The following is a 233507-nucleotide window of genomic DNA, read 5'->3' as shown; positions in this document are numbered from 1 at the left end:
TGTGTATGTCTACTACTGCGCTGCGCTAACGCTGTATGGGTCTGCCACCGCGAAGGAAGCCAGAATCGACACAAGTAGAAAAAGAGAATTTGCTGTTAAACAGACGACCGTTTGTAACAAGACAAGAAAAGCAAGGAGAGAAGACGGTGAGAATGAAATTGAAACGATCTAAGGATATCAAAGGGGTTTAGAATGTAAGAATTTAATGAAGAAATGAGGTTATTTTGATCGTGATATAGACGGTCAGACATACGTGTTTTACTGTTATTACTGGCGGCGTGTGGCGGTATCCACAGATATGTGTTCTGGATATAACCACACGCGTGTGGCTGTATACACTGCCAATAATAATAGGCCTATATATATCGTTCGTACTTCGTAGGCTAACTCTCCACGGAGCCAGGGATTGCGTCCCATATCATATTTCATGTGCATGTACCGACTACCGATACCGGCGGTACCGTAGATCTAGGGCCTAGGCTAGGCCTACCACAAAAAACTGAAAGGTTCGCCCCGAAATTTCTCCTGTCTTTCTATTTCTAAAAGATCTAGCCGTTTAAGTAAATGGGATAAAAATTGATTTTCAATTCCACCATTTCTATGATATTGATTTCATTTTAAACAAGAATTTAATGTAAAAATGAGAAAATATTATGAAAAGGCAGGGGAAATTTGCGCGATGTTTACGCCGCTATCTTGTTTCTTATCCATTGTTCTTCGCTAACATTACAGACGCATATCAAGGATATCGCGTCTGTAACATTCACCACATTCTCTTGGGAAACCGGGAATTAATCTAGTATTTCCACCCTTCTACTCTTTAATGTGTGTAAAGGATTCAGAAAATATTCCATAACAAGGGATGAAATTGAACGGTTTCTCAGACCTATCACATGACATTTGACCCTCTTAACAATGACGTAGGGATGATGAACTAGGTTATGAGGCACTGTTTGTAACAAAGTTCTTGTACACACAAATTATCATTTTAAAGAATTATTATTATTTGCATACAATTCACAGTTTGAATCTAAGTATCTATGTACTATTATTTAGATGATTTATACATAATTACATTATTTAACTCTCCATGCGTTACGTTCGCATTATTGCACATCCGTAGGCGTGTTTCGTTCGCATTTTTGCACAACCACACATTTCCCATAGACGTCCCCTGTCCCATTGTTTTTCGAACAATTGCATGCCCCGGAGCGTGACTAGCTACAATGTATAGCCTGGCGTTAGTGGTATACGGTACATATGTACCGATCGATCGATCGATCGCGCGTGCGACATTAGTTTAGCGTTCGACGGATTATCGCAGTTTACAAATTACAGAGTCGTTGAGTTTTCCCCAAAAATCAATACATCCTGATTACAGCCAGGAAGTTCATTGAAAAAGGAGAGGAGAAATTCAATAAAACCCTCCTCACAAACAATACCATGGCCAGGTTTATTGTTAGGAGTCTGTGACTCATGGCACGAATGTGAATGAGACCCTTTCAATGGAGTACAGTACCTTGACCAGGCAAAAATTTACTCTCTTATTTTCCACTATATATGGGCTACTTTTATCAGATTATCATGATTTTGGTATCAATTCAAAGCTTATGTAATGAACAGTCCAAGTGGATAAATAAAAATCATGCCACTAACACAAGAACCAAAGTAAAAGGGGGGCTAAATTTTGTTGGAAGTATTAGGAGAAAGCATTTAGAAAATGTAATTTACTATACATTTTTCCATAATTTATCCAATAAATTTATATACAATAAGAAAGCCCAGGAAACACTCTACAAGTTTGCTACACAACATTTTCTTTCAAAATGATCAGATAAAAAGTTATGGCACTCTAAATAACAGAGTGTATTATACTGCGTACAGGGGATCACTGCTAAAATAATGCAACACACAGGGGGTTTACAGGTGAGCGCATGAAGAGTTAAGGCCCTGCTTCACACGTATTCATATTCTGAATTTCCCCTTTTTTTCCATCAGGTGGAATTCTTATGAAAAAAAATCACTGGCTGGTGACCATGATGCTTCAAGTTGCTTGGTCTAGACAAGCAGTTCTGGGTCTCTACAAAAGATTGTTACGAGAAGGCACCAATCTGCGCTACACAGATCAGGAGTTCTACAAGAGGAGCATTCAGAAAGAGTTCAGAGTTCACCAAGCTGAGAAGAATCAGGCTGAACAACAGAGGCAGTTGGATGTAAGTCCAGGTTATTGAAAATTGAGAATACCACTAGCACAGGGAATAATCCTGCTTTACAAATTTCAATAGCATTTTTGGTCATAAGAGAAAAGCTCTCAACTATTCAAGTTATGTACAGTCCTATGTAAAAATATGCTATTCAAAAGACTGCATAGCAGTCTTTCAAAAATGTGGAGCAAATTGCAATGCGATACCAGGAAAATTATTCCCTGCAGCAAGGCTTGCCTTTCCCATTTTGGATAAAAAACTGTTTTTGCTAGGGTCTGTGCAGTTTGTCAAAGCACAGGTCATTCTGTGTGTATTATTTTCATCATTCTCAGTACTTTAATACCAAATAAAAAGGTTTTGTTTTTACAGAGGGTAATTTTGATCATTTAGATCAGTAGTTAAAATAAAGGAAAACCAAGTCACTGTCGTGAAGATTAATATCATTTGAAATATTTTTGAAGCAAAATATGATTAGCAAGGAAAAGAAAAGTAGTGGACATGTAGTAACATATAGATTTTATGAACAAAAAATTGTTTGATGGTAACTTTAATAATTATTCTTTCTCCCTTACCGTTATTTATTTTATGTTTTTCTCTTCAGCGAGGGTTCTACTTTCTTCACAGCAAGCTGGGAGGACTTGTGTGACAGCATAATCATCATTCTGATTTTAGTGCAGGTACAAATTTGTTTTGTGTTTATAATGCAGCACTTCTGTCCATAACTCAAGGAGTATCATTTAAAAGATATAGATGATTTCAACCAGCGGAATGATAATAAGTTTTACCACAGGTGCAACAGTTGAATTTGCAAACATTCTTCAAACACTGAAAATAAGAATGGATGAGTCCATGTTAATGAGAAATTTTGACAAATTTAGATAAGGAAGACCTATGTGACTGCAGTTATTGTATTTCTCCAATATTATAGATATTTAATTCTCCTTAAAATTTACATAATATGATGTGGGATTCAAATATTGGTTGTTTTAGTGCAAGGCAGCTGCATAAAATGGTCTATTTCTATCATTCATACAGAATAAAAGACAAATAATAAATAGGGCTTAAAAGTATCCAATGACAATAAGTGGAGCATCAAAGGCTAGGAATATGACAGCTTTGGGTAAATTTAAGTCTTGTGTACTGCATGTTTAATTCAGTTTAGTTTCAGAATGATAAAAGAAAACTATTTCCCATATGTATTACATGTTTAAAACATTGTGGGCAAGTTTTCTGCAACACTCATTTTCCGTAGAGGCATAGACCCTAGCCCACATACATGAATGAGGACTCAGTTTATTGTCTCACCTGCGAAGCAAAGTGAGACTATAGGCGCCGCTTTTTCCGGCGGCGACGGCGGCGTCAACATCAAATCTTAACCTGAGGTTAAGTTTTTGAAATGACGTCATAACTTAGAAAGTATATGGACCTAGTTAATAAAACTTGGCCATAAGGTTAATCAAGTATTATTGAACATCCTTTAAGAGTTTCATGTCACATGACCAAGGTCAAAGGTCATTTAGGGTCAATGAACTTAGACCATGTTGGAGGATTCAACATCGAAATCTTAACTTGAGGTTAAGTTTTTGAAATGTCATCATAACTTAGAAAATATATTGACCTAGTTCATGAAACTTGGACATAAGGTAAATCAAGTATCACTGAACATCCTGCATGAGTTTCACGTCACATGACCAAGGTCAAAGGTCATTTAGGGTCAATGAACTTTGGCCGAATTGGGGATATCTGTTGAATTCCCATCATAACTTTGAACGTTTATGGATCTGATTCATGAAACTTGGACATAATAGTAATCAAGCATCACTGAAAATTTTGTGCAGGTTTCAGGTCTCATGATTAAGGTCAAAGGTCATTTAGGGTCAATGACCTTTGGCCGAATCGGGGGTATCTGTTGAATTACCATCATAACTTTGAAAGTTTATTGGTCTAGTTCATTAAACTTGGACATTAGAGTAATCAAGTATCACTGAACATCCTGTGCGCGTTTCAGGTCACATGACCAAGGTCAAAGGTCAATGAACTTTGGCCGAATTGGGTGTATCTGTTGAATTACCATCATAACTTTAAAAGTTTATGGATCTGATTCATGAAACTTGTACATAAGAGTAATCAAGTATCACTGAACATCCTGTTTGAGTTTCAGGTCACATGATCAAGGTCAAAGGTCATGTAAGGTCAATGAACTTTGGCCATGTTGGGGTTTTTTGTTGAATAACCATCATATCTCTGTAAATTTATTGGTCTAGTTCATAAAAAGTGCACATAAGAGTAACCATGTATCACTGAACATCTTGTGCGAGTTAGAGTAGTATTCAAAGTCAGCACTGCTGCTATATTGAACCGCGTGATGCAGGTGAGACAGCCAGAGGCATTCCACTTGTCATGGGTATGGGTTTATGTAATGTGATATTTTATTTATATTATATTTCTGATGTGTTTGTGCATTTCAGATACTTGACTATCAGAAGAAGTGTGACCAACGGTTATCATGGATGGACAGACGGGAGATTCATTGATGAAACGTATGTACGCTGATAACACACTGAGGGAACCTAGTGACATCTTGAAGATTCTGAAAGAATTCACACTATGTTCCAGAGACAACTCCTTCAGGATGGCTTTGACCGAACCCAACATTCGCTCATTGACTGATTACTTCCAGCTGAGTGCTGAAGGTGTATCTAGTGAGCAAGCCCTTGCTGTCGAATGCTGCACGGAATGCTTGAGGTGTCTTCGGAATGCTTGTGCCGGATGTGTGAAGAACCAGGAGTTGGTGTTGACTCCATCGGTAATTCCATCTGTGCGGCAGCTTTTGACGTTTCTCCTTGAGAAAAGTCAGCTGGAAGATCCATATGTTGTACTGCTGAGGTGCTGTGTCCAGTTCCTGAATAATCTTGTCAGTGGTTTTGAGAACGGGCAGAGAGCAGTCTGGAAGGACATCATCCTTGATTTGATGCATCGCCTTCTGCAGATTCCTGATAGTAAGGTGACCCAGTACTCCTGCATGCTTCTTCAGGCTCTCCTGGAGTCCTCAGAAAACATTTTAAGTTTTGCAGAGGCTGCAAATGCATCTAAAAGTCTGGAAGCTGTTTTGGTTGCTTGTTCAGAGGAAAATGAGCACGACTTTAGTCTCCAGCTCGTCCAGTGCATGCTGCGGTCCTCCGCCATCACCTCTTCGTTATTTGACCAGCTTAGCATCTCCTCGCAGATAATCTTACTCCACATTGCCAGTGCTTGCATTTCCTCCGAGTCCCGCCAGCAGCATCCAGAAATACCCAAAACCATATCCGACTCTTTACTGTTGTGCTTTGCCCAGAAGTTCAAAAGCACTTCTCACTGCATTCTTAGCCTAGCCATGAAAGATGGCCATGAAGAGGACCAAAATCCTCAACTTGTGATGTCTCTCTTGGATGTTCTATGTGCTGTCTCTGCTGAAACTGACCTTCAGTCATGCCTACAGGAGATGGACTTTGTCCTGGAAGCCAGCCTAGAGCTGCTGGAAATGGTAGAGCAGGTTGGCCGAAGCAGCAATAATGCCTTCAGCGTCAAACAAGACCTCACTGGAACTGCTACTGCGGATGCTGCAGAGCCTGGGTATGGCTTCAAGACAAACTTGGTTCAACTCATTGGAAACCTGTGCTTCCGCCACAGAAGAAACCAGGACAGGGTCAGGGAGCTGAAGGGAATTCCAACCATACTCCAACAGTGCAACATTGACAGCAAGAATGCGTTCATCAACCAGTGGGCCATACTGGCCATCCGTAATCTTTGTGAGAACAATCTTGAGAACCAGGCTGTCCTGCTGTCGCTTGAGAACCAAGGTGTAGCCGACAATGAAGCTTTAGCTAGGTTAGGATATGAAGCAGCAATGGGCGAGGATGGTCATATATATTTGAAAAATTTGAAGAGGTGAAACACTCTCCATTAAAGAGATGGTCCGGGCTGAAAATATTTATATCTTAATACATGGAGTAGAATTCACTGAGCAAAATGCTGAAAATTATTGGATTTTAAAGTTTAGCAATATTTTGTGAAAACAGTCATCATGAATATTCATTAGGTGTGCTGATGATGTCACATCTCCACTTGTTCTTTTGTATTTTATTATATGAAAGTAGATTTATTCAAATTTTTTCCTCCAAGAACTAGAAAAATTGGATTTACAACTGATTTAGTGCATTAGATATTTATTGCTGCAGATTATTTCATTATAAGGGAGACATATTATTCACACAAGTATGAAATAATGAAAAAAAAAGGATTTTATTTAATAACATAAGAAAACGGAAAGTGGAGATGTGACATCATTAGCCCACCTAATGAACATTCATGACAACTATTTTCACAAAATATTGCGAAACTTTAAACTTTAATAATGACTTTATTATTTGTTATCCGATTTTGATGAAATTTTTTGGCATTTTGCTCAGTGAATACTAGTCTATATATCAAGATATAAATATTTTCAGCCCGGACCGTCCCTTTAAGGAAGCTAACACCACAAATTCAGCAGTGTCATATTCTAAACATTTGGATTTGTCCTACATGTATCACCAAAGGCAATAGAGCTAGAAGTATCAAGAAGTAACAAATCATGTTGATGTCTGTATTCATCCTCATTGAATTAAAACAAGTTTCGCATTAATAGTACACAGCTCCTCGTCATAATATTAAAGGTTACCAAAAATTTTCTGTAGAATCTGATTTTTTGTGCTATTTCCCCTATTTTGAGGGTGCTGAACATAAATCTGCTTGTTGCCAAATTTATAAATGCCGTCTTTGACCGTTGCCATGGCAACGGATTAATTTATCAAAAATAGCATGTATACCCCTGTAAATGGTAGATAAACATGATAAAAATTAGCAAATAGATTGAAATCAAGGTTCCAATTAAATACAAATGAAATTCAGAAATATTTAAGATCATCAAAATAGTTCCAACTGGCCCGTTGCCATGGTAACGGCTCATTTTTCCTCCAGAAAAGTAAAAAATTTGATTTAAAGTTGTAGAATCTGTTTTTTTTTTGGTTTCATTTTCCATGCGTTTACGGTGTATAAACATAGAAGTGATTTTTCCTAAATGTATAAATACACTCTCATTACATTGCCATGGCAACCAAATAATACCTTATTCGGTAAAAAAAAGTAATAACATGGTAAAAAAGATAATGGCGAGAAATACAATAAAAGCGACCTAATCTGCATGCGTTGGGTTTTTCCCACTCATTTAGAACAAAAACTACAGTAATTATTCTGCAGGAGTTTATTGGAATGATAGGAATTGATGTTGCCTTGACAATGTTTGAATTAAAAGATAAATAGGAATATTGCAAATTGGCCGTTGCCATGGTAACAGCATATTTTTCTCAGAAAAGTATATATTTTTTTAAAAATAAGACAGAATATGAATTTTCTTTCATTTCCTCTAATTACAAGATGCTATATCTATATATGTTTGTTGCTAAATGTATAAATACCATCTTAAGCCATTGCCATGGCAACCGAATAACATGGGGGAGATAATAATGGAAAATACCATAAAAATCACAATCTACTTGCGTAAATTTTGAACCATTCATTTAATATTGAACAAAACATACGGTAAGTGGTCTGCATGAGTTCATTTGAAAGAAATTAATTACTGTTGCCTTGGTAAAACTTGCATTTAATATAAATATAAATATGAATGTTGCAAATCCCCCCCCCATTGCCATGGTAACAGCTGATTTTTCTAAAAAATCACAAAGTTGATAAAAACTTCTGATTTTCCTTTCATTTCCCCTAATGTTAGGGTGCTCAACATCCATATGCTTGTTAATGTAAAAATACTCCCTCGGGCCATTTTCAATTCATAATCCAATCGACATAATCCTTATCATTAATCATAAAGTTCAAATTTCAGGTCATATGATCAAGGTCGTAGGTCTTTTACGATCGCCAAGATTTGGCCATGTTGTATTATCATCATTGAATCTCATCAAGTTTCTGATAAGGCAAAACTTTGAGAGTGCATATTGGTATTCAACTATCACTGATCATTGTGCAGGAGTTTCAGGTTAAAGTTCTGGTCAATGAACTTTGACTGTACTGTGGTATCAACATCAAAAACTTTACTTAGGTTTATTAATTTTCAAGTTAATCATATATCATGTCACAAGGTGAAGGTTAAGGGTCTTTTGAGGTAAAAAATAATACCCCTCAGGATTCTATTATTAAATGAATGGGTTTTCATGAAAGTCCCACATTGAGTCTACATTAACACATGGAAGAATTTTACCTTGTATCCTCAAAAGGTCAGTTGTATCTAATAGAAGGCCAGGATTATGTCAATTTGCCAAATAAACTTTAGAGTTATATTTATTATCTTTAACAGATTTATATTAAAGGTCAAGTCCAACCCCGATAAATGTTGATTTGAATAAATAAAGAAAAATCATACTAGCATAACGCTGAAAATTTCATGTAAAAGAAGAAAGTTGTGGCATTTTAAATTTTGCTTATTTTTCACATAACAGTGATATGCACAACTCAGTAATACGCAAATGAGACAGTCGATGATGTCCCTCACTATTTCTTTTGGTTTTTATTGTTTTAATATACAATATTTCATTTTATACAGATTTGACAATAAGGGCCAACTTGACTGAACCATATAGTATTAAACAATGCTAATTATATGTGTTCATGGAGGAATAAAACTTTGTATTAGACATGAGAATGAGGAGAAAATAGGAACAAAAATCATATTTCACATAATAAAATGCAAAAGACATAGTGAGTAGATTACATCATCAGACTTCTCATTTACATACCGACCAGAAAATGCCAGTATCTTTTTTTGTGAAATTAAGCGAAAATATAAAATATAACTTTCATGTTTTACAACCGATTTTGATGATATTTTCAGTGTTGTGTTTGTTGGATTTTTCTCTTTTTATCAAACTTAATTTTGTGTTGGGGTGGACTTGTCCTTTAACATAAATACATACATTTTAACATTTTTAGCAAGTTCTTTATGTAAACATGCTCAAAGCACTTTCCAATATAGCTTAACATTGTGGGGGCGTCGTGGTCTAGTGGTTAAGCCACTTTCTTTCTGAGGGACATGGGTTTGATTCCCAGCCGGGGTGTGTTTTCCTTTTAAAAGCAAGAAAATTATCCATATTGTACTGCAACCCAGGTGAGGTAAATGGATACTTGAAGGAAGTTGTGAGCACCAGATGCGGTAGACTAGCTTAGCCAGGGTAATACAGGAGCACTATACAAATCCTAGGCTATATTATTTCATTTATTATTATAAAAATGAATAATTCTACTCTTCAAGTGCTTACAATATATAAAGTGGGTGTTATATATAAAATTCAAAAAATAATTGTACAGAAGGACATGAACTGATTTTGAATACTGGGACCAGTGAAACTTGTGCACTGTTTACCCAAGTTGGGGATAGAAAAGAGTATGGAAAAAACCCAGCATGAAATGTATTGTGGTGTCAAGTTACTAATCGACAAGTAAACAAAGCAATTTTTTTATGATTCTGTTTTGGACCAGTAGCAAGTGAAGCTCTTTGAACAAAGGAAACATGATGATACTTTCCGGCTGTTGTAATGGTACCGACTGCTCGATTCTGAATGTGATGTTTTGACTATATCTAGGCGCCTGAACACCAGTGATTGAACAGCGTGATGGCAAGCATCATCCCTCAATATCTTTCCGACCATTATTGTATCATGGTAGCTACCTGTTTGTATAAATGGGAGTTTTGGGTTTTACAAAGCGAATTTACTTGCTTACTCGTTAATGATGAATTAAGTTCAACACCTAGAATAATTCTAACAGATTCAGGAGGTTCAGAATTACCAATTAACAAATGAACAAGGGCAGGAATATGTCTAGGACTTTTTGTTCATTCAAGAGCAGGCTTAACTTTATTTCTTATCATTGATACATTAATTTCCTGAATACAATAGCATTGTGAAAACTAGTTGGAGATTTGGGAACTAAAGAAATCAAATTCAACATTATTCTGCCTCAAAGTGTCCCCAAGTGGTAATAAATACCGAGAAAAAAGTATAGGTCCCAGTACAAAACCCTGAGGAACACCATATTCAAACCTATCACCCATTTTTAATTACTACCGACCGCCATTTGTTTTAAAGGCGAGGTCAGTGTGTCAAATGTAAATGGGCCCTGTTGTACAAAGAGTTACGATTGATCCAATCAATAGTAACTCTATGGAAATTCATCAGTGTCATAATTTTTTCTATGGAAAATTTGCACAATGTCCTTTGTAAACAAAGGGAATCACACAAAATTGTTAAGAAATTAATGACTTTACAGATATACATTCATATCTAGAAATCTTTTTGAACAAACATACTTTTCATATGCTGATTTTGCTGGCTTTCCATAGTTGCAATTGATCAGATCAATCGCAACTCTTTGTACAACAGGGCCCCAATTTTGATTTCTTGACTCTAAAACCCCCCAAATAAATATCTACTATCAACTCTCTATCAAAATGGAATCATTTGTGACCCTAAAATTGGCAGCCACCTTGGAGTTAGAAGTTGGGGGTAATTCAATTCAGCAAACAGATATTGCATGTCAAGTTCTTGAAAACTTTACCCCTAAATCATTATTTCTGTCAGATTTCTAGGTCAAATTGCCCAAAATATTCTCAAAATTGTTTCTAGCTGAATTCTCCCAAATTTCACAAACCCTTAGAAAAATTGGCATACTGACTTTTTTTTCGTTATAAAATTTATTAGAGCACAAATGGTCAAAAAAAATCTATACACTACACATTCCTCACTTGAACCTGGGAAGCGATTCGCTAGGTCCACTGGAGAGATTGAGCGTTGACCACAGACTGTAGGTGGTTGGACAATAGGGTGACCCTTTGATTATGAGCAGAGCCATCAAGGGATTCAGTCAAGTGAAGGAAGCTACATCTTGATTTGAGTCTGTTTTTGGCAGGTTCATACTTAAGAGTGGATGAAGATGGTTATCTTCTTGTTTTTTCCACCTGTGCTGATACCTCTCTTCTGATGTGTGGATGGGCAATACCACACTGTAGCTAGAGATCATCTGCTCTTGTTTTTGTCGCAGCCATTAATTGCTCTGCAAGCAGCATTCAGGGCTGTATCAATCGTGGCAGCATGAGATGACCTAAACGGATGAGGACTGCATACTCAGCAGTCAAGTAGCAAAGAGCAGGAGCTGTCGCACGGATGGTTTTGCACCTGTTCCCATTATGTGTTGGAAAGCTTCTTCAGGATGCTGTTCCTTGCTCCAACTTTAGCCTTTGTCTTGGCAACATGTTCTTTGTAGGTAAGGGAACTGTCTAGGGTGACGTCAAGGTAGATTGGCTTACTGATGTGTTCCAACCATTTTCTATACCATCTGACCCTTAGCTGCTGATCTGCATCTCTGTTTTTTAGGTGGAAAGCACTGAGTTGGGTTTTCTCTGGATTTGCCAAGAGATGATTTGCAGCGTAGTAAGGAGTCAGGCCTACCAGAGCATCGCTGAGTGCTTTTTCATCTATTCAAAGGACTGTTTGTGTGAAGCAATGCAAATATCATCAGCGGACAGGTAGCTCTCATTATTTGGTGGATTGGTTGGTCATTTGTGTAGATGATAAAGAGTAGGACGATGATGCTTCCTTGTTGGAGACCTTTTGTGTGTCAGCCATCTGCTACTGGAACCACTGAGATTCACAAAACCGTTGATTTGACAGCATGTTCTGAATCGTCTGTGTCAGGCTAAGGTCCTTTGTCATCTCAAAGACTTTCCTTTGAGTATTCAATGATTGTGTCATAAGCTTCAATGAGGTCAACAAAGGCTGCTCTTTTTATCAACCCTTCCTCGAAGCAATCTTCAATGTACTGTGTCAGATTCAGCAGTTAACTAGTACAAGACTTTCCAGGCCTAAATTCTGCTTGTTCTGGAATGAGGAGCTCATCCACCAAGGGAGCAATGTGATGGAGTAGGAGCCTTTTAAAGATCTTGTATGACAAAGCAGAGATATTGGCCTGTAGCTCTTTGGGCTGGCTGGTGTTTTGCCTGGCTTGAGTCAAGCCCCTTTCACAATTGACGTACGACCTGTTTACGACCGCCTGCAGCAGTTTTTTCTTGTTGTTGCACGATCGATCTCTTGGTGTCTTGCGAGCTCTCGCAGTCGTTGTAGACGAATGCACGAATTTAAGGTGGTCGTGACTGGTCGCATCTAAATTTGAACATGTTCAAAATCCAAACGCGATCAAATACGATTGATTTACTCACGTCAGGTCGTACCATCGGTCGGGCGATCATCGTGTGAGTGTTGTTCAACGTTGTACGACTTAGTGCGAGAGGTGGCACAACTACGTATAGTCGCATTTAGTCGACTGGAGGTCGTACAACACTTGCACATGTGCTAGAGACCTACAGAGACCAGTCTTGCGACTGGGTGCGATTATATAAGACTGTTGCAAGACCGATCAAAATAACGGCTTACAACATTCCACTACCGTTGCATTCGCATGTATGCGACCGTTCAGCCCCTTTCACAATTGACGTACGACCTGTTTACGACCGCCTGCAGCAGTTTTATCTTGCTGTTGCACGATTGATTTCTAGGTGTCTTGTGAGCACTCGCAGTCTTTGTAGACGATCGCACGAACTCGAGGTGGTCGTGACTGGTCACTTCTGAACTTTGAACATGTTCAAAATCCGAACGCGATCAAATACGATCGATTCACTCGCATCAGGTCGTATCCGGGTTCGTACCATCGATCAGGCGATCATCGTGCGAGTGTTGTGCAACGTTGCACGACTTTTGGGCGAGAGGTGGCACAACTAAATTTACTCGACTGGGGGTCGTACAGCACTTGCACATGTGCTAGCGACCTACATGTACAGAGACCTGTCTTGCGACTGGGTGCGATAATATATGGGCCATAAGACTGTTGCAAAACCGATCGCAACGGCTTACAACATTGCACTACCGTTTCATTCGCACGTATGCGACCGTTCCCCTCGCAATCCCTCGTGCAACACTCGCATGTGATCGCACGAGCACAATAGGATCATAAGCGACTTACTTGTGCAACGGGTTTTACTGGTTGTTTTGTTGTACGACAGCTGTTGCAACTGTGAAAGCCTCTGTGCGATCTTATCTATCAAAGCAACAGCAACAAGCATATCAATGTCTAGCAACCTACATGTATACTTTGGCGGAAATGAAAGAATAATCGGACATATTTTTATTAAAATTTGTTATTTTCTGGTGTAAATGGAGCCGTTACCATGACAATAGGCAATTTGCATCATTGATATTTATTTATAAAATCAAGCGTTGCCAAGGAAATATCCATTTTATCATTCTAATTCATTAATGCAGAATACTTACCGGAATTTTGCTTTAAAAATTAATGGGTCAAGCCTTTCGCATGTAGATTAGTTCGTTTTTACTGTACATCCCACCATTACCTTTTTCAACAGGTTATTTTTTACCAAATAAGTTGGTATTTGGTTGCCATGGCAATGGTCTGAGATGGTGCTTACACAATTACCAACAAACATATTAATTTTCAGAAGCCTAAACTTAGTGGAAATGAAAGGATAAAAACGTGACTCTACATGATTTTTTCAAAATTTGTACTTTTCTGAGAAAAATAAGATGTTACCATGGCAACGGGCCATTTGCAACATTGATATATACTTTTAAATTCAAGCATTGTCAAGGCAACATCAATTCCTATCATTACAATAATCTCATGCATAACACTTATGTAGTTTTTGTTCTAAATGAGTGGGAAAAACCCAACACATGTAGATTAAGTTGCTTTTATTGTCTTTCCTGCCATTATCTTTTATTCCATGTTATTATCTTTTTTTACCAAATTAGGTGTTATTTGGTTGCCATGGCAACGGAATGAGAGTGTATTTATACATTTAGCAAAATCACTCCCAATGTGTAACACCCTAATCGCAGGGAAAATGAAACAAAAAAACAGATTATACAACTTTAAGTAATTTTTTTTACTTTTCTGGAGGAAAAATGAGCCGTTACCATGGCAACGGGCTAAATGGAACTATTTTGATGATCTTAAATATTTCTAAATTTAATTTGTATTTAAACGGAACCTTGAATTCAATCTCTTGGCTAATTTATATCATGTTTATCTACCACTTACATGGGAATACATGCTATTTTTGAGAAATTAATTGGTTGCCATGGCAACGGTCGAAGACGGCATTTATAAATTTGGCAACAAGCAGATTCGTATTCAGCACCCTAAAAATAGGAGAAATAGCACGAAAAATCAGATTCTACAGAAAATTTTTGGAATTCTTACTACTTGCCGCCTACTATAAGAGCTTTATCTGAGAGATGCAAAATGTGTTCATTTATTTTTAAGACAGATTCTGGATGGGAGCTATAAATATATATTCTGAGAAAGAGAAAGAAAGGAAGAGAAAGGGTGAGGGGGAGAGAGAGAGGAGAGTGTGAGAGGGATTCATATGCAATCATAAAGAAAGAAAAACATTCATTTCAATATTTTCCCCTTTTACACTGGTCTCCTCTCTGTTTCCTTCTGTGTCACCCCTCTGTTCCTCTCATCTGTCTCTATCCTCCTCATTTTACACCTCTCTCCCCACTCTGTTCCATATCTGCCATGCTTCGCTCCCCCCTCGCTTTCATCTTCCCTCCCTCTCCAGGACAGCGTGTATGCTTTTGGTGAGAGTGCTTCTTCAAGGTTCCCCTATTCCCACTTTCCTCACTTATCTCGTCTATATCCTGTCTCTTGCCTTTTCATCCTTAAAACTTGGAATCTGTACAGTCAAAATTTTGAAAATTTTCATTCTATCAAAAATATATATTTATTAGTATAAAATCATTTCTAGGGTTGTTTCATGAGCAGATACATATGTGGACAATTCAGACAACTTTTATTCCATGGCATTTTTAAAGACTACTCTGACATTTTATGACCCTAAAAAAAAATGAGGGTTCATCTAGCACCAATTTCCTTTGGTATTTTGCCCAAAGGTGTTTCTTTAACAGCTTAAATCACTTTTAATTGCAATAAAATCAATACAATATTAAACATTTCATAGGTCTACAGCTGTTGAATTGATCTTAGCTCTTGGTGAAACACTCCAAGACATCAACAGTTGTATTATATTGAAAGGCTCTAAATTGGATTACAGAAGTATTCAATGAGTTGGGAAAATAGTATATGAATCGCAGAAGAGAGCCCAATAGTGACCCATTCTGTTATCCAATGAAGAAAAGCCATACAATAAAATTATCTTTCATAATCATTCATTATTCAGAGCCATAATATACTGCACAATACAGAACTTAAGAACATCAAATTTTGTAAAAAAAGTATATAGAGATAGAGAATTTGTTAGATTTCAATGCTTCATATGTGCTCTCATATTTCACAGGCATATCATTAAAGGAGAATGAAACCTTTAGAACAAGAGAGCTTGTGTGAAAACAGAAAAATCAAAGAAACAGATCAACAAAAGCTTGAGAACAATTGGACAAATAATGAGAAAGTTCTGAGCATTTGAATATTGTGATGATAGATCACTTATGCTATGGAGATCCTAACATTGGCAATGTGACAAAGATGTGTGATGTCACCTGTGAACAACTCCCCTATTACTATTTCACTGAAATTGCCTCTTTTATCACATTAATCAGTAGATCATGTGTTCTTTCTATAGGAGGGCATGTAATACAGATTTTGAAAGAATACATCATGGATAAAGAGTTTGTATCACCATAAGAAAAAGCAAGAGACCTTTTGGGGGTATTTTATAGTCCATCAAAGGGAGCTCCATCACACATCCTTGTCGCATAAATAGGAGGATCTCCATAGCATTAGTGATTGCAGTATTCAAATGCTCATAATTTTCTCATTGTTTGTCTGATTTTTCTCAAACTTTCGTTGATCTGTTTCGTTGATTTTTCTGTTTCAACAAAAGCCTACTTATTCCAAAGGTTTAATTCCCCTTTAATGGACTATCAAAACATTGTTATCAGTAATATCAGTCCCTCCATGTACAACCATTTGACAAAGTGCTGCCAATGCATTTTCTGAGCAATAGAAAGATCTTGCTGGTGTCTAAACTGAAACTGAAAGCCTGTTGTTCCACTGGATTAAACCTGGGCCCCGTCTTACAATGAGTTACGACTAATCCGAGCAATCACAACTATGGACGGCCAGCAACGTCTATTACATGTAATATGCACGTTCATTCAAAATATGTTCTATGATGTATATTCATTGTTTTCTTGAAAGTTTACTGTGCTTCTCTTTGTTTACAATCATGGTATGGATGGATTTCCATAGAGTTACGATTGATTGGATCAATCGTAACTCTTTGTAAGACGGGGCCCAGGTCTTACTATACCCCCTCCATAGACTAAAGTTCTTCTTGCACAGGGAATCTACACCCAAAATTTTCTAGATTTCAACCATTAAAAGTAACATTTTTCATCACACTATAGGTCTATGAATGAATCAAGATTGAAAAATATCAGGATTTAGTAATCAGCACCATCTTGGTGCAAATTTATAACACTATACCGTTTGAGTAAAAAAATGAAAAAATAAGACACCTCTAAAAACCCATTTGAAAGGAAAAATATTTTATGAATACATGATTATTATATATGGCCTGAAAAAGTATTTCCTCACAAATAATTTGATACCATATTTTTGTGGTATGTGTTAACGCTTGGATAATCAGGAGGTATTTTGTACTGTGAGGTAAAGTTCAATTTGTGCCGAAGCAAGGAATTGCTGCAATGACTGAATCCAGATACCAATGATGTCACGATCCTACATGAGTTATCAATTAGCATATTTGCAAATCTCTTTTCAATTAAATTAACTCTGCGAATTAATACTAAAAAGTCTTTTTTATAATACAATTATATTGTAAATTAATGAAAATGTATTAAAATGGACTCCAATGCAAGCCTTGTAGGATTATGACATCATAGGCATATGAATTCATTCATTGCAGTCATGACTTACTCTGGCACAAGTCAAAATTTACATCACTACAAAGAATTCCTTTTATCCAAGCGTGAACACATACCACTTGAATATACATGTAGTATTAAATTGTTTGGGAGAAGATACTCTTTCTAGCCAAATGTAATAATTTATGTGCTCATGTCATATTTTCCCCTTAAATTGGGGATTTGTGAGGTGTCAAGTTTTCTTTTTTGTTTTTTAATTGCACTGTTTGAGAATCACTACAAATCAAACTGTTTGGGAGAAGATACTCTTTCTTGTCATATATAATAATTAATGTGCTCATGTGATATTTTCCCTTAAATTGGGGATTTGTGAGGTGTCAAGTTTTCTTTTTTGTTTTTTAATTGCACTGTTTAAGAATCACTACAAATCAAAACACTAGTTTTTAGGAAAATTCTACATTAAGCCGAAGGGGGCATACATGTAGTTCCTTCACACTGTGTAAGAGATGGCTAGTCGTCTGTGGAGGAGGAGAAACCCCCAAAAGAGAAAAAAATCTTTAAATCTCCTCCAAACAGATCAATTTCAGTTGCTTACCTGGTGCCCAGCTTGGTATGTTGAGCCAGACTGATGGAGGTTGGACTATGCATTTCAATTCATTTATTTAACATCCTTTCAAAAAATACAATCACATAAACAAGGATGAAATGAATAAAAGTATACTACCGGTATCTTAAATAACAATATAAACAATACGAAAATGAAAGAAATGTAAAAGAAATGAAAAGAAAATGTAGCGGATGTAGGGAGACAGAAAGGCCATTGACCTGTCGAAGCCATTTTTTAGTGTCAGACACGGCAGTAACATGGCATTCATAATGAAGAGGTTAAATATTAGCATCTACATTATCGAACATCAACTGCAGACTCTCTAGGTTCCTCAGTTTCCTCCTGATTTTATACTGATTAACGCTGGTCCTATGGTCTCTCAGCACCATTTTCTTCAGGTTGTCAAACGTTCCGGGTTTTAGGACGTACACGTGTGGGTGCGAAATACCACCCCTGTCACGCAAGTCTTTGTAAAGACTGTTACGATCACATAGTTCCTTGTCAACCTGGTAATGAGATATAAAGATATCATAAATTTTAATTTAGAGTTTCTTAATCCCTTACTTATCAGGGGAGGGGTCAATTTGACACCCCCCCCCCAGAGAAAATTCATCACTACACCACTGCATGAATTTTCTTTTGACCACACCACTTGATGACTTCTTGCTTTCAAGTCTTGGTCTTTGGGACCAAATTTGCGGTGCCCAGGTACATAATTCAAAATGACCCTCCCCCACTCAGTATATCCTGGGCTGAAATAGCCCAGTTAAATTATAGGGTTAAACACATTTGATTATATGAAATTTCTCTTTGTAAAGAAATTACTGTAATATGTAGTGTTTTCAGTTATCAAAGTACAACAGTCTTGTTCGTATTGAATCAACTTTTGGCCCAGAATAAATTTTTAAAAACCCGGCATATATTTATCACATAAGCCAGTTAGAAAGAAATTTATAAAGAAAATGCAAACAGATAAAAGGAAGAAATTGCTTACCAACTGCAGATGCTCATTGGTGGTGTCTTGACGAGTGAACTGGGAAGAGGTAAAGTCCAGCTCTAAAAACACCAGATAATATGGTATAAGCTTGTCCACATATGCTGGGTATAAAGAAAGACAAGAGACATAAAAATAATACAATCATGTTAACCCGTCGCCTACTGGAAGCGGGTGCTACCTGTACAAAGTCCATGGGAATTAGAGAATTCAGGATTCAACCTGTTAATATATCATCCTTCACTACTATGCTTTTCTCATTGTATTTCCTTAACCCAATACTATCTTTTTTTTTATTCACACTGTCTTTCTTAACCCCATACTATCTGCTTAGCCGGGGGTTAATGCCTTAACCCCGGACTATCCCACAGCTCATTAATATTGATGATTTTACTATACAGAGCCTGATTAACATGCAATTTCGACTTCTGTGATTGGCTACTGCTTACATATTTTCCTTAGCCCAGTTTCATTTCACACTGCATCTTTAAGCACCGAAATTGTGGTGCTAGCACCACAATAAACTGGCTAACCCTGCTTTTTTGCAGGGCCAGGTAGTACCCAAATATTCACCGTGCTAGCCCACTTTGCTAAAACATAGTGTGAAAACAAAGTGGGCTAAGCTTGACCCCGGGAAACTGGTAGGGCTAAGCCCCCCCCCCTCTTAGCCCCACCATTTTCCCAGGGTTAAGGAAAAAAGTACAGTGTGAAAAGCATATATGACAACTCTCCCACTTAAAGGTCAAGTCCACCTCAGAAAAATGTTGATTTGAATCAATAGAGAAAAATCAGACAAGCACAATGCTGAAGATTTCATCAAAATCGGATGTAAAATAAGAAAGTTATGACATTTCAAAGTTTCGCTTATTTTTAACAAAAAAGTTATATGAACGAGCCAGTTACATCCAAATGAGAGAGTTGATGATGTCACTCACTATTTCTTTTGTTTTTTATTGTTTGAATTATACAATATTTCAGTTTTTATGAATTTGAGGATTAGGACCTCCTTGCCTGAAGCACAAAATGTTAAAATAATAGAATTCCACGTGTTCAGGGAGGAATGAAACTTCATTTCACATGACAATGACGAGAAAATCAAAATATTTCATATTTCAAACAATAAAAAACAAAAGAAATAGTGAGTGAATGACATCATCGACTCTCTCATTTGGATGTAGCTGGCTCGTTCATATAACTGTTTTTGTGAGATGAAGCGAAACTTTGAAAAGTCATAACTTTCTTATTTTACATCCTATTTTGATGAAATTTTCAGTGTTATGCTTGTTGAATTTTTCTCTTTTTATTCAAATCAAGTTTTTGTTGGGGTGGACTTGTCCTTTAATTCCAAAAAATTATGGGGATAATACAGTGTAAGTTATTGGGCCCAGTTACACAGGAGCTTGTGATTAAATGCAAATTTGAAGAGAAAACAAGAGGAGCGCCTCTGGCAGTCTCGCCTGCATCACGCGATTCAATATAGCAGCAGTGCTGACTTTGAAATAGTTACCCAGTATTCGCAAATAACACCATGTAATAATAATAATACTACGTTCATTGACCTTAAATGACATTAGACCTTGATCAAGTAGACTTGTGCAAGATGAGCATGATACTTGATTACACCTACGTCCACATTTCATTAACTATATATCCCTTAACTTTCAAAGTTATGATGGCAATTCAACAATTACCCCCAACATGGCCAAAGTTAATTGACCTTCAATGACATTTAATATCCAAGTTTCATGAACCAGGTCCATATACTGTCTAAGGTATGATGACATTTCAAAAACTCAACCTTAGGTTAAGATTTCGATGTTGATTCCTCCAACATTGATCAATTGCTATTAAAGCAGAGGTCATGTATCACAAAACTCTGCAATTAATCAAAGCGCTGATTTTTATTTTGAAAGCAGTGATCACTTGTATAAATCCATGATTTAATCAATTACTAAGCAGAGGTCATGTAACACAAAACTCGGCAATTAATTACTGTGCTGATTTTTATTTTGAAAGCAGTAATCACTTGTATAGTTCCATTATTTAATCAATTACTAAGCAGAGGTCATGTAAAGACAAAACTCTGCAATTAATCAAAGTTCTGACTTTTATTTTGAAAACAGTAATCACTTGTATAAATCCATTATTTAATCAATTACTAAGCAGAGGTCATGTAACACAAAACTTTGCAATTAATTACAGTGCTGATTTTTTTTTTACTGAAAGCAGTATTTTTTTACTGAAAGCAGTATAAAGCACTTGTATGAATCAACTGAATGATCAATTTTCAATATTTGTGTTAATGGGCCATGTTCATCTCACCTGGATGCGATATTGGAATGAGTGTGCTTTCTGCCACAGCATATTCGATTAGTCTTGTTCCAGACCAAAAAGAAACAGCGGCATGGAGAGCATCCTTCAAAACCTTCTGATTCATCTTCTCGTTTCGAACATTCAAAGTCAGACCAAGCCTGCAATCCTCAAAATTATGATCGATAGACAAATTAGAGAGTGCGGCAGTGAGTAGTCAGAGGAATGAATTAAATTGAATAAATGAATGAATAAACGAAGTAACGTGTGCACAACATGAATGAGCCAAGGAATATAATCTTTTAAAATATAAAGCAATCAATATTAATAAAATCAATTACTAAAAGACATACAAATTCACTTATGAAGGACTGCAGGAATGGATGATGGAAAGTTGGCTGAACCAAATAGGGGCCGGACCCACTCTTCGTGTTAGGCAAAAAAAAGGAATGTTATCACTCTAATTGCACCCACTATGTGACTATGGAGGGGGGGGACATGTTTTCTGAAGAAAAAAGCATTTCAGCCCCCACCCCCACTAAAAAGCAACAAAAAAGGCCAAAATTAATTATGATGCATTATCCCATCAATATCTCTTTTTTCTGCAAACACCTTCTGTTTCTCTTTTTCTTTCTTTCTTTACTTTTTTGTTTCTCTCTTTCTCTCTCTTTCTTTCTTTCTTCCTTTCTCTCTTCATTCTTTCTTCCACTCTCTCTTTCTTTCTCTATTTCTTTCTTTCTTTCATTCTTTCTTTTTTTTTGGGGGGGGGGTATCCCCTCTTCCTTGGATCCACCACTGCTGTTGTAGGGCCTCCAAACTTACCTGTAAAGAAACTCAAAGCAAGGAGATCTATGATGATAGCCGACGAATCGAATGATGTCACCCAGCCTTGATCGATACAGTCCGCTTGCCTGTGTGACCACAACTTCATATTCCACGCCAACCTCCACTTCATCAATTAAGTATGTTCTGGGCTGACTTTCATCACTAAAGGATATCAAAAAAATATATAAATTCAAAACTAGTCAAATTTTGGAATTTTGTAACATACAAATTGCATTTACATGGATCTAATGAATTCTGTAATTTCCATCCATTCCCAGTATGCCATATGTTTTTATATCAAAGTTAAACAACAAACAATTTAATCGCTAGAGGGTATTCATTTGTCTCGCAATCTACTATGGTCAACAAGGAAATTCGTGATCACTCTCGCAAAAAGTGTTCACTAGCTTACAAGTTCACGAGCTTTCGAGTGCCGCTGCAGCTCTTTATCAAGTGACAAGGATTGTCCGATATCGTACTCTATTTATACTAATCTCCAAGACCGTACGCACAAGCGCGAGAACAATAGGTGGGCACTGATCCGTTGTGTGATTGGTCAGGAGTTATGCAAATTATATGCAAATACGCCGTGGGTCGGCAATATGCAAATGAGACCAAAATTGGCGGGCTCGCTAGTTTCCCGTGGGCGGGGGTTGACTGGCTGAGCGGTCCCTCGATCGGGGCCGGGAACGATCGGGTCGGCGTGCACTGCCAGGTAAGGGGGTATTGTGCTGTGAACACTTTTTGCGAGAATGATCACGAATTTCCTAGAAAGCCAGTGAACACTTTTTGCGAGAGTGATCACGAATTTCCTTGTTGACCATAGTAGATTGCGAGACAAATGAATACCCTCTAGCGATTATTTCAATCCGCAATAATGAACCTATTTAGTATTAACAAACAATTTGTATCAACCTTAAGCAACATGCAGTTTGTATCTCTAATAAACAACATGCAATTTGTAACAAAATCAGGCAGCGTACAAGTTGTATTACTATTGAACAAAATACCAATTCACAAGAAAGAAGTAGTAATGAATTAGGAAATGGGAATAAAGATGGATTAAATTTTTTATATTACAACTTACATCGACTTGTACTAGTTGTATCAAGTACTGCATATTAAGAGGGATCAAAGAGGATTATGGCTTCATGGGTGATGTGTAGGGTGTTCAATTTGAAATGGAGAAATGATTTACGTCTCAAGACCTATGTTTATAACACATAATTAAGAAATTACTTACACATCTTCAAGTTTGATGAATTCAAGAAACACAGCATAATTTAAGAAAACCATCTGTGGCCTTTCATCCCATATCCAAGGAGATATAGCAATCGTCAGGGTTTCAGAGCTACCGTACCCTCCACATACTAGGGATATTCCTGTGTAAAAAAAGAAAGAAGAGAAATGTAATAATGTAATCATATGCAAAGTATGTTTTCTTTCTTTATTTTTATAGGGGAGGGGTAGTATTCAACTAATACCTGACCAGAACAAACTTATAAAACTGTTCTCAACCATTAAAGCATAGAATGAGAAGTCTTAACATTCATTGAAAATAAAACATTGATTTACCCATGACATACGTTTAATTTTGTATACTTTATGATATACCAGTTCTCTTGCTGTACATGTAATTGTAGACCTTTTTAGGTCGGCCGTCTGCTGAGATTTTTTAATAAAGAATTTTTATAAACTACAACTACTACTATATTACATTACTTTATTTCACCTTTTGCATACTTTCTCTTGAGAGAGGCCCAAACTCCTCCATCTATCCCTAAGATCACTTCCAGATGCGGCCATATTCGTCTCATGATTCCATCATCAAAACCCTGCTGGAAGAGCCTCCTAAGCTCCTCCGCCCGCTCTTTGTTCCCACCTTGAAGTTGTCTAATCAAGGAATCCAAGATGCTGTCTTCCAGGATGATCGTATCGTTGATGGTTCCGTGCTCGATGTCGCAGACCAAGGATTCCCAGGACTGTTCCAACTGATTCATCATGTGTTCAATGTTTAGGATGAATGGAGAGAAAACAATGCCTACGCTAGGATCTCTTAGGGCAAATAGAAGATGAATATAATTTGAAGCCTCAACAGAGGAGATTGAGAACCCAACTTTTGGAGTTGCATAATTGTAAAGTCCCCAAGATGGCGGTAACGTCAGAGCTGTTTCGATCCTCCCACCGTTTTTGGCAGTGGTCGTGACTGGGGTAGCATACAGATACAGCCACTTCTGACTGAGGCGAAGCTTTGGACAGAGGTTACATAGATTTGCATACAAGACATCCCATCTTTCTCGCAGAATTCCCGCCCTGTCCGCGTGACCGAAGAACTTTGAGGGTCCCGTGGTTCCCGAGGTCCTCACAAAACTACCCATGGTTTTCGGACTCAAGACGTTAGCAGCACCCTCCATGGTGCGTTCAATGTAAGGTTTGTAATCCTCATAGGTGATCAGAGGATGCCGCTTCCGAAAGTCCTCACAAGAATTCACTTTCTCAAACATGAATCTCTTGCCGTACTCCGTGTTGGCATTGTCTTTCAGATGCTTGAGGAGGAACTTCTCTTGACTTGCCCGAGGATTCTTCCATGAATGAATGGCAAGGCGAAGGAAGGACAATCCATGAAGATAAGAAACAGTGGCAGAGAGGATGTGACAAAAGAAGGTGATGATGTCGTCATGTTCAGGCAAGGGGAGGGTTGCAAGATAAAGGCATAAACAGAACAGGCAAAGGAAAAGAGCTCCAAGACCTGAGAATAAAAACAAAATAATTATCATTCACATATCAAGCTTGTTTCTACTTGATCTACATAGTTACATGTACGTAATTTTAAATGAACAACCTATAATATTAAGCTCCCCCCAAAATATAAAGTCTGTACATTAATATAGGTCAACTATGTAAAGCTCGTTTTCTTTTCTTTTCTTTGTAATAGATATTTCTTAAAGATAAAGTGACCTTTTTTCAATAATTATATATCTGAACTCGGGGGGGGGGGGGGGGCACTTACATTGACGAGTGGATACCATGCGGGACAAAAAAAACACGTTTTTTTTCAAGATAGGGCATGTTACGTACGTAACGTAATAAGGGTGTCAAAACGCTAAAATAATGAAAAAATCGTCTCTTTTCTATCTAATCTATTTTCGCTAGGAAAGCTACGTGTTTAGGGTCAAATTTGCGAGGGTTTAAAAAAATTAAGACTAAAATGTTTTATAAAAGATCATACTTTTTTCCCCAAGAGTCAACACTATACGTGTTTAGAGTACGATTTGCGCGAGTGGGGCTGTACTTAACCCAATGATGTACATAGGTAAAGCTAAGATAAAGACAACCGACGTCCATAACATAACAATTCAAATATCGCTGTACTTGTTTAAGGATTCAATTCAGGGAATACTTGCCAATAGGCATCTAAAATCATATTGCGTAACTAGTGTCATTAGACCTATAGTATACATCCAGTCCAGTCATGTATAAAATCATGGAGCATTTATGAAGAGTATTGTCAGTGATTTTTGCTAATTTGCTCTCAGCCAATCAAATGCAAGGATTTCAATAGCTTATTTTTTATTTTGGAAGGGGGGGGTTCAAGATGAACGAAATGTTGACCCCCCCCAAAAAAAAGAGCTCTTCACCACAAATTTTAGGTCGATCGTTTTGTACCCCCCAAAAAATTGACAAGCCCCCCAAAAATGTCTTCACCACAAATTTTAGGTTGTTTTGTACTGACACAAATTTGACAAGCAAAAAAAAAGGTCTTCAACAATTTTTTAGAGGGGGGGGGTTGAACAACTGTAACCCCCCCCCCCCCACACCACTGATCTATCTAACGTACCAATAAACAAAACTTGAAATTGCCATGTATCATCTCTCCAGCCACATCCAACTAGCCAAGCTGACACCATAAGTAAAACAATGGCCAGTGCAGATAATTTTGTTGACAGGTTAACTCCCATCATGACTCCTGGCAAGCTTCAATCTCTGCAAGAGAATATGGCAGAATGATTCAAATATTCAAATATCATTTCGATACAATTATTGATTTCTCAAAATACTTTATAGGAAAGTAGTCTTTGAACTTTCAATGAAGTTCATTGAATGAACCTATCTCAAGTAGGTATTACTACAAAGAAGAATATGTTTTGGATAAAATTGGTAGCACTGTAAAAGGTACATGTAAAATAAAGTTTATTGAAAAAAATCTAGGGTGGTCTAATGAAGCTCTCAAAAAGGTTGGGCTCACTAGAGCAATTAGCATAGACCAGAAACAGACCAAAAGCTTCACTCTCTGTACCATGTGTTCTACTAAATTTTAGTTAGATGACTTAGATGTACACATTATAACATTGCGGTTGGTAGTAAAATGTCAGCATTTTAAAATGAAACCTCAGAAAACATGGTTAATCAAATCATTGAGAGCTGAAATCCCTGTTTTGATGAGTTTTAAAAAACATTTTTTTTTCCACTTTTTATTTTCTTTAATGAAGCAAGGCAAAGTCCCCCCCAAAAACTGACAAAATTACAGAGCTACCAATTCTCACGCATTATGCGTGAGACTCAACCATTTTGGACTCTTGTTCATCCCCTCAAATCTCTGTCTCACGCAACTATCACAGCCTATCCCCATATACATTGTATGGTCAGTTCCCCCATGTCTGCGCGGTCTCCCAAGTCTGCGCACCCGCGTATCTGCGCGATTTTAGTTACAGAAGATACGCAACGAGCACGAACTTTACACATGCACTACATACACAGGTATTCATGAAAAAATCCGACTCAAAATGGTGGAAAAATAATGAATTCAGGGCATTTTATGTGACAGCCTCAAAATACAGCTTTTGTCATCAAAATCCTCGATTCGTGTGCTAAGTGAATGAGTGCGCAGACATGGGGTACCATTTTTTTTCAATCTGAAAATGACTGCCCGAGATTTTTTCCAAGAAAATTATATATTTCTTTCAAATTTTTATGAGATATTTGGCACACTAACTTATTATGATGTAAGGAACATTATCAACTGAAAGATTTTGTGAAATAAGAAGAAATTCATGTTAAATCTTAACTCAAATTGTTAGGTGCGCAGACTTGGGGCCCACCATCATACACAATGTCTGTGATCTCACTCCGATTCGCCGAAAATCTCACGCATATCTGGTCTTTGAACTTGGCATCTCTGAAATTAAGAGAGAGACTGGAGCTTTTGGTCTAGCATAAGCAAGGCTCACTACTGTGTGTGTGTATTTTAGTTTTGTCAGACGTGTATCAATCAGATATGATTATTTACGTCTGGGACCGACGGCGACCTTTAACGTCACCATCCGAAAGACGTGACCAGGGCTCGAACCTCTGCATCAATTTGTAACTTCCCCACAGCTTGGATTACAGGCGCACGCCACAACGCCCAGTTACTGCTGCTTGAGCTCTTTCAATGTTCAGGGCTTAATTTTTTTCTCTCAAATGTTCTGATTTCATCAACAGAAATTTAGGAACGTCAATTGTTTTTATGATTATGCTAGCTACCTTTAAATACAACGTAATACTATACAAACATGCATCAATGAAATAATATATGCCCTCGATACTGGGTATACCATCATTGAAAAAAATAAGGATATCAATAATTATATATTCAACAAACATTGTTTGTTTTCATGCAATAAATAGGCTAAACAATTAACATGGAAATTTATTGGCCTTTTCCAGACTTTGAATTCCAGACTTTGCTGCTTTGCATAACTTTACAAAACGGGCATTGGTTCCACTCACCGATTACAGAGACAGGAAAAAAATTGGGGTTTTTTTAGGTTTAAAAACTCCTCCAAACATACGTCTACCAGCTGTCTAGCTACCTGATCAGGTTTTCTTCGTAACCCTGACCTTGTTATTTTATCCAGAAGATGGATGCTTCACTCCGCGATCCGACTCCGAGTATACGCGAGAACGAACGCATGCGCAAAATTTTAGGGAAAGTCCCTCTTGCAGAAATAGTCTTTAAATTCAAGACTTCTTTATTTTGTAGCTTTAAAAAAACACATAATAAAATAACAATCAACACAACTTGCGAGGCGGATATCTTCATCTCTTTTCGTTCAAATCACTTTGTGTAGTTTTTTCAACCAATTCGCGGTATTTTCATAGGGATTGGCACATAGAAATATTCTGAATGCACAGACCCGCACAGACCCACGTCTATACTTTTTTCATCAATACATATCCTAGGCGACGACTGTGGGTAGATTTCATTGTATGTTGGGTCTTTTGCACGCCAGCAAGAGACTATACCAGGGCTTGCTCATTTGGTACAAGAGTGAGCCCGGAGTCTGAGAGATCAGGAGATAGAGGTCTCGAAATCTAGTACAACCGTATCCCGGGGGGCCACTTACATTGACGAGTGGATACCATGCGCGACCAAAAAAACACGTAAAAAGGATGTCCTTTTCACGATAGGGCACGTTACGTACGTAACGTGATAAGGGTGTCAAAAACACAAAAATAATGAAAAAAGGGTATCTATTTCGCTAGGAAAATTACGTGTTTAGGGTCGAATTTGCGGGGATGATAAAACAAAATTAAAATGTTTTATAAAGGATGTCCTTTTTGCCCCAACACTACGTGTTTAGAGTCCTATTTGCGCGAGGTGTAGAAGGTGGGGTCGCACTAAACCAAAGTAATACCCCCATCTCACTAGATGGCGATTCCGCTGCGATCGTCAAAAATCGACAAAGCGTGGTATATCGTAGCTTGAACGTGGCTTGATCTTTTCAATCTTCTCCGTCGTACCTTGATCTTTTCTGAAGCGGCAAGGATCGCCACCATCTTCCTGGTCGCCACAAAATTTTGAACATGTTCAAAACTTACGTAGCGAGATCGCGGAGGTGCTAAAGCGCATCATAATCGAGTCAAGAGCGTATTACAAACGACATATTCGTAGCTGTAACGAAGCTCCAACGCACAAAGCGTAGTAGAAGCGCATTAAAAGCGGCACCGATCGCCCGTGTTTTTCAGGCCCGTTCCCAAGACAATTTTGCTACGCTGCTTCCGTTTACGAGGCGACTGCCTTGCGCTCGACACGCTTCACACCGTTTCCACCACGACGCTTTCCCTTTGGGTGGCATGTGGCACACGTTCTCAGCCCGCTGCAGGCATTCGCGTTGCGCTTTTGCTGCGCCGCTGATAACTGGGCAGCGACTGAGCAGCGACCGTCTGCGCTGCTATGAAACAACGTGCCGATGGTAGCGGATTATCACATTTTCAACAGATTACGAGGCGACACCACGACGTTTTCAAATATACTTCCCAGAAAAAGGACCAAAAAGGGAAGCTGCCCAATCTGTTATGCCGGCGGTCCAAGAGGAAGCGAACAAGAGGTTATGGTGGTGGTAGAGGAGGAGGAGGAAGAGGAGGAGGAGGAGGAGGAGGTATAGTAGGAGGATGAAATCTAACTGCTGAGCCAGCTTGAAAGAGAGAAAAATAGACGCTCGCATGTCTTGATGATGAAATGGGTTACCTCCGCAAAAATATATAGATTGAATATGTTATAAAAATAGAATGAATTCTAACTACAGTGACAGTAAACAATATTAAAATTTTAATGATTCGATCACTGATGTATTGATTGGGAAAGCACACTTTATGGGGATTCTGGCATTGTGCCCCCCCCCCTTATGAGTGCTCTCACATCAGTAGACTACTTCTTGAAAGCAAATTTGAAAGGAATTTACCTAACAATTTTGAATGACAAACTTTTGTGGAAAAAAATAAACAAAATATAAAACATTTTTTTGCTCGTTTATGAAATTCTGGATGCATCCCTCATATTAACTATTAGGCTCATCGACATCTTTTGAGTGAAATTTTAATATATTATTATATTGTATATTATGACTTAAGTGACAGCCAGGATCGGACCCAGTATCTTTTTGGCCTCCTCATTCCACTGTCCTCGTATCAGGTCCTCGTATTCAACTTCTAGCTGAAGTTGTTGTATAATGCTAAGATGTATAAGTCCAACCAAATTCTGGACATCCATCTTGATCGGAGGTTGGCAATCGACTGAAAAATGTCTCATGTGCCGCGATCAATATGCCGATTGCTTGAAATCGTTTCAAGAGCCCATCATGAACGTAACACAATCGTTCCATTCGTAGCACCACCGTACCGAGGTCCTAATTAGCGTATGGGCCTCGTTGTACGGTCGCTTTGATCGCAAAAGCAGCGCATCACATCTGCCTCAATTCGTGGCAAGAGAGTGGCAGCGTCGTACTACCAGCGTATTACCATCGCCTTCAGCGCAGGTCCGTCGCAGTGAAGTTGTAGTGCAATCGCCTCGCAGGCTAAAAATAGAATTTGAGGACGATTCTGCTACGCTTTGCGGAATTTAGAAAGATCGCCATGGTCGCCATGGTCGCCATGATCGCCATCCTAGTGAGATGGGGGCCTAAAGGGTAAAGCCGATCGACGACCGAAGGACCCGTAACAATAAAACATTCCTGTACTTGTTTAGGGGTTCATTTCAGGGAATATTTGCCAAGAGTATCGTTTTGTTTCCAATACTTGTTAAGGGTAGGGTTTCACACGCCAATACTTGTTAAGGGGTGCATTTTCAGAATATGGAAATTACGTGTTTAGGGTGCTTTTCGAGACCCCATGGTCGCGCATGGTATCCACTCGTGAATGGAAGTGGCCCCCCCGGGAACCGTATTGATATAATTTTACACTAATATCAGGGTGACCAGATTTCACAAAATGAAATACGGGACAATCGACAAAAAGATCAAATAAGGCTACACGTGTTACACCTGTGAAAAATTATAAAGAACTGGAAGGGAGGGTGAACGAAAGAATGAAGGAGAGAACGAGAAAGACGAAAGGAGCGTTGTGGCCCAGTGGATTAGTCTTCGGACTTTGAAACAGAGGGTCGTGGGTTCGAATCCCAGCCATGGCGTAATTTCCTTCAGCAAGAAATTTATCCACATTGTGCTGCACTCGACCCAGGTGAGGTAAATGGGTACCGGCAGGAAGTAATTCCTCAAAAAGCTGTGTGCACCGAGAAGGTAGCCTAGCTTAGCCGGGCAATAATAGCAGGGCCCGCTGGGAGAACAGTTTTCGGAACTGAAGTGGCTATACCCTGGGTAAATATACCTTTATTATTATTATTATTATTATTAAAGAAAAGAGATGAATTGAGAAGAAAGAAAGACAAAAGTAAGGGAAAATGAAGGGGGGAAAATGAAAGTTAGAATAAAAGGATGAAAGAAAGAATAAAAGAGAGAAAAATGTTTCCGTCATTCTTTGAATTGAATACAGAAGGAAAGAAAAACAAAGGAATGGAAGAAGAATACAATTTGTGAAAGATAACATAAAGGAGAGAAAGAAAAAGAGTAAGAAAAAGGAGGAGGAATAAAAGAATGAAGGAAAGAAAAATGTTTCCTTCATTCTTTGAAAGAAAGAAGCAAACAAAGAAAGAAGGAAAGCAGTAAGGGAAGAGGAAAGGAAGGAAGGAATTAAGGGAGGGAGGGAGAGAAAAAATAAGGGAAAAAATTAGAATAGTAAAATGAAGAATGAAAGAAAGGAGGAAAGAGAGGGAGGAAGAATTGAGGTGAGGAGGGAATGAAAACATAATGGAAGAAGAGAAAGAATTAAAAGAAAAAGGAGAGGAAGGGATGGGGAGAAAAAAAAGGGATATTTGTTAAAGAAGACGGGTAAGAAAAAGGAGGATAGAAAGAAAAATGAACAGAGAGAGAGAGAGAGAGAGAGAGAGAAAGGATCAGGAAAGACAAATATGAAATAAAGATAGATGGAACAAAAATGGGCAAGCAGGAAGGACGAAGAAAGAAGGATAGAAAAGAAAGGATAGAAAAGAAAGAAAGGTGAGGAAAAAAGTTCAAACATCAAGCAAAAAAATCCAATCATCTAACAAAAATCATAATATTTGGTGTTTTTCAAATATATTGTTAGAATAAAAAAAAATGTTTTAGAAATGAATAAAATTTCAAAGTGATATTTTTATTTAAAATTGGATGAAACATAGCGGCATCATTTTAACAAGACTCAAAAAGAAAGCTGAAACAACTAGATCTAGTTATGAAAACTCAATAACTTGTTCCTCCGAGATTACATCTCCAAATCAGTAATCTGAGAACCCATAATATAGTCATACAAATTTCCCGCCTATTTTGTGATTATTTTGGCATGTTTGGTGGAGAGAATCTGCTCAGATCCTACATGCCTAGCTAGTAGCCTGCCACACAATGGTAGGAGGCCAGTTTGTTTGCGATGTATTGGGTTAGCAAGAAAATAACAGCAGAACTTGCAAAAGTTTATTTAGATCTATAGATTTTATTGTCTCTGCTTCGTCATCTGTTGCAGTGTTGGTTATTTTGATGAAAATTCGTCCGTTTAAATACATTTTGTTCAATATTCTGAAATACGGGACAAATAGACGTCCCGGGAAGGGTTTGTCGGGACGCCGGGACAAATAAGCAAAATACGGGACAATCCCGGGAAATACGGGACGTCTGGTCACCCTGACTAATATATTAATTTTCTAGCAGCAGGGGTTGCGGAACTAATATGAAATGGGAGTGGGGGCTCAACTGAACGTTAGGAAGTGGGGATAACATGCTGCATTAAATCATAATTTGATGATAATTTTCATGTTAGGCCTACTGAAAAAATCGACCCCTCCCCTTCCCCACGATTCCGGAGATTTGTTCACATCTTCTTTCCATTGTCTCCTAATTTCATGAGATTGATCTCATTGATTTTCTACTTAATTTGGCTCGAAGAGTTTTATTCTTAATTAATGATTACATTAAGATCTTCATATTGTATAAACAACAAATATAGAGCTTGGCTTTAAACAATATGCTAAAGATATTAGCTGTATCCTTATATATTATCACAAACTTGAAAGTGGAGATAACAAGGGTGGCGGAGCGAAGTTGAAAGGGAGGGGGTGGGGGGCAGGGAAAAAAGGCCCCTTTTCTTTCGAAAAATGAGAGCACTATATCTTAAACACGGCCGTATGCAGAAATTTTTCGCTGGAAGGGGGAGCATGCGTAAACTTTTGCTGGGAAAAAACTCGAAAGTGGGGGAGCGAAGCGACTGCATGCATCATAGAGGTGCTTTTGCATTTTGTTAAGTGATATTGATAGATTTTGTGCCTACTTTCGAGTGGCGGACCGTGGCCGGAGGAGACAAAGCATTGGAGAGGCACAGCATTGTTCACAAACAATACAATTCCCCTCCAATTAATTGTCTTCTCCGGGATCACGGTTCCGCCACTGCCTCTTTTTGTACATTTTTTTTTAAATCTGCAGTAAAACAATGTGAATTTTCAAAATTTCCGGGGGAGGGGCAACTGCCTTTCTGCCTCCCCCCTGCTGCGTACGGCCATGACCTTAAAAAAATGACAAAAATACCCCCACAATACATGTACGTTAATTTTCACAATTTTTTTCTCATTTATTATGCACCTGCAGAAGGAAGTATAAAACGGTGCTCAATAAAGAATCCGGCCGGGCGCTCCTTGGGCACAAAAAGAGTGGTTTTGGTTTTTCAGGACAACTCATATAACAGACACGGCCATGACAAGGCAAAGAGGCACTCGTTAACACATAAAACAGGTCCTTCTCAGGTGATTAAAGGGGCAGAACACGTTCATTGGGGGACTTTTCTTAGGTAAAAGGGGGCACTGAATACGCACGACAAAGGTCACTTATACTAGGGATCAACATTATTGCTCAGACATAAAACGAGTCCTTCTCAGGTGAAAGGGGCACAGAACCATTGGCGGCGGAAGCCCAAAATTTTAGGGGAAAAAAAAAACAAAGGTTCTCAACCTAAAAATTTTAGGGGGGACGTAGGAAAATAATTTGACAAGCAAAAAAAAAAAAAAAAAAAAAAAGGTCATCAACAACAAATTTAGGGGGGGGGAGACGTCCCCCCCCCCCGCTTCCGCCGCCTATGCACAAAACACGTTCGTGAGGGGCACTTTTCTCCGAACTTTTCTTGGGCAAAAAGGGACACTGATTCGAGAAAGGGCACTTGAAAGACAAGGGAGCACTTGCTCAAACATTAAACTAGTCGATCCTTCTCAAGTGAAAGGGGCACAGGACATGTTCGTGAGGGGGGGTGTTGAAATTTGGCACTGGTACGAGATATGGCACTTAATTGCTAACGCATACAGCGGATCCTTGTCAGGCGAAAAATGGAACATAATTACGTCCGTCCGGGGAATTTTTGTTTAATAAAAATTATACGAAGAAAGGGCACTTGGTAACACCTAAAACCCGTCCTCTTCCGATGAAAGAGGCACAGTACACGTTCGTGAGGGGGCATTTCTTGCGTAAAAAATCATACTTTTTCAGTGCTTTAAAAAGTGTGGGGGGCACTGTGCTCGACCCCCAGGATCGCCGCCCCTGAAACGAAAATTGAGAATAAAGATTGTCAATGAGAATTATGCCTCTCATGGTTATGACAAGCGATGGGGCTCCTCCCGGCCCGGCCGTACTGAGGAGAAAAACAAATTTTGATAGCATCGCTTCCACAAATAAAATTTGGTTTGGGTGAAATTGGGTCTTTTGTACTCTCCTTCGTGCCATCTTTATACCGGACAATTTTTTCATCATCATCCATCAACCATATCAAAAATCTCTCCAATAAAATAAAGTATTTTTACTCCGCCACCAATGACCATTAAAAGGCAATTACCTTCACTAGTCTAGGCCTACATAATTAAGAGAGATGAAAGTATCAGATTAGTACGCGTGATGTTTGCTGGTCTTATTCATGTGACTTTAACTTTTCTTCCATACACGTAGCGTCGTCGTGACAAACCATGGAATGGAGATAATAATTAAGCTCTGCAGAAATTAATGTTTGTAGACGTGATTCGTCGTTAGAATGCCCAATAGAAGTTTATGCGGCGACGTGGTGCTGTGAGATCTTGCGAGAGGTGCGTTTTGGTGTTAATGAGTTGGGAAAAAGGTACATTTCTTCAGCCTGTCGCCTATAAGATGTAAATAATATTTTGTTGACAATGATTAGCACCCCGGATGCGACACAACGTTCGAATCGTCCCCAGGGAGATTTAGGCCAAATACTTTCTTTTCTGCGTAGGGCCTATGACTTCACTGACTGCTTATAATCCACCCTATAGGATGGATCCATGCATGTCCTTCTGTAATTGAGTTTAAACTTTTACTTTCTGATTATAAATCGGGTAAAATCAAAAGAATCCATTATGGCAAGAGGAACCGTGCTTTACCCAACTGCAGCAGTTGTCATAATTGCATTAATAGAAACAATTATCATTACCGTGACTGTCTTTGGAAACGTCTTTGTGATTGTGGCTTATGTTCGAGACTCGCGTATTCGATCTAAAGTTGGAAATCTCTTTATTCTGAATCTCGCTGTAACGGACTTTTTTATCGGTGCATGCAGTTTAACTTTCAACCTATCAAGGTTCATCGTGGGGCATTGGCCACTTGGTGAAATTGCCTGTAGGTTATGGCTAGTCCTGGACTATACGGTGAGCTGGGTGTCTATTCTAACCATGGCTTACATCAGCTGGGACCGTTACTGCATGGTCACCATGGGTCTCAAGTACAAATTATGCCAGACAAAGAAGAGGGTAGGACTGATTCTTGCGTCAACATGGGCGATCGTAATAGGTTTCTTCTCGTTCCTAGAGTTCACCTGGAGTTCCATGACCGGTCAAACTAATGCGGATCACTCTGAAACATGTAGAATGGCGTTCGTCTACAACCGTTTTGCGACATTGTTCATCAACTTTATTGTCTTTATCACCGTACTTGCCGTCGCAGTCGTGTTGAACTGTTTCGTCTACCTGAACATTCGGAGAAGAACAAAGGAAAGTGATGACCGTCAAATTCCCCTGTATTGCAATGAACAGATTCCAAAGCAAACATCTGATGCTGCCACCAAGAAACCCGTATGTACAAGCTTGCATGTCAAAGTTTCATGTCATCAAAAGCCGACGAGCATGGGAAAAACGATTTCACCCACTGTCGGTGACACTCGGAGCATGGAGGCTGCGAGATCGAAGCGAGAGGCAAGCATCAACAGCTTTGAGATGGCGTCCCCTGATGCAATTAGAATAGACCTACGAGACAAGAATAGCAGAAACAGACTAGTCAAGCATCGAAAAGCATCCATCGTTTTGAGTATCCTCACGGGATGCTTCATACTCTTCTGGACACCTTACAAAATAATGACAGTAGTCTTCGCCTTCTGTGGATCAAACTGTGCTTCTGCTGTTTTGTGGGAGGTTCTAGAAGTTATGGTATGGTGCAACTCGACCATAAACCCATTCATTTATGCGGCCACGAATGTCCATTTTCGCAGAAACTTTAGCCACTTTCTGTTTCTTGACCATTGGCCATGCGGAACAGTTCATCGTAAAGATCACCATACGGCTGAAGCCCGGAACAGGCAACCAGTGAAAGGGTTTTAGGCAGTGCTGGTGGAGACAATTCCCTACTCCAAATGGACTTTGAATTTTCTGTATCTGGAAACTTTGCATACATACTTATTTCCGTAGCTTCGTTATTCCGTAGGTTCGTTATTCCGAAAGTTCGTATTTCCGAAGGTTCGTAATTCCGAAGGTTCGTTAGTCCGAAAACAAAGTGAGGTTCGTAATTTCGACGGTTCGTTTATACGAAAACGAAATGAGGTTCGTAATTCCGAAGGTTCGTCAGTCCGAAAACGTAATTATCAACGAATCTTATTTCGTTGTCGGACTATTGAACCTTTGGAACAACGAACCTTATTTCGTTTTCGGATTATCGAACCTTTGGAGTAACTCCATAAATGTACAGATTAACGAACCCTTTTACTTTTTCGGATTGACGAACGTCGAGGTATAGGCAATTTACATGTTTCGGAATTACGAACTTTGGATTAAAGAACCTTCTTTATTACGAAGTGTAACCGGAAACTTTGTATGTGTAAGTCTTGACTGTGACCATTTTACGATTTCTTTAATGCAATATTAAGCCGAATATATAGAAATGAAAAAATGAATGCTACCCTTTTAACAATTGCCACTCGATTAAGTGTAACGTGAACACCAGTTTAATTACCTTAACAGTAACTTAAGTATACAGAGAAGAAATGTCTTTCAATTGGAATTGGTATGGCTTTTTGGATTAAAACACAATCTCATAATCTGATGATATTACCACTTTACAGCAAATTGAAAGTATTGTATAATATTATTGTTATAGAGTGTATATAGGCAGTTCATTGTCATAAATAGATTGAAGTTGTATATTTTGAAAATCCGAAATACGCCTATAGAGAGAAATGAAGAGGGAAGGGGGCAAATTGTAATTATTGTACAGTCGAATAAAGCTGCCACTTCTTTTTTCCGAACGTCTTGTAAATGCATAGGGAAAGCCTATTGTTTGTAAAAAAAATTGGTTTTGCATGTTCCTTTTTTCTGTTTCATTCTACACGCTATCTTTATAAGATATGAATGTATAATGCAGGTCCAATAACATTAAATGTGTTAGAAATTGAATGTTAATAATAATAATAATAATAACGTTTTATTAACCCAGGGTAGCCACTTCAGTTAAGAAACTGCTCTACCAATGGGCCCTGCATATACGTTATTATTACCCTACTCCAATCTAAATGCTGAGCGCCTAGCAAGAAGGCAGTAGGTTCCATTTTTATAAGTCTTTGGTATGACTTGGCCAGGGATCGAACCCACAACCTCCCGATCATGAGGCGGGCACTCTTCCACTGAGCTCTACCACTGATGACACTTCATAGTTGACAAACTTTTGTAATATTTTTACTCGTTCCATTTTCGCTAATTTCATCAGTCGACTTTGTATTATTATGCACAGTTGTTTAAAATATGTTGTAACTTCAATCACCACATCAATAATAAATTCATAATTAATCATCCAAGAATTTTTAACATGTTGCAACTATTCATACTTATACTTGCCTAATTTGTTTTTAATTTTCACCTACGTATGCTCAGCTTTACACATCTACGTAAGATATGAATGTATACCTATATGTGGGTCACATTCGGGGCCGCGGAACCAGAGGCAGCACCCACACTTTTTTTTAAACCTTGTACAAAAATCCTGAAAATTAGCACCCGATTGTGATATTTGGAATGGTCAGCGCCCCAGCCCGGCACTTTGGGCCTAGTCGAAATTGCATGAATTGGCAGTGAGAGTAGAACAAGAATAGATGGATGTGCAGGAATATTCGGCCACCGTACATATACTTTTGTTTGTTGCCGAAAAGCGGAATAAACTAGCATATTGTGAGTGGCAGTATAACTGTGGTGTTAACCCTTTTCGAACAGGAGCTAGGAAATTTTGTGTCAACAATTTGAAAGAAATAAGATTTCGTTTCATAAATGACATACACTAGCGTACCTACGGGGGGCAGTCTGCCCCCCTGACGAGCCACAACCCATGCAAAGGACGTATCCCTGTCCCCCCTGACGAGCTTGAAAGATCTTTTTTGTCCCCCCCCACCCGACGGACCTTTATTGCCCCCTGACGAGCTTAAATACCTTTTTTTTTGCTTGTCAAATTTTTGGGCGGACGGTTTTGCCCCCACCCCCTGTGGAAAATCCTAGGTACGCCACTGCATACCTACTTCTACTTAAATTTAATACGCGAATAGATCTACACTTTCATATTTTCTGCCAAGTCAAACAGACGAGTCCTAGATTGGGGGACTGGGCTCACTTCAAACGTATTAAGGGTATGTTTATTTTCCAAAGTTTTTTTCAAGACTAACCAATCGTGATTAGGTTATGTTTTTTTCCCAAGCTTTTCCCCTTTGTCATATTCTGGCGACAACTAGTTTAGGGGCCAAAATGTGTAAATAAAGCCCGCAGAAAAAAAAAACGTGTTTAGGGGGTTATTTTGCACACAGAGAAAACTCGTTTAGGGGGTGTTGGGAAATAGATTGGTCGCGCATGTTTATAGCAATACACTTGACTGCCCCCCCCCCGGGGGGGGGGCATAAAATTGTACATTTCATGAAAACTGGATGTACATATAAAATGAGAAAGTCATTAGATTTTAAAAAAGGTACTCCGGGCTGAAAATAATTATATCTGCATCAATAGAGCGAAATTGACAGAGCCAACGCTGAAAATTTCATGAATGAAGTTATTGAATTTAAAAATTCAGCAATATTTTGTGAATTCGGTTAAATACATGCCATCATAAATATGCAATATGTTGGCGGATGATATTAGGTCATTATTTTCCATTTCTCTTACATGTATGCTATTATTTCATATTTTCATACATGCATGATAATATGTATCCCTATAGTAACAAAGCTGTAGCAATTATTATTTTACACATTAAAATCAGTAGTTAATCCATTTTTTTATTCATAGAATTTGAATAAACATGATATTCACTTAAGGTAATACAAAATATACGGAGATATGACACTTAATCAGGTTACTCATTGAATATTCATGAAGACATTATGCATAGAACTCACCAAAAGGAGGCAAAATCTTCAAACTTTAAACTGTCGCAACTTTGTTATTCCTTGTCCCTTGGTGAAATTTTCAGTGTATTATTTATCTGATTTGTCTTCATCTGCTTAAACCATGTTATTTCAGCCTACATAAGACATTCCTTGCTGCAGATATTTTGTTACGAGGGAAGCATTTCAAACACAAATGTATATGACAAGGATAAAATGATTTTGATTTCATGTAACAGCATAATAAAGACGAAAGTGGAGACACTATAACGTCAGCCCACCTAATGAATATTCATGACGGCGTGCAATATAATTGTTTTTTTATGAAATATTAATAAAATTCATAATTCGATAATTTCGTTATTTGTTATCAGATTTTGATGAAATATTCAGCGCTTTCCTCTATTTATTCAGATATAATATTTTCAGCCCGGAGTACCCCTTTAAATACCATTCTTTTCAAAATACATGAATGGATAACAAATAAACCCTAAATTTGTGTGTTGTTTCATACATATACTTTTTATCCTGTTACTGTGCATTTGACCTAGAATTGCGGCCTTTTTATAATTTGATGAAAAGAAAAACCAGTTCCTATGAGCATTACGAAAAAATAACATTTTGCCTTCATGCGACAGTTCCTCTACTATAAAAAATTGCAACCGGAACGAATAATTATCATCTTTTAAAGTTACATAAACACTGGGATTCGTGTTGACAGAAGTAATTTCTGCAGACAGGAGATCTTTTTTTTATAACATAGTTCTCCTATTCTACACTGTTAGAAAATTTATCCTTAAAATAAAAGAAGTTCCTGCAGCAGAGTCTCGAGATCATCTGTAATCTTATTGAATTGCGTAATCTTACAGGAATTTGGTATTTGGTTTATGGAATCTTACAAATTTCCTTGAATAAAACACTCTTTTCCCCTTTTTTTAACAGACCTGTTATGTTAAATTGCAGAAAAATTCCTGTTTTATGAATTTACAGAATGATTCTGTTATTGCTTTCTGCAAAATCTTCTGTTTATTTTCTGTAAAATCACGGGTTTTTTAACAGTGTATACAATGCTATGTTTTCTGAATTAATCGGAAGTATTAGTACAAGGCTATTATACACACCATGTTTGCATAGATTAGTCATCCGTTGGTTTTGCCCGCTCTGAATAGGACTGTTCAAAATTTTAGGGATATTCCCTTTTCAGTATTGTATGCTCTTAACATAAATATTGATTTACCGGTGTTTTTCGAGAGTTTTGTCCATTAATAATGAATATCTATTTCTAAGCATTGAATTTTCGAATCTACATATTTCAGATCCGGTTTTCGGATACTTGTATTTACTCCAGTTTGTTTGCTCTACAGGGTGTTTCTAAAAAATGTAACTGAAGTTCAATGGTCAGCTAAATCAAGAATACATGATTTATTCTTGTGATTTTTGTCTCGCCTGCATAGCTGAGGGAGACTATATAGGCGCCGCTTTTCCGACGGAGGCGGCGTCGTCAATATTGAAATCTTAACCAAGGTTAAGTTTTTGAAATGTCATAACTTAAAAAAGTATACAGACCTATGTCATGAAACTTGGGCATTAGGATAATCAAGTATTACTAAACACCCTTTTCAAGTTTCAGGTTACCTGACCAAGGTCAAAGGTCACTTAGAGTCAATGAACTTATATAGACCATGTTGGGGTAATCAATGTCGAAATCTTAACCAAGGTTAAGTTTTTGATAATGTTATAATGTAGACATTGGATATAACTTGGACATAAGGGTAATCAAGCATTACTGATCCTTCTGTCTGAGTCTCAGGTCACATGATAGAGGTCATAGATCTCTTAGGGTTAACGAACTTTGGCCATGTTGCGAGTATGTGTGGATTTGTAGAAAGTTTATATGTCGTTCATGAAGCATAGACATAAGGGTAATAAGCACTGTATGAACGATTGCTTTGCACACATTAGGTAACATGATCATGATCAAAGATCAATTGGGTCGATGGATATAGTATTTTATCTTCATATGAATACTTTCTTTTGTGAATAATTATTCAATAGCTGTTTTCAAAGTGGGCACTGCTGTTATTTCGGATCGCGTAATGCAGGCGAGACTGCCAGAGGCGTTCCACTTGTTATTCTACATAGTTGAGTATATCTCATGCATGAACTTTAATTTGATACCTTGCCTGCATGCGTCAACATTGTCACGGATCACAGGGTTATGGTCCTTTGAAGGCGAAGAGTAACAAACCTACTTAAAAAACGAAACCTAAGTTTCGATTTTCTTTTTATGTACATGCAGGAAATCCACTTTGTAGTAAGGTTTTGGTTACATATAGTTTTTTCCCTGCAAATTTCAGTGAAATGTTATACCTTCTGCTAAATATTTTATTAATAAAAGTTACATAAATGGTGTCTAGCTGCAATTTTGGTTGAGCATATCATTAGTTACTTGCAGGCAAATGTTTGGCATGAGATATGGGCGTTTGTCCTAATCGCGCTCTATGTTTCCAAGACAAATGCAAGAAATGCAGCATCGACATTGGAGGTATACTGAGAAAACATTGACGGTGTTGTGACAAAAAGGTATTCAACAGAAATAAAAGTATGGCAGTTGGTATGTAATTGCCATGCCATGCGGTCACTCACAAAAAAAATAACAGAAAAGGATAGCACTTCTCTGAAGTTTGAAGGGAAAAACTCTGATGAAATCAAAACCTTACAACAAAGTTGGTTTCGTACATGTACATTAAGGTAAAAAAAAACTTGGGAAAAATAGGTTCAATTACTTCGAAGAGCCGTGACCCATATTGTAACGCAAGCATGCTAGGTGTCAGTTAAAGTTGATGAGATACTCATTATTTTTTTATGTAGAATAGAAGTAACAAGAATATATCATATATTCATGACATAGCCGACCTTTAAACTTCGGTTACGTTTTTTTTTTAATACCCTGTGTTAGGGCTTTTGTTTTTTACGTCATGGTGTAGATTTGACGTATGTATGCTTTATTTTTCAATTCATTCATGGTTTGATGGGCGGAAAGATAAATACACCGTCATAACATAGTCATGGCTAGAATTCTACGAGGCGTCAAGTGTAAAACCACGTATGCTGTTACAAAATCAATGATTTTTGTGACAAAATCATAACTGTCGGTGTATACTCTGAAAACAAATAAAAAATCAGTCGAAAATGACTAGTTCGTAGGGTCAGCTGAATGCAACTGATATTCTTTTTTGAGTATTTTCTAATCGTATTTCACTACAACAGAGTTATTTCTAACTAGAATACGTCAGAAATGTGACTAGGCATTTCAGTTGCACCCTGGCATCTGACTACTAGTCGATTGGACTGATTTATTTTAAGAGTGTATTTTGTAACAAAATCATTGATGTCATTTGATTTTGTAACAAATAAGAATTGCAGGGTGTTTTTATTATAGAGAATACGACTTGGCGTCCCATAGAATTCCAACCCAATAGTTGATTTGAATACAAAGTGAAAACTCAACCCAAGTACCGAAATCACTCATTCAATGAACAAGGTTATGATATAACCTTGTTATTAGTTACATCTCCATGTGTGGCAAAATAAGGTTGACAATGTTTGTTTTATTTTCTCTTTGGGGGGGGAACAAATGCTTGATTTTCTTACACTGTCAGTTTCCAATACAGCTATTCATCATATACGTTGGCTCTTTTGTAAATTTGATTCTTTAAATTATTTTTTTCTTAATTAAAAATATAGATTGAAAAATGGAAATTTTCTTGCCATATTACTTTCCACCAATACAAAAATATGCCCAAAACTGAAGTTTTTGAGCGCTCTGGTGAATACAAAAATTATTCTTAAGTTATTAATGAAAAATAAATTGCAACTGTATCTTTTGTATGGAAATTAGTAATTTTGATCACAAAAGTGATATTTTAATGACTTTTTAAAGTGTATGCTATGTACAGCATTAGCATAACATAGTACTACCTGTAGATTCCCCACAGGCAGGATGGTTGCAGGTGCCATGAGCCTAATTACATCAGGAGGGCTAAAGATATTCGTTCGACCCGACCCATTCGATTTTTTTTCAATTTGATGTTGCTGATTGACAAAAATGTATGAATATGATTCAAAATCTAACACTGATTCTAGAAATGGTAACTACTGAACTTCCTTCGCCCAAATTGGGAAGATAAATAAGTGACTTTTGTTTTTTACTGGCGGACTAATTAGGGCTATTATATTGTTATATTGTTTGTTTTGGCCAAACTCTTAAGTAGCAAACAATTTCTCACTGATATCAATATGTTTAGTCATCAAGTGGTGCAAAAAATTGATTTAATGGCTAGCAAGGCTATATTAGGTAAAGTTAGTAGGTCTGTGTATATGGAAGCCTGGGAATGTATGTAGACTTGTCAATGCATGTGTAGAGTCTCTGCCTCTTTATGTTCTGATTCATCATTGTTTTGTGTACATCACCTACTTAATGTTAGAAAGGCCTTTACAAATTGCTCATATTGAAGGAAGGGGGTAGAGAGGAGATAGAACTTTGAGAACTTTACTAATGAGGACTAGAGTGGTACCTTCAAGAATTTAGAAAAAGGCACAGAGTAAGGTAAATTAGGTAATAGTGCTCAACTAATGAGTGAGGGGGGGGGGGGTTGCTGTGTGCTCCAATCTTAGTCTATACCCCCTCCTTTATAAGCCATGCCATCTATGAAATTATCTTTCTTTCTCTTTCTCTCTTTCCATCTGTTTATGTATCTCTTCCTTCTTACATCTGAAAGGCAATAGCCCTGTAGCAGATTTTGAATTAAATAGTCAAATGCAAATGTGCTAAAGTAGTATGATCTCATTCTGTTATTGTTTCCTCATTCAATCTCATGTATATCTGGTAATTATGTTTGGGGCAGTTCTGGTATCCTGATATCTACACAAAATGTACATACACCTTTATATTACAATTAATGGGGAGCTATTGTCATTGCATTCACTGATGGGCTGTATGCAGCCTGTATTCATCCATATAGTGAATATAACATGTATGAGTAACACATTAAAATGGGTCATTGCATAGAAAATAGGAATTTTCAATGCATTTTTTTATGCTAGTATGAGCGTACAGATGTAAAAGAATAGCAAAGTAGCTATTCAAAAAAATAAAATTCATAGGTCATATAATAAAGGTGTCATGAGCCTAATTACATCAGGAGGGCTAAAGATATTCGTTCGACCCAACCCATTCGATTTTTTTCAATTTAATGTTGCTGATTGACAAAAATGTATGAATATGATTCAAAATCTAACACTGATTCTAGAAATGGTAACTACTGAACTTCCTTCGCCCAAATTGGGAAGATAAATGAGTGACTTGGAACTATTTTTTTGACTGGCGGACTAATTAGGGCTATTATTTTGTTTCAGTTGATGAATTTGATCAATTCATAGTTATCTTCATAAAAGGCGATTTATTTTTAAAATGAGCTGGCTACGGTACCCTTTCCTGGTCAAATATGGAATGTCAGATATATATCCTATCCAATGGTAGTAAACATTCCACCCTCTAATTTGACATTTATTTTTTATGAATTTTTCAAAAGTGCCATTTTAACACACATGCAAGTCTATGGGGAATGTTTTACGCGCTTGACACCAGCAGTCAACAAGTGACCGAAAAGTGAATAAGAAACCGGATGTAAAACAAAATGGGATAGCCTATGGTGACACTCTTTTATCACTATTCCTCTAGTCCTTTTTGTGTATTGAGGCAAAATGTTTTTTTTTATAGATTTTATGGGGCTCCAAAGAACCAGAGTTCTTGAGAAGTCTATTTCATTAAAGGGTTGTAAATTTTGATGAAGGAAATAATATTTTGAGGGAGAAATTCATTCATAAAATTACTCCGAACAATTCACTCGTCTCACAAATCTGGGAGATACGAAACCATTCATTCATCGAGCATGTCAGGTGTTTTTTTTTGCCTCCGTAAAAGTTAGCGATCATACAAAGGAAAATAACAAAAGGAGTAACCTAAAAATATTAGAAATTATATCTGAGAACAGGGGTGGATCCAAAATTTTCCAAAGGTAGTTGGCATATTTTTCCGAGGAAAAACTTGACAAGCAAAAAAAAAGGTTTTTAACCGAAAATTAAGGCTATTGCGTCCCCGAAAAAAATTATCAAGCAAAAATTAACAAGCAAAAAAAATAATAATTTTGCTTCTCAAAAGGGGGGCATGGGCCGGCTGTGCCCCCCCCCCCCTGGATCCGCCAGTGTCTGAGACCAACCATTTCTTTAAAAATAAAACCAGCAACAGCTGAAACTTCAATTCATACTTCTCTAAAAATTGGAAAAAAGGACTGCATGTAAGAGCTGAAAACTTTCCAACAACCAAAATTAAATTTGATAATTTTCTTATAGGAATCACAACCTTTCTTTCTTCCTTTCTCTCTCTCTCTTTCTTTCTTTCTTCCTCTCTCTCTTTCTTTCTTTCTTTCTTCCCCTCTCTCTTTCTTTCTTTCTTTCTTTCTTCCTCTCTCTCTCTCTTTCTTTCTTTCTTTCTTTCTTCCTCTCTCTCTTTCTTTCCTTCCTTCCTCTTCTTCTTCTTCATTTCTTTCTTTCCTTCCTTCCTCCTCTTCTTCTTCATTTCTTTCCTTCCTTCCTTTCTTTCCTTCCTTCCTTCTTCCCCTTCTTCCTTCCTTCCTTTCTTTCTTTCTTTCTTTCTGCGAGGAAGGTATTGGTATTATAATAGTAATAAGTTATAAGGAAAAAAAAACTTCTCGGGTTGTTCACAAAGATTTAAGTATGACTTAGAGTCGCATTTTTAAAATGCTTAGAAAATAAGTAAAATATTGACAAAAAAATTGGTCCCTTGGTCTTCTATTTTACGAATAAATATGGTAAATAATGTACACACATTAAAAACGAAAATAAAAGTAACAAACATATTCCGAAAAACAATTTTAAACACAGAGAGATAACCATAATGTATATTATATCATTGAGAAATATTTGCTCTACTTCAAACATGTCAAACATTTTGAATGCGTCAGACATAGAGAGATACTTGACATAAAGAAAATAGAAGATGATTAAAACTAATCATCAGTAAAATGTTTCCTCTCTCTGCATAATGTCGCAGTTTTAAGTTACATGATTGAAATAGTTTGACACCTTTCTCGTATTTCCAATTAAAAAATAGGCCTACCTGACCACTATATCTACAAAAAGTACATCAAGTAGTAACGTGTTTACCAACTTTACTTTTCCTCATTCAGTATGAAATATTGATATAGATTAATGAAAATTGCTAATTTGTTAAAAATAATCAATATTATCAGAAATTTTGAAATATATGTGAAATAAATCTAGAAACCATGAAATGGAAAGATATTTTTGAACATATAGATGCGGCCTAGACAATTCAGGTAGGGGGGGGGGCAATATAATTATTACGTCAGATTTCTCAACTTAATTGCAGGGGTAGCTATAGAGTACTATTGCAGGATAGTTAGAATTGAATGCAAGTCAATTTGGGTCAAGAAATCAATCAATTTGTTCTTGATTACAATCGATATATGAATTGAAAAAAAATAATAGTTACCTGTCAAATAAAATTTTGAGAGCGCACAGCCCGAGCAGAAAATGTTAATATTCAGACTATAAAACTCAAAAAATTTACAGAGCACTTTTTTAAAAATTCAAACAAGACAAAGATAGTTCGATTTCCAAACTGAAGTTTTGAATACATTGACTTAAAAAGTTTATATTTTAAACTCCATGTATTTAAATCACCTAACAGGCAATGCGAGCGCGAAGCGCGAGCGAATATTTTATATAGTGAAGTGAAATATTTTTTTTCCAACTCTCCCCTAATCTCATTCTATTCACTCTTCTTCCTGCTCTTCTTTTTCTTCTCTCTTTTCCCTTTCTTTTTTTTTCTTCCCCGCTGTATTCTTTTTTGTTTGCTCCGCCATAGGGGGCGGCCCCCTGCCCCCCCCTTGGATCGGCCTATGTATCATTGCAAACGCTTATTGGATATACTTAATAATAATTATTTTAACAGTCATGAGGCTGCACTACAAGTTCGTATTTTTTAGTAGCCTCCTACAGCCCACCACCAGCCTATTGCATTAATATCATTCTTTTTGTTAACGTAATCAATGTTTCCACTAAATTGCTTACCGTCAGAGAGCGCCTTAGCCGAGAGGCAGCGCTAGTTGGCTGATATAGTTTGAAGTCTGGAAAGTCCAGGTTTCGATCTCCGTCCACGGGTACCTCTACACTAGCATGCATTTAATCGACAGTTTTTTCCCCCTAAACTCAAATAAATGGAAATGCTATATACATCCTTGGTAACTATGTAGGCCTATGTATTTTTTATTTGAATTTCCGTTTGTACCTGATTGCATTATGAATAATAAAACAAAGTATCTAGAATATCTAAATATCTTTTAAAAGTTTACTCATAATTTCGAAATGGAATGGAATTAAACGAAAAGAAATGAAAAATCCTGCTATAAAAACAAAGTAAAATCAGAGCGCCAGGGCAAAGAGGATTTGAGCCAAGGAAATGGCAAGCGCGATCACGCCACCAGACGGACCAACGAAGTGACCGCTGTTACAGCGTGAGCCTAGGCAGCACTTCATGTCATAATCAAGATTATCGAAACGGATACTCTTGTCTTCCCGGTAAGGGTGGTTAACATAGTCACAATTGTCTCCCTCGATGCTGCATCCCCGCCGGACATCTTCAACACCCTCAATGAAAGTGATAGCACTCTACGGAGTAAAAAAAAATGCATATAATACGCTACATGTTTTCTATGCATGAGATGTTTTGCAAGTTGTATTCTTTTTTGTGCCACAATTTTACATTTGAAGAATTTAAATGACCTTTAAATGAACTGCACGTGATCCATGTATTTACATTTGATTTTTATATTATATAGCTTTGATTTCATAATAAACATATGTTTTCTGTAAAATATGAAATTCATAAATGAGATCGTGTAAACATGGGCGTGGCTTATGACGTCAATAGAAAAAAAAATGTTAAAGGGTGCCCCTCGAATTTTCGAAGTAGTTATCCTATACTACTACTTTGAGCAAAAAATATATTAATGCATGTATACCCAAACTGACGGTCATGTCAAGATTTCGGTCATATCTACCTGACAATTAGCTATTTTATAAATGAGGGCGCAAAGTGCACTTTCAGCCCACGTGTGAGCTGAAATGTGTTTATATACTGACTCGAAGACCAATGTTTTAAGCACAATTCAAATTGGGGGAAATCATGAGGGGGGGACGTGAAAAGGGTAATATGTCAGTAAATGAATAATGCCAGCGCGAAACTCGAGCGGAAGTTTTGTAGATTATATAAAAAAGAAATTGAAACAGTTTAGACCAATTTTGTAATCATGGGCATTATCTCACTAAACAAAATAATGATATATCATAGGGCAATTTAATATATCCTCAGCAAAGATTGAATGTGAGCGCAAAGCGCCAAAGGAAATATTAAAAAAAGGAAGAAGAAGAAGACTGGGAAAATGGATGAGGAATACATTCAAGGAGGAATACGAGGAGGAGGCGAATAAAAGGCGAATAAGAAGGAATGGGGAAATAAACATTGAAGAGTATCATATATCCCAGATAACTAATGATACTCACATAACATAGACCCTGGCAAAATGAGTACCTCACTCCTTCCCCCGCTGAATTGAAACTCAATCCGCAACTGGGGTTGAAATTACCGGTGTATGGTATTTCGCTGTGACGGCATTCGTAACATGTTTGGCCCATTCGTTGCTCAGAGATGATATCATCCACAGAATCACTGTTGCACAAGTCGGTGTCACAACATTGTCGACAATCAGAAGGCCTTGTGCAGCCTCGATCGCATTCTGACGCAATTTGTGAAGGGGTAGCCTCAAAGCAATCCCGAAAAATGTCGTAATTTTGAGACGACAGCGATATGAATGTCTGTGGAATATGAGTAAGAAAGAATCAACTATGCGCATTAACAGAGCTTCACAAATAACGTATTTTTTCGTCGAAAATAACTTGACTGCAATAAAGCATTGTAAATAGTGGATTTTAATGTCGATGGTATTTTCAGCATTATGCTTTCTTAATTTAAAGCAAGTATTTGTTGAGGTGGATTTGACCTGGCTTTTAAAGAGTTAATAGAGCTTCACAAATGACGTATTTTTTCGTCGAAAATAATTTGACTGCAATAAAGCATTGTAATAGTGGATTATAATGTCGATGGTATTTTCAGCATTATGCTTTATTAATTTAAATCAAGTATTTGTTGAGGTGGATTTGGCCTGGCTCTTAAAGAGTTAATAGAGTTTCACAAATTTTTTCGTCAAAAATAATTTGACTGCATAAAGCATTGTAATAGTGGATTATAATGTCGATGGTATTTTCAGCATTATGCTTTATTGATTTAAATCAAGTATTTGTTGTGGTGGATTTGACCTTTAATCGACTTACATAAGGACACGTTTGCACCCATGTTTTGATATCCATAAAAAGATAATAACTTTTTTATAATCATTAGAAAAAATGAAGTGAGAAAATTACATTGCCCGGTAGTGGCGTAATAAACCTAAGATTTTCAAGTGTCAGATATGGAGCAGCGGGGAAAAAAAAATCGACATTTTATTACAAAATCCAATTTTATGATAGATTTTGACATAATATATTCAGAAAAATGATCTCATAATTTACCGTTCTCTCTTTTCCTTTTCTGTTTTTGAGGATGTCGTGCTTTGGGCGGACAAGCCCCTCTCATGCCCCCATCCCCTCTCTGAACGCAACTTCGGACCGGGATTTGAACCTCACACCCTTTCTTTCATGCTTGACCAGTGCTCTGCCAATAGAATACTGGCGTTTTTGCAGTGCATCCCAAGTGAGGTATTGAGCCTCATAATCAAGACGAGTCGATTTATTAAATAATTCCTTGTCTTTTGATATACTCACGACACAAGTTCCAGTGCAGTTTCTGTCAATGTCGACGAAATCGTCGGTTGGGCTGGGTGCTGAGCAGTTGGTCGACTCAAAGACACCTTCTAGCTCATCAAAAGGCACATTATTCTCGCTGCAGGTATAGCACGACACGGCACTTGACAATGTCAGGCATCCTTATGAATAATGATAATGATAATCATAATGATAATAATAATAACAATAGGATAATAATAATGATAATAATGATAACAATAGTAATAATAATAATGATACTAATGACATTAATAATAATGATAAAAATAAAAACATAATATGTTTTATTTATTTATTACCCTTCTCCAATCTAAATGCTGAGCGCTGAGCAAGAAGACATTTTTTATAAGTCTTTGGTGTAACTCGGCCAAGGATTAAACCCACAACTTCCCGTTCATGAGGCGAACACTCTACCATTGAGCCGACATTCGTTGCGGGTTGAAAAAAAAATCGAGAGAGCGAAGCAAGCGAGCAAAAAAATGTGATAGATTTTGACAAACTATTAAACAAAAACGGTATCATATTTCACCCTTTCCCCATTTTTGATACTGTACATTGTTAAGAAAAGAAGTAATGCTTGGATAATCTCACAAAATAATGTAGTCTAAACCCACGACCCCCCGTTCATGAGGCGAACGCTCTTTCATTGAGCCAACATTCGTTGAGGGTAAAACAAAAAATAAAATCGAGCAAGCGAAGCAAGCGAGCAAAAAATGTGATAGATTTTAACAAACTATTAAAAAAGCAAAACAAAAAAGGTTTCACATTTCACCCTTTCCCCGTTTTTGATAATGTGCATATTTAAAAAAAAGTAATGCTTAAATATTCTCACAAATGTAATCGAAATCGTGAAATACGAGGCAAAATGGCGTCCTGGGAAGGGTCGTACAGGACGCGTGACAAATTGCTGAAACACGGGACTGTCCCTTGAAACCCGGGACGTACGTCTGGTAACCCTGACACTCAGAAAAGACTGAGGGGGGGGGGGTATGAAGGAGAAATAAGAACGTCGAGAATTCAGATATAAGTGACGTTACTTTATGTCCAATTGAGAAAATATTTGGATTCAAAATGCCCCCTCCCGTCCACTCATCCCCCATCAAAATACTACAAGAATCCGATATACATATGCATGAAATGAGATGGATTGAATTGATTTATTTTCCAATATATAAATTCGATGCTTACTGGTTATTAAGTATACAGATTAAACAAAATCATGATGACGATGATAATAACAGCAATTGAATTGGCGTTGTAACTAAATAAACATTTAACTATCTCATTTTGTGATGTTTACACATTGGGATAATACGATAAAAATAATGAGCAATAATGATGTATCGGTCACAGCTGCTGGGTACGATGATATGGCGGTGGGGGGGGGGGCTTCCTACCCATTCAAGTCAAACTACAAGATTGCCCACGTCACCCTACTGTTAAATGTGTGAATCGAGTCTAGCACAATCTGCATTTCATTTATAATCTTTTTCATTGTCATTGCGATTATTAAAGGTCAAGTCCACCCCAGCAAAAATATTGATTTGAATAAATAGAGGAATGCTGAAAATTTCATCAAAATCGGATGTAAAATAAGAAAGTTATGGCATTTTGAAGTTTCACTTATTTTTCACAAATATGCACAACTCAGTGACATACAAATGAGCCAGTCGATGATGTCCATCACTCACTATTTCTCTTGTTTTTTGTTCTTTGAATTATAGAATATTTCATTTCTTACAGATTCGACAATAGGGACCAGCTTGATTGAACCATATAGGATTACACAGTGCCAATTCAACATGTTCAGGGAGGAATTAATCGTTGTTTAACTTGACAATGAGAAGAAAATAAGAATATTTCATATTTTACAATTATAACAAATACAAGAGAAATATTGAATGGATGACGTCATCAGTCTCCTCTTTTGCATACAGACATGGTTGTGCGTATAACTGTTTTGTGAAATTAAGCAACATTTTGAATTGAAATAACTTTCTTATTTTACTTCCGATTTTGATGAAATCTTCAGTGTTATGCTTGTTTGAATTTTCTCTTTTTATTTATATCAACTTTTTGTTGGGGTGGACTTAACTTGAATTCCTATCTACTGTTGATTGGCTGTTGGACCATAAAACTATAAGATATTCAAAGAATGCAAAGAAATCATGTTAACATCAATCAGCCGCCATCTGTTAAAGTATATTATTACTGTTGTTAAACTTGATATTCCTGGTTGATTGACATTTTTATTTAGCATTCACTAATTACTATGGTGGATTGTTTACCCTTTTACTCGAAGTTTATACCCCCCACTGTTAGAAAATAATAAAAGAAGTTCCTGCAGCAGAGTCTCGAGAACACCTGTAATCTTAGCGAATTGCGTAATCTTACAGGAAATTGGTATTTGGTGTATGGAAACTTACATATTTCCTTGAATAAAACACCCTTTTTCCCCTTTTTAAACAGACCTGTTCTGATGAATTGCAGAAAAGTTCCTGTTTAATGAATTTACAGAATGATTCTGTTATTGCTTTCTGCATAATCTTCTGTTTATTTTCTGTAAAATCACGTTTTTTTTAACAGTGCCCCCTTCCCATGATCGCCCAAACATACACTTTTCTCAAACCTACAACGGATAAATTTTACTCCGCAATCAAGTTCAAAATCATATCTATTTATTCCCAGCAGAAGAAAACATATAACACAAAATCCTAACGTATAAGTATATTCTATAGCACTAACGTACAGAGGGAGGGAGGTTTGTGAGGCAAGGATCCAAAGTATATTCATGGTCAAGAAAAAAAGGAGAAAATTGAGAAAAAGGAAGAGAGGGGGGATTTTGAATTTAGATTATTGTGTCAAAATCTATCACAAAATTATATTTTTGGTATAAAAAGGCCCTAATTTTTGCTCGCACGCTTCGGTCACTCAATCTAAGACATTCATAGTGCCCCTGTCCCATCGAAATACCCTGGCGCTGCCCCTACGGCCGGCCTTGCCATTATTTGATTAAATCTAAATATTCAAATTTCTGTAATTTTACATCACGAGCTCTACTGTTATTTTGCCATTTGGTTGCCATGGACCTACACGGTGACCGTGCAACCGAAAGATTCATGGCATTCTTTTTTATAATCTGGTTTTTATTGATGGATATTTAGATTTATGAGTGATCCAAGGCAATCGGGATTTATCTCCTGATTACATCATAATCTAAATATTAGTATAATTATAGACCTCTTTACAATTTACAGTTCTTCAAGGAAAGAGCGCATCGAGAATCATTGATTTCTATACTTTTTTATTAACTTCATCACTACTATAATAATCATAAATAACTCACAACAATACATTTCACGCATGGTTGTGCCTAAACATTAATTAGATAAGATATATAGGACAGGATCGTACACGTATGTTTTAAGGCCACGGCACATCTTACGATTGATCTGATATCCGACTTTGGAATAAAACGTAGTAGAATTTGATGTTCTTATTGAGACATGGAATATCTTACTGTGTAATATTTCAAAATAATCATCGTCCAAATACCTGTTCAAATCTGTGATTATGCTATCATCCTTACTATAATAAAAGTCAATTTAATATCTCGTATATGACGTCATAGCAATCGTACGATTGGCTACGATTTGAAACCAATTTGGCCTTTACTCCATAATTGTTATATTAACATTCCTTCAGTTTATTTGAACCTCAAATAATAATCATAGTTTTCATTCATATTTTCAGAAAGGTAGCTATAAATGAGACTTGTTCCAAAATCGGATTGTGGACCAGTCTTAACATTTAGTTATTTTATTTATTTATTAGAACATATTTAATCAGGTGCAAAAGATCAGCAAAAACTGTTTTTCATCAATGACCTGATGAAAACATAAAAAACAACATAATCATCGTATCATACATGAAAATAAAGTCAAAATCTAAGTAAAAGATAACAATAAATAAACAAATATTGTTACTTATATGATAATATGAATCAAATAATGTTTTAAGTTATCAAAAGGAAACAGTTACTGATTTTAAAACGACTAATTGTATTATTTATTCGCTGATAAAAACACCGAACAATGAAATAACTATGGCATTATGTTAATGGCCATCGTGCAGTTATAAATGTATATCTAACTATAAAATATCAAAGGGTTAAGATCGATACAAATAAAGCAACGTTAGAACAATATTCAAGAGGAATAATGGAATTGTATGTTACAACAAGGTATGCGCGCGATTGCCTGTAGGAAGTGCATTTATTAATCAAAACTGTGATTAAGTTGTGATAAAGAAGTAGTTGACAGATCTTGATTTCATTTTTATTGATCACTCTGTATAAAGAAATTTCATCACCGATGGAAATAGCAATGTATTGGTACAAATAAAATCGTCTCATGTGATTTCGGTTTCAACAAGTACTTCACCATTTGTTTGAGCGTGATTGAAGAATGATCCCATGTAATAAAAAATGAAGACCATACAATAATCAGTTGGCATGTTTTTTTTTTAACAAAAACAGTTGCCATGTTCTTTTTATACAAAAATAAAGAAGATAAATTATTTGTTAAGTTTTTTTTTTCAAAGATTTTTTTTATTAGAAATTAAGGCAAGATTGTGAAAAAAAAGTACAAGATTACTTGTAATCTGATTCAAAGCTTCCAAAAAGCAGCCTAATATTTCATCATTTCGACTGCCCTCTCCAGGGGCGGATCCAGGATTTTCCAAAGGAGGGGGGGGGGGGGGGGGGGGGCAAATTTTTCGGAGGAAGATTTTGGCAAGCCCCCCCCCAAAAAAAAAAAAGTTTTCAACCACAAATTAAGGATATTTCGTGTCGAGAAAAATGGACAAGCAAAAAAAAAGGCTTTCAACCACAAATTAAATGTATTTCTTACCCAAAAAAAATTGACAAGCAAGGAAAAAAAGGTCTTCAATTATCAATTAATGACATTTTTACATTACAATTTTATGATTTTGCTTCTCAACAGAGGGAGGGGCACGTGCCCCATGTGCCCCCCCCCCCCTGGATCCACCAGCCATCAAACCTAATTCCTCTTGTTCGTACTTACCTGCGAATACGAATAACACAATGAGACCCATGGCTATATAGTTTATCACTGAAGACAATCGAGCAGTCCTTTATTTTTTTGTGTTCTTTCTATACAGGCAATTAAAAAAACATTGTTATTTAATTATTAATGAAGGTCAAAAAGTTTCATGAAAAGAAATGCCAAACATGAAGGCAAACCATCGATATAAAAATCCTTCACTTCAATGTACAATTCTGTAACCTGGAACGTGCATATCATAAATTATGTTAAAAATACAACGCATTGCTTCAATCAACATTATCAAACCCTATATTGCCACAAACTTAATAAATGAGATGAAAAAGTAAGAAAAAATGTCAAAAGTTCGGACTTTGACTTGAAATTACTGTTTGCCTAACAGATAGTTTACATTAATCTACATGTTTCCTCTTAACATCCGGTTTAATGATAGTCATAAATTATTCATAATTTGCTAAATAATCTCTAAGTATCTGTTTGAGATAAGAAGTAATGTGCAAATGATGGCAAGTGTAAACATTTTGTTGACTGTTCTTTTTGAGCGCTTAGAAACATGTATTAAGCACAATCTATAACTGTTATAATCATTACAGATAGACAGGTTTACGCTTTAAATGGATCAATATTAATTAAGAATGTTTTAAAAATAGACGAGTTAATGAAGATCATACACTGTAAAAACTCTGGTGTTGATTTAACACCATTCCGGAATCTATATATGTCCACACCAGAGAAGTATTGAAACAACACCAGATTCGTTTTGGTCTATACACCAAATATGTGTTTATACAACACCAATTTTGTATTAAAACAGCATCGGTTTGATTCCAAACTGGTGTTGTTTCAATACTCCTCTGGCGTGGACATAATTATATAGATTCCGGGCTGGTGTTAAATCATCAGCGGAGTTTTTCCAGTATATGATCTTTATTAATTTGTCTATACATTGTATTTAAAACAGTCTCACTTAATATTGATCCAATTGTACAATTCTCATACTATCAGCATGATCAGAGAAGTATATTGAATTGTATCAAATCGTCCCAAGCAAGCACCATGCCAATTCTTCTTTGTTCCCATTTCCTCCCCCCCCCCCTTTCGTGCCCCTCCCGAGCCCCCTCCATAAAGTAGCGCCTGGGGCACATGCCCCCCATCCCCTATTACACCGCTACATTTTAGTGGATAAAGATTCTCAGTATAACAATGCACTGGATTTAGAATGTGACGATAATTTTAGCGCAAGAACGTCGAAAATGTGCCCTGCATGCGGATTGAACCCACAACCTTATAGGCGGGCGTTCTACCACTGAGCCATCTGGTGTCAGGAGGAAGGCATTGAAAGAAGAGGAAGGTGCAAGCAGACTGGACTGATGTATTCAAATTCAAATTCTGTATTATATCCAAAATGAAATATAATACCAATTCCTTTTACATCTGCCTAACTACTTCCAATGATATTATAAATGATAATTAACATATAAAGAAATCTACATAATTATAAATATACATGTAGAAGATTTCTTTGCAAACAATTTGTAATACATAACTTATTTAGAAATTGTTGAAATGAGAGGGCGGGATTTGCGCTAAAAGTCTTCAGGGGTTATGAAAAAAATTTGAGGAATTGACAAGTTGTAAGCTTTAAAAAAGAAAAAAAGGAGGGTAATTAAGCCAAGCATTTTGAAGGGGTCAAAATATCATAGGATCAGTAATTCTGAAAACTTCAAGTGAGATATTATCTTGTCATCAAAATCATATGAGGTATATTGACCTTAAAAAAATTATTAAGTGCCCTTCTGATAACAAAGACATATATTGACATTTGCAATATTTTCAAGTGTTTAAATCTTGAAATTTTGTCAAAAAAATTACCATCATATCGTAAAATTGAAGGAAAGTTGAAAATAAATGAAGGAACAATGAATAAGAATACTCTTATTAAAGAAAGTTTGCCAAAGATATACAGTACGTATCAAAAAAAGTTTACACTTAGAACAAATCCTGTAAAATTATATATTTGTAATATCCTGACGATTTTTCCACATTTTAGCATTGGTACAGATCCATTTAAGCAAATGACGGTATAACTGTCGAAAAATATTTCCGCTTGAGTGAGCACCACTTACTTTTGAAAAGTTGGTGAAAAATGATTTGCGCAGAACTTTGAAATAGTTATGCGAATAAAAGTAGACCTTAATCATGAGGAACACGTGGGAATTAGTTAGTAAAATTGATTTGAAGATATCTTTTACCTTTTTAAACTTGTTTCCTTGCCCAAACACTTCGAAGAGTGCATTGCGCCCCACCCCACTCCCCCACTCACCGAGTCCATCCTGACGATGTTTGCTTTACACTGAGCTGTGATTTACATGAAATGGCTTAGGCTTGATTTTCATTTTGTTAATCATTGCCAAGCTTGGGAAAAGTGCGGAGAAACAAGTATTAAATGAAAAATCAAATGTAAACCAACTTTAAATGATAAAAACTTAGTGAAAAATGCTGGAGATGTCTGATATAAACTTTTGTTCAGATTCAGTTATGTCCTCAGATCCAGCTGGCACAAAAAGGGTAAAGGTTGTGCTTACTAAGTGTTGAAATTTCAAATTTGGGTGGCAAAATTGTTACAAATGCTTGAATGTATCCGTTTTATGTCAATTGGCTAAAAGTGCTAGGGAAATTTATGAGAAGTGCTTCGCAGGGTAAGTTTGATTCCGCCCTTTCCCCTTGACACAGCGTGAAAACAAGCATTTCTGCGCAGATTTCTGCCAGCTTTACAAAAATGGACAGTGCTCACTCAAGTGTAACATTCTGTCAAAATTTTTACTGTCATTGGATAGATGAGACCCAAACCCATAATTATATGTGAAAAAATTACCCACATGTTGTATATTTGTTAATTCCCATGGCTTTTTCAAAGTGTAAACTTTTTTTTGATACGCACTGTATAATAAACATGATAAAGTACAACCAAAAAGCTATGCTAAAAGTTAAATATATACCAGTGTAAAGTACAACCAAAAAGCTATGCTAATAGTTAAATATACCTGTAACATGTGAATTACACTTTAAATTCATATACACACTAAAAAAAGATTGGGTAAAAATGTTCCATTACGGTAATTATGTGTCCAACCAACAATGGGCATTTCTTTTTGGCACTTTTATTTATCCAGTGTGATGAAAATTTGGCCCATTCTACAGTAATTGCTGCTCTTTTTTTTAAACCTTATTGGACAATATGCTTCCAGCATTTTCTAAAATACTGCCCCAAATTGGATTACCCTTACGATTGTTAAAATTTTACCCAATATCTTTTGCAGTGTACACACGAACCAATTTAGGTTCTTATATTATACTAAATTGGGAAAAACATAAAATAAATGACAAAGAATAAAAAATCAGATATGTGCCTACTTACAGTCCCTCTAAATCGAATTGTCGAATGTTCTTTTCCCAATAAGATCGAGATGCGTGACTGTATATTGTGTGGTCGATCGAGGCACTGTCTTATCGAATCTAAGGGATGTTCCTATCTGATATCGAATCTTTGGCGGCAATAATATTATAGTTGCAAACGTTCAAATGAGGAAGTTAAATTGCATAAAATAGCGCTGCCTCAGTGCCTTTGGTATGCCCATCATAATGATACGGTCGCCTTATTTCATACAAAATATTTCTTCAATAAACTATTGTTCGATCTTGATCTTTGTTCCTTGATCATTCAATGTGATGCAATTCAATTTGAAATGAAAGAATTTAAGTTGGGGGAATGAGAACATTAATTGCGAAAGTTCATCAAATGTGTTTATTATCAAGCAGAGATTTTAATAACGTGCACTCAAACGATCACATTTTTATCCATGAAACACTTAATCATCCTTACGTATGTACAGACATAATTATGTGATGATCCAGGATTTTCCTGGGGAGGCGCCGACATTTTGTGAAATATTTTTGAGGGGGGCTCCATATGGCTTAAATGGACGTCCTTAAATGTTATCCTCGTCATCTCACTTCAAAAATAGGATCACAAAAAAGGTCATTTCTGATCATATCACATGAAAAAAAATATGCCAAATGCCCCAATCGCATAAAATTCGGGACCAATCTGAGAGAGCCACATGCACAGGTGTACTGAATTCGTTTTCTATGTTACTCAAATAATAACAACATACAAAATTATCAGTAAAACCTGCCTTAATTTAGCAACCGGCCATGCCCCTCTCCACTAGAACATGGGCGGAAATCTCTCCCCATAGTTGAGGGAGACACAATTTAGGTTTCCATTTCCATTTCAATTTCAATTCAATTCTTTTATTTCATTTCCATTCAAAACATAATACAAAGTAATATAAAACAATACAAATCAAATACAATTTTACAGAAGGGCATTCTTACTTCGTAAAAAAACCCAGTATAATATAGAGCATAAATGGATATGGAAATGAGGGGTATCCACTAAAAAGCAAAGCTTGTAAAATTGTGGATCCCCCTTGGAAAAAAAGAAATTATAGTCGACTTACTATATGCGTACATGCATGTATTACAGGAAAGAAAAAGAGAAAAAGAAATCATATTGACGGAAACATAATAACTGAACAAATGCAAAGCTTTTCACACAAAGAGGTCTTCGTTTCATAGTACGCAGACCCACCCACACACATAGGATTATAGCATAATATTTGTTAACATTTTTTGTTTTGTTTTGGTTTTGCTTCAATTTGTCCATTATGTTCGTTCTGTTGCTTATTCTATAATTTACTTTGTTTTATTTAGAAAATAATTACTGAAGGAGGCCCGGTGCCAAAAGCTTTGCAACTCAGTGTATGCTTTGCATCATTCTTGACCATCATAAATTCTCCTCTTCTACTACATACATCATAACAAAAATCTCGGAAGCATTTGATACAATTAACCATGAAATACTTTTCTATAAATTATCAAACTACTGTATGAGAGGGAAAGCTTTACGGAGGTTTTCTACTTCCTTTCTTTCTTTCCGCGAGGAAGGTATTGGTATTATAATAGTAATAAGTTATAAGGAAAAGAAAAAACTTATCGGGTTGTTCACAAAGATTTAAGTATGACTTAGAGTCGCACTTTTAAAATGCTTAGAAAATAAGTAAAATATTGACAAAAAAATTGGTCCCTTGGTCTTCTATTTTGTTTACGAATAAATATGGTAAATAATGTACACACATTAAAAACGAAAATAAAAGTAACAAACATATTCCGAAAAACCATTTTAAACACAGAGAGATAACCATAATGTATATTACATCATTAAGAAATATTTGCTCTACTTCAAACATGTCAAACGTTTTGAATGCGTCAGACATAGAGAGATACTTGACATAAAGAAAAATAGAAGATGATTAAAACTAATCATCAGTAAAATTTTTCCTCTCTCTGCATTATGTCGCAGTGTTAAGTTATATGATTGAAATAGTTTGACACCTTTCTCGTATTTTCAATTAAAAAAATAGGCCCACCTGACCATTATATCTACAAAAAGTACATTAAGTGTAACGTGTTTACCAACTTTACTTTTCCTCATTCAGTATGAAATATTGACAGAGATTAATGAAAATTGCTAATTTGTTAAAAATAATCAATATAATGCATAAATTTTGAAATATAAGTGAAATAAATCTACAAACCATGAAATGGAAAAGTATTTTTGAACATATAGATGCGGCCTAGACAATTCAGGGAGGGGGGGGGGGGGGCAAGATAATTATTACCTCATATTTCTCAACTGAATTGCAGGGGTAGCTATAGAGTTACATTATATGGGTCATTGCAGGATAGTTATAGAATTGAATGCAAGTCAATTTGGGTCAAGAAATCAATCAATTTGTTCTTGATTACAATCGATATATGAATTGAAAAAAATAATAGGTACCTGTCAAATAAAATTTTGAGAGCGCGCAGCGCGAGCAGAAAATGTTAATATTCAGACTATAAAACTAAAAATTTTTACAGAGCACTTTTAAAAAAAATCAAACAAGACAAAGACAGTTCGATTTCCAAACGGAAGTTTTTGAATACATTGACTTAAAAAGTTGATATTTTAAACTCCATATATTTAAATCACCTAACAGGCAATGCGAGCGCGAGCGAATATTTAATATAGTGAAGTGAAATATATTTTACCAACTCTCTCATAATCTCATTCTATTCACTCTTCTTCTTTTTCTTCTCTCTTTTCCTTTCTTTTCTTTTTTTCTTCCCCGCTTTATTCTTTTTTGTTTGCTCCGCCAATAGGGGGCGGCCCCCTGCCCCCCCTGGATCCGCCTATGTATCATTGCAAACGCCTATTGGATATACTTAATAATAATGCTTTTAACAGTCATGAGGCTGCACTACATGTTCGGATTTTTTAGTAGCCTCCTACAACTCACCACCAGCCTATTGCATTAATATCATTCTTTTTGTTAACGTAATCAATGTTTCCACTAAATTGCTTACTGTCAGAGAGCGCCTTAGCCGAGAGGCAGCGCTAGTTGGCTGATATACTTTAAAGTCTGGAAAGTCCAGGTTTCGATCTCCGTCCACGGGTACCTCTACACTAGCATGCATTTAATCGACAGTTTTTCCCCTAAACTCAAATAAATGGAAATGCTATATACATCGTTGGTAACTATGTAGGCCTATGTATTTTTTATTTGAATTTCCGTTTGTACCTGATTGCATTATGAATAATAAAACAAAATATCTAAAATATCTAAATATCTTTTAAAAGTTTACTCATAATTTCGAAATGCAAGACAGAAAGTAAATTTTGTAATTGTTAGAAATGGAATAAAACGAAACGAAATGAAACACCTATAAAAGCAAAGTAAAATCAGAGCGCCAGGGCAAAGAGGATTTGTGCCAAGGAAATGACAAGCACGATCACGCCACCAGACGGACCAACGAAGTGACCGCTGTTACAGAGTGAGCCTAGGCAGCACTTCATGTTATAATCCAGACTATTGATACGGACGCTCTTGTCTTCCAGGTAAGGGTGGTTGGCATAGTCACAACTGGCTCCCCGGCTTCTGCACCCCCGCTGGACATCTTCAACACCCTCAATGAAAGTGATAGCACTCTACGGAGTAAAAAAAAACAAAAAAAAACATCACTTTTCCGATCGGCTGCTCGAAGAGTTAATCTTTTTTTTTTGTAGGGGGAGGGTGGTCCAAAAACTGAAGTTTAAGTAAATGTTATAGATTTATTTCTAAAACAAGATTATGTGCTTCATAAAGATTGATGTATGTATTGCATGTATTCAGACCTTGAAACAGCACATTTTATGGACTGTTGTATAGCTTGCTAACGCAAGCGCCAAGCGCGTTCTAAATGTGTTGTATACACTGACCTGAATAGCTTTATGTAGGAAATGAAGATGATAAGTATTTCACTAATCAAATAATATGAGCGCGAAGTCACCCGGACACCCTTGAGCATTTTTGTTTAATTATTAACGTACATAAACCACGCCAATCTTTACACATTGCTCCTATTTATGATTTTTCTATTTTACAGAAGAAATAAATGTTTGGTATGGAATTAAAGCTAATGAAAAATGAAACGTAAGTATATGGACTACATGGCATTCGGACTACATGGCATTCGAATCACCTGCAGATCAAAATTGGGGCACATGAAAGTAATATCTCATGTTTAGAAAACTAACATCTAGCGTATAATAATGTATTATTGGCTGAAAATGATAGTTGAGGGTGTGTATCTTAAGAATCTAGCAGTTGCCACTTTGGCACTTAAAAGCAATTGTTTTAATTGACACCAGTTAAAGGCCACGCCACATTTGTCTCATCCTCTTCCTTGTGACTTTTCTGTTCCTTGAAATAAACATAGGTTTGATATACCCTCTTGAGATAAACACCCTTAACTACCATTTTCAGCAAAAAAAATGCATATAATACGCTACGTGTTTTCTATGCATGAGATGTTTTGCATGTTGTATTCTTTTTTTGTGCCCCAATTTTACATTTAATAATAATAATAATAATAATAACTAGCATTTAGTACGCTCTCCATAGTTAACTATATCACAGCGTTTACAAACAAGTTTAAACAAGAGTACATAATAATTACAATAAAAATACATTCAAAAGAAATTAATCGGAAAAGAGGTATGTTTTTAGAAGTTTCTTGAATTGATCTGAAGAGTTTGATGATTTAATGAAAGTGGGTATGTTGTTCCATTCTTTAGAAGCAGTAACACTGAATGTGCGATCACCTGATTTTGTACGAGTTTTGGGTATGGCAAGCAAATATGGGTCTTTAGATGAACGGAGATTAGGGCGAGTTGGTCTATGGGAAGAAAGGCTATCTTTGATATATTTTGGCATCTGGTTATTAAAGGCTTTGAAGACAAAAAGAAGTAATTTAAAGACAATTCTCTTCTTTACTGGGAGCCAATGAAGAGATTTAAGTAAAGGGCCAGGATCATGACGTCGGTCCACCCTAAAGATAATACGGGCTGCCCAGTTTTGTAAACTTTGTAGGCGCTTCAAATACACTTGGGGAACAGATGTTAATAGGCTGTTACAGTAATCTAATCTGGACAAAATGTGACAACGAACAGCACTGTGGCAGGTTTCTTCAGTTATGTACTTTCTTATCTGCGATATGTTTCTCAGATGGAATCTGACAGATTTACATAATTGATTAACTTGTTCTAACATATTCATATTACAATCAAAGTAAGCACCAAGGTTTCTAACAGATTTGGATGATACAATAGTAGCAGAACCAATACCAAGGCTAACATCACTAAGGGAACGAAGGTTATGACTTGAACCTATGACAAGAAATTCAGTCTTTCCTTCATTGAGTTTAAGTCTGTTATGAGTCATCCAACTACAGATGTCTGTGACACAAGCACAAAGAGTCTTCTTTGCCACATCTACACTGCAAACCTTAGGATCAAATGTTACGTAAAGCTGTATGTCATCAGCATAAGTATGGTAGAAGACATTATGATGACGAGCGATGTCTCCTACAGGTAAGGTGTAGATACAGTAGCCGATCGGCCCGAATACAGACCCCTGCGGTAAGCCTATAGAACTCGCACTACACTGAGATGACTTCCCACCTATTTCTACTTTGGTAGTCCAGTCTGCAAGGTAGGATTTGAACCACTTGAGTGCAATACCGTTGACTCCTAACATGTTTGACATACGAGATATCAAAATTTGCCTGTCGATGGTATCGAATGCTGCTGATAGATCAAGTGACAACAAAAGTGCCATATGACCTTTATCTAAGGAAAACATTATATCATTTTTCACCTTCACTAGAGCTGTTTCCGTACTATGGTGTGGTCTGTATGCCGATTGGTGTTGCTCAAACAGGTCATTATCAGCCATGTGATCCATAAGTCTTCGACATACAACTTTTTCAATGATCTTTCCAACAAAACTCAAATTTGACACAGGTCTATAATTGGAAAGACAGTTCCTGTCGAGTGATGGCTTTTTGAGAAGTGGTCGTATAACTGCAGTTCTCGCTGCCGCTGGAAAGTTTCCTGATGAGAGCGAGGAGTTGACTATCTTGGTTATGATGGGAAGAAGATCTTGGATGTTTTCCTTCAGGAACCATGTAGGAATGGGGTCCAGACTGCATGACTTACTTGCAGAACCCTTGATGATTTTCAATATCTCATCTTCAGTTGTCAGATCGAAACAGACCATAGATGAAGCAAACGGTCTAGATTCAATCGAGGTCCCGGAACAGGAAGTGATATCCCCAAGACTTTCATGAATCTTTTCAATCTTGTTGGTAAAGAATGTAGAAAACTGATTACACAAGGTCTCCGCACAGTCATGGAAAGGAAGACACATATTCTTTCTGTTCAGTAAATAGTCCAATGTCCTGTAGACTTCCTTGGTATCCGAAGAAGAAAGTGCATGTTGAAAGTAGGACATCTTTGTCCTGCAGATCAGATTTGATGTTTCACGCTTTGCAACTAGATAGCTATCGTGATCTATTGCAGACTTGCTTTTCTGCCATTTCCTTTCAGCTCTGCGTCTTTTCCGTCGAGCAAGATGGATCTCCCCGGTGTACCAAGGCATTCTTCTACGTACAGCACAGGTCCTTTCTGTCGATGGAGCCAAGGAATCAATAAGACCACGCAGTGTATCATTGTACCAATCAAAACTATGATCAGTATCCTCATGTTGTGAAAACTTCTGTGTCATCGTTTGAAGGGAATCTCTGAATCTGTCCCTATCAATTGCTTTATAATTACGAGATGTTCTTGTGATCATCTCTTGCTGACTGACAGGGATTGTCAGCTCCAACCTCACTACAGAATGGTCAGACATCAGCATATCCTGCACGCTGCATCTCTTGATTATTGATTCAGATTCTCTGGTGAAAACAAGATCCAGTGTGTGTCCCCGTGAGTGGGTTGGACCTGTAACATGCTGATGTAAGCCGGCCGCTGATATAGCCTGGAGAAAACCATTCACATCTGTCTTAGTAGGATTGTCTATGTGGAAGTTGAAATCTCCAAGCAAAATTAGTTTGCCTGGGATTACATACATATCAGTCAAAAAGGTATCAAATTCACTCATGAAATCCACCAAGGACAGTCCATTTGTGGGTGATGGTGGCGGTCGGTAAACAGCAACCAGATTCAATAGTGAAGAAGATGACGATAACTTGTTCACAACATGGACACACTCAAATGTCCTAAACTCATTCACCAAAGTGCGGGTTTGTAATTTGAGCTCAGATTTGAAGATAACTGTTATGCCTCCCCCACTTCCAATTTTACGTGGAGTGTTGATGAGCGTATATCCAGGTGGGGTACATTCACCCTTGATAACTTGATCGTCATCTTTCAGCCATGATTCTGTGATGACAAATATAGCTAAATCATGTTCAAGAATGTAGTCATACGTGATTAAAGCCTTATTTCTCAGAGAACGTGCATTCCATAAATGTACTTTTGTACCAGACTGAATGTTAGGATCGTGTCTGGGTATCCTCCTCAGATTGTTGTGATTGATGCCACATCTAGAGGTTTTGTTGACAGGCAAACGAGGAGTTATCAATACTGGGATATGCCTCTGCTTCCTTCTCCCTGCTCTCTTACCTCTGTGAAACCTTTGCCTTTTGGCAATCCCGAGAGAACATATATTCTTCCAAACGCCATCCTGAAGTCTGCACCCTCTTAGAAACTGTCTATTCTGGTTGATCTCCAGTAACTTATTTCTATCATATACATGTCGATTTACCTTACATTCTGTTCTCGCCGTGTCACTAGGATTGTAACACTCATCAGTGGTCGTGGTGGTATCAAAGTTCCTTGGTCCAGGGTTCAAGCTAATATCTCCTGATAACAAGAGTTGAAGCTGGAAGGTTGATGTGGCATTAGAATAGTATACTATCCGCATTCCAAGGAACTTCAGCTGTGTATGTGAATTACCTTCTTTAAAACAGCACTTGAATGCATGTACATGGTGGCCAATACAGGGCTCCACTTCATTTCTTCCCATTGTAGACACAATGAGGACAATTGCTATCAAGTTGACCAACTCCATTGTTGTGTTCAGAAGCTATTGATGAAGACAATGGACGGTGTGGATGAGTGAACTTGAAAGCCAAAGTCAAGATACATGGAGGACATGCATATAATGGTGGTTCAGCAATGAAGTCAAACTGCAAAAACTAGATCCATACAGATTTTCCAATGTAGGCCATCAAACAGATCCAAACTAGTCTAGGGTGATCCTGACGATATATATTACAAACTGATATAGTAAAAATAGCATTCAAACAATAATAATGTGACAAAATCAGAAATATTCTGGAGCTCAGAAAGGGACTGCCTGTTAGGCGCCTCTATACATTGTCCTTGAAGACCTTAAATGACCTTTGAATGAACTGCACATGATCCATGTATTTAAATTTGATTTTTATATTATATAGCTTATATGTTTTCTGTAAAATATGAAATTCATAAATGAGATCTCTCTCTCTCTCCTGTATTCTTCCTCCGCTAAGGTCGGAGATCAACGGCGCCGTTGGAAGGGCCGCTATTCATTTAAGGCTCTAGTAGATGCAATCATGAAGTACTGAGTAGGTTTTGACGAGTTGTGTGGAGGTTGCGTAAGTAGTATAGAATAAGCGTATGTAATTAGGCTTTTATGTTGCTGCTAATACGCCCCGACTCTACAAAAAGAGCAGGGGTAGATTCAAAGCATGGTCCAAACTGCTTGGTGTTGGGATTAGCCTTAACCCGCTGGATAAGGTCCTGTCGGACAGGTGCTAGGGCTGGACAGGTAGCAACCAGATGTTCCACATCCTCGCAGGCTGACATGCACAGACGACAGCAATCATCAGGTGCTTTGCCAATCTTGGCGAGCCGGACTTGGGTCAGATAGACTTGGCAAGAGATATCTGAGCACCATTGGCGGCGGAAGCAAAAAATTTTAGGAGGGGACAACCAAAATTTTTTTGACAAGCAAAAAAAAAAAAAAAAGATTCTCAACCCAAAAATTTTCAGGGAGGGCGTAGGAAAATAAATTGACAAGCAAAAAAAAAAAAAAAAAAAAAAAAAAAAGGTCATCAACTAAAAATTTAGGGGGGGGACCGTCCCCCCTCCCCAAATTTAGGGGGGGACACGTCCCCCCTGTCCCCCCCACTTCCGCCGCCTATGCTGAGCACGGATGGTGATGGCTGACCGCAGACTTGGATTGGAAATGTGCCCGGGGTACAGATCCTTCGCCTTTGGTTTGGGTGTTCTAGTCCACAAGGACAAGGATGTCTTCTTGGTGAGGGCGTTATGCTGTCTAGCCTCGGACACCTGGATCACTGCCGACTGAACCGTTCGTTTCCATAGATGGTAGTTAGGGGGATTCCTTACAAGTTCATCAAGTGGGGGAAGGCTAAGTTGTTGAAGTGCATTACGCCATTCTTGTATGGATTTGGTGTTGGCACAGATACCATGAAGAAGCATCCTTCGTTCTATCCTGTCCATGTCGGTGCTCAAGATCTGTCCCAGAAGTAGGAGCTTTTCTTGGGTAACCAACAGGCTAATTGGGATTATGTCAGTGAGAAGATATACTGCTTCGTCAGCTGATGTTGTTGGTAGACCCAGAATCCGCTTAAATAGGTGAATCTGTGCCTTGTCTAGGCGATTCAACATTGCCCTTGAGAAGGGAATGCTGGAGCAGCCGAAGATCATCCTGGGAACACAAAACGTTTTCCATAGTTTTGCAGCAACATGGGGAACTACCCTTGCTCCTAGTGGTGAGGTTCCCACAAGGGCATAAAATGCTCTGTATCCCTTTGCGATAGCATCAGCAGCGTAATCATACTGAAGATTGTCCGTCCTGATGATGCCAAGGTGCTTGTGTGAGGAGACCTGTGCAATCGGTTCACCATTGATCTGCCAAGAGTTGTCACTGCTCTGAAGGTCTTGGTTGAGCACGATGATTGCACTCTTGGAGGGGTTGATTTTATACTTCCACTCCTGAGTGTAATGAAGAGTGACATTCAACATCTGCTGCAGTTCCATGGGCTCATTGCTAAGAAGTGCAATGTCATCCGCTAAGGCTATGACCCCAACATATAGGTTGCCAACTGAGCATCCAAGATGACCCTCCCTCAGACGCTTAATGAGGTCGTCGATGTAGAGAGTGTACAGCATGGGGGAGAGCACTCCCCCCTGCCTTACTCCTTGGAGGACAGGAAAGGAGGGACCAACTTCATGTTTCCAGAAAACCTTGCTTGAGCAGTTGTAAAATTCAGAAATGGTATCAAGCAGCACTGTAGGTGGATGAGTCGCTGCTATCTTCGAAAGGAGACCATCTTGCCAGACCCTGTCGAATGCTTTCTGGGCATCCAACATAGCTATGTACAAAGGTTGGTTGAGGGACTTGTACATTTCGATGACAAGGTCAAGTGCTTTACCTGTAAGAGTACAGGACCTCTCTCGTTGGAAGCCAAATTGCAACGGGTCTGGTATTTGGTGTTCTTGTAAGTGTTGGGAAAGTTTGGGCTTTACCAACAACTCCAACAGCTTCCCTAAGACTGGAGTCAGAGTGATACCCCTGTAGTTTCCTGGGTCTGTTGGATTCTTGTTCCCACCTTTGAAGAGAGGGATGACAAGGCCATCTTTAAGACTGAGAGGAATGTGCTTCAGGTGTATCATCCAGTTCATCATGATGAGGATAAGGATCCTAGTGGTGCAACCAGTGTACATTAGGTGCTCAGGAGAGATGTTGTCCGGACCACTAGCTTTGCCAGGCCTCAAGGAAGAGATGGCCAGGGACAGCTCCTTCGAGGTGAAGAGATGGTCAAGCCCTTGTGGATGATGTATAATGAGGGAGTCTATATTCTCAGGATGTGTTGGATTCAGAACCTGTGTAGGACTGGAGACAGATGGGGTGGCAAGGTCCTGGAAATGCCGAGTCCATCCCTGAATGATATCGGGCCCAGAGTAGGTGAGGCCTCCAAGGTTGAGTTGGTGCACATCAGAGCCAGGGCCTTGTTCTTTCACTAGAGTATAGAACAGCCTGTCGTTGTGTTCGTCGGCTTCCTCAATTCTTGACAGAAGACCATTCCTGCAGGCAGCTCTTGCCTGCCTAAGCTTAGCACGAAAGGCTTTTTTCAAATTGGCAGATAACACACCAACTGGACTGTTCTTGTCCTCTCCTGATCTTTTCCAGTCTTTCCACATGTTGATGTGCCTTTGATAACTCTCCTCCACTTCGGGACTCCACTCAGTCTTCCCTTTCCCTCTACCGTTCCCTTGTGTGTGAGGAAGATTCATCGTGTAAACATGGGCGTGGCTTATGACGTCAATAGAAAAAAAATGTTAAAGGGTGCCCCTCGAATTTTCGAAGTAGTTATCCTATACTACTACTTTGAGCAAAAAAATATAAATGCATATATTATACCCAAACTAACGGTCATGTCAAGATTTCGGTTGACTATTACTTGACTATTAGCTATTTCATAAATGAGGGCGCAAAGTGCACTTTCAGCTCACGTGTGAGCTGAAATGTGTTTATATACTGACTCGAAGACCAATGTTTTAAGTACTATTCAAACTGGGGAAAATCATGAGGGGAGGGGGGGCATGAAGAGGGTAATATGTCAGTAAATGAATAATGCCAGTGCGAATCGTGAGCGTAAGTTTTGTAGATTATATAAAAAGAAATTGAGACAGTTTAGACCAATTTTGTAATCATGGGCATTATATCACTAAACAAAACAAGGAAATATCATAGCGAAATTTAATATGTCCTCAGTAAATATTAAAAGGAAGAAGAAGACTGAAAATATGGAAGAGGAATACATTCAAGGAGGAGTACGAGGAGGAGGCGAATAAAAGGTGAATAAGAAGGAATGGGGAAATAAACATTGAAGAGTATCATAATATCCCAGATGTAATCACAACTAATGATACTCACATAACAAAGACCCTGGCAAAATGAGTACCTCACTCCTTCCCCCGCTGAATTGAAACTCAATCCGCAACTGGGGTTGAAATTACCGGTGTATGGTATTTCGCTGTGACGGCATTCGTAACATGTTTGGCCCATTCGTTGCTCAGAGATGATATCATCCACAGAATCACTGTTGCACAAGTCGGTGTCACAACATTGTCGACAATCAGAAGGCCTTGTGCAGCCTCGATCGCATTCTGACGCAATTTGTGAAGGGGTAGCCTCAAAGCAATCCCGAACAATGTCGTAAGTTTGAGACGACAGCGATATGAATGTCTGTGGAATATGAGTAAGAAAGAATCAACTATGCGCATTAACACAGCTTCACAAATAACGTATTTTTTCGTCGAAAATAACTTGACTGCAATAAAGCATTGTAATAGTGGATTATAATGTCGATGGTATTTTCAGCATTATGCTTTATTAATTTAAATCAAGTATTTGTTGAGGTGGATTTGGCCTGGCTCTTAAAGAGTTAATAGAGCTTCACAAATGACGTATTTTTTCGTCGAAAATAATTTGACTGCAATAAAGCATTGTAATAGTGGATTATAATGTCGATGGTATTTTCAGCATTATGCTTTATTAATTTAAATCAAGTATTTGTTGAGGTGGATTTGGCCTGGCTCTTAAAGAGTTAATAGAGTTTCATAATTTTTTTCGTCAAAAATAATTTGACTGCATAAAGCAATTTAATAGTGGATTATAATGTCGATGGTATTTTCAGCATTATGCTTTATTGATTTAAATCAATTATTTGTTGTGATGGATTTGACCTTTAATCGACCTACATAAGGACACGTTTGCACCCATGTTTTGATATCCATAAAAAGATAATAACTTTTTTATAATCATTAGAAAAAATGAAGTGAGAAAATTACATTGCCCGGTAGTGGCGTAATAAACCAAAGATTTCCAAGTGTCAGATATGGAGCAGCGGGAAAAATTAAAATAAAAAGAAAATTTGACATTTTATTACAAAATCCAAGTTTCGGATAGATTTTGACATAATATATTCAGAAAAAATGATCTCACAATTTACCGTTCTCTCGAGTCCTTTTCTGTTTTTGAGGATGTCGTGCTTTGGGCGGACAAGCCCCTCTCATGCCCCCATCCCCTCTCTGAACGCAACTTCGGACCGGGATTTGAACCTCACACCCTTTCTTTCATGCTTGACCAGTGCTCTGCCAATAGAATACTGGCGTTTTTGCAGTGCATCCCAAGTGAGGTATTGAGCCTCATAATCAAGACGAGTCGATGTAGCAAACAAAAAATAAAAAAATTCTATGATTTTTTTAAATAGTATTTTCTATCCAACCAATTATTAAATAATTCCTTGTCTTTTGATATACTCACGACACAAGTTCCAGTGCAGTTTCTGTCAATGTCGACGAAATCGTCGGTTGGGCTGGGTGCTGAGCAGTTGGTCGACTCAAAGACACCTTCTAGCTCATCAAAAGGCACATTATTCTCGCTGCAGGTATAGCACGACACGGCACTTGACAATGTCAGGCATCCTTATGAATAATGATAATCATGATAATAATAATAATAGTAATAATTAATAATAATAACAATGATGATTATAATAATAATAACAATAACAATAGTAATAATAAAAGTAATGAATAATAATAATGATAATGATGATGATAATAATAATGATAATAATGATGATAACAATAATAATAATGATAACATAATGTGTTTTTATTACCCTTCTCCAATCTAAATGCTGAGCGCTGAGCAAGAAAAAGACATTTTTTTAATAAGTCTTTGGTATAACTCGGCCAAGGATCGAACCCACAACTTCCCGTTCATGAGGCGAACACTCTACCATTGAGCCGACATTCGTTGCGGGTTAAAAAAAATCGAGAGAGCGAAGCAAGCGAGCAAAAAATGTGATAGATTTTGACAAACTATTACACAAAAACGGTATCATATTTCACCCTTTCCCCATTTTTGATAATATGCATATTAAAAAAGGAATGCTTAAATATTCTCACAAATGTAATCGAAATCGTGAAATACGAGGCAAAATGGCGTCCTGGGAAGGGTCGTACAGGACGCGTGACAAATTGCTGAAACACGGGACTGTCCCTTGAAATCCGGGACGTACGTCTGGTAACCCTGACACTCAGAAAAGACTGAAGGGGGGGGGGGTATGAAGGAGAAATAAGAACGTCGAGAATTCAGATATAAGTGACGTTACTTTATGTCCAATTGAGAAAATATTTGGATTCAAAATGCCCCCTCCCGTCCACTCATCCCCCCATATACATGAAACAAAATGGGTTGAATTGATCTATTTTCCAATAAATATAAATTCGATGCTCATTAGTTATTAAGTGTACAGATTAAACAAAATCATGATGACGATGATAATAACAGCAATTAAAATGCAATAAGCAATAACTATCTCATTTTGTGATGTATACACATTGGGATAATACGATAAAAATATCGAGCAATAATGATGTCGGTCACAGCTGCTGGGTACGATGATATGGCGGTGGGGGGGGGGGCTTCCTACCCATTCAAGTCAACCTACAAGATTGCCCACGTCTTACCCTACTGTGAAATGTTTGAATCGAGTCCGGCACATATCTGCATTTCATTTATATATTTTTGTCATTGTCATTATGATTATTAAAGGTCAAGTCCAAACAAAATATGTTGATCTGAATAAATAGAGGAAAAAATCAAACTAGCATAATGCTGAAAATGTCATCAAAATCGGATGTAAAATAAGAAAGTTATGGCATTCTGAAGTTTCGCCTATTTTTCACAAATATTCACAACTCAGTGACATACAAATGAGTCAGTCGATGATGTCCATCACTCACTATTTCCTTTTTTTTATTCTTTGAATCATACAATATTTCATTTTTTTTTTACATATTTGGCAATTAGGGACAGCTTGACTGAACCATATAGTATTAAACAATGCTCATTCCACATGTTCAGGGAGGAATTAATCGTTGTTTATTAATGAGAAGAACATTAGAATATTTCATATAATAAAATACAAAAGAAATAGTGAGTGGGTGACGTCATCAGTCTGCCAATTTGCATACCGACCAGGATGTGCATATAACTGTTTTGTGAAATTAAGGGAAACTTTAAAATGTCATAACTTTCTTATTTTACATCCGATTTTGATGAAATTTTCAGTGTTTTGCTTGTTGGATATTTCTCTGTTTTTAATCAACTTTTTGTTGGGGTGGACTTGCCCTCTAAGTATATTAGTATTGTTTTTAAACTTGATATACTTGGTTTATTGATTCACTAATTAAAATGGTTGATTGTTTACCCTTTTATTAGAAATTTATACCCCCATGATGGCCCATGCAAGCATACACATTTCTAAAACCTGTAACGGATAACTTTTACTCCGCAATCAAGTTCAAAATCATATCTAGTTATTCCCAGCAGAAAAAAAAATATAACATCAAATCATATAGCACTACCGTACAGAGGGAGGGAGGTTTGTGATGCAAGGATCCAAAACATATTCACGGTCAAGAGAAAAGGGAGAAAATGGAGAAAAAGAGGGGGTACTTTGAATTCGGATTATTGTGTCAAAATCTATCACAAAATTATATTTTTGGTATAAAAAAGGCCCTAATTTTTGCTCGCACGCTTCGGTCACTCAATCTAAGACATTCATAGTGCCCCTATATAAGCTTCCCATCAAAATACGCTGGCACCGCCCGTACGGCCGGCCTTGCCATTTTTTTTAATTTAATTTAAATATTCAAATTTATGTCATTTTAATTCTCGAGGTTTTTAAGTTTCGCTCTATTGTTATTTTGCCATTTAAGGTTGCCATGGACCTATACGGTGACCGTGAAACCGAAAGATTTCCATATAATCTGAAAGATTTATGGCATTTTTTTAATAATCTGGTTTTTATTGATTGATATTTAGAGAGTTATGAGTGATCCAAGGCAATCAGGATTTATCTCCTAATCATAGACCTCCTTGCAATATACAGTTCTTCAAGGAAATACATTTCACGCATGGTTGTGCCTAAACATTAATTAGATAAAGGCATGGTCAACCGCCCGAGCGTTGTTGGAGCGGTCATGGAGCGGTAAGGAAAGAGGGCCGAATTCCCGAATTTCGCTCACAAAATTGGGGAAAAAATCGAAAAAAAAACAAAAAAACAATCGAAATCGAAAATGGTGAACGGTAGCGAGCGGTGATGATTTTTTTTCCCCTCCGCTCCACGACCGCACCAACAACGCTCGGGCGGTGTGACCATGCCTCCCCCCCCCCCCCAATTTTGTGAGCGAAATTCGACCCCCTTTCCCTACCGCTCCACGACCGCTCCAACATCGCTCGGGCAGTGTGACCAGGCCTTTAGATAGGACAGGATCGTAAACGTATGTTTTAAGGCCACAGCACATCTTACGATTGATCCGATATCCGATTTTGGAATAAAACGTATAGTAGAATTTGATGTTCTTATTGAGACATGGAATATCTTACTGTGTAATATTTCAAATCATCGTACAAATACCTGTTTAAATCTGTGACTATGCTATCATCCTTACTATAATAAAAGTCAATTTAATATCTCGTATATGACGTCATAGCAACGATTTGAAACCAATTTGGCCTTTACTCCATAATTGTTATATTAACATTCCTTCAGTTTATTTGAACCTCAAATAATAATCATAGTTTTCATTCATATTTTCAGAAAGGTGGCTATAAATGAGACTTGTTCCAAAATCGGATTGTGGACCAGTCTTAACATTTAGTTATTTTATTTATTTATTAGAACATATTTAATCAGGTGGAAAAGATCAGCAAAAACTGTTTTTCATCAATGACCTGATGAAAACATAAAAAACAACATAATCATCGTATCATACATGAAAATAAAGTCAAAATCTAAGTAAAAGATAACAATAAATAAACAAATATTGTTACTTATATGATAATATGAATCAAATAATGTTTTAAGTTATCAAAAGGAAACAGTTACTGATTTTAAAACGACTAATTGTATTATTTATTCGCTGATAAAAACACCGAACAATGAAATAACTATGGCATTATGTTAATGGCAATCGTGCAGTTATAAATGTATATCTAACTATAAAATATCAAAGGGTTAAGATCAATACAATGTTAAGGCCCGGTCCCACTGGGGGAAGTTGAATTACGCATGAATTGCGAATACAAATTTCAGTCATTCGTTGTCATCCGCATTAAATTTGGCAAAAAAAAAAATATTCGCTTTAAAATTGCGGATACATAAAAGATGAACAGCGAACAAATTACGATTAAAAGCGGAAATATCACGAATAAAAACGAATTACCTTGCGAATGCTATTTTACGAGGGATGTTGCTTGTAAAATTGTGGAATGTATTGCAGACATTGCGAAAATGTAACGAAAGTAATGCGGAAGTATAACACATGTATTGCGGACAAAAATAGGATGCTAAACGATTATTGCGGAAGTATTACGTATGCATAGAGAATGCAATGCGCACGTGGTGCGGAAACAACGGTCGCATTGCGAATGTGATACATTTGAATCGAGACCATGTAAAAGAAGAGCACTCCACTCTTCAGCGTCATTATCTTTATCAACATTGTAGAAAGTAGCAACATGTCAACAAGAGCCAAATCAAGAGAAAAGAAGAAACAAAAGAAAAGCAAAGTTGGAGAGAGGGCTCCGTCACCAGTACCACCTCCTCCACAATCCCCAAGGTCACCGAGTCCACCTCCAGAAGACCTCCCTGGAGCAGAATGCAAGTCTTCAGTATCAGCCTGACTGTGTCGGCATGGTGCTGCATGGTGGTGAGAAGGACTTGGAATCTATTCGCCATGATACCAAATGTGTTCTCGACGACTCTCCTGGCCCTCGACAGCCTGTAGTTAGTAGTCAGGGCCTTTGCACTGTATGGCTTCATTAGGTATGTTCTCAGAGAGAAAGCATCGTCGCCCACAATGAAGTATGGGACATCTTGGGTGTCATTGGGTAAGGGATCTGGATTTGGCCAACCCATAATGTCGCCGTTCTCGAGACCTTGCTTCAGCTCACTTTGGTTGTATATTTGAGCATCTGATGCGGAACCGTTTCCTGATACGTCAGCCCAAAGAACCTTGTCGTCAGAACTGACCAGGGCAACTAAAATGATACTGAAAAAGCCCTTGTAGTTGTAATATTCCGAGCCTGAGTTTGGGGAGCTTTGCATGCCACATGCTTGCCATCAATCGCGCCGATTGTGTGAGGAAAGTTCCACCTCTGCAACCAGTCATTGGCAATTTCACGCCATTCTTCATCGTTGGTAGGGCAAGTCATCTGTTCATCAATGTACTCTTCTGATATGGCTGTACATACTTCTCTGACAACTTTGCTGATTGTGTTGTGAGAGACCCTCCAACCGTACTGCATGTCCCTGTATTTTGAACCAGAGGCAAGATGGCGTAGGGTTATGGCCACTTTTAGTCCAGGCTCTAAGTTCGCTCTGAAGTTGGTCTGTGTCTTGAGCAGTCGAGGAGTGAGCCGGCTCACCAGTTCGTCAAACATGTCTGGGGGCATTCTCATAAAGTTCTGGAAGGCACGTGGATCTTCGTTACGCAGCTCCACCATCAATCTATCGTACATGCCCAGATATTGTCTTCTGCCAATCCAAGGTCTCACCCAGACAGCTCTTTGATTTCTCCTTCGCTTTCTTTTCCGTATTTGGATCAAACGTTGAACTTGGAAGAGAAGATTGTTATGTTGTTGGATGGCTGCAACTATCAAATGTCCGTGATGATCCATGGCAACATCCTATATTCTACACAACTGTTCTTAAAATGACGGTCAAATTTCATTTTCTGTTACATTTATATAGTAATCTGGGTTTACGATGAATGTTTGCTGTGTACTCGCAAATTGTTTGCGAAACAGTCGTAATACAAACGCACTATTCGTGACCAGTCTGTAAGCATTCTTTATAAATTATTATAGCTTGGTATAAAGTCGTATTAGGCACGCTATGCATTCGTTTCGCATTCTATCCCAGTCCGCTACTTATCCGCAATCCCATGTCCGTTGCGGATATCACAGGATAACTGCGAAAGTTCAGCGCATACATTGAGTATGCATTGCGTATGCATTGCGCATATAAACCGGATGATTTCCGCTCCCAGGAGTTTTGGGCAGCCCAAAACTCCTGGGAACGGAAAAATGTGCCTTTGCGGATGATTACGGACATGTGCGGAAAATAACCGTCTTAAAACAGCATACTTTACGAATATTGCGGATGTTTAGCGTCTGTAATCAAATTTTATCCGCAATTTATGCGCAATCCATCCTAAATGTCACTGGGACCGGGCCTTTAAAGAGGATTAAGGGAATATAAAACAAGGTATGCGCGCGATTGCCTTTAGAAAGTGCATTTATTAATCAAAACTGTGATTAAGTTGTGATAAAGAAGTAGTTGACAGATCTTGATTTCATTTTATTGATCACTCTGTATAAAGAAATTTCATCACCGATGGAAATAGCAAAGATTTTTTTTGAATTAGAAATTAAGGCAAGATTCTGAAAAAACAAGTACAAGATTACTTGTAATCTGATTCAAAGCTTCCAAAGCAGCCTAATATTTCGTCATCCGTCATTTCGACTGCCTTCTCCAGGGGCGGATCCAGGATTTTCCAAAGAGGGAGGGGGGGGGCAAATTTTTCGGAGGAAAATTTTGACAAGCCCCCCCCCCAAAAAAAAAAGTTTTCAACCACAAATTAAGGTTTCGTGCCGGAAAAATTTGACAAGCAAAAAAAAAGAAAGAAAAAGGTTTTTAACCACAAATTAAGTGTTCTTCTTACCCCAAAAAAATTGACAAGCAAAAAAAAAAGGTCTTCAATTATCAATTAATGGCATGTTTACATAACATTTTTTTTTATTTTGCTCCTCAAAAGGGGGATGGGCACGTGCCCCCTGTGCCCCCCTGGATCCCCGCCTGGCCCTCTCTCGTCTTGTGCACAAGTACTGACAAAGAAAAATAGCCGCTGGCCCACCAGCCATCCAATCCAATTATTCTAGTTCGTACTTACCTGCAAATACGAATAAAACAAGGAGACCCATGGCTAGTTTATCACTTGAAGACAATCGAGCAGTCCTTTATTTTGTGTGTTCTTTCTATACAGGCAATTAAAACAAACATTGTGATTTAATTATTAATGCAGTTCAAAAAGTTTTATTAAAATAAATGCCAAACATGAAAGTAAACCATTGATGTAAAACTTCTTCACTTCAATGTACAATTCTATAACCAAGAATGTGTATATCATGTTCAAAATACAACGCATTGCTTCAATCAACATTATCAAACTTAGGTTCGTTAGGTTCATTTATGTTCGTCACTATTTTCTTTTATCTTCTGTACATCTCTTATTTTAATCTTGTTATACTGTGTCTACAACTTATATGTTAATGTTAAATGTTTTGGACCCCACGGAAGACCAGCGTCTCTGTGCCAGTCACGCTGAATGTGGGCTATCCACCGTATTTTATTGTATATAATTGTGCTTTTAATACGGAAATAAATACTACTACTACTACTACTAGGTTGCCACAAACTTGATAAATGAAATGAAAAAGAAAGTACAATGTCAAAAGTTCGGACTTTGACTTGAAATTATTGTTTGTTCAACCCATAGTTTACACATTAATCTATCCTCTTAACCCAAACATCCTGCTTTAAATGTCTTTTAATGATAGTCATAAAATATTCATGATTTTGCTAAAAGAATCTCTAAGTATCATTTAAAGGACAAGTCCACCCCAACAAAAACTTGATTTGAATAAAAAGAGAAAAAATCAACAAGCATAACACTGAAAATTTCATCAAAATCGGATGTAAAATAAGAAAGTTATGGCATTTTAAAGTTTCGCTTATTTTCAACAAAATATTTATATGAACGAGCCAGTTACATCCAAATGAGAGAGTTGATGACATCACTCACTATTTCTTTTGTATTTTATTATATGAAATATGAGATATTTTTATTTTCTCGTCATTGTCATGTGAAATGAAGTTTCATTCCTCCCTGAACACATGGAATTCCATTATTTTAACATTTTGTGCTTCAGGCAATGAGGTCCTAATCATCAAATTCGTAAAAATTGAAATATTGTATAATTCAAACAATAAAAAACAAAAGAAATAGTGAGTGAGTGACGTCATCGACTCTCTCATTTGGATGTAACTGGCTCGTTCATATAACTATTTTGTTGAAAATAAGCGAAACTTTGAAATGTCATAACTTTCTTATTTTACATCCGATTTTGATGAAATTTTCAGCATTGTGCTTGTCTGATTTTTCTCTATTGATTTAAATCAACATTTTTCTGAGGTGGACTTGACCTTTAAGATAAAAAGGAATGCTAAATGGATGCGTGTCAATACAAGATCATAAGTGTAAATGATAACAAGGTGCAAATTTTTGTTGACAGTCTCTTTTTTGAGCGCTTAGAAACATGCATTAAGCGCAATCTATAAATTGTCATAAAGGTAGACAGGCCTACGCTCTAACTGGATCAATATTAACTGAGAATGTTTTAATATAGAAAACTTAATAAAGATCATACGCTATAAAAATTCTGGTGTTGATTTAAAACCAGCCCGGAATCTACATGTATATATGTCCACACCAGAGAAGTGTTAAACAACACCAGTTTCGTTTTGGTCTAACACCAGAAAAGTGTTTATACAACACCAATTTATATTAAAACGGAATCGGTTTGATTCCAAACTGGTGTTGTTTTAATACTTCTCTGGCGTGGACATGATTAGATTCCGGGCTGGTGTTAAATCAACAGCGGAGTTTTTCCAGTATATGATCTTTATCAATTTGTCTATACATTGTATTTAAAACATTCTCACTTAATACTGATCCAATTGTACAATTCTCATACTATCAGCATGATCAGAGAAGTATATTGAATTGTATCAAATCGTCCCAAGCAAGCACCACGCCAATTCTTCTTTTGTTCCCATTTCCTCCTCCCCCTTTCGTGCCCCTCCCGAGCCCCCCGGCCTCTATAAAGTAGCGCCTGGGGCACATGCCCCACCCCCTCCCATCCCCTACTACACCGCTGCATTTTAGTGGATAAAGATTCTCAGTTTAATTTCAAATGTTATATGATTACAATGCACTGGATTTAGAATATGACATTAATTTTAGCGGAAGAACGTCGAAAATGTGCCCTGCATGGGGATGGAACCCACAACCTTAATGGCGGGCGTTCTACCACTGAGCCATCTGGTGTCAGTCAGGAAGAAGGCAATGAGAGAAGAGGACAGTTAAGAAGACTGGACAGACGTATTCAAATTCTGTATCATGTCCCAAATAAAATATATTACCAATTCCTTACATACATCTGCCTAACTACTTCCAATGATAATATAAATGATAATTAACATATAAAGAAATCTACATAATAAAGAAAATTTCTTTGCAAACAATTTGTAATACATAACTTATTTAGAACTTGTTGAAATGAGAGGGCGGGATATGCGCTAAGAGTCTTCAGGGATTATATAAAGGGGAATCGAAAAGTTGTAAGCTGTAAAAAAAAAACCAGGAAGGTAATAAGCCAACTATTTTGAAGGGGTCAAAATGTCAAATGGAGCAATAATTCTGAAAAATATAATGTATTTATTTTTGAGAAAATTTCTATTCAGTGCGCTTCTGATATCAAAGACATCTATTGACATTTGCAATGTTTTAAAGTGTATACATCTTGATATTTTGTCAAAAAACTACCATCATCTTAAAATTGAAGGAAAGTTGAAAATAAGTGAAGGAACAATGAATAAGAATACTTTTATTAAAGAAAGTATGCCAATGATATAGAAAGAGGTACAACCAAAAATCTATGCTACTAGTTAAATATACCTGTAACATGTAAATTTAAATTGATATTACACACTCAAGAAATTGGGTAAAATGCTCCATGAGGGTAATTATGTATCCAACTAACATTGGGCATTTCTTTTGGGCCCTTTTTTTTATCCAGTATGATAAAAAAATTGCCCATTCTTAAGTAATTGCTGCTTAATTTTTTTTTGCCTCATTTGACAATATGCCTCCCCATTGATTAAAATAAAATTAAAATTGGTTGAATAAATCAAAATTGGTTGAACCCATAATAACCCTCATGCTGGTTTCAATTTTACTCAGTATCTTTTACAGTGTATAAGGTAGGTCCATGCATGAACCAATTTAAAGGACAAGTCCACCCCAACAAAAACTTGATTTGAATAAAAAGAGAAAAATTCAACAAGCATAACACTGAAAATTTCATCAAAATCGGATGTAAAATAAGAAAGTTATGGCATTTTAAAGTTTCGCTTATTTTCAACAAAATAGTTATATGAACGAGCCAGTTACATCCAAATGAGAGAGTTGATGACATCACTCACTCACTATTTCTTTTGTATTTTATTATATGAAATATGAAATATTTTCATTTTCTCGTCATTGTCATTTGAAATGAAGTTTCATTCCTCCCTGAACACGTGGAATTCCATTATTTTAACATTTTGTGCTTCAGGCAATGAGGTCCTAATCATCAAATTCGTAAAAATTGAAATATTGTATAATTCAAACAATAAAAAACAAAAGAAATAGTGAGTGAGTGACGTCATCGTCTCTCTCATTTGGATGTAACTGGCTCGTTCATATAACTATTTTGTTGAAAATAAGCGAAACTTTGAAATGTCATAACTTTCTTATTTTACAGGCGCGGATCCAGGAGGGGGCCGAGCCGGCCCCGCCCCCCCCCCCTATTGTTTGACAACCTGCAGAACAAAGTTTACTCTTTACCTTGATAGAAACTACGAAAAACAGAAAGAAAAGTAAGAAAGAGGTATTTTACCCATGATGTGTAATTTACAGCCTCGTAACGACCGGCCCGACCCCGAAAGGAAACAAAAAAAAAGTGAGGGGAAGAATTGGAAAATAGACTTTATATAAAAAAATTTCGCTCGCGCTTCGCGCTCGCATTGCCTGTGTAATGAATCCCATTCAAGAGGGTTAAAGGACACTAATATATAACCAGTATATATACCATATGTCCAGTTCTGATATCAATTTGCACACAATTCTCTAGCACATCAAGCATTTATTATATTGTTTGATTTACACAAATTGTTAATGTGTATCAAAATGTTTGGCTCGCGCTGCGCGCTCGCATTGTTTAATTTGTGAGATACCTATGCTCTTTGGAAATTCTTACCAAAATTTGTCAAAATGCTCCTTTATCATGTCAGTATATCAAAAAATTAAGCTCATGCTTCGCGCTCGCATTTAATTGTTTGAGACGCACAGCTTGTTTATTTAAATAAAAACGCGCTTAGACTGTTCATTTTTTTCAGGTCGGAATATCAGAAATTTTGAGCTCGCGCTTCGCACTCTCATTATTTATTTGGTGATACTTGTATCCTCTTCAATAATCACTAAAAACAGTCCTAATTGAGTCACTTTTCACGTTACTATATGATAAAATTTCGGCTCGCGCTTTGCGCTCGCATTGTTTAGTTGGATACTTATCTTTGTTCATGATTATAAAGACTGCTCTGAATCTTCAGTTCTAAGGACATAAAATATCAAAGATTTTTAGCACGCGCTTCGCGCTCGCATTATATATCAAGACCACATGAGATACATAGCAATAAAAACTAACATATACTTAAAACTTCAGTCTTTAGTTAGGACTACCCCGTGAAAAACCAACAAAAAAGCCAGATTGTAGCGGCCAATCGAGAAAAATGTTGATCAAAATATTTTTCGGCCCCCCCCCCCTATTGGCGAAAGCTGGATCCGCCCCTGTTTTACATCCGATTTTGATGAAATTTTCAGCATTGTGCTTGTCTGATTTTTCTCTATTGATTTAAATCAACATTTTTCTGAGGTGGACTTGACCTTTAAGTTTTTATATTATACTAAATTGGGAAAATCATAAAATAAATGAAGAAGAAAAAACTTGATATGTGCCTCAGGCTACTTACAGTCCCTCTTAATCGAATGTTCGAATGTTCTCTTCCCAATAAGATCGAGATGCGTATGTTGTGAGGTCGAGACACTTTCGAATCCAAGCGATGTTCCTCTCTGATATCGAATCTTTGGCGGCAATAATATTATAGTTGCAATCGTTCAAATGAGGAAGTTAAATTGCAGAAAATAGTGACCTTAACACGCTGCCCTCAGTGCGTTTGGTATGCCCATCAAAATGATACGATCGCCTTATTTCATACAAAATATTTCTTCAAACTATTTGTTCAATCTTGATCTTTGGTCCTTGATCATTCAATGTGATGCAATTCACTTTGAAATGAGAGAATATTACTTTGGGGAAAAATGAGAACATCAGCTGTGAAGGTTCATTAATGGCCGTTTATCATCAAGCAGAGATTTTAATAACGTGCACTCAAGCGATCACATTTTTATCCACGGAAATAATTAATCATCCTGACGTTTGTACAGCATTGGCGGCGGAAGCCAATAAATTTAGGGGGTGTCCACCTGAAATTTTGGGATGGACACATGTAAAAAATAGGACAAGCGACCCAAAAATTTTTGAGAAGCAAAAAAAAAAAAAAAAAAAAAAGGTTATCAAAACAAAATTTAGGGGGGGGGGACCGTCCCCCCCACCTAAAATTTAGGGGGGGGACACGTCCCCCCCGCTTCCGCCGCCTATGTTGTACAGACATAATATGTGAGGATGCAGGATTTTCCTGGGGAGGCGCCGACATTTTGCGAAATATTTTTGAGGGGGGGGGGGGGTCCATATGGCTTAAAGGGACGTCATTTAATGTTTTCCTCGTCATCTCACTTTATCACAAAAAAAGGTCATTTCTGATCATAATCACAGCTAGAAGAAAAAAATATGCCAAATGCCCCAATCGCATAAAATTCGGGACCAATCTGAGAGAGCCACAAATACAGGTGTACTGAAATCGTTTTCTATGTTTCTCAATTGCAACCTATAAAATTATCAGTAAAATCTGCCTAATTCCGGGGGGGGGGGGCACTCGACCAAAAAAGTGGCAGGGGTGTGCCGCGGGCGAGACAAAAAACGGGGGCCTTGGAGCGGGCTTATTGTAAAAAGGAGGGTCCTCGGAACGGGCTCCGGAACTACAATTTTGTGAAAACGGGGGTCCTTGGAACGGATCGCCAGAGTGTGAGTACGTGCGTATGCACCCCTATGGAACGGGCATGCGTGCATGATGCAGTTATATAGCGCGGCCTCCGCCGGGTGCGCTCGCGCAGAGAAGATGGTCGGACAGCGCTCGGCGGCCGCTTTTCACCAAAATTGCAGCAGATCAATGCGACCGGAACGGCGTGCTACCGGAAAATATGCGAAGCCTTGGAGCGGATACCTTCAGAGATGCCAAGTTTAAAGACCAGCTATGCGTGAGATCACTGACATTGTGCACATGATAGGCTGTGATAGTTGCATGAGACAGAGATTTTAGGGGATGAACAAGAGTCCAAAATGCTTGAGTCTCACGCATAATGCGTGTGACTTGGTAGCTCTGTACCTTCTTCTTTTTTCTCAATAAGACAAAAATGCTATGCCTTGGAACGGAAATTTTGGTGTAAAAATGGGTGTCCCGTCCGCGGCACATACCCACTATGCATTATATACTGAGTGCCCCCCCCCCCCTGGCCGCGTATATAGGCCACCTCTCCACTAGAGCATGGGCGGAAATCTCTCCTCAAAATTGAGGGAGACACAATTTACTCGGTTTTCATTGTTTTACACACACAGACCCACCCACACACATAATAGCATAATATTTGTTAACATTCTTTTGTTTTGTTTTTGTTTTGCTTCAATTTGTCCATTACGTTCGTTCTGTTGCTTATTTTATAATTCACTTTGTTTGTTTTATTTAGCAAATGATTACTGAAGAAGGCCAGGTGCCAAAGCTTTATAACCCAGTGTATATACTTTGCTTTATTCTTGACCATCATAAATTCTCCTCTCCTACGTCATATATCATAACAAAAATCTCGGAAGCGTTTGATACAATTAACCATGAAATGCTTTTCTATAAATTATCAAACAACTGTATGAGAGGGAAAGCTTTACAGAGGTTTACACTGTAAAAAAATGAAGTGCTAATTTAGCACTCACAGTGCTTGTATAGTGACTGCACTATACGAGTGCTGATTTTCTAGTTCAAATCTAAACTAGAAAATCAGCACTCGTAGTGCAGTCACTATACAAGCACTGTAGGTGCTAAATTAGCACTGCAATTTTTGCAGTGTAGGAGCTAAATTATTGATAGAATTCAATTTGTTACTATGAATGAATCAGAATCTAAGGCCAGCTAGTTGCCTGTGGATTTCCACAAGGTAGTATCCTTGGCCCTCTTTTATTTGCACTTTATGTAAATGATATGAAAATGATAATCTCATGTTCTGTCATTTATTCTGTTTACTGATGATTCATATATTTTCTGCACACATCAAGATCCACATTCACTTAAAGGGGTGGTCCAGGCTGAAAATATTTATATCTTAATAAACCGAGTAGAATTCACTGAGCATAACGCTGAAAATTTCATCAAAATTGGATAACAAATAATAAAGTTATTGAAGTTTAAAGTTTAGCAATATTTTATGAAAACTGTCGTCATGAATATTCATTAGGCGAGCTGATGATGTCACATCTCCACTTTCCGTTTTCTTATGTTATTACATGAAATCATATTTTTTTCATTATTTCATACTTGTGGGAATAATATGTATCCCTTATAATGAAATAAGTTGCAGCAATAAATATCTAATGCACTAAATCAGTTGTCAATCCAATTTTTCTAGTTCTTGGAGGAAAAAAATTGAATAAACCTAATTTCATATAATAAAATACAAAAGAACAAGTGGAGATGTGACATCATCAGCCCACCTAATGAATATTCATGACGACTGTTTTTACAAAATATTACTAAAATTTAAAATTCAATAACTATTTGTTGTCCGATTTTGACGAAATTTTATTAAACTCTATTTATTAAGATATAAATACGTTCAGCCTGGACCACCCCTTTAATATGAGCACTATGAATACAGAATTTTAAAAAGTAACAAACTGGATTCAAGCCAATAAACTGCCATTGAATACCCCCCCACCAAAAAACATGTTTTTTGGTAAGTCATTGAAACATCTGCCGCATCCAAGACTTGACGATATACTGAAAATAAAGAAGTGCAAACAACAAAGTTCTTAGGTCTTAATGTTGATAACAAACTTACATGTAATGATCATAATCATATAATATTTGCAAAACTGTGGCAAAAAATATTGCAGCCATCAACAAGCTCAAACACTTTCTTCCAGCAGAGGCGCTATCTACCTTATCTTAATCATTTGATTCTGGCCCGGAGAAATACCTCTCAAACGAGACTCAATAAAGTCCAAAAGAAAAGCACTGGGAATAATTTGCAAAATGTTCTTAATTAGAGCTCATTAGTTTCGTCAGTGACCTGTACCGCTTACAACTATTTCAATTCATGTATAAACTTGATGAAAAAAATAATATACCTAGGGCCCTACAAAATAAATTTATATGAAATAATTCTTTGCATTCTAATACTAGATAGTCTGATGACTATAACAAAAAGCAGAACGGTATTTTTTTTCTAGCAAAACTGTATTTTTCACAGGATCCAAAATCTTGAGTTTTTAGACAGAACAATAAAAGAGGCACCTAATCTGAAACTTTTAAAGTACTCATCTAAAACTTCTTATTCATTCTGACTGATTTTCGTTTGAACTTTGTTTCTCACATCCATGGTGGTGATTATTTGAAGTCAAAATATGGAAGCCTACATGGATATTATAATTATATTTTTATTATTGTAAATATACTCGTATAGATAATAATTTATAGAATTTTGCTGATTATTTTGCTCGGTTTTAATCACATTCACCCTTGTATAAAATGTCGACAGGGTAGGCGTGTAGCCAGGAGGCGGTGCCCCCCCCAAAACAAAAAAAAAAACGTCGTCAAATGGAAGAAAAAGAAGAAGAAAAGGGATACAGGGAAATATAGCGAAGTGAAAAATAAGCGAAAATTTAAAACATCATAACTTTTTTTATTTTACATCCGATTTTGATAAAATTTTCAACTGTATGCTTGTTTGATTTTTCTATATTTATTCAAATCAACGTTTTTCTTGGGTTGACTTGACCTATAAAGGGGTACTCGATCCAGGCTAAAATAAATATGGTTTGAACCGATTAAGAAAAATCAGAAAAACGAAACACTTAAAATTAGATCAAAATCGTACAACGAATAACAAAATTATGGCACTTTAAAGATTTGCATTATTCCGGTGAAACAGTTATAGGCAGGTCTTCATGAATATTCAAAAGAGCAAACTGATGATATCCCCGCTTGTTCTTATGTATTTAGTATATGCAATGAGGTTCATTAATTTTTTTTTCTATCAAGAACCAAAAATATTGGATCACAAGTGATTAACTGCATTCATTGCTGCAACTAATTTCATTATAACGGAGACATATCGTACATACGTATGAAAAATGAAATAATTATGATTTCATAAATAATATATTAGAAAAGGGATCGAATGTGGTGATCGGGAATGCTCCCCAGAAATATTTGAACTTATTTTTCTTTTACTGCAAATGTTCACAAAATTCATCAAAATTTGTGCACAAAGTCCTTCAATTTAATTTAGTTTAGAAAAAAAGCGAGTTTCCTCATTTTTTTACGCGTCATGCCCCCAAATCTTTCGCCATGAATAGATTGAAAGAAAATCTTCCTTCGAGAGCTCGCTTGCTTTATTTGTAAACCGCGCATTTCCGTTTTTCAGTCTGTACCATTTTAAATTTATCAATTTAAGAATATCATGAACTGACAATTTCGCATAAGAAGTTTTTTTTTCTTGGAAAGCCTCTGCGCTCGTGAGCATTTTGACCTCTCAAGGATACCATGCATTCACCCCGCAGCTCGAGCTTTCTAAAATTCGTCTGCCAATTTCATCAATGAACTACGTGTAACAAATGATAACGCTAAAAATTGTTATCATCATTTGTCGTGGAAATTGGTAAAGTCCAACCACCATCATGTTTAAAAAGATGAAAAAGCAGATAGAGGAGAAGGAGGCCAAGTCTCCTCTTCGTCCTCCGGATCAAAAGAAGGGAATAAACCAGGTAAGCATTACCAGCAGCTTGTGTACTACGATATTTCACTGTTCAGTCCCACGCACAGCAATGAATGTGGTTGAAACTTGCAATGCGTGGGGGTTAGTGGTGTCATGTCGCAGACGCAGGCACGCCCACCGCGGTTCCGACACGCATCGGCTCTGTCCGCATTACCTTTGATAGAACTAGACTCTAGTCTAGTGGCACTCACACATTGTACGAGGTTAGTATGTACTAACCTCGTACAATAGACCGTGTTTGACCCTGGATTTCGAAGTAGTCGGCAAACATCGCTTCATTGCTGAAGTAATATTTGCCGAAGCTCCTTCTCGCTACGCACCAGGGCTCTTGCCGGTAAGTAGCAAGAGTTTGTTGAATGTAAAAATAATAATAAAATAATAATCCGATAAAAAAAGCACATTTTGCTTACCTCGGCCTCGAAAGTGACTTCGCTTGTCTCTTCCACGGAAATACAAGGAAGCCCGTTGGTGGCGCTAATAATTTCACAACCTTGATTCAGCTCCTCGGTAATTTTATAACTGTATCTAAATTCTTTGAATGCGCAATCCTCATGATTAATTTACTAATTATGGGCACCAATTAATGAAATGCCTTCAAAAAACATAATTAATGATTATTATTGGTGATGATAACACTCATTTGCATTAATTTAAAAAGATGACTGATAAAAAAAAAATGAAAATAATATACGTGCCTGGAAAGAAACCAGCAGTACAAGCTTTGACGAACGTCAATAATACGTATACGGTATACCAAAGTCTATACAATGAAAAGATTGGACACTTCACGGACTTTGCGTAATGCCTTGCGTCGATATGCGTGTAAAATAGTGTAGGTGCCTATTCTTTCCCTTGTCGTGTCTTTGATATGAATATAAATCGCGCGCCCTCTTCAGGAGAAAATTGATATCAACGCTGACTGATTTCTATCTCCGTAAAATCTTCACTAAAGATCAAGAAAATATACATATTTTTAGAAAGAAACTTCAAGGAGAAGTCACGGAAGGATCTAAATGATTCGGTAAGTGTCATAGCAGGATGTGGAATATGTATTTAAACATAATATTTTATGTGGGCAAAAGCCCACTGTATTTTCGAAGTGTAGTGGTGTGTCGCGTGCGTATGACTGATAATCCTTCACTCGCGAGACGATATGAACCCATGGGTGGTCTAGTGGTATTTGGACAGGGGCGAGTCGGACGATCCTTTTGTCTTGAATACAGCCTACAGGATAAAATTCATTGAGGCACAATATGCCTATGTTAGTTGTTACAATAGAATTAGAGTAAAAAATTTTACTAAATTTGAGTTGAAAAAATTGCATTTTTAAAGAATTGCTTCTCAAGATAAAGTTCTCTCAATAACTGCAATTAGACAACACAACGCAATTTTTTTGGTTTTACTATTAGCTACCTAACATCAACATGAGTAGCCTGGGCTGGAGCCTTAATTCTGCCTTTTCTGGGGAGTAAAATTATTTCTACTATACGAAGGCTTACTCCCTATGAAGCCTGGTACGGCAAAGCATAGGCCCACACACAGACGAGTATGTGGAGACAACAATGTTGTGCCAAAATACTTGATTTGTTTAACTTGCTTATCACACAATTTTGTAAATGGAAAAGAAGTTCATTTCACCCCATTAGGCACTTATAACATTATTTTTACACGAAAAATAATACATATATTAAGAAAAATCATGTAAGAAGATGAGCAGATGCTCACCGATGATCTTGTCGCCATATTTCTGTGTTTGTTCGTAGCCTAGTTACAAGAAGCGTATATGAGAGGGCGAAAATATCATGAGCAGTGATAATTTAAAAAACAACCAAAACTTCAATTGGCCGATGAATATCGTGAATTGTAAATTACTTACATTAGCCAATAAATATTTATGGGGCCTATGCTTTGCCGTACCAGGCTTCATGGGGAGTAAGCCTACGTATAGTAGAAATGATTTTATTCTCCAGAAGCCTCCAGGCTAAACATGAGTAATGAGTCATATTATAATCATGCTTTGTGTTTGATAGAAATAGGTGGCCTAGATCTGTATCATTCAAAATATTAAATGGATAGAGTTACTGCCCCCAGTTAGCCTTGAGGACTCCATCCATGATGATATTTTTAATTTCAAAATTTTTTATATTTCGACATATACTTCTTCATCATGGATCCTTGAAACTTTCCATACATGCATAAGCGAGACCTACTACCAGTTCTCGCTACTACAGGGTGAAATAGGTTTATAAGTGTGATTTTTATTGATCTTTGAACTTAAATGTGTATGAAGGGATAAAAATTATTTACTATGAGTGGCAAAAGTGAGAGGTTTCTAAATAATTTTTTCGTTGGTGCAGAGCAAAATCTCTTCATTACCCATTAGTTCAGCAAAAAATACACGGGGGCGGCGGGCGAATTCACCCCGGAAATGCCTAAAGTCGCCCTCGAAATCACCCAAAATCATGCTCTCGGGGGCGACATAAAATCTTAATGTCGCCCCCGAAATTATTGGCAAGCAATAACAACTCAGCAGCCCACGAGTGCCATATGCTCGAGCTCCGCTTACCATTTAAAAATAATCAAATATCCACACTTGAAATCATGTACAAGCCTTGGAAATAGCGAGGAGCACAGTTTCAGATTCCGAAGTTGCATCTTTTTTTCTGTACCACGTGTTTCCATGCACATGGTATAAAAAAAAAATCAATGAAACGGTCGGGAAACGGTTGCATGTATAGGGGTCCATTTTGACTACCACTATGTGCAATTTCTAATGCACATTTTCCCTAGTACAGATATCACAGTTCTGTGATAACATAATTCAAAACACAGGAAATAAATCCCAGAATCTAGTAACCTCGCATTGGTGAGTTGTCATTCGGCTTTGCTTTTCAAAACGGCCTAGTAATATCCAAAATAAATTACATGTATCTTCTTTGCTAATCATAACTTAAAAATCATGTTTTATTTTTCTAGGGGATGAGGCAAATATCAGATAATATATCATCAAACAAAGCTCCATGTATTTTACAAGGCCGGCGGGAGGCTCACGCACGTACGCATTGGTGCTTGTACTAGAGCTCTAGCCAGTCTGAGCTCTCTCTCTGCCAGAGCTCTTGGGGACAATTTGCTCAGTAAAGGCCTCATTGATGGTTATTTTCTGTTTCAGACAGAGGTAACATTTCTGGTATATTATTCAAACTGCCAATAAAGTTTGATAATTTCTTCATTGTCATGTATATTTAAGTTATTAATGAGTTCATTCTCACCAAATTTAGACCCCCCATAGAGAAATGCAATTTTCATGGAGATTTGCATTTTCAAAGAACCTCAGAAAAGTTAGAGAATGTGGGCCTTTATTACATAGCCGAGTACATGTTATTGTACTACTGGAATAGATGGAGTAGAAATTAGATATTAAATTTATTTATATCCAAGTTCAACTCACAGTCACACCCACACAAACACACCCACATCCAAGATTCTAAGCATGAAAAAAAAAACTTTAAAGATCATACAATATTAATATTCATTAATAAGTGAACAGGTATTCCTCAAAATACAAAAACATAGCATATGAAAAGAGCCCCCGAAATGCAAAAAGTAGCCCCCGAAAAGTAGAAATGGAGCCCCCAAAATTAAAAAAAAAATTGAAAATGGAGCCCCCCAAAAAATGATTAAATTTTTCCTGCATGAGTTGATTGATTTAAGCATATTTTTTTTTTCAATTTTACAAGCTTTCCATTGACCAGTACTAAATTTGTTTGGATTCAAAGATGTTGGCCTCCTTAGTAAAACAAGCCTTCAATAATTTTTACAGAACAAACTCTCCATTTTCCCCCTGTAATTTATCTCCATCAATATTTCAAACAATGAGTTGATTTAAGCATCCTTATTTTCCTTATTTCACAAGCTCTTCAATCGTTCAAATTTGTTGGGATTCCTGTAAGATTTCTAGAAGCTTCTGATCTCCCTAGCAAATGGACATGAATTGAAAATTGCATTTGTATTTATAATACAAAAGTCAATGCATACATTTACAAGAGTCATTAACTTGACAGTCTTGCATCACACTGCACGTGCTCATAGCGGAAGGTACAATGGCCGTTGACCCCTGCATCATGGAAAAATCTTGTTCAAAGTTCACAAAGGTCATGGGCAATTTAAATGCATCCTTAGTTATTTGTGGATTTGTTTTCCAATTTTCCATTTTGAAGATCATTTAAAGATTTAATTGAAATTATTTAGGTACAATTATTTTCAGCCTGAAATATTCCTTATCAACGTCCCAAGAGTTCAAGACTGACTGGATAAAGATAAACTAGTGCTGCAGCCGAACCGCCGAACCGAACGGAAGTTCGCCGAACTTGGCACTTCCGAACCGGACCGAACGCCAAGGCCTGGTTCGGAAGTTCGGTAAAAAAAAAAAAAATGTTAATATGCAATGCGTAAGTGCGATGACTACATAGATTTAATTATAAAACTAAACAAAAAAATATTGGTTAGTGATTGTGCACAAAGAGAATTCCACTCAATATATTTTTAAAATCCACTATGACAGCTCCCATCACGTCTTTGATTGAACTGTTATCAACTTAAGAATATTTTATTAACATAAATATATTTTTTCTTGATAAAATGAGGGGACATTTGAAGCTAAACTCGGTATAAAAGTGTGGTGTAATTACGTATTGCCATAATCGATCGTGATCGTAATCGGACCTAATCATTTTGTATTTAATAAAGAAAAAGAACCAGACATAAATTCATTCCTCGTAAATGACAAAGTATGACAGTTTCGGTCTCGTGTTTGATTAAATTTTTATCATTTTCATTTTTTTTATAAACATGAATATATTTTTTCCTTATAAAATGTGGGGACATTTTAAGCTTAGCTCAGTTAAAAAGTGTAGTTGAATTACGTATTGCTGTAATCGGACGTACATTTAATTGTTTTGTATTTAAAGAAAGAAAAAGACAAGACAAATTAATTCCTTGTGACTGACAAAGTAATGGTAAAGTATATATATTCCACCTTCTGAAATTTCCATATTAATATAAAAGATAAATAAATAAGAGATGAAGGAATGAGGGTGAAAAAACAGAAAATATAAAAATTCAAACCAAATCAACGCATGTTCCCTGATCGATGTTCCGGAAATGGTTGGTAAGGAAAGTTGAAACAGGAAGTCCAAACAACCTGCTCTCGGTTGCTATTATACAGGTAAAATTCGTATTCCGAACTTGAAACGTTTTTCCATTGTCAATATTTTCTTAAAAGTGGTTTAATCTGGTCAATTACTGAAAATGAAATGATGAATTATCAGTTCCGTCTTAGTTCTGACGATCAACGCCGGGTGATTTCACAACACTAAAATACAATGTACAGTCCCATGTACTCATTTTCGTGTTGGAAATATGTTTGAAGTCACGTAGCGTCGATCTTTCTGGACCAAGAATGGACTGATATTTTATCTTTTTAAAGTAATTCATTGACCAGATTTCACCACTTTTCAGAAAATAGGGACTTTCTAAAACACTCATATTCTTTGGAATGTGAATTTTACCGGTATAATAACAGTTGAGTGGAGGTTGTTTGTCTACTGTTTCGACATTCCCGATCAACACTTTCCAATTTGAGAAGCTGCGTTGGCAATGACATCGTAATTAGGCCTGGGACGATTGTCATTTTCACCATTCGATTATTTCCTGAAAAAATAATCGAATGATTCGATTGTTCGTTGGGGAATCACGTCTTTTAAGTCACAATAGGTGACCTAATTTATGGTGACCCCCCCATGAAGAAATCTCCATCAAAGTCACATGTTTAGCATAAATGAAAGTAGGCCCTTTTCCCCCTTTTCCATGATTTTTATATCAAAAGAAACTACATGAAATGAGATTAAATCTTTCAGTATATTGTTCCAATGAAAATCTTTCCTAAATCAATGCTGTTACTCTGGCATCATGCATGCATCCCTCCAAGTGCCACACCCCTGCATATGAATGAATCAGCCCAGATCAGCAAAGCCCAAAGACGTAAACAACTCATTCATGAAGTATTCTTCAAGTGGAGCATTTCACTTGAAAAATTTCATCCCTTGCCCACACCATGTCTCCGCCCCCACTTGTGGCACTGCCCACGATGCTACACATGTATTTCAAAAAAAATATTTTGCAAAATATTTCATTTGAAATACCTTCAAAATTACGATTTTTTTATCATTTGAACCTACATGTATAACTGGGTCTATTTTTGGAGACTAGTCGAGAAAGTACTGGTGAAGACGGGCGCATGTTGGAATGTCATTTTCAGGAACCACTGCCTTCTTCTTTGTTTCCCAAAGTTTCATTGGCTATCCGAAGGTCCAATCAGCTCAAGTGAGCTGGTTGTGTGTTTACTTATTGTTTTGTGCACGCAGACAATGACTTATTTTGTGTATCGACGGCAAGGTCGGGTGGGATTAAAATTTTCGGAGCGCTTTCATGTTGGTGTGTAACTGTGAATGTGATACAATCATTGATAAGTTTTGAAAAATTACCTCGGTAACATAATTTTTAAACCTGTATGAAGTATTCAAAAACCGTTGTCATCGTTGTTTTCTTGTTTTTGTTATTATTACTTGGGTATTCGAGTTATCCCAATGTCATCATCAGGATCTACCGAACATTTGATTAGTGTAAATTTTTCTAATCGATTGGCGGCATGCCAATCGAACCATTCGATCAATCGATGTTTACTCCCAGGCCTAATCGTAATCGATCATGATCATAGCTACATGAAATAATCATGAAAAAAATATTCTGATCTTTGTAATTCTGTTTCTGTCCTGATTCTCTCATTATCAATATTTTTTTTTTTTAATTTTCAATTAAAAAAGGAAAGTAGAAATGACTTTTTTTTGTTTAAAGATTAAAACAAAAGAAAGTTCAACACTTTTCATAACTATTCTTTTTAGAAACAAAATTTATTATAAATATATGACAGATCATCCTGGAGATCACTTGTTTGTGGGTCGGCGATCTTTATTTTTTATATGTTAAATTTAATTTGGCATTTATTGCCGAACCCCGAACCGAACCAAAGTTCGGAAAAGAATCGCCGAACCCTGCCGAACTGAACCCGAACATGCCGCCTGACTTGCAGCACTAGGATAAACTCACACTAACTGCGAAGTATAAAGTATCTTATCTCTACTAACCTTGCGCAATAGAGTCCTACCATTAATACAAAGAGTTGCGATTGATCTGATCTACATACCACAGTTACATGTATGGAAAGCCAGCAACACTAACATTTAAAATGATGCATGTTCAGAATGATTTCTAGATATTATTTACAATTCAGTGTGTTTCTCTTTTGTTCAACATAGTGCAAATTTCCTGTCAAAAAAATTATGATCATTATAAATGATTATATTTGATTTTTAATCAGATTAATCACTATGGCCTATATTCTGAAGTCAGGTTTAACTTAGACCACGGTCTAACTATGTGCTAAAATTATGGGAAGCCAAAAACTCCAAAATTTTGCTTGTATTGTATATTTATCATATTTGCTATTTTGTTGCCCTCTACTTTTGTAATGAAGAAAAATACTTAAGAATTCTTCAATATCATTCCCAGACATTTATGAACAATTGTAGTATCAAATAATAATAATTAATTAGTTAATAAATTGGATGTGAACTAAGAATTTGTGCCCAATTGGCCCTCCATACTTAAACCACAACTTTTAACCAGGGTTTAATTTAAACCCAAGTTCAGAATACAGGCCTAATTATTTACACTTCTTTGTTAGATTGGACACAGGGATACTGTTCCTTGATATCTTCTTCAACCTCTTTGCTCACTATATTCTGTGTATTTACTAACAGCCCATCAAGTCCCCAGGTGTCGGAAATACCAGTACTAGTTCCACTCCATCCTCGACACCAGATTCGAAACCTGATCGGGATTCCCTAAATTCAAGGAGGCCCCAGGTATCATACACAAATTAATGTCAGTTGTGTGTGTATCATCATTCCACTCAATTTCATCCCATAAAAATCATGATTTATTATTATTTAGACCATATATTTTAGGTCAAATTGTGGATAAAAGTGTAGTTATTTTTTGACTATCTGGATTTATTTGTTACCCATTTGATATTGGATTTGTTTTATTTTCCTTTATTTTGTGTAAAACATGGGCACATTTCATTCTTTAGCTCTCTGGATGTTAAAGGTAAATGCTAGTTTTGGTAAAGATATCAAAATGAGTTCGTACAGAATCCAATGAAATGACCACCAAAGTGTCTGTATAAAACGCATGTGCCAAAGGATTCTGGAAGAAATTGTGTAATTGCTGAGAAATCAGCAAATAAGCACAAGATTCGGGTCATGCGTCGGGCCGACTTTCAAAGCAATAATAATACACTGTCCCACGTGCGCTTATCTGTGTTGGTGATCTTCGGTGTGAACATTTTTCAGCGTACATATAGATTTCAAGATTTCACAAAGTTCAGTTAATGTGACTGTACCAGATCTAGATCCTCGATGATATACTGACAATTAAGCCTTGTTTTACAGACTTTCTCATGAAATCAGTGTTTACTGCAACTACTGGAATTTCTCTTTAAACATGTGTTCATTACCACACCCAGTGTGCCATCATGTGAACATGTCATTTATCTTTCAGTTTCATAATCCACAATAGGTGCAGGAAAAAAAAAACAGCACTGTATTGAATGAATATATTTCATTTTTATTAGGACTTGGGTGACAGGTTAAGCATAAGTTATGGCTGGCAATTGATATTGATCATTAAAATTAATCCTCTTTAAAATTGAACATTTGTTGAATTGAACTTTGCCATAAATAATTTTAGTCTAGCACCTGAGTCTCTACAAACTCAAAGTATGCTTTAGGTATATAGATCTAGCAACTTTACAACTAATACTAGAAAAACAGAAAAAAACAATTATATGTAAAGTGAAGTATTTTTTTTGCATTACTATTAGTTTAATCATCATTTAGTATAATTAAGATACTAATGATGATGAGGATGATGAATCATGTTGCTGTGTTGTTGTCAAATATACATTTTGCAGTATTTTAATTAAATTTATTGTGACTGATTTAATGATAATGATTGATATTCTTGAATGGTTGATGGTTATGAAATGATGATAATGATGTTTAAACATTGAATAATTATAATTAGAATGATAATTATTCAATGTGACAGTATATTTATTTATTTATTTATTTATTTATTAATCAATCAATCTATTTATTTATCTATTCATTCTACACTTATTATTATTATTATCATTATTATGTTGTTTTACATCACTTATCACTTCATTTATTGTGTGAAAAGCAATAAAGGAACAATGAAAGAATGCCAATACATATAGATGTATACATTTACAGAACAAAAGAGAGCCCAGGACATGATCACATTACATTATGATGGTGATTATTATTATTGTTGATGTTGTTGCTGTTATTGTTATCATTATTATATCATGATCATTGTCATTGTCACATTTGTATTATCATTTTTATTCTTACTTTTATTTCTAAAAATGTTATCATCTTTTCTTATTGTTATCACAATTATTGTAATTGTCATAATAGCAGCATCATCCTTTGCATACTTTGACTACATGTATAATCGATTGTTTACCTTAATATTTTGCCCACCAGACCCCCAATGACAAGACACCCAGCGGTGCGGAAGCCAGACCTAGAACCCCTTCCTCCAGCAGTACTACACCAGGAACCCCTAACCAGGGACCTCAGAACAAAGTCAATACATCATCAGCTCCGGAGGCTGAACAAGCCATCATCAAACAATCAACACCCTTGGTAATTAGCTCTTAAAGTAGAAATATATTGAAAATCGTAAAAATGGAGAATCATATATCACAATAAAGGAGAAAATAAGGAGAACACGATGGTGTACATCATTTATCATGGAGACGGATGAAACTCAGTTAATTGATAGTTTGAAGTTCTCTCTCTGAATGCTTCAAACACGCAGAATTACGTCCGCGAAATTGGGGATTTTTTATGACGTCACTGTCTGTACGAGAGGCGTGATTGGCTCTCCCACATGAAGCTCCACTTGCATGCAAAACCTGTTGCAAGGGTAGATTTTCTCCACATTGTCACTGAATATTTCGATCCCGAAATGATCGAAAGAAAACCCAGAATTTTATCTAGATTTGGATTTTCAAATTGATGATTTTGAGATGAAGAGAATGATGATGAAGTGAAACAACACAGTGACGTAGTTGGAGGTAAATTGGGGGAATTACGCCGATGATGATGATGAAAATTCAACTTGCAACACAATCACAAGTAAAGTCATGTACATGCCGATTCGCTACCAATTCATGCTGCTGGAAGTGCTAGCTACACCGCGCGGGCCAAATTGAATTCATGCTGAACATGAATAACCACATCCAAACAGAGTCTATCATAAGAAGGAAAATGATATAACTGTACTTACAAACAAGTGAATAATCCGAACCTGAAGGCAAATCAACTCAACGAATAGTAGCAGACGATATGGCAAATGCACTGACGATAAACTTCGTGTGGCTGGATAGATTGTCACTCGTTCTGTTAGATGTAACTTTTATCTCATTAATTTGACAAAATTACGAAACTCGTGGAATTATTTATCTATGTAAAAATATAGTAACATCTCTTATTATTTTTTGAATTACGATAAAACCTGTTTTGAAGGAAAACGTTGAGGTAAATTAAGATTAGATGTAAAAGATCATCCCATCATGCGTAGCATTATGTGATCGTAAACAAACCATCACAACAACACATGCCGTATTGTTTGCTCGCCTTGGCTGAGACTGAGAGAATAGATCTATGCACGTGTTGCACAGCTCTCAATCAGCAAGGAAGGAATATGTGCATGTTTGCGATGGTTTGTTTGCAATGACATACAAGCTACGCATGTTGGGGGGTGATCTTTTACATGTAATTTTAGTTTACCTCAACGTTTTCCTTCAAAACAGGTTTTATCGTAATACAAAAAATAATAAGAGATGTTACTATATTTTTATATATATAAATAATTCCCCGAGTTTCGTAATTTTGTCAAATTAATGAGTTACAAATTACATCTAACAGAACGAGTGACAATCTATCCCAGCCACATGAAGTTTATCGTCGGTGCATATCGTCTGCTGCTATTCGTTGAGTTGATTTGCTTTCAGGTTCGAATTATTCACTTGTTTGTAAGTACAGTTATATCATTATTTTCCTTCTTATGATAGACTCTGTCTGGATGTGGTTATTCATTTTCATGGATTTAATTTGGCCCGCGCGGTGTACGTAGCTACCACTTGTAGCAGCAGCTGAGTTGGTAGCGAATCGGCATGTACATGACTTGTGATCGTCAGGCAAGTTGAATTTTCATCATAATCACCGGCATTGTTCCCCCATTATTTACTTCCAACTACCTCACTGTGTTGTTCACTTCATCATCATTCTCTTCATCTTTAAAATCATCAATTTGAGATGAAATTCTGGGTTTTCTTTCATTTCATGATAGAAGTATTCAGTGACAGTGTGGAGAAAACGTACCCACGCAACAGGTTTTGCATGCAAGTGGAGCTTCACGTGGGAGAGCTAATCACGCCTCTCGTACAGACAGTGACGTCATCAAATTCCAGTCAATTCAGAGACCGATGCGAGGCATATTTCGGAGGGGCATTTTAGCGTTTTTTAATCGGCGATTTTCACCTTTTTGTATTATTTTCGGATTTTTTGAATGACCCACTGATGATCCCCACATCATTACCTTTCCATTGATATATAATAAGACCACATTCATAATCAATATATTTCTCCTTTAAAGATAAATTCCAGTTTTGGTAACGATCTCAAAATGACTTTTTACAGAATCTAATATAATGACCATCCAAGTGTCTGTTTGTATGAATACAAAATATGTGCCAAAGGATTCTGGGAGAAATTGTGTAATTGCTGAGAAATAAGCAAAATAAGCGCGGATTTGGTCACTTCCGTCGGGTCTTCATTCCAGCAATAATAATACACTGTCCCACGTGTGCCTATCTGTGTTGGTGATCTTCAGTGTGAATGTTTTTCAGCGTAGATTTCAAGATTTCACAAAGTTCAGTTTATGTAACTGTACCAGATCTATATCCTCGATGATATTCTGACAGTTAAGTCTGGTTTTACAGACTCATTCATGAAATCAGTGTTTACTGCAACTACTGGCATTTCTCTTTAAATGTATATACTCTTGTTTATCAGCACTTTTTAGTGCTAAACAATTTGATCATCATCAACTATACATGTTTATAGTATTGACTGGCCTTGAGGGGAACATTAAATATATTTCCTGCAACAGAACCATTTTGGCCTGAGTCTTTTAGCTGAGGGCAATATGATTAGGTATGTTTGTTATCATCCAAATCAGATATCTAGAGAAACCCATGAAAAATTAAGATATTTCTTTTAAGAATAGGGGCTTATTGTATCATTTTTCTACATGTATCAGCGGCTAGACTCTGCACTTTACCATGTTGATGTATGTGGTATATTTCTGAAAATAATTGTAAATCCATTTTATTTTATTATCAAATTTTTCATCTGCAGGAAAATGCTGCAACACCGCCTCGGCCTAAGCAGGGTGCACCCCCATCCCTGGGTGAAAGTCCCCTCTTCCCTCAGTACCAGGCCCCTACCAGCGTCTATGAAGCGCCCTCTGATACAGAGAGCGAGATGGAAGAATCGGGATTGACCATGGATTCCATGAGAAAAGAAGAGCTGTTCCAGCGCTATAAGCTCATGGAGAGGAGCTTGGTCAAATACAGGACAAGATACAAGGAGGTGGGAATCTGGTTTTTGACATCCCCGTTACAGTAATAGGGGCAGCACTATAGGGGATGGGGTGGGGGGGGGGGCTGCCCCCTTGATTATTCAAGTGGTTTTATTTTGAAAAAAAGGAGGAGAAATGGAGGGAAAAAATAGATAAAAAGATGCATGTCATGCAACTCAGGAGTACCTTTGCATTTTTTTGATAAATTTGATAAATTAATAAGTATCTTGTCCTCCCCCTTTTCAAAATGCACTGGTTATGATCAACTACAGTCACCACTTCACATGCATCTCCTTAATATCGATGTATATATGGAAGTGTGCATCCTCTGTGCATGGTCTGCCAAATGTGATGATGTAATAAATCTTACATGCAACTTTGGAATTCAAGTGTGATATATAGTCACATATCAATCTTTGGGAAATATAGCCCTGTGCATGTACAGAGTTGGTGGTCATTTTGTGAAATTCTGTTTGAATTTGCTTTGTGATCTTTACCCAATGGAATTGATCATTTCTAGCAAAAAAAGGCTGATATACTTTCGCAGATTAATTTTACCACTGCATGCCTTATCTTTGACTAAATATTATGGCCTATTTATGTTTTCTAATAATTTCTCACAAACACTTGCAGGCCTCATCAGCATATAGAGACTTACAAAAGGAAAATGAGAAAATCAAGGTATGTTGCAATATTCTGTGGTTGCCTAAAAGTAAACTTGCTTTTGCGGGAACATTTTTGTGATTTGATGTTGATATCCTTTTCTGCAGTTCTGATGATGTTGTAGTCATCTGTTTCAAATAATCAATGTGCAAAGATTCTATTTTTGACATTTTTAGATCAAAGGAATTATTAATATATCAATATTATTATTACTGTTGTACTTACTATTATTATTATTATGATGATGATGTTGATTATTATTATTATTATCATTATTATTAGTAGTAGTAGTATTAGTAGTAGTAGTAATAGTATGGTCGTAGTAGTAGTAGTAGTAGTAATAGTAGTAGTCGTAGTATTAGTAGTAGTTGTAGTAGCAATAGTGTACATATATGTAAGTATTTGGCAGTAGTAGTACTTGTAAATATTGTTTGATGCAAAACTTATGTGGTTACCTAAATAAGGACTGTATTTAAATCAGAAAATTTCCTCTGAATCAATGATAATTTTCTCCATCATCTCTTTTTCCTGTCCTCTTTTCTTTTTTCAGAATATCATGTCACAAACTCAGGATAAAGCACTCAGGAGAATATCAGAACTCAAAGAGGTAAGAACTTATAATATGGCAGACACATTGTTGCAGTGCTAGAGGAGGAGGAGAAGGAGGAGGAGAAGAAGAGGAAGAAGAAGGAAAAGTAGACAACAAAAAAGAAGAAGAAAAAGATAGAGGGAAGGAGGAGGAGAGGAAGAAAAAGGAGGAAAAATGAAGAAGAAAAGGATGATGAAGGAGAAAGAAAAGGAAGGAAAAGGAGGAGGAGGAAGAAGAAGAAGAAGAAAATTTAGACAACAAAAAAGAAGAAGAAAAAGATAGAGAGAAGGAGGAGGAGGAGAGGAAGAAAAAGAAGGAGGAGGAATGAAGAAGAAAAAGAAGATGAAGGAGAAAGAAGAAGAAAAAGGAGTTAAAGGAGGAGAAAAAGAAGAAGAAGAGGAGAAAGAAAAAAAATAATAGAAAAGAAGAGAGGAAGGGCAAGGGGACAAGGGGGAAATGAGATGAAGAAAATAAGAAGGATAATCTAAGGGGAGGAAGAAAAGTAAAGAAAACTAGCCAAACAATCATGTAAATTTTTATCTTTCAGGCAGCTGAACTTGACAGGGGTGCCAAGATGCACATGGAAGAAACATTCCGTTTATCTCTCGAGGAGAAAGATGAGATGGTGAAAGTACTGCAAACACAGGTGAGACTATACATCATCCCGGGTGGGTGTGTCTTAAAGCTGTTTGTAAATTATGAACGTCTGATAACCCTTCTAGTGACCAATACACAGTGGTAAATTGTCCATAAACCACCCCGGCTCAGCAAATCGGAGACCGCAGATCACGTCATGACCACATGGTCGCCAAAATAATTCCTTCGGACTGCGTGCAAAATTATCGACAGCGATAACGATATCCGGTCACATTGTCTACATGGGAAATGGAAATGGTTCGTGATTTGATCTCTCCAGTATCAATTGTAAATTATTGAGACTGCAATTTCATGCATATTCACGCGACGCTCCATAACCGGGAAATCAATTGACTTTGTACACGTTGCGATAGACTCTACAAACTCCTACAAACACGATGCCATATTGACACTAATTCGTAAGATTTTGATGGAAAAGCAAGAAGTAATCAAAATTCGCTTACCTGTGTGGTATCGGTGAGAAAATGGATCCTCTGAGAATACCTTTCCTAATTCATATAGAATATAGGAAAGTGAAATTCTAGGTCAATTTTGGTACGAGGTGATAGAGAATTGCACACTTGTTTTGGTGGAATACTGTGTGGGGCAATGGAAGGCCTGCACTGCGCATGCTTACTATATTTTCATTCATAAATTGGCTCTTGGCAGTGGCTGGATGATGCCATGTAATAAGCAAAATGTACACGCCTGCTAGCGTTGAATGTACCCCTATTCGTTCTATACAATTTGCCATTGTGCAATATTAAGTATTTAAGCTATATCACTTGTCACAAGAAAAGATCACCAGTTTGTAAAGTAATCTGTAACTTACAAACAACTTTAGGTAAGTGCCACCAGGGGCCCGTTTCATAAAGGACAACTACCATTGTAACAGAGCTCAGCAGCCAATCAAAATCAAGGTTACCATGGTAGTTGCCATAATGGTAAAGTTACAACATTTGCAAAACCTTTATGAAACTGGCCACAGATCTTTTATTTATCAGTGCTTATCAGTGATTAGTCACTGTTTTAGGCCACAAAATTCAGCCATGGAAAATTGAATATTACACAAATTAATTCATTATTGTATATGCTTTTCATCTTCACTCTGCCTTGGACAGATTTACAGAGGTCCTTGTACTTGTGTAGTTATAATAATAATAATAATATAGGATATTTATATTGCGCACATATCCACCTTGTTAGGTGCTCATGGCGCTCCTATATTACCCGGCTAAGCTAGGCGTTCATAGCGCACACAGCTTCTTAAGGAATTACTTCCTACCGGTTCCCATTTACCTCACCTGGGTTGAGTGCAGCACATTGTGGATCAGTTTCTTGCTGAAGAAAATTACGCCATGGTTGGGATTCGAACCCACGACCCTCTGTTTCAAAGTCCGAAGACTAAACCACTGGGCCACAACGCTCCACTTGTGTATATGTACAATGTACACGTGCAATACATTTGTTTTCTCATACACCCTTGTTATAAATAATAGTTTATCTACATGTATTCATACATTAGAAAATGAGCACATTTGCCAAACTGTTTGCACTAAATTAGGGACTTGTGAATTGGACATAGGATGTACATGTGCTATTCATCCACCCTTTTATATGTTGATTAATACATACACTACATGTACATGTATGCCACAATTTGATCAAGAAATATCAGGAGTTTTTCAGTGCATTTATTATTTCTACCTAACCCAGCAGTATATAGAGTATACCCTTAATGTGTCCATCCATCTCCATATGACAGGTTAAATTATTGAAGACAGGAAAGAGTGTTGATGAGACTGATAGCTCAGATAAACCTCCTGCAAGCCCCTCTACACCAGCAGCCTCAGGGGAGGGTGATGCTGCTACCATGGAAACAGTCAACAACCTTAAAGAAAAGGTTAGCAAAAATATTAAAATATGATATGAATTATTTGACCTATCAGGATACAAATATTATTACTTTTTAAAATATAATGTTTTGAAGTACTATTGTTGTGTTGGGATCGAATTGGTGATTATTGGAGGGAAGCGTAATAAGGAAACTTTGGAGAGTTATACAGTTCAAATCACTAGGTATTTAATCATCAATATTCAGCTGCAGTTCGAAGTACATGAAGATTCAGATATAACAGGAGACGATGAATATAATAGTTTTGAAGTATACGATTAAGATTCGGAGTGAAGTTAAAATATTATTCGATGGACGTCTAAGTCTTGAAGTCAGTCAGTCTATCTGGATGAGTGTCGTTCTAGTATTCTATCGTATTCTCTCTCTCTAATAATCAAGAAGTCTTCTTTATATCATTTGTTTTGGGGATGTAACTATTTTAAGTGATCTAAACTTGATCTAATTGGTCTACAGGTAACTGTCTATCAAAATTTCTCTGGTATAAGGGGTGTGGTGATGCTCTGTGCAAGTGACTGGGGCTGGAAGAGTGAGTCATACTTCTTCCATGAAGTTAGCTGACGTCACTGAGGATTGGTCTTTTTATGGTCAAGGCTTATCAGTTAAATGGTATTGAGGGTTTGGGAATTCTTAGATGACATTGGGGGAGTTTGTAAACGAGTGAGGGTGAATGACTGAAAGGATAACAGGAAGTTAAATACATACTACATAACACTATGCCAGCATTTAGCAGTGGTGTAATAATGGGTTACAAGACTTGAAAGGTCTTAACAAAATAACACAACTTGGCAGGTTTCTAGTGTTATGTTCTTTATTTACAATTTTGTTCTCATACTTTAGATGGTCAAGTGCAAGGCATTATTTGCTGTTAGTAGTTTAAAGTGAAAAATGCCAATATATGAATTGAAGTATGACATATAAGCATTGCTGTCGGGTGACTACAGATTTCAACAGTATGATGCAGCAGAAGACTCTTTTGAATATAGGGATTTATGTTTTCCTTTGCAGGTCAAACGCTTAGAAAACTTGCTTGGAAAATGTAAAGAAACCATTGGCAAGAACAAAGAGAGGACAGCCCAGCTTGTTAGCGAGAAAGAAGCTACGACAAAAGAATTAGAACAATTAAAGGTAAGATTTTTGTTTCCATGTTCACTATCTTCATTGATTCATTCAATGTCAATCCATTCATTAGTGAAGAAATTGAATGCTGCCCTCTACTGTTTAGTTTAAGTGACTTTTAGCATGATATTGCTTAGATCCCAAATAAAGCATTGTAAAACTATTGTTATGATTGATGGGAGTTTGGGACTGAAATGAGTAATAAATGAAGAAATGTATCAATGATTAAATTGGTAAATAAATATATGAATTGATATTAAAACAAACAAATAGATAATAAGATAAACAAATGAATGAATAAATGAAGGAATGAATGAATAAATAAATAAATAAATGAATAGACAAATAAATAAATGAATAAATAAGTGGATAAATAGAATAAATTAATAAATAATTTAGATTGATGAAAAGAAAAGAGCAAACAAATGCATGAGTGAAAAGAAAGAATGAATACTGAATATAGTTCGATTAATTCATAAATGAGGAGTTAAATAATTGTAGGAACTGATTTTATGATTGTTACCATGATTTGCAATATTATGATATTTTGTTGTTGTTGCAAGGATAAACTTTACTCTTGCTTGATGAAAAACTTATACGTATTTTATGTCTTGACCAAACACAGGAGCAGCATAGTCTGGAGCAAGCCAAGTTTGCCGAGAAACTGAGCAAGGCCAAGGACGAGCTTGACCAGTCCGTCGAGGAGAAGGCCCTGGCCATTGCAGAAACCAAACAGATGATGCACGGTGAGCTTGAAAACAGAGAGCAGCAAATCTCAGAGCTGAGGAACAAAGCCCAGGCTGCTGCCAATGAAGCTGAGGTGCTCAAAGCAGAAGGAGAGAAGAGCAGGAAGCAAAGTAAGTTGAATATATGTATCTATCCCATTATCTTCCTATTTTCTTCCTCCTCCTCTTCTTATTCTTTTTTAATCTGTTTTATTTTCCTTTCCTGTCCTCATTTCCATTCATTATTCTTTTCTCTATTCTTCTTCTCCTACACAATTCCTAGTATTCATCTTAATTTTCCCCAATTCCCCTACCCTCCTTAACTTTCTCCTTTTTCTTTGCCTTTTTCCTTTCTTCATCATATTCCTCTTCTTGTTCTAGTTCTTTTTCTCCTCCTTTTTTCTTCTTCTTTTACTCCATCTTTTTCCTTCTTCCCCTTCTCCTTTTGCTTTGTTTCCTCTTCCTCTCTACCTCCCTTCTTCCCCTTCTAACATTCTCACATATTAGCCACAGAATGTGCTGCTCTTTCAGTTTGATGTGATATGAGGTGTCAAAGTGTGGTTAGGGCATGATGAGACATGTATGACATTTGGTTCGTTTTTTACAAAGATTTTTGTGATGTGTCATTTTTTTTTAAAGTCGGAGGATTTATTTATTTTTCCCCTTGTGTATTTCTTTCATCATGAATTATCCAGTATCCTAGATAGTGGATAATTGTGTTGATACACGGAAGAGGAGATGGTAAAAGTTTGTTAAAGGGATAGAAAAAGAGAAAGATTGAGAGGGAAGTAGAAAGAAGAAGAAAAGCAAAGAGAAGGAAAGAAAAAAATAGATAATGAGGGAGAAAGGCCAATAATATACTCAGTGTTTTAAACTTCAAAATTAGAAAAAGAGAACGAATGACAAAGTAATCAATAGCAATATACATACATGTACATTATACAGGGGATGGTGAATAAAAATAGGAAAGAAAGAGGGGGAGAGGGAGTTAAACAAAATCATTGTGTTGTGAACCTGTGGAGATACAAAAACGAAAGAAGGAAAGTAATAAAAAAAGAGAAAGAAAAGCAGGTACAGATACAGTAAAGAGAAAAGGTGCATACACTGTATAACAAGATAAAATAAAAGATCCTTTTTTGCCATTAAATTACTATAGAAATACATCTATTAAAAGTGGTTGAAGGAACTTTTGATAAAGGATGATTCACAATCTATCTGTCTCTTTGTGGTTGATGTAATGATAGTTAGCCCTCTATCAGATAAACCCTACTGCATGTGTGAGTGACTCAGTTACACTATTTGTGCATGCATTGTGCATTCGTGCAGTTTTGACAGGAAGCAGGCGAATTGTTGGAAATTAGTGTTTAGACCCATTTTGTGGTAAGTGGGTTTGCCTGTTAACATTGCTACAGGAATTAAAGAAAAATATCTATGGAAATGTTCATGTACAATTACATATGGCACTATTAATTAGCAAATTACAAAGCTTTTCTTTTAACATTTAACTTGGATACCATATATGCTGATTAGCGTTTGTTTACTCTGTCTGGATATGGATTAAAATCAATGACTTGGTGTCCTATATTCCATGCATATGGACATGTTGATGCTGTCGGCCAATGGATTGTGATGAGAATCCTTTAAATAATTTCCCCTTTTCCACTTAAAAATTCCACAAAAAATATACAAAATAGAAAATTCATAATAAATATTTGAGTTTATACATCAGGTGAATGAAGAACAATGAAAAATGACAGTGCCATATGCTGTACAGATGCATAGATGTACATAGATATACGTGTATACAGTGTGCATGTAGTTGTTTGAATATGCCGTATGGAAAGCTTAGAAGGAAAGTGGTCTCATAATTTACTACCCCACTGTATTCTTTCTCCAGAAATAGGAATGAGATATCATGAACAAAGAATGTGGCCCCTTCACAGCTGTGTATACCGCATTAATTAAACTGTCTGACCATTGAGCACTTGGTTAATTACCTTAATACCTCATCTTGGACAGTGGTCAAGATATTTCGTATATTAAGAGATCAAGGGAGAAGGTAGAGTGGGGGAGCCGTAATGAGGGGAGGAAAAGAAATAACGAGATGGAGAATAAACCAATGAGAGTAAACACAGTCAGAGCTGTCTATTAGTATGATTTTGTCCTATTTAGTAAGACTTTGATGGGGGAAAGTGATGCTAAATTAGATTTTTCCAGTGGAAATAGGATTTTTTAAACTCATAAGAATGATGATTTTTGGTATGTTTTTAAAAAATTTAAGAAAGATATGATTTTAGGATTGAAAAATAGAATAAAAAGTAATACGATAAAGAATCAGATTTTTTCACAATTAAGGTTGGCCTCTCTGTCAGAGGAGGATAAGAAGAAAGGGCAAGAAAACAATAATATAGATGAAAAAGGGAATGTAGTTTAGAGTACCTTATACCAAAAGTCAGAATCGTGCCTTTACACTTTAATCACCTATTATCACATTTAATTGTAGACAAACCAGAGGGGATTGTGGGAAAGCTATTGGGAAAGATGACTAGTGCCTTTAGAGTGGGTTCCTGGCCAACATACGGTACAGAACAAAGGCTATTGATAACGTACCCAAATGAGTTGGAGGCGGGGGGGGGGGGGGGGGGATGGGAGTAGAAAGAGGGAAGAAGAGGTGGAGAAATACAAGGAGATAATCATGAACCTCCCATAGCATCAATGAAGGAAATACATGTGTTCGATTATGTCTAGCCTATGACTTCATTGGCTGAGAATGCTTTAAATTTACTGCTTTGCATTTATTTTATTTTTGGTCAGAGTTTCAAGTATTTGTGATTTATTGATACTACATGTACACGTAGTACCTCATCTTGGCCAGTATTCACAATATTTGAGATATAGATTGTAAAAAAGGGTCAAGAAGACAAGTGAGTGGAGGTGAATAAAAAAATGATAACTAGATGAAAGAGGTATTAAAGCAGGAAGAGATGGAGGAAGTTGAGGGGAGGGGGAGGTAGAAGAGGGGGCAGGGTGGGGAGATTGAGGAGGGGGAATAGAGAAATATGAGGAAAGGGGAGTGGGAAGAGGGAGGTAGAAAAAGGAGTTGAAAGTTGAGGTGGAGAGTAAGATGGAGAAAGAGGAGAGGGGGGTTTAGGAACAGCAAATGAGAAGAAGAAGAAGAAGAAAAAGGGGGAGGAGGAGAAGGGGAAGAAGGAGGAGAAGAAGGAGGAGAAGAAGGGAGGAGAAGAAGGAGGAGAAGGAGAGGAAGAAGAAAGAGGAGGAGACAAAGAAGAAGGAGAAGGATAAGGAGAAGAAGAAGAAGATGAAAAAGAAGAAAAACGGAGGAGAAGAAGGAGGAGGAGAAGAAGAATGCAGGAGGAAGAGAAGGGGTTGATAGATGGTAGAAGGAGGAGGTATAGATGAAAGAAATATGAGGGGAGGAGTGGTAGAGAGGGAGAAGACAGAAAAGTGATGGGGAAAGGAGTGGGCAGAGGGGGGGGGAGTGTGGGTTAGGGGAAAATGGTGGATTAGGAAATAAAAAAAGGTAGAAAATAAGTCAAGGAAGAAAATGTAGGAAAAGTAAAAAGAGTTGAATAAGAAAAAAAAAGAGGGAACAGGAGGAAAAAACCAACGGAATGCCAGCATAAATCATGTTGATCGAAGTGCATCCTAATCACATCAAGATAGATGGTGACAAAATTGGGTTGACCCATCCGCAAGTTGAATCAATTATAAACCATAACACCAACAAGAAGGATGACAGTATCACAGCCTCGAAAATCGATTATCGCGTAACCACCCAACCCAGTTTTACTAATTGAACTGCTATTTGCAGCGAAGCTAAGCTTGATCTTCATAGCGTAATGATATAATGAAGTGATAAGTGAATGATTAATCCCTTAGATAGTTAATTAGTTGAGTTTGAGAGGGAGTGGTTGATAATCTGAAGTGGAAGTGTTGTAACCAGGGCGTGTTCAATAGATTCTCTTGACCCATACAAATATATGTACAGGTGTACACAGATTTGATGAGATGAGTTTAATCTGACTGCATTTTCTCGTCAAATTGGCAACAATCATTAGATTTACATCAATTTTCATTTCTTGAAACAATAAAATACGGATTTATCAAAGCGTGTAGAGTTGTGAAAAACTTTCAACTTTTATATAAAAAAACTGTTAACCTTATGGTGGTTGAACTATAAAAAAATCTTTGGAAACCTTGTTTCTATTAAAGGTAATAAAGATTTGGTTGAATGCGCCTTTCAGGAAATCATGTTTGAGTTGTGAAAAGCTGTGTTACTATGGTTGAACTAAAACTCTTGGGAAACCGTGTTTCTATTAAGATAATAATGATTCGGTTGAATGCAACCTTTCGAAATGCACCTTTTCAGCAATCTATGTTTGAGATAAGTTGGGAAAATTTTTTGTTGAAAAACAGTGTTACTGTAACTATATAAACCTGCAAAGTCTAGCAGCTTGCAGACGTCGCTTTCCCACTACGTTTGATCCATCGTGAGACAACTGGTAAATTCTACTACTCAATTCTTCGCCACAATGAACCTCTTCCACATCATCGTATAAACTATAGTTGAACTAAAACTCTTTGGATACCTTGTTTCTAATAGAGATTCCGTTGAATGCAACCTTTTGAAATGCACCTTTTCAGCAATTCATGTTTGAGACGAGTTGGGAAAAAAATTTGCTTAAAAAACTGTGTTAACGTAACTATAGCTCAACTAAATGTAAAACTCTGTGGAAACCTTGTTTCTAGGGTAGTAAAGATTCTGTTGAATGCAACCTAATGGACATAATGGTAGTAATATCCTCTGTCCTTTTTACTGTCATGGTCAACTGTTCGGTTCTGTCATCTGTGATTGTCGTGAGGTGACAGCGACAGATGACAATTCCGGATTAAATATTTTGAGTTTCCTCTCCTTAATATTCAATTGTGTCTCATTATTTGTTCATTATAATGACTGGAAGATACATATGCTGTTGAATTATTGAACTATTTCTTCAACTGGACAGAATAATAGTTGATAAAAGAACAGTTTCATGCAAGAGGTGGAAAAAATCAAACAAGGATTTCAGTACCCAGTTGTCTGTGAAAATTACTATTTTTTTCATGATGTAGCCTACTATCCACATTGTAAATTTGTAGTATATTGTATTTCCTTTCCTGACATTTGTTCCACAAATCAATATGATATTAAATGAATATGAAAAAGTGTGTCTGTTGAGAGTGGATATTAATAAAATTTTATTTGTGTCAAACTTTTCTCATATAAAGTTCAACATAAACTCCAGCTCATAATTGAAAGTTGGAAGCATGAAATAATTGATTATAAGTTTTCTATGTAGCCTATTGGCACCCTGTGTCTACACAATACATGATTTATTTCTCATAGACTTCAAATGTATGTGGCCACCTGAGCACTGTCTTGGAATAATTGTTATAAGCTACTGAAATGATTCAATGTGATTGGTTGATGATAATGAATTAGTAATAATATAGGTATATTTACCCGGGGAAGCCACTTCACTTCTGAAAACTGTTCCCCCAGTGGCCCTGCTATTATTATTACCTTGATAATGATATTAAATACATGTGTAAAATAATACCATGTTATTTTCAACAGGGCTCATGTACATCATCAACTACTGCAGATTCCCATCGCAGAAACAAGAGCAAAAACTTAAAATGATAACCAGTAAATCAGAGAATCATGTGAATGACTAATAAGAGCCTTACTGTAATTTATCTGCCAAAGTTAGCTGCTGTTCACATTTGTTTATAGTCATCCATTGAGCTATTGCCAGAATTAGTCTTATTTTGGTATCATTGTGCCTTCACTAATCCCCACATGTCAAACACTCTTTATTTTCATGCTTCAACAAGCTGGAAACTTGGCATACAATACTCACAAACCTTTTTTTGTGGTTGAAATCACTAACAACTCTCTGTGTAAAACGGACTCAGATTTTTAAAAATTAATAATTTGAGAATCTATGTATTAATGCAGGATAGTGAATGTATGAAAGACAAGAATGTTTACAGGGGAGGGGGACAGGAAGGGATCTCCCCTTTTGTAGCAAGTACAGATCTTCCTAGATTTTGAAATGAAAATATGAAAACAGTGTTTATTAGAGGAGTGAAGCTAAGAAAGCTTCTACTTTACCCCCACCTTTTAACAGTGAACTTTCTTCTTTTTCTTGATTCAGTTGGAGAGCTGAAAGCAGAACTAGAGAAGCAGTTATCTGAATCTGAGGCTCGGAGTGATCAAGAGAAGCAGAGTCTAGCCCAAGAGCTCTCCAGGGGAAAACAAGCCGTCATAAGTCTCATGCAGGTAAGAAGAACCATTTGCCCCTTATTTCTTGTCTCCCCACCTTTTAATGTATTATCATTCTATGATACTGGTCCTGTTGAATCCATCTGTCTGTCCGTCCGTCCATCCATCCACTCATCCATCCATCCATCCAACCATCCACCCACCCACCCATCCATCCATTCATCCATCCATCCACCCACCCACCCACCCACCCATCCAACCATCCATCCACCCACCCACCATCCATCCATCCATATTTTATTGTTCATAATAGAAATTGGAAATGAGATCCTCCGAAAACTATTTTTTTCCCAATGATCGTTGGTTCGGCAGCCACTTAGCAGCACCAGATCGATGTTCCTCTATCCCTTTTATTGTTGAATGCCGAACAGGGAAGCAGCAAATCCAATCTTTTAACATTCTTTGGTCTGACACGGTCAGGGCTTGGACTCCTGACCTCCCGGTTGGGAGGTGGACCCTCTTTCAACCAAGCCAACACACCAGTTTGAAAGAAATTGAATTGTAAAAAAGGCATTCATATTACACCTTAGATCTAGAGAAGTAATTTATTCCTACATTAGGTGTACTATGAAATGTTACATTTCACAGACAAATAAAACAAAAATTGAATTGCATTAAATTGAATTGATAATCAGGCTCAAGCCATCCCATGTGGTATTAGCCTATGTAAGAAGAAGACCATCTTCTTGTGAAACAAGTGAATAAAAACCCATACACTTTACTTGTCAAATAAATACACCTGAGTCCTGTCTTTAAAGAGTTACGATTGATCCTATCAATCTCAACTGTATGGAAAACCATCTCATAATTGTCCTACATGAAATTTGTATAATCTTTATAGTTTAAACAAAGAGAATCACACAGACACTGAGTCTTCAAGAGAACGATGAATACATGTACATGTATACAGTACATAATATCTGGAAAATATTTTGAACAAATTTGCATTTTAGCTGTTGATGTTGCTGGCTGTCCATAGTTATGATTGATCGGATCAATCGCAACTCTTTGTAAGACGTGGCCCAGAGTATTAACATTTATGTAGGATAGATTTTAGATTTCTGTATACATATTTATGTACAGTGGCATGTACATGAACCTGCACCGCTGATGGTGGTAGAACTCCCATGTTTTTTTTCGTTCGGCATGCCTGCATCTGCATGTAGCTTCATGTACCTTTAAGAGGAGTGAATGTTCCTGGCATGACATTTCAGAATTTTTCAGGAACTTGTTGCTTCTCATGAGGAACTGGTCATAAGATCAACCTCCATCAACACCGTGATACTGACACCCATCAAGATCATCTGATACTGAAGGCCCCAGTCAGTATGGTGTTTGGGGGTTGAAAGAAGGTCACATGGAACTTTCATGTAACTTGAGGCCAAAAACCCCTCAAACTTTGTTTGCTGCTACATGTACATGACCAGCCTTCATAAAAAGTTCTCATGATAGCAACTCATGTTGGAGTATCATCTTTCACTGGAAGAGCCAATCAAAAAGCAGATTTTTCACTGTTGCTATCATGGTAGTTGACATTCTTGAAAGAATTGCTATCATAGCAACTCTTTATGAAATGGGGCCCAGCTGACTTTAATTTTCAATTCAAATATGTCTTGTCTTCTTGTCTTTCTGTTAATGCCCACAATCATTATATTGATTATTATGGCATATGAACGTCAAGATTGACTTGACCTGAAATTTACCGGGACCGGCAGATGCAATACACCGGGTGAACACCCTACTCTTTGACGAATAGTGTATTGGTTTTAACGTGCATAGGTTATGACTCTCCTATACACGGGACCAACATTTGCGTCCTTTCCAATGGACGGAGTGTTTTCCAACTGCATTCGAACCTGCACTGAATACAGTGGTGAGGCACGATAACACACAACGCTATAGCATCAGATTTTTTGTTAGACGCATTTCGGCATGAGCAGGACTCGAACCCCTGACGTTGAGATCTACGATCTTATCCGAAACATGCGCTCTCACCGAATGAGCTACGCTGCCTCCCTAATATAATATAATATGATATGATATAATATGTAATATAAATATAACTCCCCCCCAAAAAACAGAAAAAAACCAATAAAAAAATCCAAACAAGATCTGCGACATTACCCAATACAACTCTCCTCTTGGACACTAAAAATACACCCCACAACATCCTCTTTTTTCCTATTCTACATGTATATGAAAAACAATTAATTCATGATACACAATTTATTGTGCCACCAATGACAAAAAATAGCAAGGTAGCAAATAATCCAAGCAAGAAATGGGTAGACAATTGGACATTCTGTTGCTCAACAAGTGATATAAATGGTAAGGTTTATAATGCATTTCGTATTCATGATCTGTGGTGATGCATTGTGTGCCACATGCAATCTAAAATTTGAGTGTGAATTTTTTGTCTCCCATCTGAAACCATTTTCGAAGTTGTAAAATGCTTCATGTTGGTCTGGACCATTGCGGACAAAAATGTGCTGTACTAATCCAAAGTATTTGATTTTCATTTGATTTCTATTGTACACTGCCTGTCCAACCCATAATTGGCAAGCTAGGATCTGATGACCAGGTTAACAAATCTAATATGTTCATATACAAAAGACATACTGTCCTGTACTGTATAAATAGAGAAATCTTTCTGATAATCAAACCAAAGAACAAAGTCATACACCCCTGTATCAACAAAAGCAACAAGGAATACATGAACAGCAATGGAAACAACAAGTACAATAACATTAAAAAATACGATGATAATGATTAAATTCACTAACATTGATTTCAGGCAAAGAAAATTATCAAAATATCATTACATTGTGCTGCAGTGAACTGGATTTAAAGGTCAGGTCCACCCCAGAAAATTGTTGATTTGAATAGATAGAGAAAAATCACAAACGCTTCAAATTTCACCGAAATCAGATGTAAAATAAGAAAGTTATGACATTCTAAATTTTTGCTCATTTTTCACAAAGCAGTTAAATGCACAACTCAGCGATATGCAAATGAGAGAGTCGATGATTTCCATCACTCACTATTTTCGTTTTTTATTGTTCAAATAATACAATATTTCCATTTTTACAAATTTGACAATAAGGACCAACTTAACTTAACCATAAACTGTTAAAATATTGGTAATTTCACATGTTCAGGGAGAAATAAAACTTTATTTCACATGACAATGACGAGAAAACAAAAATGTTTCATATTTCATATAATAAAATGCAAAAGAAATAGTGAGTGATGTCATCAGTTCCCTCATTTGCACACCGACCAAGATGTGCATACATGTATAACTGTGTATAAATTAAGCGAAACTTTAAAATGTCATAACTTTCATTATATTTTACATCCGATTTTGATAAAATTTTCAGTGTTTTGCTTGTTGGATTTTTCTCCTTTTTTTCAAATCAACTTTTTGTTTGGATCTTTTGGACTTGTCCTTTAATAATATTTAGTGATAATAATAATAGCTGGACTTATGAAGCACTTTTGGCCTGAGGATACAAAGCGCTGCTATTATTACCCCTGCTTTAGCTCAAGCTACCATCACCGGCGCTCAGTGCATGCAAGAAATTACTCCTGCCAGGTACCCATTCACCTCACCTGGGTCGAGTGTAGCACAGTGTGGATAAATTTCTTGCTGAAGGAAAGCACGCCATGGCTAGTGTGTCCCACTGATATTACAGCATTTTCAGTATTATCGCTGAATATTGATATTAAAGTGATTGGTTAACATTGGTTTGACTTTTAAAAAATCTGAGCTAGAAGGTCACACTTGTCACATATGTCTGTGATATGTTACAAAAATGAAGCCCTGAAAAAATTGCATTCGAAAATCATTATTTAGTGCTTCAAAAATTGAAATATAAAGTGACCGGAAACACCATCTTAGTTTCATCCCATACAGTTATGTGTACTATTTAGGCGTCTATAAGACGCCTATTTACAAAATCGGGGTTTGCCTTGTAGTTTTAGCTTTTCATTCTCAATAATGGTTGTTTTCAGGGTTTATTAGTTCAAATACATGCACTTGTACACATGTTTCATCTTGGTTTGAGAATTTTTTAAATCGGCTGCTCACAAAGTTAAACAATACCTTTAAACTTTATATTGAAAATCAATGTTGGAAATAAAAAGTCACTTTTGTTTTATATGAATATCATATTGTTGCAGTCTACATCTCTGGCAGGAAATATTAATGTCACCCCCGTTAGCCCCTCTCCATTCTAATAAAGCAAGCCCAATAATACCGATGACAGTTCGCTGGGCGATGAGTCAGTCCGTCAAACCTGTTATCTCGTTTGTGAGTGGTTTCCTGACGCTCTATATATTAGATGAAAATGATGCAGTGGTTTTCCTTGTGGGCCCGAAATATAAGTTTATTTAATGAAGAGATAATTGGAAGAGCCCATACCTTGCCTGACCTTGCACCATTGCATGTTGAATGATAGATAGTTGTATGAGAGTCATTGTTTATCATGTGTGGGGGTCTGGGGAGCCGTGGTGTAGTGGTTCTGACTCTCGCCTTGTAAACAGAGGGTCGTGTGTTTGAATCCCATCACGATCTTGCGTTAATCCACACTTTGCCACTCTCGACCCAGGTGATAAATGGGTACGCGGTAGGATGTGAAAGTCATTGTACATGTATGTAGCTTTTCCAGAACTGTGTGCACCTCGCCGGCGACTGACTGGAATACCGGGTACTCCCCAGGGTGTGGAGATTGTGCACACATTGTGTGCGGGAATGAATGATTGAATCCGATGACCGAGGTATTAATGTGCTTGAAATAATTTGTGGCCTCCTTCAGTTTCCCATGTATTTTAAATTGCAAGTTTGTTGTGGACCTACAGATATCAAAGTTTTGTGTGAAAACAGTGGGCGACTTTTCTAGTTTTCGAACCCACAACCCTATAATTACAAGGTAAAAGTCATAACCACTGGACCAAATGCTATGAAAAAATCTTATTTTTTTGTTTTCATATTTTTTATAGAGGAATAACTGTATACAATGTATGCAAGTCTTTATTTAATAACTAATTCCCTGGTGAGGGAGCATGTGTCATCATCAAAAAAAATAAATATAGAAATCTAGATGATTTGAATAAGATAAGCTTTTAGACATTCTCTAGACTGATGAATCATGATGAGACACGGGGGTTCTCCCCAGGTGCTTTTTATGTCTGTGGTAATTTTCAAGTGACAAATTTTTCCCAGGACAATGCTTTTTCTAAAAGACCTCTATTGTGTTCATCCCAAATTCATGTATTAGGAGAATGTCAATCTATTATTCAGAAAAAAGTGTTATTTTAAAATAAGACTCATTGTGACTGAAATTCACATCACAGCACAGTATAACTGTATCTAAATCATATTTAGTATACATACATGTACATATAAATGTTAATTGATATTGACAATGATGATAATTATAGGATCATCTATTTATCATACAATCATTTTCCTGTGATGTTCTTCAGCATACACTGTTTTATTTCCCTAGTATTCCATAAATATTCATACAAACTTTAACAGTGTGTACATGTACATGTAAAGTGTAACATACATGTAGCTTGCGTGCACTTGCAATTTTTTTTCTTCATATTTTAGCCATATACATTTACATGCATTTCTCAAATTGTCTCCTAAAATATAAGGCCTTGTCTGAAAAAAGGAAAATTTTTCAAGTGAGATAACAATTGTGATTGGCACATTTAATAGAGCGCTGTAAAACCAAATGACAACATACATGTACATGTATAATGTACACTGACCCACATAGGCAGTCCCCGTTTCTATTAAAATTGGAAAACATACATCGAAATTAACCTCGGTACTATAGCAGATTTAAATCAAAGCTTTACACCTGTAGAACTCTGCAAAATCCCTTGTTAACTTGTGCTTGCCTTTTTCTGGATAAATCATCCAAGAAATAATACTAGTATGTATTTACAACACATTGTATTGTATGTTGACTGATGTTTGTGAACCGTGGCTCAAACTCTGTGTTAACACACCCTGTGATGTAAACAGTATAAGGAGGGGGGGGGGTAGGTAGTCACACCCCCCCTTCCCTCCCGATCCCGAGCTAAAGTTATCTCCTTCTCGCCTTGTAAATTTCCTGAATCATGATTAGAGATGAAAGAGGGATCGAGGAGAGAGACTTGGACGTGGGAAGGGGTGAGAGCTTGGCAGTGAAAAAGAGACAGAAAAGGGAATTTTAGTAACCAATTTGAAAAAAAAAAATTATGATCTTACATTTAGGATGACAAGAAAATTTCATGAAAGTTTTGACTCGGCACTTACCAGTTGTCATTAACCAGCAGAATGTTTTAAACAGGTCTTTCCTTTTTATCTTTTATAATGTCACTTAGTTAGAATTTTCAATAGGCCAAAGATAAATTATCCTGGTATTACATTCCAATTGTGTCACATTTTTTTAGACACTGCTATACAAAATGGCGTTAGGGTAGCAGATTTATTTTTTTACATAAGACTGTACAGAACATATTTAAAAGCTTTTCTCTTTTAATGTATGTGAATGACGAGAATTTGAATTAGATTTGGTAAGCAAAATTATTCCCTGTTATAAATATGTTATGCATAATAACATTGATTGACAAATGTCATTGTTATGCTGTCATAGCAAGCTTGCTGTCATTTGAATGTGTACCAGAGAAATTAACCTTGTTTGATGAACATGATTTTGTTGGCGGAGGTGGTAATTAAAGTAATTTAGTAGAAGGACAAAGGGGTATATTCCATGGGGATATTGCTTTGACAGTTGCCTTAATTCACTCTTTCCTTCTTCATCCTAATTTTCCTTCTTCCCTGTCTTCCTCTTTGCTCTTCTATTTCTTATCTCTCTGTGATATTCATTTATTCAAAGAATGCCACTGGATGTACCTTATTGCTCTAAATTTGTTTCTCTGTAAAGTAAAGTTGTTAATTTTTCTTTGGAAGGTAATTGTACTGTACACACACTCATATAGAATGTATTATATTGGACCCCAATGTCAAAGCCAAAGATCACAGTGAAAGCCGATGTGTGAAAACCATCCACTTCAGATACTCCACACAGGAAGTCAGTGAAGGTTGGCTATAACGAGAGATGAATCCTTGCAATGATAGCCAGTGTTGGACACCCTCCGCAGGCTCAACGTCATACGAGAGCCTGTCTCATGACCGGAATCGCGTCGGGTTTAATACCGTCCATCTGATGACCTCACCCTACTCCTTGTTAAGATCTCAGTCAGCAAAAGTTTGGCTGGAGAGAAATTAAAGTATTGATTTGACCAAATCGTTTTGCTTTGGACAAAGACGTGAGTCACGTGTTGGGAAGAGTCCAAATGCTTCCTGAGGCAAATCTTCATCAGCTTGAGTTTTTGAATTATCCTTCTACATATAATTTGGGCCCTGTTGCAGTAAGAGTTGTGATCAAACACAATTCATAAAAACCAACACAACTTGATTTTACAACCAATGAAATGAGCATGATAGGGACTTAAGATTTATTTTTTACTTGCATTTTAAACACAACTCATTCTGCAGTGGGTGTTTCATAAAGCTGTAACAAGTTACGAGCGACTTTAAGAATGACCGGTGAGCCTGTCTTTCCCTAGATAATCGCCAATGAACATTTGATGGTGAATAACATTTACCACAAGAAAGAATCACCAGTCGTTCTTAAAGTCACTCTTAACCCATTGACTACTGAATTCTGAGATTCCCATAGGCTTTGTACAGGGATCCAGTAGGCAAACGGTTAACCTACAAACAGCTTTATGAAACTGCCCCTGATCCTGTATTAAAATGATTAGTAATGAAGATGCAATTATCAAGAGATTCACCTCAAGGTTGAAGTCCAGCCGGGCCTCATCTTACAAAGAGTTACGAATGATTCGATCAATCGCAACTATGGAAAGCCAGCAAAGTCAACATGTAAAAATGCTTGTTAAAAAACATTTCTGGATATGAATGTATATCCATAAATTCATTGATTTCCTGACAGTTTGATGTGTTCTCCTTTGTGTACAAAGGACATTTTGCAAATTTCCTGAAGGAAAAAATCATGACATTGTTGGATTTCCATATACTTGAGGTTGATCGGATCAATAGTACATGTAACTCTCTGTATGATGGGGCCCTGGTATTCTCTCAAAATAGTAATTCTTGGTACCATACTACCACACCCTTAATATCAGATGCGGAACCTAAAGTGTGCATGCTCCATAGTTTAACTCTAATGTCATATTGCAGTGGAGTGCTTCATGAAAGGCCTTTTTAGACGTTATATCTGACTTATCTGACAGTAACCATAGACAGTGACAGTCAATAAAAGCCATGTACTTGATATTAATAGCCAATCAAAATAAAAGATAGTTTAATCAGATGTGACAACTTGTTAAACAACAACTATCAATGATATGCTCTACAGGCCTAAGCCAGAATACCCTTCAAAAGCTGATGGAGACTAGTCTGCAGGCACAGACCCTTATGGAACTTTGATCAACAAGTGTGCCTCCACGCAAAGACTAGCACATACAAAACTTGCTGTTCGAGAGAGCTTTCAGTACACAAGGCATGAGTAGGCTGCACATTCAGACCCTTATTTCGAGTGAAGGGTTTGCCCAGCAGACTAGATGGAGACTGGGTTTCTTAAGGCGACCGCACACCTTACAACTGGTCTGCGACCCGATTTTGGAACAAATCACATTTTGCTCATTTTCTGAAGATGTGGATGGAGCATATCATTCTATCTGAGGTTAAAATTTATTGAAATAATATTATAACAATTTTGAAAGATTGCAAGCCCTTATTTTGGAGTAAAGTTCAAACTATTTTCAAATCGTAGCCAATCATATGACTGCTATGATGTCATTATGACTAGATATTAAATTCGCTTTTATTCTAAGATGGATAATAGCATAGTCACAAATTCGATCATAGGTATTGGTACAATGATTTAGAACATTACACAGTAAGATATTCCAAGTCTCAATATTAGCATCAAATCCTATTACAATTTATTCTGAAATCGGGTCACAGACCAGTCGTAAGGTGTATGGTCGCCTTAAGATTCAAGATCATATCCTAAAGAGGGCTGATCAGGACTTGTATCTTAAGACTGAGTTAACTTGGGCTAGTGGAGAACCAGCTTTGGTCTTAGATACTTGACATTTTAAGGGACAAGTGTAATTGGTAGTTGGCATTGCCGCAAAGTGGGGGATGTTGTGGTTGTACACCCCTCCCGTCTCGGTGCGTCTTATTTTAGGTGCTGTTCTTGTTTGGTACTTCCTGTGCATGTCTGCAAGATGCAGGGAGGGAGCCGTGCATACATGTATATGAGCCAGCTTGTTAAAAGTAAGAGCAGTTAGACACTGCTGTGTGGCAGGTTTAAAGGGCCGTTGAGCAGGAAATGTTTGCATCATATTTTATTAAAAAAAGGATCTTTAATCATTGTCTTGTACTATGGTGTTTTCATCTTTCCTTAGTTTCATACTGAACCTGTCATTACTTCTAATTTGCAGACAGCTCTTTGTTTGATGACTAAGTTTGGATTTACTTCTGACTCAACTGAAGATTCTTGATAAACCAGTATGGCACAATTTGTCTGCTTCAGAATCCATGTTTTGTGAGATAATGTGGAAGAATATATGTAAATATTAAAGGTAAATAGCAGAGGGTGGACTTAACATATAATCTCTTGCTGAGTTTTCTTGAAATGCAACTTTAGCTCTATGACATACATGTACGGTCCATATGAAATGATACTGTCTGTCATTGATAGGGGGCTACGTGCTTCTTAGATTTGAGACGAGTCGTCCAAGCATTTCCTGTGATAACTCGCAGTGAAGGGTCTCTTCGTCTGGGTTGGCACTGCTGGCGAGGCCTTGTGTTTGGTAAACACGGCCGCTCATTGCGTCCATCATCTCAACAAGTCATTGGTGTAACACTGCTCGTGCGTTGGTTGGCTTGTGTGGTTTAGATTTGTGCATCGTTACATCAAGGGGAAATGAAGCATTGTGACTATCTTATTGCCCATGACAGGAGCTGCTGACGGGGGGGCAAGGGTTTGTCATTGGTTCAATAAGAGGCACTCGTAGGGCTCACAGAAGGGATTACTTGCGAACTCCACTTTTTCTTGGGGAGTTATTTTGTTGCATGAGCCATGTTAGAAAATGTCAACATGTGATGTCTTTGGTGATGAAAGCCAATCAGGGAAGCGGCGAAACACTGAAGCGCAAAGATTACCCAAACAGGATATCCAGTAGAACTTAGTCGAGAACCAACGTGATAGGCAGCTGAAGGCGAATCATAAAGCAAACATTGGGGATGCACCTCATCTTTGCTCACCTCATCGAAATTCGAGAGTCACATTCCTCATATCAATCTTGTCTTTGAAATTTATTCTGCAACCTGTGTCAACGGGATTTACATGCAAGACTGAAAAAGCAACTTGTTCTGTATCACTTCCACTGATCCTTTGTGGAAGTTGGCGCTTGTTAGCAAGGAAACTCTTTTCACAAGTACCATTCTTATTTTCCAAATAAACCCCAAGGATCACTCTTAGAACCTGCTCAACGCTTTTCGATATCATCAAGACTTTGATCTCCTCGATAATGCTCAATTGGATTTAAGCGGATCACATCATTTGAATCTCTAGATCCTGTCTTCTACAATGGATCTCGAGATGGAATCGTTATGGATTACAAAGGATTCAGGGTCGTCTGTAGACGGTGTCGAACCGTGCAATGGAAACGACTTCTTGGAAGAAGCGTACAAAGAGGTTTGTTGAAGTTATAAATTTAACTATTGCGGACAGGAACCTTTGACCATAATCATTAGGCATTGATTGTAGAACCACCTTGTACAATTCATTGCACAGAATGGTGAATGAAGTCAATCATAAAAATGAGTCCTAGGATCAATCATTAACTTTTATGTAACTAACCCCATGAATAGGATCTGACAAAGAGCCTCCATTTCAAATTTCACAAAACTTTTTGTTCTAAAAAAAATTGAAAAGGTTTTATTAAAATTATGGCACTTTGCAGCCAAAAAGGCTGAATAGTGTACAATTCAAAGGTATATATACATAGAGTATACAGATTAAAAACATCAAACTTGAAATGATGACGAAAATAAAATGTAAGTTGATATGTTATGTATACTAAAAGGAAAAGATGGAATAAGAATATACAAACACTGAAAGGTGGTGGTGGAAAGATGCTTACTGATAAGCATCTTGATTCAAACAATAAAAAATAAAAACAGCAGCTAAAAGCTATTACAACTTTGCTATTGACCAATCAGATGGTTTGATTTCATTAGCATGTAACTAGATTTTCATTGATAATAAGCTTTGTGAAAGTGAGTGAAAATCTTAGGTGAAGTGAAGGCCAGGGCACTATACTTTACTTGGATTTACTTTATTGCGTATGTTCCTCATTTTTTGAGAATTTCTTTCCTTTGCCTGAAGACTTCAGAATTTTTCCATGCAACAAAGAATTTTCATATACAATGTACTACTGGTTGCTTACAAAGAAGTACATTTACAGTGTACATGTAGATTTATTTCCAAAACATTCAATTAAAGTCATGGATTTTGACAGTATACACCATTATTGACCATCATTTGATCTAAAAATTTAAGAAAGGAGAAAATAATTCCCTATAGGCATTGTACAATTTCAACTATATTTAATTTTTGAAATAACAGATAGTGTAAAAGGTTGAGATAGCAGTGTTTGTATTTTGTTGATATCCAACAAAATTATGATTAAACATGGTACTGTCATAATTTTAAAACAGTATAGGGGCAAATATTGGTCTTAGCCATTGGTGTGGGTCACGCACAGTTGTGTGATAAATTGCAAATTTGTCTATTGCCAACCCATCCTCTCATCACATGGTCTACCTTTGTTTAGTCTAATGCCATTTAGTCCATCAACATTTGATCTAACAACCATTTGGTCCAATCATAACTTGTCTAATCACCAGTTCGTCTATGACCACTTTGTTTCATATACCAGTTGGTCTAATACCCATTTTATTTTCATTCATTTTGCCCAATTAACACAAAGTCTAATTAGACCAAATGGTAGATAGCCTAAATGGCTATTGGACCAAATGGTTATTAGACCAAATGGTGAGTGGACGACATGGCAATTAAGGCTATAAATGAGGATAGGGGAGGAACTGATGGTAGACGAAATGATAGTAGACAAGTTCAATAGTAATTGGATGAATCGGCATTAGACCAATTTGAAATAAACCAGTCATGTGATCAAGTTTCAGAATTAAAGATTGCAACGTGATCTGTGATGTGGTAAGACATGTCAATGAGCATCTTTGGATTAGTGATATTTGATATGGACTGATATGGTCAAGGCCTGTAGACTGACTATAGCCTAGGATGACTGGGTCAGCCAAGTCATGTCTGATCTTACCATGGAGCTATTAACAGAGATAGCTCTATGATCTTACTTATTGACCTTCATATGTCTATATCAAGCATGACAGTTGATATTTGTGATATGAATGGTGGAGCTTGGGCAAGCTGTACACCTTATCCCAACCCCCCCCCCCCAAAAAAAAAAAAATAGAAAAAAAAATAGATAAAAACAAATAAAATTCATTAGATATTAAATACATGTAAATAAGAATCAATAAATAAATATAGAAAAAAATGAAATGAAAGAAGAATTAAAACAAAGAAAGTAGATGTAATATCAGAAATGTAAATGAATATGAATGAAAATATCAAAATAAAGACAAATTAATTAATAAAAATAGTTGAATGATAATGATAATTGTGTGAAAACTAATACCATAATAAGATTTTACGAATTTTTAAGTCTTGTCCTCGGAGCTTTTCCTGCTGTTTTAGCTTCCAGAAAATTCAGTCTATGAACCTTTATCCACGCTGTGATGAAATTGAAACGCAGCGTGGATGATTACACACCGGCAGGAAGAATCCCCACCCTTTCCTTAATGTTCTGTTAAGATACAGGATTAATAGTTGTAAGCCCCCAAGATCAAGCTCCTCTGTTGTAAGGTTATTCAATAGGTCAGAGAATAAGTTTTCGGTAACCATGTTAGGTAGCCAGGAGAAACAACCACCAGTGCGTTTGGGAAAAAACAATATTGAAGCCTTATGAACAGGTAGGCCTTTGGTGCACAAAAAAGGAGATTTTTTTTAAAGAAATAATTTCCTCAATTTGAAAATGCATTTAAATACAATAAGAAATGTCAAATCTGGGAATGCAATGTTAGGCAAGTGTAGCAGCTGACTAGAAGGTGACTTTGCCAGATTGTGCATGTAAAGACTGTTAAAATCTGTTTTCAGTTTTGCTTCATCCACCAAAAGTGCCTGTCACTATTCATATTTAATATGTGTATGCCCTTTATCAGATGTGTAGCACATTACATAAATATCTGTGTCATTGGATAAATCTTGTGACTTGAAAACACCTACGTGTAAATCTATTTGGTTGGCCCCAAGCAAATCATGTAAACATATTCATATGTATTTTCTTTTGATAAAAAACCCCTCTTTGCCAAGCATGAAATGGGCTGTAAATATAATGATGTAATCTTACGATCTTTCTGAGATCAATCATTATTGTATTAAAGTTGGGTTTTCTTTTTAAAGAAAACAAAATAAAATGAAAATGAAATATTGATCCAGAGAGGGTGCGAAATGCCCCAAACTTTCATGTAGATTTTCCCAGAGAATAAACATATAAAAAATCAATGTCCACTAAGTTTTGCAAGATTGGAACAAGATTTAGGATTTTTGAAAAGAATATAAATCCACAAAGAGACCCTTACTAATTGGCTTTCGACAGGTTTTAAATTTCGAAACAATTTTCTAATATAAACCCTCAAAGTTGAGCATGCATTTTTTTTTACATCAGCTGAGGTTAGACGAAGACAGTCAATTGCAGTGTTTGAAAGTGTGAATAGATAGCCTATTACATGTTAACAAGGTGTTTCCTGCTGAAGGTGAAATATAGGCCAAATTGACACCTGGGATATGTCAATTTTTAGATGAAGTGCTATTATATTGGTCGGCCCCCTGTGGATAGCGGGGCTATTAATGGTTCAAGGAAAAACTCATGAACATGACTGAGGGTAAAAATAGTCTGAACATCATGGTCCCGTTTCACAAAACTTTAACAAATTTACTTTCAGCCAATCATATTGAAGTATTTCGGTAATTTTTAACTAGTTTTGATAATTTGTCATTGTAACAAGTTTTATGATATGGCCCCCAGGTCTGAGCTTACCTACATGTATGGCTTTGGTGAGTGGATTTGAAAATAAAAATCAGTCAGATTGTCTGTCTAGAAGATGATCAAGTTTTGAGTTGAAGGTCATGTTTTATTTCCAACACATTGCAAGACATACAAGTATTACTTTAATGCTTTTTAACATAAATATCATAAATTAGGAATTTTATCTGTTTAGACATGGTTTTGAAAATGTGTGAAGTATTCCAGTCTGCATTTGAAATTTCTTGTGGTGCATATCTTTCTTTAAGTACACAAATACATACGTATGATATGTACATGTATCAAACTGCATGCACATTCAAAATCGATAACACTATAAAGAAACAGAAGGTTATTGCAGGTCTTAATGATGGAATATGTGCAATCTTTTTGTGGCTTCAGTGACCGTCCAATGGGACAGCTTGGATAGTTCAAGTTGCTTGTTTCGGCCTTCACGGGCTCACTTACAAACAAGTTCAGTTCATATTGTCTTTTCATGACAAAAGAGACATTTTCATTATGACTTCTGCTTTGTCATCTTCCATATTTCCTAGCCAGTGCTGAGTCATTAGGCGGTTTCAAACCGCCTCGATCATAAGAATCCCCGTTAAATTACGAGAACTTTTTAAGGCTAAAAAATACCCGTTAATTATTCCTGCATTCACACCGCCCAGAAACACATCCTTCGGGATAAGTTCCCGAAGTTACGAGCATGCGCAGTGTGGTCTGATAAGCAGGCAAGGCGGGAGATTCAAAATCTCTAGCCCAGCAGCCACCCACCCCAACGACACGCTGGGATAAAAGTTCCCGTAATTTGCTTTCACATCGCCAAAATACCTGCGACCTTGGAAAAATCCCCACGAAAGTTTTCGTAATTTCGCCAAGTACCTACTATTAAGCGGGTATTTTCTTTCGGGGAGATTACGCGTAGTTTGCTTTCACATTACCAAAATACCTGGTATTTTCTGATCGGGGTAAATTTCCCGATCAGAGAATACCTGGAACTGGCGAACTTCGAGGCGGTCTGAAACCACCTATTGAAACAGTGGCAAACTTCATTCTCTCGAGTGTTCTTCACAAACTTTTTTTTTTTCAAAATAAAATTGATGCTTTGAAAGTAAGCGCAATTATGGATGCATGACTGATAATGTTGCTTCCAGACTGACTGCATGACCGTGATCAAGGCATTGATCAAAATAGAAATGGACCGTTAAGCAGAGAAAACGAGATGTCAAACTCTCAAAACTCACTTAATCTCAGGATTATAATGCATTCAAAGTTAATCCATTAATCCCTTCTTAATAGTTGCCATTAGGTTTTTTCATTCAGATTTTTTTAAGTTGGACAATTAGACCCTCTTGGCATGCTTGAACGGTGCCACTTGTTGAAGTATGTTTTCTCTCCTATACATGTATTAACCCATGAAATCAGCATCTAACCTTACCTTTTGAATTTGTATTCTGACTGGTATCTTTCACCTAGACATGGCAAGTGATCTACTGGTATTTTATATGCTTATGATTTTCACATTCTTTTTTTTTCCAATAATTTGAGGAAGACAAAAGAACACACTTGTTTGGGTTTGGGTGGTCCTTTTGGGGACCAACACTTGCCCAAGAATGGTACATTCTGTACCTGAAACCTACATGTACTACACTATTATTCTTCGCCATGGAATCTTTCAGAAGTTACATCGATATTGTGTTTGCTTATTCACTTACATGTACTCATTGGTTGTTTTGTTTTTGTAAATCATTGTATAAATTTCTTCAGTGAAAGACTATGAAATGTATAGAGAATGTACAGCAAGTAAAGTTCTTTCTTTGATTTTCCCCAATCCCATCTCTATCTCCCTCTCCCCCTGTCTATCTCTCTCTCTCTCTCTGACTATCCCATTCTCTTTCTCACCCCTTCTCTCCATCATTTTAGAAGGAGAAGGATGATCTGAAGGAGGAGATGTTGAAGGAGAAAGAAGCAGCGATCCAGGAGAGGAACAAACATTGGGAGGTTGTCATGGAAACAAAACAAAAGGAATACCAAGAATCACTCCATGCCAAGGTATGATAGAAAAGATTTTATTGCTTTCCTAATCTTCTTTGACATCCATTATATTTTCTTTCTTTATATTGTCACCCACTATTATCATTACCTGTCCCAGAGAGTGGGAAAAGTTTAAAAGATTTTTGTTTTGAATGTATGAATCAGAATATTTGAATGTCCAATGTCTCACAATTTCTTTTTAAAGTCCTTAGACAATGCTCTTTTTGGTTTAAAAACTTGAACTCAGTCATGCTCTTTCCAAGCCACAAAGCAGATATAAAACAGATACATGTATATGTTTAATACATGTATCTGATCTGTCTACTGAAACCCTTGTGGAATGGTGATTTAAAATTAGAGACATCATCAAACATCAGAAAAAGATATGTGTATGCTTAAAGTCCCATTCCACTGGCCAAGTGTGGGAGATTGTCCAAGATCTCAAAACATAGCTCCACCTCTAGCATTCCATCAGGAAGCTAGCGAGGCCTATCTGGTAGGACTATTTGAAGGTGCCCAACTGTGCTCCGTCTATGCCAAGAGGGTACATCATGCTGAAAGATGATTTTTCTTTAACATGAAAAAGAGAACACTTGTGAAGCTTTGATGTGTATTCTGTATTTTCCCCCTTTTTTCCTATGAGAAATACAGGGTAAACATATGTTGTACAAAGTGTTGATGTACATGTAGAAAAGGTTTTGGTGTAATGTATAGAAATAGCAAGAAAAAACAGAAATACATTTATGATTCATGTAAAAGATACATGAAGTCTAATTTTTGCAAGGTTTCAAGAACTCATGATAAACCACTACTTCCTGTAAAATCTTTGTGTAATATTACAAAATGGCCTCCTTAGGAAGGCCTCCCATAAAAAGATAGTGAACATTCAAAATGAAAAAAGTTTCATAATTTGATTTCCTTGTTTATAATTCAATTTTTCTATGTATAAGTATGAGAATAGATAGGTACATGCATGTTTCCATTTTCTTCCATCATGTGTTTCCGCCTTCGTCTTCAAAATGGCATTTTCTCTTGCAAAGTTCTTTATGGTGGCTTCGTTTATTTTTTTTCTTATTGAGATCTTGCCAATATTGCATGCCAAAAGACGTCAGAAACTTTCATGTGACTACGCCCCCGAATAATATTAGCTGAAGGGAGCTATTGTTGTAGAGGCACATACATGTAGATTGATAGGCAGTGGGTGTTCATTAAAGATACAACCTTTTTTTCCTGATTTTAGAATTTAGAAAAATTAATGCTTCTTTATACCAACCTGGTTTAAACTTGTTCTATTTTTTTTGTGCTTCTTTAGAAGTGAAAAAAATTGTTTTGTGTCTTATTTCTTTCCCTTTTCTGTGAGGGGGGGAGGGTGGGATTCTACTGATTTTTTAGATGGTGTCCTGCATTTTCTTCTATCATTTATATTTGGGGGCTCCGATTTATTATTGATTGCATATACATCTAGGCCCTCCTTGTATTTTACACAAATTCAGTGTTTCATGTATTTGCCTTTGGAACGTCCAATCTTTGCATCTTGCCTCTCTGAGATTCTGATTTCTTAAAGATAATTTTCCATTATCATATTTGCAGGGGTGGATTTTCTTTCTATTTTGTTGCATTGCTGTCTTTCTTCCCTGCCGTTTGTTGAGCTCTATCTTCAGTCTTCCCCCTTCCCCTTTGTGATTCAGTCTTTGCCCCCTTCCCTCTCTCCTTCTGTCTCTTGTCGTTGTCTATTCGTCCCTCTGTGCCTCTACATGAGAACGTGTGCAATCCTTGTAGCCTTTGTCAGACATGTATTTTTTTGTTTCTTGAAATCTCAACCTCTGTCTTCTTGGTTTTCTTTTCCCTTTTATATTGGCTTATCCCACTCTCCCCCCCCCTCTCTCTCTTTAATGTTCCCTTTCTGTATCTTCAATCATTTCTGTCTCTTTATGTCTTTTTGTCTCTTTTCCGCTTCCCCCATGGCCTTTCCCAATCTTATTCAATTGGCACTGACTCCTTGTCATTCACCACCCAGTGAGAGATCGTGCGTCATTCTTGACATTCTTCTTGACATTTACCCCAAAACGTCTTAATTCCTCTTGAATTAGCAACCTAATGCTTGCCGCGAACAAAGCTGGCTGCTAAATTAGGTTTTAATTAACTCAAATTTCAAACTATAAATAGGAACAAACACATTTTTGTATACCGGACTTGGCAATGTTTGTAAACACACCAGACCTATTTTTGTTTTACAGTAGAAGGACGAGTGTTTGAAAGTCAGAAATTTGGTAAGTCACTGTGTATGTAATTACACAAAGGATACTTCATATTACAAACAATACTTGTATTCTTGTAACTATCAGATGAAAAATAATAGATTTATGTACAGAGGGGGTAAGAGAAGTAGGAGAAAGAGTAACATACATGTAAAAAAAAAGAATATAATATTATGATCCCTCATGAAGAATGTGACTTTGCAACTATTTGATTAATCAGTCTATTTAAAACAAATGAATAAATACAAACACATGAACAAAAAATATGTTTCTGATAAGGCAAATCAATGACTTATTTCACCTGAACCATAATTAGAACTATATGTGGTAATAAGATTGTAAATAACAAGAGAGCACAAAATCGATATTGTTCAGTTTTTGACTGAAAATTTTGAGATTTTCCTTGACTATCTCCAAAGAAGAGAATAGACGAAGGATCTTGGTTGGAACTTTGTTTTAGAGTAGAGCTCATCACTGGAAGGCTTCATTTGTGGTGTACACACGAAGGCCTGTATTCTGAAGTCAGGTTTAACTTAAACCATGGTCCAACCCTGTGCTTAAATTATGGAAAGCCAAACATGTCAAAATTTTGTTTACATTAGATGCTTCATGTGTTAACATGCTTCTATAATGTTGAAAATAAAAATCTTATTTATCCTTCCCAGACAGTTAAGAAAGATTTGAGAATTAAATGAGCTGATACATTGAACCTCTATTGTTAGTGATTTATGTCACTACTGGCTATCCATAGTTACACCACAAGTTTAAACCAGGGTTTAATTTAAAAACCCAAGTTCAGAATACGGGCCTACATGTATAGGTGTGTGAGCTAACTGCATGGAACCCCTTTAGGTTACTCCGCTGCCCCTCTCCAGTGCAGTACATGTACTTCAAAGGTAAATACAGAGTCTCCTGGCTGAAAACAACTATATCTATGAATAAACAGAATAAGATTCACCAAGCAAAATGCTGAAGATTTCATCAAGATCTGATAACAGATAACAAAGTTATTGAATTTTAAACTTTGACAATATTTTGTACAAAAAAGTTATATGCATGTCCTCATGAATATTCATTAGGTGAGCTGATGATGTACATTCCCAATTTCCCTTTTCTTATTTTATTACATAAAGTCATGATTTAATGTTTTCATACATGTGTGTATGACGTATGTCTCCATTATGATGAATTAAGTTTCAGCAATGAATATCTAGTGCATTAAATCAGCCGTCATTCCCTTTTTTTCTTGGAGGAAAAATTTTAATAAACACAATTTCAAGTAATAAAATACAAAAGAATAAGTGGGGATGTGACATCATCAGTTTGCCTATTGAATATTGATGAAGACATGCATAGAACTGTTTCACCTAAATGATGCAAATCTTTAAAAAAGTCTAACTTTGTTATTCCTTGTCTGATCTTGATTAGATTTTCAGTGTTTTGTTTGTCTGTTTTCTCATTATCTGTCCAAATCCCACTTTTATCAACCTGGAGTACTCCTTTAACATCCGTGGCTTTTCTACCTGTTGAACCAAGTGCAAATATCTCAGGAAATTCTCACCTCTAATTGTTACCCCTTGAAGATCAAAGTGATATTGTCACATGATCTGTCTTGCTCCTGGCTGAGGCAAAGGAAGCTGTCCCCAATCAAAAACCAAAGAGAAGGCGTTATCGCATGCCTCGTTAACCGTCGGTTGACTGAATGACGAAAATCCTGTGATCGGTCGGGAAGCTCTTTACAGGAATGTGAATTTTTTTTTACTTCTATGTGATTGGAATGTCTGTTGGTTTGTTGGGCAAGGGAAGAGACAGGATTATTATCAAAATCTTTAGCCAATGGGTAGAAATTGTTTTTGCATTATTGTAAAAGCGTCCTGGGCCTTGTCTTACAACGAGTTGAGATCAGTCTGATTAATCGCAACTATAGAAAGCCAGAAATTCACCATCTTAAATGAGCTAGTCAAACACTGCTTACTATCAAGTATGATGTATACTCATGCATGCATCATTGTCTTGGTAATCAGTTTGCTCCTCTTTGATTCCAAAGGGACATAAAAATTCCCTGCACGAAAAAATTATGACATCTATGGATTTCCATATTTGGGATTGATTAGATCAACACAACTCTTTGAAAGACTAGCCCATGGAGGGTGCTTCATAATGTTGTAAGTTTATAGTAATAACGGTATATTTACCCAGGGTAGCCACTTCAGTTCTGAAAACTTTTCTCCCGTCGGGCCCTGCTATTGTTATTATCCGGCCAAGCTAGGCTAGCTATTCAGGTGCACACAGCTTTTTGAGGAATTACTTCCTGCCGGTACCCATGTAGCTCACCTGGGTCAAGTGCAGCACGCTGTGGATGAATTCCTTGCTGAAGGAAATTATGCCATTTAACACTCTGGTTACTTTTTCTTGTGTTGAATATAAGATTGGGCAGAGAAGTAACAGTTATGATTTCATATTAGAAAGTGTATCTCCATGGATGAAAAAGGGTGAAAATAAAAACAATTTATCATAATTAATAACTCAGTGACTTATTTATTACACCCTAGCTGCCAGACCAAAAGTTTTTAGGGGTTATATCAAGGAATCAACATGCATGTATGCTCTGATAATCCATCCGTTGCAAATCTTTTGGGTCTCACTATTTTCTCAGTTTCCGTTGAATGCTCATGAGGCAATGGACACACACATTGGGCTAGGGTTGCAGATGTGCAAGACACATATTTCTAATGTGTTGTACTGTGTTACTATAGTAATGACATGTGACAGTATGTCAGAATATTTGAAAAATCCTGCAGTGTGAAGTACCACCTTCATAGTTTTTGCCAAATGTTTAATGAGAGTTGATATATTCAAGAATTAATTTGTAAGAAACTTTCTTGTCATTGTAATGACATGTTATGTTGTTGCTATTTTGTCATAATGGCGGTTGTTATCATGGGGGTGGGGGGGTATTATTAACTTTCTATGGTATCCAAATTTGATCAATTCTTGGGTATGGTCATCGTTTGCCATAAATCAATCGAGTAATATTTCACATTTTCTAAAGCTTTACAAATTTTCATTTTTTCATTTTTTTCATACATGAAAGTAATCAACAAAAATTATGCTTACAAGATTCAAGAATTAAGAAAATTCTTTCACTTTACAATACAGTTATTACTGTATGTGATAAAAAAGTGTAATGCAATGGGCCGGAAAGACCCTTACCACTCGCATAGATTTCTAAAAAAAATGTTGCCTAATTCATGATTGAAAGATAACGTATATCACCATTAGTACATGTACATGTATTTGTCCTCGTCCTACATTTTATTTTTGTCATATGCTTAGCCCATATTTCATTGCACACGACTTCACTGAAGCCATTTTGTATTAATACAGTGATAAGCTGTACGTCTTACACTTTCCTTGTATAGAATGCACTCTCAATAGGTGGTTTCAGACCGCCTCAAAGTTCGTCAATTCCAGGTATTCTCTGATCGGGAAATTTACCCCGATCAGAAAATACCAGGTATTTTGGTAATTTGGTAATAATGAAAGCAAACTACGCATAATTTCCCCAAAAGAAAATACCCACTAAATAGTAGATACTTGGCGAAATTACGAGAACTTTCTCAGGGATTTTTCCAAGGTCGCAGGTATTTTGGCAGTGTGAAAGCAATTTACGGGAACTTTTAGCCCAGCGTGTCGTTGGGCGCGGGCGCCGAGGGTGGCTGCTGGGCTAGTGATTTTGAATCTCGCGCCTTGCCTGCTTATCAGACCATACTGCGCATGCTCGTAACTTCAGGAATATATCCTGAAGGGTATGTTTCGGGGCGGTGTGAATGCAGGAATAATGAATGGGTATTTTTTGGCCTAAAAAAGTTCTCGTAATTTAACGGGGATTCTCATGATTGAGGCGGTTTGAAACCATATTTCTTTGGACATGTGGTTTTTTCGTCCCTTCTGGTGATGAAACTGATTTTCAAAATGACCCTGTGATTTCCTCATAATTTCCCTCTTTCTTCTCCCCTCGCCCTAGCTCAAGTAATATCCTTCAACCTCCGTGAGGGAAAAAGAGAGGATGCCGAAAATAGAAATTGAGCGATCTTTATCGGTGAAATATCGCTGATGCTGATGCTGAACTTGTAAACAAGGCAGGTTCCCGTGAATGACAGTGTAAGAAATGCTAGGGGTTGGTGATATGAAAGTTTTGACAAAGAACATTGAACTTTAATCGCTGTCACAAATTTCAACGCAAAGTTCTGCACATATTTTGCATTATGATTTATAGGAATTTCAAATTGAGAACAGCTTGGCTACCTGTTATTTTGGAAACATTCATCAATATGTAGTTAGCAATTTTTTTTTTTGAGGGGTCTTTTCAGTGTTTCTTGGTTGCTGGTGTTTTGAAACCTTAAAAAACAAAATAAATGAACACTCTCAGATCGAAACACTTTGTAATTGCGTGTTCATTCCACCAATTTCATGTGGACACATTAGTTTCTTGTTTGAAGCAGGATCATCTTTTTATACCATATCAACTCATCGTTGTTGTTTGACGCATAGGAGATGACGATTTGAAATTGTCCTTTGTCTCCGTATGAAGTGTTAAAATTGTTAAAACAGAAAAAATAAAGAAAAGTGAAGACTGAAGTGTCTCTTTTTTAATGAACTCATTGGCAAAGTAGACTGGAAGATTTGAACTTGTCTGATCTTATGATGGCTCAAAATATTTCAGTTCTTCGGAGATAAACAAAATGAACTTTGGAAATGTTATGAATCTTACTGGTCATCTCATAAAATGTATGACAAAATGGAAATGAAGTATGATATAGTTTAAATTGTATGATTCATTATGTTTAATAAAATGGATAATCGGACATGACTTGGTACAATCTGATAGCATCCCATGTGTGATAAAAATGAAAACTAAGTTTTTGAAGTCTGTTAAAGATCTGAAATCAACATTTAACAAAATGGATGCTAAAGGTATCAAAGATGATCTATTCTTATTTGTAAATTAGAAGTGTTAAACAAAATTGACATGGAAACTAAAAAATGGTGTGATCTGTTATCAGCTAAAATGTTTCAGAATTGATCAGATGCTCTTTAATTTAAGTTTGCTCTTTATTGGTTTAAAGATCATGTCAGTTCATATCTTGTTATATCTTGAATTATGATGGCATTGAGGTGCAATAGATGTTATGTAGGAAGTGGTTAGTCTACTTGACATATGATCAGATCATCTTGATGAAGTGTTAATGAGCGTCCTGCGTATAGCCCCTTTCACAATTGGAGGTGCGACTTCTTACAACTATTGCGATTGCATGCAACATATATTGTGACCAATGATCGTATAACAATCGCACAAGCAGTTGTGAAAGCCCCGTATCAATCAACAAGCAGGGGAGCGTTTCAAGAAACAAATTGCCAGTGATTTTCACCAACAATTTTGCCCCGAGCCAATCAGATAGGAGAATTTGGGTAGCTTATAACAAGAATCGGTGAAAATTACTCACTAGTCACTGTTGTGTGAAAAGCCTCCCAGATCTTGACTGATCCTCAAGGAGATCGGAGGCCTTGATGATTTTCAGTTTTCTTTTGAAATATTAATCGTATGTTTATTAAAATTGACTGAATCTTGCAGCATTACATCACTCAGGTCACTGTGACCTTCCCTCATATTTTTTAGTGACCTCCGCTTTCTCTCTTCATTAGTTACAGTACAAAAAGCATATGTACAATAGGCCTACTATTTTTTCCTTTGTTGACAAGTAATTCCCTTTTTGCATTAATTATTATTAACTCCCACCACCTCATTTCTTCTGGTACATTTCGTGTTCCTTTGCCTCTCCATCTTTCTGATTCTGTTGCTTACCTTCCGCCAATATGTACATTCCTCCTTGACTCTCACCCGCCTATCTCCCACTATTTCTCCCACACTTTCACTCTTGTTCTCTTGATTTTTTTTGCTTTGTTCCTTCCCTATGATTTCTATCTTTCTTTCATTTTCCATGTTTGTCTATCTTTCTTTTTTTTTCTCTTCTCTTTGATTCTATCTCCAATTCTCTTTTTTTCCCTCTTTCTGTTTTTTCCCATTTGTTGTATTTCTTTTTTTTCTTTCGTTCTTCCGTTTTCTTATTTTCTTTCTGTCTTTCTTTCTTTCTTTGTTTCTTTCTTTCTTTCTTTTTTGCTTTCCTTCCATCTTTATTTCCTTTTCAGAATCTTTCTTTGTTTTTTTTTCTATCGTCCTCTCCATTTTTTTCTCTATCTCAATGAAGAGACAAGTGTTATAACTCTACAAAGTTAATTCAAGTGACACACTGCACTCATTTTGAATGTTCATGTACTTGCATCAAATAGATTTGAACTTACATAGTTTTTACCAGAGTAACACCATGTTTATGAAGACTCTATCTTCTTTTCTACCTGATTTTTATCCATTTGCATATAGGATCGTGAACATGAACTGGCATTACAGAGACACACAGAACAACAGCAAAGGATACTGAAAGAGAAGGAAGCAGAGATGATGATGGCTATCGAGGAAAGAGAACTTCAGAAAATGGCCGCCGTCAGCGCACAGGATAACCAGAAGGACGAACTTCAGAGAATTATTGATTCCATGAAATCTGTGAGTAGAGTAAAGTACCCACTTAAGGGCATTTCCATAATATACATATAGGTACACCCTACCCCATGTTTGTGGGACCTTCATGAAAGTTTCTGTCTCTGATTTCTGTTTCTTATGACAGTCTGCAATGCTCTCAAATAATCATGACTTGGTCAGTGTATGAAGTGAAGTAACACTTGAGAAAAATGGGGTCTGATGTACAAAAAGGTTGATTATTTCATGGAATTTCCCTTAAATAAATGCCAGTTGTGGTAACGATTTCAAAATGAGTTCATACAGAATCCAATGAAATGACCACCAAAGTGTCTGTTTGTATAAATAAAAAAATATGTGCCAAAGGATTCTGGAAGAAATTGTGTAATTGCTGAGAAATAAGCAAATAAGCACAGGATTCAGGTCAAGCATCGGGCTGACATTCAAAGCAATAATAATACACTGTCCCACATGCGCTTATCTGTGTTGGTGATCTTCAGTTTGAATATTTTTCAGCATAGATTTCAAGATTTCTCAAAGTTCAATTTATGTAACTGTACTAGATCTAGATCCACGATGATATAGTATACAAATATGCAATGACACTCGAGGATCTGGCTAAAACTATTCGCATCGAAGGAACATCACATAGTACTATTCTCCCGAGGGCCATCGGCCCGAGGGAGAATAGTACTATGTGATGTTCCTGAGTGCGAATACTTTTAGCCGGTTCCGAGAATATGTCATTGTATATTTGTTTTATATCCCTTCCACTTATACCATTTACAGCGAAACGATTTTTAATAAGTTGATATAGAACAATCGTCGAGAAGTTGAGAAAATAATAATGGATCGTCTGTTCAGCGAGCGCACCTGGTTAGTGCAGCTCGCCGAAAGTTTCCCGTGGCATGCAGTGGAGAGTACCGTTTGGCTGAGTAGCGCTCTGCTCGCATGCATCGCACCGCACACCTCGCGTATCGCGAGGTAGGGGGGGGGGGTCAAAAAAACGTATAGTTCACTTTTTCCCTAGGGAAAAAATGGACTATGCGTGACGTCAGCAAGGAAAATGAACTATATCACGGCAAACGTTTATCGTAGTAAAACTATTGTTTTTCTCCTTGTGTACACTCTCAATACAACAATCTTAAGTAAGGGATATAATAATGCTTAACCTTGGTTTTACTGACTTTCTCGTGAAATCAGTGTTTACTGCAACTACTTTCATTTATCTTTAAGCATAATTGGACCCCCTTAAAAGAATTCAATCATTGAATCAAATGAAAGTCATTTGTATTTTGATTTAGCATAAAAAAAAAGGATCAGCAGTTGTGTGTAAAGTCGCTCGTCACTTACAGATAGCTTTACGAAACACCTACCAGTATTCAGGAATAAACAAGGATGGTGTTTGATAATGCTGTTCTGAACTTAGATGTACATGTAGGCATGAGATGGTGACCCTTTCTTAGTGCTAAATCAAACTCTCAGTCATTTTAATTCTCATCATCATCAGTTGAAATCTGATCTTCGTATATTAAAGAGAAATGCCAATAGTTGCAGTAAACACTGATTTCATGAGAAAGTCTGTAAACCAGGCTTAATTGTCAGAATATCATTGAGGGTCTAGATCTGGTACAGTTACAAAAACTGAAATTTGTGAAATCTTGAAATCTACACTGAAAAATGTTCACAATGAAGATCACCAACACAGATAGGCACACGTGGGACAGTGTATTATTATTGCTTGAATAAAGACCCAACGGAAGTGACCGAATCCGCGCTTATTTTGCTTATTTCTCGGCAATTACACAATTTCTACCAGAATCCTTTGGCACATATTTTTCATTCATACAAACAGACACTTGGGTGGTCATTATATTAGATTCTGTAAAAAATCATTTTGAGATCATTACCAGAAGTGGAATTTATCTTTAAAATTGTCAATGTTGACAAGCTTCTGTATACAAGTCTAATCTTTATTTCAAAATTAGATGAGGATTATATAAAAAAAACGTTCTCTTTATGTTCAGACAGATAACTTTTGGTATCTCTTGAGCACAAGAAGGGTACCAGGCATGGTTACAGTTGTGCATAGCATGAATTTACAAAGAGATTCATGAAAAGGCTCCAAGATTCTCTATCATATGTCCATCGTGCACTTTTTTTCAGTTTATATTCATATGCTTCACATTTTACAATTGGCCTGCAGTAAAATATTCTATTTGAACTTGGATGTCATCAGCATGTCAATTGCACTGTCCATTTATGAGCCTGATGAAAATATTTTACATGCTTTTTTCCAATCAGAACATGATTTATTGTTTACTACCCAAGAGGTACAAAAATTGAGTACTCTGCTATTTTTAATCAGGGCATTAGCACTAAGCCAGACAACTGGGGAATGGGAAATAAATTTTCACGGTATCGAAAGCGTGTTGACCTCAATTTAAAGCACATTAATTAGGTGGAAGTCCTCGTTTATCAAATCCCTGTAGATCAATCACACGACTGTCAATAGCTGATGTCGTTTCATACGGAAACTCAAAATGACCAGCCCTTAACATAAAACTTAACTTGAAATTTGGGAAGGCTAGTGAATGTGAGAGCAGCATGCTAGTTTTTCTGTGGTCTAAGAATAAGGAATTTGTATTTTGAAGAATATAAATTGGAGAGCACTTTTACATGGAATATTGTTTAATGTGCGGACTGCGTATGAGAAGAAGTGAAGTTTGTTAGTTATTAGTGGTTGTTATCTTGGACACTGTAAATCACGTAAGAAATTTACACCTCTGTCCGAAATTCACATATGAGGGAAATACCAGCCAATCTTCAATTCCATTGTATGAATATTCAAGTTAAAAGCATTGAATTGTTTTTGAATTGTGAACTGTATTTCATATTAAATAAAAATTGTATTGATTTTCCAGATCTTATTGCGATAAAAGATTTAGCATGCAAGGTTTATGCAAACAACTAGAGGACCAAGGGTTTAAGGTCCTGTCCAGGGGACCTGGAACTGAGGAAAAAATCCCCTGTGAAAGGGCACTTGCGCACCAAGTGGGAGTCGACCCCGGGTCAGTTTATTTAGATACCAAGACTCTACCGACCGAGCTTCCACGCCTCTTCAGCTCCCATTATAGAAAGCACATCAGGCCTTTCTGTAAAGTGTATGAGGAGGCGGGATAGCTCAGTCGGTAGAGTGGGGGATTCGTATTCTGGTGACCCGGGTTCGATTACCACTTGGTCCACTAGTGCCCTTTGGTAAGGCATTAATCCTCAGTACCAGGTCCTTCGGAGAGGACCTAGAGCCGTTAGTCCTCTGGTTGGTTGCTTGCTTACAAGCATCCATGCTTTCTTAGCAATCAGGTAAAAAAATCACCAGTCACCAATGTTCTTCTACATCTGTACATTACATTTAATCAGCATTAATCATAGATTGCATTTTAACCACCTTGATGGATTTCATTTCATGTGTATTGACCACAAGAGAAGTTGGAACAGGACTCGGCCCTAGAGCAGATACAGCAGAAGTACAAGGAACTCAGAGACAAGATTAAAGACATCCCATCCAGGAATATTATTATAATCAGCCTTATCAATATTATAGTTATTGTTATTATCGATATGAAATCAGCATAAACTACATGTATGGTTTGAATTTTAACCACCTTCCTAATGTCCTTCTTTGTGTCTTGACCACAGGAGAAGTTGGAGCAGGACTCGGCGCTGGAGCGGCTGCAGGAGAAGTACAAGGTAGACACCAAGGAGCTCAGAGACAAGATAGAAGACATCGCATCTAGGAGCAAGGCGGCCATCGCCAAACTCAGGGCGCAACAGAGTGAGGGTACACAAGAACTCAACCATAGACACGAGGAAGAGATGGCCAATAAGATTCAAGAGCTTACACAGGTACATCACAGAGCATACTGTTCCCTGATGTCATTACTATAATGTGTTCAAATTCTTGGTAGATTTCCTTCTAAAAACACAAGGGGGAGATGGACAGTTCGGTCCAGGAGCTTGCCGAGGATCTGGCATATGGTTCATAGCTTATGTCATAAAAGTATAGTGGTACATGTAGAAGCTTGAAATTAGAGACTTTTGTGGCAAAAGATGTTTTATTGCAGTAGTTGCAATAGAGAATTCTGGTTGTGATTTTTCATATGGCTCTTTTTTTTTCATTTTCCTACTAGTACATCCAGTCCTTAATGTTTATAATTTCGTGGAGCTCATTAAATCGCTCTCCTTATTTTTTTGAGGAGCTCAATTGAGCTCCTCAGAATCGTTCTCCTTGAGGAGCTCAAATCAATTCAATACAATACATGTATGATAAATTGTAGATTTTTCTTTACATTGTATATGCAATAGCTGTGTAGCTATTAATTAATCTGTGGTGAAACTAGGCCTGGGTCAATACGTTAAAATATCGCGCTCCTGTTGTAAAAAAAATGCTAAAATTTCACATTTTGCATCTTTAAAATCCATGAAGTGGCCATCTATTTTTCATAATTCCTTGAAATTATTTTGATTTAGTTGAGAACTATCAGAAAAATTAAGAATATTCACCTCTTTCCCGACAGAAAAATGAAGAATGTTCACCTCTTTCCCGATTTGAACTTACATGTACACTCGGTAAATATTGTAGTCCCACATGTAGACTTCCATGGTGTTGCCATGAAAATCTATATGGGACTACAATACTTACCGAGTTTAAATTCAAATCAGAGTCGGGAAAGAGGTGAATATTCTTCACTTCTATTATAATTGTACAGATTAGATACTTTAAAATCAATGTTAGTTTACAATATGTGCATATCAATGGAAGAATGTTCTGCAGCTTTTTTGCACAGGGTGATTTGTAGGTAGTACAATTAGGTAGTTGTGCAATGCATTTACTGACTTCTGAGTTGACTATTAAGGTTGAGATAGAGTTCAGCCCATCTCATTCATTTCCCTTCCCTTGTCCCCTTAGGAACTGCATTGAGGAACTGTAGTTCTCGTAATTGGAATGTGCAACCATGCACCTGTAGATGTAGATTCGGTTCAATTGGCTTTCCTATAGCCCTGTTCCACAGAGCATAGCAATCGATCATGCTAATGATTTTAGTAATTGATCAAACATCATGATGAATTTTATTAGTCGTAAAATAAAAATGCATTTTAGTCATCAGTCACTCAGTTTTGCATTACAGAGTCCTGTGCAAAATGTATTAGAACTTATCATTGGATTGTAGAACTGATTTTTTTATGATCAAATGCAGTTGGCATCATGGACAATTGATTGATCATACAATTATTAATTATTCAAAGGTATGATGAATTATGATTAGCTGTGTGTTTACAGAACAGAGATGAAGTAATGATTCTCTTCTCCATTTACTGCATATTCCCTTGGGAGCACTGATTTTAAATTTGAGTGCATCGGCATTATTTGCAATTAATCATACAAATCAATTGTAAGATTGGTTGGTAAGCCTTGTGTTACCTGGCCTAGGTTTACTAATGACCATCTTCTCCATTTATTGCTTTTTCCCTTGGGATCACTGATACATGTATTTAGATCGAATGCATTGGCATCAATAATTGCAATTAATCATACAAATCAATTGTAAGATTGATTCATAGGATAAGCCTTGTGTTACCAGGCCTAGGTTTACTAATGAGCATCTCCTCCATATACCGGTTACTCCCCTAGGAGCATCGGAACTACGTAGAGGAACTTAGACAGCAGCATCAGGAGGCCTTAGAAGCTGCCAATGTGGAATCAGAGAAACTCTACAAGCAACAGGTATACATATTACCTGAATCCATCCTATTGACATTTCAATTGCATGTGTGATTAAAAAACAAGTTTATGTAGAGCGGCTTATGAAGTATTCATCATTGTATACCAAGTTGATGTTTTTGCAGATGGGTTGTTTGCCTGGACAAAACTGCATTTTTAAGAAATTAGCAATTTCCATTCCTTAACCCTAAATAGACTGGGCTATTTCAATGCCTAAGAAGACTGGGGGGCTGATTCAGCCCCCCCCCCCCTTATGATCTCGGCCTTCGATCGCGACAAAAATTGGCACATGCGTTACCCATGGCATTATCTACAAAACTATAACATCAAATTCTGCAAAAAATCTCATGTCTCATTAATTTAATGCTAATTTATGCGTAAAATCATAAGTTTCCTGTAATTAATGAGATAATGCCCCTGAAATGCTGATTTTTCTTTCACATACTCTAGATATGCATCTGATCAAATTGATTTTAACAAAATTTCAAAATCACATTTATTTTCTTTTGTATTCTATTGTTTTCTAAATTTCTTATGTATTTCTCTGTTTTTCGACTTTTTTGTTTTTTATTGTTTTTTCAATGGATATTTTGACCATAAAAAAGGAAAAATAATGATACATTTATGAAATTTGGCTAAGTACACTATTTGCATTGGATTTCTATACAAATTCACATTTTTGAGTAATTTTGGGTCTGCATGCACTTAAGAAATGTTGCGTAATTTTGTAACCGCATACCCGGGGGTCACAATTTCGGTCTCAAAAGTTGTTCGAGACTTGAAAGTAAAAAGTCAGCGAGCGACGCGGTAAAAAAATGTTGCGCTGTGGATTTATTGCGAAAAAATGTCGAGGGGGGGGGGCTGAATCAGCCCCCCCAGTCTTTTTAGGGTTAAAGTGTTTATGGCAGTCCTAGACAATTTTACCAAGCACAAGTTTTCACAATTGTATGTGATATTTGGTGCACTGGTGTACTATATTGGAATGTATGATGAGAATACCCAAAGCGAAGATGGTGTTTTCATCTGCTTATAAGTGTCTGGACACCAGACTCCCATCCTATTATCAAAGAATTTTGATTGCTGGGTACATTTCATAAAGACTTGTTACAATAACAAATGCATGATTTCTACAACTTCAAAAACAGCCAATCATACTGCATAATTTTGGTAGCTTAAAATTTTTATTGTAAATTTGTTATTGTAACAAGTTTTAGGCCCCTGTTCTAATTATTGTTAAATCACTGCATGAGGACTGCATCAACTGGATTTCTTATTGTTATTGTCATTATAAACAATACTTTTTCTCATAATTTCTGGGCATCATGGTCTAGTGGTTATGACTCTTGTCTTTCAATCTGAGGGATGTGGGTTCATATCCCTGCCATGGCTTGTTTTCCTTCAGCAATAAACTTTACCCCCATTGTGATGCACTCGACCCAGGTGAGGTGAATGGGTACCCGGTATGATTTACTTATGCTTTTTAGCACCTATATGGCGGCTCAGCTACAGCCGGAGTAATGATATGATAACAAATATCAAGTGCAGTAGTGTATATGCAATTATAGTAGCTGCACTATATAAATTGACCATATTATTTTCATTATTATCTGAGTTTGAATGTATTTATTTTCCTAGATGAATGATTTGAAACAGAATCACGAGAAGGTCGTCCAGGAGAAGGTTGATCAACTCCAGAGCCTGGTTGGAAAAGCTCAGGCAATGAAGCAAAAGATCCAGGTAAACATACATCCTATGTGTTATACATTGCAGATAATCAAGCAAGCCCAGTATTTTGGATACCTACGTCTGACCCTTCATATATTTTTTTCCGAAATGATTTGTTTATGTTCTCTACGTCATATAAAAGTTGTAATGTTCCCAAATGATTGTGGCTTGAACAGTAGTAGGAATTGAGAGAAATTCAAGTAGGGTATACATTCATGGCATTATGAAATGAAATGTTATTTTTCTAGATGTTAGTAACTTGGTAATGAATATGTTGTTTACTGCATGAAAATATTTTGGTTGGCCCGATAGTGAATTACCACAACACTTGTCTATAATGATTTATTGATAAGATTAACAAATTATACAGATTATTCATAAACTAGAGCACAATTAAATGTTATTTGAACATAATTTTTGTTATAATTTATAAGTTATAATTTTTATTTGTCATAATTTTTTTATTTCAATCTGCAAAAATGAACCTATTTAGTGTAATTTTTGTTGTTTTCCGTTATTTCATGCAAAGAATGCATTTTATTTTTACTTCTTCTTCATACTTGTAGGATCTGAATGCACAGAAGCATGAGATGGAAGCTAAGATAGGAGAACTTGAAACGAAGATTGCTCAAGAATCCGATGGTCATACCAAGCAACTAGAAGAAAAGGACAGATCTTTGGATAAGCTTGCCCAAGACCTGGCTGTAGTCAACCAAAAGAAAGAGAGCATAGAAGCAGAACTTGCTGCAAGGGGAAAGGAAATGGAGTCTGGTAGAGCGGAGCTATCTGAAAAGTTGGAATTGGAGCGTAAAGCTAAGGAGGAAAAAGATGTTGAGATTGAGAAACTGCGACAAGAGGTGGAGGAAATCAAGCAGAAATCTGATTCCTTGACGCGGGAGATTGATTCAAAGAATGCAGAACATGAGAATAAGATCAGCGAGTATGAACAGAAGCTTACATTCCAGGAGGAGAACCATGAGAAGGAGCTGAGTAGGAGGCTGGAAGCCCTGGAGGTCCAAAAGAACAGTTCTGTCAATGAAGTTTCTGCAGAACTTGGAAAGAAATTGGAGGAGGCCAACGAGTCACTGGGGGCCAAGGAGAAGGTTGTTCAGGATCTGCAGCTCCGGGAGAAGGAGCTTCAGACAGCTATGGACTCGCTGAAGAATAAACTGGAAGGAGACCTCAACTCTGCCAATGAGATGATCCAACAAGAGCGGCAGAGGCATGAGGAATTGGTTGGACAGCTTAGGAACAATGCCCAGGAGCTTGCAGAGAATAATAAAAGGTGCAGTGAGGAAATCAAGGAGTTGGAGAGAACAGGAGCGGAGAAGGATGCTGCCCTTGAGAAGTTGAAAGAATCTATAGCGTCATTGACTCAGAATGCAGAAGACTTGCAGAGACAGCTTGCAGATAATGTTGCAAAGGTGCAAGAAGAGGTGAATAAGGGAGAAGAAGCAGTAGCTAAGCTTCAAGAAGAGCTTGATGGATCAAAGGCAATGCTTGAAGCTAAGGAAAAGGAGACAATTGAGACAAAATCTACCTTTGAAATTGCTTTGAAGGAGAAAGATGATGACTTGAATGCTTCAAAGGCAAAGACAGATGATATCAATGTGGAACTTGAAAACACAAGAAAATCACTAGCCGATGTAGAACTTAACTTTGCCAAAACATCAGAGTCTAATATGAATCTTGAAAATAGAGTAAGAACTCTTGAGGAATCAATTGCCAGAAAAGAAGAAGATCACCAGGAGGCGATTGCCAAGAAGGAAAGTGATTTTGAGGAAAGGTTGCAAACAGAGAGGGAGAACCATGAGAAAGATGTGGCCAGGAGAGTAGAGGCTTGGGAAGCCCAAACTCAAAGCTCTGTTGGTGAAGTGGCACAGGAGTTAGGAAGGAAACTTCAGGAGGCAAATGATACAATAAGCCACCTTGAAAATGACATTGCAGATTTGAAAGAAAAGGAACAGTCACTAGCATCATCACTTGAAGAAAATCAAAGCAAGCATGCAAAATTTGTGTCAGATATGGAAAGTAAGGAAGCTGACCTAAAGGTCAAGGTTGAACAGCTTCAGAAGCAGCATGAAGACTCTGTCTCCCTACTGGAAAGCAAAGAAAAGGAAATCAGCAGCAATCTCGCAGCAATAAAAGAAAAGGAAGCTGAGTTGCAGGAGCGCAAGCTTCGGGAGAACGAACTGCTTGCCCTGATTGACAATGCAAAGACTGAAGGACAGAGCCAGGTCGAGGTTGTTAGCAAGGAAGTTGAAAACTTGCAGAGACAGGTCTCTGAAAAGGATAACCTGTTGCTTGAGAAATCCCAATGCCTGGAAACGGAGGTCAGTGCTAAGAATAAGGAGATTCTCTCGCTTCATGAACAGATGAATGCCTTATCAGAAGAAAAGGCCGGATTGGAACAAAAGGTAATGGGATTCTCAAAGTTGGATGAAGACAAAGCCCTTGAGGTTGAGAGTCTAAAGGCAACAGGACTTAGGAAGGATGAGGAAATAGGAACCCTCAAAGATGCTTTACAGGACAGGATTAGACATGATGAGAAAGTTGCCACCCAAGTGCAGGAGTTGAATCAGCAAAACACCATGCAAAATGATGTCTTGGAGTCATTGCGCAAAGAACTCAGAGAAGCAGTGGAACAGAAGGACTCAGAGCTCCAAAAACTTACTGAGGAATTCATGCAAAAAGAGCAGTCTCTGAAAGAAAGCCATGAAACACACGTTGTAGAGTTACAAGAACAGAAAGAATTGGAGCTCAAAAAGCTTACTGAGGATTTTGCACAAAAAGAGGAGTCTCTGAAAGAAGGTCATGAAACACACATTTTAGATTTACAAGAACAGAAAGACTCTGAGCTCAAAAAGCTTACTGATGAATTCACACAAAAAGAGCAGTCTTTGAAAGACAGCCACAAAACACATATTGTGGAGTTTCAAGAGAAAGTGAAGACTAAGCTTGCCACCTTGCGCAAAGAACAGGCTGAAACTACCCAGGCCAAAGACGAGGAGATTGAACGAATTAAAGGTGAAATGGAGAGTATGAGATTAAGCAATATGGAAGAGAAGGAAGAACTGAAAAGGAAAGCTGAACAGCAGATGATAGAATTCGAGGAAAAGCTTCAGGAGAATTCAGAAAAGAGCCAGAGGAGAGAGGCTGAACTACAAGAGCAGCTTGGTGCCCATCAGACCCAACATCAGGAGGAAGTTGAGCATTTGAAGAGAGATCATGAAGCCATGCTCCAGGAGAAGGAGACTTCGTTCCAGGAGCAGCTGTCGGGTCTCCTAAATGAGAAGCATGTTGGAATCGAAGAGGTAACCACACAAATGCAAGCAACTCATCAGGAACAGTTAGACAGGATGAACAATGAGATGGAGGAGAAACAGAAGGAACTTGAACAAGTGAGGGAGGAAAGTGCAGCGAAAGAAGAAAAGCTGAAAGAACAGTCGGTTCAGAAGTTAAAAGATCTCAAGGAACAAGCCAAAGCTAAGATTTCCAAAGTAATTGCAACTCACAAAGAGGAGGTAGAATCTGTCAGGGAAGACCTGGAAAAACAGTTAGCGGCTGCTACCACAGAATTGAGCTCTTTGCAAGAACAGAGGAAAGAGGAAACCGAAAAACATAATTTAGAGAGGACTGAACAATCAGAGAATATTGAAAAATTAGAAAAACAAACTGCAGAATTACAAGAACAACTCTCTACTACACAAGAAGAGTTAAAATGTGCAGCAAATGCACACTTAGAAGAATCTAAAAAATTGAGAGAGGAACATGAAAGGCAAATTAAAGATATGGAAGAGTCAGTTGCCAAACAAGTCCAAATTGTGTCTGAAAATGACAAGCACCATGAGGAGATCATCCATAATCTTGAGAGTCAGCATTCAGCAGAGATGACTGCGAAGGACAAAGAACAGAAAAGCAATCTTGAGCAACTAGAGCATCAACACTTTGAGATGATTGAATCAATGCAGAAGCAATTTGAGGAAACCCTCCAGACTGTGAAGGCAGAGAATGCTTCCCTCAAGGAACAGCTTGTCCATTCTGAGGAATACAAGTCGAAGGCCAATGACCTGGTAGACAGTAACCTTGATCTGCAAGTCAAGCTGAAGGCATCCGAAGACCAAATCCAGCTGATGGAGCGAGAGATGCAGGACTCTGCAACATCCTCAAAGAAGCGGTTGAACGACCTGGAGGAGGAGAAGCGGGAAGTGGAGCGGTTACTGCAGCTCCGAGAGGAAGCCATCACCCAGGGTGACAACAGGGTACAGGAGCTGGAGGACGAGATCAGCACTCTCCAAGAGACCGCTCAGTCCGACTCCAAGACCAAGCTGGCTGAACTGAAGAAGAAGGCAGAGGCCAAGTTGGTCCAGATCAAGAACCAGTTCTCTCAGGATCTGACCAACCGGCAAAAGGAGATGGAGGAAGCCATGGACATGAAAGAAGCAGACTTTTCTGAAGCTCTGAGAAGGAAGGAAAGCGAGGTGGAGGAGATGATGGCAAGGGCAGCCAGCTTGGACAGACAGATGGTTGCAATGGAAATGACCAATGAACAGACCGTCTCAAGTCTAATGAAGGAGATTGGCGATCTTAGAGCTCAGATGCACGAGGAAAGGGCTTCGGCTGACATAATGGTATGTTTAGTAAATTAAGTGCTTTTAAAATCATTTTTAATTTTAGAAATCATAATGTTTATAAGGATATTTATACAAAATCTTGTAAAAATTGTTTTCTATTATCAAACACAAAACTGTACTAAAATGTTTATTTCGGGTCATAGGCATTTATTAAAGAGAGGCCTTGAGTGGTCTGTATAAACAGGTTTGATATTGAACATTTCTTTGGGATGAGTGTTTCATAAAGATTTAAAGTTTGGGTAGAGTTAACTGTCAACTTTTCAAGCTACTTTATCTGTGAACTGTTCGAAGTTTTATGTGAACTGTTATACATGTAATCCACTGTGCACTCTTATGAGCTACTGTAAACTGTTAAAAGCATCCATCGAATGTTGTTACAAGCTGCTGCAATTTGTTGCATCTGTGAGTTGTTATAAGCTACCATGAACTGTTTGAAGGTACTGAAATCCTTATATCTGATTGGCCGAGTCTCTTATTCATGACACTCTCCCCAGGTTGTAGAAGCCAGAGACCAGGTGCAGAAGGAGGTCACCCAGCAGGTGGAATCCCAGATCACGGCCGTCAGGGAGTCGCTACAAGGGGCGGAGGTTCAGCATAAGGAAGAGATCGAGAAGAGGGGTAGAGAGATGGAGGAGCTCAGGAATAACTGCAAGGAGCTGGAGATGAGGCTAGAAACACTGAGGTACACACTGACTTTCATTGTTCTTTGAGAAGGATTTCAAGTTCATATGATTAGTCTGGATATTGTTGCAATTGTATAAAATGTAGATGCTTCATATACATGATGAGATTTCTATATCAGATTCAAAGTTTATTTCCGAATTCAACAGGATATAATCTGTGCATTTTTTTTGTAAAGAAAATATATGTAAAGAAATCATGAGCAACATGAATAACAAAACAGCCATATGCTTCTATTGATATTGACAAATTTGGTCTGAATAAAAGGAAAATAGTGCATATACTAGCAAAGATTGCTCATTGTACTTAAATAATACTTTAGTACAATAAGTTGGTACAAGTATGTTAAGTGTTGACACAGACTATGTTTGGCCTATAATTTTTTGTATTGTCTTTATTTCATCATTTGTCTGTTAGTGATTAAAAATACCCTCAACCCCCCCCCAAAAAAAAATGTCTCAAAATCATCCTGTACTTTTTGCAACATTCTGTTTCTTGATACAAATGATTTTATTAACAAAATTAGTTACCAAACGAATATAGATTTGGAAAACCAAGAGTGATTTGTAATTATTTGAATGTGTATTAGCTACAGCTGAAATATTCTTTCCATTGATTATCATAATTCTCATGAAAGAATGTACCTTCAACTTGTGACACACACTACTCCAAGTTATACAAATTTCTCTGAAAAATAGAAATTTTATATTTTTCTTTAACCCATTCTTTTCACAGTGAGGACCACAAAGCTGAAGTGAAAGAACTAACCCTGGTGCATGAGCGCAACCTGAGCACGCTGAAGAAGGAACAGGAGGAGATCATCACCAAGAAGGAAGATGAACTAAACTCCAACCTCAAGAAGATTCTTAGAGAGATGAACATCAAGATGGCGGAGAAGGAGAAAGACATGGAGACGATGATGAGAGCGACAGTTGGTGAGCCAACTCTTTTCGTCAGCTTTAGTGCTTATTTTTGGCAATTTTGTAGTATAAGCAATAGGAGTTTATTATCATAGCATGGCAGAGTATATTTATATTACAAAGTTGCTGTGCTGCAATAAAGATCTTATTGTCATAATTATTATTATCAGAAATCTGTTAATTATGTTTACACATGTCAATATATAAAGTGCATCGAGAGTCCTTACAGGTCTGAAATGCGCTATACATGTATAAGGACTTCATTGTTATCATTATGCAATCTTTGTTTCGAAACATAATAATGCAATGGTTGGTTGTTGAATGTTTTGAATAGTTGACATGAATAAAAAAAACACAATTATAATTTTTTTTTCACTGCTGGCATTCCATGAAACTGTGCAATCAATTGCAAGTCAATTTAGGTCCAGAAATCCTGAAGTACTGCATGTCAATTTAATGTTCTTCACTGTTTTACCAAATGCAACAGATATATGCACATTTTAAACTTGCAAGGAATCTCCCGATTTTATATCCAAATTTGCTCAGTAAAAGGATGACATTTTCTTGCAAGTGATAACCTGATGAGGTTATATGACGTTGCTGGATCGACTGTCTGATACTGAGATTCAAACCTGTCAAAAATATTCCTAAAGAATCAAAAATGTGAATAACACAGACTTTATTCAAATCTATGAAGATGTCATGACCACTAGCTCATTCTTCATTGACTAACTTTCTGCGGAATATCAGACGTGGGACTATGTCATTGTATGGAATGAGTCTGTGTGTAAGACACCCTTCCAAGAGTTGAATGATTGCAGAAATAAAGCAAATTTTCAGACCAGATTATTTATCTCTTCAAGGTCACTTTTCACTTGAGCTGAAAAGATAACTGTGGTCTGAAAATATTCAACTCACATTTAGTCAGATTTGCTGATACTGTTTGATAATGTATTCCTGGATTTGGGGAAAGGAGATTATTTTCTCTGTAAGGTATCTCTGAATTAATTCAGCAACCCAAAAAACACAACATTGATGTTTGAAGGTTTGCATGGTGGTATGGACAATCGTGGAAGTGTTTTACAGTACACCATGTGCAAAGTCCTGGAGGGACTGAGGTAAGAAAAGTGGATAGAAATGGAGGTTAAATGGACAGGTGAGAAAGTGGAGGTTAAAAAGTGGAGTATTTTTTTCAAAATGAGTGTATTCCTTTGAAGGACTGAAATCCAGGAGTGGAAAGCTGAATAGTTTGCAGGGTGACGGGCTTGAGTAGATGAGAGGAGGCTGGCTTGAGTTGGCGAATGGAGTAGTAGCAGGAGCAGGAGAGTAGACTCAATGTTTCAGGCAGGTTGACCGTCCGTTTTCCTACATGTATTTCAGCTCCGTGTCTATCCACTTTTCTTGTCTCAGTCCCTCCTGGACTTTACACTTTACACATGGTGTACCATAAACCACTTCTGCAAAACACAACATTATGGTAACTATCCTATGTTTTCCCGTACCAGCTGTTCAGGTTTATGGCCAGTATTCACTTAGTTGTTGTATTTTGGGTTGATGTGCAGATAAAGGCCAGTCAGTTGAAGAGAGGATGGAGAAAGAACACAGACAGATCACCAATGAGCTGCAGGTCCAGCTGGATGAACAGTCAAGAGAACTTGAGACAATCAGTGAGAAATATGAAGAACAACTTATTGTAAGTTCAGGGGTGATGGAGATGGACAAAGGAGGGGAGGGATGTGGGAAGATGTTTGTTATGGTGGCGGTGGTGGTGGTAGTCATGGTGATGATGATGGAGATGATGATGATGATATTAATGATAACAGTGATGATATTAATGATAACAGTGATGATGATAATTGATGATGATGATGATGGTGATGATGATTGATGATGATTATGATGCTGATGGTGATGATTGATGATGATGATGATGGTGATGATGGTGATTGATGACGATGATGATGATGGTGATGATGGTGATTGATGATGATGATGATGATGATGATGATGATGATTGATGATGATGATGATGGTGATGATGATGATTGATGATGATGATGATGATGATTGATGATGATGATGGTGATGATGATGACTGATGATGATGATGATGATGGTGATGATGATGATTGATGACGATGATGATGATGGTGATGATGATGATTGATGATGATGATGGTGATGATGATGATGATTGATGATGATGATGATGGTGATGATGATGATTGATGATGACGATGATGATGGTAATGCTGCTGCTACTGATGTTGATTGTGGTGGTTTTGAAGATTATCATTGGAGGGGATATAGGGTGGGGAGGAGATTAAGGGGTATGAGGACAAGGAGGAGATGTAGAACAAGGGGGGGGGGGAGTTAAGGAGGAGGGTATCAATGTGAGGGATGGACAGGAAAGGAGTAGAAGGGATGAGCAGAGGAGGAGGAGAAGGGGAGGGAACAGAGCAAAAATGGATGTGGGAGTATGATACTGATTATGATTATATTGATGATGATTAAGATGAAGATTAAAATGATGATAGCAAACTTGAAGGTAATGTACTATCGATGTTCATGGCAATACTGTTGGTAAAACAAATATAATCAAACTGTTCAATGTTCACTTCTCAGTCTACCAAGAAACGAATCCCCAATCTCCATATTTCAAAATAAGCCCTATCCTTATAAATCTCATCTATAGGCAAAGAAGGAGGAGAAGGAAAAGATGCGAGCCGAGTACGACGAGCGGATATCGTCCATGAACATCGACCACCAGGCCGAGATCAACGAGATCGAGTTCCGTCTTGAACACCAGGAGAGCCAGCATCAGAATGAGCTATCAGACCTGGAAGCAAGACTGAGGAATGAGATGGAGGATGTGAAGGCTAAACATCAAGAGGAGATTGCCATCATGCAGCAGGTTGGTTAAAGACATTGGTTAAAAGCTTGGTTAAAGATGTTGGTTAAAGACTTTAAGACATTGGTTAAAGACTTTGTTAAAGGCATAGGTTAAAGACATTGGTTAAAGACATTGGTTATTGGTTAAAGATATTGGTTAAAGACTTGGTTAAAGATGTTGGTTAAAGACTTGGTTAAAGATGTTGGTTAAATGCTTTATTAAGACATTGGTTAAAGACTTTGTTAAAGACATTGGTTAAAGACATTGGTTAAAGACTTGGTCAAAGGAATTTGCTAAATACATTAGTTGAAGATATTGGCTAAAGACATTGGTTTGACATCGGTTAAACACTTTGGTTAAAGACATTGGTTAAAAAAATTGGTTAAGATTTGGTTTAATGCTTGGTGAAAGACTTGGTTAAAGAAATTTACTAAAGACATTCGTTGAAGATATTAGCTAGAGACATTGGTTAACGACATTGGTTAAAGATGTTGGTTAAAGACATTGTTTCAAGACATCTGTTAAAGAGATTGATTGAAGACATTGGTTGAAGATGTTGCTTTAAGACAATGGTATAAAAACAATGTTTAAAGTCATTGGTTAAAGCCATCAATGAAATACTTTGTTAACAGCATTTGTTTAGATAAATGTTAGTTGTGGAAATGATCTCATATTGATTTTCAACAGAATCTAATAAAATTACAACCAATATTTGTATGATGCATAAATAATAATAAAAAAACATGTGCCAAGTGATTCTGTCACTTAAAATATGAATTATTATTTTTGTGTGTACTGTAATACTATCACTTTGTTTTTTTTTCTTGTTTTGTTCATGTAGGGAAGTTTTCCTACTAGTCTTCATTATCTAGACCCTGTTTCTATGTCACAGAGTGACGGCGAAGGTTTATCCAGTCATGATTTAGAACTTCAGAACGTTACCTTACAGGTGAGGAGGTTTACCATGACTATCACCTTGTGTTTTAGGTTTATGTTTGTTAGCACACATGTATTTTTATCATATATTTGGCAGATTAAATATTAAACAGAAGTTTAATGGAATGATAACAAGCATAACAGAAAAAAAGGCTTCACTGCTGCATTTCCCTACAAGTATCTTTAAAAAAAATTAAATTCCTGTGAACTTTAATTATTTTCTTCCAACCCAGGTGATGAGTCGGGGATGTCTAAAAATATGTAAAGAATGAAAAAAAAATGGCAAATTTAAAAAAAAAAAAATTCTCATGCTTCAGGTTTTGAGGAGAAAAAAAAGTTTTGGGGATTTGTTTGTGTGATTTTTTGAAGTATGTTGAATCTGTTTGAGTTACCAATTTTGTTAGCTGGTGACCCAACCCCATATGAAGAGCTTTGTATCCAAGGTTTGTTGAAATTAGACTTTCATGAGTTGTTTATGGATAGAAATATTTTTTTATGGTGAAATTCTTTCTCCTAACTTGATTTGTAGGCTGAACTGCAGCAGTTGAGAGGATTATTAGCTGAAGTCAAACTCAAGGAAAAGAGATTAGAAGCAGAGCTTATATCATTACGAGGAGGTAAGTTCTCGCCTTTGTTTCACATTCATTAAATTTGTAATACTGTTTTCCATATAAATGATGAAATGATATTCCAGTTTTGTTCACTTTATACAGGTCTCATTGTTTTGTAAAAATGTGAATTTTTATCAGTGATCTTTTCATGAACATACTGTAGATTCATTGTTCTAGATATAAGCTGAAAAATTCAATTTTTAAAATCTTTGTGTTTTGAAAATGAATTAGATTACGTTTTTGTATTAGAATCCCCATGGAATTGTTTTATCAAGTCTTCTGCACAAAGCTTATTTATATGATATTAATTTTCATGTCCTACTTTCTTCTTTTGCCCTTTCATATATTTTTCTCTTTTGTTTGTTGTTAATAATAATAATAGTTAGCGTTTATATAGCGCTCTATCAATCTACGACAGTTCAAAGTGCTTAATTATTATTACCCGGTCACTGGATTCATAGCATTCCAAGCAGCCTGTTAGGCGCAAACTTGCTAGACCAACCACAATGACGGTTGTTTCCTACTGGTACCCAATTAGCACCTGGGTGAGAGTGGCAAAGTGTTGATTGACGCCTTGCCAAAGGGCGCTAGGCCATGGTGGGATTCGAACACACGACCCTCTGATTACAAGGCGAGAGTCAGAACCGCTACACCACGGTGCTTCTGCTGTTATTTCTCTTTCCCCTGTCTCTTTCATCTTGTTCTGTCATGCTTGGTAGCTCCGTTCTCCCTGGTTTCATATTTATCTTAAGCGTCGTGGTGTAGCGGTTCTGACTCTCGCCTTGTAATCAGAGATTCGTGTGTTTGAATTCCACCATGGCCTAGCCTTTGGCAAGGCGTTAATCCACACTTTACCACTCTCCACCCAGGTGTTAAATGGGTATCCGGCAGGATGTGAAAGCCTATATGTAGTATGCCTAGCAATTGAGTCTTGGAACTCTTGTTGGAATGCTCCCCAGGGAGTGGAGAAGGCACATACATTGTATGCGGGCATGCAAGGATCCGATGACCGGGGTAATAATATGTCTGTAAAGCGCTTAGTGACGTCGTTCCAATCTATTAAGTGCTATATAAATGCGAAATATTATGATTATTATCTTATTCTTGGCCCCATCTTCTTCTCCATCTCTCTGATTTTCTTCATCCCCTCATTATAACCATCACCTGTTTATTTCTGTATGAGATGTTAGATGAAATTCGAAGAAAAAAAAGTTAAATGACTGAGAGCTATTTTTTTTTTCTTTCGACAGGTGGAGGGGCTAATAACATGGTCAAGGCTGGTCCTGTCCTTGCGGAGCCAACTGAAATTGAGGTAAAAAGGAAGAAGATATTTCTTACATGTCAGAATGTACGTCTTGCAAGAGTGTGTTGTATAATAATTGCTAAATTCTTTGATATTTTGCTGAAAAGGGACAGAGGAACAAAGAAATTCATTTTTTATACTGTATATGTGTAGTCTTGTCTTTACTGAGTCAACTTAAAGGACAAAATGGTATTTCTTACATTTCAGAATGCACAATAGCGAGAGAGAGAAATATTGTTGTTGCCGACTTTATTCAGTTGTGATTGATAAATCAGTCACAATCCTTAGCAGCAGAGGCTTAAGATAATAAAATCTTGATGCATAGAATAATCTATTTTTTTTTGCCAACGAATATTTTTCAAGATTTTGTTAATTGTATACAAGGCACTACACATGTAAGTGGCCAAACTTTTACAAAGAAAAGTTCAGTGACACACTCACAACCTGCGCAGTTCTGACAATAATTTGCTCCTTCACACCCCCTCTCGTAATACAAAGATACGTTTTGGAGAATGTGTTTTCGCCTACACAGCTCCAAAATTATGGATTGGTTTGCCATATGTAATTAGGTCTTCTCCATCAGTAGAAACATTCAAAATTAGACTAAAGACCTATCTTTTCCATTTATTCCCATACTTTCTTTTTTCCTTTTCTGAATTTGTTCTTCAAGCATTTCATAAACTCTTAATTACATCGCAGAAAAATATATGCACATAGTTTCTGTACTATAAAAATCAGAATATTATTATTATTTTCCAATTGCAGTACCTGAAGAAGGTTCTCTATGAGTATATGATGGGCAGGGAAACTAAGGTAAGAATTGATGTTTTATTTGTATTTTTTAATATTTTTTTTTATTATTATTATTATTGGGTTTTTTTTTTTTTGGGGGGGGGTGAGGGGGGTGATGAAGATAAAGTCACCCTTGAACCCCCCATATCATAACAAATCTAATGCAAAATATAATTGCAAAATATTGATATTTTCTTGTTAGAATGCTTCATAAGTATTTTTCCCCCAAAATAAATAACTGAATAAATAAATTTTAAGAAAATAAATATAGATATAAACAAAAAAAGAAAAATTATGGCATGAGAAAAAAAAATAATCCAAAGATTAATTCTTCTTCCCTGATGAGAACATTTCTTTTTTTTTTAGTCAACATTAATGAGTTACGTGTGTAACACATGTATTTAAATGATGTTGACTGTTTTATTTTATTTTACCCATTCATAGACAATGGCTAAAGTAATAGCCGCAGTGGTCAAGTTTTCAAGAGAACAGACTGAGAATATTATAGCAAAGGAGGAACAAAAACAAGGGCTGGTAAGATGACATTCATTATCAATCATCTAGATTTTGATTTGATTTTTTTAATTTGATTTTTTTCAACAAAACACATATTCTGACTGATATCCCACTGTTTAATAATAATAATAAATTACAGCGTATTTTCCCAGGGTAGCCACTTCAGTTAAAAAAAACTGTTCCCCCAGCGGGACCTGCTGTTATTATCATTATCATTACTCTGACTTTTAGCTGGGCTGCCTTAGCACTCTAGCATTTCAGAAATTTCTTATAAAGAATTTTTCCCTAGACAATTTTGATATTTCTTAAAAGTATGTATGAGACCCACATCTGATATTTGTTACATTTTCAAAAATGTTGAATATACCTATTTAAGTAATGTGCATTCATTTATTTTGTTATATTAATTTTGTTTTGGTATACTACAGACTCACATTTTGGTGTTTCATGTGCCAGTGTTTAGTGCAGTCATGCATGACTTCACAAACGGCTTGATGAAACGCCCTGATGTAGATAAATACACCATGCTTTCAAATTTATGGATGCTGTATACATTTAGCTATTTTATCTTTCACTAAATTACTTGTAAAGTTGTATTTGAATACTGATTTTCAGAATGTCACGTCCAAAATTCTTTTCATCTAAGTAAAGTGTAGAGCATCTAGACTTCTAAAAGTGGCATAAGGCAAATGTTTATGTTCAAGTTTTGAAGTTTCTGTCTTGAATTGGTAGAAAATTATCATACCCCTTTAATATCAATAGATAATTGTACACGTGCTAACAACATATACATGTTCACTTGTGTACATTATGTGCTATCATTTGTTTTGCTGTGTGTCGTTTTGTTTTAGCAAATGAGTTCATTATGATTTCTACCATTCACAACTAACCCATTCCGACTTTATTGATTTTATTTTGCACTCGTGATCAGGACCTCATACATGATACTACTTCATACAAGGCTGATTAAAGGTTGATAAATTGCATCACTTTGACTCTAATTTATAATCATCGCTCTTTTTACAATTATCAATCGAATGAAATGTACCATGTATAAACTTTCAAGTAGATAAGCCTAAATGAAATTTCATCTACATGTCAGTGCATTTGAAAACATGCAAACTGCTCATTCCCGATATGAGCTTGGTGTAGTTTAAAAACTTTTTTTTGATTGATTATTATCGAGCAAGATCTGAATTAGAATGAATACATGTAGCTTTATGGAAAGAGCTTCATGCTCATAGTTCTGTTCATGATTTCTTGAGAAATGCCCTCCCCTCCCCCAACCTTAACTTTTATCATCAGCCATTTTGATTTCTATATTGAAGAATCATGTTCTTGTCTTTGCATCGTTTGTAAATGACACGTTTGGTTTTCTTTTAGTTTCACCCTTCTTCGTGATCATGGGACGTATTGGGAGTTTGATTAAAAATGGTATGCATCTTTGAATAGACAAGGCATGAATGTGCAAAGAAATATCTCAAATCGCATTTGACTTTGGATAACGTTGTGTAGTTTATGTACATGTATGTGCGTTATTGTATTGTTCTGTCATCGTACATGTCTGACCTTTTCTACTGACTCTAATACAGTGTATAATTTGTATTATTGAACAAAGGCCATTCATGAACAGTTATGATTTTTTATGGATGTAGTGAAAACATTTAGGGATAATGGTATTACCTGGTCATATATTTGAATCTCATTTTCTAAATTCTCGCTCTCATCAAAGCCACATTGTGATATCTCACCTTAATTTTGTTGAGGAAATTGGGTCAGTGTGAATAAAACTATTGATTATCATGATAGGAACTTCCCCAGTCCCCACATACATGTATATTTATGGATATATCTGTTGCTTAAATTATCGATATTCTTATTTTTATTCTGATTTTTATTTGTCCTGCATGACTGTACATTGTGAGTCTGTTTAACTGCATTGTCATTTCTCCACACCTACATGTAGATATGTTGGCATGCTTATCATCGTTCTCAAGATATGTATGTTCACAATGGGAATTTAAGATTAATCAATGGTTAGCCTGTGGGTTCATGTGGGCAATTCGCAGTCTTTTTATTTGTGCCACCCCAATTTAATTCCTCTCTATTATTATTAATATTATTATTGCTTTACTTAATGAACTATCAAATTCATGATCATTAGAGAGCATTGCAAATTTTTTAGATATATGATTTCAGGAAATTTCTATATAAAAGACATCAGAAAACAATTTTATGGAATTGCCTATGCATATATGTGACTGTATGCTAAATTACATGTAGCTTTAGTAGTACCTATAGTATAGTACCTTTTTTTCTTTCAAAAGTAAAGGAGAAAGATAATTTGGTAACCAGTGTATTGTCTAATTGATTGAGTGTGCAATATGTGCACAAGTTACAAACAGATTTCTTCGCTTTCTTCATCACATGTTTAATTCACAACTGACAAATCTTCATTCAAAGTCATTTGGGGTCTTTAACAATACATGTACAGGGTATGATTGATCGTTGCTACAGAACCTTGTAACTTTGGGGATTTGTTTTCTGGCATGTATTTTCTTTTAAAATTTTTATCTTTAAGTCTAGACACATGCAATTTTCATTCATGTGTAGGTATCAAAATGTATCATATCCTAATCCAAATGTTTTCTAGGTCCCTGAACATGTATGTACTACTGTGAGCCAAAGACTCTCCCGCAACTATGATTTGTGAGTGATTGGTTGCTGCACCTTGATTGCATGCAATGCATTCAAATGGAATGCAGGATGACGTGTAATGCATTCATATTGATTGCAGGATGGCACATAATGTATTCAAATTGAGTGCAGGATGACACATAATGCATTCATATTGATTGCAGGATGGCACATAATGTACATGTACTCAAATTGAGTGCAGGATGACACATAATGCATTCATATTGATTGCAGGATGACACACGATGCATTCAAATTGATTGCAGGATGTCACAAAATGCTTTCAGATGGAATGCAGAGGGAGACATAATGCATTCAATTCAAATTGAGTGCATGATGACATAATGATGCATTCAAATGAATGAAGTGGATGCATACATAGGAGGGAATGAAGTGAATGTTTATTAATATGTTCAAATGGAATGCGGATGTACAGCACAATGCATTCAAATTGATTGCAGGCTGGCATTCAATTTATAGGAAATATGAATGCAAAGATGTATTCAAATGAAACGATGTAATCATAGGAGAATAATGCACAGCTCTTCTTATGGTCTATGATGTGATATACCACGTGTATTCATTCATCTACTAGGAATATGCATTGCTATTGCTTTTCTTCCCATTTCTCTTTTGCTTGTCATAAGATTAGATATTCCCCCAACATATTTTGTATCAAATGCATCTTATCATTCTTCATTATATGATTTTTTTTCTCAATCAAATCATTATTTTCTTTGCTTTCTTTCAGTCCATTTAAATGAATGTATTAATGTTCTTTGCATCTTTTTGATTTTATCTGTGTTTGAACATTTCATTTACTTTTGTTTACTTATTCATTTCTCTGTCCATATGATTTCAGATTCAATTTTGTGTAATGTTCGTGTTTTTCTTTTGTTTTATTCTCTTTATTTACCCCATCTTGTGACCAGCTAGCAGTGACACACAGTTAAATATTAGGGGCATGGTTAGTTACACTTCATATTTAGTTGATCTTCTTTGTTAGCATGTGCATTTTGTATCCTAGCCATATTCGTCTTACAAAGAGATACTATTGATCCAATCAACCTCAGTTACATGGAATCCATCAACTTTATAATTATTTCTTCAGGAAATTTGCACAATGACCTTTGTAAACAATGGCTCGTATTCTGAAGTCAGGTTTAACTTTAACTCAGGTTTAAAGTTGTAAAAGTTTAAGTATGGAAAGCCAAAAGTATCAAAACTTTTATTAAGTTGTATGTTTCTTGTGTTTACTGTGCTCTTTCCTGATTCATCGATGGTGAAGACAGTCATCTATTTATACTTCCTAGACAATCATGAATGATTTAAGAGCCAATTGAGCTGAAGTATGATATTTCTACTGTTAGTGATTATGTAACGATTGGCTGTCCATACTTACACCACAACTTTAAACTTGAGTTTAAGTTAAACCTGACTTCAGAATACAGGCCAGGGAGTTTAGAGAAACACTGAACTTTCAAGAAAACTATGAATGTACGAAAATACATCATATCTGGAAAATATTTGAAGAAGCATGTGTTTTAGATGTTGACATTGCTGGCTTTCTATAGTTGTGGTTGGTTGGATCAATCAAAACTCTTTGCAAGGCCCAGGTGTATCAAGGATTTGGGCCTACCACATTGAAACAAAACTACCAAATGAACCAAATTGGTGATTTCATTACATGTACATGAAATGTATAAATTCCTATGGAGAAATTCAAATGGACAAAATTCAATATTTTTCAGCAAGTTTTAAAAATTGCTACAAAACAGCTATAAAAAGGAGAATAAACTGTTACAACACAAGAAGTTTAATATACATAGCTGGTTCTCTTGTATTCACTTATCCTCAGAACACCATGTGCAAATTGAAAATATATTTGTGCAATCACTTTTGGAGGGACTGCTCGTCAAAAATGAAATTAAGTTGTTTTCTGAAGCGCCACCACCATGAAGAATGTACCTTGATACGCCTGCGTTTGTAATGACCTAATTCCTAGCACGTTCTTCAAGTCGACTGCACTGCACAGTTTCCTACTCAACGACACGTTGGACAATCATTATGGGTCAAGTCCACATCAACCAAATGTGGATTTGATTTTTTTATATCAAGCAAACTTATCACTGAAAATTTCATCTAACAGTGAAATAGTATGACATTTCAAAGTTTTGACTTATTTCACAGAAATGGGCAATATGCAATTGAGGTATCTAATGATGCCACACGGTATTTCTTTCTTTTTTTTTTTCCATGAAATATTTGAAGATTTTTCTGTATGGGTATGGAACTTTTGTTTGATTTCCCATGGAAAGTGCACTTATCATCAATTATGAAAATATTTTTTGTGTGTATTTATGTAAAGAAATAGAAAAGAAATAGTGAGTGTGACATACTGACCAGGATAATAATAATAATAATAACAGGCATTTATATAGCGCCATCTATCTAGAAATATTCTATTCCGAGGCGCATTGTTATTATTATTATTACCCCGGCTTTAGCTCGAGCTGCCTTTCAGCGCTCATGCATTCAAGGAATTAATCCTGCCGGGTACCCATTCACCTCACCTGGGTCGAGTGCAGCACGATGTAGATAAATGTGCATCTAACTGTTTCGTCAAAATAAGTGAAACTTTAAAATCATTTACTTATTTTTTTTTACTCAGTTTGATGAAATTTAAAGTGCTATGCTTTTCTGAATTTTGTTTAACTTCTCAAAATGACATGTTGTTGGAGGACTTGGCCTTTACAAAAGAATTAGTATCAGATATTGCATTCCTTGTTCATGCAGACATAAATAATGATATATTGCACAATCATTATGGGATCACAGCACTGTACCATGGATATTTTCTGTCATTGCAGTTACATGTATGTAATTGTTTAGTAATTTTAGTTTGTTAGCTTCCTCAGATTGGGATTTATTTTGCAAGATTTGAAGAAAAAAAATCATGTATTGATGAATAGTACATTTTTTGAAAACTAACAAATGAAGTAAAAGAAAATGAGTAGCTGTGACCCCTTTAGCTGACATATATGTGTTAGCATTAAATATTATAGAATATGATCAAGAGGACTTCATATTAATCAGATCCATAATAAATGCTTGTGTAGTATAGATAGTAGGAAATTTTGAATGGATTTGCTTTATTCATCATAGATGAAAGCAATGCTTATTGTAGTCTGCTCATAGGTAAAACAATTCTTTAATACCATTTAGGGTGGCACCTGCATAATGTAATTATGATTTCATCATTGTATTGTGTTGAATTCATGGTTGCTAGTTTAACACTCAATAGTGTTATCATTTCACATTCTGTTTGATTTTTAAACATATTTAGTGTTATGTTAACCCGATGGTGTATTTCTAACACCTGGGGTTGGAGTCCTCTTCTAACACCAGATTGTATTCTTAACTCTAGAGCTTTTACAGTGCAGTGCCACCATTACAGTTTGTGTTATTATTAGCATGTCTGCATGCTAATGGTCAGGGATGGTTTACTTTACACAGTATACCGTTTCCTTCAAAAAAAGAAATAGTAGGCCTTTATAAAGTGCTTGCAACAAAGATTTAACACATTTTCGCAGAGGGCTGTGTTTAATTAAACACAATGTGTTGAATACAGAAAGACATAATGCACATCTTCATGCCTGCCACCTGAAATTCAGAACATCTCGATATGAGAACTATTGCATCCTTTGCCTTTTTTTCCTCTTTGAAAGAAATATCATATTGTTTTGAACTTAATACTGCTTTCAGGGCTAACGGATATACATTGGAATATCACCTGGGTCACCTGCATCTTTGCCTATTAATCCTTAAACCTGTTTTTCATTGGGCCTACAGATATTTTGAGATGATTTTTTTTTCGAGAAGACAAATTTCAAGAAAAAAGGAAAAGTCAAACATTTGCATTTTATGCAGCAAAAGTGAGCAAAGGTTCAGAAGCCTAAGAAGTATAATTGATCGTAATTTCTAAACCTACTCACAAACAGAAAGCAACTCCACGCAACAGCAAATGGTTTGGGAGGCTTGTGGACATTCACTGCAGGTTCTGCTCATGTTTGATGCACTTTTTCACCTAGAATGTACTATACCATGCATTTTTTATAATAAATTTGCAAACTTTAGAAACCTTTGAAAAATGTTCAAGAGCCCCATGTAAATAGGTTTTAGGGATAGGGATGGTGCACAATTTGCTTGTCCTTTATATATTTTCATTCTTCATATTGTTATGTGATTGTGAATTTCTATGTAATATTTTCAGGGGCGGCTGGCTACCCATTGACGACCCCATCCATGGTCAAGAGGAAGGGCTCCTTGACCTACAGCTACCAGATGCAGCAGCATGCAGAGGGGGCATGGCAGGAGCCTTACCTCCGGGAGGAGGAGCCGGGGCAACCGGAGGAGGCATGGTCAACGAAGGTGCGGTGGTGCTGAGACGGAAACGGTCGTCGCGGCGCAAGGGCGGCGTCTGGCGGGGCAGCGCGGTGCTGAGCACCGATATCACCTCGTACTACAGCTGCCGGGAGCACATCATGTTGATCGAAGAGATGCGCAGGTACTCCCAGGTCAGCGATTCCGGTAACGTCGAGGAAGAAGCGTTTCGTCTCCACTCCAATGACTTCATGTGAATTTAGCCTTCGATATGATCTGCTATCGTCGAACACACTCCGGCCAGAATTCACAAAGGAAGTTTAGCGGGCAAGACCATATGTCCAACCCTCTATGTACATGGGATGCATGTATATGGAACCGTCCTGAATTGACTTTTTAAAAGGCACTTATGTGCCTCTTTTGTCTGCTATCCAAGCTCATTTCCAGAGCTGTAAAACCCCTTTGTGAATTCTGGCCTTTCTGTTCTGCATGTTTCTGTACAGCAGTAACCACCACACCATGCCAGCTAGGTAAACTGAATGATTCCAAAGCAACTTGTAGTCTTAGCCATGCTTAATCAATGAAATCGATAGTCCTGCCAATTTTCTTGTCAAATTGAAGGGGGTATTAATAAGATGCAGTTGAACAACATTGGTAGTTATATTGAATACATGTGAGTAAACATGTAAGTTAGTGTCATTTTTGCCCATTATTGCACATGCCTCACATTGTGAGTGGCTCTGATACTCCAAAGAGAGTGGAGGATTTGGGCAATTTCAGTGAAATCTGACGAACATTCGGAGATATTGTTCTTGATATCATTACCGTAATGTCATTCATTGAGGAAAGATGATCCCTGCAGTGAAAAGCTATGACAATACAATATATCATCTATGTTACTGCCCTAAAGCTTATGGGGGAGGGATCCTAGAAAGAAACCTCCAAAGTGATAATTTTGTCCTTGCAACTTGGACAGCTATTCTTTCCATCTGTCATGATCTTCTCACTAAATTGCTACCAATTAAAAATTCAATAGTGATCTTACATGTATTTCCACACATCCATGTCTTGTCTCTACTTTGTCTGATTTCTTTAAAGACCCAGACTGGAGCTGAAGTGAAATTGACAAAGAGGAGCTACACAGTACATGTACTTGTATGTCAGTTTTATGCATATTCACTGCTTAGCTGCTGAGTATTTTGCATAAGAAAACTCTAGTTGAATGGGTTTCAACAATAGGCATTCTTGTTCTTTTTACCGGCCTCAAGACCATGTTGGTAAGGAGCACAAGAAAGCCTATTTTCGAAGCAGGATATGGGATCCATTCTTAAAGGAAACTAAACCCCAAAAGAGAAGTAATCTTATTGGAAAGAATAAAATGAGAGAAACAACTTGAAACAAGTTTCATAAAAATTGGTCAAGAAATAAGCAATTTATGGATGGTTTATAAAAAGTGTTGCTGTACTTTCTATGTGATTCCTCAAATTGGCCACCATGATTCAGAATCACAGATTTTTGTGGACAACTCTCCATTTGTTTTGTACACAAATTTTTCAAATTGCATCTTTCCTCTTTCTTAGCAAAGCATGTGTCATTGGAAAATATAATTCACACCACATGTGTCAAGGTCCGGAGGTGATAATGTGAAATATGTAAAATGAAGGGGAATTAAAATATGAAAATTTTTGTACAAAACAAATAGAGAGTTGACCACAAATCAGCCGTTCCAAAGCCTTTTTGCCAATTTGAGGATCCCCATAGAAAGTACAACAAGACTTTTCAAACTTCCATAACTCACTTATTCTATAACCGATTTTGATGAAACAAGTTTTAGGTTGCTCCTCTCATTTTGTTCTTTCTGATAAGATGGATTCGGATGAATTCTCTCCTTGTATTTTGGCTCCTTTAAGCACAATACTCGGCTGGTAAGCAGTGAAAATGCATAAAGCTTGTTCTGTGTCAATAAGTGGTTTGGCTCTCGACTGGGATATGATTTGTCAGTTTCATTTGTGGGTCTGGTCAGGGTCTTTAAGTTCTTTAATACCAGGTTTGTCTGGTTCATTTTGCTTTTCACACAAATCAGTTTTTATCCAAAGATGGATACATGGGAGAATGTTTACAATAGTTATCGTAGTCATCATCATCATCATCTTTGTTGTCATCATTAATCATTCATTCATATATTCAAAAGTCAGAATATTTTCTCCACGATAAACAATAAATCCAAATAGGTAAATTGCCAGTTCGTCCACTGCCAACTCGTCCACTCACCACATGGTCTACCTTAATTTAGTCTAATGCCATTCTGTCCATCAACATTTCATCTAACAACCATGTGGTCCAACATCACTTTGTCTAATCACCAGTTCGTCTATTATCATTTCGTCTAATAACCAGTTGGTCTAATACCCATTCTCTTTTCATTCATTTTGCACAACTATGGTACATGTATATGGACTAAATGGCGATAGGACCAACTGGTTATTAGACTGAATGGCATAGGACTAAATGAAAGTAGGCCTTGTGGATAGTGGACGATCTGATGATAGACCAAATGATAGTAGACGAGTTGGCAATTGGAGGAATTGGCATGAGACGAATTGGAAATAAACAGTCATAATATATACCCTCCTTCAGAATTTTCCTGCTTTATTATGCATCTTGTGCATCCGGAGCGATCCTTGCCCCTCACTCCTCTTATGGGTGGGGGGGGGGGGCAAGGAAGGGAGGGGGGGGGTCATTATGCAGTTAATACCTTAACCTTTTTGGGGTTCCACATATTAATCTTGCACAACATACACATATTACATAGTTTGAATGCAGCTAGTCAAATTTATTTTCTCACATTCTGATAAATAGGTCAAATTCCTTTTTCATTTTTTTTAATTAATAAGAGTGTTTATCCTTTTAATTTACAATGTTCATAGTATATTTTGCAATTTTTATGTTAAAAGAAAATAGAGTGTATGACCCTCACTTCATTCATATTCCATGTTCACTTTCTTTTACATTTTAGTACATTAGCACCTATTAGTCTAATCTATAGTTTATAATTTTGCTTATAATTCTAAGGTTTTTTTCTAACAAATCAATTCATGTTCTTAAAATTGCATCTTGGGCACTTTTTTCTTTATCCATGTTGTAGGTGTTGTGATTTTATATTTTCATATGAATGGTGAAACAGAATATCAATAAGTTAAGAAAAATCATATTTTTGTAACAGTTTCCTGTAGTGCCAAATCTTGGATAGATTACTTACCATGAATAATTATTGCTAATGGCAAAATACAGATATTGTAATGAAAGAACATTTAATTACCACCACTATTGCTCACTTAAAAGTATTCATTTATTAGTTATGAAAATGTGCACATATTGTTATTTTATACAGTATGATTTATTAGATGGTTTGTAGCGATAAGTTGAAATTATATTATTATTTTTTTAAATATATCTCATTTGGAAAAGAGACATTTCAGCTATTTATGCAGTGTTGTATCTATACTTAATTATTTTGTAAATACATAGTTGCTTCTTAGAAATATATATATATTGAAATTTCTGTTAACAGTTTTATATCATTTGCAGAAATCTAATTATTTTTTTTGTCAATCCAGTCTTATACATTCCGCATTCAAGATGTCTTTTAAAATAAAGGTAATCATTAATACAGTTTCTGAATTGGCAATGTAATGAAAGCAATTAAATCACTGTTAAAATGCAAAGTGGCGGCTTTTCAATGAAATCTTGTCATTATTGCCAATTTGATGGGTGAAAACAGATTTATTTAAAAGCTTAGAAAATTTGCTTATCTCTCCAGGCTACCCCTTACTCAACCCTACATTTCCTCTGATAAATCTGTGATTCATGTCCAAGAGAAGTAGAGTAATTTTATCTAAGTGTTCCAAGCCACCCCTCCCCCATACACACATGCACACTTTTGCACCTTTTCGTGAAATCATTAGTACTTACCCTTATTATTTAACCAACTTTATACATGTAGCTTTTATTTGCTCTGGTAACAGCAGGGCTGTTTTATATTTTATATATTTTTAATCTCATTAATTCAATTATCCATAAGATATGACTTCAATGCACTGGGCTGAACTAGTATCTGACTTTTTACAAGACATTGAAAGTTGAATTTGCCTTTGTCGCAATAAACAAATTTGATCATTATGACCATATGAAAACACCTATGGTTTACTGTACCTGTATAGTTTGTTGTCTAACTTCCAATATAATATAATCATTCTTTGAAATATTTCCAAATATGCTGTTTTGTTCTATATTTGTTTATTTCATATTCATTTTGTTTAAAAAAGGTGTATGTAATTGTTCATCTTAAAATCTTATAATTTAGCGAATTGTTTAGAATTTTCAGATGTTATGAATATTTGTAATGGAAGTTAGTGGTGTTATTCTGTCTTGAAATATGAATGTATTCCTGATGTATTCAGTTTGACTCGCATAGCGTTTGAATCGTAAGTAGTTATGTGCCTATGAATTAACAGTAATTCTATGAAGAAAACATCTTGAGATCAGCCGACATTTATAGACAAGTATGTCGAGAATAATTTTTTCATTTGTATGTTAGATTGTGTAACTTCCATTGAAATTGTTTGGGAATTTCTGCATATGTCAAAGTTATATTTTTTACGATGATTGGTGCAATTTTTGTCTGATAATCTTGTTATTGATATCTAGGAGAAGAAATTAGATTATTGTTTGGAAATGTGAATGATTGGATGTAGTTTTGATCTTATTTTGGATTAGCATATAATATTGAAATTTTACACTATTGGATATCTTTAGTGGTATATTTCATTGAAATGCACAGTACATGACGATTTCATTACAAAATGCATGTATCCTAGATTATATAGATACATGCAACTTCTTATATTGTACATCTAGTCCTCTATGGGGTTAATGAAATTCATTAGCAATCAATTACTAAATTGCAATATACTACTATAAAAGACATATCATAAATGTTTTCTCATGAAATGATTATTTATAAAAAGAGAAAAAGGTTTGGACTCATTCCTAGCACTGTCGAGAAATTTTCTTGTATGGCTATGAAGAATACAAATGGGCAATTCCATGAATAAGGAAGTTTGACCCCCTATATGTGGGACCTTCATGAAATTTCCTGTCTGCAATTTCTTGTTCTTTTGACAGTCTGTAATGTTCTCAAGGGACCATGACCTAGTCAGTTTATGAAGGTAAGACTTTAGAAAAATGGGGAGGGGGTGGACGTACAAAAAGGTTGATTATTTTATGGCATTGCCCAAATGTTTGCTGCTTGAAAGCAATGTGGTTCCATGTATTATATATGTGTAGGCTTAGGGTTTTTTTTTTTACAATAAGAAATCAGGCTTAATGCTGAAAGGAAGAATTCATTGATTTACATTTGATTGATTTCCTCTTTTTATTCAAGTCGTGTAATGTCTTGTCAGATTTTGTTATTTCTGTTCTTAATAAATTAAGAGAAGGGAGACAGAAAGAGAGACAGAGAGTTGGAGAAGGAAAGAGAGAGAAGAGAAAATGGTGATATATAGATTCAATGCAATTCTGACTTGATCATAATTTGATGATCATATTATCTGATTGTTTTATGTCATTAATTGAAAGGTTTGTCCCTTTTACTCATTTATAGCCAATTCCGAATTATCTATATTTATTGCTTTTACATTTAGATCAATTCTTTTTATTTTACTTTCGGAAAATTCAAATCTTTGATTAAGCGGCCAGAGGAGGAATCATAATAATTTATTGCAAAGATTATAAAAAAAACTTTATTGTTAGTACATGTGATGGTGGTAGTGCCATTCCGATGAATTGTAAAGCTTAATGAAATGAATTCATTGCCTATATGGGCTTGTTTTGTGGGATGGATGAGCGGTAATCTGGTATTATGACAATTATTGATTAAATTGGAAGAAATAATACAAACATTGATTGAAGTCTCAGTTTATTTGTTTCATATGATACCTTGTTTTGTCCCGTGTGACGTTTATAATTCTATTAGATCATTTTTATCTATAGTTCATATCTAATAATTTGGTTTATTTATCAAAATTCCAACTGTCAGTTTATACATGTAGTCTATGCCCAACCATTGTAGCAATCGGTCTCACACAATTTCGTCATGAAACAAAGGAATGTTGTATATTTGAAAGATAACGCCACGAAATGACGTACTTCAACAACTTTGACATTCATTTCTTATTATGTTTATACATTTTTGTTGCCTTTGGTAGTGTCGTAAGTGTCAAAGTTTAAGTTCAGGTTGAAATGTGATCATAATTGAAACGTCATCATATCTGAAATTTCATCATAAATTTGTCGGGCGGCCAAGTCTTTCTGATTGCCATGGAGATTCTCTGAAAATTGGCCGCTTTTCAAATGAAAATAAAAACCTGCAGATTTTCAACTTCTTCCTGATTCAGTGTCGGATCCAGGTCGGAGCAAATCCAGCCCTTGCCCCCCACCCCTCCCCCCCCCCCCCGCTTTGCAAGGCAAAAAAATAAAAAAGGGGGGAATATGTCATATGCATATGAAAGTGAGCTACTTTTTTTTCTTGGCTTGTTTATTTTTTTTCCATGTACAAGAATGCTTCCCGCCTTTTGGAAAATTCTGGATTCGCCCCTACATAAATTCATTTCTTTCGTTGGATTGTGTTTAATAGAGAAAAGATCTCCCTACTTTTTCATTTAATTCTCCCTGAAAGGTGAAATATTAATGTTGGCAACTCTGACTTTGAAAGTAGATATTTAAAAAGCCCAATTTCCTGTAACTGACACATTCACAATAGAATGTCATATTATTTGTTACAGATTTTAAGTTTTATGATCCGGGTCTATCAACCAAGGTCGAAGGTCATCTCATTTTTTTCTTTTTTGCAGAATGACTAAAAATTGACATTTCCTTATTCGATTTATGTATTAGATGGATAGACAAAAATAGTGTTTGATATCATGATAATAATAATAATGGTATATTCACCCAGGGTAGCCACTTCAGTTCCGAAAACTGTTCTCCCAGCGGGCCCTATTATTACCCGGCTAAGCTTGGCTACCTATTCAGGTGCACACAGCTTTTTGTGGAATTACTTACCTGCCTGTACCTATCTACCTCACCTGGGTCGAGTGCAGCACACTGTGGATGAATTCCTTGCTGAAGGAAATTACGCCGTGGCTGGGATTTTGAACCCACGACCCTCTGATTCGAAGTCCAGAGACTAGTCCACAGGGCCACGACGCTCCGCATCTCATCGTCACAACTGGTACACTTGAAGGCAGAACAAAACGAAAAGCAAAAAAAAAAAATATAGAAAACAACATCGAAAGATAAATAATGGTGGGGCGGTTCGAGGATTGACCAGAGAGATGGGAGGCGTGGGCAACTACCCCCCCCCAAAAAAAAATATATATATTAATGATAAGTAATGATGGTAACAATGGTAACCAGTACTATTTGGGGGGGAGTGTTGCAAGTCAAACTTTCTAAGAAAGAAAAAAAAATCACCACACTGACTACTTGTCGGAAAGTATTTTCTCGTTTAAAAAGGGGGCAACGCCATAGGCGGCGAAAGCGGGGGGAAATTTGAGGTGGGGGAGACGATCTCCCCCCCCCCTCTAAATGTTTTGTTGATATCTTCTTTTTTTTTTTGCTTGTCAATTTTGTTTCCTGCGCCCCCCTAAAAAATTTGTTTGATACCTTTTTTGTTGCTTGTCAAAAAATTATGGTGCCCCCCCTAAAATTTTTGGCTTCTGCCGCCGATGGGCAACGCCCACTTCCATCTGGATTCGAGCCTGGAAGAAATGTATGCAAACTTCCTTGCAAAACAATTACAAGAGGAACTTCACAGAAAATTCCCTACCCATGGGAAATCAATATCGATTTGCCACATTGGTTATAATTAGAGAGATACCGACCGTCCAGGCAAGCCAGTTCCTATTCCTCGTTTCCTTACGAGCTTGTGGAAGCAAAATCATGAAAATAGAGCTGTCATAGAGAATACCAAGACCAATAGCATTATAAAGTAATCAAAGCAGTCTCACGCGATCATGGGTTCTCAAAGTCAAATTTTGTGTCTTCTCGCGATCATCGTCGCCTTCGTTGTGCCTCCATCCCAACTGGACAGCATCAATGATGTCGATGGAAGTGGTGATCGTCTGGAAGAAGCTTTGGCGTTCTTGGATGAGTATAATTCGACAGCGGAGATGGTGTTCTTCGAGTCCAACTCGGCAAACTGGGATTTCGTGACCAACCTTACCGATTTTAATCAAGAGAAAAGTGTATGTATATGGCTTATGGTGGTGGTGGTGAGGTGATGATGATGATGATGGTGATGATGATGGTGATGATGGTGATGCTGATGATGATGATGATGATGATGATGATGGTGATGATGGTGATGATGGTGATGATGGTGATGATGCATGATGATGATGATGATGAAGATAATCATGTTGACGATGGTTATGGCGATAATAATGATACAAAATGATAATATAATGTCATGGTGATGACGGTGATGATTATGGTGATGTTGATGGCAACGATTATAATAATAACAACAGAGAAGCTATTTTCAATACTATGAACTTACATGTATATCCCCATGTTTTGTTTGTATTTATATTACCCATTATCAACACAAGTTCATTCATTTGTGGGGGGGGGGGTGCCCATTTATTTGTGTTTTTGAAGTTCTGATTTGTATGGTGCAATAAATGAAAGGAAATGCAATAAACCATTAAATCAAATGATATTAAATCAAGTAATGTCTTCCCTCTCATCATTATTTTTCAGGTTGAAGCCAGTCTGAAAGAGTCGGTTTTCCGTAAGAACTCTGCGATGAGGGCTCGCGAGTTCGATGATGTCAAGGCTACTTTTCCCGATGACGTTCAACGTCTACTTGGTTTTATAGCCGACATCGGCGTATCTGCGCTCGACAACGACACCGTACAGGAGGTAAACTATTATGTCTGACTTGAAATGGACTTTAAATGCATTCCCCTTGTAAATGACTGAGAACAATACAAAGTCACTATGAAATAGGCATGTATAAACAAAATGTCCTATACAAAATAACCATATACAAAAACTATGAGAGAGAGGGGCGGGGAGATAAGCTAGGTATTGTCCTACTCGGAGTCAGTTAAATTATTATTGAAATGATATTTATTATTTCATCTTGAGTTTATATATAACAATATATACAACAATATTATATAAATAGTGTACAATCTATTGTACAATATACTGGATTATATGTACGACAAATATAAAATTATCCCGAGTGCAGGTTTATTTCACCGAGGCCGAAGGCCGAGGTGAAATAGGCTTGCACGAGGGATAATTTTATATTTGGAGTTCATATAGTCCAGTAATATTGTATGATAGAACGTTCACTATTTATTATAGTAAATAGATCCCTTAATCTAAGCCCCCCATCATGGATTTTGCCATCCAAAAATCGAAAGTTATATTGTACATATGTACAATATAACTTTTTGAAGGGAGGTCACGTGGTACAAATCCAGCAAATCACAGCGCGTATTTTACTACCACTATACAATCTAACAATATAGACAGGATGACGTAGGTCACGCGATGTATAGCTTCCTTCCGTATTTACTAAATGCAACAAAATTAGCAAAATGAACGAAATGATACAAACTCGACTTGACAAAACTGAAAGCAACGAAAGAATATAGTACAGCAAAATCAAACTTACCAAGTTATTTTCCAGATGAATATCGGAAATCAAAGCACAAACAGAATTATGACAGAAGGGAAAGTGACCTCGGTTATTAGATCAAAGTAAGGAAGTGGTAGGATTGGTAACTTTTATTGTTTTTTTATCTAGTTCATTTTAACATCTGTTATCATTTTATTTGTGCTCATAGTTCAAAGTGATTCTTGCTTGCCATTTTTGTTCTCTAAAACGTTTTTGAGTTCGATATGTATATCGTTGTGACTAGTTATTTTGTGTATAATTTGTCCTCATGAACAAAACGAAAAAAAATGAAGGTCACAATTGAATCTAATTGAATTCATTTTATTTCATTCTTCATAAAAACACTTATACAAGTTAATACATACAAGTAAAAATGATGAAAATGATTATAACTACATGATTACAGAAAATAGCATTAAAGATAATAACTTAACATGAGAGTACAACCAAGAAAACAATTTTTGTCGAGTTAGGGGTCGACAAAAAAAAACGATTTGCCTTAATTGTTGAGCGTTGTTTCGGGTGTACAGTATTTTTTCTCTCTCTTTGGAATTGCCCTTTTATTAGATTTGAACTTAACCTTGCTTTCATTCTCTAACAGTACACTGAGATCATGGCCGAGATGAAAAAGATATACAGCTCAACCCCAATATGTCGACCTGATGACCCAACAGAGTGTCTCAAACTTGAACCGGGTAGGTTTCCCTCTATTGTCTATATACCAAATACCCAACTCGTAAGACTGGGCGTATATAGCCCCCCCCCCCTCCCCCGAGCCCAGAGACGGTGGAACAGGGGGAGGGGCGATCTGGTCCTCGTACCATAAAGATTTGTGATGAACCCTAGATTATAAAATGACCATCAACATGGCATCGAAATCGAAGTTGGCTTTCTTGGCCAGGTTCCCCTTTTCAATGGCGGATCCAGGATTTTCCAAAAGAAGGGGGGAATATTTTCCCAATAAAAAATTTGAAAAGCAAAAAAAAAAAAAAAAACCCAAAAAACGTTATTCACTTTCAAAAGAGGGGGCACACTTCTATTTTAACGGCATGTTTACATTAAAAAAATAAATTGTGCCTCTCAAGGGGGGGCACGGGCCGGGTGTGCCCCCCCCCCCCCTGGATCCGCCAGTGCCCCTTTTTGTGGTGAAAGGTTGTCGAGAGACATCCAGGAAGCTGGGCGTCAAACAAAAAAATAATGGCCCGAATTCACAAAGGTGGACTTTAGTTTATACCGGGATATAATAACTCAGCCATGGGTTAAATTTAACCCCGAGTGCTAAAGTTAACCCATGGCTTGATTCGTCCACCATTTGTGAATAGCGCGGTGGACTAACGTTATATACCCGGGTATTAACTGTCCCATGACTAAACTGTACCCCGTTATAACTTTAGCCCACCTTTGTGAGTTCGAGCCAGCGGGAAAAGGAATGTGTAAAGGAATAGGAATGTAAATAGAAAAAAAATGGGAATGGGACTGTGAGAAGGAATGAGACTGTGAGAAGGAATGGGACCGAGAATATTAATGGGAATTGAAAAATTAATGAAACTTGAAATATGTAGGAAGGGGACGGGAATGGGAATTGTACTAGGAGTTGGAATTAGAATGGAAAAGGAAATAGGAATTGAAATGAAAATTGGAAAGGGGAATATGTATAGAAAGGATAACGGGAATTGGAAAATGAATAGGAATGGTAGTGAAAATGGGAATTGGAATGTGAATTGGCGGAATAGGGATTGAAATAGGAATGACAACTTCAAAGAAATGAAACATAAAACAGGGAGCGATTTATCATTAATTTTGGGTCTTTTATTAATTTTTCTCTTTCAGATCTCACGGAAATTTTGGCGACCTCGACAGACTGGGATGAACTAGTGTGGGTTTGGCAGGAATTCCGTAATACGATAGGGAAAGCCAACAAACCTTATTACGTAAGATACGTGGATATAGCGAATGACGGAGCAAGGGCGAATGGTAAGATTTCAAGTGGAGAAACATGTTTAAAATGATGATGATGATGATGAGGAGGAGGAGGAGGATGACGTGGATGATGATGAGGATGATGAGGAGGATGATGATGATAAATTGTGGAGCGTTGTGGCCCAGTGGATTAGTCTCCGGACTTTGAAACAGACGGTCGTTGGGCCGAATCCCAGGCATGGCGTAATTTCCGTCAGTAAGAAAGTGATCCACAATGTGCTGCACTCAACCCAGGTGGGTGTTTCATAAAGCTGTTCGTAAAGTTACGAACGACTTTACGCATGACTGGAACATGTTCTTAGGTTATAACTCAATTACATAGGGATAACACATAGCATAATAAAGCATCACCAGTCGTGCGTAAAGTCATTCGTAACTTACGAACAGCTTTATGAAACACCCACTGGTGAGGTAAATGGGTACCGGTAGGAAGTAATTCCTTAAGAATCTGTGTGCGCTCTGAACGCCTTACCTAGCTTAGCCGGGTAATATAGGAGCGCCTTGAGCACCTAACAAGGTGGATATGTGCACAATATAAATACCTTATACTCTTATTATCATAATGGTGGTGGTGGTGATGATGATGATGATGATGATGATAATGATGATAATAATAGAGGGTATTTATATTGCGCACATGATATATAAGGCGCTCCTATATTACCCAGTTATAGGCGTTCAAAGCGCACACAGCTTTTTAAGGAATTACTTCCTACCGGTACCCATTTACCTTTACCTTGTGGATCCGTTTCTTGCTGAATGAAAAATTATAATTATGTGGATGATGATGATGATGATGACGACGACCATGATTGTTACTTTGCCGATGATAATAAATGATGACGATGATAATAATCATGATAACATTATGCATAATTATTTTCTATTCGCTTCAAAAGAACTTTTTGATATAACGATGAACTGATGGTGGTCTGTTGTTGTATGGTGGTGATGATGCCTCTGCTTGTGAAATGATGATCAAGGTGCAGCCGCTGCATGCTGCTGGTATCGATAATAGCGATAATCACGGCGATTCCATGCTAGAAAAATCCGCCATTTTCACAATATTTATCAACCTGCTGTCTAAACGAACGAAAAACTTCAATTTGTGGTAATATTAAACTACTATACTGGGTAGACATGCAAAAAAACTGACAACCAACAAAAATATGTCGTCCATAGGTGAATTAGAGCTTAAAATGTTGCGTGTCGCACGGGACATGTCTGCGTCCCGTACGACACAGCATTTTCACCTATAATTTACCCATAATCATTTGTTTGTGTGTGTGTGTTGGTTATGAGTTTTTCACATGACTATCCACTATAGCTTTATCGCTGACAAATTTAAATATTTTATTTCTCAAGCATTCGGCTAGGAAACTAGAAAATGTTGTCAAAATGTCCCGTATGACACGTATGGAATCGCCCATCATGATAGTGGTGACGAATGATGAATAATAACGTCGATGAGGATTCATTCACACAATTCGCCATATATCTTTTTTTTTCAAATAAGAATCTGGATGCATTTTTTGTTTCTTTATACAGGGTATGATGACCTCGGCGATTACTGGAGGTCTGATTATGGCGACGACCTCGAGACACAGGTTTATGAACTCTACAATGCTATTCTACCACTTTATAAACAGCTGCATGCTTATGTGAGACGAAAGCTGAATGAAATCTACGGATCTGAGCACGTCCCCCTCACTGGCCACCTCCCGGCGAATGTACTAGGTGAGTGAGCTGCCACTCCCCCCCCCCCCGAAGGGGGGGGGGCAGTGGCGTACCGTGGGTCACGGCATGGGGGGGGCACCAGCAAATATTTTGAGTCACTTAGGGAGCGCGCGAAGCGCGCTCAGTTGTCAGGTATACTGACCTAATAGAGATATTTTATGGACATGCAGTGCCATTAAACGGACATGTATCTCACTGATTGAATAATGCGAGCGCGAAGCGCGAGCTGAAAATGTTTGATATTCAGAGTTAAAAAGGGACATTATAAGCAATTTTGTTTTAATCATGATACGAAACTGTCTCGCTAAACAAACAATGCGAGCGCGAAGCGCGAGCTAAAAAAATTTGTATATATTGACCCTAAACAGGGAAATTTTAAGAACTATATTTCAGAATCCATCAGGAGTATAAATATCTCACCATAGTCATCTAATGCTAGTGCCATCCTTTGCTGATTTTGTCAGAATTACATCTAAACACAGTCATGAAGCACCTTTGTAGTCATTGTAATCATGATTATCAAACGCATCTTACTATACAAATACTGCAAGCGCGAAGCGCTAGCTGAAAATTTAGGAAATTCAGAGAGGTATTCTAAGGCGTGTTTGTAGGAATTCCCTAAGACCGTGCATATTTCACTAACCAAATGATGCGAGCACGAACCGCGAGCTAAATTTTTTGTATATATTGACCCCAAACATGGATATTTTAAGGACTATGTTTTTTAGGAATTCATTAAGGGTATACATAATTATCTCACCATAGTCATCTAATGCAAGTGCCAAGCGCTTGCTGATTTTGTTAGAATTACATGTAACACATGAAGTACTTTTTGAAGTAATTGTAATCATGATTATCATATGCACCTCACTAATCAAATACTGCGAGCGCGAAGCGCGAGCTTAAAATTATGTAGAAAATTCAGACCTGAAGAGGGGCATTCTAAGGCTTGTTGTAGAAATTCACTAAGACCCTATGTTTTTCACTAACCAAGTGATGCGAGCGCGAAGCGCGCGAGCTGAACATTTTTTATATTCAGATCAGAAAAATTGACGTTTTAAGGACTGATTTAAGTTTAATGAAGAGCAGAAATCTCACCAATCTACTTATGCAAACGTTAGCACGGACAGAAAATGTTTTATATCAAGACCTTAAAATAGGGCAATCACTTTAAGTAGTCATGAAAACGAAGAATATGTCACTACACAAAACAATAATTACTCGAATTGCAAGGAAATATATTTGTTGTATATTGATTTGAAAACGGGAGGTTTAGTGCAACGGGATTATATATATAGTTAAACAGTCTATGCGAACACCAGGAACAACATGAACAATGAAGACACAATGAAGCAAATGTTTTATAAAGCTATGAAAAAAATGCTTCTTGTTTAACATAACATATAAATAACATAATATAACATTATAATTAACAATAATTTCTTCTTTCCTCACTACGTTTCTCTTCCCTTTTCCCTCTTTTTCTCTTTTTCCCCGTTTTTTGGGGGGCCACTTGTATATCGCATACGGGGATTTGCCGCTCTAGTGGGTAGTTTATTGCAAACAAATCCTTAGACACGGGTCTTGCTATTGCAACAAATCCTTAGCCATTGGTATTATTTTTCAACTGAATAATCCTTAGAAATGATTGCGTTTATGATAAAAAAAATACTTATAACACCCCCAGGAAAAGACCCGGAAATGTCTATATTGGCCCCGGTCGAGAGTTCGAGTAGCTGGACCCCTGGACGAGTGTATTCTACCTGTAGTATTTCCATATCTTAGTACGATAGCAATGGGCACCGGGGTACGTCACTCTATGCATATCTGGCACACTCGACCAACCGTATATGCAGTTACCGTGCAACATAGTGCATACATGCAGCGCATGTATGTATTTTGCATTGCACATTGGATTACAAGCTAAAAAAACAGAAATAATCTTAAAAATTTGTCTATATTTTAAGGAAAATCTTGAGGCATGGCGGGTCTTTATTTGGAGGAAAAATCCTTAGACATGGGTACCTCTTCACGGTCAAATGACCCTCAGAGATGGGTACCTAAGGATTTCAAGCCCTGAGCCTCACACCCCCGTCCAATCATAATCCAAGTATCCCCACCCACCCCGTGGAGTTGCCATGGAACGTTCAGGGCGTACCTAGAAAACAGCATTAGGAGGTGTTAAACGAATCTGTCCAAAATGAAACACGAGGCCAAAGGTCATCCGCATTTTAGGGGGTAAAATATATCTGACGAGCAAAATAAGTCATCAAAATCGTGATGGTCTATTGAATATTACACATACGTAAAAAAATCTAAAACGAAATTAGAATTTCATTTCAAATTGGCAAAGATTTTTTTTCAAGATTGCAAGAATTCCCCCAGTCGCTTCGCTCGCTTGAAACTGTTGAGAACCCCCCCCCCCCCCCCCCGATCCAGCAACATTTTTGACTCGTTATACGCTAATTGATGTTGCTGATATTCTTCCTAATCATACCTGCAAAGATTCAGTATCAATCTTCATTTCCAATTAATATTTTTATGTGTCCAAACTTCACAGGGGACATGTGGGGACGTTTCTGGAACATCTATCCACACGTGGTGCCGTATCCCGATCTTCCTAATATCGACGTATCTGATGAAATGGTTAGACAGGTGAGATCATGAATGGAAAGTATATACTTACCAGGTAGACTAGGCCTTAATTAGCCATTAGATATATACGGAGGGTTCAAGAAAATGTATTGTCAATGCCCTTCATGAAAAGAACAAGAAGTCTTTGTCGAAAATTGGTGATTGAAAACAGCATTTCGTCCGTACTCTAGACAATAATTCCGTGCACTCGTTATGGGTATCAAAAACACCGATTTTTAAAAAAAAGGGTGGTTTTGAAAGACTGGCCAATGGTCATTCACGGGGTCAAAGTATTCAGGGTAGGCCTATGTTTTTTCCAAAGCCTTTTTATGACTAGCCAAACGTATTTAGAATATGTTTTATCACCAAATATTTTCCCCGGGCCTTTTTCCTCCTCGTTTATGAAGTGTTCCGGTTCTTCCTGATCGTAAGCAACGACCCTGGGAACGGGCCTAGGAAACCGAAAAAAACTTGTATAGGGTCATACTCTGGCGACAACTTTTTTTGGGGCCAAAATATGTAAATGAGGCCCCGCGAAAAGCTTGTTCAGGTTTTTTTTTTTGCACACAGAGAAAAACTCGTTTAGGGGGTGTTTGGAAATAATTTGGTCACGCATGTGTACAGATATATTTGACTGCCCCCCCCCCCCGGAAATGATCACTGGCAGTTTTTCTGCAACTCCGAAACAGAGGACGAAACTGCTGTTCCTGTTCACAAATTTTCGACAATGACTTCCCATCCCAGCAGTTCTGTGTCATTTGACGGGCATTTGCAACATTGACTGTGTTCTTTATTGAACTCTCCGTCCATCGCGTAGCGAAACTCATTCATAAATTATCATGCCGTGCTTTTTGCGGGATTCCAATGTTGAACCTCGTAATTAATTTGATTCACTTTCCGGGACATTCCCAACGTCATATCACTGTGGTCCTTTCTTTGAATATTGGGAACCATCTTGAAAAAAGGTGGCTAGCTATATTATAGGCCATGTTTGGCCAGAGAAAACAACATTCCTCTAAAGTATAATTCCCACTCTATATTTCTCCTCGAAAGAATTATACGGTGGACAGGCTGTTCCGTATGGCAGATGATTTCTTCAGCTCCATGGGTCTATTTCCGGCCAACGATGCATTCGGGGAGAATTCAATGTTCGAGAGACCCGATGATGGAAGGAAAGTGCTCTGCCACCCCCAAGCATGGGACTTCCTCAACAGAGAAGACTTTAGGTCAGCTTAATCTTAGGTCCTATGGTTACATACATAGCGTGTTGTGGTGGGGGATATAGGGCCATTTTTTTTTAAAGTGGAAGCGATCGACGCGAATCGGCGTCTTTTCCGGTGCCAGAATGACGACCATCATGGCATGGTACTTGGCCCCGATGCTTAATTAGTGTTCTTGGATAATTATAAACCCATGTGAGCAAGGGATATCATTGTGAACAGGTTCGCATATTTTAATAACGTAGTCAACGATATTTAATATTTATTCTTTCATCGTGAATTAAAAAAAGAAGAGCACAGCTCTTTAAACTGATAATAATTGCAAATGTAACTCACATTCCAGTTTTGGTAAATTTAGAGAACAGTATAACCTTTAAACTTTGAATGAGGTTTGAGAAAACGGAGGCCTATTATAGGACAGTTCATGTTGTGAAAATGAAATTTAAAAGGTGATATCAAACTGTAAATTAAACTACCAAAAATGTCCAAAATATGACGCCAGCGTTATTTAGTTATTCGCAATTTTCTTTTCAGGATTAAGATGTGCACGGAAGTGAACATGGACTACTTTATGACAGTTCACCATGAGTTTGGTCATATCCAGTATGCTATGAATTACAAACACCAACCGGTATCCTTCCGCGGGGGAGCTAACGGCGCCTTCCACGAAGCAATTGGAGAAGTGATGGCACAATCGGTAGCCACGCCCAAACATTTGAAAGTGGTTGGATTGTTTGACGGGGATGACGATTCTATGAACGGTAAGTAGAATTCTACTAGGGGTTGAATTGGCCCGGAGAACGGTGCATTATGGGTACAAATCTTAGAATACTTTTAAAGGGATTTTCCAGGGTGGAGATAATCATATCTCAATAAATAGAGTAAAATTCACAGAGCAAAATGCTGAAAATGTGATCAACATCGGAAAAGAAATAACGAAGTTATTGAATTCTAAAGATTTGCATTATTCCGGTGAAACAGTTCTAGGCATGTCTTAAAGAATATTAATTAGATGGGCTGGTGATATCATATCCCTACTTGTTCTTTTGTATTTTTTATATGAAATTAGGTTTATTCAAAAATTTTCTACCAAGAACTAAACAATTTGATTGACAACTGATTAAGTGCATTAGTTATTACGGCCGCGAATTATTTCATCATAATGAATATTCATGACAATGTGCGTAGAACTGTTTTCACGAAATATTGATAAAATTTAAAATACAATAACTTCCTTATTTGTTATTCAATTTCGATGAAAATTTCAGCATTTTGTTCTGTGAATTTTACCCTATTTACGTATTATAGTTGGCATGGTTGGCCGATATGCAATCATTCCTCAGCTATGAAAAACTGTCCTTACCAACTTCTACTAAACTTTTACTATACTTTGTCTTTTTACCCTAGTAACAAACACAGATATAAACTTCTTATTGAAGATGGCGTTACCAACGATTGGAACCCTTCCATTTAGCTTAGCTTTGGAGCAATGGAGGTGGGATGTATTCAGCGGGAAAACAGACGTCAATGCGGGAACAGCAAGATGGTGGCAACTTAAGTATGATTAATATCAAAAGGAGCCTACCATTCTCGATAACTAATTAGCTGACTAATTGATTAATTAACATTTTGAATGAGTAATACATTGATATGCAGTATAAATAAATGATTTTCACACCCCTCCCCCTCCAAAAAAATAATGTTCACAACTACAGCATGATGGATGCATAGAAATAGAGAATGAATTGATATTAAACGAAATTATGATTGATAAATATGTTAAGTGGGCCTAGATAATGTTGATAAGTGTGGATGAAGGAACAAATTAGTAATATAAAGAATGAATATATAGATGAATAATTAGATACGTTAATAAAAAATAAGCTTAAAATGAACGCTTTCGCGAGAATGAATCAATTTTAAAACCATATCAGAAAGCAACTTTTTAGGGATTAGGTAAGTGATGAAAAATGTGCCAATATGTTAAATGTCAAGCGCGATACATAATAATAATATAGGATATGTATATTGCGCACATATCCACCTTGTTAGGTGCTCAAGGCGCTCCTATATCCGGCTAAGCTAGGCGTTCATAGCGCACACAGCTTCTTAAGGAATTACTTCCTACCGGTACCCATTTACCTCACCTGGGTTGAGTGCAGCACATTGTGGTTCAGTTTCTTGCTGAAGGAAATTACGCCATGGCTGGGATTCGAACCCACGACCCTCTGTTTCAAAGTCTGAAGACTAATCCACTGGGCCACAACGCTCCACATCACTACATCACTGACACTACGTCCTGACTCGCCGAGGAGATTGTAAACACTTTGTTAAAAAAAAAACTTGTTTGCTGGCGTTTAGGACGTGTAGGCCAATGTAGGATGTATGGGTGAGGGTATGTGTGTGTGGGGGGTGTGCGTGTGTGTGTGTGGGTGTATGGATGGATAAGGGGGTCTTCGTTCCATGAAATTCTTTCAAAATTGATATCCATGTTTCAGACCGTTGAGTTTAACTCATGAAAAATTTGCTTACGACAAATGATAACACATGAGATCAACGATCTGAGTTCCTTTCATCGCAACGTTATACCGATATACACATTTTTTATATTTCTCAATGCTCTTTTTCTATAAAGGAATGATCTGATCGGGGTCAAAGCCCCTGTTGAAAGAACTGAAGAAGATTTCGAGGCGGTGCCATGCTTCATATCATTGTATCGTATCCATTCATTGGGTGAGCTATCAATTTATTCTTTTAATTGGGAATCCCTCTCGAACTAATCTCAATTTGAAGTAATTTTTCGTTGAAGAGGTACCTTTTATCAAAGTATTTGTAAAAATCTCGCCTTCACGAGAACCCCCAATCACTCTATATACACCTCAGCGATCTCACCCTCCCTCTTTCTCCCTTTCTCTTTACTTCAGAGAAACGATGTAAACCCGCATTTTTCTAAATAGTTTTAATTCAGCCACTTTCCATTGGCTGCTATTCTCTCAAGCATTTTGATAATGATAGCTGATCCCTGCATTTTGATAGTTTGTACTTGTGTATTAATTTCACAAATGTTTTTTTAATGGTCTAATGAGATTTTGTTACAGCCATCGCTTGGTCTTGGTCTTTACTAAAAAAAATAACTGAATCATTTTTAATTTACTGTAATTGACGAAAGATCGTCATTGTTGCGCCTCGTTATTATTTATATTTTTTGGATATACGGCGTACCGTGCTTACGTATTTCAGGTTTGGTAATCTTTGTATTTTTTTCAGATACTATATCCGGACTATAATTCAGTTCCAGTTTTATCAGTCTCTTTGCCAGTCAGCGGGTCATACGGGACCACTCCATAAATGCGACTTCTATCAATCCACTGAAGCTGGCGACAAATTGGCGTTAGTATAAATATATTTTTAAAGTATTCAATTGAATTTGATTGATTATCAAGTACATCTACTAAAAATAGAGTACATTCGGTAAAGAGGGGGGGGGGGGGGGAATGATAATTTGGATCTTACATAAACAGCAAAATGCCAATCAAGGCTAGTCCCGGATTGATATATTGTCATTATCATAGTTTTAACATTAATCTTAAACTAAATCACAATGTTTGTTCTTTGGTCCTGGATTGATACTTCCTATTAGTTAATGATACTGATTCATTGTAATTGCAATTCTATTTTAGAATGATCACCTTTTTTGCCTGTAAAATTATCGATGAGGTAAAGTCATCATTTTTGTCAACGATATCCTGAACTTCAGACGAAGCAAGCAAAAAAATACATATATTAAATGATCATGATTCTTTGCTATTTCTTGTGAAATTTCCTTTTATAAATTGCAAATTGAATTCAATGCATCCATCTTTTCGGCAGTGCAATGTTATCACTGGGCAAAAGCCGCCCGTGGCCTGAAGCAATGGAGGCCCTCACCGGTCAGAGACAGATGAAAGCAGACGCCATCTTGGAATACTTTCAGCCCCTCATGGAATGGCTGGAGAAAACTAACGAAGAGAATGGAGATGTGATTGGATGGTCAGACGCATCAGGTAATTTTCAAATTTCGTATACGTTTTACTTTTATTGGGGGGGGCATGGGAGGGAGGGGGTTGTTTTGATCGGCTCAAGCAGCGATGGACGCCATCAACGGTCAGAGAGAGATGAAATCAGATGCCATGCATCTTGAAATACTTACGGCTGGAGAAGAGTAATGTAGAGAACGGAGATGTGATTGGATAAGACGACACAATGAGTAAGTTATGATCTGACTGGATAATTAATTCAATCGCCTGATTGGTTTCCCAGTAGAAAAGAACAGTGTCACGTGTTTTGTTCACATGCACTGTATGTGAACAAAATGTGTGACACTGTATTCATAATTATATCATTATCTTTGTCAAAATACTCACTTTTAAAGGCCTGGTCCCTCTGGCCGACGGACACAAAACGTACTCATAACGGATACAGCGGACAAGCAAAATTTCGGGATGGCTTCATCAGTTTTTATCCGCTCCAGACAATGGACAAAATGGGGCGAACAATGAAATCAGAGAGGACGGATGCTCGACGGATATAGAGCGTGTACTTATGCAAAGAGTACACAACGAATACATAACGTTTTTATAACGGATGGCAAGAATTCTTATGCGTTTTGCATCCGTTAGTACAGTGGGACCAAGCCTTAAGAGTGTGAAGATAATTTCACGCATCGGGCATCCCGAGACGGGCCCCAGACTCGAAAATGAGATCAGTAAATCCTTAGTAAGTTCCAAAACAATGGATTTATTTCATGTCCAGAAGGTTTGCCCTTAACTCTTGGACTATATCAGATATCCCATAAAGCCATCCAATATGGGATGAACACTGTATTATTGTGACATTTTAGGACATAATTACCAAGAAAAAAAATTTAACTTTCAGTTTAATTTTCTCACTGGCTTGTCATTTTCATCTCTTTTATTTTTCTAGAAATTTCTTCAGGTTCCGCTTCGCTGGGAGTTTGTAGCATGTTGATGGTCTGCTTCTTCGCCTTCATTTCAAAAAGTATATAAACATGATAAATGGCCTAATCATCTCTATAAATGTCTTTGAATGAGAAATTACGCATCTGATTTGCATCTAAAAAGTACTCAGGGGAAATTCTTTATGAAAATAAAAGGTTCAGAGTGCACTTTGTCTTCCCGCTTGTCTAAGGGCGCGTCCATGATAGAAAAAATCAGCCATTTCCAATCCATTTATGCATTCAACACTTAATTCCAACAAATCAACCATTTTCACAACTTTCTGTCGAAACAAAACAGTAACTTTAACTGGCTTTGTGGTAATAAAGTACTACTGGGTAGTCTTGGGACAAATGACAAACGACATGATAATGTTAATTGTCAATGGGTGAATTACAGGTGAAGATATTGCGTGTCGTTTTGGACACCTCTGCATCATGTACGACAAGAAACATTTTAAGCTCTAATTCATCCTTGTACAACGTCATTTTTGTTGGTGGTCATTGTATCTAAAGGCAACACATTAGTACGTATCATTACCACAAAACAAAGTTTTTTTGGAAGTTCCCTGTTTGTTTTGAAAGTAAGTTGTAAAATTTTGTGAAACTGGCTTATTTTCTAGCATGGAATCGCCCCTATGTGTTTCTTTAATAGTCCAAAGTCAACTTTTTTGGTGTAAATGCCTTACACTTTCGCGTGGGACTGTTACTAGAACGATTGTTTGCAAATGTAAATTGCACGGTATGATTTTTTTTTCATCTCTTTAGTTTGCGCTTTATGAAACTGATAGACCAATCCCAACTGTAGGAAATAAATTCATAATATCTGTCGCAAGAAACCGATTAATATTCAACTGTCTACTTGTAAATGATTGTAAAACGTACGATTGGTTTGACTTGTTGGCCTTTAAAAAGCTCTTGATTGAATTCAGACAATTGACGTATAACGGGCTTAGGGCTTAACTGAATTGAAAATTATCATTCTGACCCGCAGGGAAGTATACTTGGTCCTTTGCTTTTTAAGATTTAAGTTAATTATTACGTTTATACTTCTGAAGCAGTGTACTCCATGTAAATGGTACTATAAAATGTTGTCACCTACTAATTTGAATTAGCTGATAACGAAGTTTGTTGCATATTGGGTAAAAACAGATAAGTTGAAGATTGATATGAATAAATAAAGTTGAAGATAAAAATGAATAAAGCATTACAATAGATAATAATGACATTGAAAACGATCATAGCATTAACATTCAGATGTAAGGATCGACGGAAGACTAAATTGGACAAACATGTCTGACTCAACAATATTCATGAGTAATAATCACAGTAGCCATTGCGAGCAAAATTCATAATTGTATACCATTAAAAATGTTACGCAGTTCCTTATCTTGCCGAATGTAAAATACTGTGGAATAATATTTGTATTTATCGTGTCACAATGTAATTCATATTTAAATTTGCTATGTAAAAAATCAGATTTTTGATTGCGACGAGGAATCATGATATAATGCAAAGTTCACATAAACATAGCACATAGGGAGTATCAGATCAATGAATTTCAAAATGTTATAAATTAATTGCCTTTGTGGAATGTTGTGAGCAGAAATGGGGTGTAATGACTGTGTAATAATTGATTGAATTGAAAGAAATAATGCAGTTTTTCCAGATTTATTTCCTTTGTCTGATACCTGATGTTCGGGGTTACCCATTTTCTGTCTCTATTAATGATAACTCCCGTAGAAACTCGGCAGGACAGCATTTTTTGGTGGTAAACGCCAAGCTGTATTCTAAACCAATTTACAAGGAAACAGTTTACGTCTAGGTTAATCAGTCACAGTGGCTGACCTTGTAAACGACAGACCTTTTTTCTATCAAAGTGGAGACAGTGGCACAGTGGGGATTCGAACTCACGACCTTCCGATTATGAGTCCAAATCTCTAACCACTGGACCACCGACTCGTGATCTGATACTAATCATATTCCTCTGATGAACTATCATCTTTTTTTGTAATCTAATAAAAACTTGGTCTATTTATGATAGGTTCCATTTACTATATGTCACACTTCTAATCTGGCTATGCTCATATTCGGTTTGATACACACTTGGGCTACACTATAAACAAAATATTGGGTAGAGTTTTTACCACCAAGAGGGTAACAACGTGTCCAACCAATTGGGGGCAGTATTGTACCCAATACTGGAAGCATATTGTCCAGTAAGGATTGGAAAAAATCATCAGACTGGATAAATAAACTGCCCGAAAGAATAATTACCCTCATGGAGCATTTGTACCCAATATTTTTTGGAGTGTAACACTGTTTTTTCCTGATGCACCGGTAAATTATTTAAAATGTGATTTTTTTTTTTACAAAACATAATTTAGCAACTTCGACAATTTCTTGTGCTTTCATGTTTATTCATATTATGTCAAGCTTTGTTTATCTATTTTATAAATTGACAGATTACACTTCTGTATCCGTTTAATTGAATAAGTAATCATATCTGTAACACATTTCATGTTTATTTCCCGGGTTTACTTGAGAGAAATGCGAATCTCGGGCCCGGTAATCTAGATCGGAGATTAAAGCCAAGCTAGAGCCCCTAACATCAGCAGTACGGATTTGACTTATACAGCGACTGACCTTTAGACATCTATCGATAGCATTTTATCTTCATGATTATTTTATGACGGAATTTAAACCCCATAATTAAATGATAAGCTACCAACGGCTGTCTATATAGAAATAGCTTAAATGCTAATAAACACCACTGACTTGCGTCTTTCTGTTTTGATCGGGACGGGTTCGTTTTTTTGTGGAAAATCCACACCGGATTTTGCACCTTTTCATTGTGCTATTATTTACTTTATCTCTTTGCATGTAGATACAATGATTTGCAAAGAGAGGGGGGAGATTGGACAAGTGTCGATATCCCCCCCCCCACAGAAATAAAAACAAACTAAGACAAACAAAAAACAGAAAACAACCTAAAACAAAAGAAAAGGAAAACATCAAGAGATCAATAATGTAGTGGCGGATCCTGGAATGAGCAGCTGCAAGAAAGGGGGTGGATGCTCCCATACAAGAAATGACATCCCAAAAACGGGAAAAAAGGCGAAAAAAAGTCAGGTTATTGCCTCTCACGGATAGCATTTTCCCATTATAAAGACATGATACGCAAAAAAGTAAAGGAATAAACATGATAAATAAATGAATGAATAAATAAGATGATATATAGATAAAGAGATAGATAGATAGGGGATAGATAGATAGATAGATGGATAGATAGATAGATAGATAGATAGGTAGGTAGATAATAAAATAGGGGTCGTAGGTTTGGCAAAGCCCACTCGCCTCATTCTCTCTGGATCCACGCCTGAAAGAATGTGCACAGATCTTCCTGCCCGCTGCGCTGAACAAACCAACTACAAATTATCAACGACGAACTTACAGAAAAAGACGTTTGCAGTGGAAAATAAATATCTATCTGTCATGATAGTCTATTAAACAGATAAAGAGAGTCCAGACAAGTGGTCCTTAAAAGTTTTATATTCTTTATCTTTCGAGTTGGTCAAGGAAAAAAAGAGCTATAGGCAGAATATCAGGACGAGTATTCAAATCAAAGCCTATCACAATTTGAAGCGATCATGGATTCCCGGAGGCACATTTTGTGTCTTCTCGCCATCGTCATTGCCGTCGTTGTTCCTCCATCCCAACTGGTCAGCATCAATGATGTCGACGGAAGTCGTGATCGTCGGGATACCCGTCTAGAAGAAGCTTTGGCGTTCTTGGACGAGTACAATTCGACAGCGGAGATGGTGTTCTTTGAGTCCTCGTCGGCGAGTTGGGCTTACTCAACCAATCTTACGGATTACAATCAAGAGAAAGAGGTATTTAGGGCTTATGGTGATTACGATGATGATGACGGTGGTTATAACGACGATGATGGCAATGATGATGATGATTACGGTGATAATGATGATGATAGTTGTTGTGCAGGTGGTGATGATTATGATGACAATGATGACGATGATAATGATATTGAAGACAACGGTGATGAGGATGACGATGCTGATGTGGTGGTGGTGGTGATCGCGAGGATAATAAATGATGAAGACGTGGCTTTTCGAAAATTTACCGAGTACTCATATTTTCCATCTTTTTAATTCGAATGTAAAACTTGTTTTGAAGTCTGCACCTTGGAATGTTTTAAAACAAACAGGCCTACTCTATTTTTTAAACAGCACATGGAACCATACAATCGCTGAAAAAATATTATGATTATGACAATGGCAGATCCAGGTTGGGGGCACATCTGGCCCATGCCCCCCCCCCCCCTTGAGACTAAAAAAAATGACGAGACGACGATTATCGTAGTGAATGTTGGTCAGAAACACAAAGACCTGACGACAGACAGGTATATTCGTCATCAAATTTCGCTCCCACCGATCGCCAATTTGACGACTTTGCCCTCGAAGGTGTGAGAGGTTTTAGCTTGGGCGTGGACTCGGACTAAGATTTTTTACAGGAGTGGCTGTTTTTTTTCAAGAGGGTGCTGATTGGGGTGGTGGTGGTGTTGGTGGAAGCGGGGTGTGGTCTTTTCTTACCGGAAATCCATGGCAGGCGGACATCTTCTTTATGATAAGAAAAGGAAATACATGAAGCCACAAAAATGCTGCCAAAGGAAAAGAATAGAGATTATCATTGCTTTCATTTGAAAAAAATATTTTTTTTTAATCACCTTTTATTGATAAAAAGGGAAACAATTCAAATTAGCCCAGGTTATCTGTTCTAGACGAACATCTTAAATGCAACATAAAATGAATATATATATACATAAACAAACATAAAACAAGTGATAATATGCACATGAATTATAACGAGTCAATTCAATTCATAGTAAAGTAATGAGAGGCTGGGGAGGAGAGGATGTTCTAACGCGTGGTTTAAATTAAGTTGTTCTGATTTCTTACATGAATTCATAATTGTACTAACATATTGGTATTACTGTTATATAAATTTATGCAAGTACAAGTATATGAAGAAAAAAAGAAAGAAAAGTGCGTCTGTCTGTGTGCGGGAGGGGGGGGGGGGGTCAGAATTGAATGAATGTTGCCAAGTGACCAAATTACACTAAGTATAAGTATGCCATAAATTTAGTATTTGTCATTTTCAGGGGTCGAAAAAATAGTGGGTAATAAAATAAGTTGTAAATTCTGCAAATATGCATTTAGAATTTTATTACCAGTAATACTCATAAACATCATTATGCCATTAAAGGTCTTTAAGAGAATATACAAATGGAAAACTGCCGTCAATCGCTTGGCTGATTTCGTGTTGATTTGAGGCACATGACGGTACAAATCACCAACTACGCAAAACAGCCTACCACCATGGGTGTGCCGAGTCGCAATCTGATTCTTCTCCTGATCCTCTTCGCTATCATTGTGCCCCCAAGCCAACCGGCCGATATCAGTGATATCGATGCATATCTCGACGAAGTTATGGAGTTTTTGGAGGAGTATAACTCGACCGCAGAGATGGTATATTTCGAATCGTCGTCTGCAAGCTGGGCCTATTATACGAACCTGACAGATTACAATCAAGAAAAATCGGTATGGATTTGACGAGATAAGATAATACACTTCCACTAATTTGATAATTAAAATGGTATTCATAATCCGATGTGATGATGGCGATGATTATGATGATTGTGGTGGTAATAATGACGATGATGGTAATGATCGAGATGATTTATTGAAGGTTTTATTATCATTTCATCGCAGCCAGTGGCAGAATTAAGAAAGATTTACAAAGTAAAAACATAACATATAAACATAAACAGTGAAATATTTGATGTAAATCATAACCGCAGCAACATTGAAAGTAAACAAATATTTTTTTGAAAGAAACGTCCAAAAACTAATTAATATTCTAGTAAAATTTGGAGACATGATAAACCAATGCGTACAAACTTATATATTGTTCTACTTGAAGTTGAATTTCTTGGTATAAAGAATAGTGTTTTAAGAAATAAATTGCAAATATTTTATTATCGTGTAGAAAGTTATGGAAAAATTGCAAAAATAAAGGTTTCACGGAGTGCATAATTGAGTAGCCTTATATTCTCGAAAAATTCTAGTAATTTAACATAATTAGATGAATTCAAACAAATATGAAAATAATACATCAACAATTATAAAAAAATTAAAAACTGAAATGTACATCCAAATTTATGAAAGTATTAAGAAAAATTTAGGCTTGATGGGGTACATGGTGAAGATTCATTATATACTCGAAATTACCTCAAAATTAAAGCGGATGGATATAAATTTAGAAATCGGTTGTACATTTGATGAAGATGATCTTAGTGGTGGTGATGGAGCTAATCATGTATTATGGTAGAGGTGGTTGTAATGATAGGTACAATGGTGTTGACGGTGCACTGCAAAAACTCCAGTGTTGATTTAACACCAGAATCTATATATGTCCACACCAGAGAAGTATTGAAACAACACCAGTTTGGAATCAAACCGATGCTGTTTTAATATTAATAACACTTCTCTGGTGTGGACATGTATAAATTCCGGGCTGGTGTTAAATCAACACCGGAGGTTTTGCAGTGTGACGACGATGATGGTGATGATAATGATTATGATGAAGGTGGTGACGATGCATGGTGATGATAGCGGTGGTGACGATCGATGATGATGGGTAGTAACTTTTGCCGAGAATTTTATGCATATGCGTGACGTCATTATCTCATAGCCCCCTCCCTCAGAGGATATAGGAACACGCATTAAACAGAGTTGTCACAGATGCGCCAGCTGCAGATCACCAACGCATGCAAGGCAGTATAGCTTCAGCCTCTAAGATGGCGGCGCGAAGATGTCGATGCATAAGGTATATTGTTCGACCGTTTGGTCATTAGACATTTAATCTTTTTAATTCAACTCAACTCGATCATGATGAAGATGCTGCCTATATCAATAGAGATGATAATGCCGTTGTTTTTATTTCTGTACATATTTTTTAAATGGGTGTGACGACAGCGGGGTAGATCGCGAGTGGCCGCACCATTTCGAGAAAACCAGGGAGGGGGGTAGAATTGGCTTTTCTTGAGAGGGTGTGTAATGGGACGGGGGTCAAAATTTGCATAATTAATGAATTTCAAAATTTTCGACCCCCCCCCCTCCCCCACAAACTTACACAGACACTTAAATAAACTGGTGCAGGAGACTATTCAACGCCCCCTTTCGAGAAATAAGCCGCACCCTTCCCGGTTGACTCCATCCCGGTTCCGTCTCGAGCAAGAGCAAGATAGACCTACACTGCAAGAAATAGTGTTAAAACTACTCCACAGGTGTTCACAGAGGACAAAACAATGTTATTTTACACCAATTTTAAATCCACGGTGTTTCAACAGCATCATCTGCAGCAATGTATCGCACATTTAGTTTTGTGTTTTTAAACACTAATCGGTGTCGTGCACAAACTCTATGATAAATTGTAACACCTGCTTGGGACCCGTTTCAGAAAGGCTAACGACTTTTGTAAATTTGCCATTATTGTAACTTCAATGAAGTCCTTAGTTGTGATTGGTTCTTCAAGCCTGTTGCCATGGTAGTTAACCATAATTCCGGTTGGTTGCTGAACCCTGCTGCCAAGGTTGTTACCATAATTATGAACTTACCTTAGTTGTAATAAGTTTAAACGAATAGGTATAGTATTCTAAGAACACAACTTGAGTTGTTAACATCGTGGTCTGTACCAAATAAATGCAGTAAAAGACATTTTTTTTCTTTATTTCAGCAATGATGAAATGATGTATTTGTTACTTTTGTACCAATATTACCCATTTTCAACTATAAGTTCAATGTTTATATTCATTGATCTGTAATTTCGTATTTCTGAGTTGTACGTGTATGTTGGGAAATGGATGAATGGAAATTCAATAAAAGAAGTATATTAAACTAAATCCAATAATGTGTTCAATGTTGATTATGTTTTTTAGGTTGAAGCCAGTCTAAAAGCTTCGGCTTTTAGTAAGAAATCTGCGATGAGGGCTCGCGAGTTCGATGATGTCAAGGATAGTTTTCCCGAGGACGTTCAACGTATACTTGGTTTCATAGCCGACATCGGCGTATCTGCACTCGACAACGACACCGTACAGGAGGTAAACTCTTGAATTTTAATCTAAAATTGACTTAAATTGTATTCTGCTGTCGTACATAAAATTATGAAATGTACTTTCAATAAAATGAACTATAGATAAACGTACACAAACTATACACACAAACCCATGCGCACTTCCATATATACATAATATTGTATGTGTGTAAGTGTTGGTGTATTTCATGCGTATACCTATACATGTATGTGTGGGTGTGTGTGTGTTGGGGTGCGTGCGGGTTTATGTTTACAGTTCGTATATATTCAGTTTTGTCAGTTTTTTTGGGGGGGTATATTAAAGAAATATGTATCAAAGAAGGGTAAGAACCGAAAGCTTTACTATACACAACGTGTGACCTAAAATGTGTTTTACCTATTCTTTACAATTTATTGAATTTGATGGATCAAAAATAAAGATCGATACAAACTCCAACATATCATCGTAATGAGTTTACGTGCACCATACGACCTTGAGTGGTAAATAATGCACACAGTTTGATTGGAACCAAATCAAAGAATCATATTTGTGTATTTCATTTTGAGTCTATTTGAGAGTGTGTATTTCAAGCGTCAATAGTCCTATCTTATTTGAAGTGATTCTTGCGTGTCTTTTTTTCTTTCTCTAAAATCTATTCGGTCGAGCCCGGCGAAACCCAAGGTCGATTCTGTTTAGATTCTGTTAGATTCTGTTCTCTATATGGGCCTAATAATGAGAATCGTCTGCCCTTTTATACTCCCATGTCCAACATAATAATTGGTCATTGTAATTGAATTGTGCTCATAATTGTTAAGGGTAATTTAGCATTGCTAATTGCATATCGTATGTTTTCACTAGACGATCTTATGTCTCCCCCTAGTACAAGGTTACTGGAATCCTTTTGTCACAACATGGAAACTTGAAGAAAACAGTTGTTTATCTTTAGTCTGGAATGGGAATCGTCTGAACTGTCGTGCATAATCAATGTATAAATTTTCTTTGTAAAAATAGTTTTCAGTTTAATTTTCCGAACAGCAGTAGAGCGATTTCTTATTTGTATTTAGTTAATAATGGTTCATACACTAATTATTTTTTTCTTATGTTATTATTATGTTTTGATATATATTTTGCAAAATCTAATAATTCATTTTTAGTTCTGTATTCGCATTTTTATGTTCCTTAGTTTTAAACCTGTGTTTAATTACTCTTCGAAGTTTTTGTTGAGGTTTTTTATGCATAAAACATAGCTCACATGGCTGAATTGAATCGAACAGAATACAGATACAGAACACTTTATGAACGTCCCAGATCGATTTGGTTTGGGTATTGCATTTATGGTAATTTCTTACTTGGGCAGGGGGGGGGGGCTTTGATTATGCCTAACAAAAGACAATTTATGTACTGACATAGCAACGCACCGAGCTCGTTAAGCAATCTATTGAAATGACTTTTATTCTGCTTTAGCCGCCATATAAGTGAGAGTTTTTAAGGGGGTCCCGATTATTGAATTCGTACCTAAGGTCCTATCTCACCTAGTGAGACTTCTCGATCAAAGACTGCATTCGCGGAGACGTCTCCAACATAACAATTTCTTGGGGGTTTCGCAACCGCTACGCAGAACGTTCCCTTAATCGTAGATCTTTTATGCCAAACGCCCTTCATGATAAAGAGGTCTTTGTCGACGGTCGGTGAATCGAAACAGCAGGTTCGTCCTTGACTCTGGACAAACGAGATATTTGCAATGTTTCCTTTTCTCTGAAACATCGGATGAAACTGCTGTTCTGGTTCACCAATTTTCGACAAAGACCTCCCTGCATGTTTTCATTGAGCTTTGGCTTGTATTTTCAATGGATTTACTGCGTGCTGGAATTCATTCTGCTGCTCGCGGTGCGAAAAGTCTCTTCTTTAACCAAGGGGACGTCTTGACGTCTCGATGCAAGGTATCAAGCACTCAGCACTTTGACCGACAGTAGCGGGAGGGGGGGGGGTGTTGCTGCAAAAATATTCAAGTAGTCGCAGCAATTTCTATTAGATTTTCCTCAGATGCAGCAATGTCTCAGAGAGGTTTCCGAGACGTCAAAACGACTACTTAATGGCAACATCCTCGCTTTTGGCTGGTAAATCGCTCGTCATCTTGTCTGGAGACGTCCGCCTGGTAAGAACGGAAAAAAAAACATGTTGGAGACGTCTTGGCGACTGTAGTCTCTGAGACGTCACAGGGGCGTCTCTTCGTCATAAGGAGACGTCTTCACACGTTTCATCAGTCTCCTGCTGAAAATCTTCGCGAAGTCTCTGAGGCTTCGCAAAGACATCGCGGAGACGTCTCATAGTAGTCGGGGATGTTATGGGTCGGCAACACACTAAGAAATAAAGGTTCAAAATTGAACCCGAAAGGTTGATGCAAAATCAGTACCCTATGGGTTCAAAATATAGACCCCTGATTGGGCTTCAAAAATAGAACCCCTGGTTGGGGTTCATTTTTGCACCCTGCGGGTTCAAAACTGCACCCATATGGGTTCAATTTAAAATTTAGGGGTGCAGGGTGCAAAAATTAACCCCAACCAGGGGTTTAATTTTTGAACCCCAATCAGGGGTTCAATTTGTAAACCCATAGGATGCTGATTGGTGCTGATTTTGCATCAACCTTTCGGGTTCAATTTTGAACCTTTATTTCTTAGTGTGTACGTCTCTTCAACTATAGAGATGTCTCGGAGACGTCGGATAGACATCGCCAGGCCTTTTTTTTATAACAAAATCGAGAACGTACATTATGCTTGCGACCCCATGGAGATTTCACAAGTTTTTAGGAGTCTAAAAGACATCGCGGAGTCTTCTCGGCAACTGCCCAGTTCTTTTAGTCGCAAACTAGTAGCGGAGTACTTGTAAGCCCAGTGAGGTACCCCCTTTAACCCTTGCTTTCATTCTTTGACAGTACAATGAGATCATGGGCCAGATGAATAGGATATACAGCTCTACCCCAGTGTGTCGACCGGACGATCCATCGGAGTGTCTCTACCTTGAACCGGGTAAGTTCACCATTATTCTCTATTCTCTGCAAAAAGGCCATTGCACATCAATGGGTCGGGGTGTAGAAGCCCCTGACTGTACTGCTTATAGCTAGCAACATGAACAGATTCCACAACTCCAAACCAAATGAAGGCCAAACTCAAGAATGATTCCCACCAACTCCAATCTAGTTATCCCCAACCAGATCTACAGCGACTCGACCATATCCACATGCACTGACAGCCCATCCACCTCAAGATCTATTTTAATGCGACAAGGGACTTGGGCGGTGGTGGTCGTTTACCATTTGATCCCGGCCTTTGATTTTCTCAAATATTGAAACAAAAAGAGGGGGAAAAGAAGTAGAAAAAGGGACGAAAGGAAAGATAGAAGAGTATTAATAAGATAGGGTTGTTTGGTTTCACCTGTAAATAGCATTTGATACAAAATGCCATCAAATTTCTGTCATCTTGCTGATTATTATTAAATCTGATTGATAAAATGCGAATTAGGGTCAAAGTAAGATTTTAAAAAAGTTATCTTGAAATTGAACTAAAATAACAATTATAATAAAATCGATTAAGTATTTGCCCGGCAACCTGCTGTCAGATTCTATATCATGTACAAAGGTTATCCAAAGCATAAACAAATGAAAATTGTTATGAACTAATGCAATTCAACATGACTGAACATAAATGAACACAATCAAAAGCAAATCACATGATCGGATGATACGTGTATGCGATAGGGAAGACATAAAGATTCAAAGGTACTAGCAATAAAGCATTTGTAGAATATCTCTCAACCCTGCTTTTCTGCTGGGAATTTAATATGTAACTATTGCCATTTATATTTACTGTGTAATTCCTCTGAAAATAATTAACGCATCAACAAAAATATAAACAAAAGATAAAATGAAACTGCAATATTTTGACATTATTAGCAGAAAGGTGTAATTGATATGCCATGGCAAGTGTACGGGACTTTGCGCGGAATTCATCTTTTAAATTTGCATATGATATATCTATTGTCTATAAAAATATTTTAATATTTGTCTGGCTTTGGCTCATTTTTCATCCATGTCAATAAATAATTCTACCTTCTCGTTTAATACGAATGTATTGACAAGGTGTTCGAAAAGTATATCAATGGGGTAAAGGATGTTTTCTTGAAGATATCCTCAGTTGAACAAATCAATTTGAATGATTCTTATATTCTGTATAACATCATGCAAACCAAAGTCAAATCTCACTTACATTTCCATGTATAAAGGTTATTAAAAAACAGGAAATAAATAAAATGTTAATTTATTATGCATAAATGTAAAGGTCAACAAAACTGAAAGTTTAATGTACTAAAATCGGATCATGTGATTGATTGCACAATTTCCATATTTCTTACAGCTTCAAGGTGTAAAAGAGCTATCACAAAATGTATATGCGTCTTTGATGATTTGAATCAATTATCAGTGGATTGAATATTTTTTGTCTTTACCCTTTATTATTAAATATTTATCATTGGCATAAAGCAGCGAATGCCTAACTCGTACGAAATCATCAATAGTTTAGATTTTATTACATCATAATCATCGCATATACTTTCATTTTGAACAAAAACGATGTGAATTTTGTTAGGTTCGTGTGATTCGTAAAAAATATGGACACCTGGGTTATAATAAGTAGGAGAGGTGAAATAATTTGGGCTTTTCAACAGTCTTTTTCTTGCATTTCTGATATTTTGTTCTAACCATAGTAACGGAAATGCCTGCAAATATTGGAGCATTTTCACAGAGCAAATCTGAATTTAGGAAGGCAAACATGCATAATGTCGTGAGTCCTTTGTGTGTGTGTTTATTTTTTCATTCATGGATTCGAGTATTCTTTGATGGTTTTCACTCTTAAAGCGACATTGCCGCCAAACAGGGATGCAACACTTTTTACCACGGACAGATTTGTGTTTAAAAATCCTTTTTAGCTTATGCTGTCTTATACGAAAGAGCAAGATTGTTGTCAGCTTTGTGTTATAAAGCCGGTAAATACGGACCTTGGAACGCAAATATAACTTTGAGAGTTTTACTACACGATTAGAAGCTTAATCATAAAAGAGAACAATAAAATGGAATCGTTAACAGTCATTATGATTCAGTTTGTGCATCGATATCTCTGTAATTTGATTGCGATACATGCACATTTTTTTATTTAATAGTCGAACATGTAGAAGTAATCCTTTTAATTTCCAATTTGTTATGAAGTTGCAAAACACGTTTGAAAGTTTGATATGCTTTTATTTTGCCATAATAAAATCATATGAAATGTGCATTTTTCCAATACAAGCCATAAATCGTGTGTTTTTGTGAAATGTTCCAATCAAATAAATCGTTGATCTAAATTTTTACCAGACCAAGATGAAATTCTTATTGTGAAATGTTTTTTATAGTATTCATCCAAAATTGTTTCAATAAAGAAGGTCCATTTTGAGATATTTTGCAAAATATGGAATTGGAATTGGGAAAAAATGAAAAATGGGAAAACAAATGGAAATGGGATTGGAAATCGAAATGAACATGAAATTGAAAAAGAATATGGAATGAAAATAAAAATGGATTTGGAAATGGAAATGCATATGAAAATCGAAATGGAATTCCATCCGAAAATGAAAATGAAAAATGAACATGAAAATCAAAAAGAATATGAAAATCGAAATGGAGTTCGAACGAAAATGAAAATGAACATGAAAATCAAAAAGAATATGGAAATCGAAATGAAAATGGATTTGGAAATGAAAATCGGAAATGAAATGGAATTGGAAATGGAAATGGATTTTTTTAAAGTATATATACTAGACGAAACGAAACGAAAACAGACTGATTGGTTGTCGATTTGTGTGGGTTTTTTTCTGCAGTAGTTTTATATACCATTTATCATGTACATCTATTTTAATTCAGGTCTCGCAAAGATTATGGCGACCTCGACAGACTGGGATGAACTAGTGTGGGCTTGGCAGGAATTCCGTAATAGTGTAGGGAGACCCAACAAGCCTCTTTACGCAGAATACGTGGATATCGCTAATCAAGGAGCAAGAGCGAATGGTAAGTTTAGGAGAAATGTCATGATGAGGAGGAGAAGGAGGAGAAGGAGGAGGTGGTGGTGGAGGAGGAGTATGGTCTTCAAAGTTGATGGTTAAGAGGAAGATGATGGTGAGGATGAGGATAATGATGATGCTGCTGCTGATGCTGGTGGTGGTGATGACGATGATGATGATGGTGATGATCATCTTCCTCGAGGAAGATAATGGTGATGATGATGATGGTGATGATGCTGCTGATGATGATGATGGTGTTGATGCTGATGATGGAGATGATGACGACGATGATGATGGTGGTGGTGATGATGAGGATGCTATTGATGATGAGGAGAAGAATGAGGAAGAGGATCATAATGACGACGACGATGATGATGAAGATCACAGCATTTGCATATCTCTCTTTCTTGAGGATAAGCAACAACGTGTATGCTATACATGTTGTGCTTTATTTGAATACAGCTCGAGAGGACAAAGTCTTGGTACTTTTTACAAACCACAATATATCTGATGTCAAAATACAGCCAATCGGTCACTTGTCCTCACCATTTGTCTTAATTTACTTTCTCAATTGATGATTTTAAAATCACCCAATCTGTTTTAATCCTCATTTTTAAAACAGCAAAAACTTTCTTATTCCTTCTCCGATTTCTTTCAAACCTTCATCATTCTGTTTTCTTATTTTCTCCTAAAACAACATTTTACCACAATGATAGTGCATGAAAATAAATGGATTTTAAAATGAAAATTATGATAACATATTTCTTTGGAACGGATAATCGATTGAACGGAAATATCATTAACTTGTATTGTCATCTTTCCCGTTCAGGGTATGAGGACCTAGGTGATTCGTGGAGGTCGGGATATGGTGACGACCTCGAGACACAAGTTTATGAACTCTACAATGCTATTCTACCACTTTATAAACAGCTCCATGCTTACGTCAGAAGAAAGCTGAATGGAGTCTACGGATCCGAGCACGTACCCCTCACTGGCCACCTCCCGGCGAATGTACTAGGTGGGTTACCATGGTAATAAATAATAATGTAATTAAGAATCAAAATGAAGATGGCGGGCATACAGTTACAAACGATGTAGATTACAGTTGAAGTAAATGATGACTATCAATATGATAAACGGTGATTGAGGCTTCGATGGAAGTGGCATCGTTGGTAGCTGTGGTTGTAGTGATGACTATGGCGGCGGCAGTGATGATTATGAGGAGGAGGAGAAGGAGGACGATGATGTTGATGGCGTGATGATAACGATGATGATATTTATGGTGATGAAGATAAGGACGATGATGATAATGATGACGATGATGAGGATGTTGATGATGATGGCGTGATGATGATGGTGGTGATGATGATGATGATGATGGTGATGATGATGGTGATGATAATGATGATGATGATGATGGTGATGATGGTGATGATGATGATGATGATGGTGATGATGATGGTAATGATGATGATGATGATGGCGTGATGATGATGATGATGGTTATGATGATGATGATGGTAATGATGATGGTGATGATGATGATGATGATGGTTATGATGATGATGATGATTGTGATGATCATGGCGTGATGATGATGGTTATGATGATGATAATGGTGATGATGGTGATGTGATGATGATGGTGGCGTGATGATGATAATGATGATGATGATGATGATGGCGTGATGATGATGATAATGATGATAATGATGATGATGATGACCGCGATGTTGTCTTTGTCGATGGTGATGTTGATGACGATGGTGATGATGTGATGGTTGATAGTGGTATTATGGGATTGGTGATAAAGACGATGATGAAGACGGCGATGGTGGTGACATGGTGCTTTATGATGATTATGATGATGGATGTGGTGGTGTTGTTGTTGTTGCACTTTTGGACGAAATGGTCACGATGTCTTTAATATTGTAATTTTCCTCAAACCTATTGCAGGGCTTATTTACTGCGGGTTATCTATCAAAGATCATTAATCTATTTGTGGATGCATATGCTACCTTGAGTCTAACAACGGAATAAGAAAGATATAATGATACCTAAAATACCCCTTCTTTCGTTTCCGTTTGTATCTGTGAAATTTCAGTACCGATCTCTATTTCGTAATATGAAATATCAATATTACAGGAGACATGTGGGGACGATTCTGGACAAACATCTATCCACACGTCGTGCCTTACCCTGATCTTCCTAATATTGACGTATCTGATGAAATGGTCAGACAGGTGAGATCAAGAGAAGAGCTGTAGATGAAGTAGATTATAATTAGCAGATCCGTATACGAAAGGGGTTCCTTCCTGGAAGAATTAATACTACAAAATAGGAAATGTTGACATTTTTTAAGTGATAACCACTTTCCGTGCCAAATTCTCGAGAGTCAAATTTAGAAATTTTGGGGAGTTTTCTTTATTTTCTTGTGTGTCGGATTTTCGATGAGGCAAATGTAGACCCTTATCTGTTTTGTGACAAGTAGGCTTACGAATTATGTTTTGACAAAGTGAACTCGTCCCTCTCAGAAAAAAAGCTAGGACCAGTAGAGGATTAAAAGAAGACGAGAACTGAAAGAAAGTGTCAAAGATGTAAAAGAAGACACACTAATCTGGATCTCGTCACGTCGTCCTACCCAGGGCGGAAAGATAAGAAGACTGATTTTACTTCATCCTCTCCCATCCTCCTCAAGATCGGTGGCCTTCAACTTTTCCTTTAAAGACAGCATGAATAAATAAAAGGAATAAGATATAAATGTTTTACTTGGATCAACGTAAGTGATGTTACTTTTGTGGGACCAACAAGGAATTCCTAGACCTTATCATGACAACTAAAAATCATTTGAAATTTATATCCGCTCGATTCTTTCACAAGAATTACACAGTCGACAAGATGTTTCGTATGGCAGATGAATTCTTCAGCTCGATGGGTCTATATCCGGCCAACAATGCATTCTGGAATCATTCAATGTTTGAAAGACCCGACGATGGTAGGGATGTGGTCTGCCACGCCTCAGCATGGGACTTCTACAACAGAGTAGACTTTAGGTAAGTTTTACTGGCGTGCAGATCTTGGGGCTTGGGGTCCCCCCCCCCCCAAAAAAAAAAAAAAAAAGAGGAGCCATGACCAAGAAATAAGGGGAGAAAAAAAAGAAAGAAAGAAAGAAAAAGGAAAAAAATATGATGTAATTTTCTTAATAGAATAGTATGTATAAGACACGGTGCAGTGGTTTGCCATGGGTCGTGTGGTCCGGTGGTTAGAGCATTGGACTCTTAATCGGAAGGTTGTGAGTCCAAATCCCAACTCTGCCACTGTCTCCACTTTGGTAAAAAGGCCCAAGAGTGAAATCTTTCGTCTAAAACAGCAGCCTAGATGCAAAAGGTTTCCTAGGTTATTGGTTATATACCAGTTTGGCGTTTACCGAGTTCCTACGGGAGTTACCATCAACAGAAACAGAAACTTGTGCTCTAAAAAGGTTTTAAAAATGGTCATTCGCTCGCGTGTAGCATTTTCTCATTAAGTCTGACCCCTCAAACTTCTAGCCTCATTACAGCAGTGGTCGGTACTAGGTTGTATCTTTAATTGTAAGAGGCCAAGCACCCTTGATGCCATTTCATCTTATAATAGGTATATTTATCTTCATCCTGAATTTTGATAAATTTTGGGGGTGTACATTATGACACTGAGACGTGATATCAACGGAATAGTTGTTCGTTCAAAGTTTAAAGGCAGAATTATTTTCCTATTCGCACAAATCTTTCCAGGATTAAGATGTGTACAGAGGTGAACATGGACTACTTTTTGACAGTTCACCATGAGCTTGGACACATCCAGTATTATTTGAACTACAAACATCAGCCGGTATCCTTTCGCGACGGAGCTAACGGCGCGTTCCACGAGGCCATTGGGGAATTGATGTCACAATCGGTAGCCACGCCCAAACATTTGAAAGTGGTTGGATTGTTTGACGGAGAGGATGACCCAATGGCAGGTAAGAGGATACTAAAAGGAGCATTTCAGTTACAATTTGTTCATGGGGAAGCGGTGCATTGCATTGTGGGTCCAAATCTGAGATCTTTTTTTTTCAACATTGAGTCTTCAAGCTGGCGCTTTTCAAGAATTTTGTGTTGACGATTACTTTAAACTGAATTAGCATCAGCGATATTGGGGCTTTTTGTGTGTAGAATAAATCTACTTTGTGTAAAATAAAGCTATTTAAAGGACGCTAAAGACAATTCACTCACAGCCAAAAGGGAGTCTGGGTGACTCCCAAATGGGAGTCCAGCAAATGGTTGACCCTTTGTCAATATTGACTCCATTTAGGGAGTAATCTGACTCCCAAGGGGAGTAGTATATCATGACTCCCCTATGGAGTCAGGAAATTTCGACTCCCCAGGGGAGTCAGATGACTCCCAACATGGAGTCAATTTTGACATATAGTCAACCATTTGCTGGACTCCCATTTGGGAGTCACCTCAACTCCCCGAAATTACTCCGTTTGGGGGGTCATCCAGACTCCTATGTAGGGTCTAAGAGGGATAAGAAACACATAGGGCCACTAGGCATGAAGCACCTAACATGTAAAAGATACAGATATTGAAAATGAACATATCCAAATAATAAGGAACATTACACAATGATGTTCTTTAATGGTTTCCGAAGGCGAAGTTTTTAATGGTTCAAAATTCTGCACATTTTCTGGCCTGCATAAAATACAATTGTTGCACTTGGCCATTTTTTACTTTGCGTGTTCCCTGAAAACAGGCCTTTAGCATGTCACAACAATTTTGGGTAAAGGCATAATATAACATTTTCAAAGTTAAAAATCTGAGCTGCATGTTATCAAAGTATCCGATGAGGTGTAAAACTGAACCTGTGAAAAAAATTGTACTTCAAAGTTATCATTCTAAATGGTTAAAGCAAGGAGACGAATAAGAAGAAATAGAGGAAGGGAAGAGGAATGAGAAGAAGAAGAAAAAGGTGATGATGATGATGATGATGTGGAGAAGAAGAAGATGAAGAAGATGATGAAGAAGAAGATAATAGAGTAGAAGAAGACAAAGAAGAACAAAATGAAGCGATTCGAACAACAAGAATGAATAGAAATGCAAAACTAAGATCATCGTTACCTTTTCTAAGTATGCAAAGCCGTCAATGTTATCCTATTCTTTTACTCAATTTTGTCCCTTTTCCAGTAACAAATACGGATATAAACTTCTTGCTGAAGATGGCGCTACCAACGATTGGAACCCTTCCATTCAGCTTAGCTTTGGAGCAATGGAGATGGGATGTATTCAGCGGAAAAACAGACGTCAATGCGGGAACAGCAAGATGGTGGCAACTTAAGTATGAACAAAGTAGAATTGGCAGCCGAGATAGCTATCTTTTGACTTATTACATAATTCAGTGAATAACAGTCTCATGCATGTTTGTTCTTTTATCTATCTTCTGTGATCTTTTTTATTATTATTATATATTTTCTTATTGAAACGTGCTTTCTCTGAAGAACAACAACATACTTAAAGTACCATCATTATTTGTCTATGTTATAGACCATAAATTTGAAAAAATAAACAGTTTCACAAGATGTATATTTTCTTTCGCCTTCACATTTACGAGTTCAGTTTCACCACCTTTTCTTATATATCTTGAATTTCATTTCATGATAAAAGGAATGACCTGATCGGAGTCAAAGCTCCCGTTGAAAGAACTGAAGAAGATTTCGAGGCCGGTGCCATGTATCACATTATCATATCCTATCCATTCATTGGGTAAGCATTCGTCATCTGTAGAAACATTCAAATTAAATTAATGAATGCTGTCGAGAATGAACTATATAATAATATGATAAACTGTGTAATATAACTATCAAGTGATAGAACTTAACTCCAAAATATGATCGATTTCTCATTCGTCCTAAAATTGAGGCACAAATCAGGGAACAAAACTTATTCTAATTCAGACCATTATTCTCTATTGCGAGGATACGCGTCCAATAACAAGTCATGTAAGAGCAGTGATGGATCCAAAGGGGGGTGTTGGCACAACCGACCCCTGCCCCCTTCTTGAATGCCATAGTCAAATTTTGTACTGTAAAAACTACCGCATTTACCCAAGTGTGCCCCTTTTGAAAGTGAGAACATTTGGGGTTTTTTAGCTTCTAAAATTTTCATCGGAAAATGTGCCTCCCCCCCCCCATTGGAAAATCCTGGATCCGCCTCAGTGTAAGAATATAGGTTCACATAGTATTGGAATATTTCTTTAGATTTTTTTTTAAGGCACAAACGAGTTATCCCTTCGAAAAAAAATTTAGTCGACATCCCTCATTAAAAAAATAAGGGATCATTTAATTGCATATCCTTCTTGAGGGTCAGTAATAATTAAATGATCCTTTCAGGCAGAGGCGAATCAGATTTTGTCGTATAGTCGACACGTATGTCAACGTCATTCTGATAGTGTGATACTACTTTCGATTCTTCTACATTTTAAGTAGAAACAGACATTAGATTTGCAAGATTAAAAATGTAGTGAAATTATTATAATCATAGGAAAAAATTTGACAAGCAAAATTAAAATAAAAGGGATTTTGTCCACGAAAAAAAATTGACAAGCAAAAAAAAAAGGTTTACTTCCAAAGGGAGGGGCGCACACTTCTGTTTTAAGGGCATTTTTACATTACAAATATTAACTGTGCCTCTAAAAGCCCCCCCCCCCACCCGATTCGCCATAGCTTTCAGATTTTCAGTTGTTATTTGGCAAAATGGGAGTATTTTGCCGCTCTGATACTCTCGCCTGACAGAGGGTAAATTAGTCTGAGCAGGTTGAATAATATTTCATATATCATTTATCTATATATGGATGTCTCCACTAGATTCAAGTTGTTTATAAAAACAGGATTGATATCGATCAGAATCGGATTGATATTTTCCAAATTTATGACATTTTGATATGCGTTTCGGGAAATAGTGAAAGAATACTTTTTGTCTCACCTGCGAAGCAAAGTGAGACTATAGGCGCCGCTTTTCCGACGGCGGCGGCGGCGGCGTCAACATCAAATCTTAACCTGAGGTTAAGTTTTTGAAATGACGTCATAACTTAAAAAGTATATGGACCTAGTTAATGAAACTTGGCCATAAGGTTAATCAAGTATTACTGAACATCCTATTAGAGTTTCATGTCACATGACCAAGGTCAAAGGTCATTTAGGGTCAATGAACTTAGACCATGTTGGAGGATTCAACATCGAAATCTTAACCTGAGGTTAAGTTTTTGAAATGTCATCATAACTTAGAAAATATATGGACCTAGTTCATGAAACTTTGACATAAGGTTAATCAAGTATCACTGAACATCCTGCATGAGTTTCACGTCACATGACCAAGGTCAAAGGTCATTTAGGGTCAATGAACTTTGGCCGAATTGGGGATATCTGTTGAATTCCCATCATAACTTTGAGAGTTTATGGATCTGATTCATGAAACTTAGACATAATAGTAATCAAGCATCACTGAAAATTTTGTGCAAGTTTCATGATTAAGGTCAAAGGTCATTTAGGGTCAATGAACTTTGGCCGAATCGGGGGTATCTGTTGAATTACCATCATAACTTTGAAAGTTTATTGGTCTAGTTCGTTAAACTTGGACATTAGAGTAATCAAGTATCACTGAACATCCTGTGCGCGTTTCAGGTCACATGACCAAGGTCAAAGGTCAATGAACTTTGGCCGAATTGGGTGTATCTGTTGAATTACCATCATATCTCTGTAAGTTTATTGGTCTAGTTCATAAAAAGTGGACATACGAGTAACCATGTATCACTGAACATCTTGTGCGAGTTAGAGTAGTATTCGAAGTCAGCACTGCTGCTATATTGAACTGCGTGATGCAGGTGAGACGGCCAGAGGCATTCCACTTGTTTACTACGTATATAATAGTGATTCCGTAGCGCCATTCCTGATGTATTAAGCATGGAATAATATCATGAGTTCCCTTTCCTCTTGAATTTTATGATAGTTGCTTCTAGAATAGTTCTTTTTAATCTTCAGGGAATGTGGAATATCGTCATCTGTGCGCGCCTCTCCGATTGCTTTATTATGAGAGATTTTTCTCAAATGAATTAAATGATACGTGCAATTGATAAATTTGAGATTTATGATTTTGATAATCTTTTTAATGTATATTTTCAGATACTACATTCGGACTATCATTCAGTTCCAGTTTTACCAGTCTCTTTGCCAGTCAGCAGGACACACGGGACCACTCCATAAATGCGACTTCTACGAGTCCAAAGAAGCCGGGGATAAACTTGCGTAAGAATAAATTTAAAATACATTTTAAAGGTAATCTCTTTCGGCATGCCTATAGGCCTACGGGTTAGATAGGGTGAACTGGGTAAACCTGAATCTGAATCTATAAACCACTTGATCAATTGGTGCAATTAATGATCCGAAAATTTCAATGGTGCAATAAGCCGATTTTTTTTTCATTTAATTTATTCATTTTATTATTTCTTTATTAATTTATTTATTTTTATTTATTCATTTATTTATTTTTTTTGGGGGGGCGGAGTTTTGACACTATGCTTTACATTGTCTCTCTTGTTATTGTATTTCCTCGACCCCCCCCCCCCCCCTTTAGATGTGGATCTACTGTCATGAGTGTCCAATGTCCCCAGGCCCCCTTTTATGTACGCTTTTACGCCAATGCATTTGGCAGTTTAATTAACACAAATATAACAAAATGACATCATTGACACCTTAGAGTTGACCATGAAAATAATATCTGACACGTTCTTGTAATAATCTCTTACACAAACTGCAAATGATATATCCATTAATTCTTGACAGTGCAATGTTATCACTGGGTTCAAGCCGCCCGTGGCCTGAAGCAATGGAGGCCCTCACCGGTCAGAGAGAGATGAAAGCAGACGCCATCTTGGAATACTTTCAGCCCCTGATGGAATGGCTGGAGAACATTAACGAAGAGAACGGAGATGTGATTGGATGGGAAGAGCCAATGAGTAAGCTATAATTTGATTGGATAAATAAATTTCAGTCAATTGATTGTTTTTGGATGCTGCGATGTACAATTGAAAGGCATTTGTGAGTAAGCATTGGTGTTTAGGGTGTGTGTGCGCGGGATGAGTGCACTGTGTGCGTGTGTATGTAGAAGGATGCATTATATTGACATGGATGTGCGTGTGTGTATGCGTCTAAGAGGGGGTATGTGCGCGTGGGAGATGTGACTTTTTAAATGTACTTTAGAATGTTGGTGTGTGCGAATTTGGTAGTAGAAGTAGTAGTAGAAGTAGTAGTAGTAGAAGTAGTAGTAGTAGTAGTAGTAGTAGTAGTAGTAGTAGTAGTAGTAGTAGCAGTATTTATTTCCGTCTTAAACGCAAAATCATATACAATAAAATGGTGGATAGCCCACATTCAGCGTAACTGGCACAGCCACGCTGGTCTTCCGTTGGGCCCAAAAACATTTAACCTTAACATATATATGTTACACAAATAAAACCAGATTAAATAGCAAACGGGAGGAATATGTATGTGATACTCAAATTCTTTTCTTAAATATTTTGGGGATAGATTATTCATGATCGTTTCTTCTTTTGTCCAACAATTGCCAATTAAGTGATTTATTCTTGTCCAAAAATGGATATGAGATTCGGGTTTAATCCGGAGTTTTATACGGCCTGCTCTGTTTTGAAGGGCGTTTTTAAGGCAGTCTGTGTATTTCCTAAAGGATGCATCGTAAACAACATTACCATAATCAAAGTAGGGGATGATCAATGAACTATAAATTAATTTTAGAATCGATCACTTAAAGATCGCCGCAATCTTCCCAGAAAGCCAACTAATTGACCTATTTTTGCAACATGCCTTGTCTATATGCATATTCAAATTATCATCAACAATGATGCCTAGGTATTTGACATGATGAACTTGTTCTAAAAGGGTATTATTCAAGGAAACATGAAGGACATTTTGTTTAGAAATCATATTCTTGCTTCCAATAAGCATGCAGACCGTTTTTTGACAGTTCACCCTGAAATTGTTATGGCACATCAATTGGTACATATTTTCTAAATCTGAGTTGAGAGCCTTGTTGATTCTATCAATGAAGGGGTGTGAAATATACAAAACGGTGTCATTCGAATACAATTGGATATGACATGTCTTAATACATTTCAATAAGTAATTGACATGAAATATAAAGAGCAGTGGCCCCAGGAGTGATCCCTGGGGAATACCGCAATTAATAACTGATTCAAAAGAGAGTTCCGAATTAATAAATACAAATACGGTTTGACATGTAGCTTCGAAACCATAATGAATGGATGGTGTGCCAGAAATACTTAGGATATTCATTACTTTCACAAGAATATCACAATTCACGGTGTCGAATGTTTTTTTTTTCTTTTTATTCGACGAAGACGGCCCCAATGTAATGTTTCAGATCGATTGAGAGAAACCAGTCGTCGGTTACCATTAGGAGAGTAGTAATAGTTGAATGCCGTGGCCGAAAACCGGATTGGGCAGGTGTCAAAGTTTCATTCTTTCGCAAAACTTGCCGTTGGACAACCCTTTCCAGTATTTTAGATACGCAGGGCAACATTGAGATGGGCCTATAATTCGAAGGATAATTTTCATCGCCACCTTTGTGAATTGGGATAATCTTGGCTTTTTCCATTGTTGCGGAAATATACCACTTGTCAAAGATAAATTAATCAACTTAGTAATATTCATTGATATCTCCATAGAGCATGCTTTCAAACAAAGACAGATAACTTACCAACACCGACAGACTTAGTGTTTTTAAGAGGATATCTGTCTATTTTGAGTTTATGTGTCGGTGTGCAGAAGGTGTGTATGTTGTAACTTATAAGACAATTGATTACAACGCTAGGCCTATAATATCTCGAAAAAAAATACAAGTAAAAGACTTTTTAATGAAAGCCTTTTTAATAATTAATTTCTTGACATCAGAAAAATAACAAGATGACATGAAAGAATTAGAAAATAAATGATAAAATTATGTATTTTATTCCTTCTGTTAAACATTATCTTATTTCCAGAGTTGTAATTTCTGTTTCACCCAATGCGTTTCATTTTAAATTTTTAATGTATCAACACTTTTTTGTCTCCCTCTTTGTATCATATACAGTGACTACTCAAGAGTCTACAACAGCTGGAGGTGAATTATATAATACAATTATTATTACTATGCTAACAAAAATTTATATTCATTGCATAAACAGTACCGTTAAAATTACACCACATGTGTTTGAACAGGTTCGTATCAAATTTTACACAAATGTTCAATTCATGGTTTTACTTAAAAAAAACAACATTATTTTGGGGTTTCTTTTACGTAATGATTTTTAATAAATATAGATTTTCCCTTAATATTTGCAATCAGTTACTGGTACTTATTTCGATGTCTTCCCCATGGAAAATAATGTGTTTGTTTGCACTTTGACACTGCTATCTTGGGAAATTTCCCTGGGAAATTTCCCAAGCACCTCATCATTATAAGTCCTCATAATGATATTGCATTAGCAAGATGATAAAATGGAAATTGCGTTATTTTCTTTATTTTCTGGTTTACATAAGACGTCTCGTAAGAGTACATGGATTCTATCAAAAATACTTGTCATTACAATACTTCAGATCAAATATTTGGCTATTCATTTTCATCTTTAAATATTTTGTGTTCAATGTTTCAGGTCCCTCTGCGCTGGGAGGAAGCAGCGTCTTGGTGATCTGTTTCTTCGCCATCATATCAAAACTTATATAATTAGCTCCAACACACCATTTCTTCAAGGGGAAACGTGACAATTTTCGGGCCAAATCAAGAATTGAATAGGATTTTATATGAAAATATGCCTATAGTTATCTTCCGTTTTGCGTTTCTTTAATGTAAAGTCAACTCTATTTTATTGTTATTTTGCCAAGATATATTTTAAAAGTTCATTGGTGAGGTCTTTGCCAAAAGGAGAAACACGGTTGGCAATCGTTTGTACAAATCAATTGTGCTCTATCATCTATTTTAGCTTTTAGTTTGCACTCTGTGAAACAAGTAGAACAGTTGAACTATATAAAATAAATTCTTACTGTCTGATGTAAGAAACCAATAACGATGATCCTATTATCAATTTGCACTTGATTACAAGTTTTATGATTGACTCTTGATAATACTATTACCTTGCAACTGATATCAAGCTTAATGCAATAGATGGATGAGCAAATAATATGTATACCCAGAAAAAAACTGTGCTCCTCACTACTCCAAAATAACTACTACTTCAAAAATATTTAGATATATTTCGAATGAGTATACTATGCAAATAAATGATTTTTTTATACTCTTACAGTATAAAAAAAATGACCTTGTGACTGACTCCATATCTTTAATATGAAGCTTCGGTGTCAATTTTGTATTCTTATGGGGAGGTAATCTATCGAAGTTGGCCAAAGAATGAAACATGAAACTGCGAAGCATGAACAGCGGTTGAAGAACATAAGAAAATGATATAAAAGACACTATATAATTATGAGAGGGGGCTGGGAGAAAGATGCATAGATTATATATAGTCAGCTTGATTGATCTATTGAGAGAGCAAGAGAGAGAGAGCAGGAGAGAGAGTATGGGGCTATATTGAATGGATAATAAAGAATAAACTATATTGTACATGTATATATATAAACAGTAATAAATTCCTCAATGAAAAGAGCATCTTGGTTATTGTAACATTTCGTCCCATCATACATTCTATACTACATTAGAAACAATCATAGTTGTCACATAATGTGACTTTTGTCACGAAAATGTACAATACTTTCTTAGTAAAACACTGCGTTAGTCAGGCGCGGATCCGGGGAGGGGGACACAAGGGGCACATGCCCCTCTTTTGAGAAGCAAAATTAAAAATTTGTAATGTAAAAATACCATGAAAACAAAGATGTGCCCCCTCTTTTCAACTTGAAGGCCCCTTTTTTTGCTAGTCAATTTTTTTCGCAAAAATTGCCCCCCCCCCTTTTCGAAAATTCTGGACCCGCACCTGGTCTAAGTGACAATGAATGTGGTAATATGGATCTCAGGAGAATCACTGAAAATAAACTTACGAAGAAGGGTCTTTCCATATCTCTATAATTTCAAAATCATTACTTATCAGCACTCTCTCGCCGTCATCGCTCTTCGTGGTCAACGATCTCAGAATGTCCATTGTAGCTTTCAAGACGTCTTCAGACGCTGTTTGGCAGAAGTAGGCACCTTGGGTTAAAAAGTCCATCAGTTTGGGCCCGACGTCGGACGCGGCATCGAAGACGGAGGTGATGTCGATGACGGCTGGAAATGGGGTGACACGAAGTCGACGTTGATTTGCACGACGAGCAGCGTCCAGGATGCGACGTCCCGGCGACATATGGGAAGGTTTGGAAATCCACGGTAACTGGTGGGCGAATTCCGAGGTCTTGTTCTCTCCTATTGAAAGATGAAATCAAATTCAACTTATTCATATTCAAATATATTTACATATTCATCAGATGGAGATAGCAATGCAGATACAGGTTCAGATTTAGATATTAATTTAGATTCAGATGCAGTTTCAGATTAAAATCAGATACACATTAAGGTCCAGATTCAGATATAAATCTAGATAGAGATTTAAATACAAATTCAGGGGGAGGCGGGGGGGGGGGGCGAGTGGTGACATTTGTCATTGCCTGCTATGTAGAATTTTTGAAAGGAGTCGGTTCTGTCCCCCCCCCCCCCCTACTAACCACTCCTGGATCCGCCGATGTATGATTATAATTTCCCCTTCTTTTTCTTAAGCCATGAGCAGTTTACATTAAAGGGGAATGAAACCTTTGGAACAAATAGGCTTGTGTAGAAACAGAAAAATCAAAGAATAAGAATAAAGAAAGTTTGAGAAAAATCGGACAAACAGTGAGAAAGTTATGAGCATTTGAATATTGCAATCACTAATGCTATGGAGATCCTCACATCGGCAGTGCGACAAGGATGTGTGATGTCACTGATGAACAACTTTTCCTTTGGTGGACTATAAAATACTCTCAAAATGTCTCTTTTTGCTTTTTCTTATGATGATACAAACTCTTTATCCATGATGTATCCTTATAAAATATGTATTACATGCCCTCACGTAGAAAGAACTATATGATTTATAGATGTGATAAAAGAGGCAATTCAAGTGAAATATATACTAAAGTAATGGGGAGAGTTGTTCACAAGTGACATCACACATCTTTGTCGCATTGCCAATTTGCTATCTCCATAGCATTAGTGATCGCAATATTCAAATGCTCATAACTTTCTCATTATTTGTCCGATTTTCTGAAACTTTCGTTGATCTGTTTCTTTGATTTTTCTGATTTCACACAAGCTATCTTGTTTCAATGGTTTCATTCTCCTTTAAATAAAAAAAATCTATACCATGGTTCAGAATAAGGAACTTATAGATATGAAGCTATCAATCTCAATTAGATCAAACAATATTAGAATACAACACATTACAATACACACGAACGAATAAAACAGACCTCGTAATGTCATAATTAAACCTGTGGTCAGACAAATCGGAAGTCTAGAGCGGAGGAAGAGGAAGTTTTACCTGATTTGTGAACAAAAAGACTAGCGCCCCCTACGGTCAAGGATGCTAGCAGACGGTCCATGGTCATCCCGACGTCCTCCAGATAGTACGCAGTATGTACCATACTAATAAAGTCAAACTCCTGAGAATCCTAAACAAAGAATGTATTTCGAGAATCTGGTAATGTTTGATCGCCTGCAATTTTCATACTGCGAATAGAACGTAGGTTGAAACACTTTTTGATCCAAATAACGTGACTTAAAAAGCTCTGATGTGTAACAAGTTCGAGCCTGAATATACACACTACTTATCATTTTGTGGTTCTATTTTAAGAAATAACAACTTGTGAAGGGTTTAAGGTTAAACAATCATATAGGCGTTTGGCTTTTGGAAGTTGTATAAACGGTTGCACGATGGTGATGATCCTGTAATTATAAGTTCTTTAAATTTTCTGTTTGTATATACAATTTCAGAAAAATAGATGTTTTGTCAGTATGTGATTGTACACTGTAAAAACTGTGGTGTTAAAACTGACACAGATTGTTAATAGAGGACCACACCCTGAGGTGTTAAAATTACACCCTAAAGATTGAACAAAACACCAAAGAGTGTAAATGTATCAGCCAAATGTGTTGTAATAACACAGGTGTAAAACTAACACCACCAATTCAACACCGGTGTAAAATAACTGGTGTGGTCCTCTATGTACACCGGTTAACACCACAGTTTTGGCTGTGTACATATCTATAGAGAGGTGGAGAGAGAAAATAGAGAGATAGGGAGAGAGTCAGGCGGGGAGAAAAGGAGGGTGAGAGCGCTATATAATTGGCCATGCATATTATTATTATCATTATAACTATAATTATTACCTCGGAATTTTTCCAGTATTCTTCGATAGTCGTGTTTTGCCAGTCAAAGCTGACGTTTGAGAGGTTTGAACATTTCTCAACTGTATCTTTGAACTCCTTGAAAGCAGGCTGATCTGGTTCTACTACGGTGTAATGGATTTTCGGGAAATGACGAAGAAACTTCTCAAGCATCATTATATCCGTCCTTCCTATGATAAAAATCATAAAAGAACAGATATACGTGATAACCCTCATGATAATGACAGAAAAATGATTTCCTCTCTTTTGCTATTATATTGCTCAAATTTATTAGTTTTATGTCACTCAAGTCATAGGTTATTGCAAGATGTAATGATATCAATTAACAAAGAAAATGTTAAAAGCTGATAATTCATTATTCACCGAAAAATGAAATATCATACCATTAAAAAGAATCAGAAAGGCATACAGCAATATAATTAATAAAGAATTTTGTATCCGTTTGGGTCCTTTTTATACAGTTTTGTACAACTTATTTTGTACTACAGAGTATAGTAATGGACAATATTGCATATTTGGGCATTTGATATCTACCAGCAATTTCACGAGAAGTTGATTTATCGTACCCCAAAAAATAGAAAAATATATTATATATAGATTTGAAAATATGATCCCTTTTCAGTATTACCATGCACCTCAGGATCTGTGAGCTGCTGATTCTGTCTAACTTTTGTTGATTTTTAAAGTAGTGACGAAAAGAGAACTACGAAGAGAAAAGAAAGGAAAAGGGGAGGAGAAAAGAAAGGAACGTATACGTACTGGTCATGTTATTCTATAATGATTGTCTTTCTCTCCCCGTATCAAAATACCATTGCGCCCCCTCCCCCACCGGTCAGTTTTTATTATATATTGGCTACCGTTTCCCGTGCCGATCCCAAGCAAACGAAGTTCCTCATCGGTCGGGAAAGACTTTGTCATCTTGACCACGACCTCCTGCTCGAAGTCCTTTTCGAACCATCTTTCCAGTTTGGGCACACCGTCATTGTTGGGCAAGAAAGCCGTCTCGAAGACGTCCTGAAACCTCTCCGAATCACTGACGAAGTCTCTCAAACCGGGGATCGAAGATGGTAGCTGTGTTCCCATGTCAACGAACTTGGTATTCGGTTTTACAAACTCTTTCTATTAATTAGTGGGGGGGGGGGTACGAATAAAGAAAATTTTGATCGTTGTTAAATGCTCATGCTGAGGAAGGAAAAGGGGTAATTAAATTATGTAAAAACCATTGATATTTGATAATGATTATATATCCATCCATGCCTGATTGGCCTTCTTTCATCCCTTTGCATCTTTGATATCATGCGGCCATATAATTATCAGGGCCGGGTATCTTCTAGAATAAGAGGGCGTGTATGGGGGGGGGGGGGTTGTAAGACCTATTTGCCGACGAATTAAAAGGCTCGAATACCCCTTCGCTCCGCCCATTCACACACAGGAAATTATATTCAAACCATATTTCGGTGGATTACTTTTTTTTCGTCACCTATTATATAATATCACACTCTTGAAAGAGAGTAAAGCGAGCGAACCAGAATACGAAAGGTTCATGTGCCCTTTTCCTCCGCGCATACACACACAGGAAATTATATTATAGCCGTAATATTTGGGTCGATCGTTATTACTTTTTTTGTCAATATCACACACATAAAAGAGAGTAGGGCCAGCGAACCAGAATACGCATGTTTTTTTTTTTCCTTATATCATTGACCCCGTAGATATGTAAGTCATATGGTTATATTATCCGTCCCGGGGGGGGGGGCACTTCCATTCACGAGTGGATACCATGCGCGACCATGGGGTCTCGAAAAGCACCCTAAACACGTAATTTCCATATTCTGAAAATGCACCCCTTTTGGCGTGTGAAACCCTACCCTTAACAAGTTTTGGAAACAAAACGATACTCTTGGCAAATAGTCCCTGAAATAAACCCCTAAACAAGTTATACAGGAATGTTTTATTATTACGGGTCCTTCGGTCGTCGGCGTTACAGTAGTTTGGTTTAGTACGATCGATCGATCTACACCTCGCGCAAATCGGACTCTAAACACGAAGTGTTGGGGCAAAAAGGACATCCTTTATAAAACATTTTAATTTTGTTTCATCATCCCCGCAAATTCGACCCTAAACACGTAATTTTCCTAGCGAAATAGATACCTTTTCATCACTTTTGTGTTTTTGACACCCTTATCACGTTACGTACGTAACGTGCCCTATCGTGAAAAAGACATCCTTTTTACGTGTTTTTTTTTTGGGTCGCGCAATACGGTATCCACTCGTCAATGTAAGTGGCCCCTCCGGGATTATCCGGAAACTCCATCTCTGGTAATAAAGGTCTATGGCCAACTCTGGTGCAATATTGCCAGAAGTTCAGGCTAGCTAATATAGACTCCCACACTCAAAAATATGTTACTATTTGCAAAGAATTATTACAGTTGAGCTCATTGTATATAGTAGATTGTGGACAAAGTACATACCCATTCACATTCTATACGTGGTAGGGTCTTTGTGAATACGGAGTAGCTAGCAATCAAGTTTACTTACCGGTACGGGTCAACCCAAGTGCACTCCTCTTATTGCTGCTGACTATTAGTCGTCAATACATAACCCAATACACGTGGAAAAATGAAGCTTAGAGCGTTTCCTGCGATATTTTATGGGAGAACTTCGGTTGTATGTTGTGTTACAAAAAGAGTGATGAGATCCATGTACAATCAAAGCTGTATAACCTGTCGATGTTGTCGAACATTGTGATCTCCATTAAAGTAGGCCTAGCCTACAATATCAAGAATATATAAAGAACTATTGAAAAATAATTGTGCTCTGACACTGATTGCGGTCAACAAAGATTCTAATGCATTTGTCAGAATAAGGTCAACATACCAAACTTTACCATTTAAAGGGGCACTCTATAGTCTGAAATCAAAATTGGTGAAATTACTAAGTTTCCATGAAAATCTTTAAAAAATATATAAGAAAGAAATTTCCTCTAAAATTTGCATCATATGTAGCCTGTATGCAAAACGTAGCTAACTACACAAAAGGCATTAACATAATTATAAGAAACAGGAAATTTGAAGATACAATATATTCAAACATATTGCTTCATAACGAAATAATTCAAAAATTTAAAATTGGGTGGGTGGCTTCATTATTTTAAAAGGATTTGAATAATTTTGTCAAACCTTTAATAGTTGCCTATTTGACTCATGTACGTCACTAAATTTTTAGTAGACCTATATAGTGCCACTTTACATCTAATAGACTGACTTGTTTGGCATTTGGTCCCCGGATGCTACATTGGTTTTATCACAGCTCAGCCTCAGGGAAGTGAAACAAATTTCACTATAAGTCCTGATTAGTTATGTTAGTTGATGTAATTAATCAAAGGAAAAGACGCCAATAAAATTTGATAAAAACTCGCTTTAGACCCCCGCCCCATTCCCCCCCCCCCCCAAAACCCTAACGCAGTAGGTGCCATGACAAAGTTGCATATATCTCGAGTTGCCCCATGCACATCCGGCTTGTTGCAACAACCGTTTTTATATATATTTCTTTAAATTCAATTAGTAGAATGAATTTAAGGGACAATGTGTTGACCTGATCTGGAAGGAGAGGGATGCTATCATAGTTCAGGGCCGTCGCCAGGGGGGTGCGGAGGGTGCGAACGCACCCCCCTCAGATAAAAAAAAAATAATAATAATAATAATAAAAAACAAACAAAAAAAAACCGGAGGGGGGGGGGTAAGCCAGTATCCTTCACAGACACCGAAACTGCATTGAGGAACAATAGGCATGTTGACCATGCAGTATGTACTTTCTATATCCATTCTGGCCGGCGGGCTATATAACTGCATGAAATTGAGTTAATACGTTGTTTTTATTGTGTTTTTGTGTTTTTTTTCATAAAAAGCACCCCCCTAGAAAAAAGCTGGTGACCGCCGTATAGTTTATTCTTTTTACACTAATCATGATATTCGGTACTCTACTCTTCGAATTTTATGAAAAAAGGGAGACTTTCCTTTCGGCGGATTTACCGCCCCTCTTACGAACTTGACAGACTTTACTGTTAAAGGACAAGTCCACTCCAACAAAAAGTTGATTTAGATAAAAGGAGAAAATCCAACAAACATAACACTGAAAATTTCATCAAAATCGGAGGACTGAAAAATAAGAAAGATACGACATTTTAGATTTTGCTTAATTTGACAAAAAAAGTTATTGATTGTTTACATCCTGATCGGTATGCAAATGAGGAACTGATGACGTCACCCATTAGCTATTTCTTTGTATTTTATTAAACGAAATATGAAAAATAGTGGGTTTTTATGGGGTTTGTCTCCTCATTGTCATGTGAAAAAAAAATCCTCCCTGAACATGTGGAATTGCCATTTTAACAGCTTATGTTAAGTCATATTGGTCCTTATTTTCAAATCTGTGAAAATTGAAAATTCGTATAATTCATACAATGAAAAAATAAATAATGGATGAGGGACGTCATCGACTGTCTCAATTGCATATCACTGAGTTGCGCGTGTAAGTGTTTTGTGAAAAATAAGCGAAGCCTAAAAATAACTTTCTTATTTTACATCTGATTTTGATGAAATTTTCATCGTTAAATTTCCATGGATTTTAAAAACACTGTAAATCATTAAAATTCTCACTGTCATTCATGTAATTACACTGAATAACTTGATGTAAATGTAATGATTCCATGTTAATTGTTGATTCCACTCATTATGTATACAATGTATTCTGTTTTACTTATTACATGTTACATAGCAGTGCTATTGAGTTATTTGTTAAACGGCAGGGCGCCTTTGGAAAGCAGTTTTGCAGAACAAGATTCACTGCAGTATGAAATAAAGAAAGCAATTAATGCTTAATTGATTTTTCTCTATCGATTAAAATCAACAATTTTCTGGGGTGGACTTGACCTTTAACAAACTGACCCATGTGATATAGAATTTCATTCAAAATGAAAATTAGATCTGGACTAATTTGGCATTTATCATGCACGTGACATGCGGAGACTAAGAATGTCAGTGGCTAATTCAGTCAATATTTTCGATGGATCAATATTTGCTCATTCATTTTACAATTCTATATATAATCTTCGATTTTCAAAGGGAAGTTTCACTCCCCCATAATAGTAGAGGGGCGGTAAATAGGTAGTAAGAAGATTATCTTGTTACTTATTTTGCAACCGTAATTATCTAAGGCGGAGTGCGCCCCCCCCCCCCCCCTTTCTGGCATAGCAGCTCGCCATTCACTTGCACTGCTTGCCCAAATCCCAGTCAATTAGATTTTTTTAAAGGAAATGTCAGTAATATATTGAATGACTGGGCATTTGCCAGAAAGCTAGCATCTGGCAAACGCAGGCCTATGGTCTATGGAAGACTTTTATAATATTTTGAAGGAATTCACAAACAAATACAAATCTTCGCTTCAATCGCCTGCCAAAATTTACGTTACAATGACTCTTCAGTTTCTTGCTCGCAGTTTAGTTTGGTCGAAGTTCCTTACTTGAGCAATGAAGTGTTTTTGATGCCATGATTATAATTCAATTAAAGAATGGACCTCGAATAATAGGCCTAACATTGTGAATAATTCATAATTCATAATTCATCTGATATTACTTGGATTATTTCTCATTCACGCATGAGTGAGCAAATGCAATTTGAAGAAAGGATATCAAAAACTCATTTGGCAGGGGGTATCTGGGTTTCAAAAAGAAAACCACATTTATGAAAAGTTCAATATCTCCTCTTTAATTTGATACCTAAATTACAGAAAATGGTCACGAAATAACAAAGTTCTGGTCATTTGAAATAAGGCTTAAATTTCAATAATTTCATAAAATGAAGAGGTTCTCCAGGCTGGCTTTCAAACTCTCTCGACACTCTGTTTTGTTGATGATCAGCCATGCATTAAATCTTTTGTTCACCATGCGAAAGCTTCTGTGGGAAACCGGTGAAAACACGTTTATCTCATGAAATTATGGAAATACAAGCCTTATTTCAAATGACCAGAACTTTTTTATTTCTTGACCATTTTCTGTAATTTTGGTACCAAATTAAAGAGCAGATATTGAACTTTTCAGAAATGTGGTTTTCTTTTTGAAACCCAGATACCCCCCCCCCGCCAAATGAGTTTTTGATATCCTTTCTTCAAATTGTTTTTGCTCACTCATGCGTGAATAAGAAATAACCTAAGTAATATCAGATGAAAGAGGAGATTCTAAGCTTTAAGTTGGTAGGTCATTTGTCTATTCTATTTATGATTAAATTATGATAAATGATCGCTAAATCTCGGTTTCGTTTATTCTGGGACGCACTGTAGAGAATTACAACATGATCTACAGCCACCCAGCGTCAGCAAATGCACTTGATTCACCTCATGCATGCTTTACATGTATTATGGTTCTAGTTCATGAAACTTGACACGGAAATACAAGATTAACAATTATCGATGCCCAACCGTCTCTACATTTTACTGAAAATGTGTTTAAATTGGCAATGGTTTATGAAATGAATAATATTCCGAAAACATTTTTTTTTCAAAATAGGCAGATAGAGCCTAAACGTGAGAAAGTAACTATATCCATATTACGTATACGCGAATTGTTGTAGTTCCGCATTCATGTTAGATGATTTTGAATCTTTAATAATTGGTCTTTGATGCCGTTCAAAATTAATCCTTCATTATAAGTTCCCTTGTCGTATATTTTTTTTAGGTTATTGCAAACAAAATGAAAATCATTCATCGATCAAATCGTAATTGTAGTTTCTAAATACTAGAGCCATTATTGCAATGTTTCATCTTATGGTTCGAACCGTTACGTTTTAATTTTATGGAAAAAAATGAAAATTATAAATGAGGTAAATCGAATATTAATCATTTACCTGTTTTGTTTATTCATTTATTTATTTATTTATGTATTTGTTCATTTATGATCTGATTCTTTTTTTATTCTTAGAACAGTTTTCGGTAAAGCGAGTCGCAGGCCTAGAACAAGACTAAGATAAATTATTCCATAATCATTTTCATCGAAATCGGATTATAGCTTATGTGATGATATTTTTAAACGTAAATTTGTTTACTCTACACCAAAAACATTTTAATGACATATTTGGAGTGCCAATTGGTATCTGACTCATCGACTCCTACAGTGAAATTAGCACATTAATTGCGCTGTGAAATGAGAAAAAAAAGATAATTATGGAGCTATAATGAAATACAATAGAGTCAAATAAATATTTGGTATAACCTAGGATTATCTTTGTCCCGAGAGCGGAAAAAAGTAAAATGAAAACAAGCATCCTTTTTTTAATAGTAGTATGTTCTTTGGCAACTGGAATGCTATCAAGAGACTTGCCAGACATGGCAACAAGGACTGGCATGCATAAAACTAGATTCCAAGTATTATAGTGTATTATCGCCAACACGTTTAATGAATTTCTTGTGATAGAGGTTCTCAGAGAAGGAAAATAAACTTTCATTCAGAGAGTTAGGATGTTGTTTCCCCATCGTATTTCCATGTGAGAAGTAATTGGCATACGTCATGGTTATTTTTACCACGATTATTATTATTATTGTGTGATAGCTAGCGATGTCGCGGATAGTCTCACTTTCCAGACCATCTTTTGGCACTTTCCTTCGCATGGTGCGTGCGCCTATTGTTTGGTATAAAATTCTGCTAGATGGGCTCTGTCTCTCTCTATACTTAACTCACATTTAATACATATTATTATGTATTTTGTATGCGAAGATAGGCCTAGCTTGGCCTATTTGATGAAGGGAGTGAAGATCGCAATATTATCTTATGTATTCGTATATTAAGTTATACCCTGCGTACTGGTAGTAGTCATGTTTTTTTTTGGAAGGGGGGGGGTGAGGCCGGGGGAAAACGGATGCACCCTCTTGATTTTGGTGACCTTCCAAACTCTCTTTTACGTATTGTAGTTCCTACGTCTTTAATCTTACTGAATTTTCTGGAACTAATATCATCCAGATTTAAACTGATTTTTTTCAGGGGGCTCTTTTTGAGGGCCTCATTTTTTATCATTGAAATGGACTGTTATAAAAACAGTTAAAAATCCTCGTTCGATTGCATCATTGTTTTTATGTAGGCCTACATTTTTATTGTGTAGTTCCATCCCTCCGTAAAATTTGCATCAGATTATATACACATATAATTACCAACTTCTCGAAGATCATTTCAACTTATCACAATATGGCAAATCAATATGGGTTGTAGATGGAGCGCTTGTAGAATCAGACATTGGTGGAACTATGCTTAACTATTAACATTATGAATGTTCATGGGCGGAAATCCCAGAGGAACAGGGGAACGTGTCCCCCTACCAAAAATAGTAGGGGGAACACAATATAAAATGCCCCCTAGTATTTTTAGTCTTTTATGACCGAGAAAAATACATCACTTCACAATCGAAATAATACATGTTTTTGGACTAAATGACCATACATTTTTAGGTGAAAACCTTTTTTTTGCTTGTCAAATAATTTAGTTTTGGTTAAAATGACCTTACATGTTATTTATAACCCTTTTTTTTACTTGTCAAATTTTCCAGGCCTTGGTCCCCCTACCTTTCTTTGGGGACAAATCCCCCCTCCCCATGTGAATGCTAATTGTTTGCAAACCAGTTTTTTTTATCGCCCCATGCCTGAACGTGCTTTTATCAAATGCTTCTCAATCGTTCAGTAATATAAAAAAATATGTTCCGGGTCTTATTATGTTTGATAGGATTATTGGTTAACGCAATCAAACGTAATTAATGTTGCTGTGCCTTGTTAATATCTTTCTTTAAAACTACTAAAATTTGGTGAAAAAAATTAAACGAGATGGGCATGAAAGATGAACCCATGTTCTCAGTCTGCAGGGAAAGACTAAAACTGCGCATGCGTCTTAAGCATTCTATAATGAAAGGGATATTGATGTTTACATGCAGACTCTGATCAGTATTTTATACGCCATTCTGCATTCGGTGTCTGAGCTACATGTAGATAGCGTTTCTCAGTGAGAGATATATTATTTCGTTTTCGAGAGCGTCGCAAGATAAGTTTTTTCATCATATCAACATTCTATTCCTCCTGAGGTACGTAATTTCTCTCAGATTTGCTCCTATGTGAATTAATATTCAGCAGTTTGTTAGATTATGATGTATTTTCTTCTTGTGATTTAAATTCTCGGCAGACTGCAAATTGCAATACTCCTGTATTTCTCATGATAGTATATTTCTTTCCAGATATGTGATGAGACTGTTATTGTACAATGTCAATGAAGTAATATTAATGCATTGGTTGTGATAATTACATCCATCGTAAAAGTATTGGAGTTAATACATTTTTTTAAAATGCATATATATGTATTGAAATTCGCGTCATATACTATGCATGTATGATCATGATACTGATAAAATATCAACTAGTGGGTAAAAAGGTATACTAGTAATATATTTTGGGATATATTCCAAAGTCAAGTTTAAGAATATCTACAGGATTATCATTTCTACACTATCAGCTTATTAAATATTTAGTATATTTACTAGTTCATTTTATTCACAACATTTTGTTTCTATCAATAAAAAGTGGAGTCATGTAATAGGCCTATTCATCAACACTCAAATGATCACGTTTGCCCACAGACTCCTGAACCTACTGGGCGCCATATAGACCAGCCTACACAAAGAACATCTTATAACCTAATTAGGCATATAGGCATTCTTTATAATTTATTGACTCATGTCGATAGAAGTAAATTACGACCATGTTAAATATTAAAGACAACATCAAATACCATTTATGACCCGGATTGAGCTATCATAGAAGTGTGCATTATGGAGCGATAGTCAGAAATTGATCTTACCAGGATATTGTGATAGAAAGTGAAGTAAACCATTGATTAATAGTTTAGTGAAGGGCTTAGGTATTGATGAGCTCTATTGCTTTCACATCGGGCGTTTAAACAGTGATATGATGCTTGAAGGGAAATTACAGATAGCTAGAAGCGCGCGCGGCGGGGGGGGGGTCATCAAGCCCCCCCCCCCCGCCTAGAATTCCGCAGCCCCTGCGTGGCAGTTAGATGGGGATACTCATTTCAAAACCTTCTTTGGATAATTATGTTTGAAGTCAGTCTTTGCTAAATGGCTGCCTCAGAAAATAAAGTCTGACAGTGACTGCATTAATTCTGAAATCAACCTTCGATAGGCCTGTACATATATTATTAGCAATGCGCACCATTTCCTTGACTAGATCGTTACGTGAGTCTATAGCTGTGATGGTAGCCTATATACAAAAATAGCGAGACGAGTTTTTATCATCATTATTTTGATGTCAATGCATGTTTGAAGCACAAAAATGACAATAGAAATTGTGATTGCTCAGTGAGTCGTCCACCTACCCCCCCCCCCCCAATACTGTTCTTAAATGCATTCTCCTTCAGTGAAAGCCAGCTTCCCGAGCCCGCATACGCAGGTGCTAGTATACTATAGTGCTACCCAGCCGTGTCCAAGTACCTCTACAGAAAATAATGGACCCTTTTAACTGTTGGATTTTATTATCAAATGGCATTATTGCTGCAAGGAAAATCCGTGATCCCTTTCCGATGAATTGTTTTTTTTTTTCAATAAACTCCACCCAATTATGCGCCCGATCGTTAAATTGATTTGAAAATACAAATCTCGGCTATATCGATCGACCGCGCGATCAAGAAAAAAAAATGGCACGCAATTAAGTTTTTATAAATATGCATGAAATTGGCTCCCAAGTTGTCTGGAACATATTGTACAGAATAAGATCACATAATTATGAAAAAAAATACATTTGGTAATTGGAGCTGTAACAATATCTTTAACTCATGATCAAATATATTTTGTTGTTCTATAAAACTACGAGATATCACGTAGCTGGCCAGTCTATGTGTGTCTGATGGTGTGTGTGCGTGTGCGTGAGGGTGTGTATGTGTTGCATATTTGTTTTGCTTATTTTTTTTTACATATCTGTATTTTATTCTTATCATGTACAGTATGTTCCTTCATTGTTTACATCTCATTTATTGTAGGGCCCTACTCACAAGCTCTGCTTTTTAGTGGTCTTCTAAAACCTCTCATATAGGCTATGTTATTTATCCTTTTGTATTACCTGTTTATTGATTTGTACTTATACATGTATGTCTGGTTTCTTAATAAATTATACTTGAACTTGAACCTGATAAGACACTAGCAAGATGCTAATCGAGGCTAACCCCAAGTAATGTCATTATCATAGTTTAAACAAGAATTTAACTACAATACTGTACATCAAATTCAGTATTAATTCTACTTATGACTGATACTGTATAACAGACAAATGCGGTTTTCTTCAGTGAACATTAATATTTCCACTATTTAAAGAAAACATATCTTCATTATTCACAGAAATAGTGTACACAAATTATTTGTTTTAGCCAGTATATACAATATATACAGTGTTATCCAGCAGCATTGGTTTTCACGAATTGCTAAATATCTTGCGACTGATGCTGGGTTTTTGTTCTTACGAATTGTTTTTGCAGTTTATGGATTTTTTTTCAATGAACTGGAACTCTTAAAGGTCAAGTCCGCCTCAGAAAAATGTTGATTTGAATCAATAGAGAAAAATCAGACAAGCACAATGCTGAAAATTTCATCAAAATCGGATGTAAAATAAGAAAGTTATGACATTTCAAAGTTTCGCTTATTTTCAACAAATAGTTATATGAACGAGCCAGTTACATCCAAATGAGAGAGTCGATGATGTCACTCACTCACTATTTCTTTTGTTTTTTATTGTTTGAATTATACAATATTTCGATTTTTACGAATTTGACGATTAGGACCTCCTTGCCTGAAGCACAAAATGTTAAAATAATGGAATTCCACGTGTTCAGGGAGGAATGAAACTTCATTTCACATGACAATGACGAGAAAATAAAAATATTTCATATTTCATATAATGAAATACAAAAGAAATAGTGAGTGAGTGATGTCATCAACTCTCTCATTTGGATGTAACTGGCTCGTTCATATAACTATTTTGTTGAAAATAAGCGAAACTTTTAAATGCCATAACTTTCTTATTTTACATCCGATTTTGATGAAATTTTCAGTGTTATGCTTGTTGATTTTTTCTCTTTTTATTCAAATCAAATTTTTGTTGGGGTGGACTTGTCCTTTAATGAGATCATAAACAGCATAAAATGAATTCATGTAGACTTGCAAAAGTAAAAATGATCATAGAATTGTGATTTTTTTATGAAAACACAATTTGTATTGACTTGGTACACGAATTTATGTTTTTGAGCAATTTTATTTTGTTTTTATTTTTGGGTGCAGTTACATAATGTTGCGTTATATCATAACCGCGTAACCGAACCTCGCAAATTTGGTCTCAAAAGAAGTACATGACTTGAAAGTTGCAGTCAGCGAGCGGCGCGGTCAAATAATTTCGCTTGGCGAAAATATATTTTTTTTTCTATTTATCCTCAATTGAGGTACTTTATTATTCATAAAATATCAAAAGATACAGGTTTTTACATTAACAAAATTCACATATCACACGACAATATTTTACAAGAAATACAAAAAATACAATAGGGAGGGGGTATTCCGAGCCCCTTCCCCTTGCTTTGCCTAGGGTTAAAGTAAAGAGCAACTGATCCTAACCAATTCCCTCCTTTTCCTTTCCTTTACATCATTCCCCAAAAGCCTAGGTATAAAGCTGATCATTTGACAGTCGACTAAAGGAAAACAATGGCTCAACATGTATAGCTGTGCCTGTGACGTATATATGGTTACCATGGATACAATGAAACGCAGACACCCATGTGTTCAAACAGAGCGACTTGTTTTTCATTTTTATCGATTTGATATGCCAATTGGCAAAGTAATTGCCACTGTCATGACTGTAGTAATAATTTTGCAGAGCGCACATAAATTATCGTCCAGGTACGCTCATTTCGAGCTAAATGCTATTCTTTGGTTTTGTCTCCGCAATATTTCACAAGTTTTAAGATGAAAATCAGTTTCGTGCTTATAGAAGAAGTGCTTATGATTTCCGTTCTTCTACATAGTCAAGGAGAATCTTTAGGAAAAATATTGATTCATAATCTCATCACCCCGTGTAGCCATTTTTAATTTGTAATGTACTTGCATGGCGATGGTTTTGGGGCGCCGTTGCATAAAAGTTACTATTATGGTAACTTTGTCATCCTATGTTAACTACCATGGTAACACTGATCAACAGCCAATCAGAGTCAAGGATTCCATGCAAGTTTCCATTGGAAGGCAAATTTAAAATAATAGTAACGTTTATACAACAGGGCCTAGAAGTTCCTTCAACCCGGTCCCTTACCTCCACCCGAGAATATTTTGTTACACCCTATTTGTTCACGTAATATGGGAAATGGGTGATTCCATACGTGCCGTAGGGGACATTTAGAGAACATTTGACAGGGTTTTTTTTACAAGAAAAAAACAAATAATATTCCAGTAACTAAAGGTGACCATCAAGTACTACCAGAGTGTAAGAAAAACCAAGACATAACATGACTTGAATTCAAATCCTGTATAATACAGATTTAAAATAGTATTGTGTCGTACGGACGCAGAAAAAGTGGCTTTTTAGAAACCTCAAGTTTCTACTCAAAAGTCTGTGAGTTGGGCAGGTATTTTTCATAGAAACTGAACTCAAGTTGTTATTCAATTACCCAAGAATAAACACATAGAAGAAAGCAAGATAAACATTCATGAATAAATAAAGCAAATCACAATTTTCGAGAACTTTGTGGCGTACGGGACATTGCCAAAAATAGGTTCGGAAAAATCAGGGCTGCCCCTATTATGGATCAGAAAATGTTGTAGATATTATTTGGAACCATCAATTATACATTATTCCATTGACCTGCAATATTTTCAATCTTCTCGTGCTTTGCAAATAATTGTTTCAGGCAGTGCTTGTACTTGACTATTTGATTAGAAAAATTATTGAAAATTTTAAATTCCATTGCCCCCCCCCCCCAAAAAAAAAATAAATATATATATCTGTCTTCACTTTTGGTTAAAACTCATAATTTTGATAAAATTTAGGTATCATAGTACACACTACATATGACTTATTGAAATCATGTTGAAATTTATGATATTTTTGAAGTTCTAGTGTGGAATCGCCCGAAATATGTCTATACGTTCTAGTTCCATCCAACAAGGTTTTCTTCTTTTCAATCTGGGAAGGATTCGAGGCCGGTCGATCTCCTGACCATAT

At 36.8% G+C, this 233507-nt stretch overlaps 9 protein-coding genes, 1 long non-coding RNA gene and 1 pseudogene across 11 annotated transcripts in view; 7 read left to right on the top strand and 4 right to left on the bottom strand.

Moving 5' to 3' along the window:
• Positions 1 to 1998: 1998 nt before the first annotated feature.
• On the top strand, positions 1999 to 6245 carry LOC121426484 (ataxin-10-like). Its single transcript, XM_041622808.1, has 3 exons — positions 1999 to 2213; positions 2806 to 2881; positions 4673 to 6245. Exon 3 carries the CDS (start codon positions 4711 to 4713, stop codon positions 6133 to 6135), a length of 1425 nt encoding a protein of 474 aa, XP_041478742.1. The 5' UTR covers positions 1999 to 2213; positions 2806 to 2881; positions 4673 to 4710; the 3' UTR covers positions 6136 to 6245.
• An 11227-nt stretch (positions 6246 to 17472) lies between these two features.
• LOC121426816 (4-substituted benzoates-glutamate ligase GH3.12-like) lies at positions 17473 to 25921 on the bottom strand. Its single transcript, XM_041623211.1, has 7 exons — positions 25790 to 25921; positions 23684 to 24700; positions 23195 to 23333; positions 21949 to 22113; positions 21139 to 21287; positions 18817 to 18920; positions 17473 to 18328 (listed from the first exon to the last, which is right to left on the bottom strand). Exons 1-7 carry the CDS (start codon positions 25911 to 25913, stop codon positions 18101 to 18103), a joined length of 1926 nt encoding a protein of 641 aa, XP_041479145.1. The 5' UTR covers positions 25914 to 25921; the 3' UTR covers positions 17473 to 18100.
• Positions 25922 to 35200: 9279 nt separating this feature from the next.
• LOC121426660 (muscarinic acetylcholine receptor M3-like) lies at positions 35201 to 36433 on the top strand. The gene has a single exon (XM_041623031.1). It carries the CDS (start codon positions 35201 to 35203, stop codon positions 36431 to 36433), a length of 1233 nt encoding a protein of 410 aa, XP_041478965.1.
• A 14024-nt stretch (positions 36434 to 50457) lies between these two features.
• LOC121425887 lies at positions 50458 to 59340 on the bottom strand. The gene is made up of 3 exons (XR_005971544.1): positions 58975 to 59340; positions 55557 to 55645; positions 50458 to 50612 (listed from the first exon to the last, which is right to left on the bottom strand). It is a non-coding gene; the product is annotated as an uncharacterized LOC121425887 (long non-coding RNA).
• A 2440-nt stretch (positions 59341 to 61780) lies between these two features.
• LOC121426416 lies at positions 61781 to 79180 on the bottom strand. Its single transcript, XM_041622712.1, has 4 exons — positions 79096 to 79180; positions 72389 to 72549; positions 70997 to 71308; positions 61781 to 62649 (listed from the first exon to the last, which is right to left on the bottom strand). The coding sequence occupies exons 1-4, from the start codon at positions 79124 to 79126 to the stop codon at positions 62404 to 62406; spliced, it is 750 nt and encodes a 249-aa protein (XP_041478646.1). The 5' UTR covers positions 79127 to 79180; the 3' UTR covers positions 61781 to 62403.
• A 9864-nt stretch (positions 79181 to 89044) lies between these two features.
• On the top strand, positions 89045 to 155374 carry LOC121426658 (golgin subfamily A member 4-like). Its single transcript, XM_041623029.1, has 21 exons — positions 89045 to 89236; positions 97125 to 97229; positions 98940 to 99101; positions 101883 to 102116; positions 102739 to 102786; positions 103319 to 103375; positions 103905 to 104003; positions 105759 to 105896; positions 106914 to 107033; positions 107650 to 107881; positions 113971 to 114095; positions 130314 to 130442; positions 139125 to 139304; positions 142977 to 143183; positions 144970 to 145062; positions 146695 to 146796; positions 147351 to 151415; positions 151913 to 152100; positions 152835 to 153034; positions 154582 to 154712; positions 155330 to 155374. Exons 1-21 carry the CDS (start codon positions 89150 to 89152, stop codon positions 155372 to 155374), a joined length of 6747 nt encoding a protein of 2248 aa, XP_041478963.1. The 5' UTR covers positions 89045 to 89149.
• Positions 155375 to 155711: 337 nt separating this feature from the next.
• LOC121426915 (golgin subfamily A member 4-like) lies at positions 155712 to 168476 on the top strand. The gene is made up of 8 exons (XM_041623325.1): positions 155712 to 155933; positions 156754 to 156861; positions 157378 to 157465; positions 158710 to 158771; positions 159528 to 159575; positions 159999 to 160088; positions 162724 to 162779; positions 167041 to 168476. The coding sequence occupies exons 1-8, from the start codon at positions 155739 to 155741 to the stop codon at positions 167405 to 167407; spliced, it is 1014 nt and encodes a 337-aa protein (XP_041479259.1). The 5' UTR covers positions 155712 to 155738; the 3' UTR covers positions 167408 to 168476.
• A 6749-nt stretch (positions 168477 to 175225) lies between these two features.
• On the top strand, positions 175226 to 190115 carry LOC121426496 (annotated as a pseudogene).
• A 2761-nt stretch (positions 190116 to 192876) lies between these two features.
• On the top strand, positions 192877 to 216447 carry LOC121426509 (angiotensin-converting enzyme-like). Of its 2 annotated transcripts, none has more exons than XM_041622841.1 (14): positions 192877 to 193361; positions 197486 to 197647; positions 200553 to 200646; positions 203571 to 203714; positions 204537 to 204725; positions 205852 to 205949; positions 206587 to 206759; positions 207477 to 207703; positions 208908 to 209058; positions 209385 to 209483; positions 211898 to 212020; positions 212558 to 212730; positions 214878 to 214907; positions 215440 to 216447. In XM_041622841.1, exons 1-14 carry the CDS (start codon positions 193119 to 193121, stop codon positions 215508 to 215510), a joined length of 1977 nt encoding a protein of 658 aa, XP_041478775.1. In that variant the 5' UTR covers positions 192877 to 193118; the 3' UTR covers positions 215511 to 216447. The 2 variants fall into 2 exon arrangements, with proteins under 2 accessions (XP_041478775.1, XP_041478774.1); XM_041622840.1 differs by lacking the exon at positions 192877 to 193361 and adding an exon at positions 194808 to 195086.
• A 190-nt stretch (positions 216448 to 216637) lies between these two features.
• Positions 216638 to 221825, bottom strand: LOC121426510 (histamine N-methyltransferase-like). Its single transcript, XM_041622842.1, has 5 exons — positions 221751 to 221825; positions 220070 to 220331; positions 219195 to 219382; positions 218347 to 218476; positions 216638 to 217196 (listed from the first exon to the last, which is right to left on the bottom strand). The coding sequence occupies exons 2-5, from the start codon at positions 220293 to 220295 to the stop codon at positions 216835 to 216837; spliced, it is 906 nt and encodes a 301-aa protein (XP_041478776.1). The 5' UTR covers positions 220296 to 220331; positions 221751 to 221825; the 3' UTR covers positions 216638 to 216834.
• Positions 221826 to 228184: 6359 nt separating this feature from the next.
• Positions 228185 to 233507, top strand: part of LOC121426169 — a 15220-nt gene continuing 9897 nt past the window's right edge. The window contains exon 1 of the mRNA XM_041622365.1: positions 228185 to 228325. The gene's annotated coding sequence lies outside the window, so the exon portion shown is untranslated. The remainder of the gene's footprint in view (positions 228326 to 233507) is intronic.

Source organism: Lytechinus variegatus, chromosome 13 (assembly GCF_018143015.1).
Source record: "Lytechinus variegatus isolate NC3 chromosome 13, Lvar_3.0, whole genome shotgun sequence".
Lineage (NCBI taxonomy): Eukaryota > Metazoa > Echinodermata > Echinoidea > Temnopleuroida > Toxopneustidae > Lytechinus > Lytechinus variegatus.
The sequence above is the reverse complement of the archived record's forward strand: the minus strand, read 5'-3'. Positions and strand labels throughout refer to the sequence as shown.

Coding starts and splice junctions, on each gene's coding strand:
- LOC121426484 (XM_041622808.1), top strand. CDS start 4,711: ATGGATGGACAGACGGGAGATTCATTGATGAAACGTATGTACGCTGAT.
- LOC121426816 (XM_041623211.1), bottom strand. CDS start 25,913: ATGATGGGAGTTAACCTGTCAACAAAATTATCTGCACTGGCCATTGTT. Junction 24,701..25,789: donor ATTTCAAGTTTTGTTTATTG/GTACGTTAGATA, acceptor TTTTATTCTCAG/GTCTTGGAGCTCTTTTCCTT. Junction 23,334..23,683: donor CAAGAGAAAGTATGCAAAAG/GTGAAATAAAGT, acceptor TTTTTTACACAG/GAATATCCCTAGTATGTGGA.
- LOC121426660 (XM_041623031.1), top strand. CDS start 35,201: ATGGCAAGAGGAACCGTGCTTTACCCAACTGCAGCAGTTGTCATAATT.
- LOC121426416 (XM_041622712.1), bottom strand. CDS start 79,126: ATGGGTCTCCTTGTTTTATTCGTATTTGCAG. Junction 72,550..79,095: donor TGTTTTATTCGTATTTGCAG/GTAAGTACGAAC, acceptor ATTATTCATAAG/GATGCCTGACATTGTCAAGT. Junction 71,309..72,388: donor ACTGCACTGGAACTTGTGTC/GTGAGTATATCA, acceptor CATATTCCACAG/ACATTCATATCGCTGTCGTC.
- LOC121426658 (XM_041623029.1), top strand. CDS start 89,150: ATGTTTAAAAAGATGAAAAAGCAGATAGAGGAGAAGGAGGCCAAGTCT. Junction 102,787..103,318: donor AGGAAAATGAGAAAATCAAG/GTATGTTGCAAT, acceptor TTCTTTTTTCAG/AATATCATGTCACAAACTCA. Junction 130,443..139,124: donor AAGAATCACTCCATGCCAAG/GTATGATAGAAA, acceptor ATTTGCATATAG/GATCGTGAACATGAACTGGC.
- LOC121426915 (XM_041623325.1), top strand. CDS start 155,739: ATGCGAGCCGAGTACGACGAGCGGATATCGTCCATGAACATCGACCAC. Junction 156,862..157,377: donor TTCAGAACGTTACCTTACAG/GTGAGGAGGTTT, acceptor CTTGATTTGTAG/GCTGAACTGCAGCAGTTGAG. Junction 162,780..167,040: donor CTCTCCCGCAACTATGATTT/GTGAGTGATTGG, acceptor TAATATTTTCAG/GGGCGGCTGGCTACCCATTG.
- LOC121426509 (XM_041622840.1), top strand. CDS start 194,823: ATGACGGTACAAATCACCAACTACGCAAAACAGCCTACCACCATGGGT. Junction 203,715..204,536: donor TCAAGGAGCAAGAGCGAATG/GTAAGTTTAGGA, acceptor TTTCCCGTTCAG/GGTATGAGGACCTAGGTGAT. Junction 209,484..211,897: donor ATATCCTATCCATTCATTGG/GTAAGCATTCGT, acceptor GTATATTTTCAG/ATACTACATTCGGACTATCA.
- LOC121426510 (XM_041622842.1), bottom strand. CDS start 220,295: ATGGGAACACAGCTACCATCTTCGATCCCCGGTTTGAGAGACTTCGTC. Junction 219,383..220,069: donor TGGGATCGGCACGGGAAACG/GTAGCCAATATA, acceptor TTTTTATCATAG/GAAGGACGGATATAATGATG. Junction 217,197..218,346: donor TCTTTTTGTTCACAAATCAG/GTAAAACTTCCT, acceptor ATCTTTCAATAG/GAGAGAACAAGACCTCGGAA.